The 216,341-nt window shown below is 36.2% G+C and overlaps 3 protein-coding genes and 1 pseudogene across 13 annotated transcripts; 1 reads left to right on the top strand and 3 right to left on the bottom strand.

Annotated features, from left to right (window-relative positions):
• Positions 1-2,197: 2,197 nt before the first annotated feature.
• On the bottom strand, positions 2,198-6,367 carry RWDD2A (RWD domain containing 2A). The gene is given in 4 exon segments (XM_077162346.1): positions 2,198-4,011; positions 4,014-4,061; positions 5,108-5,446; positions 6,191-6,367. Coding segments are annotated over 3 exon segments (879 nt in total). The 5' UTR covers positions 5,309-5,446; positions 6,191-6,367; the 3' UTR covers positions 2,198-3,381.
• On the top strand, positions 5,762-27,913 carry PGM3 (phosphoglucomutase 3). 6 transcript variants are annotated; one of them, XM_077162343.1, is made up of 14 exons: positions 5,762-5,889; positions 6,274-6,519; positions 8,079-8,284; positions 9,747-9,931; positions 11,280-11,347; positions 15,778-15,911; positions 16,861-17,056; positions 19,046-19,203; positions 19,975-20,058; positions 22,360-22,458; positions 23,970-24,083; positions 25,028-25,150; positions 26,339-26,512; positions 27,485-27,913. In XM_077162343.1, the coding sequence occupies exons 3-14, from the start codon at positions 8,081-8,083 to the stop codon at positions 27,560-27,562; spliced, it is 1,617 nt and encodes a 538-aa protein (XP_077018458.1). In that variant the 5' UTR covers positions 5,762-5,889; positions 6,274-6,519; positions 8,079-8,080; the 3' UTR covers positions 27,563-27,913. The 6 variants fall into 6 exon arrangements, with proteins under 6 accessions (XP_077018458.1, XP_077018459.1, XP_077018460.1 ...); XM_077162344.1 differs by adding an exon at positions 6,873-7,385 and having other exon boundaries at positions 5,765-6,519; XM_077162341.1 differs by having other exon boundaries at positions 5,770-5,889; positions 6,084-6,519.
• Positions 27,914-28,337: 424 nt separating this feature from the next.
• On the bottom strand, positions 28,338-214,916 carry DOP1A (DOP1 leucine zipper like protein A). Of its 6 annotated transcripts, XM_077162334.1 has the most exons (39): positions 214,785-214,916; positions 212,064-212,156; positions 169,858-170,046; positions 158,769-158,950; positions 136,116-136,286; positions 133,729-133,918; positions 127,626-127,724; positions 111,174-111,273; positions 110,314-110,423; positions 109,199-109,307; positions 107,872-107,992; positions 105,040-105,159; positions 102,241-102,355; positions 101,283-101,516; positions 98,447-98,476; positions 96,384-97,005; positions 94,291-94,565; positions 92,977-93,129; positions 89,665-89,765; positions 88,138-88,397; positions 84,336-86,325; positions 83,394-83,505; positions 83,104-83,286; positions 81,544-81,669; positions 54,412-54,546; positions 52,707-52,762; positions 51,439-51,543; positions 47,952-48,018; positions 47,560-47,704; positions 47,303-47,382; positions 46,325-46,434; positions 45,906-46,055; positions 45,722-45,783; positions 39,828-39,980; positions 38,656-38,792; positions 37,707-37,762; positions 36,365-36,529; positions 32,974-33,103; positions 28,338-28,932 (listed from the first exon to the last, which is right to left on the bottom strand). In XM_077162334.1, the coding sequence occupies exons 3-39, from the start codon at positions 169,993-169,995 to the stop codon at positions 28,627-28,629; spliced, it is 7,398 nt and encodes a 2,465-aa protein (XP_077018449.1). In that variant the 5' UTR covers positions 169,996-170,046; positions 212,064-212,156; positions 214,785-214,916; the 3' UTR covers positions 28,338-28,626. The 6 variants fall into 6 exon arrangements, with proteins under 6 accessions (XP_077018449.1, XP_077018451.1, XP_077018450.1 ...); XM_077162336.1 differs by lacking the exon at positions 98,447-98,476; XM_077162335.1 differs by lacking the exon at positions 212,064-212,156 and having other exon boundaries at positions 214,785-214,910.
• On the bottom strand, positions 128,875-131,371 carry LOC143684916 (protein LMBR1L pseudogene; annotated as a pseudogene).
• Positions 214,917-216,341: the final 1,425 nt, after the last annotated feature.

Raw genomic sequence — 216,341 nt, 5'->3', positions numbered from 1 at the left:
GTGTTTTCTATGACCACCATGAGCCATCATCCACTTGTCTATGAGTTGCAGTTGATTTTGCAAGTGAGCTAAGGACTTATATATTTAGGTTTTTGTGTCTGGAATCTAGACATGCTCCTTTTATGTTTGGTAGGAATATCCAGGACCATGCAGTTTTGTAGCACTACCTTACACATAGCTGTAGTTTCTTGATTTGGTGTGGAGAGGCTGTGTTTAGTATCATTGAGGCCATGATTACAAACTTCTGCAAGTTTCTATCTTGAGCATAATGTCAATATCACCTCATTAGGGACTCTGTGTTATGGTTTGCTGACTCATCTGTCCCACTTCTTAATCCACTATGTATGGAAGAGACCATGAAAGAACAAAAATTGAAGAATGTACTTGAGGAGGTGCGGAGTTAATTCAGTAAACTTTAAAAAATACAATGCAACTTTTATAAATAAAAACTCTTCCCAAATAACCATTTTAAAAATATAATGTATATTGTATAAGGGTTCTTGAATTACAAGCAATAGAAACTGACTCTGATGTTCAAAAGGAAAGACGATGAGTACTCAAAGGAGGCTCTGAACAACCAAAGGATTCAGTAGGCCAAAAATAATGGCAGCTGTAGGAATTTAAGCACAACTCACAAGCCATCTCTTCAGCAGTTGCAGATGGCAACTCTGTTTCAATCACCTTCTACTATCAAACCATTCAGAGAATGGGCAGTTTCCCAAAGCTAAGAGTATGTTTTGTGGGTGGGGTCGGGGGAGAATGGGTTGTTTTGCTACTATTAAAAGGGAAGTGAGGTCAGGCAAACAAAAGCAGGAGTCTACTACACATACAAAGCTGTTTTAAATTGTTACACATTTTTTCCTATAAAATCTACATTTCCCCATAATTAATTTCTATAGAATTTACATTTTCTCCATAGTTAATGTCTATTAGTGTTTGGTAGGAAAAAATATTGCTACCTGCTCATACTAGGCATGCAAAAAGTAGATTCTGAAAAATTATCATCAGAGATTGCTCCACAAGCAGCAAATAGCATTCTAATAGAATTAATTCTTTTTGTTTGAGTTACATAATACTTTGTTATATATTTTAGCTCTTTAATACAGCTATTTTTTCTACTTTATCCATAAAAACTACCACTATGAGAGGTGGATGGCATGTTATTATCTTATTTCAAAGTAAAAAAGTTAATGAAGCTACATCTGCTTAAGATGTGAATTCTAATTATACATACTTATAATTCTTGGGGAAATTATGTGGGAAAATGACTCCTCCAATGTTGTTTTCAATCATGGTGAAGGTTGAGAAATGAGTCTTTGGCAGTGTTAGTTGCATTCTTTCCCTCTGTCCATTGGTAAAGTGTGGTGCCCTAGCTTGAATCCACACCGCCTGAGTCCAGGCTAGGATTAAAACACAAATAGGCAAACTGGATAAACTAAATTTATTCTGAGCTAAGCAGCAGCAGGCAAGACAAACTTGGCCCAGATCCAAGGCCTCATGGCCAGAAGAGGGAAATGAGAGTCTGATTTGTGCATTGCCTAATGGTCACTCTGGTCTCTCCCTTGCCTAAGGATACAGGTCTGCTTCCTAGAGACAGAGGAAAAAAAAAAAAGAATGTACATGGACTGTTTTCATCAAAAATTCTGTAAGCTTCTGATGCACATGCAACAGTGTTCTAACATTTATCTAACAGAATGTAGTTCAGGATGGGGAGTGAGGTTTTTCTTTCCACGTTCCTAAATCCCAGCATCCAGATTTGACCTCCAAAAGGGTTCAGGACATTAGCAAGGTGCCTGGGACCTAGCAGAAGAATGAAATGCTCCCTGGGAAAGGGCAATGGTAGCTAAGGAAAGACTATGGAAACCAAGGAGAATTGCAGAGATGCTGCCAGAAATTCTTGGGAGTAGATGAATACTTTCTAATTAAAAGGTCTGGCAAGATATACTTAAATAGGGCTTATTATCATTAAAATAAACTCATTTGAGTTCTCTCATTTTGTAAGGCTGGTGAAGCCTGGAGAGCTTGGCATTTTCAGAAGAGATGGCAGAGTTATCACCAAAATATAGTTTGGTTTTTTTTTCCTTAATAAGGTGCTGGTCAGAGCTATCCACTGGTCCCCAACACTCTTTTTGCCCAAAGCAGTAATGCAGACAGGCACAGAGGCAAAAGTTGGATGAAACCAAGGTAACACTCTGTAGAAAAGAAACCAAATATTTTTATTGGGATAAGGACTGACCTAAAAATGCTGGTACCATTATCCTCAGTATCATTAATTAACTGATGTAACCAGTCCAAAGAATACATAGCATTATGTGTCATCTTCATTACTCCAGACTTCATTACTATGATTCCTCTGCCATTACAGTTAGAGTCGTTTTGTTAAAAGAAAAAAACTCAAAAATAGGAGTTTAATTTTGTAAAGAGAGGTCTGATCATTGTTCCTGGCTCCTGGGAGCAGATCTCTAGGCTCCTGGAATGTCCTGATAGGAATGTCTTGGGCTGCCGGAGGGCTTTGGTCACTGGACATCTGGAGATCTAATAATGTGATTTAAGATGGGGCTTAGAGCCATGAGGTATGAGTCCTGGAAAGGAATGGAGACTAAACTTCAGCCATGTGGGCAGTATGTGATTGAACCCCAATAAAAATTCTGGACGCCAGGACCTTTCATCTAGGAATACTCCATTCATGCAATTACCTATCAATGGTGAGAAAATAATACATCCATGACTCCATGGGGAGAGGACAACAGAAACTCATTGTTTAGTATCTTTCCTGGCCTCTGCTCTATAGGCTTCTTCCCTTGGCTGATTTTAATGTGTATCCTTTCCCTTTAATTAACTGTAACTGTAAGTATAACAGTTTTCAGTGAGTTCTGTGTGTTCATCTGAAGGGAAGGCGACATTGTGTGGGCTTTGTGCCCTCTAAGTTCTCGGTGTACTTAAACTGTCACAAATTTCAGGAAATATAGTATGTATGTACTTTCTTTTCTCACTTTAAACTTGATTTAGAATTCATCTTTGATGTTGAAAGAAAATTTGTCACCCTTGCTAACATCATGAAAGGGAAAAACGTTATTCTTATTTATGAATTTACAACTGCAATTTTATTTTTGACATTAACTGTGAGCTTTAATCAAATCTGCTTTAATCAAACCTGCTTCACTAGTTAAATGGTTTGTTTTTATTAATTTGCAATGAAATAGTTTTCAAATGATTTACCACAAAAACCTAGAGGTAACATCATAACTGCACTGTTAACCTGTTTCATTATCTAGAGAAAATTCTGGAGCTATATTTCTCATGGAGGCTGCTAAACTTCCACATGCCCTTTCATTTTGGTCTTTTTAACAGAAATACTTAGTCAGGTCTCTTAATAACTTCCTATGACTCTGAGGTTTTGCTCCCAATACCAAATAATATCTGAAAAACATGCTCACTTTTATGCTTTTTAAGAAATTCTAAGAATTGACCCAGATTCATATGATAGTCATTTCTTAATCCATAGTCACCATGGGCTTCAAGGAGTAATTCTTCAAAAGAATGGAAAAGGCGTAATTCCTCCCCATTTCCTTCAGTTTCATTACTTTCCGTATGCTTACAAGAAATGTGTCTCCAATTGGGATACCTAATTGTGTGCCAGAATTCCTCACAATGCTCTTTGAAGCCCTCCACGCAGATTATACCAGGCTTTCCTGTCATGCAAAATCCAGTCACATTTAACTTCTTCCCAACTTCCAAAATCTTTTTCCTTAAGTCCTGCTGATATATATGGTGACTGTAGATCCACATTCGAATGAATGTGTTCTTGACGGGCCTTGCTTGTGTAGATGATTCATCAACAAGCTTTCTGTTCAGGAAATAGGATGCACTATTGTCCTGTAGCCACTGGATTGCTGCACATACACAGAGCTCACCTGGATCAAAAGTCCCTATATAAGAAGTGAGACTTTTGTTGAGAAGTAGTTGCTGTTGTCTCTCAAGTTCTGATGACCTTCCAAACAGCTGCAATGTGTTGTATAGGGGTAGCTGTGAGGCATGGTTACTTGCAAATCAATTTTCACCTTAAAATGAAAATCAAACAGATTTAAGCATCACCATAAAATCACATATGCTAGTTTATCAACAGCAGCTGCATGCTTTGATAAATGTAATATTTTTATTGGTGCTAACAAGTGTCAGCTATGTGCCAGATACCGTAGAAAGTACTTTATATACACTATTTCTTCCATTTTATGCATTCATCCAGATATTTATTGACTATCTACATGTGCTAGTATCCTGTGCTGGGATAAAGAAATGAAAAAGTAAGACACATTTCTGTTTTTCCTGAAGTCTATAGCTTAATGGAGAACATAGACATTAAACAAATATTTACACACATCAAGTATTTAATTTCAATTGTGAGAAGCTTTACCACGGAAAAGGACAAGGTTCTACAGGAGTGATAACCAGAGGATATTAATCTAGTCTGGGGAAACAGGAAGGGTCCTCTGAGAGAATGACAACTGAAGGATGAGTAGGAAATAGATCTGTGGTTCTCAAATGCCCAGTCCACATGAACCTATGCTATGCTAATGTTGCTGGACATAAATGCATCAAAAATTGAAGACTGACTCACTTTTAGTATGCAGGTTTCATATCTGTTTGTTCTTTGTTATGGTGCCATCAAGGAAACGTTCATTAATTCACTCTCAAAAAAGTCAGTTTTGCTTTAAAAAATTTGGAATAGTGAAAATCACAACGTATATATGTACAATATAGTTTATACAGTTTCCAGTCCATCAGCTGTATGAGTGAAAAGACTATTGGTAGCCTATGATGGCAAGATGTTTTCAGTAAAAATACTAGGCAAATTTGATAAAACTGTGTGCATACTTATATATAATTTAGCATATTTATAGAAGGCAACTGACAGGGCACCTCATATTTTACATTATTGTCTTGAAGCATTTGTAATTAAAAAATATATATATATTTTGCTTCCATACAAATAAAATTAGTATCATATATCTGGAATATTATGTTTGTTTCCTGGACAGAAATCTCATGTTCCACGCCTTTAAAAACTGGACACCGGACAACACTTAAAACAATTCAGGGCACCCACCTTGGGTTCCTCAATCTGGAGTGTAATCACAAATTCGATTTTTGACGGCAGTGCCTCCCTTTTGCCTTCCAAATATCTCTTTATATTTGTCAGGGCATTTACATCTTCAAGTTTTACTTCTCCTTGGTTAGGAAACATAGAAAACAGCATTTCCATCTCCAGCACCTGAAGCTGAAGACATTCTTTCACCGAAGCAGACATGTTGCCTCGAAATCAACCAGCCCGGAAACGTGGCAGATCCTGGGACACTGGGTTTGCCAGTATCAGCGGTGTCCAGCGAAAACTTCCCGCAGATTCTTTTACGTGGAAGCGGTTCTGTGGGGATGTTTTGCACGATAACTAGGACAAAAACCGGGAAAATCCTGCTTTATCTCCGGACCCCAAAATATATATATATATAACCATTCCCTGAGGTTCTTTATTAAAAATACAGATTCCCAGCCTCCCGTGGTGGCTCCCTTCTCCCAGATTCAGACCCGGGAATCTCACTTTTCACCAAGGGTCCCAAATTATCCCATTGTAGGTGATGGGCAAACGCTTGCAGATCCGGCCTGAGAAACGCAGGAGCCTGGTTGCGAATCACGCCTGCCGAGGGAAGCCGGACGCTGCGGCCTCTCAGAAGCCCACAGTGCCAGCGGGGCGGGGCCGGGGGCCCAGCGCCGCCTTCCGGTCTCTACCTGCAGCACAACCTCCCCGGGCGGTGTCTCGGGAGCCCCGGACTATTTGGATCCAATTAGCCTCTTTCCCGAGAGGCCCAGGCGAAAGGGGTGCGCGTCTTGCAGGTAAAAAAAATGCGGGTTAGTGAGAAGTCGGGGACGGGGAAGGGGCGGCCCTGGAAAGTTTTCCGTAGTCACAGGTTTGGAAGATGAACCTCGAGAATCGAGAGCGGGGTGCGGAAGCTGGGTGGCACCCACTGCAGCCGAGGCCATCTTGTCAGAGACCCCTAAATCGGGGCTGATACCTTCTCCCACTCCAGGACCCCCGGGAACCCCGGCTTCCCAGTAAGCGGGGCCTGCCTTCTCCCCAATAACTAAGGTGGGAGGCAGGAGCTGCACATCCGCCCACCGCAGTACTGTCACAGACCGTGACTCTCGGCCCCAACTCCCAAGCCACCGCGCAGCCGTTTGCTGGAAGAGTCTGAGGCCTCACGCAGCTGGTCATTCCAGGGAACGCACCAGAACCCCCTCAGAACCCGGATCCACAGTTCCGCAGGCTCCGGCGGCGCGTGACGGGCGGGAGGCAGGGGCGGGTCCAGCGGGGCCTCCCTTGCTGTGATTGGCCGAAGGGCGTGGCGACAGGCCGGAAGCCACGCAGGGCCACGTCTACGAGTTTCGAGCTCTAGAGTCCAGTACACGGCGCTGCTGCGAAGGAGTGTCTCTGCGAGGTGGAGGCGAGGAGGAGTTTTGGCAGAGGTGAGCGGCTTTCGAGGCTTGGAGGCGAGAATGGGGCGGGGGGTGGAGGTTCCCTTCCATAGGGTTGTCAGAAACCCGACTGGCGGGGCCCTCGGCCCAAACGACGGGAGGGCGGCAGAGTTAGCTGACTGACCGACGGGCCGTGCGCTGGAGCCAGCCACCCGCCCACCACTGCGCTCTCGGGAGCGGGCTGGTGGGTCCGGCCGGAGGGTCTCGGTCAGGGGCGGGGGCCTCACAGTTAAGTGCCTGGGTATTGTGCGGTGATTTGGGGGCTAGCAATAGAAAGAGAGGAGGGGAGAGAGGAACAAAGGAGGTTTTGAAGTTGAATGAAGAAGGACTTTTAATTCTTTCAGAGTGGACAGCGTGTGTGAAAAAAACGCTTTTAGTCGACGCATTCGCTCTTCGTGGAACGTAGCTCTTAAGGTCTAAAATTCATTCAAGAATGAAAGCATTTTAAATCTTTCCGTTTTTCAGACTTTTTGGATTTAACGGAACTTTTTACCATCTTTAGGATTATTAACGGTACATTAAACTGATCAGTGAAAAAATGGATTCGTGCTTGTGAAAGATTTGATCTCTTGGGATCCGACTAAATTAGCTTGCTGAATGCCACCTTTTCGTAGCTGGAGGAGAGCAAACATTTTTTCGCTTTTTTTCTTTCCTTTGACTTCTGTTCGTTGGAGCAATAAAGAACAATAAAGAAAAGAGGACAGTGAGGGCTGTGGGATAACCTTCCTCATCTGGGTCACACAGGCATGGGATTTCCACAAAATTCGCATACTGGCCGCTACGGGTTCACTGTTGACTGGGATTAGAAATCCTAAATTCCACTTCATTAGAGTATCCAGAAAAGGAAGTGTTAGTGGGTAAGGGACGACGTTTTATTTTTCAAATTATAGGTAGAAATTGCATTACTTAGGGGGATGATGTTAGTTTCAGAGCTCAATTTAGATGGCAGTCCCGATCTTTATGTGAAAGTTGAAAAGTACCCTGCAAAGTGTATTACAAGATCAGGGTAGAGTCTTGGAGAAGACTCTTTGGGACTGTGTCTTTCTAGCCTGGGAGGAATAGCAACAGAACTACGCAGATACCCCACACATCCTGGGGGATGTAGTCCCAGTCCTTTTAAGAATCTAAAGGATCTGACCTTATCACCAGCTACATGTTGGGTTGTTAAACAGAGGAACAGGCTTAATTAAGTTTACTCAGTCGTGAGATAGGATGGTCTTTGTTCTCTTAGGAGTCTCTGAATCTAGGTTTGAAGTCCTCATTTTATTTTAGAGTGGACCATTTTAAGTCATTCTCGGTCCAGGAATAATCCTGGAGCCAAAATGGGAGGTGAATTGGGGACATTTCTGACTTCTTATTGTAAATGTACCCTGGAGTTGTGCAGAATCTTCTAGGTAATTAATTCTAACTTCCAGGATTTACTCATCCATTTTTCCCTCTCCTTTTCATAAGCTCAGAATGAGGTAGACTATTAGGATGGGCAGTTTTTGAAGTAAATGGTCCGTGCAAAATTTCTTAAAATGTCTGGAAAATATTTCTTACTTCTGTAGGCATGGATTTAGATGCTGTTGCAAAACGCTCAGCATTACATGCAAAGCCCAAAGGGCTCATTCTTCAATATGGGACTGCTGGATTTCGAACAAAGGCAGAACATCTTGATCATGTCATGTTTCGCATGGGGTTATTAGCTGTCTTGAGGTCAAAACAGACGAAATCTACAATAGGAGTCATGGTGACAGCATCACACAATCCTGAGGTAATGTGTTTAGTAAGTACTCTGATGAAGTAAACCTTTATAAAACCAAACAGTAGTGTTTAAGACTTTGACCCAAAGTTCAAATTCTCATTCTAAGAAAGTACTTTCTCATTTGTATGTGCCTTTGGATTTGAATAGTTTTCTTGGAAGAGTGCTCATTTGGCTCATGACTCTCTAGAGGGTGTGGAGAGAATGAAATGAGACATTTGAGATGGTATCAGTAATAAAGAATGTTACCGCTATGAATTTAGAAGTGATTAACAAAGTTGGGGAAAAGAGTGAAATGAGATATAAACATTTGAAGATGCCTAGCACATTTTGAAGGTTTTCAGGCATGTTTTGTATAGCTAAGTAATAAATAATTTCTGTTCTGAATCAACAACCAAACAGGTAACTCCAGGGATCCAAAAGTGAGCTTTAGGTAGAATACTGATGAAGCTTGATATTATACTCTTCGTGAAAATTAAGTTTTTTATCTAAACTATTCCTTTTGACACAATTTAACTTTATTTTATCATGTACTGCCTGTAGTTCACTATATATGGTTTCAGTAATGTGCTTCTTTTGGTTGCTAGGGCATGAGATTTTGCCTTCATGGCCAAATCAACAAGTTAAGGCTGTGTAGGTCAGTGAAGGATTGTACCCTCTCCCCATCCCTCAAACAAGAGGACACAGCTTGTCCAACTTCTAAATGTATGATCACCATACTTGTGCAAATGTCTAAATTGCCATAATTGATTTATGACTTCTAGGGAACACTAGGAGTTTATTGTTACTTCCAGAAGCACTCTCAAAAACAATTTGAGCCATTTCATTCAATTGATATTCACTCGGAACTGCACTTTATTTCTTTCCAGGAATTTGTGCAGAACAGAATTGGGAGTCAATTTTTAGCTTCTGTTGCTGGGCAGTATTTTTTTTTGAGAGTACGAAGTTGAGAGTGAGAAGGATCTCTGGGTGCCCTCAGTCTGCTCCAGTAGTGCCCTGTTCAGTTAATCAATAGTGAATGCTAGTGTAGCAAAGTGGTTGTTAGGTTTAAGAGGCAGACTCATTTTTTTTTTAACATGGGCAGGCACTGGAAATTGAACCTGGGTCTCCGGCATGGCAGACGAGACTTCTGCCACTGTGCCACCATTGCCCACCCGAGGCAGCCAGACTTTTAACACTTTTCACATCAGTACTGACCCTTATTAGCTGTATGAATTTAAGCAGATTGCTAGACCTCTCTGAATCATGTTGGTTTTCTCATAGTAATATTGGAATAATAGAATTATTAAATTGATACACATACCAGGAGGATTTAGTGAGGTCACCTGTATAAAACACCTGACCAGTGCGTGGCATTCAATCTTTGAAGCTGCTTAGCCATCACTGGTCCTTTGCTGGGGGGAAAACTGTGAATTCTGTTTCCTCAATTCATTCCTCATGAACATGCACCAATTTTTATTGTTTCTCTTTTAAGGAAGACAATGGTGTAAAATTGGTTGATCCTTTGGGTGAAATGTTAGCACCGTCCTGGGAGGAACATGCTACCTGTTTGGTAAATGCTGAAGAACAAGATATGCAGAGAGTGCTGATTAACATCAGTGAGAAAGAAGCTGTGAATCTGCAACAAGATGCCTTCATAGTTATTGCTAGAGATACCAGGTGAGCATCAAAGCTACCTGGTGGAAGCAGCTTTAGGAACATGATATAAATGATTTAATGATTGCATCAATTTTAGTGCCCAAGACAAGTTCAAACAATTAACTAGAGTTGAAACTGCCTTGAGGACTTTTCCATCTACCTGACTTTTTAGTAGGATATGGGAGGTCAGTTACTACTTCAGTTTGAGTTTTGCAGTCAGACTCTGACTCTAAAACTTGTATTATGATTTGAGCAGGTTACTTAACCTTTCAGAACATCCATTTCCTCATCTGTAAAATGTTGATCATAAGGCCTGTTTCACAGATTTTTGTGAGGATTAAATGAAATAATATTTGCTAAATACCTAGTGCATGAGTGAGGCATTTAATTTCTCCCACCTGCCTGCTCCACCCTCTACTTCTATAGCTTTATTTTTTCCCTCCAGAGCTAGTACACATGATTTAAATACTAGGGATTTACTTTATAATCTGTATTAGTATTGGTTCAGCTATTTGTATCATTTTTCCCATGCTGGAATTCATTGGAGAACATTAACAATCTATATAATTTTCTATATATTTGTCATATTTCTCAGTTTTTGCATTCCTTTAAAAAATCCTTTTGTAAAATGGTAGATTAAAACTGTACTTTGAAGCAGTAACATTCTCTTTTGTATAAGTTTTGGTTTTCTCCAGATATTCTTTCATAAAATAAATTTCTACTCTATTTCCTAATGACTTGTAATGTTTCTTTACCCTTTTTGTTACCAATATACCACTGATTATAGATTTATAGATAGCAGAAATAGCCAAGTGATCTAAGCTCTCAAGTAAATTCTTACTCCACTGTAAAGCCATTCCATGTGTATTTGGTTCTTATCTGTTAAATAATTTAACATCATTTTCTACAAGGCAGTTATGTAATGATCTGCTTTATTTGCAGGTAAATGATTTGTTCTGACTTTTAAAAATGAAAAATAGGTTCTGTATTCTTGATGGTTTATTACCCAATGCTGCACTTTGCATACCCATCATGTGCATTCAGTATTTATTACTTTTCTTAGGCAACATATCTATTGCTAGAGTCAAAATTGGAGCAAAAATGTGTTTTGGTATGGTGTGGTTAGTGTATCCTTTTATTTCTTTTTCTACATTTATTTAAAAGCCATAATCTTTCCAAGAAATAAATTGTGAAAGGCTACTAGAAGTGCTTATAATATATCTTTATCTTTTTAGTTTATGGGTTTCAGTTAAGATACAGTGAATTTATATTATTGTGTAATTTGCAGCATATGATTTCTGCAGTTGTTTTCGAATAATCAACTCTGTTTCAGGAGGGAATACATTATTTTCTCCCTTTTCTTTACTAGGCCCAGCAGTGAGAAACTTTCACAATCTGTAATAGATGGCGTGACTGCTTTGGGAGGTCAGTTCCATGGTATGTAGTTATCCTGAATTGTAAATTAAATTGGTCTTTAAAAAAATGTCAGAAAATTACAAAAGTAATACAGGTTTTTTAAACAATAGTTTGACAATTCAGTTAAAAAATGTCTAAAAAACAACATAAAGCTCCTAGACATAAAATCCCAGCTTTTATTTATTAAAAAATATTTAAATAAAACCCAGAAAACCTGTCAGACTTTTTTTTCTGGGCAACATATTTCACATTTTATCAATGGGAGTATTATAGGAGAGTATAGGTTGGGGACTCTGATCTTATTCATCTTCCTGTACTTTAGTAAGACTGGACTTCTTGATAGAAAATACCCTGGAAGTTTCCTGAAGATTTTCATATTGGGGTACTTTTGTTAACAGAAGGTATTTCCTCATATTGCTCAACTGTGGTGGAATCAGCTGTAACCTGTCAAATGGTAATGGACAATATCTTTGGCTTAGATGTAATCATGGTTTTAGTTTGACAGGTGGTTCTTCCTATTTTATCAAATGAGGAAGAATTAAGTGCAAGAAAATGGGAAGTGGGATTCTCTTCTCACCTCATTTGTGCCCTTTGTGAAGGTAGTGATTCCACTTTGCTTTACTGAATACTTTTCTGGTGTCAGGTTTCTCGTTAAAAATAAAAATCCTCTTGACCTTTTAAATCTTTTTAGCTCCTGTGATGTTCTCTTCCTTTAATCTGGCCTCTTAAAAGAGCTCACTCTGCTTATCTTCTCTGTTTTCTTATTTTTATTTGTTCCTTAGCCTACTGAAGCGGAGTCTCTTTCTTCCCTCCAGTGAAATGTGTCTCCCTGCATTCATCTGAATTCTAAATGCTAAATTTTGTATTATAAAATGGGATTCTTGGGCTGGCCACGGTGGCTCAACAGGCAGAGTTCTTGCCTGCCATTCCAGAGACCTGGGTTTGATTCCCGGTGTCTGCCCATGCTAAAAAAAAGATGGGATTCTTAACCTGGAGCTCACAGACACTTGTGGAGTGTTCAGTTGAGCTGCAGGGGACTCTGGGCCTCTTAAACTTGTGTGTATGGTGTTGCCTGCACAGGCACTTTTTTAGAGAGAGTATATATAGCATCAGTGAGATGCTCAAATGTGTCTATAGCCTAAAAATAGCTTTTTAAGAATTGATGTTCTAAAGTTTTTATTTCAGTTAACTCTTTGTAGTTTTTTGCATTATCTAAACTCCCTCTTTCTTTAACTTCTACTTCCTTACCTATTGTTCCTTATTGGTCTTCTTTGCTGGCTCCTCTTCTGTTACTTTTAATATAGACACTTCAGTTTTCTTCTCATTTTATAATTTCTTAAGGACCATCTCTACTGCCATAGCTAGTGCTACCTGTATTCTTTTATTCTTTCATTTATTAATTCACAGAACACGTTGACTACCTCCTATATGCTATGAACAACCCACTAGTAATCTGTATAGAACTCTAATTACTGTATATCACAACCTCTTATAAGAAGCTCATTTTATAGCATGACATGTATGGGTACTTGTGTGGATAATGGAAACAAAAATTTCAATAAATAATACCCATACTAAATGTCTTGCATTTATTATTTTATTAGAAAATGCTGGTTGTACTCCATTAAGTAGAGCCTGTGGCCTACTGGTGGGCTTTGGCCTGCAATTTGTAATGCAGTGGTCAAAGTGACGTCTCTACTGGCCCTATCATAGATTCGTCCTGTTCAAAACTGTATCCTTTCCACTCTCCACAGAGTGGTTGACCTTTTGGCACTCTCATTCTACGTTTAGAAACACCACTGTTCTTTTGGATTCACTGTATTCTCTCCTGATACGTGTCCATTAAGCTAGTCTAAGTTCTTACCTTTTTTTTAATTGAGTTCCCTCACCTCCTCCTATATAATCCTGATGCCAGAGCCTAAGTTGTCTTCATTAATACTGTTTCCATTATATCGCTACAGGGCTCAAGAACTTAAAGCGATGCTTTCTGGTTTCCAGTCTATAGTCTGGTGTTTGACTTTCAAGACCATTGATAATTTAGTCACTGAATATTTATTTGATAACTGCTCCATCTCTGTTATCTTTTTCTCCTTGTTCTTGCTCATGGTATCTTTCTTGTCTGTTTAGCTATTTTTGGCTGTAAATTGTTTTTTTTCACCTGGGATATTGTTTGTGGGATGTTTCTTGAGGCCGAGGATGTATTCCTCTGGTAAAGATGAGCACTTGCTTCTGCCGGATCCACTTTAATTCATGGCTTCAGTTCTTTTGGATCACCAAGGTTATGTGAATTTTGGCTGGAAATCCATGCAAGGACCTGTGCTTATGATGACACTTCTTCAGGGATAGATTTTTTGTTTTGTTTTGTTTTTCCAACTTTTTTTTTTTTTCTAACATGGGCAGGCACCGGGAATCGAACCTGGGTCCTCTGGCATGGCAGGCAAGCATTTTTGGCTGCTGAGCCACTGTGGCCCGCCCTGATTTTCCAACTTTTACAAAGGGGATTTATTAAGTTACAAGTTTACAGTTCTAAGGCCTTAAAAAGTCCAAACTACAGCATCCAGAAAGAGTTACCTTGACTCCAAAGAAAGGCCAATGTGTGGGACATGGAAAGGCACATGGTTGGCATCTGATGATTCTTGTTCCCAATTCCATTGCTTCCAGCTTCTGCTTCCAGTGGCTTCCTCTCTAAGCATCTGTGTATCCTCACTTAGCTGCTGTGGGGCAAAACTCTGGATTTCATCTCAGCGTCTCCTAGGAGAGGAGATTTCTATTCTTCAGGTTCTAGATACATCTGTGAGTCCTTGCTTAGCTATTTCTGTCTTGATCGTGGAATATCTATGTTCTGAGCTGTTTCTCCTTGAGCTCTCTTAAAAACTCCAGTATACTAATTAAGACCTATCGTGAATGGGCTGAGTCCCATATCCATCTAATCAAAGGGCTATACCCACATGTGGGTGTGTCATATCTCAATGGAAACAACCTAACCAAGAGGTTCCACCCTACAATATTGGATCAGTTTAAGAACATGGCTGCTCCCACAAGATTGGATTAGGGTTAAAAGAGTATAGCTTTTATGGGGTACACAACAATTTCAAACCAGCACACACACATCATTAGATGTCTTTTCAGGTAAATATGAGGGATGTAAGGATTACTATAGGGAATAATTAGTCCCAGAGGTATAATTCTTTAACTATTGATTATATGCTGACAATGGCCTCTGGTGAGGAGGTCTTGGTAAGCATTTGGATGTGTCCATCTTTAATTTTTTCATGTGTCCATCTTTATTTTCATAGGTTGGGCACTTTGTATTATCCCTGTATTACTACTGGATATAGCCCATAGAGAATCTATTAAAGCAGAAAGGTCAGGAGGGTCATGAATAATTTCCTTATCTTCAGCATTCCATGAAGTTTGCAAAATACTGCAAGGTCTGCCTTTATCTTTGGGAAATTCTGAAGAGAGTTCTTCTGGGGAGAAGTGAATTACACCTCTTATTTTTGACAGGAGGTCTCCTGCCAGAAGATTTATGGGGGCAGATTCAGAAAGAGTAGATGAATGTATTTCAATAAAAGAGCCAGAGGACATTTGGATTGGTTTGAATGGGTACTCCGCTGGGATTTATCACTAACCCCCACTATTGTAATTTGCTTTTGACTCCAAGGGACCTGTTGTTATAACAGTTTGGGGTTCAGAGTTGACAGTATGGCCCTAGTTAGGAATAGGTTTTATTTGCTGTGTTCTGCTCAGTGCCAAAACAACTTCCCTGGGAAGAGGGATTTGGAGATGATTCACTTCTGACTTTTGCATGAAGGTATAGTCCTTGAGGTTTCAGCTTCATGAGGCACTGGTCTTCTACTGTATTCCCCATCTTGGACCAGCTAGGCCTTTTGGCATTGAAAATTATAGCTCAATTTCCAATTTAGAACAAAATTGTCTCTGCTTATATCTTCAGATTCCTGCCTTCATCTACATGTTGGCTTAATAATTCATCTCTACCTTATCAGTTCTGCAATTCTTTTTTTTTAATATGAGCAGGCACTGGAAATCGAACCCGGGTCTCCGGCATGGCAGGCAAGACCTCTGCCACTGCGCCACTGTTGCCTGCCCTGCAATTCTTTTTTAAAAAGAAATTTTTTTCTTTTATTTAGCATTCTTGGTGTGGTTATTTCTTTAGCAGGAAGGTTCATCTGAATTACATAGTTTGCAATGTTAGTAGAAGTAGAACTCAATTATTACCTTCCAGTATTGCTTTGTATTTACACCCTGTTTATACTAAATGATTGTTTCTTGCTAGCTATAGTAGTTCACATTTCTTTTAGAATTGAGTATGTGAGATGCAGTTGTAATCATTTCAGTGGATATTTGTGCATGTGAAGAATATAAAAAATTAGTGTTGTTTTTTTTTAATTAAGAAATGTCGAGAATAGCTTTTTGTATTTTTTTGACAGATTATGGCTTGTTAACAACCCCGCAGCTGCACTACATGGTGTACTGTCGAAACACTGGTGGCCGATATGGAAAGGCAACCATAGAAGGTTACTACCAGAAACTCTCTAAGGCTTTTTTGGAACTTTCCAAACAGGTGAAAATCACTTGAACATCGTTAAAACTTAAATAAATGAATAAATTAACACCAGTCATTAAAACCATTTCTCTTAGTTAGTTTGTTACTCCTTTTTCCTTTTACAAAAGTACCACAAGGTCTTGTCTACATAGCCTGCTAATCATAGTTTGGCATTTACTTGGGGAAGCACATGTTACATTCTAAAATTACTGGGGGAGAAAACATGACAATGGTCTTGTTTATGGTTATATTCATTCTGATGAATTTGGTCTTAGAGTAAATGTTGGTGCCCCGGCTTCATATATGAGACATCTGCAATTTGTAAAGCACTGGTCTAAGTATATTGGCTTTTTAAATCTGGATGAGATTTGAGGGGTTATAATTCACTTGCTCAGAAGATATTGAACAAATGTTATATCAGGCACATTCAAGCAAAACAAAGCCCCTGCTCTCATAGAACTTATTTTCTCTGCTGAGAATTAGTAGGAGAGGAGACCATTAGGAATAAACCAAACATATAGGTGGTGTTATATTCTGTGAAAAAGAATAAAGCAGGGTAGGTGGTTAGAGAATGACAAGTTATTACCATGCCTTCACTTACATTCTTATTTGCACATGTGGTTGTCTTATAATAGAGACATGGTTTTTAAGAGACCCTGCTTAACTGAGGCTAAATTCTAATGAAGCTCTATTTCTATAAGTTCTTCAATCAATGAAACTGATCCAGTATCCAATGTGGTTTTTTTTCCCTATTTTTTAAAAATTTTTATTTCAGTATTGCCATCCCATGTAAAGACTCCTTTAACAACATCTAAACACGTGTACCTGTTTGTTTCCTGGGTAAAAGAGATACATTAACTGAAATAAAGGAAGATGCTTACATATATACATATATGTATACTTTATATTTCACTTTTACTTTTATAACTTGAAATTTTTTCTTCCATATATCTTTTTCCTTTTGAAGGCTTCCTGCAGTGGAAATGAATATAGATCACTTAAGGTTGACTGTGCAAATGGTATAGGGGCTCTGAAGCTAAGAGAAATGGAACACTACTTCTCACAGGAGCTGTCAATTCAGCTATTTAATGATGGGACCAAAGGGAAACTCAATCATTTATGTGGGGCTGACTTTGTGAAAAGTCATCAGACACCTCCTCAGGGTATGTAGTACTAGCACTGTAAAATTTTTGTTCTTAGAGCTTTTTGAAGCCCATCTCATTTACAAATAGAGGTGTCCAAGTGAGTTAGGAGGCATACAGTTATTCCTGGCTCTATGGCTTTTAAACATCTAGGAATCTTCCCACTTGTCAGTGCCAGTCAAAACCTGGTCTGCTCTCCCTGGCTGTAAGTCATACACTCTTCATGGTGTGTAGGAAATGTTGATGAGGAAAGAAAAATCAGAAAACAGTAATCCAGAGCAATGGTTCTCAAACTTCAGCATGCATTAAGTGATCACCTAGAGTGCTTGCTAACACATATATTGGTGAGTTCCATTCCAGAGTTTCAGAGTTTTTTTTTTAAATTTTTATTAATAAAAAAACTAATCAACATACAATATGAACATTTTTTTTTTTTTTTTTTCCATCACATAGCAGAGTTTCAGATTTTGTAGGTCTGGGGTGGGGCCTGCACTTCCAAAATTTGCATTTCCAGAAAGTTCCTAGGATTTGATGTTGGTACTGGTTATGAGGCCCACACTTATAGAACCATTAACCTAAAGGATAGCAATAGTAAGTGGCATCTTACTATCTGAATTAGAGACACTGTGGACAGGGAATGCAATTCTCTGTAGTTACTGTCTGCAGTATCAGTGTTTTCCACAGTGGACATATTAGGAGGAAGACTTCTTCAGGTTGTACTTGTCGTAAACAGTTCTCTAGATTTTTCTGCATTATAGATCTTGAACTGGCAGCCTGTGGGCCAAACCTGGCTTACAGATGTGTTTTGTATGGTCTACTATGTTGTGTGTGTATTTAATTGCATTAGTTGACACTATTTTAAAATTCCCTGATTTAGTTTAAATATTCAAATCTCTGGCTTTTCTTTAAAAATCAGAAAGTGTCCATTCTTACATGGCAGTAATCTGCTGCAGATGAGTAGCTGCCTTCCCCATTAAACAGACATGCATTCTTCAGAACTCTACAAACTTCATGCAGTTGCCACATTCATTTATGTTATTCTGCCTCACTTATAGTTGAGCATTTAAATTTTTACTTTTTGGTCAGGCTAGTTTTAATCAACTAATTTTAGCCTCTTTTCATTGAATTGCTTGTTTTATATTTACTGACAGTTCAGTTTGTATGTCAATTAACCATTCAGTAAATATTTGTACTTTTTCTGTACTACTTGTCTGGGCACTGGGGATACAGTGTAAACAAAGCCTGTAAGTCCGTTCCTGAAGCTTGCATTCGTGTCCTGTAGTCAATCTTATTTTCATATTCCAGAGAAAAGTGCCTCACTTCTTAGTGGTCTCATGCTGATTTGTCACTCCGGTGCTACCATAGTTAAGGGATAACCATATTTTCTAATAAATTTGATGTGATAATTGCTGGAGGCTTCAATAATTTATGAAAATTACACAAGCCAGTTATATCACTTGCAGGTTATAATTCTTTGCTCTTAATTACTTGGTAACAGCATAAATAATAAGAAACAGTAATAAAAAAATACTTCCGTCAGAATTAAAGGACATGTCTTGCCTATTGCTATTTTTTCTTCATGTCAGTGGACATCATCGTACTAGGTAAATTGCATTAAGAAATACCTTGTAGTTTTTAAAACTACAGGAAACCTATCTGCTAAACCACCTGGCTTATGACATGGGATTTTTTAATATTAGAGCAAGTTTTAGCATAAGTAGATTTTGAATGCTCCTTTTCAGTTTGCTGTAGAAGAATTTAACCTGTTAAAAACCACCAGTAAACTTTGTATATTTAAAATCAAGATATATATTTTTATGTGGGAGAATAATTTTAAACACCTTTTGAAAAAATTACAATGTGTATAATGTTTGTAACACATAAGGCCAGTTATGATATTTTAGTGAAAAGTTTTTCTCCAGTAACTAGTGTTGAGAGAAAAACTTTTTATATTGACTTTTATTCCATTTCTCAGACTGAATTGAGATTTTAAATTATCCTGTGTGCTAGGAATGGAAATGAAGTGCAATGAAAGATGCTGTTCCTTTGATGGAGATGCAGACAGAATTGTTTACTACTACTATGATGCTGATGGTCACTTTCATCTTATAGATGGAGACAAAATAGCAACATTAATAAGCAGTTTCCTTAAAGAACTTCTGTTGGAGGTATGGTGGGAGTGATTGGCTGCCCTTTTAAACAAGATTTCCTAGTGAAATAATTCCATTCCTGACAATCATTTGAATGTCTTTAAAACACAAATTATGGAAAATTTCCTATATTTGTGACCAGAAGATACAAACAGAGTAGTGATTCCAATCACTTCAACATTAAGGTACTGGTTTTGGAGCCTGAAGTTACTTTTTTCTTTCTAGTAATACTGGCAGAAGTTTTATGATTTTGAAGCTTTATGTAGTTTTTGTTTCTTTATAACTGACACTTAAATGAGAGTTTCACCATCATTCTCCCCAGCCTCCAATCTAAAGAAAAGACCTCACCATCTGATAGTTATTTATTGATTATGGTAAACTTATTATGAGAGATATTTTTCTTTTGCTCTTTAGAAAATCACTTTCAGGCTGGCTTTATTATAGGATGTAATTGGAAATAACTTTAACCTAGTAAAGGCAAATTTTACTAAGAATTCCATAGATAATTTTATTAAACTGAAAAGATAAAGATTGAGATGATTGTTCATATCACAGACTTCTTTATAAAGGGTTCCTTGTAGAATAGCTTTAAGTAGCACTCAGAATATTTTTAGTCTTTTTTTCTAGTTTAAATGTAAATTTATAGTAGTCATTTATTGCATAAACCAAGATACAGCTCAGCTGGCTAATTTTATGTCATCCTTTAGAGCACTCACTATACTTTTGCTTCTGTAGACTCTAACTCTACTTCTGATGGCAAGTTAGGTATCATTGTTTGTTTTTGTCCAGATTGGAGAAAATTTGAATATTGGTGTTGTACAAACTGCTTATGCAAATGGAAGTTCAACACGGTATCTTGAAGAAATTATTAAGGTATTGAACGATTTTTATTTTCTGGTAGTGACTTTATTATTCTTATGTAAGATATTTCTGTGATAAAAATAATGTCCTCATAAAAGTAAATTGGCTATAGTGCATTGAGCTGAGCCCTTGTCCATGTAAGGATAAATACAAATCAAAAGTAAGAAAAACATTAACTTTTCCTGTTGCAGAAAGGGAAAGAGACATCCCCCCTTCTCTTTCCTTTAGAAAACTTGTCAGTTCTTTTCTTGCCCCTTTGAAATGAATGGGAATCTTTTTTAAAGGCTAAATAAGACTCTTGCCAGTTTATAATCCAGCACTGCTTTCTTAAGGGCCTGAAGCCACTTCTTTGAAAAGTAAATATCAAGGAAAATAACACCTCTATCTCCTAGTCTCTGTGAGTTCTACTTGGATATCTGGCTCCAAGTTGTAACTGCCTACCTGTCATAGAAATATTAGAAGCTTTATTTGTTTGGATAAAGGCAAATTAGCTAACATAGATGGCCACCCCCATCCAGGTAAATTTAGAGTATGCTATGTGTGACATTTGCTATTACTAAATCCTCTTACTTCAGGCTTAGTTATCATTAATTTTGAGAATATGTGCAAAGGTTCTATCTGCCTGGCTATAAAAAAGGGTGACGTTTCTTTCTGGTTTTAACAGATCCTCTCTGAGTTGCATCACAGTCTGATTTATTGCTAATTTACTAATCCAACTTTCTTTTCTGCTCTTGTGGAGAGGTTTCTGGGTTAACAAGAGATTTTGTTTCTTATTATTTTCCCACATCCACAATCTGCTCAAAGGGTTAGGAAGAAGTTCATAGACAAGATTGGAAGTCTGTTTACCTTTACCCATTTTTAGTACTTGTTCTTCACAGAAATTAGATTAAAATACAAATATGTAGAAATAGAAAACATGTTATAGGATCTCTGAGAAGACTTAGCCCTGCTTAGAATATTACTTAACAAGGGTAGCACACAGACTAGCACAACTCAGCATCTGTATTCTTAGAGCATAACTCAGAGTTCTACATCCTTAGAGCATGAGCAGTTTTGTCCTTTCTCACTGGCTAGTGTAATATTTTCCTAACTTTTGTTCCTCCCTTTTAAAATTCCTGCATTTTATCTAGTTTTTGTTCTCTTTCCATGCTTTTTAAAGCAGGGGTTTGTAAAGTTAGATTTCTGTAGGATTTGAATTGGTAAGGTGAAGGAGTCAAGTGGGTGGATGAGGAATGTGAAGAGTGTCCCCAAGCTGGGCAGGCCAGCTTACATCAGTATTACCACATTTTTCAAGAGAAGCTGGAAATCTAAATTTTCATGTGAATCCCCAACTTTTAAAATCTTGGCAGCTGATTCAAAATTCGTGGGCGGGCAAAACAACATCTGAGGCACTAGTTTGTGACTTGATTTAAATACATGGTTATGGTAGACTCACTTAAGGGACTTCATCTGGGGGCCTATTTGCCTGCCTTCCACAGGGATTCTTAGTACCTTTGGGCTATAGTTTTAATATATTTATTTTCTGCCTTAAAAATATCTTATAGGTAGAATATCCTGATTAAGAAAGTTGAGTTCATAAGAAACTTATTTCTCAGCCCACTCTCTTCTGGATTCGGTTTTTTTAGCCCTCGTCATTCTCAAGGTCTCCTAAATCCAATCAAATGCTAATAATTTTCTCTCCCTTTTGCAGTTTTGCTCCTCATGAGTCTTTCCTTAACAATTCTTAAATATCTGTTGGATCCATTCATTGACTTTCCTTATCCATTGTTGTGAGCCACCATAATTTTTTACTCATCCAGTAACCTGGATTGATGCCACCTCTTAACCTTCCTGTTGGCAAATTCATCTGTTCCGTAAACTAAGTTTAATTGGGATGTAGCCATGCTCTTTAGTTTATGTCTTGTTTGTAGCTGCTTTTGTGCTACAGCAGCAGAGTGGAGTAGTTGTGATAGAGACCACATGACCTGAAAAAACCTAATATTTATATGGACCTTGCCAACCTCTGCTCTGAGCTATTCTCCATACTGTAGCTAAACTCAGCTATCTAAAACAACCAGCCACTTGTAATCTCCCCCACTTGTAATCTTTCATTGGCTTACAGGGTTCTTGCTCAGAGGAGACCTTCATCTTTCTTACCTTGGCTGTGTTTACACATCCCTCATTCCCCCTCTAGCAACACTTATCACGTTGTACCATTTAGTGCTTAATTGTCTTCCTCACTGGACTAAGCTACCTGTTTAACCTTGGGATAGTAGGCAAACAATAAATATTTGTTGAATAACTGCTCTTGTGTTTTTAAAATTCATTTTATAGGTACCTGTTTATTGTACTAAAACTGGTGTAAAACATTTGCACCACAAGGCTCAGGAGTTTGACATTGGAGTTTATTTTGAAGCAAATGGGCATGGCACAGTAAGTTCTCTTAAACAGTTATGGCTGTGGTCTTAGCTGGCACTTTTCTTTATGACAGGCATGCTGCATCAGGGTAATAAGTGGTAAGCATTTCACTTTGGAAATAATGGGGATGGTGGTAGAATAAGTATTTGATTGACTTAATCTATGTGCTGTGAAACTGTGGTTCTCTTTTAGATTGTAGTGATCCTTCTTTAAATATGTAGAGATGTACTAATTTGTTCTTTTAAAAATAGTTTTTAAAATATGCATTTCTGAATTTTCTTATAACTGTATTGTCTATACATTAAAGTATTTTTCTTTAACTGGCCATAGGAGGGAAAAAGAAAATTTCAATATCTGTGATAAATGAAGTATTGGAAAGTGTGAAAATTAAGTTATAAACAATTGAAATGTGTTTAATAAGGGTATATAATTTTTTATGGCTAAGCAGGTAGAGTGAGTTTTTAAAATATGATTTTGTTGAGGTATGATTCATATACCCTAAAATTCACCATTTCAAAGTGTATATTATTCAGTGGATTTTAGTTATTTTTGTAAGGTTCAGAATTTTTAAAAAATGTTTTTATATCTAATCTCTATTTCGAAAATGAATTTGAGGTGGACAACAGACTATTGGAATCTAGGTCAGATCATTTTCCTCATTGTTTCAAAATTAGCTTCTGGGCCATAAACATAAGGGGAAAGATATTAAGTTCCTAGAAAGTGCATTTAAAATGTAACTTCAGTGCTCTAATGCAGGGGTTGGTAAACATTTTCCGAAAGAACCAGATGGTAAATGTTTTAGGCTTTGCAGGCCCTAAGGACTCTGTTGCAACTATTCGACTTTACTGTTGTAAATAAATAGGTATGGCTATATTTGCTAAGACTTTACTTAAAATAACAAGTTGCCAGTCTGTGCTGAGTTTACCAACCCTTTATCAAACATATGTCATCAAGAGGGTCAGAATTAAGACTCTCGAAGGCATTAAATATATGTGTAAGGTATTTCATGATGTATATTGTAATAAATAGCTCTGACACCATTTGTATTTAACTGTGATGAATATGATGAACCCTTTTCCTACTTATTGCATGGTTTATAATCCTTAAGTTTTAAAGACAATGAAACTGTACTAGTTGCTGTGAATTACATACTTCAAGGAAAATGTAATACGCTTAGGTAAGCTGGTTCCATACAACTAACTGATATAGCTGGCTGGGGGTCAAACCTAATGGACTCATTTTGTGGTATTCATCTTTTGCCAAGGGGGAATTTCTTTGTAATAAGTTGTTCAAACTTTGATAAACAGTTTTATAATCCATAAAGAACCTCTCCTCCCACCCCCCTCCCCCTGCCTTTTTGAGGCGAGGCTAGTATATATTCTGGGTTCTGATTTAATCTTATATTTAATAATCTTATATGTTCTAAGGCTGCTATTATGATTCATCAGGAGTTTCAGAATTGGTTTAGCAAGAACGATTGGGGCTTGGAGAGTATTTGTCATTGATTTTGTATGCTTTCAATGCAGGTACTGTTTAGTAAAGCTGCTGAAATGAAGATAAAACAACTTGCAAATGAATTAGAAGATAAGAAAATGAAAACTGCTAAACTGCTTGAAAACATCATTGACTTGTTTAACCAGGTCAGAACTGATAGGGTGGTAGACTGGTAGACTCTTGGTTACCTTTAAATTATTCATAAGATGAACAACACTCTACAAAAGGTTAAAGTGGATAAGTCCTGGTGGCTTCTTTGCAACATTGGTACACACAGTTGAGATTTACACTGAAGTATGAAATAACAGAACATTTTTTTGTTCCTGTCCCATTTTTTTACAATGAAAATTTTCAAGTACGAGTATTCTCCACCTAACTTCAAAAATTATTGAGTATATATGTTGTTCTTTTTAATCAACCTAGAGAAATTCAGGAAAATATGATTATCCTTTGACAAAGGACATGAATGTAGGTCAGATTAGTTGGGAGTGGAATGCATGTGGGACTATGGAAAAGCATGGATAGGATAGAGAGAAAAAAAGGTTGAAACTGATATTTGAGTATTTTCTACATATTGGGCACTTGACTTATCATGTATTCCTTGCAGCAACACAGCAAAAGGGGTAACTGTAATCCCCATTTTATAAAAGAAGAAACAAAGACTTGAGAGCTAGTAAAGTATAGATTCAGCTTCAGGTGTATCTTACAACAAAGCTCCTATTTCTGCACTTCACTGTGATGCATTCCATTATTATGGTATAATATTTCAAAAGGGATCACATAAAGAATAATTTGAGTCATGCAATGCTGGTACTGTGATTTTAGAGTTCATTCTAATCTCATAGAAAGGAGAAGGCTGATTAAAGGCAAATTTCCTAACGGCCAATTTCAGTATACCTTGAATACCTTTCATCATTGTCTTCCATAATCTTGATATTAATATTTATACACACACACAGAAAAAACCCACTCCAGTTAATAATGCTGCATGGGGTGCGTGATACTATGATTGGTTTGCTAAGATGGCATTTATATCTAAAATTTGCCTGTGCTAGAGTAGTTTCTTCCATTTTGCTTCTCCATCTTGTAGGCAGCTGGTGATGCTATTTCTGACATGCTGGTGATTGAAGCGATTTTGACTCTGAAGGGCTGGACTGTGCAACAGTGGGATGCTGTCTATACGGATCTTCCAAACAAACAACTGAAAGTTAAAGTGTGTGATTTTAAAATAACTTCTGTTAACTAAATCTACTACCCTAAATCCCACTATATAAAAATATTTCCCAAGTGTGCCATTTCATTGTATACATATTACATAGAAAATTATGCTTTATGTCTAATTGTATTTTCTTATGTTTAAAATTACAGAATTGTAAGTTAATTTTTTTAACCATTCTGTTCTTTGACAAGTACTTGGTTTCCAATTTTATTATGTTATGAATGGCTATCCATCATTTAAAATATATATATTATGGAAAATTTAAGACAGAAAAGTAAAAAACAGAATAAGATCCCAGCTTCAACAGGTTTTAGCTGTTCCCCTCTGCATTCTTCAAGTATGCATTCTCCATATCCCCAGATTATTTTGAAGCAAATCCCAGACAGCCAGTCATTTCAAGTGAAAATATTTCCTGTGTGTTACTCTTGGTTTACAGATACTTCCTGTGGCTAATTTTTGAGAAGTGAAGTCAGTGGCTCAATTTTTTAAGACATTTGAAATAAATCGATTGTTACATAGGTTCATACCAGTTAAAACATTCGTGAGTAGAATTTGCGAAAGACAGTTAGAGATAGTAAAGTCAGAATTCTCAGAAATGGCTGCTGATGATTCAGATTAGTTTTGGGCACTCATGCCCAAATATGATTATCCTTTGACAAAGGACATGCACGTAGGTCAGATTAGTTGGGAGTGGAATGCAAGTGAGACTATGGAAAAGCATGGATAGGATATCCCTTTTATTATAATAGGTTGCTACTTATCCTGCTTTTTAAATGCCTACAGTTATTCGATCATCGATATCAGGATTTAAAGTATGACATGGAACTTGAAGTCATGCAGTACTGGCCATTATTTTAGCAATAAGGTGGGGAGAAATGATTTTACACTGTGAGATAGTCTGTGAAACTGTTCTCTTTTTTACTGAAGGTAACTGTTTATATACTGAAGAAACAAATTGTACAAATTTTGAAATTAGTAAAACTGACCTTGGCAGAAATAAAACTTAAAAATTTTTAATGGGATTTCATCCTATGTTTATTCTGGTACAATAAGCAGAAATGTAGTTCTGTTACTGTTAAAATAAAAGGTACATATTCTTTTGGTGGGGGGTTTTTTAGTTATGTTGAACAGGTTAAATTTCTGAAAGGGAATATAATATAGATATGAAATGCTTGTGCTTAGGTTTCAGACAGGCAAGTTATTAGTACCACTGATGCTGAAAGACAAGCAGTAACACCCCCAGGATTACAGGAGGCAATCAATGACCTGGTGAAGAAGTACAGACTTTCCCGAGCTTTTGTCCGGCCCTCTGGAACAGAAGATGTAGTCCGAGTATATGCAGAAGCAGACTCACAAGTAAGCAGAGACAGTTCTATTGAAAGAATGTGCAGAGAGAGTCTGACACTGTAGGGAGAATGGGAGGGAACAACACTATGATAATTAAAGGTTTAATGTCTTTGAGAGTCATTTATAAGGCCTTTGAAGTTTTAAGACCACCAATTATTTTCATTAATTGTAGTTAATTTTGTTCAACTGTATGAGACTTAGCCTATTTTCCCAGGTATTTTTCCTTTGAAAGCCATATTTCTAACTTTTTCTGCATAAATAACTAATGAATATTTAGTTTAACATATATTAAGCTTATGCAGTGTGAAGTATATTATCCTTTTTTTCTCCTTTAAAAATATAATCTGGCAACTTTTTTTAATGTACCATCCACGCTGCTCAAAATCTGTCTCTGGACTCTTGATTTGTTGTTCAGATATCCTTTAAATGACTGCCATATTTTGCGTGTCTTCCTCCCAGGGTCAAAATTGTGATCTGGATTTTCATAATTTACTGTCCTTACACACTCATCTTTTCTGTTACCGTAAACTTCTGACAAAGGGCATAGCTGGGGCAAAGTAGAATGGGTTGAATTAGGAACTTAGGGAGCACATTTCCATAAAATGTGAGGAAGTTTAGGCTATTCCAGAATATGTTGAATGAGTAGTCCCTCATGATGAGAGGACAACTGAGGCCAAAAGAGTTGTTATTTTTAGGCTAAACTGACCTTCTTGTCTTTAAGAGATTCGGTCTTACTGAATTCAGAGTTTTAGAATGATAGTTAGCTATATGATCAGAATTGATTAAAAGCTTACCTTATTTAGAGGAATTTGACCAGTTTTTCCATTTTTTAAGGCATTGGAATTTACTGAAAGATGAAGAAAAAAGTTTTCATTTGCATGTTAATGAAACAAAATTAGGAAACACCCTTTCCTTAGAGGTGTAAGGCACATATAGTAGATGCTGTCTTTCTCATCTTATCTACTTTAATGTAACTTTCAGGGAAATGCAGATAAGCTTGCACATGAAGTGAGCCTGGCAGTATATCAGCTGGCTGGAGGAGTTGGAGAAAGACCCTAAAGACGTTCTTGAAGACGATTTTATATTCCGGAGAAACTGGAGTTTTGAAAAAGTTTTTACAAAATAATAGTACTGCCATTATCATGACCAGAATGAACATATTTGTAATCAGAATGTTTACAGTATACCTTACTTGATTGTTTCTAGATCTGATTCTTTAACACTATCAGAAAATTTCTCAGAAATAGGTAAACCTTATACTTGTTAAATTGTTTTTTAAAAAAATAACTCTAATTTCAACCTCAGTGATATAAAATACTGAAGTTTAAATGTAATTCAGTCATTAATTTACATTGTGTTCAGAGAAGAATTCATAAGCATTGCTGGAAAATTAAAACTTGTTACAAACTCCTTGTGATGTCTTTTCTTTCGGTGTTAACCTAAGTAAAATGTTCTTTTGTAGTACTCACCGTTTTTAATTTAATGGGGAGGATGCAGGAGACTTTGTACAACCAATTTTTCCATAGCAGAGTCTCCAGAATGACTGTTAGAAGGCTTACCATTCCGTTAACATCATCAGGAACTCAAAGGTATAATGTGAGGCTGTACGTCTCTATCCCAAACCAAGAGGTCAGAGATGATCATAGTATACTTACAAGGATGCATGGGGCCAGATTTGTTATTTTTTTACTGTTCTTAGTGAAGTTATGTGGAAGAAAAACTAATTGAGAATATACAAAGCCTCTGACAGAGAAGTGATACAATTCTGGAAATAGAATATGATTGATAATGGAAAGAAAAATCAGTCTAAATTAAGCAGAGCATGAAACCAATAGAAAAAAATGTGCACTGTGTATTTTGCAGGTTTAAGACAACTCAGGACAACAAAACAACGGAATATGTATATGTAGGTCTCTTGGGCTTCATAATCGGTGTGAGCCAACTCTAAACTTGATTCAGGCCACATTCAGACATCTGCTCTTATTTACAAATATTTAAATTAAATACAACCTGAAATGTGTTTGTTACGTTACAAAAAAAAAAAAACCCAAAAACTGTACAACTCAGTGGTATTTGTTTTAAATAATTAGGTTTACATTTAAACTAAATGGAACTGTTTATGATCAAGTCTTTATCACCCCTTCCAGAAAATCCTTCTCCACCATCTCCTCTATTTTTTGCCTGGTTTTGCTTGAAAATGGTTTGTGGTTCTCTAGTTTCATGTCCTTATTAGGGAAGGCATTTGAGTAGAGGATGGGGCTCCCTGAGTGTCCTATACATCGGCTTGTGACTTTGCTGTTGAAAACTTGGCTGAGTACATTGAAAAATGGCAGGAGCTGTTCAATACTTCGCACAGTGCAAACAGTTAGCAGCAAGTGCCCCGGCTCCCAACCCATTGTTCTGCCCGAGTTGTCTTCCTCTGGGTTTTTCTGCAGAGACAAAAAGGGAGTTATTAATAGATAAGTATACTGAAAAAATTTAAAGGACATAAACATCAACAGATTTAAGACCTGAAAATGGATGATGGCATTAAGTCTCCATCCTAAACTTGATTTAAAAGCCTTGCCTCTAACTGATGTCTTTCAGTGTCAATTTTTTTAAACGATTCATTAATTGTAATCATCTATTAAGTCTTAATTTCTAGTTACGTCAAGACTAGTAATACCAAAATAAAAAAAAATGGAACTGATCAAAATCAAGCATGAATTAGCACATTACATTTTGTTTTGTCTTCCCCCTATTTATTTCACTTTTATAATTACGCTTGTGAGAAATTTTCTGCATTAAAATAAATCATGAGTAATCATAATATGTATATACCTAATTAGCTAATTAAATTATTACAGCAGTGAAATCATTGGGCCCACTTTACAGATAGTGAAATTAAAGCACAATTGCTGACATCATCTTCATGAGTTGTGACAGCTATAAATGGCAAAGCCAGGAACCAAACCAGTAGTTTGAAACCAGAGCTTCTGCTTTTTAACCACCTCCGTATGGTATTTCTCAGTCATGGTTAAGGCTAAAGAGTTAGGGCAATGCAAATTTAATGGGTTAATACAAATTTTTTGTAAGACAATTGATCTTAGAAAAGGCATTTCCAGGGTCACTTTTATCTTCCAGATAAGCCCAGGTAATACACAGTTTCCAACTATGTTATAAGGTCTTCATTAAAACAGATTCCAGTGTCAATTTTATACAGAGGGCTGACATGGTAGTAATATTTTCCAACTAGAACATGAAGATAAGCTTATTTAGCAAAAATGGTTTTGGATAACAACAACAGGGAGAACGAAATGTAAAAAGTCTGTGTTGTGCTTTGCAAATACTCAAAAAGCTCTACAATTTCTGGACTCCCACTAATGTAACCAAGGAATATGCCAAAAAAAGACTACAGAAGGAGGCCACAAAGAGACCGAGTCCCTTCACCATTAGTAAATCAATTAATTCCCTTTTTACCCAAAGGTTCTAAAATTGCTATATAAGATAGCAGAGCAGGGTCCAAAGTGAGCAAATACTATTGGCAATGCAGCACAGGGAAAGGAAATGATCACTCAGCAGAGACACTGCTATCTGCTTCTGTGTAGGGAGGTGTGAGCTGGACCCGGAGTCCAAGTACTGACATTTATTTACTCTGTGGTGTCCGTGGGCAAGGTGCAAAGGCTTTTTACATATAAAATGGGGAAATCTAATCTCTCTGTAGTGGAGAAGTCAAGTGAAGAGGTTGTATGTGAAAACTATTTGTCAGTGAAATACAAACACAAAATAATTTGTGCATTAAGATGCCAGCTAAGTTATACAAACACAGATGTAAATATCAATCTGTCTAGTGAAAGATTATGAAAGAACTGAAGATTTTTCAATTTAGGCGGAATCATAGGTACAACACTAAATTTAAAAAATGAACTGGATAGATAAAAGAAAATTGTTACATGAGAATTAGAATTATAATCTGTCCTATTTGTAAAATGGGGGATCTTGCCTACTGCAATCAGATATTCCTGAGAAACTTAGTATCACTAGTTTCCTAGTAGAGGAAGCAGAAGCAAAATCCAACTTATTTTCTATGTGTCCTTGGCTTATTTTAAAGAAGAATACTGAGAAAGCAAAGTACTTAAAAATGGAAGACTCCAGGGGCCAACGAGATCGCCTTGCTTTTTTCAACTGCAAAAACATCTACAACACTGGCTTTGAGAATTCTACGGCTGGGTTTTACGCTATTGACTACCATTACTTGAGTATGGATAACACCATTGGTCAACCACACCACTTCTAATCCCTTAAATCACATTGCAACTAAATGGTAATTGATGGGTATATGAAGATGAATTTCTCCTGAATGAAAATGACATTATGCTTGAACCATCTACATAGCTAGTTTCAAAATGTGAGTGAAATATGTTGTAACTTAAAAAAAAAAATTCCTGTCATTATGCACCTTTCAAAGAGGAACTTCTACTAAATTCTTGATCTAAGGGAATGGGCTGTTTCTGTGTTTTAGCTGTTCTTTATCAGAACTACACTTCATCTCAACAATAAATTTTAACTTCAAACATGCTGTCACACAAACTATTTTTCTTTTGACTTTTTCAATAATCTACACTTGAAGAAAGACTTCCTTCCTCTTTAATCTCTCCTACACTTCTTGAAATCCAGGCCTAGGTTATGCCTCAATATCTAGTCCAGATGTAGCAGCTTCTGCTGCCACATCACAAGCATCAAAAAGCCACCCTCACATGATGCTTGGCCATCTCCAATCCCTCCAAAATCACTGTCTTAAAGTATTTCTCCTTGTCCTATGGAAGTAAAGAGAACTCACAGCCTTTGTTCCAGTAAAAAATATCTTTGGCCATGAAGACCTTGTTTAAATTAATTTGGATGGGAAAATGCTTTACAACCCAATCAGTTTTCTTTTTCTTTGGGATACATTTTAGGCAAAAGACTGTTATACTTATCAGTCAGATGAGAGAGGTGTCATAAAAATTCATTACCAATGAGATGCAGGAGATAAAGTATATGTGCTTGGGATCATATACAATCACATTGCTTCTGAATTTGTTGTCATGATTATTTTTTTCCAAACACTGTGACTGATAAAATGAAAGTCCTATTCTAAACTCTGGACCAAAGTTAATATCCTCATCTCTGTCCTTTAATTCAGCATCTAAAGAAACAACTGGAATTTTCAATAAAGTTTCTTATGTCCTTCAAGTACACCCTCCATTTCCATAGTTGGTGGAATGTGGTTTAAAGCTGCTGCTTGAATATGGAACTCCAGAAGACTAGAAAATTTCTGAGCACTCAAAGCACATGCTGCAAACTAGGACTCACAAAATAAGCTAGATCATTCCCAAATTGTATAACTTATTTTTGAAAATTTTTGAATACATGAGAAATAACAAAAGATTTATAAAACGGGCCCACTGATGAGCATGCCGATTTTACTGCTGTTCCTTTCTCAGGGGAGAACTACAATCAGCTGGACACATACTGACAGACGTGATAAAAAGATATTTTACCTTCTACACTTTTATTTATGGTATATGTTTTAAGTAAATTCCCATTTTTTTTCGCTTAAGAAGTTTCTCCAGATGCTTTATACTTTTGAGTCACTATTCTAGCAGAGACAGTGTTTTTAAAACTCTAGGTGTAGGGAAGAGAGGGTCTTAAAATCAGTCATGATTAACAGTAAAAAATTAAAAAAAATTAAACAACAAAGTATATGCTATATAACATAATTAAGGGCAAGTGCAGTTTTGTGAAAAACTTTGGACTGAGTTATCTAACTACTGGATCAGGATATGAAATGCATTTCTTACTGTAGGTCATAATCAAAATGAAAATCACTGATTCACAAGCTGAATTTTTAGCATGTACATTTTGCCTCATGGACAAACAGAAGGCTTGCTATAATTATCTCCTTTATTATTCCGGTTAGGAAATTATGACAGGAGGCAAATGTGGACCCTAAAATTTCATGAAGCAAACTATTTAAAAAAATCAATGTATCAGCTGTCTGAAAAGTGTATTGTCTTCTGTCAAAAAATAATATTCTTTTTTTAAAGGGAAAAAAGTACATAATTTATAGGTCAGGTCAGAAGTGATCACTGACAAGACCATTAAACAATAGGATATAACAATTGGAATTGCTTAAATAAGTATACAATTAGCAAGGGATGCATGGGAATTGCTTCCTAGTAATAGTTGTTTGTTGTTTTTTTAAATCAGTATGATGATAACCTAGTATTCCTTTAAAATATACACAAATTCTTTTTGTTTTTAACATTTTACACAATGTTTTTTAATAGCTAGGAATATTAGGTTCATGGTCATTTATTCTCAAAACAAGAGATTTGTTTTCAAAATGGCTGAACTTGATAATGTCCTCAATTATCAGTGAAGTATTTAGTAAGGGCTTCACCAATGCAACATATAGTTACATAAAAATGAATAATAATAGAGTGCAGTACCTTTGCCCTTTTCCGAAGAAGTTTTGCTAGTCGTACCACATAAGGCTTAAATTCCCGCTGATGTATGCCTTGCCTTCTAACTTCCAAACCTGAATCATCTGAGACTTCTGGAATGAAGGCCCATCGGTACCTTTGTATAGAAGAATGACATCAACATGATAAGACAGATGTGCCATTTAGGACAAGACTGTATAGTTGTAGAAGGATCACGGCCCTCCCCCACTCACATGGATTCAAATGCTAGCTCTGCCACTTGTAGCCCTGTTAAAATCTTGGGCATATTTCTTAGCCGCTCTGAGTCTTTTCTTCTTCTTTAATAAGTAAGGATACTAACTACTTCATGGGGCTGTAATGAATAAATGAGTGTGGAAAGCGCTTATCACCACATGCTCCGTAATATGGGCACTAGCTTTTATTTCATGAGAACAAAATATTCAACAAAGCTTCCTTTTTTACTAGTTAATACACAAAAAGTTCATAAAAGGAAATTGCTTTTATTTAGTTCATTATTTCTTGATACTATAACAGAATTCAATGTATACTCAGTTAAATGTTAACTGACCACAAAGTTGGAGGAAAAAAGCTGAAAGAATTTAATAAAAGTGTAAACTGGGCTTCTTTCATACCTCATTTTTCTGCCTTTTGTTTTTATTTTTTCCCTAATAAGTAATATTAATATCTGAACATTGAAAAAATTCAAACACTATAAAAAAATGTACACCACAGAAAGATAGTCTCTTTCCCATTCCAGGATCCAGAGTCACCCGTTTCTTATGTCTCCATCCAGAGAATTTATGTATACAAAAACATATTCAAGTTTCTACACATTCCCCTCCCCTTAAAATAAAACTACAATATGACTGCTGTTTCTTTTGATTTAATTCAAATCTTGGAAGTCATTCCATCTCACATGAAGTTTCCCTATTCTAACAGCTGCATGGTAGTCCAGTATTAGAAAGTACTTTAACCAACCAGCCTCCTAGATTGCACAATCTCTACTACCACAATGGAGACCCTCATATTATGTTTATTTTTGTACACAGCTACAAGTATAAGCTGTAAAATCAGTCTCTGAATGTAGCAGAATTGTTGGCTTAAACTTTTGGTGGATATAACCTCTCTGAGGGATAATCTGGCAATATCAATGTACACTTACAACAAGAATAAGAATATCTGTGTTGTTAAGGGCATAAGGGAATCAACTTTTAAATTTTTACCCTACTGATGATTATAGTTTCAATGGGACTTTCGCTGATAATATAAGCTAAGCCTTTTCCCTTAAGTTTAGAAATCCTTCTTTTTCTATTGTTTATCAACTTTATCTCATTTACCCATTTTTCTACTGAGTTATTACTTTTTATATATTAATCATGTTACATTTTTGTCTGCTGGGTATACTACAAGTATGTTCCCAATTTGTTGCTGCCATTTTAATTTTTCAACTATGCAGACATTTTTAATTTTTAGGTAAATTCATAAAATATTTTGGACTTTCTAAATTCTCTTTGTTTTCTTCTATTTTATGTATTTTTCAAAAAGACTTTTTTTTTTTGCATGGGCAGGCACTGGAAATCGAACCCGGGTCCCTGGCATGGAGGGCAAAAATTCTGTCACTGGGCCACCGTCACACTGCCCTAAAAAGACATTTTTAGACTGAAAATTTCAAATACAAAAGTAGAAAGAAGAGCATAATAAACTCTTATGATATCCATCATCAAACCAGCAATTATCAACATAGATTAAACGTTTACTCCATTTTGTATCTGTCATAAATTTTGTTTACAATGTGAGGTAGATTCTTCCTCTCATAATTTTAAATGCTTTTGAACCAAAATACATGATTAGTGGTGAAAGAATGCGATCTGTAATCAAAATTCAAATTCTTTTTAGCTCAAGCAAAGTGAGTAAGAGCTCTTTGTGAAGTTAGGATAAAAAACTGAAATACAGCATATTTTCCTCCTTTGCATTAACAATATCTTGACATAAACTCATTTTGAATCTCATCATGAAGATTAAAACAATACCATGAGTGTGCCACATAATGTTCTTCCTACAGCACTGAAGAATATCATTCCTATCACCTTTGTAATATAAGCGTTCTGGTTGATTTTGGCCACATTCCTGCAATTCTGCTTAGCATTTTCTAAGCTTGTCTAGGAGAAGCATTATTTTAACAGCTATCAGACCAATGGAATTCAAGAGGTAGATGAATATGCTTTCAAATGGAAAAAAAAAATTAAAGGAACTGGAACTCCTCTAAAGTAATTTCTAGTTCTTACCACTAAATTTAATGAAAAGTAGGATTGTGCAACAATTTTTGGAGACATAAGCATGTTTAAATATAGAAAAAGTATGCTGATATCTTACTCATTATCCTATAAATATTCCATTCCAGAATAATAATATACTATCATGTACTGTATAAACACATTTTTGATCTTGTTGATAAATTCTTAAATTTATCACGGACTGGGAATCAAACCTGGATCTCCCACATGGCAGATCAGAATTCTACCACTGAACTACCCTTGCACCCCCTAGTTCACTTATTTAAAAAACTTAGAAACCAAAAATATTTTTAGTTTTTAGGAATAAGGCATTATAAGAATTTAATTTTCTCAATTTTCACCCTATTCCTCTCTATCATCATCACCCTAGTCCAATCTACTATAATCTGAAAATAAAACAGCTTCCTTCATTCTAGTCGTGCCCATTTCTACTCCTTTCTCCACCCAGCCAAAGTAAACTTTCTAAAGTGCAACTCTGATAATATCACTTCCTTCCTCAAAAGGCTCCAAAGGTTTCCAAAGGTTTCCCACTATGCTTAGGATAGTTCAAATTCTTTAATATAGTTTATAAGGTTTTACATGATTTAGTCCTTTTGCAGTCTCTTCTATTAACAGCCTGATTCGGCAAGACTGACCTTTCAATGCTTCTGACAATCCAGGTCCTCTCCTGCCTCTCAGTCTTCACACGTGTGATGCCCCCAGACCTCACTCTTCACGGACTCAGTTTAAGCCTTCCCTTGGGACCAATTTGATCCTCAAAGTTAGAAAAGAACCTCTGCCATCTGGCCTCACAGTAGCCTGTATATCAGCTATCATAATGTCCATCATGTGTTAACTGTCCTTCTGGACCTGAATTCTGTTCCCACTGCGTCACATACACAGGTACTCAATTTGTTGACTAAGTAGCTTACTAATTTTAATATATCCATATCAGCTATTTACATCCAATAACTGTGCAACTTACCCTCCATCAAAAGGATTATACTCTAATAATAAAAACTGAATATTCACTCTACACAAAGAACTTTTAAATGTCTTAGATGTCAGTGACCAAAGCAAATGATTTAAAAAAAAATTCATTTAATATCCTTGCATTTACTTACATTTGAAACTGAGGAAGATTTTCAGAGGGCAATGCCAAAGCCAAATCCAAAAATTTGCAAGCAGCAAGATAGAGATTTAACCACCGCTGGCTGTTATATGAAGTAGAAAAGCCATTACCTCCTGTATAGGTTGTCTCCAGACCAGCCACAGATGGGCCTGACGTCCTGTAAGCAGGAGACGTTATGAGCAGCTGTACCTTTTTACTCACAGTAATTCCTGGAAAAATCTCAAAGTGCAAGCTAATAGTATTCATAATAATTTTGATATAAGCAGAAAACCAGTAATCGCTAAGGAAGGTTATAAACGTTATTTTTCCTATTCTCAAATAAAAACTTTACTTTTTTCTAAATTATAAGAATGTAGAAATGTAGTAAGGAATAACATATCACATTAAAGAAGTATTAAAATACAGACTGCAGGGCAGGCCACAGTGGCTCAGTGGCAGAATTCTGGCCTGCCATGCGAGAGAGTCAGGATGGATTTTTGGTGCCTGCTCATGCAAAACAAAAAACAGACTGCAGATCAAAAAAAAACCCCACTCTGCAAAGAAGGGGGGAAAGCTTTTAATAATAATAAACACATGTATTAGTATAGGAGACTTTATTTGTAAACCTAGCACTGAGAGAGAATAAAATATATTCAAGATACTTGGTCTTAAAGGAATTTTTCAATTTGTAAATTTATTTGTATAAAATTTCCTGCTTGTGAATTTCTTAATTTATGGATTTCTGTATAAAATCCCTGCTTAAATGAAAATAAAGCATATTTAGTCATACATTCATAAACTGCCTCTACTAAAAAAGAATAAAATTAAAGTACATTAAATTGGGATCATTCTCAAAGATCTGAACAAACGAATACCTTGTTATAGGCCACCTGCCATAATAGATTTTGCTGTATGTTGCAATGTTTCAGGGACCAGATCTGACTTACCAAAACCAACACGGCTAATGGGACTGAAATAATACTATTGTACCACTTTTAAATTAAAATTGCCTAGAGGCCAAAGATCACAAATGTCAATAGTTTAGTCCAGTCTAAAATGCTTAAGGAATAAATGAAACTATATTGTATTAAAAATGATCGATTCAATTAGGGACTAAATGTACAAGGCATTCAGATGAAACAGCATCTAAATTTTCCCAGTTGAGTAATATTCTGGATGATTGTAGGATATTAAAAATGGACAAGGGCGGGCCATGGTGGCTCAGCAGGTAAGAGTGCTTGCCTGCCATGCCTGAGGACCCGGGTTCGATTCCCGGTGCCTGCCCATGTAAACAAAACAAAACAAACAAACAAAAAAAAACGGACAAGAATAAACTGAAATAAATTACATATTACCGTGAAATATCTTCATCAGCAGTGAGTTCCTGCTCCATCAGTAAAAATACCTGTACCTGAAGCCATAGAATACATTTTAAATGTTTATTAAAACAGGGTATTTAATCTTTCTTTCAAGTTGTCTTCACGCTGTACTTTCATTAATAAATAAATTTTAAGATATATCTTCATGACCATTTAAATTATATTTAGTTTCTGAAAGTAAAATTGCAAATTTAGCAGCAAAGAGCCTTGCTAATAATCATTTGGCAGAAGTCCAGTGAGATGAAGTCAGGCTTTTGTTTTTGATGATTATGGAACTGAGACACAGTTATAAAAAATAAAAAAATGTTAAAGCACATTTCTTTGTGGGAAAATTATAAATGCTGAGTTTGCAGAGATTTAGAGTCATTTCATTTTTCTTTACTCATCGATCTCCTTTCCCCTCACAAATCATTCAGATGAGGGTAAATGGGTATGGCTTGGGAAGGGGACAGAATGGTATAGGTGGGACTTAAGAAGGTTTTATTGTTTGGGAGTTTACAAAATCTTTGTAAAAATTTCCTTGAAGCAAGCTTAACTCAGGCAAGTGCTGCACCTCAAGAGTGAATTATGGTTTATGCCAATCCAACTAAATTGAGCCAAACCATCTCTATCACTCTAGAGGGGCTATAGGTGGGAACCAGTCTCGGCAGCCATGACAAAAGTTAAAAATATGGCATAGAAGACAATGAAGGAAACCACGTCAGGTGAAGTAATGATTCACAAGGAACTGGACATGTAGGCTGCCTAACTGGAAGGTTATGGAGATGGAATTTGACTTGGTTAACTAACGTTTATCAACTGTAAAAACAGTCAGTAATTTAATTAACTAGAGTTCAATTCTTCTCCAGGATAAGTTTGTTTCCAGTAAGCACACAAAAACTGAATACATTAGATTTACAACCTGACTGAATTAAAATTAACTCACAAGTTCTGTAATCATGGTAGGCCAGAGTGAGGTAAGATGTTGTGGAGATATTCTTAAAAGTAGCACTCTGAAAAACAGGAACACTTGAGAGTGAAGAGTTGGAACCTGGGGCAAACGAAGACTCTCAACCAATCTCTCTGAAAGAAATGGAGTAAAATTCAGTATTTTCAACACTAAATAATTTTAATCATTCTAGAAAACTTTTCTCTATCAACCAGTCCAATACTTCTCAAAGTACTGTGGTGAAAGAATAACAAATATATGTTTTTAAATTTCTAATCTGTTGCAGATTGATACTTTCAGAAAAAAATAAAAATAAATTACTAGAAAAAAGGAAATTAAAGAAACACATACAAAATACAAATGCTCTTTTCTTATCATTAGCGTTAACAGATTTTGTCAAATTGTTATAAAAGTTTAAAATGCTTACTCCCAATTTCTGTACTTATCATGGATGGGAATACAGACTAGTACTCATCCATGGACCACATTTTGAGTAGCACTGATCTAGTAAACTTAAAAAAAAGAAAACCACACATTGCACATGTTGTATAGCTCTGTTCCTGTAACAGCTACTGAAGCAGAGGCTGACTTGGGCAGTGAGGGGTGTACTGGCTGAGAGTAAGTCTGCTCTGGGTAGAGTTCCTTCCCATGGTGAAACTATTTGGTGGCATGGGGTCATGAGTACAGTGGTATCCTGGATACAGAGGGTTACCAAACCCATTCGATGATAACTTTACATAGCTCCTCTCCCATACCCTAAACTAGACTTCGAAATGTTGCTTCTACTCAAAATTTTCTGGCTCTTCCTATTTTGGCCCTCTCCATAAGAGTACATAACTCCTTTATCCTCAGTAAGAAACCACTAACATCTCCTTGCAACAAAACAGATTTACCCTTCATCCTCAAACATGCATTCCTAAGGAAATCTGAACCAAACAGTAAAACAGGCAAGGTTCTATAAACTCAGTGTTTGATGTAATTTGGACACTGATAATGATAATTCCTGTTGTTTCAGGGGAGCAAATTTCTAATTCTAGGACATTCCCCATTGAACTACCCGCATTTGGTATATTTCACTCCAACTTACAATTTAGGGAAAGTATTTTCTAAGGAACCAAAAAACCCAAACATAGTTTGGAAGACAGAAGGAATACATTTCCACTATTTACCTTGTATATCTGGAAGATACTTCTGGTATTGATCAATTTCACTACTGAAAATAGCAAATGCTAATCTTTTGAGAAGCATGGCTCTCTGTTCTAGTTCCACATCACGGTTAGCAAAGAGATTAAGTGAACTGCTTTGAGCCACAGCCACTCGAGCTGAAAAAAGAAGGCAAATAAGAGAGACTATAATACAGATATTCCTCTGGTAATGTGAAATGGAATTATTCTAATATTACTTATTAAAAATGGATAAAGAAAAAAAATGTGGATAAAGATGCCTTATGACATTCAAGAGTGAGAGGAGCTTGGAGCAGAGAACTTGGGTCTCCTCTCTGAGACAGAAGGGCTGGCAAACTGTTTCAGTATTTATAAGACAGAAGACAAAGAGGTTGGAATTGTGATAAAGACAGGAAAATTTATTACTGGATTTCAGAAGGTAAAATCAATATTAATATTATTTTACAAAGGCCTATCAACTTTTCCTTTCTAATGACTTGTCACGTACCCTCTGGCTTACTCTGCTGCTGCAAGACTGTCTTTTTCTTTTTTTTTTAATAATTTTTTATTAATTAAAAAAAATTACAAGAAACACAAACATTCCCAACACATACACTCAGCAATTCACAATATCATCACATAGTTGCATATTCATCATCATGATCATTTCCCAGAACATTCGCATCAATTCAGAAAAAGAAATAAAAAGACAACAAAAAATATAACAAACAGAAAAAGAAATTTTACAGGCCATACCCCTTACTAATTCCTTTCATTGATCACTAGCATTTCAAACTAAATCTATTTTAAAATTTGTTCCCCTATTATTTATTTTTATTCCATATGTTCCTCTCATCTGTTGACAAGGTAGATAAAAGGAGCATCAGACACAAGGTTTTCACAATCACACAGTCACACTGTGAAAGATATATCATTATACAATCATCATCAAGAAACATGGCTACTGGAACACAGCTCTACATTTTCAGGCAGTTCCCTCTAGCCTCTCCATTACATCTTGGATAACAAGGTGATATCTACTTAATGCATAAGAATAACCTCCAGGATAACCTCTCGACTCTGTTTGGAATCTCTCAGCCATTGACACTTAGTCTCATTTCACTCTTCCTCCTTTTGGTTGAGAAGGTTTTCTCAATCCCTTGATGCTGGGTCTCAGCTCATTCTAGAGTTTTTCTCAATCCCTTGATGCTGAATCTCAGCTCATTCTGGGATTTCTTTCCCACACTGCCAGGAAGATCCACACCCCTGGGAGTCATGTCCCACGTAGACAAGGGGAAGGTGGTGAGTTTGCTTGCTGTGTTGGCTGGAGAGACAGGCCGCATCTGAGCAACAAAAGAGGCTCTCTTGGGGGTGACTCTTAGGCCTAAATTTTAAGTAGACTTGACCTATTCCCTGTGAGGTTAAGTTTCATATGAACAAACCCCAAGACTGGGGGCTCAGCATAGTTTTGGTTGTCCACACTGCTTGTGAGAATATCAAGAATTACAACTTGGGGAAGTTGAGTTTTCCCCCGTTCTCAACATTCCCCGAAAGGGGACTTTGCAAATACTTTTCCACTCACTGATCAAATCACTCTGGGATTCACCGGGGCATCACACCTGGACAAACCAACAAAATCTCATGTCCTATACAAAGTTCCATGTACTTAAGGTGTTCAATCAACTATCTACATAAGTTATATTAGGAGATGCACTAGTCAAAGTATAGATTTGTACCAAACATTTCTTGCTTTAGTCTCACACATCAGTTGAAATTTTTAAATATTAATTACCATCTATTTTCAGCACACTGCAGTAATGACATTCTTTTGTTCTTCCTCATGCAAAAACATTTTTAAATTTGTACATTTAGTCACTATCATTATACACTCTAGGCATTCCTAGATTACACCATCTCAATCTTTATCGTCTATCTTTCTTTGTGATTTCATTTATGCCCCAGCCCTCCTCCCTCTATCATTCTCATATGCAGTTTCATTCAGTGTTTTAACATAATTGTACTACAGTTAGGTAATACTGTGTTGTCCATTTGAGTTTTTATATTCAGTCCTGTTGCACAATCTGTATCCCTTCAGCTCCAATTACCCAATATATCTCCTGATGGTCTCTGTTACCAAGGAGATATTCCAAGTTTATTCACTAATGTCAGTTCATATCAATGAGACCACACAGTATTTGTCCTTTTGTTTCTTGCTAATCACACTCAGCATAATGTCCTTAAGGTCCATTCATGTTGTTACATACTTCATAACTTTATTCTGTCTTAAAGCTGCATAATATTCCATCTTATGTAAATGTCACAGTTTGTTTAGTCGACTGTCTGTTGATGGATATTTTGGCTGTTTCCATCTCTTGGTAATTGTTAATAATGCTGCTATAAATATTGGTGTGTAAATGTCCATTTGTGTCCTTGGCCTCGTGTCCTTTGAGTAGAGACAGCATATAGATGGGTCCTGTTTTTTAATCCATTCTGCCAGACTATGTCTTTTGATTGGAGAGTTTAATCCACTGACATTCAGTGTTATTACTGCATGGGTAGTACTTTCTTCTACTATTTTGCCTTCTGAATTTTATATGTCATATCTAATTTTCCTTCTTTTTTACCTTTACTCATAGTCTTCCCTTCTATCCTCTTCTCCACACCTCTCTCTTCTGCCTTCATATCTGTCTCTAGTGTTCCCTATAGTATTTCTTGCAGAGCTGGTCTCTTGATCACAAATTCTCTCAGTGATTTTTTTGTCTGAAAATGTTTTAATTCCTCCCTCATTTTTGAAGGACAATTTTGCTGAATATAGAATTCTTGGTTGGCAGTTTTTTTCTTTTAATAATTTAAATATATTATACCACTGTATTCTCACCTCCATGGTTTCTGCTGAGAGATCTGCACATAGTCTTATTGGGCTTCCCTTGTATGTGATGGATTGCTTTTCTCTTGCTGCTTTCAAGATCCTCTCTTTCTCTTTGACCTCTGACATTCTGATTATTAAATGTCTTGGAGTATGTCTATTTGGATCTATTCTCTTTGGGGTATGCTGCACTTCTTGGATCTGTAATTCTAAGTCTTTCATAAGAGTTGGGAAATTTTCAGTGATAATTTCCTCCATTAGTTTTTCTCCTCCTTTTCCCTTCTCTTCTCCTTCTGGGACACCCACAACACGTATATTCATGCACTTCATATTGTCTTTCAATTCCCTGAGTCCCTGCTCATATTTTTCCATTTTTTCCCCAATAGTTTCTGTTTCTTGTCGGATTTCAGATGTTCCGTCCTCCAGTTTAGAAATCCTATGTTCTGTCTCTCGAAATCTACCATTGTAGGTTTCCATTGTTTTTTCATCTCTTCTACTGTGTCTTTCATCCCCATAAGTTTTGTGATTTGTTTTTTCAGACTTTCAGTTTCTTCTTTTTGTTCTTTCCTTGCCTTCTTTATATCCTCCCTCAATTCATTGATTTGGTTTTTGATGAGGTTTTCCATGTCTGTTCATACATTCTGAATTAATTGTTTCAGCTCCTGTATGTCATTTGAATTGTTGGTTTGTTCCTGTGACTGGGCCATATCTTCAATCTTCCTAGTGTGATTTATTATTTTTTGCTGGTGTCTAGGCATTTAATTACCTTAATTAGTTTATTCTGGAGATTGCTTTCACTTCTTTTATCTAGGGTTTTCTTGCTGGATGAATTTGTTGTCTATCTGTTCTTTGACATTCTGTTCAGCTTTATCTGGACCTTTAGCTTAAGTTTTGTTTACCAGAGGAGAATTTTTCAGTTCTTGTTTTCTTGTTTCTTGCCTTGCTTGTGTGGTGCCTTTCCCACACACACACACTTAGGAGGGTCTACTTAGATATTATATACCCCAGCCAGATTTTCCCAGACCAAACTGGCCTCCTATCAGGAGGAAAGAGTCGTCTGCGTTGGTTTTCCCTGAGGGTGAGACCCAGCAGGTTGAAAGACTTTCCTGTGAAGTCTCTGGACTCTGTTTTTCTTATCCTGCCCAGTATGTGGCGCTTGTCTGACTGCAGGTCCCACCAGCATAAGATGATGCAGTACCTTTAACTTTGGCAGACTCTCCCTGCTGGGGGCGTGGTGGAGACAGAGGAGAGGTTGTAGGCTGGTTTTAATGACTTCAAATTACCAAGCCCTGGGGTCTGAATTCCTTGAGGGAGGGATTCTACCTGAGTTGGGCTTCACCCCTCCTCTGGGGAAGGCACAGGCTCCAGACAAGTCCCCAAAAGAGCTCACTTCTGCCTATGTCTGGGGCAGTTGCAGCCCGAAAAGTCCTGCTGCTGTATTCAGAGGCAGTCAAGCCTTTGCAGATACACAGCCACAAAAACTTCTGTTTCCTTCTCTTTTTTTCCCCCTTTTTCTGTCAGTCCTGCCCCCTTGGTGCCGGGGCAAAAATGAGCAACCTCCACTTTGATCAGGTTCACCTAAGCTGGGGGCCTATTTTTAGTAGTCAGAATTTGTTAATTAGTTTCACAACTGGCATTTGATTGTGCCCAGTCCCTGCTGCTGGTAAAGTCCTTTCCTTTCCCCTCTGGGAAGCAGCCTGTGGGGGAGGGGTGCTGGCTGCCGCAGCTTTAGGAACTCACAGTTCTGGGGGGTGCTCGCAGCCGGTCCAGCTGGTCCAGACTGGGGTACGCCATGTGTCTGGTCACTGACGTGGCCCCAAGAGCTGTTCTGTACTGTTTCTGGTTATTTAGTAGTTGTTCTGGAGGACGAACTAAAACGCACACGTTGTTAAGCCGCCATCTTGACCCAGAAGTCTCAAGACTGTCTTACTTACTATTCCTTTAACCCATTCCAAGGCTTTTGTATTTTTGGTTCCCTAAGACTGCAATGCTCTTTTCCTGTAACTTTCCATGGATGGTTTCTTCAGTTTCAGCTGAAATATCTGCTCTTTAGAGGCCTTTCAAGACTCCCTTGTTTAAAGCGGAATCCTTTCAGTTAGAATCACCCTTTTTTATTTCCTTCATAATGTTTCATCCCTGAAATAATCTTGTCTATTTGTTTACAGTTAGCATAATGGCTGGCCCACTGAGGTCTTTTAATAGAGCTTTGTTGAATAGATTACTTTGCACCTCACAACAACCCTGTGAAGCAGACAGAAAAGACAAAAAGTTGCCCTTTGGGTGGGCCACGGTGGCTCAACAGGCAAGAATGCTTGCCTGCCACGCCAGAGGACCCGGGTTTGATTCCCAGTGCCTGCCCATGTAAAAAAAAAAAGTTGCCCTTTTTCCAGATGAGGAAACAGTAGCTTGGCTAAAGAATTTACAGAAAATCTTAGAGACTCAAACAATTTCATTGCTATTTAAGTTTATTTTGTTTTAGCAACTTTCAAACTTTTAAAAAATATCAAGATAACCTTTATTTCACAGCAAATACTACATGGAGCCCTAATGTATAAAATCACTCAAGACAGAGTAAAAGGAGGGTAGAGGGTGATTCCTACCTTCTTGGTCTCTCTTTCTTCCTTCACAGGAGATAAGCAGAGTGCAAGACAATTAAAGTGACTTGTCTGATAAGCTGGACCCAACTGCCTGTCATTCCCCACCTTTGCACCTGTTCATCTTTCATTTATTCAGTAATTATTTACTGAGTGCCTATTATGTGCCAGGTACTATACGCTGCATGTTGGAAAAACAATTTAGAGTCAAATTAGTCAAGGCCCCTTCCTTAAATTGGTTGCCCCAAAAGGACTAAAAGTTGTACTTACTATTTATCAGTAAATTGACCTCTGTAAATTTTAACATTATATCTCTATAAGGTACTAAATACAACTGACAAAGAGCTAATTCAGTAGTTCCAGATAAGAGCAATAGGAATAGTAAAAATGAGTCACGTATAAGAAAGACACTACTTAGGATGTCATCTCATAATACTTACTCATCAAATCTCTAAATGTTGTTTTGTCATGTGTCATGAGATTGTCCATAATTGCTCTCCAACTGAAAAAGACAAGATTATGATGTGTAATTAAGATGCTGTTGTTGCTATTGTTAAAGAAACAGTATTCTACTTTGTGGGATAGTAATTGATCATAATGAATAAAAGGAAGATGATGACTTACTGATTAACACAAGAAGCATCCATCTGAAAGAAACTGGGATCCATAAAGAGGTCAAAGGCCTCTTTTTTCCAAGCTCTCCGTGTGTACTGATATCCACTAAGACTGCTAAGCAGTTGGACACAGGCTCGATAACTCGGGGCATTATGTGCACTATTAGGGAAAAAAAAGGACCACAACCTAGGTGTTATAAATTTTATTATTATATTAAGTTATACACAAGTGTTTGCTTATAAGACAATGACATGAAGTCATGAAACAAAAAGTACCATGAGAAAAATAATATCTGAATACGTTTTTTTACCATTATATTCTAAGGTAAAAATCATGGTTTTTGGTTAACTCTAAAAGTGGTAATAAGGGAACATAATTAGTTTCTAGCAGGCTATAAAGTACTTAATAACTCTAAAAAATAATAGTACCTGTGATTTCGGAGGTAGGGCACAACGTAATGCATAATATTTACAAGTAATGGAATAACCCGTTCCTTTTCATCACTGTAGAAAACCATATCCAAAAGATGAGCTAAAACCTATGAAATGGAAGAAGTGAAGTACAGTATAATCTACAAACTGAAATTGACATCAACCAAAGGAATTGATTTTTGGTCTGTAAGAAAACCTATAATACCTTAAAATCAGAAAAATCTGAAAAGTCAGATTTCTCCAAGTCATTTTTACATTAACAATTTCGGCCACCATTTGCTTTTTTGTCCATTATAACTATAGTATATAAAAATGGGCAATTATTATTTCCAACTGAGAGATAGGGAAGTATATAAAGAGAGAGGTCAAGAACTTTTTAATATGACACAGTGAATGAATAGTAAATTTAGGGTTGGAAACTCATATTCTCTTTCCTGATTCTGATAAAAGGTGACTTGGTATAAACCAACCAAAGAATTGGGCTGCTTAAGCCCAAACTCTGTCAATTAACAGCTATTTGGCTTTAGTCATGTTACTGTTTGTGAAACTTAGTATTTACATATTTAAAGGGGAAACACAAATGACCCACAAGGCTGTATAACAGTATATAAAAAAGAACATGTCAGATGATGTAGATGGATGTCTGGTAAATTGTAAAACACTCAATTGTGGCAGGCATCATTATATTACCTCTACCCATCCCCACTATATTGCAATACAAAAGCACTTCTCTTTTTAATAAATAGTGTACAGGGAGAGGGAGGAAAATCAAAGGCTGTTATAATTAATATTTAACAAACAAAACAATCTGAATACTGATAAGGTCATAACCTTGTTTTGGTTAATTGTATACAGTTTTTCCTAAAAGTACAAAATAGCATTTCAAGTTAAAATCTCCTTTTTGAATACTTCTTAATATTTATCTGTGAAACTATTTACTTGAAGGTTCATGTGAAAAAACTTGACAATATTTACCTCAGACAGTAAAGTTAATGCATGAACACTATATACAGAGGGGGTTATGTTTGAAGTTTCCATTGCAGGTGATAACATATCTAATAAGAGAAAACACAGGTAAAATAAAGATATAGTTAAGTTCTTTCTTATTGAAAAAAAGCCACCTATTGAACATAAGAAAAGGATTGATTTTATGGTATTCATTGTGCTAGCTGATACAACTGCTGAATGAATATACATTTGCAAATATAAACCTAACTGTTTGAAAGTAATACCTTCAACATCAGATTCCAAATTGGTTCCATCCACCATTATTTTGGGAGAAGGCTTAACTTCAAGATTTCGTCGCAGCCATGTTGTCTGTTCCAAAGAAGAACCAGCAATTGCACCAATTGCATCCACTACTTTATGAGTCACATCCTAAAAAAACAAGGAAGAATCAGGAGTAAACATACTATCACCATACAGTAGTTTTGAATTTTTGTTGTTCAGATTTCTGTCAATAGATATTTTATGACAGATATTGGTGATTTTCATAGTACCATGCACTGGTAAGAATTGGAAGACACTCCACAAATATCTTATTTGACTCTTCCCTTTTGGAGATGGGGGCCCTGAGAAACACAGACGTTTGGCAACGTGACAGTCCTCAATTCTAATGCCTTACCTGAAGGTCTCTTTGATCTTTTTTATTTTCCAAACTAGGGTTTTTCATAATAAACTCATTCAGAACCCTAAAAAAAGGCCAAACAGAAAAACAGAAACAACATTATTCTGAAGAAAATGATGCAATCTAATTTCTCACAGTCAGTAAATGGCTTTGTGGCCTCAATTTCTATTTGTAACTGTAATGAATACACACATACACACACTGAAATACAAAAACATATGCCCGAAAAATAGCATTATTTTTAAGAGCAAAGAATTGGAGAGAACTCTGTCCAGCAACAGCAGAAGAGATAAGTTGTAGTGTGTTTATACAATGGAATACTAAACTGCAACAAAAATTAATAAATTTAAAGCTACATGAAATTACATGGATGAATCTCACAACATATGTTGAAAGAAGGCAGACATAAAATAAAATATTTATATGTACAAATGGTTGAAAAAGACGGCAAAATTTATCTATGGTGCTAGAAGTCAAAATAGTAGTTATTTGGGGGAGAATGGAAACAACAGCAATTTGGAGGGGTCCTGCAGGGACAGGTGATGTTTTTCCTTGACTTGGGTTGTGATTATGCAGTTGGTGTGCTCACTTTGTAATAACTGATAGAGTTGTGTACTTATTATCTGTATGTTTCAGATAAGATACTGTATTATCTTATTCTTCAGTATGTTTCATTTATCAATAAAAATGTAAAAATCCCCTCAATTTTAAATTATAACACAAAAGTGATTTATTATCATATGCATATATGTATTATAATAGATTAAAAATACTAAACAAATGAAAAAATTAATTTCCACTTTCCCATTATTTGCTAAAATTCTACTTAATATTTATTTTGACTGATTTTACTAAGATAAATTATATACCTAATTATTTCCAAACTAATATGTAAAACGATACTGAACAAAATCTTTATGTTGAGTTCTATTTTGTAACTAGGAAATTTTAGAGGATCAGTGGATGATCGGCAAAAAAAAAAAAAAAACTATTAGCAATTTTAAAAGAGAAATTAATTCAGGCTATAACATAACTGAAAATGTTCAACTTTTGCTTTAACTCAATGATCAGAGAACCTATGTGTTGAGGAAGAGGTAGGACCCTTCATTATCTGAGAAAGGAGAGGGGAAGCGATGCTAGAGGAGGAAACAGTACAAAAGGTAGAAGGTACAAGTCAAAATGGATGGTCTTATTGTTTTGTTTTGTTTTGTTTGGTCTTATTTTTTAATGAAATAAAAAAACCTGTAAATACATTCTCTCTATTGAGTTTTAAAACAACCCAGGGATAGATAGGTCAGATATTACTATCCTTGCTTGACAGATGGGAAAATAGCCTTGGAGAGATTTACTGACGCCCTCAAGGCCACATAAATCTAATTAAAGGTGAGATGATAATTAAGAATCAGAAATCATAACAAGAATGTTGTTTGATTTCCAGTGACTACACTTATCTTTCATAACTAAAAATTATGCACGAGTTATCTTAATCTTTGATCCAGGAAATACAGAGTCCACTGCTATATTCATTACATCTTTACTGCCTAAATCTCCTTCAGTTTTTAAATCTAGACAATTTTCAAAATAGTTAACATGAGGTTCCAAAGGTCATCATTATCTGAAATTTTTGAGAAGGATCACTAGTTGACCTTGACTCTCAATGTTACTCAGCTACTTATAGCCTGGTCAGCCCTTCTCAAGCTCTACCCACTGTTCCTTCTCTCTACTTCCAGGTGGAAGACTAAATTCCTTCTACTTTACTGAGGCAATCTCATCTTCCCTCCTTTCCACTTCAAAATTTCTAGATTAGGAGGTACCAAACTGGAATTGCTAGTTCTTTCAATAATAAGGGTAGAAAATAAGGCTACTTATATAGAACCACACCTATCCATACAGAATCATTGTCAGAACTGCAGAAGCTGACTAAAATGTCAAGGTTCTTTGTATTTGATTGGATTTATATCCATTCAATGTAATAACATTGATTTTCGCTGTCTATTAATGACATCTTTGGACTGTCCAAAGTAATGTAAAAAAATTGGGAAGAAGTTTACTTCTTTTGTCTTATGCAGTACTTTTCAAAAAAACTTCTAGTGTGCACACTAGAGATCTAGTTAAAATACACATTCTGATGAGGGAGGAATGGGGTGAAACGTGAAATTCTACATTTCAAACAAATTCCCAGATGATACCACTGTTGCTGACTGAAAGATTAAAGGCTGAGTAGCAAAATCTTAAAGAAAATGCATGCTTATTTCTCATTCTTATATTGGCCATTTCCCTGTTCCTCACACCCTCCCAGCAGTCTCTGGAATTTAGTGCTATCAGTGAGCCACTTTCTTTCCAGGATACGTAACACTTATTGGCCAGGCACTGTTATAAGAATTTAATTTAATTCATTTAATCTTAATAACAATCTTATGAGATAGGTATTATAAACACATCCATTTTACAGATGGAGGGGTTAAATAACTTACCCACACAGCTAATAAGTAGAATAGCTGAGATTAAACCCCTACAGACTATGACTTCAAAATCTGTGCTGCATACTACTCAAAATTCTCAGGCATTCCTTACTACTACTGGCAATTTCTAAACCATATGCATTTCCTCTTACAAAACTTTTCTTTTTATAATCAAATTTTTCAAAGAATAATCCACAACCACTTTCTCACTCTAATCCTTTGCTGTTAACATTTATGCCTACTATCTTGCAAAACTCCTACTCTTAAATCACCAGTGCCTCCCCAAATCATCAATAAAGACAGCCTCTTATTATTCCTCATCTTCCTTAACCTCTTTAATGTGGAAACCATATCCTTATAGCTTTCCTTTGCTGTGGTACAATGAACATATCTGTTTATCCTCTTTCTCCTTTGTCCAAAATGTTCTTCTTTATTTGTCTAAAATCCAAACATCAGCCCTTTACTCAGTTTATACACATGCTCCCCGTGTGACTTCTGGACCTCCCACCTCCATTCATCGAGCAATTTATTCATGACCAATGATGGACCAAGAATAAGGGTAAGCAAAAATCAGACATTGTCTATGCCATTATGGTTCATGCAGTTAAGTAAGAGAATTAGCACTAATTAATCATACAAATAGATCAGGAAACTTCAAGGCATAGAGAGAACATGACTTTTCCATGCCTACTAGGTTCAGGGCCCAGTTCACATGTCCATTTTTCACTTAAGTTCCACTTCAGCCATCCTACACACTTCCTTCCCTTTCAATCCCGCACTCCCCGAAAAGTAACTACAGTTAACAGTTTCATGTTAGTACATTTACATTTTGTGTATGTATAAACACATTTTCCTCCTCCCCTTCAAACAGACCTCGTATTATATACATATTTCTGCCCGATGAGCACACTATGAGACGGTAGAGAGATCACATCCTCACCCAAAACATCTGTTAGCCAGCAGTTAGGACAATGAACATAATCTTTTTATTTGAAATAGTATTTTTAAGTGAAACTGCTTACCCAAGTATAAGAAACTGCCCTGGGGCTGGAAGACTTAGCTGTATAGAGTCTTTTAGAAGTACCAACAGTGATGCCCAGCTATCCACTAAACTGGGCACAGGAATTCTGCAAGATAAATACAGTTTGTATATATAGAAAGCCACAGTTAACTTTAATTTTCTCTTTGTTTTCCCACAGTCTTTAACATATTTTCCTACTTCTTTTTCAGAAACATTTCCTAAATTTTTAGATTATGATAGAACAAAATTCCTTAGAGCTTTACATTTTCTATTAACAATATGTAAGAAAAAAATTAAATACATTTAAAATACCCAGTGCAATTTCTTAATCTAGAAATTTTGTATGGAAATCCCAATTTTTAATCACATGGACTTCCAAAAATAAAATTCAATTGTAATAAGTCTCAGTTTAATTACTGATATCACAGTTACCTACTACCTACACCCTGATCTTTCCACTTCCCTCTTATATTAGCTCTTTTTCCTTTACCTATGGATCTCTACCTCATTTTGAGGGCTATTAGTCTATCCTGAATCCCATTCTCTCACCTGTAAATAAACTAGAACTATTTTTGTTTCAGCCTTATTTAAAAGCTCTGCATCTAAGTTCAGATTTTAGGCAGTCCTTTCTCTAAGTCACAACCAGTTTAAACACACTAAATATTAACTAACTTTATAAATGTTAGATATAGATCACAAATGGATCCCAAGCAGGTAATTAAAATGGAATTATACTTTAAGAAGAATAAAGATTCAGATTCTCGAGTAAGAAGAAGTTATCAAGACTAAAACCAAGAAACTTGTTCAGGGGTCAGCTAAATGCAAAGCTGGAATGCTGTAACAACAAAAAGATATTTGCACATCATCATTCCTGACATTAATAAAAATCAAATTAGAATGCCACATAGTTTCCTACATCAAAATAACAATGGACTTAGGGGCAATTTGCATGTTTCAAGAGCAGGTTTCAGCTTTTTCACTTAAATTTAAATGATTCTGCTTATAATTCAGTGTTTATTAACCAGTATATCTTCAATAAACTAAGGCCTTCAGGTTTGTGGGATTTTCATGGCTGTGTTATTAAGATGCCATGGCACGTGCTAATAGCTATAAACAATGTTTCTCTGTTCCTAAAATTTGTTCTTTTTATTGTAGGTAGAAAAAAATTAAGCAAATGTTGGAAAAAAATTCAGTCACTCTTTCTCTTATATTTCCTAATTTTTATACATTGCTAATGCAGTAAGTAGAGATTCACATCAATTATCTTACCTTTGAATATAAGCATAGAAAAACTGAAGCATGCAGACTTCCAAAGAAAGATGTTTCTATAAACAAAAAAAATCAATTTTATAGTGAAGAAAAATTCTGCCTTTGCTTTTTTCCTTGTTGCAACTACTCTGTATCTTACCGCCAATTTTTTATTTTTAAAATTAAAAGAAAACAAAGTCAAATAATAGTTTACTGTAAAAAACATGGAGCTCTCTTTTATTTATTAGGGGAACTCAAAATACAAGAACTTACAAGAACTATTTAAAAAGTTGAAAATAGATGGAAGGAATTAAAAGATTCTCAATTTTTCCTTCCACATATTAGGAAGTTGATAGCCAACTGCCCACTTTTAAATGACCCATTCATTCTATAACCATTTAAACTATTTTAATTTTGAACACTTTATGCTTGGTGCTATTTGAATTAGTTTGAGATCTTTTTCATTAAACATGAATATAAGTCTGATTTACCACACATATCTACTAAGTTAGTGTCATTAGTTCAAATTTGGGACCAGTTCCTAATAGCCTAAAATGCAATAATTAAATTAAAACTAATGCTGAGTATAATATAACAAAAAGAAAAAATCTGTTACTGGAAATTAGTAAAAGACAAGAAAATGATACTATGGCCACTCACATTTACCAGTTTATTCCTTTTCAGTCCCAAAATCATATTGGTTTTCCCTCTTACCACACAAAGAAAAATCAAATGTCTAATGGATTCAGAATTTAGTAGCAAAGACCAGGGGGGCAGTGGTTGGAGGTAGTGAGAACTGGGTTTTACTTGTTTTTGTATCCCTCATGCTTATCCAATGTCTGGCACAAATAGATGTTCAAAACTTAATGCTGAAGTGATCTTTCACATACAAACTAAAAATCCTATGACAACAAATATCCCAGAGACGGTTTCAGAATTGTAATTAAATTATTAAAATATTAACATTGTCTATTCACACACACAAGTACACTTTTTCCTTGGTAATTCAGGGAAAAGATAAATATAAGAATAAATAATTTGACATTTTAAGATAATAATTCTTATAAGGATGTAATTAGGTCTATTTGACTTGGTTTATACTCCATTGTTTGTAGTTAGTAGATATTTTTCAAGAAAATATGGTCTCTTGGTCTTGCTGGAACAAAGAGCAAAAAAAAAAAAAACAATAGAGAAGTCCAAAATTTTTACTAATTTGTGGACTTTTAACGTAATATGAGTACTGGGATTATGTCTTATTCATTTTCTGTGCCCCTGCAGGGCAGAGTTTTGCACAAGATCCAGAAATACCACTGACAAGAACTGAGGTTTTGGCAAAACTTAGAGAATTAACAGAATTGAGAGAATCTTTGAGAAAAGAAAGCAATAAAGAAGCTGTGAAAAATAGCTAAAATGATGTAAGTTGATCTTGGGCTTTGGCTTCTCTGTTCTTCCTTTCAATGACTAAAAATACCTTCCCTAAAATTTTGGCGTGGCAGTTCCTGACTGCCTCGGATGTATATGTAAAGAGACTGGGACAGTTAACTGATTTTCACTGGCTATAGAATGATCGGAGTAGTAGGTCATTGAGATATTGATAACTGTTTTTATTACAGGAATAGGGTCAGACGCAATCATTTTCACCAATATTATACATGGAACGTCTTACCTATGGGCATCATTCTGAAACAGATTCGTAAACAAAAGCCCAAGCAAAGTTATTTCTTACCTTGTCCTTGGCTATGGCAGGGGGCTGCTTTAAAACTTCTTTCACAGTCTGGATAACAGTTTCTGCTCTCATGACACTGATTGAACGAACTAGTTCCACTAGTAAAAGTTGTTCTTCACTGGCTGTAGGAATGACCTGGACAACAAATTACTGTATGTATATATGTATGTGTGCATATAATTTTTTAAGACCAGTAACATAATTAAGAGAATATTTTATGTCCTCTTTTTAATATATAGCCCTTTTCTTTTCAAATTCATTGACTATTTTAAGTAAAATTATGTTTTATCAATATACATTTATTGTTTAAAAAAATCAAGTAGGATAATAAACCATATAAGAAAAAATAGCTATTCCTGTCCCATCTCTTCCCATGCCCCAATGCAACGACGCTCAATTCTTTTAGATCTTTTCTATTATTGTTAATATCATGCATGGCTATTATTTTTTTCCTGTTTCATGGTTTACTCAATTTTAGACACTATCTATTGACTATTCACTTCAGAAGACAAAAGATTTAACTTTCTCACACTTCTTTCCCTAACCTCTCGTCATAAATACACTATAAATATATTTAAATCAATATCCAATGGTCACATGGCTGTTTTATGGTTATGCTTTGTTTTATACTATATTTCTTGTCTTATACAATCTTTACCTTTTAATAGAATTAAAACACTGTTTTTATTGTTATTTTCTGTATTTATCACAAATTCATCCCTAAGCATTTAACAACTGCAAATCTCATCCAATTACATATTTAAATATATCAAGTAGTTAACTTTCAACCTCTTCCTATACCTCTTCTTATTCTTGTTTTTTTCTACACCTCTGCTTGATGTCTTTTTGCTCTAGTCTCGATTAGTACTCTCTCTCACTCTAAGTAACATATTTTGATGTCTCTCCCATCACCATCATCCCAGAGATTCCCTTTGTTTTTCTCATATTTTGAAATTCCTGTTTCTTGGGTCCCATATCTTTCACCTTCATGGTTTATTTTTCCTTTTGGTGGAGATGCATTTTCCCATAGCTGAGAAAGGGAGAATAGATAATTTTGTTGTTGTTGTGTTGAGACACACATGGCTGACAATGCCTTGAGTTTGTCTGGGTATAGAATTCTTTAACATCAGTAACATAATTAATTGTTAACGTTGATACTAATTTTCCCATTGAAGTTTTCAGTGTTGCTGATAAGTCTGATTCGTATTCTTTTGAAAGAGAACAGTATTTTCTCTTTAGAAGATTTAAGGATCTCTTATCTTTTTATGGGTTTCAAAGTCTGTGCTCTCAACAACTTTGTTATCATTGCCTCACACAAGCAAATTAAAAAGGGACAGGGAGTTCTCACATTTCTGGGCAAAACTAATGGATAGGAAGATCTCACTTTGGGGTATCAGTGGTCTGTTTTTCTGTTGTTGTTATTAGAGACTCAAAAATGTCAATAGCAATAATCTATTTTCTTAGGAAATTTCCAAGAGAGGAATTCTTAAAATCCCTCCCTGAAGGGTATATATCTTTTTTAAAAAAATTATTTATTAATTAAAAAAAATTTAACAAACGTAATAAAACATTAACAGATAATCAGTAATTCACAATATCATAACTTAGTTGCACATTCATCATTTCTTAGAACATTTGCATCCATTCAGAAAAAGAAATAAAAAGACAATAAAAAAAGAAATAAAACGAAAACAGAAAAAAAAAAGATTATACCTACCATACTCCTTACCCCTTGCTTTCACTGATCACTAGCATTTCAAAATAAGTTTATTTTAACATTTGTTCTCCCTATTATTTATTTTTATTCCATATGGTCTACTCGTTTGTTAACAAGGTAGATAAAGGAGTATCAGACACAAGGTTTTCACAATCACACAGTCATATTGTGAAAACTATATCATTATTCAATCATCCTCAAGAAACATGGCTACTGGAACACAGCTCTACATTTTTGGGCAGTTCCCGCCAGCCTCTCCATTACATCTTGAATAACAAGGTGATATCTCCTCAATGCGTAAGAATAACCTCCAGGATAACCTCTCGACTCTGTTTGGAATCTCTCAGCCATTGACACTTAGTCTCATTTCACTCTTCCCCCTTTTGGTTGAGAAGATTTTCTCAATTCCTTGATGCTGAGTTTCAGCGCATTCTAGAATTTTTCTCAATGCCTTGATGCTGAGTCTCAGCTCATTCTAGGATTTCTGTCCCATGTTGCCAGGAAGGTCCACAACCCTGGGAGTCATGTCCCACACAGACAGGGAGAGGGTGGTGAGATTGCTTGCTGTGTTGGCTGGAGAGGGAGGCCACATCTGAGCAACAAAAGAGGCTCTCTTGGGGGTGACTCTTAGGCCTAATTTTTAAGTAGGCTTGACCTATCTTTTGTGGGGTTAAGTTTCATATGAACAAACCCCAAGACTGGGGGCTCAGCCTATAGCTTTGGTTGTCCACACTGCTTGTGAGAATATCAAGAATTCAACTTGGGGAAGTTGCATTTCTCCCCGTTCTCACCATTCCCCGAAAGGGGCTTTGCAAATACTTTCCACTCACTGACAGAATCACTCTGGGATTCATTGGGGCATCACTCTGGACAAACCAACAAAATCCCATGTCCTACCTGAGATTCCAAGTACTTATAATGTTCAGTTAGCTGTCTACATAAGTTATGTTAGAAAATGCACTAGTCAAAATATAAATTTTGTACCAAATAAACATTTTTTGCTTTAGTCTCACACATAAGGTGACATTTTAAAATATTAATTACCATCTATTTTAGCACCCTGCAGTAATGACATTCCTTTGTTCTTTCTCATGTAAAAACATTTTTTAAATTTGTGCATTTAGTCACTATTATTATACACTCTAGGCATTCCTAGATTATACCATCTCAATCTTTAACATCTATCTTTCTTTCTGATTTCATTTATGCCCCAGCTCCCCTCCCTCTATCATTCTCACATGCAGCTTCATTCAGTGTTTTAACATAATTATATTACAGTTAGGTAGTACTGTGCTGTCCATTTCTGAGTTTTTGTATTCAGTCCTGTTGCACAGTCTGTATTCCTTCAGCTCCAATTACCCAATATCTTACTCTATTTCTATCTCCTGATGGTCTCTGCTACCAACGATTTATTCCAAGTTTATTCACTAATGTCAGTTCATATCAGTGAGACCACACAGTATTTGTCCTTTTGTTTTAGGCTACTCTTACTCAGCATAATGTTCTCAAGGTCCATCCATGTTGTTACATACTTCATAACTTTATTCTGTCTTAAAGCTGCATAATATTTCATCGTATCTGTATACCACAGTGTGTTTAGCCATTCGTCTGTTGATGGACATTTTGGTTGTTTCCATTTCTTTGCAACCGTAAATAATGCTGCTATAAACAGTGGTGTGCAAATGTCCATTTGTGTCTTTGCCCTTATGTTCTTTGAGTAGATACCTAGCAATGGTATTGCCAGGTCACATGGCAATTCTATATTCAGCTTTTTGAGGAACTGCCAATCTGCCTTCCACAGCAGTTGCACCATTTGACATTCCTACCAACAGTGAATAAGTGTGCCTCTTTCTCCACATCCTCTCCAGCACTTCTCATTTTCTGTTTTGTTGATAATGGCCATTCTGCTGGGTGTGAGATGATATCTCATTGTGGTTTTGATTTGCATTTCTGTAATGGCCAGGGAAGCTGAGCATCTCTTAATGTGCCCTTTGGCCATTTGTATTTCCTCTTCTGAGAAGTGTCTGTTAAGTCTTTTTCACATTTTGTAATTGGATTGGCTGTCTTTTTGTTATTGAGTTGAACAATCTCTTTATAAATTTTGGATACTAGATCTTTATCTGATATGTCATTTCCAAATATTGTCTCCCATTGTGTAGGCTGTCTTTTTACTTGATGAAATTCTGTGATGCACAAAAGTGTTTAATTTTGAGGAGTTCCCATTTCTATCTTTCTTTCTTCAGTGCTCTTGCTTTGGGTGTAAGGTCTATAAAACGGCCTCCAATTATAAGATTTTTAAGATATTTCCCTACATTTTACTCTGTTTTATGGTTTTAGACCTAATGTTTAGATCTTTGCTCCATTTTGAGTTAACTTTAGTATAGGGTGTGAGATATGGGTTCTCTTTCATTCTTTTGCATATGGATATCCAGTTCTCTAGGCACCATTTATTGAAGAGACTGTTCTGTCCCAGGTGAGTTGGCTTGACCGCCTTATCAAAGATCAAATGTCCATAGATGATAGGGTCTATATCAGAACACTCTATTCGATTCCATTGGTCAATATATCTATCTTTCTGTCAATAAATAAAGTGCTCTTTTGTATTCTTTGCTAGAATTTTGTTGAGGAAGTGCTCTTTTGACCACTGTAGCTTCATAATATGCCTTAAAGTCAGGCAGTGTGAGACCTCCAGCTTCATTTTTTTTCCTCAGGATACTTTTAGTAATTTGGGGCACCCTGCCCTTCCAGATAAATTTGCTTATTGGTTTTTCTATTTCTGAAAAGTTGTTGGGATTTTGATTGGTATTGCATTGAATCTGCAAATCAATTTAGGTAGAATGACATCTTAACTATATTTAGTCTTCCAATCCATGAACACGGTATGCCCTTCCATTTATTTAGGGCTTCTGTGATTTCTTTTAACAACTCCTTGTAGTTTTCTTTGTATAGGTCTTTTGTCTCTTTAGTTAAATTTATTCCTAAATATTTTATTCTTTTGGTTGCAATTGTAAATTGAATTCATTTCTTTTTCCCCTCAGCTTGTTCATTACTAGTGTATAGAAACACTACAGATTTTTGAGTGTTGATCTTGTAACCTGCCACTTTGCTGTACTCGTTTATTAGCTCTAGTAGTTTTGTTGTGGATTTTTCAGTGTTTCGACATATAGTTTCATATTATCTGAAAACAGTGAGAGTTTTCCTTCTTCCTTTCAAATTCTGATGCCTTGTATTTCTTTTTCTTGTCTAATTGCTCTGGCTAGAACTTCCAACACAATGTTGAATAACAGTGGTGATAGTGGACATCCCTGTTTTGTTCCTGATCTTAGGGGGAAAGTTTTCAGTTTTTCCCCATTGAGGATGATATTAGCTGTGGGTTTTTCATATATTCCCTTTATCATTTTGAGGAAGTTCCCTTCTATTCCTATCGTTTGAAGTGTTTTCAACAAGAAAGGATGTTGAATTTTGTCAAATGCCTTCTCTGCATCAATCGAGATGATCATGTGATTTTTCTGCTTTGATTTGTTGATATAGTGTATTATATTAATCGATTTTCTTATGTTGAACCATCCTTGCATACCTGGAAGAAATCCTACTTGGTCATGATGTATAATTCCTTTGATGTGTTGCTGGATTCTTTGCTAGAATTTTGTTGAGGATTTTTGCATCTATATTCATTAGAGAGATTGGTCTGTAGTTTTCTTTTCTTGTAATATCTTTGTCTGGTTTTAGTATGAGGGTATAGTTGGCTCCATAGAATTAATTAGGGAGCTTTCCCTTCTCTTCAATTTTTTTGAAGAGTTTGAGCAGGATTGGTACTAAATCTTTCTGGAATGTTTGGCAGAATTCACATGTGAAGCCATCTGGTCCTGGACTTTCCTTTTTGCAAAGCTTCTTAATGACTGATTCAATTTCTTTACTTGTGATTGGTTTGTTGAGGTCGCCTATTTCTTCTTGAGTCAAAGTTGGTTTTTCATGACTTTCTAGGAAGTGGTCCATTTCATCTACATTGTTGTACTTATTAGTATAAAGTTGTTCATAGTATCCTGTAGAAGCCAAGAGTTTAAAGCAAGACCTACAGAATTTGTTGTAAGCTGCTGGCCTCGGGATGGCAGCGGTAAACTGTGGCGATTTTTATGTAGAGCAGTCTGGGAGGAAGAGAATGTTTACCCCAAACAGTTATGTTAAGTATGAAGAAGAACACTGTGAGATAAAAATCTTGCTCCCTCAGGAAATGCCTGCATATCTATTGACATCCTGTGGTATATAATAAGGATCTGGTTGAGAATAAAGTTGTCTGAAGTCTGTCTGAAGTAAACTCAAGCTTTAGACCCCCTGAGCCCGTCTGTGTCTTTCTTTCTTTCTTCCTTTCTTTCTTTCTCATCATTCCTTAATATCCTTCAAGCTCTGTTTCTACAGAAAGCAACATTTGGCGCCCAAACGTGGGGCTCGAAGAAGAAGACTCCAAATCAATATTAAGGAACCAAGGAAAAGTCTCATTAGAGGCACGTGTGTCCAGCCGATAGAAGAGGACTCGAGTCATATTGGAAAAGTAAGCATTTTCCTTGGATCATCAGGGTAACGGGTAATCATAATAGGCGGCTGGAGGAGTATGTGTGTGTGTTAAAGCTACTGGGGTGCCTGTTAAAACATCTGAATTAGTAAGCTTATTTGATTTCATTCAAAAACATTGTTGTTGGTTTCAGCCTTAAGGCCATAATGTTTTAAATCTTAAGTAATGGAAATTCGTTATGAAGGCTTTGCAGTGAATATAAGACGGGGAAAATATTCCTATTTCTACTTGGTTATTGTGTTCAGTCAGGCAATGAACTACCTGGCTCATGCTTTGTCTTAAACTCTAAGTTGTGTTTCTTCTCAATCTTCCACTACCACTTCTTACCCTGTTTCGACAGTTGCTTGAGCCGGACTCGGCAATTGGTGCCCAAACAGGGATCTAATAAGGGAACTCTTAAAGCATAAAGTGAGGAGATGCTCCAGGGACATCCACTACAAATACTACAGGCGGGCCTTTTTGGGTTGAGCAGTGGCCCTTATCTGTAGAGAGGTTTGAGGCTCTGACTTGGTTGATTTGGGAACAGTTTGGAGCAGGACGTTTAGAGGAATCTCGTGGTTCTTGGAATTCTCCAATATTTATTGCAGGAGGGAGGTCAGGAAAATGGAGAATGTTGACTGATTTGATAAAAGTTGATACTGTGGTTCAGCCTATGGAGTCATTGCAGCCTGGCTTGCCCACACCAGTTGTAATTTCTAAGAACTGATTTATTATGATAGATTTTAAAAATTGCTTCTTTGCTGTGCCTTTGGCAGAGCAGGATAAAGAAAGATTGGTTTCTGGGCTTGTTCTTGATGGGCTGCCTTTATATAGGGATTCATGTACACCTGAGTCAGAAAGTATTCAGTGAGGAAGGTGCCATACCAAACAGGGGTCAGTGCTCATTGATGGTTCCTGTGGCAGGTTGGTCCCCAACGGGTGTGCAGTTCGGGATTGTAGTTCTGACTCAAGGTATTCTGTTAGGTTACCTTTGTTTAGTCTGAATGATTATTCTATGAGATTTATACCAATATTACAGGTAAAGTCCTATGACTCAGAATGGGAAGGGCAACCCCATCTCCTTTTGTTAACTTAAATCCTCAATAAACAGCAATTTGGAAACTGGCCATGAGTTTAGCTCCTATTCATGTTTGAAAAGAGAAATATATTTTAAGAACTTTAAAACTAAAAATTCTTGTTAAAAACTATATATTGATAGTTAATGCATATTTGAAACATTAAAGTATTTTAAATATTTAACATTATTCTAACAAATTTAATTTTGATGGTAATTACATATGTGGTAAAATATTTGTTCAAAGTAATGATTTAAGTATGAAAAATATGAAAGATGTATTTTTATTAATAGGAAAACAGAATAGTTTTATCCTAAAATGAATAACTGTTACTAAATGAGAAAAATATGGGACAAAGCCTAAACTAATATAATAAGTGTTGAGGGTTTGTAAAAATGGAAATTCTGGTTAAAATCAAGAAAGATTTAATGAGTCTAAAATGACAATGTTTTCTTGGACTTTTAGCCTGTTCTAATGAAAGGATATAAAAAAAAATTCTAAATAATTAGTTAAAAAGCAAAGAGTCTGTGTTTTATCAAAATAACTTATGTTAACTTTTATCATGTTGTTATCTGTATAAAAAATACTGATTTTCTCCTGGGTATCATCATACTGGCAAAAACTGCTTCTTGCCCTAAACCAGGTGGCTTAGTCTATTAATCTAAATACTATTACTATAAATTAATCTATTACTGACTAAATAATATTCAAATCATTTAAATACCTAAATTCCTTTAAGCCAAAATACTTTAATGCTTTGTCCAATGTTTATATAAACTATATATGTATAACCTAAATTTATCCCAAGATAACCATGGCTTATATTGGAAGCAGATCAGATTTGAGGTTTGAATGCAAGGAAAAAATATACTTGTGGAGTCTTTTTTGTTCACCTGATGTTGCCATTACATGCAACTGATATTGCTATCACATGACCTTGGTAAGAAATAGTTAAAATGTACACTCTAGCTGGGAGGACTGGCTATCCCCCCAGAAGGAGGTGTACTTTAATAAAGATATCTAGGTCCCAGGAAGCTCCTCTTGGTCCCTAGCCAGTTCCCAGAGGACCCAACTGGGCCCAGTCATGTAAGAAAATCAGAATTTGGCCACTATTGTGAGAAAATATCATAAAAACTGCATGAAATAAATTTAAAATTAGCAAAAATGCACAACCAATTATAAAGAATCCACATGCTTGCATTCCTTTTTAATCAATCCAATGAATTCAATTTTAAAAATCTGGTCATTTACTATGGGTACACATCACTATTGACACTCTGCTTTCATTTTTGCTACCTGCCACTTTAGGGATTCCTAATTATGTGTTACAAAACTTGTTTGATATTTTACAAGGAGATTCTGATTTATTAAGCAAAAGGCAGTTAACAGCTGCAGCTGAATGAGAGTTACAATTAATTGAACAATGCATTCAAAAAGGACAGCTTGTTCAAATAGATCTAAAAAAGCCTGTTGATTTTATTATTTTCTTTACCTTGCAATCTCCCACAGGCTTATTTTAGCAAGACGGTGTTTTAAAATGGATTTTTTTACCAATTGACAAAAATGTTTAAATACATATTTGCAAAAAATTATTTCTTTAATAGCCAAAAGTCACCAAAAATATTATCAATTAAGAAGTCATAATCTTAATCGCATAGTGTGTAATCTCACAAAGGAAGAAGTTCAAAGTCTATATATTTTCAATACCTTTTGGCAAATAGCATTAAGTGACTTTAAAGGACAAATGAATAATCATTTGCTATGTCAAAACTTTTACAATTTTTAAAAATGAACGCAATGGATTTTGCCTAAAATGGTTCCAGCTTCCCCGCTAGCTATTACTGTCTTTACCAATGATAATATTAATGGGAAGGCTGCATATGTCACCCCAGTGGAAAACAAGTTAGAAAATGCCTTATACCTCAGCCCAGCGTACTGAATTAGCAGCTGTAATTCAATTATTGCAAAGTTTTCCACAATCTCTTGATATTGTTTCTGATTTTGAATATGTGTACCAAACAGTTACTCACATTGAGACGGCTTCTTTGTTTAAAAGAAATGAATTGTCCTGAATGTTTTTACATTCACAAACATTAGTCAAAAGCTGAATTACTCCCCTTTTTATCATGCATATAAAGAGCTCAAACCAATCTTCCAGGTCCTTTATCATTACAAAATCAGCAAGCAGATACTCTTATGGAGGTAATGCAAAATCCCACAACATTTCACAAATTGACTCATATCAATAGCAAAGGGCTGTGAAAGAAATTTCCATCCTTTTTAAACAGCAAGCTCAGGACATTGTTAGGACTTGTCAAACCTGTCGGGCCTTTAAATGCACTCCCATTTGCATCAGGGATTAATCCTAGAGGTCAAAAAGCAAATGAATTACAGCAAATGGATGTTACTCGTATTTCACATTTTAGTAAAATGCAATATGTACATGCTATCATAGACACTTGTTCTCATTTCATCTGGGCTACCGCACAATCTGGAGATCGTTTTTGCCACGTTCAATCACATTTACTTAATGCTTTTGCTGTTGTGGGATGCCCTCAATCTATTAAAACGGACAATGGTCCTGTTTATACAGGAAAACAATTTTATAAATTTTGTACTACTTTTAATATTACTCATATTACAGGAATTCCACACAATCCCTCAGGGCAAGGAATTATTGAACGAGCAAACCGGACGCTAAAGTCTATGCTTTTAAAACAAAAAGGGGGAGATGATGATCAGGAGGATGATGTTATGAAAATAAGTACTCCTAAAGATCAATTAGCAAAGGCATTGTTTACTCTAAATTTTTAAAACATTTATGATAATTCATCACAGACTCCTGCAGAATAACATTTTAGTAATTTGGGAAAGAAAAATGATACAACCCAAACGGAACTGCAGCTGCAGCCAATCTATTGGAAAGATGTTAAAGATGATTTATGGAAACCAGGAATGGTAAAGGTGTGGGGTAGGGGATTTGCTCTTGTCATTGCAGATGATGGAACTTCAGTTTGGATTCCCTCGAAGAGAATAAAACCCAGACATATCGACCTCGACAAAAAATAACTAAATGGGTAATGTATACTATAGGACATACAATTTTGATTGCTGAAGGACAGGGACATATTTATACTTACTGGGATTATCTGTGGGCCCTAACATGGGCCAATTCAACTTTACCAAAATAATCTGAATACAAGTTTAGGATTCCCAGGTCCAGTAAGAAGAAAACTGGTGTCAAATTTAATTCCATTTTTAGAAAGACCTATATGCTTAACTCTGGATACAAAGGATACTTGCCTGTTAGGTGGGAAAGAAAGTTGGAATGGATGACAGTCATGTCACATGGATCGAGCAGTTATCATAATTAATGATTCCTATGGAATTGTAAGATTCCCCTGTGTTGAAGATAACTCAGACTATATGGATAGGCAAGCTAAACCAGAGTTATTACATAGAGGAAGATTTGTGCCATGATTTGGGATGATAAATAATTATTCAGAGAAATTTATGGGGAATTTTCCTAGGACTGGTACCAATTTTCATAGTGAATTCTAGTAACTATAACTTCTCTTTAGCAGCCATAAACACTATATACAAATATGTATTAGAGATCCATATATACTTGTTAAAGTTCATATGCATATAAGAAATCAAACTTCTAATTGTGAAAATTATTCTCTATTCACTTGTCCCCAAGCATTTATGTTGCAGGAAAATGAGACGATTATAGCAGCAAGGAGAAGAGGTATTTGGCTGCCGGTGCAGATGTCAAGATCTTTGCAATCCTCTCCAGAAACACATATACTGATCCATTTAGCAAAAGAATATCTAAAAAGGACTAATAGACTAATTGGATTCATTATCGCATCTGTCATTGGAATCATTAGAAGCATCACAGTGGCTGCAGTCGCTGAAACCGCACTGCAACAAACTATACGGATGCAGCATTGTTAGAAAAACACCAATGAACTGTGGCATAGACAATCTCATTGATGAGCAAACTAATAATGGACTAAATAATATAGAAATGACATTGGTTCATATTGGAGATCAAATGTATAATTTAAATTTTTTACAAAGTTTAAAGTGTAAAAGGAATAAGAGCAGTTTTTGTATTACCCTCTTTTAACATATGGTTTGTTTGAAATAGAATGGGAAAAGGGAATAGGCATCTTTTAAGGCTTTCAGATAGTTTAAGTCCTGATATCTTAGAATTACAAAAAAGGGGTATTAGAATGTAAATTAGAATAATCTACATATAGCCTATGGAAGTAATGTTACACAATCACTTACCCAAGAGCCAAAAAATCTTAGGTTTGGGGCTGTTTATACTTCGCTTCCTCCTCAGCTGTGTTTAACAACAAAGAAAAAGGTGATTCTTGCAAAAATTCGTTGGCTCCCTCCTAAATCAAAGTCAGAGAGCTTGACTGGCAGCCAATGACGGGTAAGACCCTTCAGTGCCTAAGGGCAACCTAAGACAGGCGCTGGCCACCTCTGCTTATAACAATGTGATTCTTGTGAATCAAAGTCAGAGAGCTTGACTGGTAGCCAATGACGGGTAAGACCCTTCAGAGCCTAAGGGCAACCTAAGACAGGCGTGGTCACCTCTGTTTATAGTCACCCTAAAAAGGTGATTCTTGTTTTCCTCGGTTTATAAAATAAAAAGGGGGAAATGTAGAAGCCAAGAGTTTAAAGCAAGACCTACAGAATTTGTTGCAAGCTGCTGGGCTCAGCGGTAAACTGTGGCGATTGTTATGTAGAGCAGTCTGGGAGAAAGAGAATGTTTACCCCAAACAGTTATGTTAAGTATGAAGAAGAACACTGTGAGATAAAAATCTTGCTCCCTCAGGAAATGCCTGCATATCTATTGACATCCTGTGGTATATAATAAGGATCTGGTTGAGAATAAAGTTGTCTGAAGTCTGTCTGAAGTAAACTCAAGCTTCAGACCCCCTGAGCCCGTCTGTGTCTTTCTTTCTTCCTTTCTTTCTTTCTCATCATTCCTTAATATCCTTCGAGCTCTGTTTCTACAGAAAGCAACAGTATCCTGTTATTACTTCCTTTATTTTTGTGGGGTCAGGGTTATATCTCCCCTTCTATTTCTGATCTTATTTATTTGCATCTTCTCTCTTCTTCTTTTTGTCAATCTTGCTAAGGGTCCATCAATCTTATTGATTTTCTCATAGAACCAGTTCTGGTTTTTTTGATTTTCTCGATTGTTTTCATGTTCTCAATTTCATTTATTTTTGCTCTAACCTTTGTTATTTCTTTCCTTTTGCTTGCTTTGGGGCTAGTTTGCTATTCTTTCTCTAGTTCTTCCAAGTAGACAGTTAATTCCTGAATTTTTGCCCTTTCTTCTTTTTTGATATAGGCATTTAGGGAAATAAATTTCCCTCTTAGCACTGCCTTTGCTGCATCCCATAAGTTTTGATATGTTGTGTTTTCATTTTCATTTGCCTCGAGATATTTACTGATTTCTCTTGTAATTTCTTCCTTGACCCACTGGTTGTTTAAGAGTGTGTTGTTGAGCCTCCACATATTTGTGAATTTTCTCATGCTCTGCCTATTATTGATTTCCAACTTCATTCCTTTATGATTTGAGAAAGTGTTTTGTATGATTTCAATCTTTTTAAATTTATTGAGACTTACTTTGTGACCCAGCATATGGTCTGTCTTTGAGAATGATCCATGAGCACTTGAGAAAAAGGTGTATACTGCTGTTGTGGGGTGTAATGTCCTATAAATGTCTGTTAAGTCTAGTTCATTTATTGTAATATTCAAATTCTCCATTTCTTTATTGATCCTCTGTCTAGATGTTCTGTCCATTGATGAGAGTGGGGAATTGAAGTCTCCAACTATTATGATAGATGTGTCTATTTCTCTTTTCAGTGTTTTCAGTGTTTGGCACATGTATTTTGGAGCATTCTGGCTTGGTGCATAAATATTTATGATTGTTATGTCTTCGTGCTGAATTGTTTCTTTTATTAGTATATAGTATCCTTCTTTGTCTCTTTTAAATGTTTTACATTTGAAGTCTAATTTGTTGAATATTAGTATAGCTACTCCTGCTCTTTTCTGGTTGTTATTTGCATGAAATATCTTTTCTCAACTGTTCACTTTCAACCTATGTTTATCTTTGGGTCTAAGATGTGTTTCCTATAGACAGCATATAGATGGGTCCTGTTTTTTAATCCATTCTGCCAGTCTATGTATTTTGACTGGGGAGTTGAATCCATTAAAACTAAGTGTTATTACTGTACGGGTAGTACTTTCTTCTACCATTTTGCCTTTTGGATTTTATATGTCATATCTAACTTTCCTTCTTTCTACACTCTTCTCCACACCTCTTTCTTTTGTGTTTTTGTATCTGTCTCTAGTGCTCCCTTTAGTATTTCTTGCAGAGCTGGTCTCTTGGTCACAAATTCTCTCAATGTTTTTTTGTCTGAAAATGTTTTAATTTCTCCCTCATCTTTGAAGGACAATTTTGCTGGGTATAGAATTCTAGGTTGGCAGTTTTTTTTCTTTTAGTAATTTAAATATATCATCCCACTGTCTTTTCGCCTCCATGGTTTCTGCTGAGAAATCTATGCATAGTCTTATTGGGCTTCCCTTGTATGTGATGGATTGCTTTTCTCTTGCTGCTTTCAAGATCCTCTCTCTCTTCGACCTCTGACATTCTGATTAATAAGTGTCGTGGAGTATGTCTATTTGGATCTATTCTCTTTGGGGTACACTGCACATCTTGGATCTGCAATTTTAAGTCTTTCATAAGAGTTGGGAAATTTTCAGTGATGATATCCTCCATTAGTTTTTCTCCTCCTTTTCCCTTCTCTTCTCCTTCTGGGACACCCACAACACGTATATTTGTGTACTTCATATTATCATTCAATTCCCTAAGTCTTGCTCATATTTTTCCACTGCTTTTCCCTATAGTTTCTGTTTATTTTCAGATTTCAGATGTTCCATCCTCCAGTTCACTAATCCTATCTTCTGCCTCTCAAAATCTACCATTGTAGGTTTCCATTGTTTTTTTCATCTCTTCTCCTGTGCCTTTCGTTTCCATAAGTTCTGTGATTTGTTTTTTCAGACTTTCCATTTCTTCTTTTTGTTCATTCCTTGCCTTCTTCATACCCTCCCTCAATTCACTGATTTGGTTTTTGATGAGGTTTTCCATGTCTGTTCGTATATTCTGAATTAATTGTTTCAGCTCTTGTATCACATTTGAATTGTTGGTTTGTTCCTTTGACTGGGCCATATTTTCAATTTTCCTGGTGTGATTTGTTATTTTTTGCTGGTGTCTAGACATTTAATTACCTTAATTAGTTTATTCTGGAGATTACTTTCACTTCTCTTACCTAGGGTTTTCTTGCTGGATAAATTTGTTGTCTATCTGTTCTTTGACATTCAGTCCAGCTTTTTCTGGACCTCTAGCTTAGGTTTTGTTTAACAGAGGAGAATTTTTCAGTTCTTGTTTTCTTGTTTCTTGCCCTGCTTGTATGGTGCCTTTCCCACACACACACACACTTAGGAGGGTCTACGTAGGTATTATAGACCCCAGTCGGGTTTTCCCAGAATAAACTAGCCTCCTATCAGGGGGGAGGATTCACCTGTGTCAGTTTTCCCTGAGGGTGAGACCCAGCAGGTTAAAAGACTTTCCTGTGAAGTATCTGGGCTCTATTTTTCTTATCCTGCCCAGTATGTGGTGCTTATCTGCCTGCGGGCCCCACCAGCATAAGATGATGTGGCACCTTTAACTTTGGAAGACTCTCCCTGCTGGGGATGTGGTGAAGACAGAGGAGAGGTTGTAGGCTGGTTTTAATGGCTTCAAATTACCAAGCCCTGGGGTCTGAATTCCTTGAAGGAGGGATTCCATCTGAGTTGGGCTTCATCCCTCCCCTGGGGAAGGCACAGGGTGGAGACAAGCCATGCCTGAAAGGAATTTGTTTCTGTCTATGCCTGGGGCAGTTGGAATTTGAGAAGTCCTGCCGCTTAATCCAGAGGTAGTCAAGCCTTTGTAGAAATACAGTCACAAAAACCTCTTTTTCTTTTTTTCTTTTTCTGTTAGCCCAATGAGCAAACTCCGCTTTGACCAGGTTCACCTGAGCTGGGGGCCTATTTTTAGTAGTCAAAATTTGTTAATTAGTGCCACAATTGGTGTTTAGTTGGACTCAGGCCCTGCTGCTGTTAATGTCTCTTTCCTTTCCCCACTGGGAAGCAGCCTGTGGGGGAGGGGCGCTGGCCACCATGGCTTGGGGAACTCACAGTTCTGGGGAGGCTCTCAGCTGGTCCAGCTGGTCCACACTGGGGTACGCTGTGTGTCCAGTCACTGATGTGTCCCCAGGAGCTGTTCTGTCCTGTTTCTGGTTATTTAGCAGTTGTTTTGGAGGATGAACTTAAACGCACACATTGCTAAGCCTCCATCTTAGCCACTCTGATAAGGGTATCTATCTTTACAGCCAAGTCATGGTGTGAGTTTGATTCCTATTATTCAGTATTTAAAATCTTCCTGAATGCCTAGGCTTTCATTCTAACTTCTACATGTGTGCAACTCATGTCCTTAGGTCCAGAATTTCTCTTGGCAAACTCTTCATAGAGTAAACTTTGATTCAAGTCTCCTGCTAAGGTAGGACAGGAGAAGTGAAAGGTTCCTTGGGTTGCAGAAAAGGGATCTCAAAGGGGTCTAAACACTCCTCATATAAACCTTCAACCAATCCTCCAGATTTCAGCTCCCTCAAAAACCTTTGCCATTAGAAGTACCTGCTACTTCTAACTGCTGATGCTGTATGTAGTTCTGCAGCAGGATCAATTCCCTCTTCCAGGAATTTAGATACCAGCTTTCTCTATTACATCAGTTACAACTCAGGCATCTATTTCTCAACTTGCAAAATTTTGTTGACAGTTCTTATTTCCTGTGGTCACTCCCTTCAATCTTTTTTTCACTGTGGATTTATACCTTTCAAAATTCTTATACTCTCATTTTTGACAGAGAGCAGAGAAAAATGCGTGTGTTCAATATGCCATGTTAAGTAAAAAAGTCTAGGAGTTCTATTCTGTCCTGGGTGAAATCTCTTACTGAATCCTCCAATTTAAAATAATGCAATAGGAGGTAGACTACTTATTTTAATTATTTTGGAAATGCCAGCATATATATAATATGAAGTCAGTACAAAAATAACAGATCAAAAATCTTTATTGGAATACAGGAGAAAATGGTGGTGTAGGGAGCAACAAGGCACATTTCTCCTATATAAAACAGCTAATGGAGACACAGATATTGTCTAAATCAATAGTTCTATAACTTTGGAGGCTGGGGAGCACTGTACAGTATCCAAGAAAGAGTGGGATAGAAACTGAGAAGTTGCAGCAGAAACCGAGTGAACTGCTCCTGATGTCCATTTTACTACCCTAGCAGTTTGCCTTGGATATGCTCCTTGGCTAGCTCTACAGACAGAGAGGGGAGTAAAGGCCTTCCTTCCTGGGAATAGGAGTGGGGCAAATTTGAGTCCTGAACATGGCTTATGATTGGCAACTTTGGACTGCTATGTTCTAGCCTTGAAGCATGGTTCCAGTCTTCCCAGAAAAAAAGATCTCTAGTAATTAATGTTTCAACATTGCCCAGAGGACATTGAAAAATACATATATTTTCCCTCTGCTATAGGGAAAGGCTGGCATAAGAGCACCATTGGATGGCCATATTTGGGAAGGCAAATGAGGAGATGCACCTTTGGGGAGGTGGAGGAGGAGGAAGAGAAAAAAAAAGCTTTTGTGCATCTTTCCTGTCCCTCTCCCCAAGGCCCTTTGGAACTGATCTGTGCCTTATTCATGGGTCCCTAACCCTGTTTTGACCAGCTAAACATGGGCAATTCTAAAGATCTAGAATAAGTTGAGCCAAAACTCAAATAAGTGCTGTAACACAAAGCCAATCAACAATAAAACCCTAAACAGAAAAGAGATACTAAACATCCAAGCAAACTCATCAAAATAATCAGATGCCAAGATAGCAGCCAAAAATTACAAGCCATATTAAGAAATAGGAAGATGTGGCTCAGTTAAAGGAATAAATTAAAACTACAGATGAGACAGGAGTTGAAAGAACTAATCAGTGATGTTCAAACAAATTTTCTAAATCATTCAAGGAGATGAAGGAAAATCTGGCTAAAGAGATAAAGGATATTAAGAAGACAATAAAGAAGAATCTAAAAGCATGCAAAGAAAAATAAGAGAACTTATGGTAATGAAAGACACAAAAGATGAGATTAAAAATACCTGAGAAGCACACAACAGCATAATTGAGCAGATAGAAGAAAGGATCAGCAAGTTAGAAGACAGAGCATTTGAAATGGAACAGATGAAAGAACGAGAAAGAAATGAGTGGTAAAAATTGAATAGGACTCTCAGGGAACTGAGTGATAACACAAAGTGCACAAACATATGCATCTCAGGTGTCCCAGAAGGAAAAAAGAAGGGAAAGAGAATAGAAAGAATATTTTAAGAAATAATGGCTGAAAATTTTCAACTCTCCTGAAAGACATAAATATGCATGTCCAAGAAGAATAACATACTCCAAACAGAATAAATCTTAATAGAACTACTCTAAAAGACATAATAATCAGTGATGATAGCATATTAATGTGAGAACAATTAGCAGTGCTGAATGGTGTGTTAATGCAGTGGAAAGGGGGTTTTTAGAAGCATGTATGTCACCAGAAGGAAAGGTAGAGGTTAAAACATGGGAATGTATAACACAGTGAATCTTATAATGAACAATATCCATGATTAAATGGACAAACACAAAAATATAAGAAAAGTTCTTTCACATACTAGAACGAATGTATGATAGTACAAGTAGTTAATTATAGAGGGGTATGCCGGTTTGAAAGGATTTCTGTACCCTAGAAAAGCCATGTTTTAATCCTGATCCAATCTTGTGGGAGCAACCATAAAGGATTTCTTTTAATCCCTATTCAGCACTATAGGTTGGAAACTTGATTAGATTATCTCCATGGAAATGTGACTCATCCAATTGTGGGATTGACCTTGGATTAGAGGAAAATGTGAGTCCATACATTCCAGGTGGGTCTTGATTAGTTTACTGGAATCCTTTAAAAGACAGAACATTTTGGAGAGAGCCACAATTCACCAGACCCCATACAGTCAGAGAACTTTGGAGATGAAGAAGGAAAAGGTATCCCAGGTAGTTTCATGAAACAAGAAGCCTGGAGAGAAAGCTAGCAGATGCCACAATGTCTGCTATGTGCCTTTCCAGCTGAAAGAGAAACCCTGAACTTCATTGGCTTTTCTTGAATGAAGATAACCTCTTGCTGGTGCCTTCATTTGGACATTTTATAGACTTGCTTTAGTTGGGACATTTCCATGGCCTTAGAACTGTAAATCTGCAACTTAATAAATTCCTCCCTTTTTAAAAGCCAGATAAACCTGCAATGGTCTGCCCTAAGGAACCAGCCACCCAACCTCAAATTAGCTTCTAGTCTTCCAATCTGCCCTGAGGAAACTGCCATCCAATCACCAGTAAAAGAGATTAACTCTCTGATAAACCTGTAATCACCTCTGAAGAGCAAACAGCTTTCACTCCTCTATCTGAAGAGACTGTTTCAACAGCTAAACTTAATGCAATGAATGCCAAGAGGTAAGTGGCTTGCAAGACACTACTAATTCTTCTAATGACCCATCCCCATTATTCCTCTTTTATGCCACACCTATAACTAGACTGAAGTCCCAACAGGCCCCAATGGTGAGGTACAAAGAGTGACCAAACAAGGACGTGTGCCATACTTCTCCTCATGCATTAAAAGAACTGCATGATTTTTCCAATTTATATAGACAAAAATCATGAGGAAGTGTGTGGGATAATGGTGGAAGGAATATAAAGCTGGATCAGGTTGAATTTACTGATATGGGCCCAGTAAGCAGAGGTTCTGGACTCAGTGTTGTGGCTCAAGGGGTTAGAAATTGCTCCAAGAGTTTGCTTGGGTGGTTGGCTGAAACAGGAACTAATCGTGGCCTACATTACCTGAGGCTGAAATGCCAGAACTTACCCTAGTAAGATGAGGGGGTACAAAGACATAGAAAGACTGGAATGCTAAGAGTGGACTTATCATTTAAGACTTGCTTACTCACCCCAGGAATGTCTAGAGGACATCCCGTCACCTCAGACGGCAGCACTTAATTGTAAAAGACAGTGTGGATTTGGCTGCCATAACAGATTAGCAGACTCAAAGCAGTAATCAAAATAGTCTGATTTGCAGAGACCTATGGTGTTGGCTAGTAGACCAGGGGGTACTCAGAGGTAAAATAGATGGGCAGTCTACTACATTCATACTTGACCTGTATAAGCAGAAGAGTTCTAGACATGCAAACAAAAGTCTACTGAATGACAAAAACAGAGTCATGGTCCCTTAATTCCCAAACTTGAGACAGTTTACAGATACAGAGCTGCCTGAATGACAGGAAGGCTGAGTTCCCTTAGGGAAGAACCCTGTTACATTGTCAAAATTTATAATGTGACTCTTCCTTCCAGCCTTTCCCAAAGAAACCTATGGCCTTTTATCATGGTAACTACACATTGAGGAAAATGAAATGATTTGAGACTTCAGGGATTATTAGACACTGACTCAGAGTGACATTATTTCCAGGAGACCCAAAACATCACTGTGGTCCATTAGTCAGAAGAGTGGCTTATGGATATCAGGTGATCAATGGAGTTTTGGCTCAGATCCATCTCAGACTGGGTCCAGAGTGTCACTGGGCCCATTTTGTGGTTATTTCCCCAGCTAGAGAATACATAATTTAAATAGACATATTCAGCAACTGGCTGAATCCCCCACTATTTCCCTGACTTATGGAGTGAGCACTATTATGGTAGGAAAGGCCAAGTGAAAGCCACCAGAACAGTCTCTACCTAACAAGATAATAAATCAAAATCAATTCCAGATTTCTGGAAGGATTGCAGAGATTAATATCACCATCAAGGACTTGAAGGATGCAGGGATGATAATTACAACCATATCCCTGCTCAACTCTCCTAACTGGCCTGTGTAGAAAACAGATGGACCTTGGATCATGTTGATGTTATCCAACAACAAATGGATAACAGAGGATTACTGTGAACTTAACCGGGTGATGATTCCAATTGCAGCTACTGTTCATGATGTGGTATTGTTGCTTGAGCAAATCAACACATCCCTTGGGAGCTGGTATGCAGCTACTGATCTGGCAAATACTTTTTTCTCAGTTGCTGTTAATAAGATTACCAGAAATAATCTGCTTTTAGTTGGCAAGGCCAGCAATATACCTTCACTGTCCTACCTCAGGGTTATATCAACTCTCCAGTTCCATGTCACAATCTAGTTCACAGGGACCCTGATCATCTCTCCCTTCTACAAGATATCACAGTGGTCTATTACACTGATATCATATTGATTGGACCTAGCGAGCCACAAGTAGCAACTACTACAGACTTACTGGCAAGGCATTTGCATGACAGAGGATGGGAGATAAATCCAACAAAAATACAGGGGACTTACACGTTAGTGAAATTTCTAGGTGTCCAGTGGTATGGGGCACGTTATCCTTCTAAGTTAAAGGCTTCTGGCCTGTTTCTGGGAGTTAGCTGAGACCAGATGCTTAACCATGGGCCACCAAGTTATCAGAACTGAAATGCCTATAATGAATTGGATGTTGTCTGACCCATAAAGCCATAAAGTTGGCCATGCACAGCAGCACTCCATCATAAAGTGGAAGTGGTATATACAAAAAAAGGCCTCAAGCAGGCCTAAAGGCAAAAGAAAGTTACAAGAGGAAGTGGTCAAAATGCCCATGGCCCACACTCATGTCAGATTACCTTCTCTTTCCCAGCCTATAGCTATGGTTTGTTGGGAAATTCCTATGATGCTTAGGTACCTGCTGTCAACTTGGCTAGGTGATGATACTCAATTGTCTGGCCAGGCAAGCACTGGCCTAACCTTTGCTGCAATGATATTTTGTGGCTGGCTGATAAACCGGAAGGCTGGTTTATTAAATCATCATTCAGCTGACTGTAGCTGTGGCTGATTACATCAACAATCAATTAAGAGCGCACCCCCCTTTACAAAAGATAATTCAATCAGTTGAATACTTTTAAGGAAGAACAGGGTCATTCACTCCTTCTTCAGCCAGTGAGCCTCTCTTGTGGAATTCGTCAAGACCCTTCATCAGGACTACCAGCTTCACAGCCTGCCCTATGGATTTTGGACTCTTCCATTCCCACAGTTGCATGAGACACTGTATTGGTCTGAAAGGATTTACGTACCCTAGAAAAGCCACGTTTTAATCCTAATCAATCTTGTGGGAGCAACTATTTCTTCTAATCCCTATTCAGCAAAATAGGCTGGAAACTTGATTAAGTTATCTCTACTGAGATATGACTCAATCAATTGTTGGTATTAAACTCGATTAGATGGAGACGTGCCTCCACCCATTCCAGGAGGGTCTTGATTACTTTACAGAATCCTTTAAAAGAGGAAGCAGTTTGGAAAAGGTTTGAGATTCTGAGAGAGCAGAGAATGATGACAGAACGAGACAGCCATGAGAACTACTAGAAACCATGCAGCCAGAGACCTTTGGAGATGAAGAAGGAATATGTCACTGGGGGAGCTTCATGAAACAAGAAACCTGGAGATAAAGCTAGTGGACACCCCAGTGTTTACCATCTGCTTTTCAAGTTGAGAGAGAAACCCTGAACATCATCAGCCTTCTGGAACCAAGGTATCTTTCCCTGGATGCCTCAGATTGGACATTTCTATAGCCTTGCTTTAATTTGAACATTAACACAGCCTTAGAACTATAAATGTGCAATTTATTAAATTCCCCTAGTTTGCAGCTAGTAAACTAGTTTGCAGCTAGCAAACTAGAGCAGATACCTTCATAAATTTCATATTTATAGATATCTCCTGTTGGTTCTGTTTCTCTAGAGAATCCTGACTAATACAGTTTCTTACAATCAAGTTGACTAAGGAAGAGAAAACTTGGACCTGATTTACAGATGATTCTGCAAGATATATAGGTACCAACCAAAAGTGTACAGCTGCTGCACTACAGGCACTTTCTGGGACACCTCTCAAGGACAGTAGTAAAGGTAAATCCTCCCAGTGTGTGGATCTCTGAGCACTGCACCTGGTTGTTGATTTTTCTTGAAGCAAGAAAAAATAGGAATTGCATTTGTATACCGATTCGTGTGCTGTCACCAACAGTTTGGCTGGATGGTCAAGGATTTAGAAGAAACATAATTTGAAAATAGCTGACAAAGAGGTTTGGGGAAGAGGTGTCAGCTAGACTTTCTGAGTAGGCAAAAAACCAAAGATGTTTGCATCCCACATGAATGCTCATAAGAGAGTGACTTCAGCAGAGGAAGATTTTAATAATCAAGTGGATAAGGTCACCCATTCTGTGGATACCAGTTGGCCTCTTTTCCCAGCCACTGTCACTGTCCAATGGGCTCATGATCAAAGTGGCCGTGGTAATAGGGGAAGAGGTTATATATGGGCTCAGCAATATGAATTTCTACTCAGTAAGGTCGACTTGGCTACAACCACTGTTGGGTGCCCAATCTGCCAGCAGCAGAGACCATCACTCAGTTTTCGACATAGCACCATTCTCCGAGGTGATCAGCTTGCTACCTGGTGGCAGGTTGATTACATTAGACCACTTCCATTATAGAAGGGGAAGCATTTTGTTCTAACTGGACTGGATACATATGTCTGAATATGGGTTTGCCTGCCCTGCATGCAAAGCTTCTGCCAAAACCATCATGAACTTAAAGAATGCCTCATCTGCCATCATGATGTTTCACACAGCATTGCCTCTGATCACAGTACCTCTTCACAGCAAATGAAGTGTGGGAACTGACACACACCCATGGAGTTCATTGGTCTTACCATGTTCTCTTTCATTCTGAAGTAGCTGGGTTGATAAGATGGTGGAATAGTCTTTTGATGACCAATCATGGTGCCCACTAGGTGGCAATACCTTGTAGGGCTTGTGCAGTGTTCTCCTGCAAGCTGTATATGATCGGCTCTATGTTGTTGCTTCTTCCATAGCCAGTATTCATAGACTATGGTTATTGTCCTTGCAACCATAAGGTCTTAGTTCCAAAAGGAAGAGTGCTTCCACCAGGAAACACGACTCCACTGAGCTGGAATTAAAGATTGCCATCTGTCCATTTTGGGCTCTTCATATCTCTGAATCAACAAGCTAAGAAGGAATTACTATACTGTCCAAAGTGAGTAATTCTGAATATCAAGGGTAGTAGGACAGCAACTACACAATGGAAGCAAAGAAGAGTTTTCCTGGAATACAGGAGATGCCTAGGGCATCTCTTAGTATTAGTATGTTCTGTGATTAAAGTCAGTGGAAACCTACAAACCCAATCCAGGAAGGACTATCAATGGCTGAGAAACTCCAGGAATAAAGGTTTGGAACACCCTACCAGACAAAGACCAGGACCAGCTGAGGAGCTTGCTGAGGATTAAAAAAAAACAGGAAACAGGTAGTGAAAGAAGGTAGCTATAAACATGAGCTATGACTATGTGAACAGTTACAGAAATGAGGACTATAACGGTCCTGAATATTTCGTCCTTGTTTTATGCTATTTGTGTGTGTATGTCTGTGTGTACATACACACACACAGACACACACAAAAGCAAATATCTTTGGCTTCTTCTGTATCTTATCCCCTTATGATATAACTTGTATTAGCTAAATGTCATAGTATTCAAGTTATAGGATATCAATTTTAAGAGTGATTACCCAGGGACTTGCACCCTATTCTGGGAAGAGTTGGTGTGTTTCCTGTGTAATGTAGGACAGCTGAGTATTGTTAGATGAAAATATAACTTACTGCTCTTATTTAGAGATTAAGTATGGTTCAAGGGGATGTGTATGGCTGCCAAATCAACAACAGGGTAGACTGTGATGGTTAAGTTCACCTGTCAAAGGTTTTGGTGTCCAGTTGCTTATTCAAGCAAGCATTCGTCTGATTGTTACTGTGAAGGCATTTTATGCACTTAAACTATCAATAAGTTAATGGCATCTATGGTTGATTACATCTACAATCAACTGAGGAGACTGCCTGCAACACTGTGAGAAGTCTCATCTAATCATTTGAAGCTTTAAAAGAGAAGTGATAATATCATCAGTAAGAAGAGAGAGTTTCTTTCTCTATTTCAGCCTGTCACTTCTGGGGAATTCATCAAGGACTTTCATCAGAGCTCCCAGCTTGTAGCTGCCCTATGGCATTTGGACCTGTATGTCCCCACAGCCGGGTAAGATAAAAATATCATAATATTTACACTTAACTCCTGGCAATTCTGTTTCCCTAGAGAACCCTGATAATAAACTGTTCCTCAAAAATGTGGGAGAAATTTAAAAAGTCCCAGATAAATAAAAGTTTAGGAAGTTCATTATGAGTAGGTCTGCCCTACAAGAAATGTTTAAGGGAGTCCTTCAGGTTAAAATGAAAAAACACTATAAAGATAACTTAAATATGGGCAAATATAAAAGTCATTATCATTGTATTTTTGGTTTGTAAATCCATTTTTAAATTCCTCCATGATTTAAAATCAAATGCATAAATATGATTATAAATCTATTTTATTTGGCACACAATGCATAAAGATATAATTTGTGACAATATAAAGGATAGAGGTAGAGTTGTATAGGATGTTAAATGTAATCCCCATGATAAGCACAAAGAAAATATCTAAAATATTATACACAAAAGGAAATGAGAAGGGAACCAAAATGGTTCACCATTAAAAAAAAAAAAACAACTACATACAAATGAGGACAGTAGCAGAAGAGATGGTGGTCAAAAAAAGGTATACACAGAAAATAAACAGAAAAACTGCAGTCCTTGCCTTTTCAGAAATTACTTTAAACATAAATGGATTAACTCTCTAAACAAAAGGCAGAAACTAGAAGAATGGATTTAAAAACATGATATCTAAAAAAGACCCACTTTTGATCCATAGGGTTGAAAGTGAAGGGATGGGAGAAAATTTCGATACAAATAATAACCAAAAGAAGGCTGGGGTGGCTATATGAGACAAAATTGGCTTTAAGTCAAAATTGTTACAAGTGACAAAAAAAGACACTATTAATGATAAAAGGGTCAATTCATTAAGAAGAAAAAATATTATAAACATATATGCTCCTAAAAACAGAGTCTCAAAATATATGAGGCAAATGCTGGCAAAATTGAAGGGAGAAATAAGCTGTTGTACAGTAATATTTGGAGACTTCAATAGAACAATATCAGTAATGGATAGAACATCTAGACAAAAGATCAGTAAGGAGACAAGGGATTTAAACAACACTATAAACCAATAACCTAACAGACATAGAACAGCAGAATACATTCTTTTCAAGTGTACATGGATCATTCTACAGGACAACCATATAGGAGGCCACAAAATACATCTCAACAAATTTAAAAATATTAAATTATATGAAGTTATCTTTTCTGATCACAATGGAATGAAACTAGAAATCAATAATGGAAGGAAAACTGAAAAATTCACAAAATGTACAAATCAAAAAAACACGCTCTAATCAAGGATCAAAGAAGAATCACTGTAGAAATCAGAAAATAATTAAAGGTGAATGTAAATAAAAATATAGCATATGAAAACTTTTGGGATGCAGTAAAGGCAGAACTCACAAGGAAACTTATCACCATTAAATGCCTACATTAAAAAAGTAGAAAGATTTCAAATGAATAAATAACCCAACTTTATTCCTTAAGGAACTAGAAAAAGTAGAGAAAAATAAACCTAAATCTAGTAGAAGGAAGGTAAAAATAGAGAGGAGATAAATGAAATAGAAAATCAAAAAACCGGAAGTTGGTTAGTTGAAAAGATCAACAAACATTTAGCTAGAAAATAAGAGAAGAAGCAAACAACTAAAATCAGAAATGAAAGAAGGACTTTACTACTAACCTTATAGAAATAAAAAGGATTGTAAGAGATTATGAACAATTGTACACCAACCAATTAGTAGCCTAGATGAAATGAACAAATTCCGAGGAACCCATAAATTACCTGAACTGACTCAAGAAACCTCCCACCAAAGAAAAATTCAAGAACAGATATTTTCACTGTTAAACGCTACTAAAACATTTAAAGTGGAATAAACACCAATCCTCAAACTCTTCCAGAAAAAGAAAAGGGGGGAAAACGCTTCTTAATTCATTCTTGAGGCCAGCAATACCCTGATACCAAAGCCAAATAAAGATGTCATGAAAAAAGAAAATTACAGAACAATATCACTTATGAAAATAGAAGCAAAAACCCTCAATCAAATACAGCACACTGTATCAAACAGCATATTGAAAGGATTATACCCTATGACTAAGTGAGATTTGTCCCGGGAATGTAAAGGTGGTCAATATAAGAAAATCAATCAATGTAATATACCACATTAACTTCTTTCCATATTCTTGTACCCTGAATGACTAGCCTTTTAAAAATATAATGTACTATATTGCCATTTCAGTTTAAAATACAGCTATAGTTTTCACTGCATACTTTCTTTTTTTCACGAAAAATAATGTCTTTTTTAAAAACTATAACATTTTAATCAATTTAGACAACAAGTCGTTATTTAAATCCGTAGACAAACTTTTTTTTTTTTTTTTGACCCACGCAGCCTCATTGCAACTAATGGAAATCAAACATTGGCATGTACTCACCAAATGAAAAAACAAAAGTACCAAGTGGTTAAACACATACCTTCATTCTAGTGGTTGTTTTGTTCTGTCTTCTTTCATTCCACACAAATGCAATGGCAGCCATAAAGTGAACACCATGATTCATTGAAATTGGCCCCAATAATTCAAGGATCTGCTGTCTCAAGTTCTAAAACAGTTTAAGTAAATGACAAATGAATTTTTAAAAAAAAGGTATGAAAACACTAATAACTAGATTGTACTTCTAGTTTTTATTGAAATATATAGTACTTGTTTTACTGTCCACTTAATAGTAAGTAGAGGAACTTTGAATACTAATAAGAGATATAACCACAGCCATTTTAATTTTAAAAGGGAAAAAAAACCCTATAAAAGACAACTACCAATAAGGGAAATGTACAAGTCTATATTCACTGTGGTGAGAATAGAAAAACCAACAGATGGTGTTCAGATCTAGGAAGTTAGGTCTAGAAGACTAGGTAATCGAGACATGCTAATTTGAGAACTTGACATAATACATTTTTAGACATTTCCATCATTTTCCTCAGAATATAAAGTAGAAAATTTGGAAGACACCAAAGAGCATAGGAAAGGAAAATGAAAAAAAAAAACCAACCATTAATGCCATCATTCTAAAATAATCACTATTAACACAGAAATATATTAGTATTTCTATTACACTATTAATATTTCTATTACAGTATTAACTTTTTTCTTTAATGAAAAAAAAATTTTTTTACATAACTGAGGAGTGATATTTGTTTAATTATATAACATTTCTGATTCACTAAACTTTCAAGCACTTTCCTATCCACCAAGAGTTCTTCAATACCATGATTATTGCTGGCTACATAATTATCACTGAAAGGATCATTTATTTAATGATTTTTTAATTTATTGTTTGCTCTCTTTGCTGTTAAATAATGCTATGGTGAACACTTCATATATATATCTTTGCATAATGTGGATTACCTAAGAATTCACTGTTAAAGTACATGACTATGTCAAAGACTATGAAACTGTTAAAGCTCCCTATACATATTGCTAAATTACTTTCCAGAATGGATTTTCATGTTAAAATGTCAGCTTAAAGTATCCTAAAAAAAAGAACAAAGTATGGACTCATGTTACATATATCAAATGAACCTCAAAAACATTATGTCTCATGAAAGAAGCTACACACAAAAGACTATATATTGAATGATTCCATTTATATGAAATGTCCAGAAAGAGCAAATCTGTATATAGAGAAAAATAGATTACTGGTTGATTAAGGCTAGGGATGAGATAGGGAATGACTGTAAATGGGTGATGGACATGTTCTAAAACTGGATTGTGGTGACAGATTCACAACTCTGTAAGTGTACTGAAAACACTGAACTATATACTTAAAATTCACTAAAATTGGTAAATTCTGTGGTGTGTCAACCATATTTCAATAAAACTACTGAAATTAATTGATTAATCAATTAATTAATTGATATTTAATATACACAGAATGCCATAAATACTACTCAAATTATTCACAAATTCTGAATATAATCTTTGGGAAAGCTCTTGAATAGACTTTTGAGCTTTACAGATTAAATGTAAGTTTTTTAACCTTTGTGGCTCCAAGATTAATAGTGGTAACAGATGCAGCTGCAGCAACAGTCATCTTTTCCGAAGAATCAGCCTGATGGAGGATGCTCCAAAGCAGCGTCACAGAGGACATGATCATATGAAGGATTGAGAGGATTCCACTACGTGCTTCAAACAAATGTTTCTGGTCTACGTTGACCAAAAGCTATTAACGTGAAGAGGAAACAAGGATCACTTACTGAGGTGTGCAAATGGGGACTTATTAAGATCTCATAGTCTTTATAAAGGAGTCAAATATCTGCACAGTCTTACTTGGTGATACTGTGTAGTTGGATCCAATAAACAGTAATGGATAATGGCTGTGATGCCTTCCAAAAGGGTAAGAATCATATCTGGTGGAATAATTGATGCCATCCATAGAGGCCTGAAATACAATGTATTCATTTGAACAAAAGTTCCATGATAACAAAGTTCTTTTTTTTTCACTGATAAACATCCAGGATGTGCCTGGCACATAGTAGGTGCTCAACAAATATTAGAAAAATAAAGAACTAAAAGAATAAACCAGGAGTGTTTATTTCCTTATGTATAAAATAAGGGAACTGGACAGAAAATACTAAGATTCTTTTTAGTTAAAGAATTCCACACAATCTGGACAAAAAGAGCCAGTAAATTTTTAGCAAATGAGAAATGGTAGGTACATAGATATTAAATGATGCAGGAAGTTTTCTCATTTTTTATATATGTAGTAGCTGAGGTTATGCTGGAGAAAAACCAGACACCAGTCTCCTAAACATTTAGCTATTTTTTCAAAGACTAATTCTGAACATGGTCTGGGAATACAGATAGAATTCACCATCAAATAATGAAAATCCAAAATTAGAAATAAAATGAGAAAATAATTTGTAAATTCGAATTTCAGCCTGAAGTTAATTTGTTCTTAGACAATACACCAGAGATAAAGCCATGGAAATCTTTGTTGAGCTTTCTATTGCTTCTGCCAACTCAGTCAAGAGGAGCATCAATTAATTTCAACCCTTTGGAGAAAAAGGCCTGTTTAAATATTCCTACCCTTTTTACTTTTTGATTTTTATATTGGTACTCTACCTCAAGCAGAATTTTCTTTTTTGTGAAAATGACATATTGGCCACCAATTTGAAACCATTAATAGTTTAATCAAAATGTGACCAGAAGTTTAAGCAGTCATACATATGAAAAATGTCAGTTACAGTAAAGATTAAAATCATCCCTTACCTACTATCAGATAATCCTGTTTCGTATTTGTATTGCTGAATGAGATTATCCATATTTCTGCAAAGCTGTAATGTCACAGAAACAACCACTCTCTGTAGAACTTTCCCCATGTAAGGCAGAGTAGATGTAATTAAACCAATCCATTGTGGATGCATTTTACAAGCACAGTGTTGATGTAAAGCTCGTATCACTGCACAGAGGAACATGCCTTGACACGTAATTGGTTGAGCATGCAAATACTGAAGAGAAGTCATGGGCTGATGAGGACTGATGTGTTCCAGGTCAGATACAACAAAATCAAAACCTGCTTCATTGTCTTCAGGGATAGTCATTACCCGATGTTCTAGAACAATCAGCCTCTGAAGCACTTTAAGAAGTTGTGACTGGAGAGTGCTGCCACTGTCAAATTCATCCTCTGAGAAATTGATAAGGCTGTCCTCTGAGAAACCTTCTTCCACAGCGACCATGTTCTTACCTGCTATTTTTTCACTATGCCATTTCTGTGCACTAAAGATAGATGACAGCAAACAGTGAAGAATCACTTTCTGAACTTTGCACTTAGATAACATATCAGAGATAAAACTAGGGAAACCCTTTGCTGAGCTTTCTATTACTTTTGCCAACTCAGTAAAGAGAAGTGTCAAAATTTCTATGCTCATCATCTGCATGTTTCGATTGCCTATTAAATCTTGTGCAGTGACCTTGACATGAGTTGGGTAGTGACTACGCACGTAATATAAGCAGAGGGAAATAAGAATTTCTATGTACATAGAACTCCGGAAATTATGATTAGAGTCCACTGGAATGTGACTGTAAAAGTCTTTGCCCATAACAGAAATTCGGTGTCTGGCCAATAGATTCTGAAGGAGAGACAACTGAGGGGTATATGCATTATTTACACTAGTGGTTGAAATAGCATTTACAAAAGCAATAGGATTAGTTTTCAAGATGGCTTTGATGGCAGAGAAAGCATACAGAGTCCTTGATGAATCATACAATTGAAGATACAAAAGCATATGCTGATTGAGAGGATGGATGTTGAAAGTGGGAGATTTCCGTGATCCAGGAGAACCCATGTCACTCTCAATTTCAGAAATTTCTCCCTCTCCACAGCTATACCAATTCTCCAAATCCAGACCATCGCTAAAGAAAACATTGGTTTGTTTGAGTTTTTCATTTGATGTTTTTTTCTTGTCATCATCCTTCTTTCTGGCAAGTTTTACTTTGGGTTTTGCTCCTGGCTGTTTACTTGACTCCTTAACAATTGTTTCTTTCTCTGAGATTTTTTCGGATAATTTTTCCTTGAAGCTGAATTGAATACTACTGTGACTCCTCTGTCTAGATTTGGTTTCTGCAGGAGTAACAGAAGGGTCATGGAGAGTCTGTGTGGCTCCGGAAATACAAGGTGAAGAGCTATTTCTGGAGATTCCATTTGGCCTGCACTCACTACCTTCCTCTGCAGACAAAGACAAAAACAGAGAATTTTCATCACTCAGCAAACCACTCTGACTCTGCTGAGTGCCCTGATCTTCATCTTTAATCACCTCTCCACTCAGATCTAAATCACTGCATGTTGAGGTCATAGGTTCAATTTCTATTTGAGATGTAATTGATGCAGATTCTGCTTTGAGGCCACTCACGACTTTACATATGAGGTCAAACACCACCTGCTGAACAACATCATCCGGGGAGCTTGCCTTTGGCATTTGAGAATCCTCTTGGACATTCATGTTTTCAGAATCAACTTCATAACTCAAATTGTCCCCAGCAGAGGACTGCGAACATCCAGAGTCAGAACTCTGAAGTATTTCCATTTGTTGGTCTGGAAGATCAAAATCAGTTACAACCATTGGAATTGTCTCACTGCTGGTACTTAGAAGGGAAATTCTGTCACTTAATGGATTAACAGTAAGACTGAAGTTTTCTACTTCATCCACGGTAAGCAGTTTTTCACCATCCCCTTTTGATGTAATGAGTTGCACTTGGTTTACTGGCATATGTGGAAAATCATAGAGGGAAAAATAAAAAATAATTATTTAAATAATTGAAATATAGAAATGTAGAAACAAGATTATTAAACATTAGTCTTATTTACTTCGATTTTCCTAGTAAAATTACTTATTAATTTATTATTAGACATTTGACATCAGAGAATTAGATAGATGGCTATTAACTGGAATAGTTCAATAGTCTATTTTTATAAAATTAGAAATTAAAAACAATTCAACAGGAAAAGATCTATTACTCAATTTAACTGAACAGAACATCAGAGTCAACATTAAAGAAGTATAAAAGCTTGCCTCTTTTCCCCCAAAATAAGATATTCTTTTTACTGCAGTTCGAAATTTTAGTGTTCTTTTATCCCTCCCTTTGACTTATGCATTTCTAAGACTTTAAATAAAGGTTAGCACATAGTCAATGCATAAATACATAAACCCCTTGATTTTTTTTTTGTATGGTCAGGCACTGGGAATCGGAACTGGGTCTCCAGCATCACAGGTGAGAATTCTGCCACTGAGCCACCATCGCACCACACAAACTTCTTGATTTTTAATAAAATTCAACAAATATTTGTGGCATACCTAGTATATGCAAGGTCCTAAACCAGAAGATAATGAAAGATGAGGGAAGGAAAAGCCATCACTAAACTTCTTTAAGAATTTTAAAATTAGCCAGGGACCCCAAGTACATCTGTCCATTTCTATGCTTTTTGGGAGCAACTACTATGCTTATACATTCTTTCAGAAAAGAAATAAGGCTTTAGTGCCTTGCCATATGAGTAGTATAAGTAAATGCTATGGAATTCAGAGAAAGCACTGTGACACTACAGGTATGATCTGAGATTGATCTCAGATAGAGGTAAGAATTCAGCTGACAGATAAAAACTGCAGCAAGAGAAGCTAACACAAACAAGCTCTGGCAATTAAACAGGACAGAGCATATCCTTAGAAGATTCAGTGGAAGCAGTGAAAAGGAAGCTAGATAGAACAACCAAAGCTCTGTAGAAAAACATTAAAGATGGAGTAGGAGCATAAAAATTTAGTTCCAGCTTCACTACTTACCAAGCCGTGGGACTTAAGCCACAGCATTCTGAATATCAGCTCCCTCTTCGATAAAATGACCTTTTAATTACTGACCTCAGAAGGTTATTTGCCAAGATATATAACGTGACATGTGCGAGTCTTGTCCTTAAACTAATAAATGAATCCAATACAAAGGACTATTATTGCTATATTATACAAGGCATCACTTGATAGTTTGTAAAGTACAAACAATAGTAATAATAGTGAATATTTATCAAACATGACATGAAAGTCACTATACTAAGAGTATTATAAACATGACTGCACGCTGAACATCTAATGTTTATCATAAAACCCTAAGAGGTATTTCTTTTTTACAGATGAGGAAAAAGACCACGAAATATAAACTGAGCATCAGAGGCTTATTATAAATTCCCAGTAAAGTATCTACAGAGCCTTGCAGGATCAGGATTGCTAAAGAAGCTCTAAAGGTATTTTCATCAAAATTGAAGAATGCCTTTGACCAGAGCTGATAGATAACAGACATTCTTCTTCTGATAAAATAAACTGATAAGAAAGTTCCAAGTTCTCTAAGATGGTCTTTGATGAAGTATTCTGACATGGACCATATAGGCCTGGCTAGTTCAATGAAGAGGGGAAAAAATAAGCCCATGAGGAAAACCTCACATTCAGTTTCTCCTGTCAACCACTGTTGTGGTCACCTTTCACTCATTTTCATAACCTAATTCCAAAGAAAACTATTTCCATGTGACATTCACCATTGCCGCAGGCATAATTTTGCACAAGATGCTTGCCACTCTCTTCTCCTGGAAAACAGGGAGTCTTATTCCAATAACGCTCTGCTTGTACACGTTGCACTGAAACCCTCTGAGTTTTTGGATGAAGCAGGAGCAATAGCAATGGTTCCAAAACTCTTGCGATATCATGTCTTTGGAGGACTTGGTTTAGCCAAGCTTGTCCCACAGAGCTGGTAGAACCATCTAGACTGCTAAGGCTGTCTAACATGATGAACAGTGACCTACAATAAAGAACAATTATTAAGACAAGAACAAAACAACTACTTTATTTTTAAGAATCTAATTTTCTAAAATCAACACAAATTGTGTTCATTGTTTTGAATTAGCTATTTTAAAGTAATTATAGTTCAGAATAATTTTCACAAGCATTTTTGTAATCTCAATCCCTACAGTCTGAGTAAATACAAAAGAAAGGAGAAAACAGTTTTTTTACTTTTCCTACATACTTGTGTTTTTGAAATTTCACAAGTATGCATTACTTTTATAATATAAACATTAAAAAACAGGGAAAAAACACAGTTAATAAATTTTGTTTTAGCAACATATTCCTATTCATATCACCAAATACCGAACCCCCTGCAAGTTAACACTACATACCAGTCCATGAACCTCTGCTTCCATTCTTTCCATGGGATAAAGCTATATGCTTAAATTCAGGGAAATGTATGGGAGAGTGATTTTGAGTTGAAAATTCACGATTCAAATCTGGACTATTCCATTTTACTTCTTATGTGGCCTTAAGTAAATTACTTAACTTCTCTGGGCCTCCACTGCCTCACTAGCAAAATGAGGAAAGGTGATTGATTGCAGGGTGGCTGTCAAATTAGACTTCGAAATGGCAGTTGAAAAACACCAGCTGAAATAATGTCCAGCAGAGCAGACAGCTTGATCCTGCCATTTAAGGATAGTTAGGTTTGTGTCCACCTCTGTGAAAAGTGGTGTGAATCTACCTAAAGAGGGTAGTCTTAGAAGTTACTGCAAATCTGGTATTTGGGATATGAATAAACTAAGTAAAATCACTCTAAGCAACTACAGGTCCTTTGAATCCATGGAAGGGTTTGTTAGTGATATGCTCAGACATGGATATTAAACTCAGTTCAGGAAGAAGATTGAGAATAATTGCTTGGGAAAATTTTATACAATCCACTATCTATTTGCAATTGTAACTGAATTTGAATATAAATTCAGGAAGGCTGCATCCTTGGCACTTAGAATAAGTGCCTGGCACATAGTTGGGACTCAAAAAATAGTTAGCTGTCCAATGAAGGGTAAGGGGCCCTGGATGCTCCAGGACTGGAAGGAATGGATAAAAGATGATGCCATATATTTTAATATAGCTTAGATTTATAAAAATAATTACTAAATTATAAAATTTGTAAATTACTGTTTCCTAATCCCACCAAACTATCAGGACTCAAGAAAAGAAACAACATTAATTATCTAACTATAAAGTCTGAGTATCAAATGTAAAGTAAATCAATAACTAACCTGTCGAAGGAACGTGAAAAAGACGAAGACTTATTTATATGGAGGTCCCTTGTTAGATGCCAAAGAACTGCAAACTTTGCATGTGCTTCCATCCTTATTTTCTGAGGAGGAATATGGGAGATTAAATTATTCTTCTCTGAAAATATTAAGTGATTTTAGCAAAATCAAAGTATCAATTTAAGGAAGGGCATTACATTCACAGTACTCAAATACATACTGCAATCAACTTGATATTTTTATGAAAACAGAAATGTAAAAAATACTTAAATATACACAGAAATATTAAACCTGAAGGATCATCTCACCCTACCAGATAAATAATTATAATATAGTTTAGACTTCCGGTATATACTGGATTATTGTATAACAGGAGATCAAAGGAAGAAATGCATAGATCGTGATCTCTTAAGTCTAGGAAGTCTTTTCCTCCTCATTTTAATATAAGTATTTAGTTGTCAAAATTGATTTCATTGTACTATATAATTTATTTTTGCTCCTAGAATAATACATTAATTCCAAAGGAATTTATCATCTATAAAGCTGCATTGTTCCTCTAGATTTTAAATACTTAAAAAATTATTTAACAAGAAAAATATTAAACTAAAAATTAAATATTTGGGGGATTATCTGGAAAAACCTGAAGCATTAATAATGAGTAACACAATCTAAAAAAATTATTTAGAAAAGCAAACACCTGGCATTAGATAAGGAACCCAGAGTAATATAAATCTAATAAAAATTTTGACATCAGAATTTTTATAGGCCTCCTTTAGCATTTGTGGAATCCTTTAAGTAAAGGCCCCAAGAAATCAGGAATTCCACCTGTCTAAATTGCTAATGATAGGTCAGAAGAGTGCTTACATTTTCCATGGGTTTAAAAAATGCTTTTCTTATATGAAGTATGTTTGTACATCAACTGATGCAAACACATAGAAGGAAAAGTAAAGAAATAAAATGTACTTTAATTCTTTCCATGGGTTCATTACATCTTTGTTCAAAACTCAAGAAATATTTCTTTAACAATGGAATGTTACTTAAGTAAAAATATTTATGTAACATCTTAGATTTATACTTAATGCAAAACACATACATTGTTAAATTAAAATACAGGGCTTTATTTAAAATTTTATTTCTGAACAATTTTGAAAAAATGTATTGAAGAAGGAATAGATTTTAACATTTTTTCTTAGAATATAAACTTTTCACACCTCCTGTCATTTACCTCAACCCATCCTCAAATGCTTCATTTACTTAACAGCATGCTTTTTAAATTTATTATTAAATTAAATTAGTTTATTATTTTTAATTAATTAAAAAAATTAACAACAAACAAAACAGTAAGATATTCCATTCTACATAATCAGTAATTCTTAACATCATCACATAGTTGCACATTCATCATTTCTTAGAACATTTGCATCGATTTAGAAAAAGAAAATACAACAGAAAAATAAAACAATAACAGAATAAAAAAGATTATACATACCATACCCCTTACCCCTCGCTTTCATTTGCCACTAGCATTTCAAACTAAATTTATTTTTACATTTGTTCCCCCTATTATTTATTTTTATTCCATATGTTCTACTCTTCTGTTGATATGGTAGATAAAAGAAGTATCAGACACAAGGTTTTCACATTCACAGAGTCACAATTGTGAAAACTATATCATTGTTCAATCATCATCAAGAAACATGGCTACTGGAACACAGCTCTACATTTTCAGGCAGTTCCTTCCAGCCTCTCCACTACATCTTGAACAACAAGGTGATATCTACTTAATGCGTAAGAATAACCTCCAGGATAACCTCTCGACTCTGTTTGGAATCTCTCAGCCATTGACACTTAGTCTCATTTCACTCTTCCTCCTTTTGGTCGAGAAGGTTCTCTCAATCCCTTGATATTAATTCTCAGCTCATTCTAGGGTTTTTCTCAATCCCTTGATGCTGAGTCTCAGCTCATTCCAGGATCTCTGTCCCATGTTTCCAGGAAGGTCCACACCCCTGGGAGTCATGTCCCACGCAGAGAGGGGGGCTTTTTTTAATTTTTAAAAATATTTTTATTGACACCTTTGCACCCATAGTCCACACATGGTATACAATTAATAGCGCATAATATCATCACATAGTTGTGTATTCATCACTATGATCATTTTTTAGAACATTTGTATCACTCCAGAAAAATAAATAAAAAGGAAAAGGAAAAACTCATATATACTTTACCCCTTACGCCTTCCTCTCATTGACCACTAGTATTTCCATCTATCCAAATTATTTTACCCCTTATCTCCCCATTATTTGTTTATTTCTTATCCATATTTTTTTACTCATCTGTCCATACCCTGGATAAAAGGAGCATCAGACAGAAACTTTTCACAATAACACAATGCCCTTTTGAAGACAACTCATTCAAACTCACTAGTATTTGGATTTTAAAAATAAATCCACTTTCAAAAGCTGTTCAGTAAATACTAGTGGTCAATGAGAGGGAGGGATAAGGGGTATGGGATGCATGAGTTTTTTCTTTTTTCTTGTTATTCTTTTTTCTAGAGGGATGCAATCATTCTAAAAATGGTCATGGTGATGAATACACAACTTGATATTGTGAGCCACTGACTATATACTATGTTTGGACTACAGGTGTGTGAAGATTTCTCAATAAAATACTTTTTTAAAAAAGCTTTTCAGTAAAATCTTCAATTTATATTTTAGAGAGGGACAACAAGATCATAGACTTCATTAAATTATCCTGAAGAGAGCAATCAGGATGATTACCCAGATGCTCTCTCAGATCCACTTATAGCTCAGCTATTTATGTATTACTATATACATTCAAAATCCTCGCTTTGGATATCTGTTATCCAAACAGATATAATCTGAATATAATATAATCTGTCATATTGGTACTCTACAGTTTATAAAAGTAATTTTATATGCATTATTTCATTTCACATTTATTAACTAATGGATCTACTAGAGTCATAGCTAAGGCACTGATTCCACTTTAAATGATCCAGGAATTTGGACCAGTAATAGCTTTAATCACCACTGCCCATAACTGGTGGCCTAAACTGAAATAAACCCAGCATTTGATCTTGGGACACTTAATTTTTCATATTACTGATGCATTTGTAAAAAACTTTTCTATGGAAAGAATAGAACAGATTTATTTTAAAGAGATAGGATCAACTTACTCTGAACTGTATTTCTATATTTCCTCTCATTTATACAAATGCTGTAATAATTTTCCTACTAAGGTTCCTTAATTTACTTTTGGTACAATGAGACACAGATTATGAACGGAAGACTTTACCTTATCTTTTTGGGTTAACTGCTGACTTATAACATCCTCACAGATGCTAGAAGAAGGAACCAAATTATGTAATTGATAAAATAGTTCCACGCTCTTCTGGTGGTGCTGAGGTGTCCCATCTCCCAGCTGGTCCCACAATGTTAAAGCTACATGCTACAGAAAGAGATGTATAGGTGACAGTGTTACAGTAAACACAAACAAAAATTTATTTAATAAATCTTTCATACTAGTTACAAACTTGCAAACGTGGAAGGTGTCTAATACTTAACATGCCACTGTGATGAGATTTAAAAGTGTGGTCTTCCATCTGCCTACATTCTGCTTGTCCAGGCTCTTTAGAAGCGTTTATGAAAGTCATTTAACGGTATTTATTTTAAATATCAGACTTGTAAGTGCTTTCTTAGGGCCCAGATAAGACCCCATTTCATTATATTAGGGAGGTTTAATAAAATGGTATCTGGATACATTATTCTTAAGAGGATACAAATCTTACATTGAACCCAATTTAATACTTCCAGTTACACATTTCAGAATGAAATAAGTCCATAGACCAAATACTAAAAATACTTAAGACTTTCATAAAACTGGTCATATGCACTGAAGAACTATATCTGTTAATATAGCACATGATGAGTTATGATAGCATTGACAAAAAAATGCAGCAATCTTCAAGGTTCGCCATGATGTTATAGAAACCAATTGTAATGCATCAGGAAGAAATATTTGGAAGGGCACTGCAACATGGACTTAGATTTTTAAAAAATCTTTTTAACGTGTAAAGAATCTATTTGCTTAAGATGTAATAAAATCTGAATATATTTATGATTTCTCTATGTAGATACCATCAGTACCATTGTGATACAAATCAAAGACTGTATATATTTTTTTGAATGGCATCATCACCACAGATGATAACCAGACAATCTGGGATAATCAGAAAAACTTTTCCTGGGGGGTTTGGATAGCTGGGGTTTTATCTATAAAAAAGCAAGTGTTACAACCACTTCACTGGAAGTGAGTTCCATTGCACAAATGAGTTTTCCTCTTCTTTAGCTAAAATTATTTCCTCCATGGCTTCGTTACTCTTATACTTACCTTTCTTACTTATATTACCCTCATCTTTTATCCCTCACAAAATTGGGGACAAGATGGGCAAAGCATTATATAACAAACGTGGCATCTTTTTCAGTTTGGTGTAATGTTAAGAGGTGTTTAAGTCTGATTATCATCTTTAAAATCAATGTTACACTAACAAGGTCAAGCATCATACTGGCAGTGACTATCTTAGTCATATATGTATTTCTAGGTATTTACCTTGAAAAATTCTGTCTTCTCAGCTATATATCTCAGATTCCCTTGAGTGAGGGGAGGTCTAATAACTACAGCTACTCTTCCCTGGTTTGGACTCAAGGGTTGTGCAGGCTCTACACTGTTGATATTTTCTCCAGTGACCATGGCCACAGACTGCGTCAATCCCACCAGGTCCATGACTAGTGAAATAGCAACACTCTGAACACTGAAATCACTGGCTTGTCTACAGGCATTCATCAGAGTCTGGAGCCATAGAGGAGGTTGCACCTGTTCACAGTCTGAAACAAAAGATGGAAGCAAACAAGGTAAATTGTACTAAACATTTCACAATACTCTAACTTCTAAGCTGATTAAAAAAAAAAAAAGCAATTATTTTTAATGCCTTTAGGCTATAATTTATTAACAAAGCCAGTTTCTTATCAAATCTAAAGCTTTAAGAAAATAAAGCAGCAACAAGAATTTCTTTTTTTTGGACTAAACACTTTTCTTATGTAATCTATTTTCACATCCTGCAAAACAATATATTAATCAACAAACATTTTTGGATGTCTATCCAATTCTGTACTAGCGTATCTCTGTAAGAGGTAGGCATTTTGCTCTCAAGACAGAAAAATGCTGAAGATAGAGAAGACAGGGAAAGAAAAGGGCTCCTTTCAGCCCAGGCAGGCAGGAAATGCAGTGAGAATGGTTTATCAGCTAGATTTTCTCTGTTTTTTCTTAATCTCATGCAAACTACTGCTAATGGCTTAGTTTACATTTTTTTCTAGTTTTTCAAATCTTTGTATGTTAATTTAACAAATATTATACATATTGTATTTCCCACTCAACATAACAAAGATTCTCCCTAATTCTACTGTATACCTCATTTTTAATATTTCTTTGGACATACTAAATATTTCTTGTGTTTAAATTCGTTGAGCCTTTTAGTTCTTTAATGGGCAATGTGTTCAAAGAGCATACCTCAAGAGCATGCTTATAACAATAATGCCTCTTTTCAGTGAGCTCTTTCCTCTCTGGTTTTGGGCTGTGTTTAAAACTTCACATGGCAGCTGTTTGAGGTCCTATTTATTGCCTTGGTCTGTGTGACCCATTAAATTAAACTTTTTTTTTTTTTTTAGCCAATTTTCAACATCAATTTTTATTTCTTATCTCTATTAACCCTTGGTAGGTTATAACCTTTAAGTCAATCAAATAAAATAATGTCAGTAAACTTAAAGGACAAAATTTACATATTTTTATTAGTCATATATAATAATGCCTTAATATTTCTAGTGGTCATGTGACAAAACTTTAGCATTATAGGTAAAAGTTTGACTTTAGATAGCTTTAATAATATAATTATTTTATCATACAAATATGGGCCAAAATCTCTTTTTTTACTTTTTATTTGGATGCTTAATTTTTCTAATGCAGTTTCATTAGATATATTCACACACTATACAGGCCATCTGAAGTATATAATCACTGGCTCATTGTCTCACCACATAGATGCACATACACTCCCATGTTCAATTTTAGAATATACTCATTACTCCAGAGAAGAAACAAAAATAAAAAAGGAAATCCAAATCTTCCCATACCTTTTATTCCCCCTCTAGTATAGACCCATAGTATTGGAATAGTACATTTGTTACTGTTGATGAAAGAGTATTAACATATTACTTTAACTACAGTCCATAGTTCGCAATAGTTCAACCTTATTTTTTGATAAGAAAGTATGTGTATGTATATAAAAATGTTAAATAAACATGACACTAGCCATAATAAAGGAAGCCAGTGGATATAAATATTATTCAACTTTTCTCAACGGAAAGAGGTTAGTTTCCTTGATTCAACTCACTTGCAGGCAAGCTGTTAAAGACATCAAAATCATAAAATCTTCCAACATATCAATTTACCCATAAGTACATTACTTTAAAAATGAAGTAATATATTACTTTAAAAATATATTACTTTAAAAATTTCTCCATATTAAAATAACATACTTTAAAATTTTAACTTGCTTAAAAAATCCCAGTTTCAAAATCCAAATTCTTAAAAACAGTAGCATGTCATAGAAAATATTTAAATATATATAAAAGAGTAAAAAACCTTACCAATCTCTGATTTTTCTGAACTTAACTCTGATGTATGGTTCCCCTCAGCGATGTAAACTGGAAAACTTGAGCACTCCAGGAAGAGTTGACAAGCAGCAAGGAAGGCTGAAAGGTACTCTCTGGAAGTTTTGTGCTTACTTATGTTTCGGTCTTTCACATCTCCATGTGAATCCCTGTCCCATTTTGAATTCTCTCCTAGCTCTCTACTGAGATCCCATTGAAGCTCTGTAGCCAAAGGCTGAGACAAAGTCTTACTCTGAATGATATAGAGGTTGATAAGTCTGGTTATAAATTGTTGGACATACTCCAAGCAACACTGCATTGCAGTCTTCTGGGCTGTCTTCCCACTTCGGTTTGCTGTCCCCTGAGTGACTATGGTAGGGGGCTGGATGATGGTTTCTTCAGATTCCACAGTGGATGCTGTTTCTGTCTCTGAAGATGTGCTACCAATTGGGATGGCTGCTACCCCCTGCCCTTCACTCAGTTCTCGGTCAATGTCATCAGTTCGGTCTGCTTGATATCGTATAAACTCAGTGAATCCACTTTCTGATGATCGACTACTTGGTGGATTTTCTCCATCTTCAAACACTTCAGTAGTATTCTCAAGAGAAACTGATGATACCTGGTAGAGGTTTAAAAAAAAACAAAAGGCTGAATACCTAAAGGCATATACCTAGGAATTAGAAATTAGAAATTGTCCCCTTTAAAAAGACGTCAAAAAAAAAAGTCAGACTTAGATTAGACTCTTCACAATTTAATCTACATATTCTACTGAATTTCTAAAACAGCTTCTATACTGATTCAGACATTTATGATTTTAAATAGAAATACCGATAGGATTCTAATGAATATATTTCTATCAATTTATTCCCAAGTATTTATTACTCACTACACGCACAGCATGAGGTTAAGTTCTTAAGGGCAAAAAAATTTATATATACAAATCCTTAGGATTCATTCTCTTGTTTCAAACAATTATTCAAACTGCTTGGTGAACTCATTTTCTTAATGTCTAAATAATGCAAGGAATGAAACTCGTAAGGTTAAAATGAAAATTTAAAAGGTAGAAATAAAATCCAATATGTCATATGTTCAGGAGCATATTATTGTGAAATTTTCGTTTGAAAAGTGTAAAATTATTCTATTTCATTGAAAAGTTACTTAACTAATATTGCGTGCCAGACACTGCAATAGGTAATAAGAATAAAATGAACTGTTCATAATCTAGAAAGGAAGATCTGAGATAATTAATTGCAACATAATCAAACAAATGAACCAGCTACTGGAGTAGAGCTGGAATGGATTAACAGTTTTCTCTCTATAATGATAAAATGAGCATAATCATCAGGCATTTTTTTTTTGGTTTAATTTAAATAAATAAAGTTGTAAATATCATAAATTCCTTGGGTGATTGTGCCAGAGCATAACTTGAATGTTTAATTGAAAAGTATGTACTAAATGATTTGCAGCCCCAAAGCTGGGTCTCACCCAATATACCTTCCTTCAGTGAATGACAACCAACATTCCTCAAGCCAGGAAGACAAATCTAGGAGTCATTCTTGGTAACTTCTCCACTTTTCTTCCTCTTCTTCCCTTTCCCTACATCCACTGCAGTATAGTTGAGGACCCTGAGTCAACTAAGATTCTGCAACTTATTAGCTACGTGATGCTTGGGAAGTTATTTAACCTCTCCATTTAAGTTTCCTAATCTATACCATTAATAGGACTATAATACCTACATCTTACAGTTGCTAATGAGGATTAAGTATACAGCAAATAAAAAGTGCCTAGCACTTAAAACTAGCAAACAATAAATGTTAGTGATCATTTATTATTCCCTTACCAATCCATTACTAAGTCCTAATGATATTTCCTTCTAACTGTATCACTAATCCATCCATTTCTCTCTTCTTGCATTCCCCCATCTTGTTAGTATAAGTAACCACCACCTCTCACCTGCATTACTGCAGGTCTCCCCATATCCATTTTTGTTTCTCACATCGATACTCCACACTGCATCCAGAGTAATTTTTCTAATACATAAATCTGATTATGTCACTTGCCTTTTTCCCTTCAGTGTCTTCCCATTGCTCCTAAGATAAAGAATAAAAGCCTTAGTACAGTGAACAAGGCTCTATAAGCCCTAGTCCCTGCCTATCTCATCAACCACATCTCCTAACTACTAGTTACACCAGCTTCTTTCTGCCTCAGAGCCTTTGCAAATGCTCCTCCTCTTGTCAAGTGCTCTTTTCTTCCTAACCCCGCCCCCCCCAATTCCTCTAGGGCTCTACTCAAACACTTCATTCCTTGAGAAAGCTTTCCCTGATCCCTAATCTTTGTCAGGGCACCCATTTTCCACACTTCTACCACTCCATGTTTTTCCTTCATACATTCATCCTAATTATAATTAGATGTGTAATTAGTTGTTCAGTATGTATCTCCCAAACTACAAGGAAAGGTTTGAGAAGGGCAGAGACTATACCTAACTCACCAGTGGAAACCCAGTGACCTGCAGAGTGGGTGATAAATGAACAGAAGTTGTTTTCTCTATTTTAAAGGTAACTGAGGCTCAGGGAAGTTATTGTAGTAAGGACTCATATTATGTGATTCTAAACTTCAAGTGCTTTTTACAACTGTATACTACTATATCTGTGATAGTATGAGAACTTTTCATATTATAATGCCAAAGTTTAGGGGTGGCTATGACCAGTATTGAACCTATTCATCCCTTTTTTCCTTTGAAAAGTTAACGAATATCTAAGATCTTGTGCAATTAAATACATTTAAAAAAGAAGTTTTAGTCAAATGGTAAAACTGTCATTAGCTTATTACTATTGCTATTTCTGTTTTCTTTTGAATATAAGAATCAATCATGAAACAATGGATGATATTACATAAATAAATTCAAGCTGTGAGTGAATTCAGCTGAACTCGTATACATCTATAAAATTTAGTAGTATGGTCTGTTACATAACTATGCTGCAGATTATTTTATAATAAAATATCTTTCTGAAAACAGAAACTACATTTCTGGATATTTGGGTATAAGATCCCATCCACTTATTTACAAAAACACATTAACATTAGTGAAAAAATTAGATTTATAATCTTTTAAAACATAACTCATTGATTTACACTTTCAAAAATGGGAATATTGAAAATACGCTTAGATTTTTAATATGATAAATTTTTAGACATCTCAGTCTGAAGAGAATACCATTATTATTATATAGTAAAGAATAGAAAAGAGTCCATGCCCTGGGAACACAGAAGAGAACCAGAGAGAAAAGAACATATTCTAAGGTGAATGAATTATTATATTAAAAAAAATCATTATATAATTGTATTTCATTTAACATGAACTGGAACCTCCCATTTACCTTACCTGTAACCATCACAAAGGGTCTCCAGATGTTTTCTGCATAATAAATATTCACATATTTGAATACACTACTGAAAGACTCCTAAGGTCCTTCCCCTACTCTCACTAATCTCACTCAAATAAAAACCATAGCTTCAGTAGGAGTTAGTATGCATTTTAGTTTTATTCCTAAGAAGATCCTAGAAGCATAAATTAAGAGAAAGCATTGTAACAAAAAGAATTTTCCAACAATGGTAGAGACAATAGGTACTGCTTATAAATAAGAAGAATGGAAGGAAAATAATAGAGACTATTTCAATGTATGCAAGATAATCCTGGAGTATATTTAGATTGATTGAGGATCAGTAATATTCATTTCAAGAATGAAGGGCAATACATTTAAGAGGATCAAGAGAAGAGTTTTGGAATTAATGTTTCATGGAAAAGGATATATAATTATCACCCTGATTAAAAAAAACAGAAAAGTAATTATAGACACCCAAGATTCAGGTAACTGAGTTTAATATTTCAGAAATGCTTAAATTTTGTTTTAAAATAGTACAATTGCACCTAAATTTAATGTAATTATTATATAATTCCATTGTATATTTTCACTAATATTAACTAAAATAATTTAAAATATAAACCTGGAAGCTTTTGAATTCTTGACTTTTCCACAGGTGTTTCATAGGTGTTTTAATTGTGCTCCCAGTACCAGGTGTTAAAATTATAATAGCTCAATCCTATCCAACATTACAAAGAAAGAATTTAGTATCTGGAAGGTTAAAGAGGGTAAAAAGATTTTAGATTTCAGAAAGGGCATGCCAAAATGTAGTGATTGTGAAAAAGGCCAGTAAAGTTTAGATACAGACCTGCTATCCAATCCAGTAGCCATTAGCTAAATATATATATGGCTGTTGAGTAGTTAAAATATGGCTAGTTTGAATTTTAATTTTTATTTAATTTTAATTTAAAAAATTGATACTCCAATTTAGTTATGAGAAAGCTATCAAGCATGTTTAGAACAACTTCGGTATATAAATCTACTTTTACAACTGTAAATTTTATGAACTTTAAATACATATGGGGTATTCTGATCAAATTTAGCATTTGAATGGAAATGTGCTAAAAGTATTAAATACACATGGGATTTTGAAGACTGTATAAAAAATCTATAACTTCTCCAATTACTTTTTATTTTGATTATATGCTAAAATAATATATTGGCTATAATGGGTAAAATAAAACATAATATAAAATTAATTTCATCTGTTTCTTTTTAGTTATTTTAATGTGCCTACCAGAAAATTTTAAATTACATATGCTACTTGCATTATATTTCGCTTGGAAAGTATTGATATAGATTATTATACTCCACTACAGCCAAAAGCCTACAACATGGTCTACTGACACAAAACTTGTATCTAACAAGATTCACTAATATTTAAATGCTTATATATAAGTAACTTCACTCAGAAACAGATTTGATCTGAAAAATTACAACTGGCCTGATACCAAAAATAAATAGCTAATATTACCTTTTTGGCTTCCCATTCTTTAACTGAGCTGTTCTGCCCATTAGCAAACTGCAATGTACCCACAGTGCCAGCAGATAAAAGCGGAGGTTGAACTTTGCTAAGGATCTTTGAACAGAGCCTGAGTGAATCTGTGAGTTCAGACAAGTGCAAGGTCTGCAGATGGCTTGTCAGAGCAGAGATCATCCTAAGAAGCAACTGAGGCAAGTGTTCTGTCTGGATTTCAATGTAAGTTTCCTGAAAATAAAAGTGAAATGAGTAACATTCAAATTATATATAACTAAATCCAAAAGTTACATTATTCCATTAATTTTTTAATCTATATAAATAAGATAATTTTAGTCATCTACAATCGTTTTATATGTATCATGCTCTTAGTTAACTTTGTAGTGATTTCATTATTGATGATTTATACAATTTCTATTCCCTAATTTTCAACTTAAGTATTTCAAAGCTTATACTATGAAATAACATTTTTATGTTTTATCTGCAACATTTACTGAAATTTTAACAAAAGTGAATAAAATCAGTTAAAAACAAAACAGGCTGAATGTCATACCTGACACAGCACCCTCATACTTCTAGTAGGCTTAAAAATGAGAAAGCAAAGAATTGAAGAGAGAAAACATAAGGGGAAAATATTTCCAACATTCTTCATTTAAAAAAGCAAATATTAATGAATATAAATGCAGCATTATACCACTGTACACTAAACATTTAAGATTACAAATATGTAATTATAAAGTATATTGCATGTATAACATTTGTATATGTATTACACATAATATATATCAGAGGACAAAATACTTGTAAAACTTTATGGGAAATAAATTATACCAAAAGGGAAATATATCAATTTATTTTTTAAATGAAATTTAATTTGAAGATAACGCTGTCTCTAACATGAAATAATTGAACTGCGTCATTAGGCACTTCAATACGTTTACCAAGGTGATCTTACCAAAGAAACTATATCCAACAAAAAATCCACCAGTAAGCAGAAATTGGTCAGTTGTAATTCAGATGACTCACTACTATCTCCAGGCCCAATCTGAAGTCTGGCATGTAGTGTCCTCCTATAATGACAAATTTCACTTTATTAAGTTTACAATTAAGTAATACGAATACATAAGACAACATCATTGTCTTTCTAATGAAGGTCAAGTCAACAATGAGAAAACGCACACAACAATGGTCTTATGATGAAACATTTCCTTTCCATAGGACACTACTGTTCCTCTTTATGGAAAATTCCCAAGGCCAAATTCCTAGGCTTAAACCTCTCCCTCAAACTCTCATTCTATATTTCCATAGATCGTCTCTGTGGACACCTTAGCAAGCCATCTTCAAACAGATTCTGGATGCACCTAACTTTCTGGGGCATATTTCCCACGGCTCTTACTAGAAATGTAATCTCTAGTTAAAATGCATTATTTGCTACTTGATTTCCAATCTCAGGGCCTTTGCTCATACCAATTTCTCCTCCTAGACTGCCATCCTCCCACAAACTCATTCTCTTATGTTCAGTGTGCATCCATCCTTCAAGGTCTGGGATCAAATGTTACCTTCTCCAGGAAGCCTCTTTTGATCCAAGCAGTACAGATCATTCCTCCAACAAATATTCACATTCTATCATGTTAATCCTATATGACAATACATTGCCCTACACTATGAAGATACAAAGCTGAAAAAGAATATGATATAGTGTCTGGCCAGCAAAGAAATATAAGCCTGTAGACAAACAAATGACAGTGTGGGAGAAGTGGATTCTGATGGGAGATTTGAAGGAGTCATGGAAGGCTATTGAAAGATAGGTGACCTCTGTACAGGTCCTTACTAGAAGGGCAAAGGGAGGAATACTGTAGAAAGAACAGCATGAGTGATAGTTCAGCAGCATGAAAGTTAATCTATTTTCAGGAAACAATCTAAGTTAACCTAAAGAAGGGTATGGGTGAGTTTGTGAATACAGAAACAAAGGTGGAAACAGGTAAGGGCCAGATAGTGAAAGGGGACTCATAATGCCTTTGTGAACCTAAAACATTTTAATCAAAGCATTTGTAATTTTTAATTTAATTCTAGGAACATAAATGTATATATCTTACTGTTCCCACTATAAGGGCTATGAAAACAGACACTGTCTATATGCTAGCATAGAACTTTATAATTGGGTGCTCAACATTTGCTGAATGAGTAAGCAAACAGTTTTCTAAATCATTAAAGGGACTAATGTACATCTTTTTTTGTTTGCTTTTCCAAAATAATTGTTTTCTTTTTAATATTTTTATTGAATTATCTTCATACACATCCAAAGTAGATAATCAACAGCTCGCGATATCATCACAAAGTTGTGTATTCATCACCACGATTGTTTTTAGAACATCTGCATACTCCAAAAATAGAAATAAAAGAAAAAAGAAAAGTTCATACATCCCATGCTCCTCACCCTCCTCTAACTGACTACTAGTATTTCAATCTAACCATCTTTTTTTCTATCCCTTATCCCCTAACTCTATTATTTATTTATTTATTCTTATTTTTTCAATCATCTGTCCATATCCTGGATAAAAAAAGCATCAGACATAAGGCTTTCACAATCACAAGATCACACTGTAAAAGCTATATAGTTATACAATCATCTTCAAGGACAAGGCTACTGGAAAATAAAATAAAATTAAAAAATCAAAAATAAAGAACAAGGCTACTGGAATACAGATCAACATTTATTTTTAAAAGACTCCCAATTCTGAGACAGTACATGATCTATGTAGTGAGGTAATGGTTTACTTCCAAACTACATGATTCCAGAGCTTGAGAGGTTAATATGGTTGTGTCAGAGTTTGGTTTAGAATTCAGGCAGAGAGTTTACTCTGATTCACTAATATCCTAGAGTATCAGACCAATTTTTACTTTTTAGATGATACGGGATGGAATGCTTTTATTGAATGTCATGGTCAGGTTCACGTGTTAACTTGGCCAAGTGGTGGTACCTGTTTGTCTGGTTGGGCAAGTGCTGGCCTATCTGTTGCGATGAAGACATTTCATAGAATTAAATCATGATCATGTCAGCTGCATCCACAGCTGATTCCATTTGTAATCAGTCAAAGGGGAGTGTCTTCTGCAATGAGTAATGCTTAATCACTGGAAGCCTTTTAAGGAGGATTCAGAAGAGACAGGCCCTTCCTGCTTTGGCTGGCAAGCCTCTCCTATGGAGTTCGTCCAGACCCTCCATTAGAATTGTCGGCTTCACAGCCTGCCCTGTGGATTTTGGACTCGGCATTCCCGTGGTCATGTGAGACACTTTTATAAATTTTATATTTGCGAGTGTTCACTGCTGATTCTGTTTCTCTAGAGAATCCTAACTAATACACTGAATAACCAGTGACATAGGATGGTTCTATGGCTTTAAAAGTATAAGAGTTTTTTGTTGTTCAAAGTAGGAATCCTTTAAAAGTATGCTGAGGCACCAGCCACAAATTTGCTCTCTTCTTCACAACAAAGATAAACTGGAGAGGGACAATATTTCATCTGTGCTGGTGACTAACCAACTCATCTCTAAACTTCTCTCCATTTCTAAGATTACATGATCAATGATGCTATATTCTAGAGTGACAAGATCCAATTAATAGTTGTCAGTAGTATTGTACTACTGTACGAGATTGTATAAAAGAACTTCTTTGCATTAAACTTAAAACTTAAAAAACAAAAGAAAAGTTATCTGTGGATGTTATTACATTAAAATGAATGTAACAGTTTAACATACCTACAACATTCTTCAAACCAACGAGCAACGTAATCCCACATATAATAAGGCTCAAAGGAATTGAAGAGAAGGTTGGCAGTTTTAATCAGCTCTGCTGTTTTTTTGTTTTCCCTTAATTTACTAAAAAAATAAAGGAAGAACAAACGAAAACAAATATTAACATTTATTTTTTTCAAATTTAAATTTGAGTGTAATATTATTAGGACTGCACACATTCCTCAGTGGTTGCTAGAAAATTAAGGAATAAGATTGTAACAAGCAATTATCTACTGCCACCGTTGCCATTACTTGTGTATCCTCATTTTTCCAAATTTGAGTTTTCAAAACTTAAATGCATGATCAACATAAGGAAAAAACAATTGTGCTCCTGGCAAAAGAACAGGCAGCATTCTTAATTGAGCACCTGGCTGTTGATTTAGCATCCAATTCTTTTGTTTTCCTGGGCAAATATAAACCGAGTACTAATTTAGTTTTGATAGCCTTGATTCTGAAAAAATTTAGTCTGTTTTCAGTGCTGTTCAAAAATTAGAATGCATGCTAATTTTAGCCAGTTCCAATAAAATTTTAGCCAAGTTCAATCAAATTATAATTAACTTGAAAAACAATAATAGCAAGGGACTGCTATTCTAAATAGAAATTATTACTGAAATTTATCAGGGAAAAATAATTTTGTTATTTCAAATTGGAACCTCCTTAGCCTACTACCACTACCACCTATCCACCTACCTTCCAATCCCATCCTTCTTAACCATTACAATTGATTTTTTATAGTGAGATTTGTCAATGCAATTATATGTTATATCAGAAAAGACTAATGAAATGCTCTGTGGGACAATATAATCTCTCAAGCAGAGTACAGAATGAATTAAGGGTACTAGGTTAACCAAAATTAACATCTCAAAGCTTATTTATATAGCAAAGAAGCTAATCTTTCCTATAATTATACCTAAGAGTTACTACCAAAGGACCTCTTTTGTTGTTCAGATGTGTCCTCTCTCTCTATTAAGCCCAACTCTCCAAGTAAAATGATTATCCTCCCACCTATATGGGACATGACATCCAGGGGTGAAAGTTTCTGTGGCAATGTGGGATATGACTCCCAGGGATGAGCCTGGACCTGGCACCATAGGATCAACAATGCCTTCCCGACTAAAAAGGGGATAAGAATTGTAACAAATAAGGTATCAATGGCTGAAGGAATTCAGAGTTGAGAGGCTACTCTGGAGGCTACTCTTATGCAAGCTTCAGCTAAACATTGCTATTTATCGTGGTTTGCCAAAACCCAACTAAAACCATCCCTAAAGAACACCTAGGACTTTATCTGAGATTCTACAAAGGCTCCATGTGCTATGATTGCTTTCCAGAATCTTATAACTTCCAGATGGTTTTCTAGGCCAAATAAGTCCTGAAACCCAGAGGGGCCAGCATATCCAGAACATCAACTAGCTCCATCTCCTGGTACCATATTACTGATAGCCCTTTTCAACTCGAAAAAGTTTGAATGGTTTAGTCCAAATACTCCTACAGACTAGGAGAAAGATCAAAGGAGAAGGTAGAGTTATAACCAAAAACAAAGGATTTAACAAATGAGTATGATCGTTGAATCATTACACTGATATTTCTTTTAGTCTCCAGTTTATTGGAGCAGCTAGAAGGAAAAACCTAAAATTGTGGAACTGCAACCCATACCAAACTCTGAAATCTGTTCTATAACTAATTGTCGCAGGGTGCTTTGAAATGTATTGTTTTTTTTGCATATATGTTATTTTTCACAATAAAAACATTTTAAAAATTAACTTATCAAATAAAAAATCCAAGGGATTATATTCATCAGAAGTAAAAAACTGCAAGTGAGAATTCTGCCACTGAGCCACCATTGCACCATCCAAATACTTTTTTTTTCCTATGGTGCATGGTCCAGGAATTGAACCCCGGGCTTACACATGGCAGGTGAGAATTCTACTACCGAACTTCCCTTGCACCAAATGTTTTAACATATATATAAAAGAATGTTTTAGAATGTGGAGGGTATCTCCAAAGTCTCACCAAGAAACCACCAAAGAAACGCAAATTATACAATAGTCATGGAAATTTTGTCAAATATGAAGCTTTGCCAGAAGGTATCTATCAGTGACCAGATAACAGAATATGCTAACGTTAGACGCATGTCCCAGGCATTCAAAATAGAAGTATCCCAGAAAGAAGAAATAACCGTAACTTGATTTAAAAAAAATTCTTTAAAGAAAATCTGGTGCCTTTTGGTTTACTTAACTTTATGTTCAAGTTATTTTCTGATCTATGATTTTGTCTCCTGACTGTGCCAAGTCACCAAAGAGGGAAAAGCCCATGCAAACAACCAGGCCTGGTTACCATGCAAGGTACAACTCACATTATTAATTGACAGTAAGTCTCTTATGAGTTTGGTTAAGTGTGAATAAATTTCCTGAAGCCTGTATCTTCACTTCAACATTGAAAATATAGTTGTGGAGCCTATCTTCACATGAATGTCAAAAATACAGTTGTCTAAACAGGTGAAACTGAGAACAGACCTTGGGATGTGGTGGTTTTATTAAACAGCAGTCACACTGAAAGTGGCTGCTTGAAAGTCCAGTGCAGTTACTGCTTTTAATTACAACAGATACTTCATATTACCAAACTACAGTGAAGTTTTAAATAAAATCTGCTCATTCAGGAAACAAAGTTCATAGAGTAAGATTCCCGGTCATTACCATCATTTCAAATTATATTCAATGAATACATAAAGTAGTTTCTCTTTTATCAATGTTTATAAATGAGGACATCTTATGTCATGCTTAATTTTTGGTAATATACCTGCTTAATTGAGCATGATCCTTGCTGAAGGGAGGTTCCATCTGAAGATCCAATTCTGCTTTGCATTGAGAATATAATGTTCTAAACACTTCAATCAAAACATCTTCCAGAATGACAGGTCCTAAAATTAATATAAAAATGAAAGGTAATTATAAATCAGTGTTAGCAAACATGACTAAAATTGGCTCATTTAAGTATATTTAAAAAAATTCTTTTTTCAGAATCTAAACTGAATTTCACATTTTGAGAAGCTAACTTGGTTCACTTAACCAAAGTAAAATAATAAATTACTGAATAAATATTTGCTTAAAATATAGGCTGGCATAATAGAAATTAGGGAATCAGGGATATTGGTTTTGCTGGTTAATAGCTATGTTATTCGGACAAGTCATTAACTTCTTTGAGCTTTAGTTTCATCATTTGTATGAGTTTAATATCAAAGTTGTAGGGCAGTTGTAGGGCTTAGGAAAAACTTTTATAAGACATCTCAGACAGTTACTGGAATATAAGGAGTATTCAATAAATGCTACTTGTACTACAACTGTTGTTATTTGAATAATATGAAAATACACAAAGTCAGTCTTTATTGCTATAATAAATACAATTTCCTTAAAACAATTTCTTGACCTTCATGCATTACCACTTAATAGCTAAAATAAACTCAGCTTGTTACTTTTGTATTTTTAAAATGTTCATTTTTATTTAAAGAGTTGATAAGAGGACTTATGCATATTTGCTTAAACATCTGTGTATGATTTGATAAAATTACATACTTTATGATTTCATTTTACTGTTGCTAATATTTACGATTTTTCTTATTTTCTATCTCAGATACTCTAAAATCTTCCCAATAGATTGACCATATGAGAAAAACACAATGAAGAAAGGGAAAATAAAGGGGAGTGGGGAAAGAAGTAAGGGATATAACCCAAATATTTTTCTTCTTTTTTTGCTCAGGTTCTTGAACTTACTGAACTATAATGTAGCCATAACAGCTCATAAATGTTTCCATTGCTGTAAATTAATCAGGACTAAGAAGAACTAGATAGTAACTTCAGTAATTCTTCCACTACATTCTTAGTACAGGATAGTACTTAGTACATTCTTAGTACAGGATAGACAGACAATAATATACTGTTTTGATGTACACCTTTATCTTCTTAACTATTTCATATGAATTTTAGGTAAGAAATTGTTGCAAATCTGTATTTAAAAGGTACTTCAAAATATAGTACTTTTCCTAAGTAATGATTTATCATCTCATTTTTATTATGAAACAGTACAAAACAACCAAATGTGACTTTATGTCTATATCAGTATATATTACCTAGCTCAGGTTTGTCCAATAAACTGATTAAGATACGAAAAGGTTTTAGGTCCTGCATTAGAGTGCTCTCTTCTCCAAATCCATTCACTTGTAAGATCCCTACCATCGCCTTTGAAAAAACAAAAAGTAGACTAATCATTTAAGTGAACAGATCCAAAGACTTTTAAAATATTTTTTAAATGCAATCATATATAATAGAGATTTATATCCCCTATTGCTTTCCTGAAGCCCTTTGTCCAAAATTGGCTTTCTCTTTCCACTAGAAAAAAAGAGTTACATTCCTGTCTTGAGACACAGAAAAAAAAATGCTTAAATTTTCTCCAGAGGAAAAGTTGAAGAGTCAAAGAAAATCTAGAAAAATATAAACATGAATTTCTTCTTTGCCCACAAGATGAAAATACATCTATTTAAGAAGATCAGCACATCTCAAACTATGCCACATTATCATGGCAGTATCTGCTGCTATGCAATCATTTTCCCATTAATGACTCAAAACTATACTCTTAAAACCTCATTCATTAAAAAATGCTTCAGATACTAGGTATTTTCTCAGTTTATTTTGGGATGTACTGAATAAATATAACTGAAGTAAAACTAAGAAGAAATAAACCTATGGATCATCTTAACTTTTCCATTATAATAGTAATTCTACTACATTCATACTCCTGCTAAAGCCTAAATTTCTCTGGGGCTTCAGAGTAACTAACATAGTCTTGTCCCACTTTTGGAAATGCTCCCACTTTCTCAGGACAGACGGGTAAGAAGCTGCAACTATGTTTGTATAAAATTACAAATGCAAAAAATATACATTTTCTGAGCTTATGGGGAAGTGAATCTGGATTATGAGTTCTTATTTTATATACACTAGGTTATTTTGGTAGACTTTATTTTGTAATAATTTCAAGCTCATTGTTAGAGAAATAATACAAAAGCCATACAGAACTCTAACATACCCTGCAGTCATTAGGTAATAATCATTCTTAGAAAGTTTGTAAGTCTTGTCCCCACCCCCTCCACATTGTGAATTCAGTTAAAGGAAGACTTTGTCTTATACTTCTCCAATAACCCTTAGTGGTTAGTGAGTTAGCAAAGACTAAAATGAAATAATTTATTACCTGGACTAACAATTCTTTTGAAAAGGTAGTAAAGTAGTAAGTGGCATGTTCTTCAGGATTACTGTGTCTTGTACTTCTGGGTCCTATTACAGCACCGTTGTTATCAAAACCTCCATGGAAACAAATCACAAAGTAAGTTAAAATGGAAATCTCAGAACTGTTGTTCACTAAATACCAAAACAACAAATATCTCAAGAACAGCACTAAACACTTACCAATTTGTAGCCCATTCAATGTCAGCAAGAGAGATCATTTTAGATAGTTTAATAAAGGGAAACCAATTCAATACATAAGCGAGTATCATAGTTTTCTTCTAGAATTACTTTGTCTTTTCTATCTTACAGAACAGTGAAATAATTAAAAACTCAGAAAATCCAAGATAAGTTATTGTCTGTCCTCTCTCACTCTAAGTGGTAAGGAGTTTGTGGAAGTCAGGCCAACTGTTCACAAAAAGTATGGAAGATCAAAGTGCTCATAATGCTTTACTGCCTAAGTGGGAGACTGGTACTATGTATGAGATAGTGGTACCAGTCTTGGTCCCAATTCCTGTGATGGCTTCAAAGTTTTTGAAATTATACCATTTTTCCATTATTAATTTGTCCTTTTTCCACCTTCTTATGGTATAACAGCCTCAACTTATAAGGGAAAAAATCTGTTCAAAGGAAATACCACCTTATGGATTCAAGCAGCCTGTTGAAAGACGCTTTTGAATACATACAATTAGTATTGTTTATGTTTTTATTGCCCATTAAAGCAAATTTTCAGTTTCTTCATTTAGGACATACACACAAATTGATAAAATTACATGTGGTAAATTTCCCTCCTTTTCCCAACTCTGACCATATGCCTTGCATACCTACCAAGAAGCCATGCATAAAGTCTTCGGTTCAAGGACATATCCCTCCTTAAAACTACATGAAGAGCTGCTGATAGAATCCTAATCATATCTGGTCGAGTGGCCTGAAAAAGTTAGGAATATAGCTATACTTAATCACATACAAAACCATGTAAAACATACTCATTTGTTTTCTCTTTACAAAATGTCTTGCTATTTATTCAGTACATTAGGGTTTATAAAGTACTATCATATAATGTTAACTCATTTGATCTTTCAAACATAGGAATTATTACCTCCATTTTGAAAATTAGGGCACAGGAAGAAAAGTTAGGTAATAAGGCTATTTAGTGTTATACCTGGAACTAAAATAGAATTATTTTAACATCTAGTTTAGAATTACTTATCCTATAAAACCTGATATAAAACAAAGAAAATGGAGCAAGATGGGACTGATATAAGAACATTTTAAGCCTTTCACATTCATAGTGTTGTCAAATGTAAACCTTTTAGAAATTCACTACCTTCAATTCTAAGTTCTTTCTTTATTTTTCTTCATTAAAAAAAAAACTTGGGCGGTGCAACAATAGCTCAGCGGCAGAATTCTAGCCTGCCATGTCAGAGACCTGGGTTAGAGTTTGGGAGCCTGCCCATGCCAAAAAAAAAGAAAACTTATTTTTTTAGTATTTGAAGCATATAGAAAAATGCAAAAAAAAAGTAAAAAAAATCCTCGTATACCCATCATCCAACTCTAACAAATCTTAATACTTTTCCATTCTGCTCTAGATATTTTTAAGAGAAAGAATTCATTTTTTTCTTTGCCTCTTTCCCAATAGCCTTAATTAGATTTAAAAAATGATTTACTAAAAGAGATCTGGCTTCAGCTAAGGGATAAAATTTTAAAATCTGAAGTATGATGGTTGTCTCAAGAAGAAGCAGTTGTGCTTTCTTTTAAAAATTTTTATTGACAAATTTTCACACACATACAGTCCAAACATGGTGTACAATTGATGGCTCACGATATCATCACATAGTTGTATATTCATCATCATGATCATTTTTAGAACATCTGCATCACTCCACAAAAAAGAAATAAAAAGAAAAAAACTCATACATCCCATCCATACCCCTACTCTTCCTTCTCATTGACCACTAGTATTTCAACCTACCCAATTAATTTTATCCCTTATTCCCCCTATTATTTATTATCCATGTTTTTTTACTCATCTGTCCATACCCTGGATAAAGAAGCACTGGACACAAGGTTTTCACATTCACACAGTAACACTGTAAAAGTTTTATTGTTATACAATCATCTTCAAGAATCAAGGCTACTGGAATACAGCTCAACAGTTTCAAGTACTTCCCTCAAGCCACTCCAATATACCATAAACTAAAAAGGGATATCTATATATTACACAAGAATAACCGCCAGGATAACCTCTCAACTCTGAAATCTCACAACCACTGAAATTTTATTTTGTCTCATTTCTCTCTTCTCCCTTTTGGTCAAGAAGGTTTTCTCAATTCCATGATGCCAGGTTCTGGCAAATCCCAGGACTTCTGTCCCATGTTGCCAGGGAGATTTGCACCCCTGGGACTCATGTCCCACATAGTGGGAGAGGGCAGTGAATTCACCTGCCGAGTTGGCTTAGAGAGGCACATCTGACCAACACAAGAGGTTCTCTGGGGGGTGACTCTTAGGTATAAGTATCAATTGATTTAGCCTATCCTTTAAAGGAATAAGTTTCAGAGGGGTGAACCCCAAGATAGGGGCTCAATCTATTGATTTGTTTGTTCCCCATTGCTTGTGAGACTGTTCTAGTTTGCTAGCTGCTGGAATACAAAACACCAGAAACAGAAAGGCTTTTAAAAAGGGGAATTTAATAAGCTGCTTGATTTCAGTTCTAAGGCCGAGAAAATGTCCCAATTAAAACAAGTCTATAGAAATGTACAATCAAAGGCATCCATCCAGGGAAAGATACCTTGGTTCAAGAAGGCCAATGATGTTCAGGGTTTCTCTCTCATTCTGGAAAGGCACATGACGGACACAGTTACAGTTTCTCTCTTGGCTGGAAGGGTACCTGGCAAGCAAGGCATCATCTGCTAGCTTTCTTACCTGGCTTCCTGTTTCATGAAGCTCCCTGGGAGGCATTTTCCTTCTTCATCTCCAAAGGCTATGTCGTTCTGCTCTGCTCTCTTTGAATCTCTCATTTTCCAAAATGTTTCCTCTTTTATAGGACCCCAGAAACTTATCAAGACCCACCAAAATGGGTGGAGATATGTCGTCACCTAATCCAACTTAACAACCACTCTTGATTAAATCAAATCTCCAGGGAGATGATCTGATTATAGTTTCAAACATACAGTATTAAATAGGGATTATTCTGCCTTTATGAGAGGGATTTAGATTAAAACATGGCTTTTCTAGGGGACATACATCCTTTCAAACCAGAACAGAGACTATCAGAAATTCTCCAAATGGGGAGGCTGAATATTTCCTCCTTTCTCCCCAGTCTCCCAAGAGGACTTTGCAAATACTTCTTTATTCACTGCCCAAAATACTGTGGGAGAGATGGGGGACTTCCTGGAAGATGGCGGCTTAGTAAGACGCGCGGATCTTAGTTTCTTCTCCAGGACAGCTACTAGGGGAGTAGAAACGATACAGAAAGCGCCCAAAGCCACAACAGAGATAGAAAAGACAGTGTACCCCATCCTGGAACGGCTGGCTGGCTGAGAGAAGCAGCTCGGGAAAGATCGCCGAGGCGCGCGGGCCTCACCAGGCGGGGTGGCAAGCGGCCGGAGTTACTCCCTTCCCCCCTCCCGGGCCGGCTGGGAGAATTGGAGAGGCAGTCCCCTGAAACCAAGGCGGCTGGCACCCACACCACGTGCAGCCCCCCGGACCAACTGAGAGAATTGGATCGGAAATCCCCAGGCCGCGGAGAACGGTGACGGGTGGGGGAGGCCCCTTCCAAACCCATGACTCCCGGGGAACGTGCACTCTCTCGGGGGGGCTGCTGCCGCTGGCACCCTCCCGCCACGCTTGTCGCCCAGGGCCGACTAGGAAATTCGGACGGGCTCTTTCCCGGGCTGCTGCGACCAGCAACCCTCCCTGCGTTCGGACCCCGGGCCGGCTCAAGCCGCTTCGGCTAGCGAACCCCCCGGACGGCGAGAGTTTTCCAAAGTTTAAGGTCCCACAGCACCTTTTACTGGTGGGACCCGCAGACAAACGTATGCCATGAGCGCCACCTACTGGGCAGGATAAGAAAAACAGAACCCAGAGATTTCACAGGAAAATCTTCCAAACTTTTGGATCCAATACCCAGGGAAATCTGTCTAAATGCGCAGACGCCAACAGAAGATAACGGATCATGCTCAAATAATTGAAAATATGGCCCAGTCAAAGGAACAAACCAATAGTTCAAATGAGATACAGGAGCTGAGACAACTAATGCTAAATATACGAACAGAAATGGAAAACCTCTTCAAAAACGAAATCGATAAATTGAGGGAGGACATGAAGAAGACATGGGCTGAACATAAAGAAGAAATAGAAAAACTGAAAAAACAAATCACAGAACTTATGGAAGTGAAGGACAAAGTAGAAAAGATAGAAAAAACAATGGATACCTACAATGATAGATTCAAAGAGACAGAAGATAGAATTAGTGATTTGGAGGATGGAACATCTGAATTCCAAAAAGAAACAGAAACTATCGGGAAAAGAATGGAAAAATTTGAACAGGGTATCAGGGAACTCAAGGACAATATGAACCGCACAAATATACGTGTTGTGGGTGTCCCAGAAGGAGAAGAGAAGGGAAAAGGAGGAGAAAAACTAATGGAAGAAATTTTCACTGAAAATTTCCCAACTCTTAGGAAAGACCTAAAATTACAGATCCAAGAAGTGCAGCGCACCCCAAAGAGATTAGACCCAAATAGGCGTTCTCCAAGACACTTACTAGTTAGAATGTCAGAGGTCAAAGAGAAAGAGAGGATCTTGAAAGCAGCAAGAGAAAAACAATCCATCACATACAAGGGAAACCCAATAAGACTATGTGTAGATTTCTCAGCAGAAACCATGGAGGGTAGAAGACAGTGGGATGATATATTTAAATTACTAAAAGAGAAAAACTGCCAACCAAGACTCCTATATCCAGCAAAATTGTCCTTCATAAATGAGGGAGAAATTAAAACATTCTTAGACAAAAAGTCACTGAGAGAATTTGTGACCAAGAGACCAGCTCTGCAAGAAATACTAAAGGGAGCACTAGAGTCAGAACCGAAAAGACAGAAGAGAGAGGTATGGAGAAGAGTGTAGAAAGAAGGAAAGTCAGATATGATATATATAATACAAAAGGCAAAATGGCAGAGGAAAATATTATCCAAACAGTAATAACACTAAATGTTAATGGACTGAATTCCCCAATCAAAAGACATAGATTGGCAGAATGGATTAAAAAACAGGATCCTTCTATATGCTGTCTACAGGAAACACATCTTAGACCCAAAGATAAACATAGGTTGAAAGTGAAAGGTTGGGAAAAGATATTTCATGCAAATAACAACCAGAAAAGAGCAGGAGTGGCTATACTAATATCCAACAAGTTAGACTTCAAATGTAAAACAGTTAAAAGAGACAAAGAAGGACACTATCTACTAATAAAAGGAACAATTAAACAAGAAGACATAACAATCATAAATATTTATGCACCGAACCAGAATGCCCCAAAATACGTGAGGAATACACTGCAAACACTGAAAAGGGAAATAGACACAAATACCATAATAGTTGGAGACTTCAATTCCCCACTCTCATCAATGGACAGAACATCTAGACAGAGGATCAATAAAGAAATAGAGAATCTGAATATTACTATAAAGGAGCTAGACTTAACAGACATTTATAGGACATTACATCCCACAACAGCAGGATACACCTTTTTCTCAAGTGCTCATGGATCATTCTCAAAGATAGACCATATGCTGGGTCACAAAGCAAGTCTTAACAAATTTAAAAAGATTGAAATCATACACAACACTTTCTCGGATCATAAAGGAATGAAGTTGGAAATCAATAATAGGCGGAATGCCAGAAAATTCACAAATACCTGGAGGCTCAACAACACACTCTTAAACAACGAGTGGGTCAAAGAAGAAATTGCAAGAGAAATTAGTAAATATCTCGAGGCAAATGAAAATGAAAACACAACATATCAAAACCTATGGGACGCAGCAAAGGCAGTGCTAAGAGGGAAATTTATTGCCCTAAATGCCTATATCAGAAAAGAAGAAAAGGCAAAAATGCAGGAATTAACTGTTCAATTGGAAGAACTGGAGAAAGAACAGCAAACTAATCCCAAAGCAAGCAAAAGGAAAGAAATAACAAAGATCAGAGCAGAAATAAATGAAATTGAAAATATGAAAACAGTAGAGAAAATCAATAACCAGAAGTTGGTTCTATGAGAAAATCAATAAGATTGATGGGCCCCTATCAAGATTGACAAAAAGAAGAAGAGAGAGGATGCAAATAAATAAGATCAGAAATGGAAGAGGAGACATAACTACTGACCTCACAGAAATAAAGGAGGTAATAACAGGATACTATGAACAACTTTACGCTAATAAATACAACAATTTAGATGAAATGGACGGGTTCCTGGAAAGACATGAACAACCAACTTTGACTCAAGAAGACATAGATGACCTCAACAAACCAATCACAAGTAAAGAAATTGAATTAGTCATTCAAAAGCTTCCTAAAAAGAAAAGTCCAGGACCAGATGGCTTCACAAGTGAATTCTACCAAACGTTCCAGAAAGAATTAGTACCAACTCTCCTCAAACTCTTCAAAAAAATCGAAGTGGAGGGAAAACTGCCTAATTCATTCTATGAAGCCAACATCACCCTCATACCAAAACCAGGCAAAGATATTACAAAAAAAGAAAACTACAGACCAATCTCTCTAATGAATACAGATGCAAAAATCCTCAATAAAATTCTAGCAAATTGTATCCAACAACACATTAAAAGAATTATACAGCATGACCAAGTAGGATTCATCCCAGGTATGCAAGGATGGTTCAACATAAGAAAATCAATTAATGTAATACACCATATCAACAAATCAAAGCAGAAAAATCACATGATCATCTCAATTGATGCAGAGAAGGCATTCGACAAGATTCAACATCCTTTCCTGTTGAAAACACTTCAAAAGATAGGAATACAAGGGAACTTCCTTAAAATGATAGAGGGAATATATGAAAAACCCACAGCTAATATCATCCTCAATGGGGAAAAATTGAAAACTTTCCCCCTAAGATCAGGAACAAGAGAAGGATGTCCACTATCACCACTATTATTCAACATTGTGTTGGAGGTTCTAGCCAGAGCAATTAGACAAGAAAAAGAAATACAAGGCATCAAAATTGGAAAGGAAGAAGTAAAACTATCACTGTTTGCAGACGATATGATACTATACGTCGAAAACCCGGAAAAATCCACAACAAAACTACTAGAGCTAATAAATGAGTACAGCAAAGTAGCAGGTTACAAGATCAACATTCAAAAATCTGTAGCATTTCTATACACTAGTAATGAACAAGCTGAGGGGGAAATCAAGAAACGAATCCCATTTACAATTGCAACTAAAAGAATAAAATACCTAGGAATAAATTTAACTAAAGAGACAAAAAACCTATATAAAGAAAACTACAAAAAACTGCTAAAAGAAATCACAGAAGACCTAAATAGATGGAAGGGCATACCGTGTTCATGGATTGGAAGACTAAATATAGTTAAGATGTCAATCCTACCTAAATTGATTTACAGATTCAATGCAATACCAATCAAAATCCCAACAACTTATTTTTCAGAAATAGAAAAACCAATAAGCAAATTTATCTGGAAGGGCAGGGTGCCCTGAATTGCTAAAAACATCTTGAGGAAAAAAAACGAAGCTGGAGGTCTCACGCTGCCTGACTTTAAGGCATATTATGAAGCCACAGTGGTCAAAACAGCATGGTATTGGCATAAAGATAGATATATTGACCAATGGAATCGAATAGAGTGCTCGGATATAGACCCTCTCATCTATGGACATTTGATCTTTGATAGGGCAGTCAAGCCAACTCACCTGGGACAGAGCAGTCTCTTCAATAAATGGTGCCTAGAGAACTGGATATCCATATGCAAAAGAATGAAAGAAGACCCCTCTCTCACACCCTATACAAAAGTTAACTCAAAATGGATCAAAGATCTAAACATTAGGTCTAAGACCATAAAACAGAGGAAAATGTTGGGAGATATCTTATGGATCTTACAACTGGAGGCGGTTTTATGGACCTTAAACCTAAAGCAAGAGCACTGAAGAAGGAAATAAATAAATGGGAACTCCTCAAAATTAAACACTTTTGTGCATCAAAGAACTTCATCAAGAAAGTAGAAAGACAGCCTTCACAATGGGAGACAATACTTGGAAATGATATATCAGATAAAGGTCTAGTATCCAGAATTTATAAAGAGATTGTTCATCTCAACAACAAAAAGACAGCCAACCCAATTACAAAATGGGAAAAAGACTTGAACAGACACCTATCAGAAGAGGAAATACAAATGGCCAAAAGGCACATGAAGAGATGCTCAATGTCCCTGGCCATTAGAGAAATGCAAATCAAAACCACAATGAGATATCATCTCACACCCACCAGAATGGCCATTATCAACAAAACAGAAAATGACAAGTGCTGGAGCGGATGCGGAGAAAGAGGCACACTTATCCACTGTTGGTGGGAATGTCAAATGGTGCAACCACTGTGGAAGGCAGTTTGGCGGTTCCTCAAAAAGCTGAATATAGAATTGCCATACGACCCAGCAATACCATTGCTGGGAATATACTCAAAGGACTTAAGGGCAAAGACACAAATGGACATTTGCACACCAATGTTTATAGCAGCGTTATTTACAATTGCAAAGAGATGGAAACAGCCGAAATCTCCATCAACAGAAGAGTGGCTAAACAAACTGTGGTATATACATACGATGGAATACTATGCAGCTTTAAGACAGGATAAACTTATGAAGCATGTAATAACATGGATGGACCTAGAGAACATTATGCTGAGTGAGTCTAGCCAAAAACTAAAGGACAAATACTGTATGGTCCCACTGATGTGAACAGACATTCGAGAATAAATTTGGAATATGTCCTTGATAACAGAGTCCAGCAGGAAGTAGAAACAGGGTAAGATAATGGCCAATTGGAGTTGAAGGGATACAGACGGTGTAACAGGACTAGATACAAAAACTCAAAAATGGACAGCACAATAATACCTAATTGTAAAGTAATCATGTTAAAACACTGAATGAAGCTGCATCTGAGCTATAAGTTTTTGTTTTGTTTTGTTTTGTTTTGTTCTTACTATTATTACTTTTATTTTTTTCTCTATATTAACATTCTATATCTTTTTCGGTTAAGTTGCTAGTTCTTCTAAACCAATGCATATGTACTAAGAAATGATGATCATGCATCTATGTGATGATGTTAAGAATTAATGATTGCATATGTAGAATGGTATGATCTCTAAATGTTGGGTTAATTTCTTTTTTTCCGTTAATTAAAAAAAAAAAAAAGAGAAGGGACAATTGGAGCTGAAGGGATACAGACTGTACAACGGGACTGGATACAAAATACTCTGGGATATATTGGGGCATCATACTAACCTGGACAAACCAACAAGCTCTCATGTCCTAGTCAAGATTCCATGTACTTATGGCGTTCACTTAAACTGACCATATAAGTTAAATAAATAATGTGCTACCCAAAATATAAATTTTGCACCCGTAGTCGTGCTTTTGAGTTGTGAGTTGAATACCAGTTTTTTTCACAGAATACAATTTTTACATGAAAGAATGATTGACAGACAAACTATGAGTATTCAGACCTGTTGAACTTGGCAGACATTTTCTGAAAAAAAAGCAAAATGAGCCTGTCAATTGCAGACAAAAAATTAACATTAATTGTTGCAAATGATAAAATTTGATATTTCAAGAGAAAATCAGAATTTTGGAAAACTTGTATTTGGCTTGAAATTCGTTGCATTGAATTATATTGGCTTGAAACCTTCACAGTACTTAAACTAAGGGATCAGTGGTAATAATAATAAAAGTGTTCGATATTTTATAATAAAATGTGTCAATATATGGAAGATCTGCATAGCTTGGTAAGCCATTAACTTACAAATAACCGATTATGAAGCTGTAAAATCATATATGGGTAAAAGAGCCACTCAAAGTGTAGGATATATCAGTGGTTTAATGAAACATTCAGAAAGTTCATTGATAGGGTTTCAGATTCCATATTGCAATTATTAAAGTTTCAGATTTCATATTGCAATTATTAAAGTTTCAGATTCCATATTGCAATTATTAAAAAGAGTTTTTAAGAAACTATAGCCTGTCAAGTTTTGGTGTGCTATAAAAAAATGGACTTTTAATTGAAAAGAAAATTGAAATACCCGTCTTTCAACTACCTATGAGTTTGATGTCAGATTTTCTTCATATACTTCCACCCACACAACAAATCACAGCAGACTGACTGCAAATACAGATATGAGAATTCTGCTGTCATCTATTAAAGAGAATTACAAACATATAAAACAATGCTACTCTTCTCATTAAGTTTTTTGTTGGAAAAATAAGTTATTCTCATAAAATATTATTTTTGCTAACATAATAAGTTTGTTATTGCTATTTAAAAACGAATTAGAACATATTAAAAAAAACTCCCAGTTTTCATTTCTAATATGGTAAGTATAGATAGGTCTGAGTACAAAAACAAAAAATGCTAAGGGTTAAAAAGGATCATGAAGGGCCATGGTGGCTCAGCAGGCAGGGTTCTCGCCTGCCATGCCAGAGACCCGAGTTCGGTTCCCAGTGCCTGCCCATGTGAAAAAAAAAGGTTCATGAAACCACAGTGTCTGAGAAATGCTGACTTAACTACTCAATATCAGATATGTAGATTATATTGTCCATGAATGCACAAATGTCTCCCAATCTTATTTTGGGAGAAGAACTATTTGATTTCTATCCACACTGCAACCTATTTCTAATACAAGAAAAATATTATTATAATCTCAATTAAAGGTCTAAATATTAGAGATCAGCTTGTCATAAATAAGTGAAGGGAATTTAACAGCCTGTTGTCTTAAAGTTCCTAACAGAATTTATACTTCTGAGATAAAGTAAAGAAGGCTCTGTTAAATTACAACTACAATCAATACTTGCTAAGAGTCTCATATGCAGGACACAAAAAAGGAAAACTGGGGAACAAAAGACGACTACATCATGATACTTATTCTAGGAAACCTAGTAATTTGGTAGTTATGATAGGAATAGTATTAGAATAGGATGTGGGCAGAGAACGTACTTAAAAAAACCGCATTCAATACAGCTGTTGGTTTCATAACACAAATTATGGAGGGAAAGGCATAAGAAAATCTTGGCTGAGAGGAATACAGAGATGGGGCAGTAAAAGTATTTAAGGAAGCACAGGTTAAAAGATGGTTAAGAAACCGTGGTCCTTCTTCTGTTGCTCAGATGTGGCCTCTCTCTCACTCCAAATCTGCAAATGAAATCACTGTCCTCACCCTTACATGGAAAACGACATCGAGGGGAGAAAGTCTCCCTGGCAGCATGAGAGATGACTTCCAGGGATGAGTCTGGCCCTGGCACTATGGGATCAACAATGTCATCTGACCAAAAGGGGGATAAGAAGTATAATAAATAAGGTAGCAGTGTCTGAGAGAGTCAAATAGAGTCGAGAGGCTAATCTAGAGGTCACGCTCATGCAAGCTTCAGTCAGACATTGCTATCTACCATAACTTGCCAAACTCCAACCTAAACCATTCCTGCCAACTGTAAATAACACCTAGGATGTTATATAAGATTCTACAAGGGTTCCATGCACTAGGGTAACTTTCCAGAAACCGACAGCCTCCAGATGGATCCCTGGACCAGGTAAGTCCTGAATGTAGAGGGGCACCTCCAGAACAACAACTAGTCCCAACACGAAAAATGAGAAAGGGCATAGGCCACATACCCCTAAAGAGTGGGAAAAAGATCAAAAGTGATGTTGAAATTACATAGAGAAGATAGGGTTTAACAAATGAATATGAGTGCTGAATCACTGCACTGACATTTCTTCAGTCTCCAATATCTGAGAGCACCTAGAAGTAAAAATCTAAATTGTGGAATTGTAACCCATACCAAACTCTGAAATCTGTTTTACAAATAATTGTTGCAATGTGCTTTGAAATTTATTGCTTTTTTGTATATATGTTATTTTTCACAAAAAGAAAAAAAATATTTCTTCCAGCCTCTAGGAGCAGCTAGAAGGAAAATTATGAAATACTGCCATGGTAACCCATGACAAACTCTGAAATCTGTTCTGTAACTAACTACTTGTTGAAGTGTACTTTGAAAATCATTACTTTCTCTTCTTTCTCTTTTTACATATGCTACATTTAACAATAAACATTAACAAAAACAAACAAAAAAAGAAACACTGGTTTTGTGACATTACAAATAAAGTTCTCCTCAATTTATCTACTTAATTCCTCAGATCTTGTTGAAGCACCTATGGTTTAATGAACAGCGACACTGAGGGACTAATAATGAATGCTGAATGTTTGGAAGGGAAGCAAGCAATGGGAAAGTTCAAGAGCAGATGCCAGCAAACTTTTTTGATAAAGGGCCAAATATTTTAGGAACTGTGGGCTACATATGTTTCTTACGCATATTCTTTGTTTTCTTTTACAACCTAACTTTAAAGCCATAAAAACCATTCTTAGCTTGTGGGCTGCTTACCCACTGTGCTGGTCTGAGTAGATTAATTTTACCCTAGAAAAGCCATGCTTTAATTCAATCTTGTGGAGCTAATGTTTCTTTTAATCCCTATTCAATAATGTAGTCTGGAAACTTGATTAAATTATCTCTGTGGAGATGCGACTCTCCCAGCTGTGGATATTAACCTTGATTAGATGAAGATGTAACTCCACCCATTCCAGGTTGGTCTTGATTACTTTACTGGAATGCTTTAAAAGAGGAAGCATTTTAGAGAATGTTTCAGAAATGACAGAATGTACAGAAACAGGAGGGCCACGACAGAGCCATGAGAAGCAGAGAGCCCATGCAGCCTTTAGAGATGAAGAAGGAATATGCCCCTGGGGGAGCTTCATGAAACAAGAAGCCTGGAGAGAAAGCTAGCAGTCTTCACCATGTTCGCCATGTGCCTTTCCAGTTGAAAGAGAAACCCTGAACATCATCAGTCTTCTTGAACCAAGGTATCTTTCCCTGGATGCCTTAGGTTGGACATTTCTATGGACTTACCTTAATTTGGACACTTTCAGCCTTAGAACTGTAAACTTGCAAGTTAATAAATTTCCGTTTCAAAAGCCATTCCATTTTCAATATATTGCATTCCAGGAGCTTGCAAACTAAAATACTTACCCTCCTACTAGAGCATTAATAAGTTTAGACTACATTAAGATGTTCCATCAGGGTTTGCTGTGAGAAGCCAGAGGGCAGAATAAAGACCCCTGGTTTAATGGTGGAAAAGCTCAAAATGGAACTGGAGGTGGTTTACATCCCAACTAGGGACAGAATAGGTAAAGAGATGTAAAATTCTTCAATTATTAACAATTCAATTTCGAATAGAAGAAGGTAATCAGAAAAATATGAGTATAGTCTATCATAATGAAAATCTACCACAGTTATCTACTCACCACAGTTTTGACAAAAATCCCTAATAGTAGACTTTTCTGTTAAAGCCTTAATAAGCTTACTCCTCCAAGGTAGAAATGCTCCATATCTTATTAACACAGAGACACAGTTCCACTGTTCGGAATGCTAATGTACTGATGCTCTAAAGCACTCTTCGCCAAGTTTTCAGAACTCAAAAAGGATCACTTGAGAAATGAGGAAACTGATTAAATTAAGTTCCAGCAATGAAATGATTTATTTGTCATTTGTTAAGTTAGTTGTTCTCATCTCTGATAAGAGTACTAGAAATTGTCACAGTGACTAATATTTGGCTGTCAAATAACATCCAACTCTGCTAAGGGTCTGACATATATCCTATAATCACCAAAGTGTGATAAGATGCCTTAAGGACAGATGATGTCTGGGTAGGAAGGCCTAGGTCTCACAGTCTTGGCTCACTAGAGCTAATACTGATGATCTCTTGCTTTTTATACACAAGTTTTAAAGGCAGCAAACAATCTACTTCAATTACCATGTTCTTATCTCCTTATTCTGAACTTTATTCTTCAAATTATTTTTTACAAATTCCACTTCCTAAAAAGGAACTTGTTTTCTACATACTCATTTATAAAACAAGAGACTCCAACCTACATGCCTATTTTCCAAAGAATCTACAGGCCTACTTTGGAGATTAATGGGGTCAGTTCCAAACACACAATAAAGTGGATACTGCAATAGAGTTTCACACATTTTTTGGTTTCCCAGTACATACAAAAGTTATGTTTACACTATACTGCAGTCTATTAAATGTGCAATAGCATGGTGTCTCAAAAAAAGCCAGTATAATACCTTAATTAAAAACTATTTTATTGTTAAAAAATGCTAACCATCATCTGACCCTTCAGCAAGCTGTAATCTTTTTTGCTGATGAAGGATCTTGCCTGGATGTTGATGGCTGCTGGCTGCTGGCTGATCAGGGTGGTAGTTACATAACTGCTGTGGAAAGTTCTTAGTATAAGACAACAATGAAGTTTGCTACATTGATGAACTCTTTCATGAAAGATGCCTCTGTAATATGCAATGTCATTTGATAAAATTTTATTCCAGTGGAACTTCTTTCAAAATTGGAGTCAACCCTCACAAAGCTTGCTATGCTTTATCAATTAAGCTGATATGATACTCTAAATTCTTTGTTGCTATTTCAAAAATGTTTACAACATCTTCTTCAGGAGTAGATTCCATCTCAAGAAACTACTTTCTTTGCTCATCCAAAGTGCCTACACCATTTCTATGAAGATTTTTAAAAATTTTTTAAAATTCCTCATCTGTGAAAGATTTATTATGAGATTGCAGCAATTCAGTCACATCTTCAGGCTCTACTTTTAATTCCAGTTCTCTTGCTATGTCCAACACATTACCAGTTACTTCCTCTACTGCAGTCCCGAATCCTCAAAGTCATCCATAAAGGTGGGAATCAACTTCTTCCAAACGCCTATTAATGTTGATATTTTTACCTCCTCCCATGAACCATGAATATTCTTAATGGTGAATCCTTTCCAGAATGTTTCCAATGGACTTTTTGCAGAGCCATTAGTGGGACCACTATCTAGGGCAGCTAAAGCCTTACATAATATATTTCTCATATAACAAGATTTAAAAGTCAAAATTACATCTTGAACTATGGGCTGCAGAATGGATGTTATGTTAGCAGGCATGAAAACACTTATTTTGTTGTATATCTCCACCATAGTTCTTGGGTACCATATGCATTATCAATGAGCACTAATATTTTGAAAGGAATCTTTTATTCTGAGCAGTTCTTAACAATGAATTTACAATATTCAGTAAACTCTGTTGTAAACAGACGTGCTACCATTCAGATTTTCTTGTTCCATTTACAGAGCACAGGCAGAGTAGATTTAGCATAATTCTTAAGGGCCCAAAAGGTTTTCAGAATGGTAAATGAACATTAGTGTTCTAGTTTGCTAGCAGCCAGAATGCAATACCTCAGACGGATTGGCTTTCAATAAAAGGGGACTTATTTAGTTAACATACAGTTCTTCAGAGGAAAAGCAGCTAACTTTTAACTGAGGTTCTTTCTTACGTGGGAAGGCACACAGTGATCTCTGCTGGCCTTCTCTCCAGGCCTCTGGATTCCAACAACTTTTCCCGGGGTGATTCCTTTCTGCATCTCCAAAGGCCTGGGCTGAGCTGCGAGTACTGAGATGAGGTATGCTGAGCTGCTTAGACTGTGCTACGTTGAACTCTCTCATTTAAGCACCAGCCAATTAAATCAAACATCATTCATTGCAGTAGGCACGCCTCTTAGCCGACTGCAGATGTAATCAGGAACAGCTGAGGTTCACATGCCATTGGTTTGTGTCCACAGCAATAGAACTAGGCACCTTCACCTAGCCAAGTTGACACCTGAACCTAACTACCACAATTGGCTTCAACTGAAGTTCATAAGCTGCATTAACCCTGAACAAGAGACTCAGCCTGTCTTTTTGAAGGTAGGCCTCGATTTCATTTCTCTAGCTATGGAAGACCTAAATGGAATCTTCTAAATAGAAGACTGTTTCATTTACATTGAAAGATCTTTTGTTTGGTGTGACAAAACAAAAGGTTCTACATTAGCACTTGCTGCTTCACCTTGCACTTTTATGCTATCGAGATGGCTTCTTCTCTTAAACCTCATGAACCAACTTTTGCTAGCTTAAAACTTTCCTTCTTCAGCCTTCTCATTTCTCTCAGCCTTCACAGAATTGAAAAGAGTTAGGCTCTGGATTAAGGGAATGCTGTGGCTGGTTTGATCTTCCACTCAAATGACTAAAACTTTCTCCATATCAGCAAAAGGGCTGCTTTGCTTTCTTATCACTTTTTTTTGTATGCTGTACGGCGGGGTCACATTTCATTCTTTCTCCATGTGAGTATCCAGTTATTGCAGCTCCATTTGTTGAATTTTTGCATGTTTACTTGTTTTGCTTGGAAGTGCATGGGCCAGGAATCAAACCCGGGTCTCCCGCATGGCAGGCGAAAATTCTACCACTGAACTACACCTGCACTCCCTGGACTAGCACTTTTAATTTCCTTCAGAATTTTTCCTTTGGCGTCACAACTTGGCTAACTATATTGTACAAGAGGCCTAGCTTTTAGTCTAACTTGATTTTTGAGATGCCTTCCTCACGAAGATTAATCATTCCTAGCTTTGGATTTAAGATGAAAGTTGTCTGACTCTACTTTTCACTTGAACGCTTAGAAGCCACTGTAGGGTTATTAATTGGTCTAATTTCAATATTGTAGTGTCTCAAGGAATAGAGAGGCCCCAAGGTAGGGAAAGATGTCTCAAAACACTCAACATTTAACGATTAAATTCATTATCTTTTATGGATGCAGTGCATGGTGCCCCTAAGGAATTCCAATAATAGTATCAAAGAAAACTGATCACAGATCACTAAAAAAGATATAATAATATTGAAAAAGTCTGAAATATTGTGAGAATTAACAAAATGTGACACAGAGACAAGAAGTTGTTGTTCCAACATGCTACTGGAAAAACGGCACCAATAGTCTTGCTTGAGGCAGGGTTACCACAAACTTTGGATTTGTAAAAATGCAATATCCATAAAGCATAATAAATTGAAGTGCAATAAAACAAGGTTCATCTACATTGTACAAAGAATGCCTCATGTCAATATAAGCAGTAATGTTTTACCTGACTCATGTGGAATGGAAAACAGAAGAGTATGAGGTCCAATGTGCTTCTCTGTACAAGTACGCTTGAGTCTTGCACCGAAGTACTTACTGCTTCTACCTGAAATAAGAGACCCTTTAACAAAAAATTGTCTAATACATTGGGAAATTTTTGCCATGAAAAAATAAAATCATTTTTCTTAATATATGAAAGCATGTGCCTTAGCATCTTATCAATAATTAAATGCATTAACATTATTTTGAATAGGTAAATACACTGTGATGGGTTATATATTATGAAGTACCAAAGGGTGCATAGTAAAAAGATGCTAAGAGCCTTTTCCCAACCTCTTTCCTTCTGCAGTCAGCTAGTATTACCAGTGAATATTTTTTTGCAAATAAAAGTAAATAAAAATAGACATTAATACGACAAGCCTTGCTTTACTCATAAAATATAGTTTATTAAACACAAGCTATTTTCTCTTTGAGTACTTGTACTGTTTGTGTTATATCCAAGAAACACTGCCTAATCCAAGATCATTAAGATCTACTCCCAGGTTTGCTTCTAATATATGTTTATTGCTTTAAAAAACTGTCAAAACTATCTTCCAAAGTGCCTACACCATTTCTATGAAGATTTTTAAAAATACTGTTGCATTTCCTTTCATTGCACCTTCTTTTTTTCATTTAACAACATATTTTGGAGATCTATCCATATCATTACATACAGATCTTTTTGTGTGTGTGGCTAAAGTAGTATTTAATTTTGTAGATGAACCTTAATTTATTTAAATAGGCTCCTAATAACACATATTTTCTATCATTTTTATTTTAAATAATGCTATAATTAACAAATATGCTACAAATATACTTACATAACATACATTTGTACAATAAATCCCTAGAAATAGAATTGCCAGTTTATGGAGTATATGCAGTTACAATTTAGTGTTACATTCTCACCAACAATGTGCAATAATTTTTATTTCCCCACATGCTTATCAATACATTTTTTATTTTTGCCAATCTGATGAATGACCATTGTTATCTTGGTATAGTTCAAATTTTTATTTCTCTTATCAATAATGTTGAGCATATTTTCATGTTTGAATTATTTTTATTTCCTTTACAATAGTTATGTATAAATCCATTTTCACCTTGATAGCTAATATTTATCTATTGATTATAATAGATCTTTTGATATTAGGGGAAATTAATCCTTTGTGGTGTGTTACAAATATTTTTCCCAGTATGTCATTTTTTTTAAAAATAAAAACATAAAGTTAACCTTGGAATGAATTTTATTGCTGATGGATTTTGTTTCTGTGTCTCTATGTTACTGGCTTTTCCAGTGGTCCAATGTCCCTTCCAGGATAGCAGTGTTTAGGCTCTGCTGGGCCAGAGGAAAGTACACAGCCTGCATCCAAGTCTGAAATCTCTGCCCTGTTCCTCTTCTGTCTTCACCCTACCTTACTGTATATGTACATGTACACCTTATTGTATACATAGCATATAAACATGGCTATAGGCAAAGCCCAGAACAGCAGTGAAACAGGTTGATGTGTAAATGATCCTGGGACTAGGGCCTAGTTACCCAGCCCTACCTGATGCTGAGGCTTACAGCTAAGTCTGGAAAAGCAGAGGACCTGGTCCCAAACTAGGTTCAGCTTATGCAACAGTGCAGATAGCAGAACTCCCTACTGCCATCCACCCTCATAGATTCCACATTTTGAGGTCCATCCACTCTAGGGCAGCCCTCCAGGCCTGGGCAGCACATGGCAGTGTCCAGTTTTCTCTTTCCCAGCCTCACTTGGAGGTCAGTGGTATCGAGACTTCCTAGAGGCCTGAGGGAAACCAGAAATAAGCTGTGCCAGTCTACCCAGCCTCAAAGCTTGTATGAGCTCTTACCACACAGCTATGGTAAGGCCCATGGTGGCTGCATTATAGAGGAACATGGTGCAGAAATTGCTCAGTCATATGAAGCCTCAAAAGTCACCAAGTAGGTTAAAGCAGGTAAGCCCCAAGGTTTGAGTGAAGACAGGATATGCTAAACTTAGAACCAGAAGACAGACACAGTTATCAATTATCTGCCATGGCTGTGTCATGCCACCTGGGTTCGAGGCCACAGAAGAGTGGAGAGGTATAGAAATCCATGATTAAAGATACCATCAGGTGACAATGAATATAACCTGAATGACAGCACCAAAGGAGCCCAGGGAGGTACCTTGTATGCCCTGAGGCATGGCAGCTTCACTGATACACATTTCAGTATGTGGATAGCCACAATGAGCACAGACAGACTTGTGAGCACATGCAAACATAGTACGACCAGGGTTAGTCCAGGTTCTGCTGACAGACTGAGGACTTGTACTGCTTTTTCAGCAGGACTTTCTTTCTGTAGGACTAAGACCTGCCTTTGTGGTAGCCCCATGTCTAAAGGCAGACAGCAGGAGATGGGGTTATAGATCTTGTGGGTCAGAGCTGACTCCTGAAAGGCTGAGCAGTATAGCTCCCCCTCCAGGTCTTCCAGAAGCCAGGACTTAACCAGTAGCTTCCCAGTGACAGAACATGTGGGTATGTTCTAGCAGAGTATACACCAGGAGCAGTAGGACCCATAGAAGGGAAGACAGAAACAGAAGTAGAGGAGGTAGTACTACAGGAAGGCAGAGTGACTTCCTGCTGGCCATGTTGTTGTATGCAATGGCTGATACCACTCACACCTTGCACAGCCCTAGCAGAGTGAAGAGCACATCACTGCTATCTCATATACCCACCTTAGGACCCTTTCTGGAGTCAGTAAAACCAAGAAATATACAAAGGGAAAGAGGAAGATGAGAGACGGGTTGAAGAAGACAAAAACAAGGTACCAGAGGCCATTGACAAGGGAGCTTTTGAGCTACTGGATGTAGTAGTTCTGAAACAATGAGAACAGCACCTTGCTGCTGAAGATGGAGAAAGGCAGGCATAGGACAGCACCCAGGGTAAAAGTTTACAGTTTGAATGCTATCTTGTTGACTATGGCACCCTCAACATCCACTACGGAATTCAGCACGTTTCTTTAAGTGAGTCAGGACAATATGGCAAAGGAGACAGAGTATTGCAAACAGAAGGGTTAGGAAAATACACTTGAAAATCTGCTCATGAAATAAGTGCTCTATCAAGGATAGCACCTCATAGTTACATGCTTCTAATATTGCTTATCAAGACCAGGGCAAGGGAGTCTCTGGACCTGAGAAGGATGAACAGAGACAAATCTACCACCACCAAGCCAAGGAACCTCTTTCCATAGTCTGCAATGGTCATTTTTTTTTCGTATGCTGTTTGGCGGGGTCACATTTCATTGTTTTTCTATGTGAGTATCCCATTATTGAAGACCATTTGTTGGATTTTTGTTTGTTATGTTTTTGGGGAAGTGCATGGACCAGAAATCAAACCCAAGTCTCCCTCATGGCAGGCGAAAATTCTACCACTGAACTTCCCTTGGACCCCTGGTCAATTGTTTTTTAATGAAATAAACAGTGATGTAAAACTTCCATTAAGCCATTAAAAGTAATTGTAACAGAACATGCAAGCAAATAAAGGAAAAACCTAACAAAACAAACAAAAATTCAACAAGTGGTGCTGCAATAAGGGGATACTCACATGGAAAAAGAATGAAATGTGACTTCCACCATACAGCATACAAAGAAAAAAAATGTAACTGTAACAGTACTTTAAAATCTGCATAAATATGTTATAGCTACTTTGTAAAATTGTTTGGCTGTTTCTTACAAGTTAAACACACATTAGAAGAAAACACAGGAAAAAAATCTTCATGACTTTGGATCAGACAATGATTTCTTAGATATAACACCAAAGCATAGATGACCAAAGAACAAACAAGCAGATTAACTAGATTTCATCAAAGTTAAAACTTGTGTGCTTCAAAGGACACTATCAAGAAAGTAGGAAGAACACCCATTGACTGGGGGTAATATCTACAAACCATATATCTGATAAGGGATTTGTATTTGGAATATATAAAGAATTATTTACAACTCTGAATAATACAAAGACAATTAATTCAGTTTAAAAAAATGGGCAAAGCAAAAGAAAAAAAAAAAAAAAAAGGCAAAGCATTTGAAGAGACAGTTCTCCAAAGAAGACATACAAATAGCAAATGAAAAGATGCCCAATATCATTGGTCATTAGGAAAATGTAAATCAAAACCATGAGATACCACTTCATACTCATTTGAACGACTACCACCATAATAAAAAAGACATAATAACAAGTACTGACAAGGATCTGGAGAAACTGGAACACTCAAACATTGTTGGTAGAAATATAAAATGGTACAGTCACTTTGGAAAACAGTCGAGGATTTCCTTAAAAGGTTAAACATAGAGTCACCAAACAACCCAGTAATTCCACTCCTAGGTATGTACCCAAGAGAACCAGAACCATTTACATACATACAAAACTTACTTACATATATTCACAGTAAGTATCCAAATAGCCCCAAAGTAGAAAAAAACCCATATACAGTATATCAACCGATGAATGAATGAAGTGTGGCAAATCCATACAATGGAATATTACTGGCAACAAAAAGGAATGAGATGCTACAAGATAGATGAACAATGGAAAGATTATGTTAAATGAAAGAAGTCATTCCCAAGCAATTAAATATATGATTTCACTTATATGAAATATACAGAATGGGCAAATCCATTGAAATAGAGAGTAGATTAGTAGTTGTTAGAGGCAGAGGAAAAGAGGGAATGGGGAGTGATTAAACAGTATGGAGTTTCTTTAGGTAGTGATGAAAATTTTCTGGAACTAGACAGTGGAGAAATTTGCACTACTCTGTGAATATACTAAACACTACTGAATTGTACAATTTAAGAGTGAATTGTTTAGCATGTGAATTATAGCTCAATAAAATCATTACTTAAAAAGTTAAACGTATATTTACCAGATGACTCAGTAATGCCATCCTTATATATTTCACCAAGAGAAATAAAAATACATGCCTACGTAATTCATAATTGCCTCGAACTAGAAACATCTCAGATGTCCATTGCTGGTGAATGAATAAACAGATTGTGGTACAATCACACAATACAATACAATACAGCAACATAAAGGAACAAACTACTGATCCAATGCAAAAACATCAATGAATCTCAAATGTCTTCTGTAAAGTGAAAGAAACCAGATTTAAAAACTATATATAATTCCATTTATATATGTTTATATACATTCTGGAAAAACAAAATTATAGGAATAGAAAGCAGACCACTATTTGCAAGTGGCAGGGAGTGTAAAGCAAGGGGAGCCACTCCAAAGGGGAAAGGGGGAACACTTTGGGTGATGGTAATATTCAATATCTCAATTGCAGTGGTGGTTATGTGACTATATGACATTTGTCCTAATTCTACAACTGAGCTTTACTGTATATAAACTATACTTTAATAAACCTAATCTTAAAAATCTGCATAAAATACCCCAGTAATGAAAATAATGACATGGGGAAAAGTTAAAGAATAAGTAATCAAAGTGCTTTAAAATTTTTTCAAAATGACACTGAGGGTTTGCTTTTGTACTGCTTGTACATCTAAGAGTGCAGCCTTCAATATATAGAGAAAAGATATCCTCCTGTTCTTACTCTGGGAATTAAAAATAAAAGTACAAATAAGCAATCAGCATAGGTTTTTTTGGATTATCTTTTGCTGTCTGCTTTAGCACTATAACCTCTCACATCCTACACAGAATCTGGCTATCACTCAGTCTAAAATCTGTTTGTTCTATAAATAAGGCTATGACTGAAGAGAAGGTCCACTTTGGATAAAATAATAAAAATGACTATGTTAACAGTAGTCTGACTTTCAGCAAGATGGTAATAATAAAGAACATTTATCTGCTTAATAGATAACGCAGAAAAGAGATATAAATGACCTCTTTTTTCATGAAAAACATTTTAAAACCTTTTAATGTTTATTTTTACTTCTAATTTTCCTTGGCAAAAAATGTAAATAGGAAAATAAGAACTTTATTCATGTCCCTGTCTTCAATATCTATCTGCAAGAGTACCTGACTCTAATGAAGTAGTTATTAAATGACAACCATATTTGTGGACTTACCATTAGCTCAATATCACTGCCAATTATATAAAGTTGATCTTCCATGGAAAGCTTCCTGTTCAAATGGGAGAGCACATACGTGATTCCAGGTAAACGCACAGCAGGACTGGTGAGAAGACTACCCCAAAGGGCACTGTAGAATGCTGACTGGTCCACTGCAGCAGCAACCTTTTCCAACAGTGTATTTGTTCTGAGGTACAAAGTGGTTTGAGAAGTGAGACATTTAGTTTCATTCTAAAAATAAATTGTAGTTGTCTTCCAGAATGGATGAAAGCATCCACATATGGACATATGTTCTGCTCTGGAAATAAGTGTGATAGTCTGGAAGAAGCATATAGAGTCAGAGGACTAGATTTAAGTCCTAGCATCACAATTTACTAGCCATGTAACTTTGGGGAAGTCATTTAATCATTCTCCAGTTCAGTTTTCCCATCTGTGAAGTGAAGATAAAAACATCACCACCAGTCTCTTATCTACCTCAATGGGTTGTTAAACAACTCTGAGCAATAAAATACCATACACATTTTAGTTATGACTAATAACATAATAGAACACTTCTTCTGTTGATTATCTAAAAAAACTTAATGACATTCCCAAATGTTTCCTTCTCTTTGAAATCATACACTATAAAATTCACAACTTTAATGAATTACACCTACAACAAAATCCAGGAAGCATATTGCTTTATTAAGGACTAAATTTAAAGATTACTTATGATTTGTTTCAACACAAGATAAATAGTATAATACATAAAACTCTATTACATTGTAGTAGAGTCAGAATCATAATTTGATGATGACTTCTGCTTAATGTGCTATGTGATTTAATACTAACAACTGTAATCCCTTTTAGCCTCAACTTACTTACACATTAAAAGAAACACACATTTACAAACCCTTTCAAAGAACTTGTGTAGAATAATTAGAAAAATAAGATAAATCATGTGGCTACCACAGTCATAAAGATCAATTTCTATGTTAAAATTTTAATTGTAATTGCAATTAGAATTATTAAGTGGTATTAACTCCATGCTTCCCTTCTGAAAAATTAATATAACAATTTGAAACAAAACTGATTGATAAACTAAATGAAATAATCTCATTAATGGTCTAAAATTATAAGCAAATAAGTTAAAAGATTAAGTTGATAAAAGCAAATTATAAACTTTGAGGATAAATTATTTTTTCAAGTAATTTATAATGGTAAACTAATGTTTTCAGGAATTAGGTTCTTACTGCATATAGGTGCTATTGAAATATAATTAAACAGAGTAGCTGGTCAATGTACCAGCATGGATTATTTACATTTAAATCAAATCTATCATAAAGTAAGTTTGCATTTTTAATTTTTTCCACTTCAACTCATAATTTCTTTTTCTTTTCAATAATAACAGTAAAGATACTAAATGTTATGCACTGTCTACAACTATTTACTCCCAAAGAAATAACAATGGGATCCAAAAAGAGCAAATAATTTTCTCCAAAAAGTTAAAATATCTAGAGAATTATGTCCAAAGTTGGTGAAACAGCACTATACTTGATGACAGGCCATTTTCCACAACTAACAATTTAAAAACTTTTGACATAGTGCCAAATTTCCCATTCTTTTTATTAGTGCAAATGTCCTACTGGTTGAATTATTTTAAATTATGAGCCATAATTTTTTTGAGTGACTACTCTGTACTAGGTACAGTAATTAAGTGACTTAATTACTACAATAACACAATCAAACAGGCTTTACTCTTGTTTTATAGATGAGAAAACTGACCAAATTTCAGAAATAAGAAAAAACTTTGCCTAAGCTCACAAAGTGGTAGATCCAGGATCTGAATCTGCTCTATCTAATTCCCAAGTTTGTGCTTTTACCACCTAGCTAAATTGTCAGTATGTGTGGTGCCTTGGAGCTATTTATGCAGAAAAAAATATGTTCTTAAACTTAACCAATTCCCATGGGTATTAACCCATTGTAAATAGGACCATTTGATGAGGATATTTCAATTAAGGTATAGCCCAATTGATCTAGGTGGGTCTTAATCCTATTACTGGAGACCCTTAAAAGCAGAATGAAATTCAGATGGGGGGAGGGGGAGAGGGAGAGGGAGAAGGAGAGAGAGAGAGAGGCAGACAGACAGACAAAGACAGACAGAGGGAGAGAGACAGAGAGCGCCAATAAATTTCTGTTGTTTAAGTCGACCCACTGCATGGTATTTGTTCAGCAGCTAGGAAGCTAAGACAGTAGGATACGCAGACTAGGGACACTATAACACATTTTTATTGCTACAGAAATCTTCGGGAGATACACTGAAGCAACATAGAAGAATTCCTTTTTGTGATGCTAATACATAACTGATGTAAAGATGTTTTCACTAGTAAGTAGCACCATTTTACCTCTCATAATACTCTGATCCTTCTTCTAAGCCAGGAAGAATACCCGTTAGCAGTCCTTGTAGACCAGGCTTCAGCGTTTTACCCAAAGGCAGATAATACATCTCATACAAACTGAGCAATGTTGGTTTCACAGACATGGCTGCGTTTGCAAGAAGAGGAAATAATCCAGAACTGTTCAAAAAATTAAAAATAAAAGGAAGGGAAGACAGAAGCAAAATAGCAACAAAAATTAATTCATATGAAAATTTATGTGTATATAAATTTCTTACTATTTTTTTATGAGCTAGTAAGCTATACTGACTTAAAATATCCTGTATATTGAGAAACTATTAAACTAACCTAAGTTCCTCACGTGAGCTTCACAATCATAAAATCAGTAGCTACAAAGCTATTATACAAAGTCCCCAAATTTCACAATTTCAAAACAATTTCCCCTCTCTTTACCTGCCACACCTATTCAGCCCTGTAATCACCACTTCAAAAGCTGGCATCACCATGCCATTCGTCTGGCTAACCAAAAGTGAAGAGTCTAGGCGTGACACGTGACCCTTTAAAATCTTCTACTATAACCTGCAATCAACCACCAAGTTTTCTCTTCAATTCACTCTCCTAAGTATTTTAAAAATATATTAAATTCTCTCCTTCTCCCCCAGAAATTTCCTTAGAAGAAACAACCATCATATCTTCATCATATCTTAACAGGTATTGCTTCAATATTGCTGAAGCAACTAACCCCATTAACACCTTTCGCTGTTTTCCCATTGCCCTTAGTATAAGATTTAACCCCCTTAATGTGGCTTTTAAGATCTTTCATATTGCCTATCAATGTACAGACCATGTACACTCAACCAATTTTACTTCTGTACTCTCTGCTTTCGTCATGCTGAACAATTCCTTTCAGTTCCTAGAACCTTTCCTGCTCTCTTTAGCCTTCATACAGGCTACTCTGATAGAATAATTCTTGTTCCCTTCCTTTCGCTTTCTTTGGGTGATTCCTAAATATTGAGGTCACAATCTAAGCCATTTCCTTGAGGAGATCTTCCCCTCGTTAGATTAGGTGATGCTCTCTATTTGATGTTCCTGTAGTACCCAACACTAAACTATTAGAACATTCCTCATTCTTCATCTGAATTGTTCAGTCTGTCTCTTCAACAGACTGCAAATATTGGAAAGCAAGAGATCATGACTATCTTTTCATTTCTGTATTCTGAGTACCTAACACCATGTCTGCATAAGAATTTATCTTGCTCCTAGTAAATAGAGCTTCCAATTTTAGGAAGTTTGACCAAAAGTTTCCTGCTTACTCTCTCAGCTTCCTTGAAGCCTTCTTCTCTGACGAGTTCCAGAGTCTATGACATGCCTTTTCCAGGAACTTGCTTCATCCATTATTCTTTTTCTTTCCTGTAATGTCCACTTCTCTTACCCCACTGATATCTTTGCCTTTCAACAAAAATGTGCTGAAAAATTTCCCCATAGTGGGGGAAGATAGCAGAGTAGGGAGCGCCAGGACTCATTTCTTGAAAATAGTTAGTGGACAGGCTAGAACTGTCTGAAACCCCTGTTCTGGGGCTCTGATGGCCAGGGGGAGCACTACACAGCATCTAAGGAAGAGCGGGATGAAGAGGATGAGAAACTGAGGTAAACAACTGTTAAGCAAACTGCTTGGCAGCGACTGTCAGCACCTACCCATCATTCTCGAGGTGGTTGGCTGCTGCAAAGGGAGAGGGATGTAGAAGTCCTCATCACCAAGAATGTGGGTGGGGTGGGGTTACTGACGGCTGAGCATGGACACAGCTTTTGATTGGTGAATTCAGATTGCTGAGTTCCTGCTCTGAATTGTTGCTTCAGCCTGCCTTGGACAAGGACAGCAGTGGAGGCTTAACAATTACACCCCCAACAGGGAGGAAGCAGTGGAGGCTTAACAACATAGTACCTACTTAGGGAAATGGAACAGCAGTGTGGAGTGGGGGTTGGGGTGGTAGTGCCATTGAGTTTACTGAAGAATACCATCAGCTGGGCAGGCCAAGAAATCTTGGGGGAGTCATCAAAAAGTTTAGGAGCCAAGGGTTAATAGAAAACCTGCAGAATTTATTGGGAGTGACTGGCTTCAAAGTGGCGTCAATAGTAAACTGTGGAGACTGTTATCTGCGTAACTGAAGGACAGCCTGGGAGGGATAGAATGTTTGTTTTTTCTTAAACCCCAAGTTCTTGTTAGCTATCTCTTGTATGTAGGGAGTAATATACTGAAAAGTAGTCACTCTGTTTTATCACGAAATGTATGCATGCTTTTAGTCACGTAAACGCTGCAGTATATAAGCAGGAACTAGTTAAGAATAAAGTTGTCTGTTGTCTTTACTGCTAGAGCTTCAGACCCCCTGATCCCAGTCTCTCTCTCATTTTACTTTAACATTCCTTAGGGTCATAACAGTGGCCAACAAAAAAATGTTTCTGGTGTCTTTCCTGATCTTCTCCCCAGGTCTCTTTAGAGCTGCTCTACAGCCCCGTAGTGGGTCCTTGGCCATTTTTTCATTTGGGAAATACTGACTTGGTAAAGTCCTCTCCAGGGTGACCTTCCTCCCACAATTTGCTCTCCATGCTAAAGCAGCTAAAAGCAACAAAAGGAATGTAAAAACAAACTACAGAGGCAAAACAAACAGATCAAGATTGCCAGACAGGGGACAGGAAAGGAAGCTTTCTCCTGGGGTGAAACAACTGCACAAATAGAGGAATCTTAAAAACCATACCACATATCCAAGGCAATAATCAGATAAAGAAGAGCCAGAAACTCAGTCAACAAGAGTGCTGCCCTACAAGAAATACTAAAGGGAGTTGTGCAGGATGAAAGGAAAAGACAGGAGAGAGAGGCTTGGAGGACATTACAGAAATGAAGATTATCAGGAAGGGTAACTGAAAGGGTAAAGACAGACACAAAAATAAGATATGACATATAAAAACCAAAGGGCAAATGGCTGAGGTAAGTATTGCCTTTACAGCAATCATATTGAATGTTAATGGATTAAACTCTCCAAACAAAAGACACAGACTGGCAGAATGAATAATGTATAATCCAATTATATGCTGTCTACAAGAGATTGACCTTAGACCCAAAGACACAAATAAGTTGAAAGTGAAAGGTTGGAAAAAGGTGTTTCACACAAATAGTAACCAAAAAGAGCCAGGGTAGCTGTATTAACATCAGACAGAATAGACTTTAAATGCAAAAATGTTATGAGACAAAGCAGGACATGACATATTAATGAACAGGGCAATCCACCATGAAGAAATAACAATCATAAATATTTATTCACCTAATCAAGGTGCTCCAAAGTACATGAAGCAAACACTGGCAAAATTGAAGGAAGTATTAGACATTGCTAAAACAATAGTAAGAGACTTAAAAACACCACCTTCTTTAATAGATAGAATATCTAAACAGAGAATTAATAAGTAAATAGAGAACCTAAATAACATGATAAATGAAAGTAAACCTAATAGACATATATAGATCATTGTACCCCAAAACACCAGGATAAACACACTTCTCAAGTGCTCAGAGATCATTCTCCAAGATAGACCACATGCTAGGCCACAAAGCAGGTCTTAATAAATTTAAAAATATTGAAATTATACAAAGCACTTTCTCTGATCATAATCGAATGAAGCTGGAAATCATAACCACTGGAAAACTGGAAATTTCACAAATATATGGAGGTTAAACCACACACTCTTAAAACACTCAGTGGGTCAAAAAGAAACTGCAAGAGAAATCAGTAAGTATCTCAAGACAAATGAAAATGAGAATATAATCTATCAAAACCTATGGGATATGGGTCATGCAACAGTGGCACAGTGGCAGAATTCTCACTGGCTATGCTAGAGACCTAAGTTTGACTCCCAGAGCCTGCCCATGTAAAAAAAAAAACACAAAAAACCAAAAACCAAAACAAAACAAAAACCTATGGGATGCAATGAAGGCAGTGCTAAGAGGGAAATTTATAGTCCAAAAATGCCTACAATAAAAAGGAATAAAGAGCTAAAACCAAAGACCTAAGTGAATAACTGAAGAAACTAGAAAAAGAACAGCAAATTAATCCCAAAGCAAGCAGGAGGAAAGAAATAACAAAGATTTAAAGCAGAAATAAATGAAATGGAGAACAAGAAGAACAAAACAAATGTGAGCACGAATAAAGCCAAAAGTTGATTCTTTGAGATGATCAATAAAACTGATAAACAAACCCTTAGCTAGACTGACAAAGAAAAAAAGAGGGAAGATGCAAACAAAATCAGAAATGAGGGAAGAGCCATTACTACTGACACCACAGAAATAAAAAGGATCATAAGAGGATACTATGAACAACTGTATGCCAACAAATTAGACAACTTAGATAAAATGGACAAATTTCTAGAAACATACAATTTACACTGACTTTAGAAGAAACAGAAGACCTCAATAGACCAATCACAAAAAAAGAGAGTGAATCAGTCATCAAAAACGTACCAACAAAGAGAACCTAGGGTCATGGCTTCACAGGTGAATTCTACCAACATTCCAAGAAGAATTAATACCAATCCTGCTCAAACTATTCCAAAAAATGAAGAGAAGGGAACACTACCTAACTCATTCTATGAAGCCAATATCACCCTAAACCACAGACAGATAAGGATACTACCAGGAAACAAAATTAAAGACCATTTCTCTAATAAATACAGCTACAATACCCTACTCTAATAAATACAGCTACAATACTTGCAAATCAAATCCAACAACACATTAAAAGAATTATGATCTTTTGATCATAATTATGATCAAGTGGGTTTTATTCCAGGTAAGCAAGGGTGGTTCAACACAAGAAAATCAATTAACTTACAACATAAACAAATTAAAGAGAAAAACCAAATGTTCATCTCTATTGACATACAAAAGGCATGTGAAAAAATACAACATGCTTTCTTGATAAGAGCACTTGGAAAAATAGGAATAGAACAAAACTTCTTCAACATCATAAAGAACAGTATGAAAAACCAACAGCTAATATTATACTCCATGGTGAAAAACTAAAAGCTTTCCCTCTAAAATCGGGAACAAGACAAGTGTTACTCAACATATGCTAGAAGTTCTACCTAGAGCAGCTAGGCAAGAAAAAGAAATATAAGTATCTAAACTGGAAAGGAAGAAGTAATACGTTCACTATTTACAGACAACATGATCCTATATGTAGAAAAAGTACCAAAAACACAACAAAGCTACTAGAGCTAAAAAAACAAAAATGAGTTCAGCAAAGGGGTAGGATATAAGATTAACACACAAAAACCAGTAGTATTTCTATATACTAGTAATGAGTAATCTGAGGAGAAAAAGAAAAAAATTCCATTTACAATAGCAACTAAAAGAACCTAACATCTAAGGATAAACTGAACTAAGGTTATAAAGGACTTGAACAAAACACTACTAAAAGAAATCAAAGAAGATCTAAATAAATGGAGGGCAGTCTGTGTTCATGAACTGGAAGAATAAATAGTGTTAAAGAGTTAATTCTACACAAACTGATTTACCAATTCAATGCAATCCCAATCAAAATTCCAAAAGCCTACTTTGCAGAAAAGGAAAAGCCAATTATCAAATTTATCTGGAAGGATAAAGGGTTCTGAATAGCCAAACACATCTTGAAAAACAATAATGAAGTTGGGGGGCACAAAATTCCTGACTTTAAAGCATATCAGAATGGTGGGGCAAGATGCGGCTTAGTGAGATGTGAAATTTACTTTGTCTTCCAGAGCACCTAGTAAATAACAGAAATGGTACAGAAAAACTGCCTGGGGAACATCAGTGACCAGACACACACACACAGCATACACTAGTCTGGACCAGGTGGAACAACTGAGATTCCACAAAGAACTGTTAAGTACCCCAAGTCGTGGAGGTCAGTACCCTTTCCCCAGGGGCATGGCAGGCTGGATCCCCCAGGGGAAAGGAAACAGACTTTATTAGAAACAAGGGCTAAGATCAACCAAGCTCCAATTGTGGAAGTAATCAACATATTCTGACTACTGAAACTAGCAGAGACAAATCTGGAATACACAATAAAGGTACGAGGAGTCTTTGCTCCAGCAGAGAAGGTGTGGGGGTGAAAAAAAAACCAGAGGCTTTTTGGGTAGGATAGCACAAAATACTGGAAAAGGGCTGGACTCTAAGAAAAGGGGGCACATAGAGCCTGTAAATACATAGAGCCATGAACCAACTTAAGCTCTTGATTGATCTTAAGCTCTTGACTGACAAACCCCAGGAGAAGGGCACCGACTCTAAAAAGCCTTTTTCTCTGCTCCTTAACAGCTCATTACATAGAACTGGAAGCACTCTCAGGCTCCAGCACTGCCAGGCCAAGGGCAGAATTAAGCTTGTCTGAGAGAGAAAGTAACTAGTCAGGTGTAAGGAGTTAATTCCCTACAGAGTATATCTTTCCCAAGTGGGCCTGGCTCAAGGGGAATCAATCCCTCTTTGAACGAATTCAGGTCCCAGGGACTGGAAAACTGAATCAATTAAAGCCATCCTACAACCTCATCTCTGTCTCAACCACACCCTGGCAGGGAGAGTCTGTTAAAGGTAAAGGCACCACACCACTTTATGCTGGTGGGAAACTGCAGGCAGACAAGTGCCACATGCTGGGCAGGATAGGAAAAGCAGAGTCTAGAGTCTTCACAGGAAAGTCTATCAACCTGTTGGGTCACAACCTCAGGAAAAACTGATGCTAGCTACACTTCCCTCCTGAGATGTGGGCCTGTCTGGTTGAGAAAAAATCTGACTGGAGTCTATAATATCTGAGGAGACCTTCCTCAAAAGAAAAAAAAAGCTCCATATAGGCAAGGCAAGAAACAGAAAAACAAGAACTGAAAAATTCTGATCAGTTAAACAGAACCTATGCTAGAAGTCCAGAATAAGTTGAACTGAATGTCGAAAAAAAAAAAACAGAGAACAAAGCCATCCAGCAAGAAAATCCTAGGAAAAAGGGTGAAAACAATCTCCAGAATAAACTAAGGAAATCAAATGCCTAGATGCCAGCAAAAAATAACGAGTTATACTAGGAAAATAGAAGATGTGGCCAAGTCAAACAAACAATTCAAATGAGATACAGGAGTTGAACAACTAATTCAGGATGTTTGAACAGACATGGAAAACTTCATCAAAAATCAAAGCAACTAATTGAGAGAGGATATAAAGAAGACAATGGTGAAACACAAAGAAGAACTTGAAAGTTTGAAAAAACAAATCACAGAACTTATGGGAATGAAAAATAGAATAAAAGAGATGAAAAAACAATGGAAACTGCAATAGATTAGAAGAGGCAGAAGAAACTGCCTCTTCAACATCACATTTGAAGAGGACTGGTGAACTAGAGGACCAGACAGATGAAATCTCATACACAAAAGAAAACATTGGGAAAAGAATGTAAAAATGTGAGCAGGATCTCAGGGAATTGAATGACAATGTGAAGTACATGAATATATGTATTGTGGGTGTCCCAGGAGGAGAAGAGAAGGGAAAAGGAGGAGAAAGACTAATCACTGAAAATTTTCCATCTCCTATGAAAGACATAAAATTACAGAGCCAAGAAGTGCAGTGTACCCTAAACAAAATAGATCAAAACAGACATACTCCAAGACATTTACTAATCAGATTGTCAAATGTCAAAGAGATAGAAAGAATTTTGAAAGCAGCAAGAGAAAAGCAATCCATCACATACAAGAGAAGCCCAATAAGAATAATGTAGATTTCTCAGCAGAAACCATGAAGGCAAGGAAGCAGTGGTATGATACATTTAAAATTCTAAAAGAGAAACCTGTCAACCAAGAATTTTATATCCAGCAAAACTGTTCTTCAAAAATGAGAGAGAGATTAAAATATTTTCAGACAAACAATCACTGAGAGGATCTGTGACTAAAAGATTGGCTCCGCAAGAAATACTGATGAGAGCAATACAGGCAGATAGGAAAAGGCACGGGAGAGAGGTCTGGAGAAGGGTGTAGAAATGAAGACTATTAGTAAAGGTAAAAAGAGGAAAAAAAATTAGATATGATATGTAAAATCCAAAAAACAAAATGGTAGAAGTACTGCCTTTACAGCAACAACATTAAATATTAATGGATTAAAGTCACCAATCAAAAGACATACACTGGCAGAAAGGATTAAAAAACAGGACCCATCTATATGCTGTCTACAGAAGACTCATTTTAGACCCAAGGACAAAAAAGGTTGAAAGTAAAAGGTTGGAAAAAGATATTTCATGCTAACAGCAATCAGAAAGAACAGGAGTAGCTATACTAACACCCAATCAATTAGACTTCAAATGTAAAATAATTAAAAGAGACAAAGAAGGACACTATGTATTAATAAAAGGAACAATACAACAAGAAGACATAACAGTCATAAATATTTATGCACTGAGCCAGAGTACTCCAATGTATATGAGGCAAACACTGAGAACAATGAAGGGAGAAACAGACACCTCTACCATAATAGAGACTTCAATTTCCTGCTCTCATCAATGAATACAACATCTAATAGACAGAGGATCAATAAAGAAACAGAGAATTTGAATAACACTATAAATGAACAGAATTAACAGACATTTACAGAACATTATACCCTATAAAAGCAGGATATACATTGTTCTCAAGTGACCATGGATCATTTTCAAGGATAGACCACATGCTGGGCCACAAAGCAAGTCTTAATAAATTTAAAAAGACTGAAATCATACAAACTCTTTCTCACATCACAATGGAATAAAGTTGGAAATCAATAACAGACAGAGGGTCAGAAAATTCACAAATATATGGAGGTTAAACCACCACTCTTAAACAACCAGTGGGTCAAGGAAGAAATCACAAGAGAAATCAGTAAATACCTTGAGGAAAATGAAAATGAGAACACAACATATCAAAATTAAAGGGATATAGCAAAGGCAGTGCTAAGAGTAAAATTTACTGCCCTAAATGCCTATATTAAACAAAGAAGAAAGGAATTAATGGTTCACTTAGAAGAACTGTTCTCTAAAGAACAGTAAACTAACCCCAAAGCAAACAAAAGGAAAGAAATAACAAAAATTAGAGCAGAAATAAATGAAATTGAGAACATAAACACAATCAAGAAAATCAACAAAATCAGAAGTTGAATCTTTGAGAAAAACAATAAAATTAATGTACCCTTGAATTAGGTTGACAAAAAAAAGATGGAAATAAAATCAGAAATAGAAGAGGAGACATAACCACTGACTCTGCAGAAATAAAGGAGATACTGAGAGAATACTATGAGCAACTATATGCTAATAAACTAGACAATGTAGATGAAATGGACAACTTTCTAGAAAGGCATGAACAACCAACTCAAGAAGAAACAGATGACCTCAACAAACTAATCACAAGTAAACAGACTGACTCAGTCATCAAGAAACTCCCCAAAAAGAAAAGTCTGGGACCAGATGGCTTCACATGTGAATTCTATCAAGCATTCAAGAAAGAATTATTACCAATCCTGTTCCAACTCCTCAAAAAAATTGAAGAGGAGGAAAAGCTACCTAACTCTTTCTATGAAGCCAACATTACCCTAATAACAAAGCCAGATAAAGACATTACAAGAAAAGAAAATTACAGACCAATCTCTCTAATGAAGATAAATGCAAAAAGACTCACCAAAACACCTGCAAATCAAACCCAGCAGCACATTAAAAGAATTATACACCATGAACAAGTGGGATTTATTCCAGGTATGCAAGGAAGGTTCAACATAACAAAATCAATTAATGTAATACACCATATCCACAAATCAAAGCAAGAGAAAACCACCTGATCATCTCAATTGATGCAGAAAAGACATTTGACAAATTTCAACATCCAATCTTGATGAAAACACTTCAAAGGATAGGAATAAAAGGGAATGTCCTCAACATGATAAAGGGAATATCTGAAAAACCCACAGCTAACATAATCCTCAACTGGAAAAGTCTGAAAGCTTTTCCTCTAAGATTAGGAACAAGACAAGGATGCTCGCTGTCACCATTGTTACTCAACATGTGCTGAAAGTTCTAGCCAGAGCAATTAGACAAGAAAAAGAAATAAAAAGCAACCAAACTGGAAAGGAACAAGTAAAACTCTCTGTTTGGAGATGACATGATACTATATGTCAAAAATCCTGAAAAATCTGCAGCAAAGCTACTACAGCTATGAAATGAGTATAAGCCAAGTGGCAGGGTACAAGATCAACAACCAAAAATTAGTAGTGTTTCTCAACACTAGTAATGAGCAATCTGAGGAGGAAATCAAGAAAAATTCAATTTACAATAGAAGCTGAAAGAATAAAACATTTAGGAATAAATTAAACTAAGGATACAAAGACTTTTATACAGAAAACTAAAAAAAAAATTGCTAGAAGAAATCATGGAAGATCTTAATAAAAGGAAGGGCATACTGTGTTCATGGACTGGAAGACTAAATACAGTTAAGATGTCAATTCTACCTAAATTGATTTATAGATTGTCTGGTTTGAAAGGATTTATGTACCCTAGTAAAGTCATGGAAACTTGATTAGATTATCTCTGCAGAGATTCGACCCAATCAATTGTGCGTATTAAAATCGATTAGATGGAGACATGTCTCTACCCCATCTACATGGGTCTTGATTAGTTTACTGGAAGCCTATAAAAGAGGAGACATTTTGGAGAGAGTTCCTTTTGAGAACAACAAGAGAGTCATGAAGCAGAGTCCACTAGCCTGTGACCTTTGAAGATGAAGGAAAACAACTCCTGGGAGTTTCATGAAACAAGAAGCCTGGAGTGAAAGCTAGCAGATGTTGCCATGTTTACCATGTGCCTTCCCAATAAGACAGAGAAAAACCCTGAACGTCATCAGCCTTCTGGAACCAATGTATCTTTCCCTGGATGCCTTAGATTGGACTTTTCTATATCTTTGTTCAAATTGGGATATTTTTGCAGCCTTAGAACCATAAACTTATAACTTATTAAATTCTCCTTTTTAAAAGCCATTCCATTTCTGGTATATTGCATTCTGGCAACAAGCAAACTAGAACACAGATTAAATATAATACCAATTAAAATCCCAAAAAGTTACTTTGCATAAATAAAAAATCCAATAACCAACTTTATTTGAAAGGGAAGTGTGCCCAGAATAGCTAACAATATCTCTTATTTAAAAAAAAATTTTATTAATAAAATCAATCAACATATAAACACAAATATTCTTAACATATGAACATTCCATACTTGATGTGCAATCAATGGATCACAACTAACAATATCTTGAGAAAGAAAAATGAAGTAGGAGGTTTCAAACTACCTGACTTTAAAGCATATTACTAAGCTATAGTGGTCAAAACAGCAAGGTAATGGCATAAAGAAAGATATACCGACCAATGAAATTGAATAAAGTATTCAGAAATAGACCCTCTCATCTATGGACACTTGATCTTTGATAAGGCAGTCAAACCAACCCACTTGGGACAGAGCAGCCTCTTCAATAAATGGTGCTTAGAGAATGGGCTATCCATACACAAAAGAATGAAAGAAGGATCCATATCTCACACTTTATACAAAAATTAACTCAAAATAGATCAGAGATCTAAACATTAGAGCTAATACCATAAAACTTTTAGAATAAAATGTAGGGAAATGTATTATAAAACTTGTTATAAGAGGTGCTTTCCTAGAACTTATATGCAAACCATGAGCATTGAAAAAAGAAATAGATAAATGGCATCTCCTCAAAATTAAAAACTTTTGTGCATCAAAGAACTTTGTAAAGAAAGTAAAAAGACAGCCTACATACTAGGAGACAGTATTTAGAAACCACATATTAGATAAAGGTTTAGTCTCCAGAATATACAGATTCTTCAATTCAACCACAAAAAAGACAAACAACCCAATTAAAAAATGGGCAAAAGACATGAACAGACACTTCTCAGAAGAGGAAATACAAATGGCTAAAAGGCTCATGGAAAGATACTCCACTTCACTGGCTATTAGGGAAATACAAATCAAAACCACAATGAGATAGTATTTCACACACACTAGAATGGCCATTATAAAGAAACAGAAAATGACACATGCTGGAGAGGATATATAGAAAGAGACACACTTATCCACTGTTGGTGGGAATATAAAATGGTACAACCACTCTGGAAGGCAGTTTGTTGGTTCCTCAGGAAGCTAAGTATAGAACTGTCACATGCCAGCAATCCAATTACTAGATACATATTCAGAGGGCACAAATGGACATTTGTAGACCAATGTTTACAGGATTATTTATGATTGTCAAGAGATGGAAATAGCCCAAATGTCCATCAATGGATGAATGGCTAAACAAGCTGTGGAACACACACACAATGGAATATTATGCAGCTGTAAGATAGAAGAAAGTCATGGAACATGTAATAATGTTGATGAACCTTATGGACATTATGCTGAGTGAAATTAGCCAGAAACAAAAGGACAAATACTATATGGTCTCACTAATATGAAGTAACATTAATGAGTGAACTTTGAGAATTGAAGTTAAGAACACAGGTTATCAGGAGATAGAAATACGGTAGAGATTGGGCAACTGGTGCTAAGATGGTGCAACAGGACTGATTGTAGAAATTCAGAAATGGGTAGTACAATACTACTTGATTGTACCACAATAATATAAGTACATTGAATGAAGCTGAACATGAGTATAATTGAGGGAGAAGGGCTGGGGGTACATATGAAACCAAAAGAAAAGACAGAGGATAAAGACAGAGACGGTATAATTTAGGAATGCCTAGAGTACACAGTGATGGTAATTAAATGTACAAATAAAAAAGCATTTTTGCAAGAGGGAGAACAAATGAACATCAACATTGCAGACAGCTGAAAATAGATGGTATAGGGAAAAAAGCAGTCAATGCAAACAAGGGTCTGTGGTCAACAGTAACTCTGTAATATGCTTCCACTGAATGTAACAAAGGCATTATGCCAAACTAAACAGGCGAGGGGTCATGAGGCAGGGTTATAGATTCTTTGAGGAAGAAAAGGAAATGTTTTTGTATAGATTATGGTGGCAAAGGGATGTATATAAACTTATGATGTGTAAATAAAGCTGTTTAAAAATGAACAAAGAGGAACAAGTGCCAGAGAAATCCTCAGAAAGAGATGTACCTATTCACTATTGGTAGAGAAAATGAGAGGTACAGCCCCTTGGAAGGCAGTGTGTTAGTTCCACAGGAGACTAGGGGTGGGGTTGCTATTATATTCTGAAATCCGGTTGCTCAGTATATACCTGGTGGAACTAAGTATGGGGGCAGGAATGGACATTTGCATACAGGTGTTTATGGCAGCATTGTTTGTGATCCACAATGGATGGAGGTAGCCTAAGGGTACAATGACTGAGGAATGGAAGAGGGAACTATGTGATATACATCAATGGACTACTGAGCTATGGCAAGAAAGGAATGAAGTTGTCAGGCATACAACTAGGTGTATGAACCTTAAGGAATACATGTTGAATGAAATGTCAGGAACAAAAAGACAAACATTATAATGCCTCAACCATATGGACTAACTATAATATAAAACTAGGTGCACTGAAGTCGAGAACATGGGCATCAGGTTGGGGCCTATTGTATAGAGTCCTAGATTGTAAGCTCTTATAGCAGATACGTATATTCAGGAGTTATAACTGTTATTTCTAAATTCTGGGATAATGAGCTGTTTGTATGTAACCTGGTTGTTTCCAGAAACTTCAGGTGTTTATGTGACACCTAAGATCCAGAGTTAGAGCTATGAAGTTCTGAAAGTCAGCAGTACCCCATATAGCAACTGCTTAGAAAGCTGAAAGTTGACTTTGACTAGAGATATGAAGGAAGGCGATCTGGATAGGACTAAAATAGATTAGAATACAGGGTAAAGGATAATATCATTCATACTTTAGAGCTTCAACTTCCATGTGAGACCAAAGGGAGAGATGTTTATTTGATGCAGAATTTATATTTTGGGTAGTGGATTTCCTAATTTAACTTGTATGGTCAGTTTAGTTGAACACTATGAGTACATGGGATCTTGAATAGGGTGTGAGAGTTTTTTGGTTTGTCCAGGTTAGTGTGATGCTCTGATATAACTCAAAGTAATTTGGGCAGTGAATAAAGAAGCATCTGCATGGTCCCCTTAGGGAACTGGGGAAAAAAGAGGAAATATTCAACTTCCCCATTTGGAGAATTCTGATACTCTTGCAACCAACCAAATCAAAAGGCTGAGCCCTTGATCTTGGGGTTCACCCCTATGAAACTTATTCCTGAAAGAATAGGCTAAGCTTATTTAAAACTAGGCATAAGAGTCACTCCCAGAGAACCTCTGTTGTTGCTCAGATGTGGCCTTTCTCTCTCTAAGCCAATTCGGCAGGTGAACTCACTGCCCTCCCTCCCATGTGAGAAATGACTCCCAGGACTGTAAATAACAGGATAAGCCATGACCCGGCATCAAGGGGCTGAGAAAGCCTTCTTGATCAAAAGGGGGAAGACAGAAATCAGACAAAATAAAGTTTCAGTGGCTGAGAGAATTCAGAGTTGAGAGGTTATCATGGCAGTTATATTTTTATGCATCATACAGATATCCATTCTTAGTTTATGGCATATTGGGATGGCTGGAGGGAAGTATCTTGATTCTTGAAGACAACTGTATAAAGTGTTCCAGTAGCCTTGATACTTGAAGACAATTGTATAAAGATAAAACTTTTACAATGTGACAGTGGGATTGTGAAAATCTTGAGTCTTTTGCTTTTATCCAGGCTATAGATAGATGAGTAAAAAAAAAAAAAAATGAATGAAAAATAAATAAATAATAGGGGAGACAAAGGGTAGGATAAATTAGGTTGATAGAAATACTAGTGGTCGATGAGAGAGAGGGTTAATGGGTATGGGATGCACATGAGTTTATTCTTTTTGTTATTTTTATTTCTTTTTCTGAAGTGATGTTAATGTTCTAAAAAATGATCATGGTCATGAATGTAAAACTATGCGATGATACTGTGTCTCACTGATTGTATATCATGTGTGGAATGTGTGAGTGTAAAGATTTATCAATAAAAATGTTTTTTTATTTCTGGCTATTACTAGAAAGCTTAACATTTAGTAAGGGAAGAACTTTGTCCTACAGTTGCTAGGAATAGAAACATTGGCTACTGTGGGAACCGGTCACTGGGCTATAGCTTTCAAAGCTGTTGATGCTGCAAGTTAGTATTTGGCCAGAATTTTCACAATGCTTTAGAGTTATTTACTTAAAAATTTTTAGACAAATTTTAAGAGTTTTATGGGACTGATGCTTAGTTACCTTATGTCTTTAAATTGTAAAAGTGAGTTGATGCAATACATGTGACTTTCTGCTATAATGCAAATATTTATTTTTAAAATGCAATGAAAACTGTTTTATAATAAAAATTTATTAGTTTTTAAAAAAGCCTATCAGAAAATTACAGTGGTCAAAAAAGTATCATACTGGCATAAGGACAGATACCCTAACGATGGAAACAAATTCAGAGTTCAGACACAGACCTTCACATCCATGGCCAATTGACAAATGATAAGGCTGCCAACTCCACTCAATTGAAACAGAAGACTCTCTTTAGGAAATGGTTCTGGGGAACTGGATATTCATATGTAAAAGAATAAGAGGACCCCCATCTCATACTTTATATAAAAGTTAATTCAAAAGGGATCAAAAATCTAAATATAAGAACCAGAATCATAAAACTCCTAGAAGAAAATGTAGGGTGAAACATGTTCAAGATTTTGTAGTAGGAAATGGTCTACTAGACTTTATGCCCAAAGCACAAGCACAAAAGAGTAAAATAAATAGACCTCCTCAAAATTAAAAACTTCTGTGCTTTGGGTGGGCCGCGGTGGCTCAGCGGGCAAAGTGCTTGCCTGCTATGCCGGAGGACCTCGGTTCGATTCCCGGCCCCAGCCCATGTAACAAAAACGGAGAAACAGAATACAATAAAAACAAGAAAATGTTTAAAAATGTTTCCCTTTCTTCCTTCCTTCCTTCCTTCTATCCTTCCTTCCTTCTCTCTGTCTTTCCTTTATAAAAAAAAAAAAAAAAAAAAAAAAAAAAAAAAAAAAAAAACTTCTGTGCTTCAAAGGACTGATCAAGAAAGTGAAAAGACAATCTACTCAGTGGGAGAAAATATTTGTAAACCATGTATCTGATAAGGGTTTAATATCCACAATATACAAAGAAATCCTATGATTCAGTAATAAGAAGACAATCCAATTAAAAAAGGGCAAAATACTTGAAGACATTTTTCTAAAGAGGAAATACAAATAGCTAAAAGGTACATGAAAAGTTCCTCAATATCACTAGCTATTAGGGAAATGCAAATCAAAAGCACAATGAGATACCATTTCACACCTACTAGAAAGGCTACTATTTAAAAATCTGAAAGCTACAAGTGTTGGAGGGGAAGTGGAGAAGTAGAAACACTCATTCATGGGCTGTGCGAATGTAAAATGGTGCAGCGGCTGTGGGAGGCAGTTTGGCAGTTCTTCAGGAAGCTAGGTATAGAACTGCTATATGATCTGGCAATCCCGGGACTAGGTATGTACCAAGAAGAACTGAAAGCAGGAATGCAAACAGAAATTTGTACACCGGTGTTCATGACAGAATTATTCACAACTGCCAAAAGATGGAAGTAACCCAAGCTCCCATCAATCAATGAATGGATAAGTAAAATGTGGTATTTACATACAATGGAATGTTATTCAGGTTTAAGGAGGAATGAAGTACTGATGCATACAGCAACATGGATGAACCATGAGGGCATTATATTGAGTGAAATAAGCCAGAAACAAAAGGACCAGTCTCACTAATATGAACTCAATATAATGAGCAAACTCATGGCGTTATTATCCAGAATACAGGTTAACAGAAGATATATTGAGGATAGAGAATGGGGAACTAAGGCTTAATTTGTATAGAATTCTTTAAAAGGTTGATTATAAATGTTTGGAAATGGATAGAGGTGATGGTAGCATATTATCATGGTGTAAATAACAGTGCTGAATCATGAGTGTGATCGTGATTAAAAGGGGAAGTTTAGGGCCATGCATTTCACTTAAAGGAAAGCTACAGAATGAAACAAGGGACTGTATAACATAGTAAACCCTGTTGTGAATGATGAAGGTAGTTAATAATACAAATACAAGAATGTTCTTCCATGAATAAGAACAAATATATGTCACAACTACAAGGTGCTAATCACAGGTGGTATATGGGGAAAAATGCACCTAATGCAAACTGTGGACTATATTTAATAGTAATATTTCAATACACTTTTCTCAATTGTAACAAAGGCACCACATTAATGCAAACTGTCAACAACAGGGGGATATATGGTACCATTTATATAAATTTCTTGTAAACCTACAACTTCTCTAATTAAAAAAAAAAGTTAAAAAATTACATTACGCTAAGTGAAAGAAACCAGACACAAAGAATCATGGATTGTATGGTTCCATTTATATAAAATATAAATATAAGTAAACCCATAGAGACAGAATTAGATTAGTGGTTATGTTGGGCTGGGGAAGGAAAGAGAAACTGAGAGGTGACTTCTAAGAAGTATGGAGTTTTTCTTTTTGGAGTAATGAAAATGTTCTAAAAGTGATCGTGGTGAGGACTGCAAAACTCTTGTGATTATACTAAAAACCATTAATTATACACTTTGGATGGATTTTAGGTGAGTATATCTCAATACAATTGCTATATAAAAGAAAGAAAAAGCAAAATTTTCCCAATCCTAAAAAAGAGAATAAGAACAAAACCCCAAAAACTTTTATCTTAATTTCCTCCTGGCTTCAAGCCAGGTTTACTTATTCTGTAGCTTTCCTTTAAGTGTTCCTTTTCGCTGACTACTTTCTCCCACTTTCATTTTAAATAATGTAACTTCTAAACACTCACAAAGTGGCTTCATTCTTATTCCCTCCCTGTTATTCACAACCTACCTAGGGGATCTCAACTATTCTCTGGCTTCAACTGCTACCTAAATGCTAACTGCTCTAAAGATCTCTCTCTACTCTGAGGTTCAGATTTATATTTCCAAAAGCTTACATATATCTAATTAAATATTATAAGATGTTAAGGCTGAACTTCTTGCCTTCTTAATTAAACCTTTGTGTACTGTGTAACATCAAAATAAATGAATCTTGAAGAGGCAAGCAATATGGTATTTCATCATGTAATAGACAAAACTTTAAAAGTATTTGTATTTAGCTATGTTAAACAATAAATCTTAAGAGTAAAGAAATCGTTACTAAAAACTAGAGTTCAACATTAATATACACTTTAGCTTTAAATTAGCTATACTTCTAAATATATAGAACAATAAAATTTTATTCCATGACATAAATATACATAGGAATGTCTGTTATATTTCACAAGTGGTATGCTAGAATTAATTTATTATTCTACATAATATGCTACAGATAAAAACAGGTTGCTTTTTTTTTTTACTGTTTTGTAAAATAACTGTTTCCAAGGTAAAACTTCTATTACATATAAGTTAGAGTAGGAGGCATGAGTTACCTAAGAAAGATCAAAGAAAGGAACATTTATCAGCTATGAGAGAATTACACAGAACACTGAGTAACCAATTCTCAGCTTTTTTTTGGTGCTGTTTTTAGACTGTACTATTTTTTACTGCTAATAACCTTTTCTGACTTTAGATATTACTTTTATTAAAATATCCATGTTAATTTTTCTTTAATAATCTTTTGTAGTACCAAAGAACTGAATTGTAACAAATAAAATTTCTTTAGATTATCAATTCAATAAATATTTATTAAGGGCCCAATATTTGTCAGGTATTTTCAGGGTGCCTAAACTAAAACAATTAATAAATCACAAATCATAAAAAAAAATCACTGCCCTCATGAAGCTTATTTTCTGGAGAGTGGAGAAAACATACAATAACAAATACCTAAAAATTTAAAATTATATACACATAGTGCATATATCAGATGGTCATAGAGGAGTGAAAAAAAAAGCACAGGAGAACAGGAAGACTGGTGCAGGGGCAGGTAATGCAATTTTAAATAGTGAGGTCAGCGGAGGTCTATCTGAGCAAAAAATAAGGAGAAAACACATATACAGTAAAGTGATCAGTTTTTGCAAAATTGACCAAAGGTGGGAGAGGGGGAAGGATGGCTTAAATCACCATCTCAAGACTGACAAACGATAACAGTAAAGATCCTACATACTACAAAGATAGTACGAGTATATTATGAACAATATTAGGTCAACACATTTGAAATTTAAATGAAATGGACAAATTCCTAATGAAACTGACATAAGAAATAGAACATTTGACTAGTCTTAGAACTACTAAAGAAATTAAATCTGCAATTAAAATGTTCCCACAAAAATAAAAGCCATATGGCTTCAATGAAATCTTGCAAATATATAAGGAGGTAATTAGACCAATGCTAAAAAAAACCCTTTCAGAGAACAGAAAAAATTTCCAAATTGTTTTAAGATGTCATCATAAACTTGGCAGCAAAATTTGATAAAAAATGAAAACCAGTCACTCTCTAGTAATCACTGATGCAAAATAACTAAAACTAAAAAAAGCAAAACAATAAAAATCAAATTAAAAACACACACAAAATAAATCCAGAGATATATAAAGGACTATAAATCATGAGCAATTGGATATATTCCATGGATGAACAGCTAATTAAACCCTCAAAAATATAAAACACTTTCTATGTGAGGTGGAGAATAAGACAAAGATATTTATTGACTAAAGTTCATATTGTATTGCAGGTAGCCAGTGAAATAAGGCAAGAAAAAAACCATAAAATATCTTAAAATTGGAAAAGAAAACATACCCAGAAAAGAAATGGTTAAGTTGGGCTTCATCAAATTTAAGAATGTACTTCCACAGAGAACATGAGGAACTTTTAGTTCTTCAAAGAAACCATCAAAAGACTAAAAAGGCAAGTCACAGACTTGGGGTGAGGATAATATAGTTGGGAAGTAGGGGGTTTTGACCAGAAAGGAATAGGAGGGAACTTTCTAAGATAGAAGTTTAAACTGAACACTTACAATCTGATAATTTTATTGCTTCTAAATTGCATCAACACTAAAACATTAAGTTATTTTTGAAAACAGACAGAATTAATGACCTGGAAGACAGTTAAGAGGAAATTACCCAGAATGCAACACGGAGAAAAAAAAGTTGGCGAATATGGAAAAAAGATTAAGAGGAGACCAGAATGAGAAGATCTAACACATGTTTAATCATAGTTCCAAAAGGAGAGAGTAGATGGTGTAGAGGCAATGTGAAGAGATGATCAACAATTTTTGAGAACTAATTAAAGACACTGATTTACAGATTTAAAAAAGCTAACACGTCCCAACCAGCATAAATACAAAAAGAAATCTACCTCTAAATACATAAAAGTAAAACTACAAAAATACTAATGGCAAAGATGTAGAGAAAGGGTGATTTTGGATAGAATCATTACAGAAATCTTTTCTGAGGAGCTGACAGTTTGATCAGACACCTGGATCTGAGCATTTCAGGGCAGGGGAACAGCAGAACAAGAGAAAGCATGAGCACATGAAAAAATACTCAACATAATTAATCATTAGGGAAATGCAAATCATCACCCCGATGAGATACCCAGTCACAAACACTAGAATGAATATTATTAAAAACTAGAAAATAAAAAATGTTGAAAAAGATGTGGAGAAGCTGGAATTCTCATTTGTTGGTGGTGGGACTGTAAAGTAGTGCAGCTCCTGTGGAAAATGGTCGGCAACACATCAAAAAGTTAAACACAAAATTGCCACTATGATAGAATAATTCCACTCCTAGGTATATACCCCAAAGAAATGAAAGCAGAGACTCAAATAGATATTTATATACCAATCTTCATGGTGGCATTACTCACAATAGCAAAAAGATGGAAACAACTCAAATGTCCAATAACAGATGAGCAAACAGGAAATCTGTAGACATGAAGGCAAAGTGCTTATTCTTTTTTTCATACAAACGCCTCAATGTATTTGATAAATTTGCTCATTTTTCTTGTTATCTTAAACAATATAAGGACTTTTTTGTCCTTATTAAAATAAAATAACAGTACAAAAGAGTTAAAAATTAAAAAAAAAGAGGAACTCCTAGATTTCAGGCTTGTGTAAATGGATGAACAGTGGTTTAATTTACTGGGCTTTATTATACTACAGGAAGGCCAGACTTAGAAGACAAGATGAGCTTAGTTTTGAATAGGTTTCAGCAGACTTTAAAGATCCAAATAGATATGTCAAGTAGTTTTAAAGAGGAAGTTAACACTGGAGATACCAAATTCAGAGTCAGAACATAAAAGGTAAACATAAAAAAGGATAAGACTGCCCAAGAAGAGAATTATAAAATGAGAACATAGATGGGTACAGGACTGAGTGGGCCCTAAGAAACTCCATATGTAGAATTCAGGTAAATGAGAAAAGACTAGTTAAGCAAAAGAAAGAGTAACTAAAGAGAAGCTAAAGGAAAAGACTATTTCAAGTAGAGAATGGTCAACAATGTTGAAAGCTGCTGGGAGATCAAGTTATCTTTTTTTACAGGATGATTCTAAGTATAAAAAGGTAGATATACTGTAGTCTAACAATTTTGAATAAAACTTCATATAAATGGCATCAAAGAATTAAAAAAAACTCATACTGAAGAATATTCTAAACTTTTCTGAATTACTTAATGTTCTAGTTTGCTAGCTGCTGTAATGCAACATACCAGAAATGGAATGGCTTTTAAAAAGGGGGAATTTAATAAGTTGCAAGGTTTACAGTTCTAAGGCTGAGAAAATGTCCCAATTAAAACAACTCTACAGAAATGTCCAATCTCAGGCATCCAGGGAAAGATATCTTGGTTCAAGAAGGCTGATGACGTTAACGCGTTTCTCTCTCAACTGGGAAGGCACATATGAGCATGGCAACAGTCTGCTAGCTTTCTCTCCTGGCTTTTTGCTTCATGAAGCTCCCCAGGAGGCATTTTCTTTCTTCAGCTCCAAAGGTCACTTGCTGGTGGACTCTCTGCTTCTCACTGTATTGTCATTCTGTTGTACTTCTCTACTCACTCAGAATCTCCAAAGGTCACTGGCTGGTGGATTCTGTGGTTCTCTCAGCCTCATGGCTCTGCTCAGTTCTTGCTGTGGCTTTCTTGTTGTTCTCAAAAGGCATTCGCTCCAAAAAAATGTCTCCTCTTTTATAGGATCCCAGTAAACTAATCAAGACCCACCTGGAATGGGTAGCAACACCTCTCCACCTAATGAAGTTTAATACCCACACTTGATTGATCACCTCTCCATGGAGATATTCTAATTAAAATTTCCAACATACAGTACTGAATAGGGATTAGAAGAAATGGCTGTCTTTATAAAATGGGATTAGGACTAAAACATGGCTTTTCTAGGGTACATAAATTCTTTAAAACCAGTATAGTTAACTACTAAAATATTTAAGATAACTGAAAGCTTCTACTTAAAGGAATTTTTCATTTTTACCAAAAAAAGCATAAAATAGTTAAAAATTATTCATATAATACGTAAATAGACAGTAAAATTATTCTTACCTATATAAAAAAAGATCTTTGGCAAGTCGCTTAGATCCAATGATCTTAAAAATAATTTCATATGTTTCAAGTGCCTTCCGATGAACTCCACCTGGTAGTGCTGGATGCAAACATTGAGCTAAGCGTTTGCCTATGGTCAGCTTTTTGGGCACTACCTGGTACTTGGCGTTATTTTGTAAAACCTTAAAAAAAACAAAAAAAAGCATTTTAATGCCATAGAGAAAAAGATAATATATTTCATTTTATTTCCACTTTTTAACAGTGTTACCAAAACTTAGCATGGTAGGACTCTTTTACACTCTTAAAAATTCCAGAGGAACTAAAAAACAAAAAAATTTTTGTTTATGTGGGTTATATCTATCAAGAGATATCATTTAAGAAACTGAGGATTTAAAAATATTTGTTTGGCAGTGTGATGGTGGCTCAGTGGTAGAATTCTTTCCTGCCATGCCAGAGACCCAGGTTCGACTCCTGGTGCCTGCCCATGCAAAAAAACAAAAATGCTAATTTGCTTAAAAAATAATAAACTATTTCACATTGACAGAAATAACATTTTAATAAAAATACTTGCCAAGCAAAATCTATTCAGGAGACACTGCTTTAGATTTTTGCAAATCTCTAACGTTAATAGAAGACAACTGTGTGGTCAGATACAGATCATCATTCAATCTATTTTTGATTTATTGTTCATGTGAAAAATCTGAAGAAAATATGACCTCATCACAGACAGGTAATTGAAAGTGGAAGAACCACTGTTCTAATAAGTAATTTTAATGCTTCTAAGAACCACAAGATTATAATAACCCCAATGTACATTACTGCTAAATCAAACTGTTTTCCATATATTTATCAATAAAATGTTCACACAAATTATAAAATTTACTAAATGTTCTCTATATATTTTTTGCCTTTTAAAAATAATTTAATTTACCAATTGGAAAAACCATATTTTCTTTTCTTTTGTATGCTGTATGGTGGGGGTCACATTTCATTCTTTTTCCATGTGAGTATCCTGTTACTGCAGCACCACTTTTGACTTTTTGTTGTTTATTTTTTCCTTTGCTTTGCTTGTTTGTCTGTTTTTGGGAAGTGCATGGGCCGGGAATCAAAGTCAGGTCTATTGTATGGCAGGAGAGAATTCTACCACTGAACTACCCTTGCATCCATTTAGAGATAATATCAAGGTAGAATTTATATAAGAAGAACTTTTGCAAATCACACAAAGATTAGTTACTTAAGTAATAAAAAAACTTACAAACATAGCTCTTCAATGAACCCAGAACATAATATAGTGAAGTGCTGAGAGAATAATAAAAACTGGAGACTCAAAATGAATACAGAATAAAATACTAGTGGAATTTAGAAGAAATACATTGGAAGTCTTTTATTTCACAAAAGAAAGAAATGAGGCTGAGACACATACAATGAACTGCCAAAGGCAGTACAGAAGAACAAGCACTAGAACTACCAGCTCATTAAATAACAAAGGTTCTAATAGGTATCACCTAGACATGATGTTGTCCAAGTTCTTCCCACTATATGTCTTTAACTCATTTCAAATTAGATGCAATTAATGTAAACAGAATTAGATCTGCAGGTAATGAAAAGTAGAATAAGGAAAAAAAACAGTAAGCATATAGCTGAGACAAACATTTTAGTTTTTCAAAACAGTTGCCTTACATTTCTAGATTATTAATTTGAATTTCAGAAAAAGGAGCAAAGAGTTAATATTTACATAAACCTTTTCAAAAATGTTTTTATTGTTCAATATAACATATATATGAAGAAAAGAAAAAAAAGCATTGATTTTCAAAATACACTTCAATAAGTAGATACAGAACAGATTTCAGAGTTTGTTATGGGCTACCATACCACTATTTCAGATTTTTCCTTCTAGCTACTCCAAAATCTTGGAGGCTAGAAGAAATATTTTTTTCTTTCTGTGAAAAATAACATATATCCTAAAAAGCAATAAATTTCAATGCACATCGCAACAATTAGTTATAGAACAGATTTCAGAGTTTGGTATGGGTTACAATTCCACAATTTTAGGTTTTTACTTCTGGTTGCTCTAAGATACTGGAGACTAGAAGAAATATCAATATAATGATTCAGCAGTCATACTCTTGGTAAACCCTACCTTCTCTGTATAACTCCACCATCACCTTTGATTTTTCTCCCACTCTTTAGGGGTATGTGGGCTATACACATTTTAACTTTTCCATGTTGGAAGGCGCTTTCAATATAATAAAATGAAATAGGGGGATGGAACTAGTTGATATTCTGGAGAGGCAGGCTCCTCTTGCACTTCAGAGCTTATTTGTCCAGGGACACATCTGGAGGTAGTAGGTTTCTGAAAAGTTACTCTAGTGCATGGAACCTTTGTAGAATCTTATATAAAGCCCTAGGTATTCTTTAGGATTGGCTGAAATGGTTTTGGTTGCGGTTTGGCAAGTTACGGTAGGTAGCAATGTCTAACTGAAGCTTGCTTAAGAGTGACCTCCAGAGTAGCCTCTCGACATTATTTGAACTCTCTCATCCCCTGATACCCTATTTATTACAATTCTTTTCCCGGTTTTCATCAGGATGCACTGTTAATCCTATGGGGCCAGGCCCATCGCTGGGAGTCATATCCCACATTGCCAGCAAGACTTTCACCCATAGGTATCATGTCTCATGTAGGAGGAAGGGTAATGATTTCACTTACAGAGTTGGGCTTAAAGCAAGAGAGGTCACATCTGAGCAACAAAAATGGTCCTCCAGAAGTAATTCTTAGGCATAGCTATAGGTAGGCTAAGCTTCTCTGCTATATACCAAACCTTCACAAAAGGAGACCTCAAGATCAAGGGTTTGGCCTATTGATTTAGGTATCCCTAATGTTTGAGAAAGTATCAGGGGTTTCCCCAGTGGTAAAGCTAAATAGTTCCATTTTTTTATTCCATCCCTCAAGAGACTTTGTCAATATTTTTTTATTATCTGCTTAATATACTCTGGGATGTATCCAGGCATTACATTAAGCTATACAGGATTAGAGACCCTCATTCTTTTTCTGGGCTCCCTGTGTATGGACTGAATATTTACATATACTTTTAAGAAAAGTATAATTATTACCAGAAGTACCTATATATAAGAAAGTTTTATGACAAATGTTTCATTTAAAAAATCCAATTAATACAAATGAAAATGGAAACAAAAAAGGAAAATACAGCACCATATGCTAAGAGCATTTCTGAATTGGAAAACTGAGGAGAAAATTTAGTATATTAATATATAATACATTTTATACTAATACATATATTTAAACTACCATCACCAAATACATATTTACATATCCTTGTCCTGTTTCACAATGATTTTAGGCAAGTTTTTGTTAAGGACTTGTATATCCTTTTTTGTGCTATCTGGATTCAGTGAAATCTGTTTTCATGAATATTGACATTAAAGATAATTATGATTATAATTAGGCAAATTAATATTCATAATTTAAGGAACTGCTGTTTAAAATAGTAACTCTTCAAGAAGAGAAAGAACTCAACTAGCTTTAAACAAACCACCTTTGGATGTAATGTATTTTTTATTTTTTATTTTTATTTTTTGCATGGACAGGCACTGGGAATTGAACCTGGGTCTCTGGCATGGTAGACGAGAACTTTGTCACTGAGCCACCCTGACCTGCCCTGGATATAATGTATTTTTAATGATTTATTTTATTTATTATTATTTATTGTGAAAAATAGCATATATACAAAAAAAAAGCAAAAAAATTTCAAACCACACCACAATAATAAGTTATAGAACAAATTTCAGAGTTTGATATGGGTTACAGTTCCACAATTTCAGGTTTTTCCTTCCAGCTGCTCCAAGACATGGGAGACTAAAAGAAATATCAATATAATGATTCAGCAATCATACTCATTTGTTAAATCCTATCTTTTCTGTTAAAACTCCACCTTCTCCTTAGATCTTTCTCCCAATCTTCAAGAGTATTTAGGCTATACCCATTCTAACTTTTTCATGTGGGAAAGGACAGTTGGTAATGTGGTATAAGGGGATGGAAATAGTTGATGTTCTGGAGAGGCTGGCCCTCTGGGATTCAGGACTTCTTTGATTTAAGAACTCATCTGGAAGTTGTAGGATTCTGGAAAGTAATCATATTGCATGGAACCTTTGTAGAAGAATCTCAGATAAAGTCCTAGGTGTTCTTTAGGGTTGGCAGGAATGGTTTTATTTGGAGTTTGGGAAACCATGATAAATAGCAATAATTACCAGAAACTTGTTGAGAGTAGCCTCTAGAATATCTTCTTGACTACATTTAAACTCTCTCAGCCACTGAGACCTTATTTTGTTACAATTCTTTCCCCCCTTTTGGTCAGGAAGGCATTGTTGATCCCACAGTGCCAGGACCAGACTCATCCCTGGGAGTCATCCCACATTGCCAGCGAGACTTTCACCCTGGATATCATGTTCCATGTAGAAGGGAGGGTAATTGCCGCGGTCCAGCCGCAGCAGAGGGAACGGGCTTGAAGGTGTGGAGGGTCGTCGGCACGAGAAGAACACCAAGAGACAGCTTAGAGAATTCTTTTCTGAGAAGACTTGCTTAGATTTATTTTTGCTTAACTGATATTATACCCTTATTCTTGGCAAGGAAACAGGTATCACAGGATCATGGTTGTGTCATGGCTTACGTTTTAGGTAAAGTTACAGGTTCAGGGAAGCAAAGCAAAAGTATACGTTCTGATTTTCTTAGGAACATTTACACAAGATTTCAATAGCAGCAAGATATTGGCTTAAACCGCAGACATTGTGCTTGCAGTTTTCTGAGTTTAGACTTTCTTTTCCTATTATTCTACAGGTGAGGCAATATGTCAAGACCTATTTTAATCTGGTTAAAGGTTAGCTTGTTTTGATTAAAAGGTTACATTGTTTACTTAGATTTTTTATTGTTTTATAGCAATGGACCGGTGCCGTGGTGGGGAGTAAATTTCTAGGATGGCTCAATGCAGGGTTTTTTAATTGTAAGTGTTTACTCTCTATGGGGTACTTTTCTGTGACTTGTTCTAAAAGCACTTCTGCCTGCTGCATCTGCAGCATGACTTGCTTAATGGGGGCGTCCCAACCTAATTTTTTCCAAACAGTCATTAACAAGGTTTTGCAATTTGTACAATTTGTATCATTTTTTCCAATTCTTTTGCTTTCTGATTCGTTTTGATATAATGCTTGGAGCACAACCAGCAACAAGAAACACACAATTAGTGTCGTTAATCCCAGTATTTTTCTATTACACCATTTTATGCCTCGTCCTCTTTTGGGGCATTGAAGGCCTTCCACCGCCCTTCCTTCCAGGGAACCGTGTCAAACCGGGGAGGAAAAAGAGGACGCGGCAGGTAATGATTTCACTTGCAGAGTTGGGCTTAAAGAGAGAGATACCACATCTGAGCAACAAAAGAGGTCCTTTGGAAGTAACTCTCAGGCATAATTATAGGTAGGCTTAGCTTCTCTACTACATAAATAAGCTTCACAAGCACAAGTTTCAAGTTCTTGGCCTACTGACTTGTGAGTTGCTAATGTCTGAGACAGTTTCAGGAGTTTCCCTGCTGGTAAAGTTTAATAGTTACATATTTTTTTCTCCTGTCTCTCAAGGGACTGTGCCAAACTTTTTAATTAACTGCTCAACATACTCTGGGATGTATCCGGGTATTACATTAAGCTATAAAGAATTACAAGCCTTCATTCCCATTCTGGGCTCCCTTTGTTTGGGTTGTTTAAATGATCTATCCAGATTGCTTGAGTTAGATTATGTGCTACAGAAAATTTAGGTTCTGAACCAAATAAACCTCTCTTCCTTTGGCCGCATAAAGTAGGTGAAGTTCTTAAGTACAGACAATGTCTTCCTTACTCTTATATTCCTATTTATAATAGCCCTGACTCAATCAGCTTCATTCTTATCTCTAATTGAAGCCTGATCACTTTTTCAATTTAACAGTTGCTGTATGTGGCAATGCTGACTTTCAGACCTGCAGAACTCTTACTCTGAATCTTGGGTGTTACACAGGTATACAAAGTTCCAAGGAAATACAAGTAGGAAGGCTTTCAGTCCCTCACCATTGAGTATGAAGCTGGTTATGGGCTTTTCATATACGCCTTTTATCATATTGAGAAAGTTTCCTTTGATTCCAACCTTTTGAATAGTTTTTATCAGAAAAGGATGTTGAATTTTGTCAAATGCTTTTTCAGCATCAATTGAGATGATCATGTGACTTTTCCCTTCCAATCTGTTAATGTGCTATATTACATTGATTGATTTTCTTGAGCTGAATCACCTTTGCATTACTGGTATAAACCCCACTTGGTTGTGAGGTATAACTCTTTTAATAAGTCACTGGATATGATTTGTTAGTACTTTGTTGAGAATTTTTCCATCTTTATTCATTATGAAGATTGTCTTTAGTTTTTCTTTCTTATAGCATCTTTACTTGATTTTGGTATTAAAGCAAAATGATAACTTCATAAAATGAATCAGGTAATGTTCCTTTTTCCTCAATTTTTGGGGGGAAGAGTTTGAGCAGGACTGGTATTAGCTCTTTTTGGGATGCTTGATAGAATTCACCTGTGAAGCCATCTGGTCCTGGGCTTTTTTTTATAGGAAGATTTTTGATGACTGACCAAATCTCTATGATTGGTCTGTTGAGATGTCTATTTCTTCTCAAGTCTGTGTAGCTTGTTCATGTGTTTCTAGGAATTTGTCCATTTCATCTAAGTTGCCTAGTTTGTTGCCATATAGTTGCTCATAGTATCCTCTTATGATTCTTTTTATTTCTGTAGGCTCCACTCATTTCTGATTTTGTTTATTTGCATCCTCTCTTTTTTTCTTTGTCAGCCTAACTAGGGGTCCATCAATTTTATTGATCTTCACAAAGAACCAACTTTTGGTTTTATTCATTCTATTATTCCTTTGTTTTCTAATTCATTTAGTTCTGCTTTAATCGTTATTTCTCTCTTTTTGCTTTAGGGTTAGTCTGCCATTCTTTCTCTAGTTTCTCCAGGTGAGCAGTTAAGTTCTTGATTTTTGCTTTTTCTTTTCTTAATATAGGCATTTAGGGCAATAAATTTCCCTCTAAGTACAGCCTTTGCTGCATCCCATAAGTTCTGATATGTAGTATTCTCATCTTCATTCACCTCCAGATATTTACCATTTTCTCTAGCAATTTCTTCTTTAACTCACTCATTGTTTAAGTGTGTTATTTAATCTCCATATATTTGTGAAAGTTCTGGTTCTTTGCTGGTTATTGATTTCCAGCTCCATTATACTGTGATGAGAGAAGGTGCTTTCAATAATTTCAATTTTTTTAAACTTAGAAAGATCTGTTTTGTGTCCCAGCATATGATCTATCCTAGAAAATGTTCCATGAACACTACGGAAGAATGTATATCCTAGTGTTTTGGGTTGTAATGGTCTATACATGTCTATTAGGTCTAATTCATTTATGAAATTGTTTAAGTTCTCCATTTCCTCATTGATTCTCTGTTTGTTCTATCAATAGAGGAGAGTGATATACTGAAGTATCACACTAAAATTGTTGAAATGTCTACTGACCCCTTCAGTTTTGTCAATGTTTGCCTCATGTACTTAAACATTTATGACTTATTTCCTTTAGGTGAATTGCCACTTTCATTAATATGTAGTGTCCTCCTTTGACTCTTATGATGTTTTTAAATTTAAAGTCTATTTTGTCTGATATCAGTATAGTTACTCCTGCTTTCTTTTAGCTACAGCTTGTATGGAACATCTTTTTCATCTTTTCTCTTTCAATCTATTTGTATTCTTCTGTCTCAGATGAGTCTCTTATAAGCAGCATGTAGATGGATCATATTTTGTAATCCATTCTGCCAATCTGTATCTTTAAATTGGTGAGTTTAGTCCATTAACATTCAATGTTTTTACTGTAAAGGCAGTTCTTGAATCTCCCATCCTACCCTTTGGATTTAATTTGTCAGATCTATATATTATTTTCCCTCTTTCTCCTATTATCCTTTAAGTTATCCTTACTGGTACTCTTTAATTCAGTGCCATCCTCCAGACCTTCCTCTCCTGTTCCTTGTAAGAATTCCTTTTTAAGCCAAGAGAACTGCCTTTAGTATTTCCTGTAGGGCTGGTCTCTTGTTGACAAATTCTCTCAGCCTTTGTCTGTCTGTGAAAATTTTGATCTCTTTCTCATTACTGAAGGACAATTTGGCTGGATATAGAATTCTTAACTGGATGTCTTTGTATTTCAGGATCTTAACTATATCATATCACTGCCTTCTTACTTCCATGGTGCCCGCTGAGCAATCTGAACTTAGTCTTAGGTGGTTTCCCTTGTATGTAGTAAATCACTTTTCTTGTCATTTTCACAATTTTCTGCTTCTCTTCAACATTTAACAAACTAATTTGTATGTGTCTTGGAGCAGGCCTATTTGGATTTATTATATTTGGGGTTCATTGAGCTTCGTTCATTTGCATATCTGTCTTTTATAAGGGTCAGGAAGTTTTCCCCCATTATTGCTCAACTAATCTCCCTAGCTCTTTACCCTTCTCTTCTCCTTCTGGAATACCGATGAGCCTTATATTTGTGTACTTTGTGTTGTCCATTATTTCCCCGAGATCCAACTCAAATTTTTCCATCTTTCTCGCCATTTGTTCTTCTGTGATTTGAAATAAACTGTCCTGGCCTTTAGTTTGCTTCTTCTGCCTCTTTAAAATGTCCCATTTTGTGTCTCTAGTATATTTTTTATTTGGCCTATAATAGCTTTCAACTCTGTGATATCTTCTATTTACTCTTTCAAATTCTTCTTTATGGTTTCCCAGTGTCTTCCTGAGTCCTTTATGTCATTAGCCAATCCACTGAGTTTATTTAGTAGAGCTATATGAACATCTTCAATTAGTTGTTCCAAAGTCAGTTTCCTCCACTGTTTTAATTTGATCATTACGCTGGGCTATATCTGTCTGTATTTTATTATGCTTTGTGATTTTTCTATTGAGTTCAATGCATTTAATTATCTTGATAAGGTTCTTCTGAAGCTGATTTCCTTCACTTGACTAAGGTTTTGTATTTGCAGAATGGGCAAGGGGCAGGGCACAGTGGTGTGGTAGCGGGGCACAGAATAGGGCTAGGTACAGGGCAGGGAAGCATTGGGTTGTGGATGGGGTGGGATGGGGGGCTGTGGGTGAGCACTGCCGGGGCCATGGGGGTGGGGTGCAGTTCAGGTATGCCTTGGAACACAGGGGCATGGCATGGTGTAGGGGACACTGAAGCAGGGAATGGTGGGAGACAGATCATAGGGGCTGCGTGGGTGCAGTGCATGTGGAGTGGAAGGGTGGAACTCAGGTGCATGCAGGTGGATGTGTTGGCAGGGCACAGGTATGCACTGTGCATGGGTGTCATAGGGATAGGGACCCAGGATTTGGCTGGGGTTTGGGGGATGCAATTTCTAATTAACTACTTGGGCATGCTGTAAAAAACAAGTATTTTTTAAACCTTAAACAATAAATGTTAGAAGTTAACATTTGAAACAAACTTATGTATCTAATTTAAAAATGAATACTTGGCACATTAAAAATGGAAACTCCTTTTAATTAGCCACAGTGAGTGTCAGGTTGAAATCTACCATCTTTGGTGTGTATTTTAAGACTAATTTCTCAGCTAACAATTGTATAATAAGCTGTTTGAGACTAAAATAGTTATTAAAATAGCTCTCTTTACATTTCTGACCCCTAGCTGCTTTAACATTTAAAAGCATTCCTATTCAATAGCAGCTATGGTAAAACAAAAACAAAAACAAAACTATGGGTGTTGAGGAATCTCCAGGCTAAAACACAACCCATACTCTTTCAGGCATTACCATAAGTAATTACAAAGACTTTTACCTGGCAAAGCACAGAGGGAAAATCTGCCTTCCCAATACCAGACTTGATGAACAATCAGGGTGTACTGCAGTCTCTCAAGGGAGTTACATTCAAGGACTAAGCATTCCACTTACTGCCAATGGCCAGCCACGCTCTTATGTATATAAGCATTCTTAATTCAAATGCCTCCACTCTGTGGCCTGATCTGGGTGGCTCTGGCTGAGGCTTTTCTCTCAGGAGAACTTAAAGACACTCTTCTCTACTGACCCAGTACTCGGTACCTTCCACTCCTAACCTTTACCCCCTGCCTCCTTCAAGTCACCAGATACATAAAATGGCAGGTGCTTTTCTTTGGGGCTCCCTTAGCAGTGAGATGATCCCTGCATTTGTGCTGCTCTACCAGACCCTCGTCAGGAGCCATTCCATGGAGGTGGGGTGGGAATGGAACACTGAAGGAAGAAGGCACTTTCTCTTCTTTAGCCTCTTATACTATTGCAGTAAGTGATGAAAGTCTTGATTGTTTCATTTTGGTTGGCTGTGTTAATCAACACCTGGCAGCTCAGCTCTCTCTCCAGCTCAGCTCTTGATAGGTGTGAGGTAAGACAAATTCAATGTAAGTTAAAAAAAAAAACAGAACTAAAATGAAAAGCTAAGATTGGCCAGTGATGCCACTATAATAATAGCGGTCATGTCAAGAAACATCATTCAAGGCCAAACTCCAAGACCTAAGTGAGTGCTTGTATTTACAGTTGCTTTTGTGAAACCTACTGCATATAACTAAGACTTGCATTAATATAAGATGTTTCCTTGCTGCTATATACCATTTCGAAAGGAAGCAGCAGCCATTGTATTTGTCATGCTTCATTTTGCTGCTAGGAACTCCAGAGCCATATGATATTCAATTACAGAAACTTACTAACCCTCATAATTATCACATTTGCTTTCTAGTCTTGTGTTTTTATAGGTAATAATAATGGTAATAATTACAATTTTCAGGCTCTGTTTCTCTTTGAAATAGAACTTCTAAAGCCTTAATATTACGCCTGATTATGCTGGCATGGAATTCAAAAAATTAAAATATAACTCACAAAGTAATTCTGAGGTTCGCTGGTTTTTAATTCTGTACTTCAAGATTTAGATCCTGTAAGTATAGACACAGATTTCTAATTTTTAGTCCTTTCTATGAAATGGATAAGACATACGCACCTTGTTAAGTTTTCCAAGTGCTGATATCAAATCTGCCCATTCACTGGAATATTCAAAATTCTTTAGCGCTTTGTCGATTGCAGCTACATAGTTTCTGTATTTGGAGTCACTCAATAACTCCAACTCTTCTGTGTTCATCCTCCCAGAGTCCCACTACAGACCAGTTCTAGAATCATGTAAAATCATCACCTATAAAAGAGTTTGCAGGAACAATGAAGGTTACAAAGTATAAAGTATTAAAATGAGTTCAGGTGATATTACTACAAATTTAGTTGCTAAATTAAAATGTTTCTTAAGTTAGAGGTAGTCAAAACTCTGGTCAGCATGTAGGGTCATGGAATTATTCAAAAGCAGCTTCAAAGATAGCTACTTGTGTGTTCCATCTTAAGAACTGAAAAAATGGGGCAGTGCAACAGTGGCTCAGCAGGCAGAATTCTTGCCTGCCATGCTGGACACCCCAGTTCAATTCCTGGTGTCTGTTCATGAAAAAAAGTAAGAAAAAAAAAAAAAAAGAACCAAAAAATGGCTAGAAGAAATTAGGTATAAAAAAGAGTAGGAAATGTTCGGTACTTATTTCAACCTAGAAATCCCATTCCTTCTATATCATAACATTTCTGATATTCATACCCCTTTATTTCGTTTTGATTCTAAAATATGGTTTAGACTGATGGGACTGAAAATACCAAAGACATGCCAAAGAGAGAGTGAATGTGAGAGAGAGAGAGAGACAGAGAAGGAGGGAAGGAGGAAGGGAACAAGGTAGAAAGAAAAAGAAAAGAATGACTTAAAGATCATCTTATTAAGTAAAACTGGGCAACTAGCGCTGTGCCTAACAGTTTGACAATTTCTCAGAAATTGTCTAAGAAAATATGTGACTGAAAATATGTCCATGAATTCTTGGATTTTCCTTTCAAAAAGTGGGGCCATATCTTCCAGACCCTTGAAATGAACTTTCGGACCTAAATCTAATGAAAAGAATAGTACAAAGTGACAATGTGTGAAGGGAAGACAAGGTCTTAAAAAGTATTAAAGCTTCCATCTTACTCTTTCTCTTAGATCATTAGCTCTGAGGGAAGATAGCTGCCATGTCATGAAAATACTTCAAGAAGCCCTGCAGAGTGGACAAGCCTGCCCTCAAAAAAAAAAAGATGTCCTGCAGAGAGGTCCCTGTGGGAAGGAACTGAAGCCTTCTGCCAACAGTCATGTGAGCAAGCTGTACTAGAAGGGGATCCTCCATCCACAGTCAAGCCTTCATTTGACTGCAGCCCCAAATGACATCTTGACTACAACTTCATGAGAGACCCTGAGTCAAAATTGCACAGCTAAGCATCTCAAATTTATGACCTACAAAAGTTTGCTATTTCAGGTCACTGAGTTTGCATGGATTCCGTTTCATAACAACAGATAATAAATATAGAGCGGTTACAAGGTTTCAGTCAAGTCTCAAACTTAAAACCAGTGTGGTCTCTTTGTCCCCTTTTAGGTACCCTGAGCTAACTCTACATTCTTCCCAAGAGTTGGGTTCATGGTTGTTCAAAAGGGTCTAACAATGGGCCTCTGGGGCGCCAAGGTAAATAATTCAATGGGGGTAAGAATAGTATTTTCCATAAACAGTGTTGGGACAACTGGATATCCATGTGCAAAAGAATGAAGTTGGCTCCTTCCTCATACAACACATAAAAATTAACTCAAAGTAGATTGCAGATCAAAATGTAATAACTAAAGGTATAAAATTCTTAGAAGAAATACAGGAGTAAATCTTTGTGATGCTGGGGTTAAACAAAGCCTTCTTATAAATGACACCAACAACATAAATTAAAGAACAAAATAGATAAACTGGACCTCCTCAAAATTAAAACTTTTATCCTTCAAAGGATACCATCTGACAACTCATAGAATGGGAGGAATATATTTCCCAAATATTTGATGAAGGGACTTGTAAGAGCAAGGGACTCTTACAAGCCAATAATAAAAACATAAATACAAATAACAACAATACATCAATAACAAAAAGATGGTGAAATAATTCAAATAGACTTTTTTTCATAGAAGATAAACAAATGACCAGTAGTCACATCAAAAGATACTATCAGTGCTCAGCAGAGAAATTAAATTGAAACAACAAGAATACTACTTGTTATTATAACATTAGAATGGTTATAATAAAAAACACAGATAATATCAAGTGTTGACAAGGTTGTGGAGAAATTGGAACTCTCATACATTGTTGGTGGGAACATAAAATGGTGCAGATGTTTTGGAAAACAGTTTGGGAATTCCTCAAAAGGTTAAACATATGATAAACATACATTACAGGAATTCCACTCCTATGCATACATCATGAAAACTGGAAACAGATGTCCATACAAAAGCTTGTATGTTCATACTAGCATTATTTATTATAGCCCCAAAGTAGAAACAACTCAAATGTCCATCAACTAATGAATGGATAATAAAATATGGTATATACATAAAATGGAATATTTCAAGATCATTCCATAACCTTGAAAAAAATGTTAAGTGAAATAAGCCATTTATAAAAGACCATATATCATATGGGTCTACTGATATGAAATGTCCAAAATAGGCAAATCTATAAAGGTACAAAGTAGACTGATAGTTGCTTAGGATTGGGAGTGGGGAGTAGGAAGAAGATGTGGGGGAAATAAAAAGTGGCAGCTAATGGATATAGGTTTCTTTGGGGAGTGATAAAAATGTTAAAAAATGATTATGGTAACAGTTGCACAACTCTTTAAATTTAATAAAAACTATCAAATTTTACAATTTAAAAGGGTGAAGTACACGGTATGTGAATTATATCTTAATAAAACTGCTACATATATACTAGGCCTCAGGGATCTATGAATCACCTCAAATTATAGGCAAAATACTTTACATTTTACTAGGGAGACAGACCATTGCTTTTTTTATTTAACTGAAAATTTTACTGAGATATATTCACATCCATCGTTTTTTTTAATTTTAAAACTTTTTCATTGCATAATGTAACATATATACAAAGCAAAGAGAAAAAAAAAACTAACAATTGTTAAAGCACACTTCAACAAGTAGATACAGAACAGGTTCCACAGTTTGCCATGGACTATCATTTCATCATCTAAGATTTATCCTTCTAGCTGCTCCAAAACACTGGAGGCCAGAATAAATACTAATATAGTAATTCAGCAGCCATACTTGTTTGTTAAATTCTATTTTCTCTGTTATATAACTCTTCCTCCTCCTTTAATCCTTCTCTTAATCTATAGGGATCTTTGGGAAACCTGTTCTGACTTTTTCATGTTGAGTAGGGGTGTCCACACTAAAGGACAGGGGGATATAATTAACTGATAATCCTGGAGAGGTTGGTCCCTTGGGGTTTCAGAATTTATCTGACCTAAGAACCCTCTAGGAATTACATGTTCCAGGAAGACAAACCTAGTGCATGAAACCTTTACAGAGTTTCAGTTCCAGCCCTAAGTTTCTTAAGAGTCAACAGGAGTGATGTTAATTGAAATTTAGCAAACCATGGCAATTAACACTATCTAACTGAATCCTGCATAAGAGTAGCCTCCAGAACAGCCTCTTGACTCTATCTGATCTCTCTTGGCCAACTGATGCCTTATTCTTATCCTCCTTTTTGTCAGGAAGGCATTGTCAATTCCACGGTGCCAAGGCCAGACTCATCCCTGGGAGTCATGCCTCACATTGCCAGGAAGAGTTTTCACCCCTGAATGGCTTGTACCACACAGAAGGGAGGGCAACAGTTTTATTACAGAGTTGGACTTACAGAGAGACAGTGGTCATATCTGAGCAACAAAGAGGTTGACTGGAAGCCATATCTGAGCAACAAAGAGGTTGACTGGAAGCAACTCTTAGACCTCATTATGGGTAGTCTTAGCTTCTCCCTACACAAGTAAGTTTCATAAGAGCAAGCCTCAAAATTCAGAGCTTAGGAAAAAAAAAATTCTGGGCTTGGGGTGGTGCAACAGTGGCTCAATGGCAGAATTCTCACATGCATGCCAGAGACCCAGGTTTGATTCTTGGAGCCTGCCCATGCAGGAAAAAAAAAATCCAGGGCTTGGCCTTTTTTCTTGGGAGTCCTCAATGGTTGAGAGTCCCCAGTGGCTGGGAGGGTACATGGGATTTCCCAGATAGGGGAGTTTAATATATGGAGATATATACATATTTCCTTTCAGATCCTCAAGAGACTTTACCATTATTTTTTAATTATCAGCCCACCATAGTCGGAGATATATCCCAGCACTACATCAAGCCAGAGAATTACTCGTCCTCATTCCCATCTGGGCTCCAGAGTCTGGGTTGTCTAACTGAGCTATCCAGAGAGGTTGATTCCGACTATGTTACAGAAAATTTAGGTTCTAGACATAATAAACCTCTCTGTTTTTGATCTCATACAGCAGCTGAAGGTCTAGAGTACATATACTATCATTTTTTACTCCTCATTCTAATTTACTTTAGACCCAGCCAGATTGGCTTCATTTTAAGCCTGATATCTTTCTCAGTTAGTTCAACTGTTATTATATATAGCTATGCTAACTTTCAGGTTTGCAGCACTACATTTTTTGGGACCCAGGTGTTACAGAGCTACTCAAAGTTCCAGAGAAACACCAGCTGATACAGATATAGCTCAGTGTTTTAGAACCCAGAAATACATCCACAACTTCATATCAAACGTGGCTGCTATAAGAGCTCACAATCCAGGCACTCATTTTTTTAATAAGTATTTTCTGAGAGACCTTAGCATAATTTTTCATTTGTTTCTGGCCCATTCTGCAGAGCCCACTGTCCCCAAGGTTTAGTTAGTTCATAACGTGCCCCTCAACATCCCTCCTTTTTGTAGTCACACCAAATTCGATCATATGAACCTATCACCGTTTGCCTTTGTACTTCTAAGTCACTGTATCCTTTGGCTCCCTCCATCTATTGGGCATCATGGATAACATCCAAAATAAACAAACCATGTCACACGGTATTTTTGGTTGTACAATCAGCAGCACTCTCAATTTGAGTAGTCCTATTGTACTGCTGATGTTTTGTTAACTATTGGCCATAGCATACATTTTTAGTTCCCCCCACCATATGCCTCTATTACTGACTCGTCCACTATTGAACCATTGAAATGGTTCACGTGAGAACTTATTTATAATCATACACTTAATCATTGGGATACATGGGAGTACATCCCTGTTCAATCATATTCACTTTCAATATGGTAATGTTACTTTTAAACACGCTAATTAGTTATCATCACTTCTCTCAGTTCCCCTGCATTTAGATTCAACCTCTTTGGGTAGACTTTCCTCCATTCCTAGCTTTTGCATTCTTCTATGTCTGTATTTTCTACAGTGTAGCGTCTGAGATTATCTTTCCCAGAGTCATAAAAATGAAATCATACCGTATCTGTTCTTTTGTGACTTATTTCACTCAGCATTATGTCCTCAAGGATCATGCACACTGTCATATTTTCAGAACATCATTTTGTTTTACTGCTGCATAATATTCCATGATATGTTTATACATTTGGTTTATCCACTCATCTGCTGATGAGCACATGGATTGTTTCCATCTTCTGACAACTGTGTAGTGCGCTATAAAAATCTGTGTGCAAAATATCTGTTTGTGTCACTTCCCTTAGCTCTTCTGGGTATATATCTTATAGTAGTATTGCCAGGTCAAGGGCAACTCAATATTTAGTTTTCTAAGGAACTGCCAAACTCTTCTACTGTGCTGCATCATATATTCTGACCAACAGTGACTAAGTCTTCCTATTTCTCCACATCCTCTCCAGTATTCATAGTTTCCTCCTTAATAGCAGCCATTCTTATAGGTGTGAGGTGGTATCTTACTGTTGTCTTAATTTCCATTTCCCTTATAGCTAATGAAAATAAGCATCTCTCCATGTTCTTTTTAGCCATCTGTAAAGTGTCTATTCATATCCTCTGCCCATTTTATAACTGGATTGTTTGTTCTTTTGTTGTTGAGCTGTATAATTTCTTTATGTACATAGGATACCAAGCCTTTATATGACACGTGTTTTCCAAATATTTTCTCCCATTGAGTTGGCTGCCTCTTCACCTTTTTAACAGAGTCCTTTGAGGCACAGAAGCTCTTGATCCTAAGGAGTCACCATTTGTCTATTTTTACTTTCACTGCTTGTGCTTTAGGATAAAGTTTAAGAAGGTACCTCCTATTACTTAGATCTTGAAGATGTTTCTTTGCATTTTCTTCTAGAAGATTTATGGTACTCGCTTTTACATTTAGGTCTTTAATCCATTTTGAATTAATTTTTGTATAGGGTTTAAGTACGGGTCCTCTTTCATTCTTTTGCTATTGATATCCAATTCTCCCACACTCATTTACTGAAAAGACTATTCCGTCCCAGTTCGGTGGATTTGGGCGCCTTATTGAAGACCAAATGTCCATAACTTTGGTGGTCTATGTCGGCACTCTTGATTCTATTCCATTGGTCGATACTTCTACCTTTGTGCCAATATCATGCTGTTTTGAGCACTGTGGCTATACAGTAGCTTTATGGTTAAGAAATGACAGTCTTCCCACTTCACTGTTCCTTTTTAGGATATCTTCGGCTATTCAGGGTCTTATTCCCTTCCATATAAATTTGATAACCAGCTTTTCCAAGTCTTCAAAGTTGTTGGGATTTTGATTGATATTGCACTGAATCTGTATCAGTTTGGGTAGAACCGACATCTTAATGACATTTAACCTACCATTTCATGAGCATGGAATGTTTTTCCACGTATTTAAATCATTTTAAATTTCTTTTAGCACTTTTTTGTAATTTCCATGTATAAGCCCTTGACATTCCTGGTTAGGATTATTTCTAGATACCTGATTCTTCTGGTTGCTATTTAGAATGGAATTTTTTCCTTAATTGTCACCTCAAATAGGTTATTGCTTGTGTATAGAAGAGACATTAGGGATTTCTGTACATTCATCAGTACCTAACCACTGTGGTGAATTCATTAGCTCAAGTAGCTTTGCCATAGATTTCTCAGGTTTTCTAAGTATAAGATCATGTCACCTGCAAATAGTGAAAGTTTTACTTCTTTCTTTCCTGATTATTTAGATGCCTTTTATTTCTTTCTCCTGTCTAATTGCTCTAGCAAGGACTTCTAACACAATGTTGAATAATAGTGGGGACAATGGATATCCTTGTCTCATTCCTGATCTTCTGGAGAATGCTTTCAGCTTCTCATCATTAAATATAATGCTGGCTATGGATTTTTCATATATAGCCTTTATGATACTGAGAAAGTCTCCTTCAACTCCTAACTTTTGAAGTGCTTTTATCAGGAAAAGATGCTGGATTTTGTCAAATTCTTTTTCAGTATCAATTGAGATTATCATGTGATTTTTCCTTTTTGATTTGTTAATGTGCTATATTGGCACTGAATGATTTTATGTTGAACCACCCTTGCATTCCTGGTATAAATCCAACTTGGTCATGATGTATAATTTTTTTTAATGTGTTGGATTCAAATTGCTAGTATTCTGTTGAGAATTTTTGCATCTGTATATTAAGGTGATTGGTCTATAGTTTTCCTTTCTTGTAGTGTCTTGATCTGATTTCGGTATTAGCTTCATGAGTTAGGTAATGTTCTTTTTTCCTCAATTTTTTGGAAGAGTTTGAACAGGATTGGTGTCAGTTCTTTTTCGAACCTGTGAAGTCTGGTCCTGGGCTATTCTTTTGTGGGAAGATTTTTGATGGCTGACTGAATCTCTACCTGTACCTGGTTGTTGAGAGCATAGTCAGTATAAGAAATCTGTGTATTTCTAGGAATTTGTCCGTTTCATATAAGTTGTGCAGTTTTGTTGGCATACAGGTGCTCACGATGTTCTTACGATTTTTTAATTTCTTCATGATCTGTAGTAATGACTCCCTTTTCATTTCTGACTGTTTATTTGCATTCTCTTTTGTCTTTATTAGTCTAGCAAGGGGTCCATCAATGTCATTGATTTTCTCAAAGAACCAACTTTTGGTCTTAGTGATACTTTCTATCATTTCATTGTTCTCCAGTTTGCTTATTATTTTAATCTTTATTTCTCTTCTTTTGTTTGCTTTGGGGTTTGCTCTTATTTCTCTGAATTCTCCAGGTAAGCAGTTAAGTCCTTGATTTTTGCTCTTTCTTTCATGTACTCTGGAGCTCCTTATTTGGGAGCATACACAATTATGACTGCTTTTTTCTCTTAATGAAATGTCTCTTTATTAATATGTAGTGTCCTTCTTTGTCTCTTGTGATGTCTTTACATTTAAAGTCTATTTTGTCTGATATTAGCATAGCTCCTCCTGCTTTCTTTGGTTACAGCTTGCAAATATCTTTTTCCATTCCTTCACTTTCATTCTAACTGTGTCCTTGAGTCTAACATGTGTCTCTTGTAACTAGCATATAGTTGGATTATGTCCTTTAATTCATTCTACAAGTCTGTATCTTTTAATTGGCAAGTCTAGTCTGTTAACATTGAAAATAATTACTATAAAAGCAGTTCTTGACTCTACCATCTTATCCTTTAGGTTTTATTTCTCAGATTTATATATTCTTTTCCTCCTCTCTTTTTTATCATTTAAATTACCATTACTCATATTCTTCAATTCTGTGCTCTCCTGTCTTCACTCTCCTGTCTTTTTTTTTTTTTTCCTCAGCTGACAGAACTCCCTTTAGTATTTCTTATAGGGCAGGTCTCTGGTTGACTAGTTCTCTCAATCTTTTTTTTGTCTTTGAAGATTTTAATCTCTCCCTCAATTTTGAAGGATAACTTGGCTGGGTAAAGAATTTTTGGCTGAAAGCCTTTCTCCCTCAGGCTCTTAAATATGTCATACCACTGCCTTCTTGCTTCCATGGTAGCTGTTCAGTAGCCTGAAGTCAGTCTTTTGTGTTTTCTCTTGTATGTAATAGATTGCTTTTCTCATGCTGCTTTCAAGATTTTCTGTTTCTTTTCAACATTTGACAGTTTAATTAGTATGTGTCTTAGAGTAAGCCTATTCAGATTTATTCTGGTTGGAGTTCATTGGGCCTCTCTGATTTGCATATTTATCTTTTATAAGGGTTGGCAAGTTTTCTTGATTCTATCTTCATCTAGCTTTCCCAGCTCTTTACACTTCTCCTTCTGGAATACCAATGATCCTTATATCTGTGTACCTCTTGTTGTCTATCATTTCCCTAAGATCCAGTTGTATTTTTTCCATCTTTCTTGCCATTTGATCTTTTGTATGCTCTAGTTCAATTGTTCTGCCTTCTAGCTCACTTATTCTTTCCTCTACTTCTTCAAACCTGCTATCGTGTCTCTAGTATATGTCTAATTTGATCTACTGTATCTTTCATTTCTGTGCAATCTGCTAATTTTCTATTTAATCTTCTGAATTCTTCATGTTCTTCAGTGTCTTCCTGATAACCTTTTATTTCTTTATACATATGCTTGAGTAGTTGTCCATGTTCTGTCTCCTCTCTGGAGTTTTGATTTGGTAGTTTGGTTGCTTGGATCTTCAAGTGTTTTGTGATTTTTCATTGTATTTAGGGCATTTGATTATCTCAATAAGGTTATTTTGCAAGCTGGTTTTCCTTACTCTTCTAAAGTTTTATATTTACTTGGTTTTGCATTGAGGGTTTCCTTTTGCACTTAGTTTGTCAGTAATTCCCCACCAAACTAAGGTCCAGATCTCGGGTAGGGATATAATTTTTGTTGAGGGTCTATTAAAAGCTAGGCTGAATGGCACAGGTATTTCAGTGGCAGAGCACCCACCCACCATGCGGAAGACCCAGGCTTGATTTTTGACCCATGCATCAGCCTCCCCAAAATTTAAATAAATAATAAAATGAAAATATGAAAAAAATACCACCAACAAAAAAACACACACCTCACCAGTATTAGGTCCCAAAGTCAGAAGGAGACACCCCAAGCTATACTAGGGATGAACTCAGACAAGGGCCACAGAAGGGGAAAGAAATTTAAAAAGTAAATAAATACAATAAAACAAAATAGGATAAAAAATAAGAATTAAAAACAAAAATAGTCAATAAAAATGCAAATATATACTATTACTAAAGAATATATATATAGAAAAGATATGTTGAGAAGAAAGAAAAAGGTGAAAAGAGAAAGAAAAACCTAGGGAGAGAGGGATTTTGTCTACCTGCACTTACTGTGACCTTCCAGCAGATGGCACTGCCAAAGCACCACCTCCCTCAGGCTCCTCCCTGCAGGGACCAGCTGAAGAAATATGGAGGTGGCCTGCTTGGCAGGGCACGCTGGCTGTGGCATCTGCTGGTTCCAACACATGGGACAGAGCCACTGATCAGTGCTCAGGGTGGTAGAGGAAGTAGCTGATTCCTGTACCATGCCTGACGGGATGGATAGTTGTGGCACCCAGACAGGTAACAGCCCCCAGCACCTGGGGTCACAGCTCTTCACAGCAGACAGGTGGCCTGCCTCTGGGTTCCCTGTGGGCACTGTAGCCTGTGAATCTGCAAAGGGAAGCTTCCCTAGCCAGCAGGTGGGGCAGGCTGGAGCAGACAGAGGACAACTCCTTCCATCCACACATGGGTACTGGCCAATGTAACCCAACCCACTCTAGTTGGCCCGATCACCCCATCTCTCTCCTCCCCAAAACTCCATGTGCTGGTTTGAAAGGATGTATGTCCCCTAGAAAAGCCATGTTTTAATCAAAATCCCATTTGATAAAGGCAGAATAATCCCTATTCAATACTGTATGTTTGAAACTGTAATCAGATCATCTCCCTAGTTTAATCAAGAGTGGTTGTTAAGCTGGATTAGCTGGAGGCATGCTTCCACCCATTTGGGTGGGTTTTGTTTAGTTTCTGAAGTCCTATAAAAGAAGAAACATTTTGGAGAATGAGAGATTCTGAGAAAGCAGAACAGCAAGCCACGAGAAGCAGAGTCTACCAGACAAAGACCTTTGGAGATGAAGAAGTAAACTGCCTCCCAGGGAGCTTCATGAAACAGGAAGCCAGGAGAAGCAGCTAGCAGATGATGCTGTGTTTGCCATGTACCCCTCCAGATGAAAGAGGAACCTTGATCATGTTCACCATATGCCTTTCCAGATGAGAGAGAAACTCTGACTGTGTTTGCCACATGTCTTCTCACTTGAGAAAGAAACCAGAACTTCATCGGCCTTCTTGAACCAAGGTATCTTTCTCTGGGTGCCTTAGATTGGACATTTCAAAGACTTTCTTTAATGGGAACATTTTCTTGGCCTTAGAACTGTAAACTAGCAACTTATTAAACTTCCCTATTTAAAGTCATTTTATCTCTGATATATTGCATTCCAGCAGCTAGCAAACTAGAACACCCCATGAAAACCCTTCCCAATCACTCACCCAACAGGAATACAGTTCTGGTCATTCTCTCCCCATCTTCTATATCATCTCATGAAGCAGGGGTGATTTCCATCCGCCCTGCTCTGCCATCTTCCCAGAAGTCCCCACCACATTTTATAATACCTCAAACCACAGTTCCATATATTTCCTCAAAAAGGTTAAATCACTACTCTAGCAAATATGGTCTATGATAGTAAAACTTGTTTGTATTTAAAATATATAAAAATCTATTGATTCATTAAATTAATAGCTCCTTGTTATGCCAGAGAAAGGCAATACAACTTCCCAGTTCCCTACCTCAATTCTCTTTTGCAAAAAAAAAAAATGAAAACGCAGAAACCCCAAATCACATCTTTGGTGACAAACGAAACCTAAATGTAGAGTCACTTTATGTCATGGTTAGGTTCATGTGTCAACTTGACCAGGTGGTGGTGCCTGGTCATCTGGTCAGGCAAGCGCTGGCCTGTCTGTTATTTTGAGGACATTTCAGGGACTTAAATCATGATTAGTTGGTATCCAAAGCTGACTGTGTTTGTAATCAGTTAAGGGGAGTATCTTCTGCAATGAGTGATGCTTAATCTAATCATGAAGGCTTTTAAGGAGGATTCAGAAGAGACAGTCACTCTGCTTCAGTGGGTGAGCCTCTCCGATGGAGTTCATCCAGACCCTTCATTCACTGGACTCTTCCATTTCCATGGGTGTCCAGCTAGCCTCTCCTGAGAGCTCGCTGGGAACATCATCAGAGTTACAGCTTGAGGCCTGCCCTACAGACCTTGGTTGGGCCTTTCCATTTCCAAGTACAGCCAGCATCTCCTGAGAGTTCATTGAGGAACTTCATCAGAATTACCAGTTTGTGGCCTGCCCTGCAGACCTTGGGCCCTTACAGTCCAAGGTTGCCCAGTCAGCCTCTCCTGAGAGTTTGTTAAGGACCTTTGTTGGTTATCAGCTTGAGGTCTGCCCTACAGACCTTGGGCTATACATTCCCACAGTTACATGAGACACTGTTATAAACTTCATATTTATGGGATATCTCCTGATGATTTTGTTTCTCTAGAGTACCGTAGCTATTACACTTGATATTTGAAATTATTTACTTTAGCATACCATGTGCTAAACACTATACTGATTCTGACTAGAGATAGAGAAACATTTCCTAACATCATGAAACTTTTATTCTCAATTGGAATGGGAGGTAGGGGGGAACAAAATAAGGCAAATTCTCTAAGACAGTAAATTGATTTTTCTCTTTAAAATTGTGATATTTGACACAAGGCTTAATGTGAAAAAAAAATGACTTTACGAAATATGCTCTGGACTCTCAGAATAGCAAACCAAACAGATCTGAGTTACTTTGAGGAACTCAAAATAAATATAAACTTAAATAATAATTGAATCAAAGAAAATCTTAACCATCCGTTTCAAAATAAATTTCAATCCATGAAAGACTCAGCAATGCAATATCCTTTATAGGGTGAAAGTTCTTTTAGAACAGGAGCAGTGCTTTTACATATCCTCGTATATCATACAGTACATGCAACTTGTAATAGTGAGGTTCAAGTTGAATTCAAACAATGTGGTTTAAGTATAATGGTTAAAAAAGGAGTAAGTTAAAAATCATGCAAGGTGTTCTATCATTAATCCAGGGTTTTTACAAAAAAAAAAAATTAAACTAAATTTAACCATAAACATATACATCAATATGTGCTTCAGAGAAAAGACTAACTGGTATACCAAAAGCAAAGTCATACACTTTGATAACAAAACTGTTAAGTACCAACAGATAATGATATATATATGGAATGAATGTAGAATTAATGCAAACTAACACATTTCTAGTTTTGCTTCTGGAATCAGAGCAGCAAGAAAAACAGCAAAATCAAATTTAACTCAGTTAAAAAAAATTCAACTTGATTGGATTTCTGAATGTGTGCAAAAACAGTATAAAATAAGTAAATTCTAATCAGTAAATTCAAGAATTTATTTAGCATTACATAGAGTAAAGCTCATGTGGATAGAATTTACTTACAGGAACAATTTTTTTTCTTGCTATAGCACGAATTTCAAATAAAATACAAAATATATCTGTATGGAAGAGACACAACATTTGGTACATGGGAAAGATTAGCCTGAAAATTAATTTAGCAATATATCTATTAATAAAAATAAGGGCCATTTATCTATAAATCAGGGTAATAATGGAGGGTGATAAAATTTTGAAACAATAGTAAGTCAAATGGCATATCCTTCAGAGAAACTTTTCTTTTTTTTTTTTTTTACATGGGCAGGCACCGGGAATCGAACCCGGGTCCTCTGGCATGGCAGGCAAGTGTTCTTGCCGCTGAGCCACTGTGGCCCGCCCGAAACTTTTCTTATTTGATATAAAAAAGCTAACCCATCAGCTAAGTCTGTAGCATTTATAACTCTTATATGTGGCTTTAGCTAAAAAAGCTGAATCAGTTAAAAAACTGAAAATTTTTAGGTTATTTATTATTTAGCTTGGAAATCCTAAATGTTTAAATGTTTAAAAAACAAACCTATTAGGTAGGACACACATAAAAAGTGGAACATTAAAAGCAAAATCTTACTGAAACAGCAGAAGAGAGGACTTTTAGTAGATTTCATCTGCAGAGTGATTATTGTTTTTATTCATAAGCAAAGAACGTCAGATCTAGGACTAATAATTTGGATATGCTTCCTCAATTAAAATGCAAATAAAGTTACTCATCATACAATCAGAAGAGAAGTTCTACGGATGTATCACTTTTGAATTTTTCATCCAATGTACAATAAATTTAAATTCCAGTTCTCGGATTTTATTTTCATACTTTATTTTAAAACGGCTTAGATCAGGGCTTCTCAAATTATCTGTGGTGAAGAACCAGGTTTTTGTTTTGTTTTTTCTCTGCAATCCATTGCTGACTGATATTTTTGTAAAATAGAAAATTATGCCCTCAGTTGTTGCACCAATGTCAAGTTGTTACAGAATTTTGAGACGTTCATTTTCATCTTTGTACTTAATTTGTCACGTTGCACAACAAAGAATTTGTGAACTGGCCGTGAACCACACTTCTGAATACTACTGGCAGAAATTACAATGCAAATATAACATACCCAAACTGTTTTAAGAGAACTTAATACCCTATCTCTTCCCTAGAAATATGGTGCCCACCATAAAAAATTCACATACGTAATAACAAAACAATGATGGAAAACTCAGGCCATGAAAGGCTGTAGAGGGCAGGGCCTCCAAGTGCAGGAGCTGAGTCAAATAGCCTAGAATCCTAGTTCTAACACGTATTTAGCAGCTGTAAGACCTTGAGCAAGATGTTCCATTTTCTCAGGCCTCAGTTTCCTCATCTGTAAAAGGAGATGATAATGCCTACCTCAATGGGTTATCAAAATTGAATAATTAACATACTGAAGTTATTAGAATGATTGGCACATTGAAAATCCTCAAAAAAATCAGTTATTGTCACTGTTATAGGTAATGGTAAAAACATAGTAAATACTAGGAAGCTAGTATGCTCACTTTGAGATCTAACAAGATTCTGTAGTTGGCCATCAAATATGGCTGTAAACGTCTTGGAAACAAAATGGAAAACTGGGTACTGTCACCAACCTATTTCTGTCTAATGGATGCAAATTACAATGTTGTATGATAGCCAAAAGGGCTTTTATTTTTTTTAACAAACTTATTGAGATATAATTTATGTACACAAAACTTTACATATTTAACACATAGATATTTGATGAATTCTGACTGATATATGCATCTATAAAATGATCACACAATCAAAATCTCTCACCACAATTAAGATGCAGGACGTTTATTTCCGTCACCATATAATCCATCACCTTCATAACCTGAATTTTTTTCTTTTGATATAAAAACTATTCAGGAGACACAAAAACCAACTACCAAATATAAACTACCTAAAAAACTTGAAAATATAAAATAAGTATAAATAAAAATTCTCATTTGTTTTTCCTTAAAGTGATGTAAGAAAAATAAACAGCCCTCCTCTCCCTCTTTCTCCGCCAGTGGCGCTCCCGCCGCCATCCAGCCCTCCTCTCCCTCTTTCTCCACCGGCGGTGCTCCCGCCACCATCCTGCCCTCCCCTTCCCCCTTCTGCTCCAGCGGCGCTCCCGCCACCATCCTGCCCTCCCCATCCCCCTTCTGCTCTGGCGGCGCTCCCGCTGCCATCCTGCCCTCCCCTTCCTCCTTCTGCTTCGGCAGTGCTCCCGCCGCCATCTTATCCTTCCCTTTCTCCTCCTGCTCCGTCGGCTCTCCAACCACCAACGTGCCCTCTTCCACCTTCACCGGCTCCTCCGCCACCGTCCTCGAAAGCCTTGCCACCCTCACCTTTCCTTCTCCAGAACAGCTACTAGGGGAGTAGAAACAATACAGAACAGCTCCCAGAGCCACGACAGAGATCAAAAAGACAGCGTACCCCATCCTGGAATGGCTGACTGTCTGGGAGAACCCGCTCCAGTGAGATCGCCGAGGGGCACGGGCTTTCCTGGGTGGGGCGGCAAGCAGTCCCCTCAAGCCGCGGCAGCTGGCGCCCCCACCACGCGAGGCCCCCCGGACCAACTGAGAGAATGGGATTGGAAATCCCCAGACCGTGGAGAACGGTGACCGAGGGGGGTCCCTTCCAAACACGTGACTCCCCGGTCCGGCTGGGAACGGTGCACTCTCCTGGGCTGCGGCGGTTGGCGCCCTCCCGCCATGCTTGGGGCCCTGGGTTGACTAGGAAATTCAGTCAGGCGCTCTCCAGGGCTGCGGCGGTCGGCGACACTCCCCGCGTTCGGACCCCCGGGCCGGCTGGCACTCTTCCAAGCCGCTTCGGCTGGCGAACCTCCCCCAAGGCGAGAGTTTTCCAAAGTTAAAGGACCCACAGCACATTTTACTGGTGGGACCCGCAGATAAACGTGTGCAACGAGTGCCACCTACTGGGGAGGATAAGAAAAACAGAACCCAGAGATTTCACAGAAAAATCTTTCAACCTGTTGGGTCCAACACCCAGGGAAATCTGACTAAATGCCCAGAAGCCAGCAGAAGATAACGGATCACGCTCAGAAAATTGAAAATATGGCCCAGTCAAAGGAACAAACCAATAGTTCAAATGAGATACAGGAGCTGAGACAACTAATGCTGGATATACGAACAGAAATGGAAAACCTCTTCAAAAACGAAATCGATAAATTGAGGGAGGACATAAAGAAGACATAGGCTGAGCAAAAAGAAGAAATAGAGAAACTGAAAAAACAAATCACAGAGCTTATGGAAGTGAAGGATAAAGTAGAAAAGATGGAAAAAACAATGGATACCTACAATGATAGATTTAAAGAGACAGAAGATAGAATTAGTGATTTGGAGGATGGAACATCTGAATTCCAAAAAGAAACAGAAACTGTCAGGAAAAGAATGGAAAAATTTGAACAGGGTATCAGGGAACTCAAGGACAGTATGAACCGCACAAATATACGTGTTGTGGGTGTCCCAGAAGGAGAAGAGAAGGGAAAAGGAGGAGAAAAACTAATGGAAGAAATTATCACTGAAAATTTCCCAACTCTTAGGAAAGACCTAAAATTACAGATCCAAGAAGTGCAGCGCTCCCCAAAGAGATTAGACGCAAATAGGCATTCTCCAAGACACTTACTAGTTAGAATGTCAGAGGTCAAAGAGTAAGAGAGGATCTTGAAAGCAGCAAGAGAAAAACAATCCATCACGTACAAGGGAAACCCAATAAGACTATGTGTAGATTTCTCAGCAGAAACCATGGAAGCTAGAAGACAGTGGGATGATATATTTAAATTACTAAAAGAGAAAAACCGCCAACCAAGACTCCTATATCCAGCAAAATTGTCCATCAAAAATGAGGGAGAAATTAAAACATTCTCAGACAAAAAGTCACTGAGAGAATTTGTGACCAAGAGACCAGCTCTGCAAGAAATACTAAAGGGAACACTAGAGTCAGATACAAAAAGACAGAAGAGAGAGGTATGGGGAAGAGTGTAGAAAGAAGGAAAGCCAGATATGATATATATAATACAAAAGGCAAAATGGTAGAGGAAAATATTATCCAAACAGTAATAACACTAAATGTTAATGGATTGAATTCCCCAATCAAAAGACATAGACTGGCAGAATGGATTAAAACACAGGATCCTTCTATATGTTGTCTACAGGAAACACATCTTAGACTCAAAGATAAACATAGGTGGAAAGTAAAAGGTTGGGAAAAGATATTTCATGCAAATAACGACCAGAAAAGAGCAGGAGTGGCTATACTAATATCCAACAAATTAGATTTCAAATGCAAAACAGTTAAAAGAGACAAAGAAGGACACTATCTACTAATAAAAGGAACAATTAAACAAGAAGACATAACAATCATAAATATTTACACACCGAACCAGAATGCCCCAAAATACTTGAGGAATACACTGCAAACACTGAAAAGGGAAATAGACACATATACCATAATAGTTGGAGACTTTAATTCACCACTCTCATCAATGGACAGAACATCTAGACAGAGGATCAATAAAGAAATAGAGAATCTGAATATTACTATAAATGTGCTAGACTTAACAGACATTTATAGGACATTACATCCCACAACAGCAGGATACACCTTTTTCTCAAGTGCTCATGGATCATTCTCAAAGATAGACCATATGCTGGGTCACAAAGCAAGTCTTAACAAATTTAAAAAGATTGAAATCATACACAACACTTTATCGGATCATAAAGGAACGAAGTTGGAAATCAATAATAGGTGGAGTGCCAGAAAATTCACAAATACGTGGAGGCTCAACAACACACTCTTAAACAACAAGTGGGTCAAAGAAGAAATTGCAAGAGAAATTAGTAAATACCTCGAGGTGAATGAAAATGAAAACACAACATATCAAAACTTATGGGACGCAGCAAAGGCAGTGCTAAGAGGGAAACTGATTGCCCTAAATGCCTATATCAGAAAAGAAGAAAAGGCAAAAATGCAGGAATTAACTGTCCACTTGGAAGAACTGGAGAAAGAACAGCAAACTAATCCCAAAGCAAGCAAAAGGAAAGAAATAACAAAGATTAGAGCAGAAATAAATGAAATTGAAAACATGAAAACAATAGAGAATATCAATAAGACCAGAAGTTGGTTCTATGAGAAAATCAATAAGATTGATGGGCCCTTAGCAAGATTGACAAAAAGAAGAAGAGAGAGGATGCAAATAAATAAGATCAGAAATGGAAGAGGAGACATAACTACTGACCTCACAGAAATAAAGGAGGTAATAACAGGATACTATGAACAACTTTACGCTAATAAATACAACAATTTAGATGAAATGGACGGGTTCCTGGAAAGACATGAACAACCGACTTTGACTCAAGAAGAAATAGATGACCTCAGCAAACCAATCACAAGTAAAGAAATTGAATCAGTCATTCAAAAGCTTCCTAAAAAGAAAAGTCCAGGACCAGACGGCTTCACATGTGAATTTTATCAAACATTCCAGAAAGAATTAGTACCAACTCTCCTCAAACTCTTCAAAAAAATCGAAGTGGAGAGGAAACTACCTAATTCATTCTATGAAGCTAACATCACCCTCATACCAAAACCAGGCAAAGATATTACAAAAAAAGAAAACTACAGACCAATCTCTCTAATGAATATAGATGCAAAAATCCTCAATAAAATTCTAGCAAATCGTATCCAACAACACATTAAAAGAATTATACAGCATGACCAAGTAGGATTCATCCCCGGTATGCAAGGATGGTTCAACATAAGAAAATCAATTAATGTAATACACCATATCAACAAATCAAAGCAGAAAAATCACATGATCATCTCAATTGATGCAGAGAAGGCATCTGACAAGATTCAACATCCTTTCCTGTTGAAAACACTTCAAAAGATAGGAATACAAGGGAACTTCCTTAAAATGATGGAGGGAATATATGAAAAAACCCACAGCTAATATCATCCTCAATGGGGAAAAACTGAAAACTTTTCCCCTAAGATCAGTACCAAGACAAGGATGTCCATTATCACCACTATTATTCAACATTATGTTGGAGGTTCTAGCCAGAGCAATTAGACAAGAAAAAGAAATACAAGGAATCAAAATTGGAAAGGAAGAAGTAAAACTATCACTGTTTGCAGACGATATAATACTATACGTCGAAAACCCGGAAAAATCCACAACAAAACTACTAGAGCTAATAAATGAGTACAGCAAAGTAGCAGGTTACAAGATCAACATTCAAAAATCTGTAGCATTTCTATACACTAGTAATGAACAAGCTGAAGGGGAAATCAAGAAACGAATCCCATTTACAATTGCAACTAAAAGAATAAAAACCTAGGAACAAACGTAACTAGAGAGACAAAAAACCTATATAAAGAAAACTACAAAAAACTGCTAAAAGAAATCACAGAAGACCTAAATAGATGGAAGGGCATACTATGTTCATGGATTGGAAGACTAAATATAGTTAAGATGTCAATCCTACCTAAATTGATTTACAGATTCAATGCAATACCAATCAAAATCCCAACAACTTATTTTTCAGAAATAGATAAACCAATAAGCAAATTTATCTGGAAGGGCAAGGTGCCCCGAATTGCTAAAAACATCTTGAGGAAAAAAAACAAAGCTGGAGGTCTCGCGTTGTCGGACTTTAAGGCATATTATGAAGCCACAGTGGTCAAAACAGCATGGTATTGGCATAAAGATAGATATATCGACCAATGGAACTGAATAGACTGCTCAGATATAGACCCTCTCATCTATGGACATTTGATTTTTGATAAGGCAGTCAAGCCAACTCACCTGGGACAGAACAGTCTCTTCAATAAATGGTGCCTAGAGAACTGGATATCCATATGCAAAAGAATGAAAGAAGACCCATATCTCACACCTTATTCAAAAGTTAACTCAAAATGGATCAAAGATCTAAAATTAGGTCTAAGACCATAAAACAGTTAGAGGAAAACGTAGGGAGATATCTTATGAAACTTACAATTGGAGGCAGTTTTATGGACCTTAAACCTAAAGCAAGAGCACTGAAGAAGGAAATAAATAAATGGGAGCTCCTCAAAATTAAACACTTTTGTGCATCAAAGAACTTCATCAAGAAAGTAGAAAGACAGCCTACACAATGGGATATAATATTTGGAAATGACATATCAGATAAAGGTCTAGTATCCAGAATTTATAAAGAGATTGTTCAACTCAACAACAAAAAGACAGTCAACCCAATTACAAAATGGGAAAAAGACTTGAACAGACACCTACCAGAAGAGGAAATACAAATGGCCAAAAGGCACATGAAGAGATGCTCAATGTCCCTGGCCATTAGAGAAATGCAAATCAAAACCACAATGAGATATCATCTCACACCCACCAGAATGGCCATTATCAACAAAACAGAAAATGACAAGTGCTGGAGCGGATGCGGAGAAAGAGGCACACTTATCCACTGTTGGTGGGAATGTCAAATGGTGCAACCACTGTGGAAGGCAGTTTGGCGGTTCCTCAAAAAGCTGAATATAGAATTGCCATACGACCCAGCAATACCATTGCTGGGTATCTTCTCAAAGGACTTAAGGGCAAAGACACAAACAGACATTTGCACACCAATGTTTATAGCAGCGTTATTTACAATTGCAAAGAGATGGAAACAGCCAAAATGTCCATCAACAGAAGAATGGCTAAACAAACTGTGGTATATACATACGATGGAATATTATGCAGCTTTAAGACAGGATAAACTTATGAAGCATGTAATAACATGGATGGACCTAGAAAACATTATGCTGAGTGAGTCCAGCCAAAAACTAAAGGACAAATACTGTATGGTCCCACTGATGTGAACGGACATTCGAGAATAAACTTGGAATATGTCATTGGTAACAGAGTCCAGCAGGAGTTAGAAACAGGGTAAGATAATGGGTAATTGGAGTTGAAGGGATAGACTGTGCAACAGGACTAGATACAACAACTCAAAAATGGACAGCACAATAATACCTAATTGTAAAGTAATCATGTTAAAACACTGAATGAAGCTGCATCTGAGCTATAGTTTTTTTTTTTTACTATTATTATTACTTTTATATCTTTTCTCTATATTAACATTCTATATCTTTTTCTGTTGTGTTGCTAGTTCTTCTAAACCGATGCAAAAGTACTAAGAAACGATGATCATGCATCTATGTGATGATGTTAAGAATTACTGATTGCATACGTAGAATGGTATGATTTCTAAATGTTGGGTTAATTTCTTTTTTTCCGTTAATTAATAAAAAATAAATAAATAAAAAATAAAAAATAAATTAAAAAACATAATAAAATAAAAACGGCATTTAGAATCTTCCTTTAAGGATCTGATAATAAGTAGTTTATCTGACTTAATTTATAGTTCACTTGATAGTTTAGTGTTTCTTTCAAATCCACAACTTCTATAAACTGGACTTGAACCATCATAAAACATGAAACAGTGTAATGTTTTACATCACTCAATACAAAAATGACACAAAACAGCTGTGCATGAAAAAAAACGCAGTTTTCTCAGTAACTTAGGCCTTATGAAAATTATCAGGCAAATGAGTATAGATTTATAATTTTACACCTTATAGAGTAAAAAGGCTAAGATTAAAAGAAATGAAATTGCATCAGACCCTCCCAATTTAAAAAGTCCTGCTTAAATGATTATAAAATATGAGTAGTGCTGACTGAGTTCTGGGAAGATGGCCAAATAGGGTAGCCTGAGTTCAGCCCTGCTCCACAGAAAAGATGGAGGAAGGATAGGAGGGCAGCTGAGATGGCAATTCAAGAGTGCCACTGACCTGGGAGAGTCTTCTGAACCATATAGCGCCATCCTGGTTGCAGGGGCCGAGTATCTGAGCAGAAAGCTGGAGGCTAGCACAGTGGCAGGGAGCCCACAGGAGTACATGGACTGGGAGATGGGGACTAGGAAGTAAGCCAGGCCACATTCTTTGAACGCGCTATCTTCACCAGTGCAGTTCCATGACCCGTAACTCACCCCACACCCCATGTACTCAAACCCGGTCTCCAGCCCCTACTCCCTGTAAATGAAGTGCTCCCCTCACCCCCACCCCCAGTCTGCATACATGCCCAACCCCCCACCCCAAGTGTAGCTCAACCCACCTCTCCTGCATGCATCCTGAGCACTACCTTCCCCTCCCTGTTCCCTGCACGCTGTTGCTAGCACATAAAAGGTGCTGGCACACCTTCAAACCCAAGCTACACCCCATCCCTGCTCATAGTGTCGCACAGACTCATTCTACCCCCCCACCCCGAGCTCCGCGCATTAGTTTATGGTACTACTATACCCACACATGCGCATGGGGCTCCCAATCACATCCTTCAGCTCTTTATGAATTAGGTTATGGCACTCCTAGACCTGCATGGCCCTCAGTCATGCTTTCCAGCTCTGAGAAAGCACTGACCTATGCAGCTGCGTCATACATGCTCCCAACCCATGAAGGCATAACGCCGACCCGCTGCCAAAGCTTTACACATGTGCACAAAGGGCCCTGCACCCTAGACCAGTGTACACCAGGGTTATGCACCCGCACAGCTACATCCTCCCTGGCCACTAGGTGCCCACACTCACAAGCACCAGCATAACACTCCCAATCTGCGCCTATACCAGCCATGCAATGAACCACTGCACTGTTGAGCCCCACCTCATACTCTGCACCCTGTTGCACAACCATTACGCAAACACAAGGCTTTATACTACTGAAAGAAATCAACTCCCAAAGTAAATCAATAAGATATTTATATGTGACAAAAACAATAGACGATCACTAAGCTGATCACAATGCAGACAGTGCCCTCCCTATATGACCAAATTAAAACACCTGAGGAGACATAGATGTTGGAACAACTAATCAAAGACGTTCATATAACTCTAATTAAGAAAATAAGTGGGAGGGCAAATGACATAAAGGAGATCAAGAAGACAGTAGAAGAGCATAAGGAGGAATCTGAAAGAATAAATAGAAAAATAGCAGCTATTACAGAGATTAAAGACCCTGCTGACCAAATAAAAAACACACTAAAGGTGCACAACAGCAGATTTGAAGAGACAGAAGAAAGAATAAGCGATACAGAGGACAGGGTGACTGACTTTGAAGACTCAAAACAGCAAAGGGCAAGAAAGATCAAAAAACTTCAATGGTATCTCAGGGAAATGATAGATAAAAAGCAAGTAAATACAAGAATCTCTGGTGTTCCAGGAGAAGAGAAGAGTAAAGGGCTAGGAAGAGTAGCTGAAGATATAATGGGGGAAAACTTCCCCACCCTTGTAAACGACATAAATATACAAGTCAAAGAAATCCAACTAACTCCAAACAGAATAAATCCAAATAGGCATCCCTCCAGACACATACTATTCAGTCTGTCAAATGTTGAAGAGAAGCAGAAAATGCTGAAAGCGGCAACAGAAAAGCACTTTGCTACATATAAAGGAAACCACAAAAGACTGAGTTTAGACTACTCAACTAGTACCACGGAGGCGAGAAGGCAGTGGTGGTAAGATGTATTTAAGATACTGAAGAGAAAGACTTCCAGACAAGAATTCTGCACCCAGCCAAACTGTCATTCAAAACTGAGAGAGAGATTAAAGTTTTCACAGACGAACAGGTCCTGAAAGAATTTATCAACAAGAAACTGGCCCTACAAGAAATACTAAAGGGAGTTCTGCCAGGTGGAAAAAAAAAGACTTAGAGGAAGTTCTACAGGAGGGAACAGAATTGAAGAGTATCAGTAAGGGTAACTTCAAGGATATAAAGAGAAAGGGGGAAAAGAATATACAGATCTGACAAACAAAATGAAAAAGATATGATGGTGGATTCAAGAAATGCCTTTTCGGTAATAACTTGCAATGTTAACGGACTAAACTTGCCAATTAAAAGATATAGATTGGCAAAATGGATTAAGAGACATAATTCAGCTATATGCTGTTTACAAGAGACTCATTTTAGACACAAGGATACAAATAGACTAAAAGTGAAAGGATGGAAAAAGATTTCCCACATAAGTCGTAATCAAGAGAAAGCAGGAGTAGCTATATTAATATCAGACAAAACAGAATTTAAATGTAAAGATATCATAAAAGACAAAGAAGGACACTATTAATAAAAGGGTCAATTCACCAAGAAGATATAACAATCATAAATGTTTATACTCCCAATCAAGGAGCTCCAAAGTACATGAGACAGACATTGGCAAAACTGAAGGGACCAATAGTTTCAACAAAAGTAGCAGGAGACTTCAATACACCATACTCCTCTATAGATAGAACAACCAAACAGAAGATCAACAAGGAAACAGAGAAGTTAAATAACCTGATAAATGAATCAGACCTAACAGACATATATAGGTCCCTGCACCTCAACAGACAAGGATACACATTCTTCTCTAGCGCTCATGATACATTCTCCAGGAGATATCATATGCTGGGGCACAAAACAGGTCATTATAAACTTAAAAACACTGAAATTATTCAAAGCACTTTCTCTGATCACAGTGGAATCCAGCTAGGTCTTAATAACCATCAAATAACGAGAACATTCACAAATACATAGAGATTAAATAGCACCACTCTTAAACAACCAGTGGGTGAAAGAAGAAATTTCTAGAGAAATCAGTAGCTATCCGGAGATGAATGAAAATGAGAATACAACTTATCAGAACTTGTGGGAGGTGGTAAAGGCTGTGCTGACAGGGAAATTTATTGCCCTGAGTGCCTATATTAAAAAACGAGGGTGGTGCATCAGCAGCTCAGTGGCAAGAGTTCTTCCCTGTCAAGCTGGAAACCGAGGTTTGATTCCTGGGGCCTGCCCATACCAAAAAAATAATAATTAAAAAAAGATAAAAAACAAGAAAGAGCAAAAACGGAGGACTTAACTGCTCGCCTAGAGGAATGTGAGAAAGAACAGCAAACTAACCCCAAAGCAAACAGAAGAGATATGTGCTGGTTTGAAAGGATGTATGGACCCTAGAAAAGCCATGTTTTAATCAAAATCCCATTTCTTAAAGGCAGAATAATCCCTATTCAATACTGTATGTTTGTAACTGTAATCAGATCATGTCTCTGGAGATGTGATTTAACCAAGAGTGGTTGTTAAACTGGATTAGGTGATGACATGTCTCCACTCATTTGGGTGGGTCTTGATAAGTTTCTGGAGTCCTATAAAAGAGGAAACATTTTAGAGAATGAAAGAGATTCAGAGAGAGCAGAGCAGAATGACATAGCGACAAAAAGCAGAGTCCACCAGCCAGCAACCTTTGGAGATGAAGAAGGAAAATGCCTCCTGGGGAGCTTCATGAAACAGGAAGCCAGAAGAAGCTAGCAGATGATGTCATGCTCGCCATGTGCCCTTCCAGATGATAGAGGAACCCTGATCATGTTCACCATGTGCCTTTCCAGATGACAGAGAAACTCTGACTGTGTTCACCATGTGCCCTTTCACTTGAGAAAGAAACTGTGAACTTCATCAGCCTTCCTGAACCAAGGTATCTTTCCTTGGATACTTTTGATTGGACATTTCTATAGACTTGCTTTAACAGGGACATTTTCTCGGCCTTAGAACTGTAAACTAGCAACTTATTAAATTCCCCTTTTTAAAAGCCATTCCATTTCTGGTATATTGCATTCCAGCAGCTAGCAAACTAGAACAAGATATAACAAAGATTAAAGCAGAGATAAATGAATGGGAAAACAAAAGAACAATAGAAAGAATCAATAAAACCAAAAGTTGGTTCTTTGAGAAAATTAATAAAATTGATGGGACACTAGCAAGACTGACAAAGAAAAAAAGAGAGAGGATGCAAATAAACAAAATCAGAAATGAGACGGGGTGCGTAACCAGAGACCGTGAAGAAATAAATCATAAGTGGATGCTATGAACAACTATATGCCAACAAATTAGACAACTCAGATGAAATGGACAGATTCTTGGAAACACACAAACAAGCTACACTGAATCACTAAGAAATAGATGATCTCAACATCAACCACAAGCAAAGAGACTGAATCAGTCATGAAAAATCTTCCTACAAAGAAGGAAGGGCCAGATGGCTTCACAGGGGAATTTTATTAATCATTCCAAAAAGAACTAACACCAATCCTGCTCAAACTTTTCCAAAAAAATTGAGGAAAAAGGAACTCTACCTGACTCATTTTATGATGCTAATATCATTTTAATACCAAAATCGGGTAAAGATGCTATAAGAAAGGAAAGCTACAGATCAATCTCCATAATGAACATAGATGCAAAAATTCTCAATAAAATAGTAGCAAATCGAATCCAACAACACATTAAAAGAATTATACACCATGACCATGTGGGGTTTATACCAGGAATGCAAGGATAGTTCAACACAAGAAAATCAATAAATGTAATACAGCACATTAACTGGATATCAACAGCCAAAAGAATGAAAGAGGACCCCATCTTACACCCTACACAAAAATTAACTCAAAATAGATCAAACACCTAAATAAAAGAACTAGCACCATAAAGCTTCTAGAATAAAATGTAGGAAAATATCTTCAAGACCTCATAATAGCTTTCTAAACGTTAGACCCAAAGCACAAGCAACAAAAGAAAAAATAGATAAATGGGAACTCCTCAAAATCAAATGTTTCTGCACCTCGAAAGACTTTGTTAAAAAGATGAAGAGGCAGCCAACTCAACTGGAGAAAATATTTGGAAATCACACATTGGACAAAGGTTTGATATCCTGTATACACAAAGAAATCATACAACTCAACAACAAAAGAACAAACAACCCAATTATAAAATGGGCTAAAGATATGAATAGGCATCTGAAGAGCAAATACAGGTGGCTCAAAAGCACATGAAGAGATGCTCATTTTCATTGGCTACAAAGGAAATGCAGATCAAGACTACAATGAAATACCATTTCACATCTACAAAAATGGCTGCTGCTAAACAAACAGGAAACTATAAGTGTTGGAGAGGATGTGGAGAAACTGGGACACTTATGCACTACTGGTGGGAATGTATAATGGTGTAGTCACTATGGAAGACTGTTTGGCAGTTCCTTAGGAAACTAAATATTGAGTTGCCCTATGACCCAGCAATAGCACTACTTGGTATATACCCAGAAGAGCTGAAAGTAATGACACAGACATTTACACAGACATCAATGAATGTAATATAGCACATCAACTGGATATCAATAGCCAAAAGAATGAAAGAGGACTCCTATCTTACATCCTATACAAAAATTAACTCAAAAATGATCAAACACCTAAATAAAAGAACTAGCATCATAAAGCTTCTAGAATAAAATGTAGGAAAATATCTTCAAGACCTCATAATAGGAGGCAGCTTTCTAAATTTTAGGCCCAAAGGATAAGCAACAAAAGAAAAAAATAGGTAAATGGGAACTCCTCAAAATATATACACAAAGAAATCATAGCAGCATTATTCATAATTGCCAAATGATAGAAACAAACAAATGCTCACCAATAACCCAGTGGATCAACAAAATGTGGTATATACATATGATGGAATATTATGCAGCAGTAAGATGAAATGACATCTTGAAGTACGTGACAAGATGGATAAGCCTTGAAGACATAATGCTGAGAGAAATAAGCCAGACACAAAAGGATAGATACTGTATGAGTTCAATATTATGACCATCATAAAAGTATAATCAGAGGCTTTTAATACAGAATATAGGGGACTTAGAGATACACAGAATCTAGAGACAGGTAAACAGTTATCTAATGAGGTTGAACTCCAATGTAAGGGAATAGATAGAAGTGAAGGTGGTTCTCTAGTGGGTCTCTAAGTAATATTACCATATCATAGATGAACAAGATTGAAAGGGGCTGTATAGACCTACATGTCCCACTGATTAACACTAGAAATATAAATTAGTTCTTGCAGAATTACTTCAAAAGTATGATTCATGTATAGAGTGTTTAAGTCCAGGGTACAGGTGGGGAAACTGCTATTGCATGCTATGGGCTATGTTCAAAAGGAAAACATCAGCACTACCAGAGCAACAACAGAGGTAAACAATGGGGGGAGGGACAAAAATTAAGAGGAGGTTTAGATTTCCTACTTGGCAAGGGTGTGCTAATTGGTTTTCTTTCTCTTGGGAACAATGAAATGATCTAAAATTGAGAAAGTTGATGAACTGTGGACTTTGCACACTATACATGATGCCTGATGAATATAGGTGAGTGAAGGATGTACTAAAATAGAAGGAGACGGGCAAACAATGGTGTGTACTAATGAATGAAGGCTGTGCTGCTACAAAAATGAACAAAGTCTTGAGGCATGCAATGATGTGACTGAACATGTGGGACATTTGGTGAGGCAAAATAAGCCAGAAACAAAAGAACAACAATGTTGTGTTTCCTTTAGAAAACGCTTATAAGAAAACAGGGGCCTAGACTATAAGCTTTTATAGCAGACACGTTAAGTCTGGAGTGGTAATTATTATTTCTGGATTTCGAGAGACTGTATTTTTTATATAGATATATAAATAACCTGAACATTTAGACATATGAATAAAGCCGATCAGGTCCCAACCTGGGGTTAAAGTAATTCAGAATACTGGCATGAGGAAGACCCTGTCTATATTTTAGAACCATACATACTCTTTGAGATCATAGGAAGAAAGGTTTATTTGATCTGGAACTGAAATTTTGTGTAGCGCATAATCTAACTTAACCTATTTGTACATCTCATTTGAACAACTGAACACAGGGAGCCCAGAATAAGACAGAGGTCCTTTAGTTCTGTATAGATTAATGTAATGCCTGGATATACTCTAGAGTATATTAAACAGATAATCAAAAAGTATTGGCAGGGCAGGCCACAGTGGCTCAATGGCAGAGTTCTCGCCTGCCATGCCGGAGATGTGGGTTTGATTCCCAGTGTCTGCCCATGCCAAAAAAAGTATCGGCAAAGTCCCTTGAGGGATGGGAGAAAAAAAGGGGAACTATTAAACCTCACCATCAGGGAATCCCCTGATACTGTTCAAACTTTAAGGACACCCAAATCAATAGACCATGCCCTTGATCCTGGGGATTACTCTTATGAAGCTTATGTAGGTAGCAGAGAAGCTTTACTACCTTTAAGTATGCCTAAGATTTACTTCTGGAGGACTTCTTTTGTTGCTCAGATGTGGCATCATTCTCTGTAAGCCCAACTCTGCAAGTGAAATCATTGCTTATCCTCCTACGTGGGACATGACATCCAGGGGTGAAAGTCTCCCTGGTGACGTGGGAGATGACTACCAGGGATGAATTCGGCCCGGTACCATGTGATCAACAATTCCATCCTGATCAAAAGGGAGGAAAAAAGTGTAACTAATAAAGTATCTATGCAGAGAGCGTTCAAATAGAGTCAAGAGGCTACTCTGGAGGTTACTCTTACACAAGCTTCAATGAAACATTACAACCTATCCTAACCTGCCAAACCCCAATCAGGACCATTCCAGCCAATCCTAAAGAACATGCAGGGCAATATATAAGATTTCACAAGGGTTCCACGCACTAGAGAAACTTTCCAGAAACCTACAACTCCCGGTCTCTCCAGGACATCAGATAGTTTCATCTTCCTACCTCGTATTAGTGACAGACCCTTCCAACACGGATAAAAAGTTAGAATGACCATAGCCCAAACACCTCTAAAGAGAGGGATGGAGAGATCAAAGGTGACAGTGGAGTTATACAGAGAAGATAGGATTAACACATGATTATGAATGCTGAATAATTAAATTGATCTCTTTTAGTCTTCAGTATCTTAGAGTAACTAGAAGTAAAAAATGATAAATTGTGGAATCATAACTTATGTGAAACTCTGAAATATGTTCTACAACTATTTGTGGTGCTGTGATTTGAAATTTATTGCTTTTTTGTATACATGTTATTTTTCACAAAAAAATGAAAGAAAAAAGTTTATTGTGATGATAAAAAAAGTTCAAGCTTTCTAGCCTCCTATATTCTGGAGCAACTAGAAGCAAAATGTGGGAGGATCGTATGGTGGCCCAGGACAAATTCTGGGATCTGTACTGTAACTACTTGTTGAAGAGTGCTTTGAAAACTATTGCTTTTTTATTTCTTTGCTTTGTATATATGCTATACTATACAATAAAAAAAGTTAAAAAAAAAAAAAAAGAGTAGTGCTAACTTCAGAATAACTACATAAAAACACAGTTTGGCTTACTGGTGTGCATACCACTTGCTGCTTTCTCCCACATCCTTTCCTCCTTTTCCATGAAAGGTACAAGGAGGGCTGAAGACAGAGAAAAATAAATTTTTAGTTACCCAATTCTAAAGATATTAAAATTTAAATTTACCCAATTCTAAAGATATATTTGAGGACTGCTCAGGTTTTATATACCAAGGTTATAAATGAATCAGTAATTGCAAGCACCATGTAATAGGAGTGAGGGAGGTAGGATGGGGAAGGACTACTTCTTGATTATGAAAGAGAATGTACCTAAACAGACTTTGTGATAATTACTTGGATTTTTTTTTTTAAATATGCCTATGGATAAGCTAACAGACAACCATTCTAGGTGATTCAGATTTCCATACTACTTGTAAAAATATTTGTATCTTCAAATTTTCCTGAAATCAGAAAAACATTTAATGATATAGGTCATTACTATAGCAATGCAGATATGTGTAAGAACTTTCTACTTGATATTTTGAGAATATTCAGTTTTGACAACTGATCAAATGGTATCTAAGTTAGTGTTTAATATTTAAAATTTAAGAACTTTGCTATCTGAATTTGTGGATTTTTTTCCTTGCTGCCTTAATTTTAAATTAGTTTATGAAACTTACTGTGCAAACACAGGTTTTACAATGATTATATGGATACTTTATTTAAATATGCCTATGGTTAAACTAATTGCTTTCTCTTTGCATGGGCAGGCACCGAGAATTGAACCCAGGTCTCTGGCATGGCAGGCGAGAACGCTGCCTGCTGAGCCACCGTGGCCCGCCCAGGTTAAACTAATTAAGATATCCATTTTGGGTGGCTCTAAATAAAAAAGAGAAAAATAGAAAGAAACAAACAAAAATAATGATATCAGAAAATTTGGGTGTTATCTATGTTCCTGAAAAAGGAACAGTTCACACAGGCTGAAGAATAGGATCTAAGAGCCGTCCAGCTATGGAAACAAGATGCCAGACCTATTTGTGATATTTTAAAGAGGAAATGAAATTAATCCGTTGAAAATAAAAAAAAAAAGAGAGAATGTACCTAGAAAAAAATGCTACATATACTCATTCCAAACTTTTTTGACTAAGTAAAAAATTACCATTTAGTAACTGATGTTACCTAAGAAATGAACAGACAATTATTAACAAATTGACTTCATTTTGGTAAAAAATTTTAGGGTTTCAACATTAGCACTGTCACTAAATAATCCTTAACAAATCATTTATTTAACCAACTTATAAAGCTAATTACTCTAGAAAACCAGGAACTTTCCCAGAAGGCTAAAAATATATGTAGAAGATAACATCTACCAGGTATTTCACAAATACGTTAAGATTACCAACTATAACCCTGATTTTTGAACTGTTCTGTTTTTCCCGTTCTGACCTAACCCCCTTTACTGCTTTCCATTCTATGAAAATAAAGATACGTGATTAACACGTCTTCAACATTTTTTTCTGCATGTCCTGTCACCTCCCAGTTTGATGCAGCAACAGCAGTAGCAGTATCTTAACTATTCTTATTTCATCCTTTCTAAATAAAGCACTGTGTAAGCACCATTTTTTCTTTTTATTTATTTATTTTTTTTTGGGGGGGTGCATGGTCTGGGAATCGAACTCAGGTCTCCCACATGGAAGGCGGACATTCTAACCACTAAACTACCCATGCACCCCTCTTCTTAACTTTTTATTTTGAAATAATTTCAGACTTACAGAAAAGGTGCTAAAGAGATTTCCATATGCCTTTTACATACTGATAAACTTTTTAAAAATTCATTTTAAAATGAATGCTTTACAGAGATCAAAAAATAAATAAATGCTTTAAACTGAAAATTAAAAAAGGCTTAAAAAAAACAAAAAAGGAACGCTTTACATTTTTAAATTCATTTAATCTTTTGATGACTATGAAATACGTGCTATCTCATTATAATCCACATTTACAAATCAGAAAATTGAGTGATAGAGCTAAGCCAGGGACTCAAACTTGAGTACTCTGGCGTTCCAATTTTAATTTTTAACCACTACTCTTCACTCACAGAGGAATTTTTCCTTTTTATACCTATCCGAAACTCAAGGACAGATAGTGAATTTAAGTATCTTCCTTATTCCCTCTGTCATATTTACCTGGTAAAGCCCTAATCTAGGATGAGCTCGATTATCTACTTTCTCCATACTTGATATTCAAGCAACTGAACACTGGTGGAGAAAAATCATACAACCAGGCTGACTGGTTGCACTTTAAATTCAGAATCATAACCTCAAGTAGGCACACAGCACCTTCTTATACACTGTTTCCTTCACAGACTCACATTCCTGACACCAGTATTTGATACCTTTTCTTACCTCCTCAAAATTCTAAAACCACCTTCCCTCTACTGCTTCTAAAGATCCAGTGTCATATTTCATTTAAAAGACAGAAACCAAAGGGATGTTATTACTTTCTTTACAATGAAGCTACAGATTTATCTTCACCTATACACATGTTCTCTACTTTCCCTCTTGTCATAAGAAACAAAGGATCCTGCTTCCATCAAAGGCCAGCATCTTTGCTGTGTTCTAGAGACCATCTCCTCTTGCCTTCTCAAGATTTTGCCTGGGTAGTTTATTGACTCACTCTCCTTCAGCACCCACTTTTTCTCTCTACTGAATCATCGGTCTACAGAGAAGCACTGCAATCTCTCATGGTGAAAAACTAAAATATAAAGCCTCCCCCATCCCCATACCCCAACATGCTCTCTGACTTCCAACCCATTTCTCTCCTCTCACAGCAAAACTTCCTGACAAAATTCTCTAAACTCACTAATTTCTTATCTCCTATTCACTCTTCCATCCACTCAAAATGCTTTACAACATTATCCTTCCACAGAAATCACTCATATAAAAGTTACCAGTAACATTTCTTAGCCAAGGTCAATCAATCACCACTTCTCTACCTCCACATCTTGCATAATTTCTCAGCAGTGTTCCTTTCTTCTTAGCTTTCACAACTCTGCACTCTCAAGGTGTGTTCATATCTCTATCTTCTTAGTCTCTTCTGCAGACTCTTCTTCTGTATTCAATTTTAAATGCTGAAGTGCTTCAAGGCTCTCTTTTCTTCTTTCCCCCTAGATTATCTCCTCTAGTCCTATAGCTTTAAGTAGCATCTGTTAACTGATGTGTCCTAAATTTATAGCTGTACCACATCTGGTTAAGCCACCACTTTCTGCTTCTATTTTTCTAACCAGTTAGCGCCAACTACAGCACAACATTAAATTCAGATTCTACTCTTGAACCACTGTAATCCAGTCTCCATAGAAAAGCCAGGGATCTTTTAAAATCGACTGTCACTCTTCTGCTTAAAATCTGTCAATGGCTTTCCTGTGCTGAGGGTAATACCCAAACTCAAATACACTGAATTATTCTACATTGCAGGGCGTTTTGAATTTGTAATCCTTTATATGTGAAAGCTCTTAGGCCAACTCTGTGTGGCTAGCTGCTTCTGTCCCACAGGTAATGTCAAACTCTCAGGGAAGTCTTTTCTGAGCAGACTATCTCAAGGGGCCTGCCTACAGGTTCACACTCTTATCATCTACTCTATAACATTTCATTATTATCTTCCTAGCACTTACTACAGTCTAAAATTGTCTTATTTACTGTCTATCTTCCTCACTGTAATGAAAATGCCATGAGCTTAAGACCCTTATCTGGCTTACTCATTCTTTTATCAACAGTGTGCCTGATACATAGAAAACTCTAAAATATGCTTACAATAAATGAATTAATGTATCAATGTGAACTGACAGTTAACCCACGATCTTGCTTTGTTTTCTTTCAGAAAGGCATAGGAAAAAAGCAGTAGGACGTCAGTTCTATTTCTTACAGTGTAGCCACATTTGGCCTTACCCCCTTGAATAAAGGGCAAAGAAAGGTTACGGAGTGCTTTAAAAAAAACAACAACAAAGATTTCCCTTGAGAACATCTATAAAAAATGTGCTATATTCAGTTACATTTTAAAAAATATATGACTGTTTACTCATCTTTATTCAGCATAGTTACTTAAATTAGAGGCTGTCATTTAGCCCTTGTGAAAATAAATAAGGAAAGTATGATATGCCCAAAAGTCAAATCTTTTAAAATTAATTAGTTAGATGAAAATCTCTATTTCGAGAAAATTTTGACAAAGAGTTTCACTGTATTTTATGTATATATTTACTTATATTTTCACTTTTCGTCTCAGTAACGGCAATAAAAATAACTTATGACAAAATGAGAAAAATTACAAGCCTATAGTTCTGTCAAGGTGACAATTTACTACCTCTCTCTCTTTTTTTAAAGTAAATAGATGGTTAAGCCTCATTATTCATGGATTCTGTAGTTAAGAGTTTGCCTACTAAATTTATTTATAAGCCCCAAATCATTACACTTTCATAGATTTAAGACCTGCACAGAGTGGTGAAAATTTTGAGTCACTCAATGTGCATAGTCTCAGCTGAGGTTGAACAAGGTGACACTGTCTTCTTGCTTAAGCTTTCATACTATAGGCAAGATTCCTTTTTGTGATATATTTAGTGTCATGTTTTTTTGTGTTTTATTGGCGATTTCACTGTTCAAAATAGCTCCTACTGTAATGCTTTGAAGTGCTCTCCAGTGTTCCAAAATACAAGAAGTCTGTAATGTGCCTCATGAAGAAAATACTTCCATAGACTTCATCTCCAATGATTTTGATGTCAATGAATTAACAATATATATTAAATGAGATGTCTTAAAGCAGAAACACACATAAAACAAGGTTATATATTCATCAGTAAATGAAAATGTTGTGACAGAAGTTTGTAGGAACCTAAACCTGTATTCCTCCTAGGAGCAATATTCAGTATCACTAATTCCAGTATTTGTAGTGACTTTAGTACAAATAATGAGATTTACTGCAAATAATGAAATTCAAGTGTATATTTAAGATTGTATATTTGACTAGAAGTAGTCTTCGAACTCTATAAAAATGAAGATTTCAAATCCCTTCTAGCTTTTTCTTATGATTTTTGGTACATATAAGTATTATGAAAAAAGTGCTTAGAAAATTGTGAGCACATATTACAACCTAAAACGACCCATTAATCATTTAGGTAGAAATCTACTGCAAGCATCAAATAATAAATAGCTATAATAATGAATACTAAACATATACCCTCAAATTAGAAATAATCATCCTGCCCCTAGGGCACACCAGCCAAACAGACATTGTCCATATATTATTCAAGATGATGATGATGATGATAACAGCTGACACTGACTGATTTAGTACCTACTTTGCAAAAGTCCTTTCATGTGAATTACCACAAGTAACCTTCACAACAGTTCCAAGTGGCAGGTATACTGGCAGAGCCCCTGTATATATGAAGAAACTGGTCTTCTAGATTTCAGAGAGCTAAGAAGAAGAACCAGAAAGAATTCTGGCAGGCTGACTCCTGGGTTTGGTTCTTAATTACTATCTTCCTGAATTGCTTCTTACCACAGCTTTTAATCTTTGTACCTGGCATACCATACTTTCCTTCTGTTATTCATTTTTAAAAAGCCTGTTCAGGGTGGTACAAGGGTAGCTCAGTGGTAGAATTCTTGCCTGCCATGTGGGACACCCAGGTTCAATTCTCGGACCCTGCACTTACCCCAAAAAACAAAAAAACCTCCTTTGTTCTCATTCTCTCCGAGTCCAACTCTGTAAGTGAAATCATTGTCCTCCCCCTCGACATGGGACATGACATCCAGCGGTGAAAGTCTCCCTGGTGACGTGGGAGATGACTCTCAGAGATGAATCTGGCCCTGGCACCATGGGATCAACAATTCCATCCAGACCAAAAGGGGGATATGAAGTATAAACTAATAAAGTATCAGAGGCTGAGAGAGTCCAAATAAAGTCGAAAGGCTTCTCTGGAAGTCATTCTTATGCAAGCTTCAGTTAGACATTGCTACCTATCATAATTTATCAAACTCTAACTGAAACCATTCTAGCCAATCCTAAAGAACACCTACGGCAATATACAGATTCGACAAAGGTTCCTGCACTAGGGAAACTTTCCAGAAATCTACAACTTTTAGATGGGTCCCTGGACAAGATCAGTCCTGAAACCTACAGGGGTCAGCCTCTCCAGAGCATCAGTTACTTCCATCACCCTACCCCATATTACTGACAGCCCCTTCCAACATGAAAAAGTTAGAATGGCTATAGCCCAAATACCCCTAAAGAGTGGGATAGAATGATCAAAGGTGATGGTGGAGTTATGCATAGAAGGCAGGGTTTAACAAACGAATATTAATCATTAAACTGATATTTCTTTTGGTCTTTCACCTTAGAGGTGGTAGAAGAAAAAACCTAAAATTGTGGAATTGTACCCATACCAAATTCTGAAACCTGGTCTACAATTAATTGTTGTGCTGTGCTTTGAAATTTATTGCTTTTTTGTATTTTTGTATATATGTTGTTTTTCACAAAAAAAGGAAATAAAGATCCATTGTGATGATAAAAAAGTATTTATTCCTTCTAGCCTTCTATATTATGGAGCAGCTAGAAGGAGAAATCTGTGATGATGGTATGGTAGCCCATGGCAAACTCTGGGATCTGTCCTGTAATTACCTGTTGAGGAGTGCTTTGAGAACTATTTCATTTTTCCTTTCTTTGATTTGTATATCTGTTATAGCATACAATTTAAAAAGTTTAAAAAGCAAAAAAAAGCCTGTTCAGCCTATATAGCCTTTCTCGACTCCTAGCTAGCCTTTTCTAGAAATTGTAATTGTATTTCCTATCACACATTAAAAAAAAAAAAAGTACAATTTATGTAAGTACATCACCTTTCTGTCATTCTTTCTATATCTTTACTTAAGAGCAGGGGATGAAAGCTCAACACTAAAATACCCCAAACCTAGCTTCTTACTTAATATTTAAAGTGTTTAGGTGTAGAAGTTTTAAAATTTGGGTTTTTTTTTTTTTTTGTACATTATCTGTAAAATGGTGATTTAAATCCAATAAACGGTCATGGTGGAAAAGTTCTAGTTTTACAAGTGCTGTAAGTACCCAAGGAATGCTTGACAAGATCTAATAAAGATATTAGATAAGTATTGCTTTGGTTTTCCCTTGGCAAAAGTAAGAAGTAATTCATGAAGGCTGTTAGATATATAGGGACAAAACAGTTTAGCAAAAAAATATTGCAAAGACATTTCCCACATTTTAATGAAAGCTTTGAACATCACAGATAGTTCACTTGCAAATTCTGGATTAGTCATAGCATTTATATTAACATATCTATTGAAAGAAGTTGTTGTGTGTATCATACTTTATTCAAACATAACTTTATAGCATTTAGTATTTAATAATATTAAAATCTGTTTTTATCTCCTTAGGTATACACTGATTGGGTAGGGAGAAATAAACCAAAAACTTCTGATGTTAACCTGAAAGCAAATATTACTATCATACACTTAAAATGAAAATGATCTAAAACTAAGTACATTCTGTTTTATTTTTAATTAGAAAGAAGTAAAAATACTGCTTGTTTTAAATACATAGTAGAAGGTAAAACATGAGAATGATAATGACAAAAATGAATGCATGGTTCAGAGAGGTAACTGTTATTTCTAGATTTTGAGAGACCGTGCTGTATATATATATATATATATATATATAAAACCTGGTATTTCCCTGGAACTTTGAATCCCTGTGTGACACCTTAGACTCAGAATAGGAGTTCTGCAGTTCTGAAGGTCAGCATTGTCACATATAACAACTGTTAAAGAAACTGAAAACAAGATCAGGCTTCAATTAGAGATAAGAACAAAGCAGATCAGGTCAGGATGAAAGTAAATCAGCATACAGGGGTAAAGAAGACATATTTTAAGACCAGAAAAAGAGAGACTTATTTTGTTCAGAATCTAAATTTTCTGTCGCACATAATCTAACTCAACCAGTCTGAATAGATCATTTAAATAATCCAAACACAGGGAGCACTGAAAGGGAATGAAGGCTGGTAACGCTATATAGTTTAATGTAATGCCCAGATACATCCCAGAGTATGTTCAGCAGATAATTACAAATTGGCAAAGTCCCTTGAAGGACAGGAGAAAAAAATACAGAAGAATTAAACTTTACCACCAGGCAAACTCCTGAAACTGTCTCAAACATTATGACTCCCAAGTCAACAGGCCAAGTCCTTAATCTTGAGACTTGCTCTTGTGAAATTTATGTAGTGAAGAAACTTACTTAGCCTACCTATAATTATGCCTAAGAGTTACTTCCAGAGGACCTCTTTTGTTGCTCAGATATGGCCTCTCTGTCTTTAAGTCCAACTCTGCAAGTGAAATCATTTCCCTCCCTCCTACATGGGACATGACACCCAGGGGTGAAAGTCTCGCTGGCAACATGGGACATGATTCCCAGGGATGGACCTGGCCCTGGCACAATATTACTGACAATGCCATCCTGACTAAAAGTGGGAAAAGAATTATTATAAATAGGGCATCAGTGGGTGAGAGAGTTCAAATGAGTCAAGAGGCGACTCTTGACTCTGGACTCTTCCACAAGCTTCTGGTAGTTACAGCTACTTATCATTGTTTGCCAAATCCCAAATGAAAACCATTTCTGCCAACCCTAAAGAACCTTTAGGGCTTATCAGATTCTACAAAGGTTCCAAGTGCTATGATTACTTTCCAGAAACCTACAACTTCCAGATGGGTTCCTATTCCAGATAAGCCCTGAAACCCAGAGCCTGTCCAAGAACATCAACTAGTTTCATCCCACTATCCCCTATTATCGACAGCCTTTTCCAATATGAAAAAGTTAGAATGGGTATAACCCAAATAACCCTAAAGACTGGGAGAAAGATCAAGGAGAAGGTGGAGTTAAACAGAGAAGATAGGATTTAACAAATGAGTATGATGGCTGAATCATTATATCAATATTTGTTTTAGTCTCCATTGTCTTGGAAGCATCTATAAGTAAAAACCTAAAAGTGTGGAACTGTAACCCATACCAAACTCTGAAATCTGTTCTATAACTAATTGTTGCAATATGCTTGGAAATTTATTGCTTTTTTGTATATATTTTATTTTTCACAATAAAAATGTGTGCATGGCTATTTAGCATGATTAAAAAGGAAGAGAGATGTGAAATACAAGTGAGGGATGACTCAAACTTTTAGTTACCTTACTAGGTATTTTTCCAGTTTATTTAAAACATCATTTTTCAGAAAACATTTTTCTCAAAATAAATATGGTCATTTGTAGCTAACCATTGTTCTTTGTTTAACAATGACAAATCATAATCTTAACATTTGTTCAAAAGAAATAAGCTATCTCACCTAAAACATATTACTAGAAATAAAGTAAAAGAATCAAAAACAATCTTTGGAGTGCAACCAAACAACATCATTATGCTAATCAAATTATTATTTTCAATAAAATAAAATTCAACCAAATTTTTTTTTAATTAGAAATTTAGCAATAATCAATTTTATCAATATTTAAATTAATAAAGAGTAACCATGAACCAATTATAATATTCAATTTAAAAATAAAGATTGGTTTACACAAGAAATAAAACCTGTTGAACACTGCTATTATTGTTCTCTGAATTTCTTTTACTTCATTATTGTCAACAGCACCATCATCTTTCTGATCATACAGGCTTATGCTTTGGCTTTATATCTTATTCTCATATTCAATCTATCAATAAGTTCTTTTTTCCACTCCTACCAGAATGGTCCTTTATCCATGGCTTCTGAATATTTTATATCTGAAAGAGCCTCCTATTTTTCACTACCTTCAGCTTTGCAAGAGCCACTTAATTTCACATGGTAAAAAAATAATTTGAGCATGTAACTCCCTGCTGGAAGCTCAGAAAAGTAAATTTGATAATCCATGAAAAAGATTTTAACCCATGGTTTACTTAACACATAAGAAGCATTCTTATCATTGCTATAATTTTAATATTCAGTTCCTTATAAATGAAATTCAAACTCTTAACCATATGATTAGTCTTAAAGTGGATCCATTCATTCTATCTTATTCACATTTCTGTTCCAGCTAACCAAAACTTAGTCACAGTCAACTGTTCAAGATTTGCTCCCTCCCATCTCAGTGCCTTTATAAATACTATTCCTTCTCTGGCGAAGCCCCTTCTCCTTTCTATTATCTGAAATTCTTCTATCAAAATTAAACTCAAAATGAGTTTTAATTCCATGAAATATTCTCTGATTCAACCCCTCTGACTAGGCTCATTCTTTAATCAGTATAACCCACCTGACTTGACTCATTCTTTAATCAGTACATTTATCAATATTCAGAAACATGGCTTATATTACAGTATAGTTCATATTTCTAAACATATGAAGTAATTTCTTAGACCCAACCATTTACTTCCTTTGCCTAAAACACAAAATCCCAATTTGACTTAGCTAGTACCAATTCATTCTTCAGGTCTCAGATTTTTAACCCCTTTGGGAAGACTCACTTGTCTCCTCTATCATCCCCCAAACTCATATTCACACCTCCTTCCTGGGGACTTTCTACTATGCACTGCACAATTAAATGCAACTTAAAAGCATAAGACTATTTATCTGTATTACTCAAAGGACTAAAACTGCTGTGCTTTTAAAGTTTTTCTTACTACAGTCAGTTGTCACTTCTATATAATGACAATTTATCTGATGTGCTTCTATACTACTGCTTTATTTTATAGTGAAGATACAATCTGATGTCTGATGTGTCAATTTCTTTATACCAAGAAGAAAGCCTCAGTTTGATGCCAGAATGTTATCAAAACGTGGATAATTCTTTGTAATACCTTTTAAAAAAAAAAGAGTAACAAGTTCTAGGCTTAGAGTCTTTAGCAGGCAATAATGAAGACCATTTGTTTTCATTATTTTATTTTTATGCCAACCTTTTATTTATGAAAAGTGATAACTGCTTTTTATTTATAGTGGTTATTTCACGTTTCTCTTAAAAATACTTTAAAGAAAACAGTCACATTGATTTAAGGAAATATTTAGAAAATAAGTATGCAGACATGGTCAAATTTTGAAGAGGATATAAGAATGACAGAAATTTGAGAAATATTGCACTAATTCATGTGGTCAACAAATAAATACGAATGCCTACTATGCGCATGCCAGTGGTTTAGGCATTGTGTAAGACAGAGAAGGATGTTCAAAAAATGTTACTGGGATAATCAAAAGAAAAGGAAATTACTTCAGAATGAGGTCATCTAGAAGGGATTCACAGACAGTGGCATTTGAGACAGCATTTGAAAGACAGGTATAATTCAGACAGAGACAGGGAGAGCATTCTAAAAAAGCAAAAGCATAACAATATATGCCTGAGTAATGAACATGTTCCATATCTTTTTTTTTTTTTTACATGGGCAGGCACCGGGAATCGAACCCAGGTCCTCTGGCATGGCAGGCAAGCATTCCTGCCTGCTAAGCCACCGTGGCCCGCCCTACATACCTTAACTGAGGTGGTGGCTACATGAATGTGTATATATGTGTTAAAATTCACTGAAAAGTAACTTAAAGTAGGTGCACATTATTGCATATAACTTTTACCTTAATAAGTTGATACAATATCTGACTTAAGCAAGAATAGATCAAAGATCATTGAGGTTTCAGGCCTGGATAGCTTGGTGGGGGTGGTGGTAGCTGCAGAATGAGTACAATAAAGAGAAAAAGGGAAACATAAGTATTTATTTTCATGTAATGAATTTTCATTACAAACTGTTAACTATAACAGAAAAAATACTAGTTCTATACTTGTACTAAACAGTTTTATTTCAGGGAGAGAACCTACCTGAATTAAGGCTTATTTATTTAAATGAAATGTTCTGTTTCTCCCTATCTCCCCACAACTGCATTAATAGCATTCATATCTAACAAAGTAACAAGAGCTCATTAATAACACTCACCATTAAGAAAGCAATAAAGAATAGACAGAAGCATCAACACTGGTTGTATGAAAGTGACACATCACCAAATTTAGCAAAACAAATGCATGACTACTAGATCATATTCAATACTTGGATTTGTTTGTAATCAATGAAGAAATAACTATTTCAGAATTTATATTTTACCTTGACCATTTCCATTATCTAAGCTGTTAAAAAATTTGGTTCTTAAGTACATATCAGGTGGTTTCTGTCACATTTCATACTTGTAAGAATTCATGACTAGAAGGGCAAACCATTCATAGTAAAATAATACCATTATCAACAACTTTCTACTTATTGGAACCTTAAAATGCCATCCTGAATAAAATCAGTAACTTGACCGTAAAATCAGTAACTTGACTGTAAAATCAAGTTCAAACATGAATAAAAAGAAAACATGTTAAAGAAAAGCACTGGGACACCAAAAAAGAAGATACTCTTCTGTCATAAAGCATAAAGACCTATGAACATCCTTAGTATTAATATTTAGTAAGAAAAATATAAACCCTTGGCTTATTCCAGTGAGGATTATCACTCTATCACCATGCTCCAGAAAGCTTAAACTGAAAACTAAAATCAATAACTTTTTGTATTTAATACACAATGCATGGAAAAACAAAACAATAATAAACAGAATTCATGGGATTTTAGAGCTGAAAGGGGACTCAAGTATAGCAATTTTCAACTTGATGAAATTTTCAAATTTCAAGTTAATTTCTACATAATTACCTTCTAGGGGACAGTAACAGGCTGCCCATGAGAAATAGGCTCTCTTTGGCCAGGAAATGCTGTGATAACCTTCTCCTGGAAATTTACATTGCATATAAGCATAGTAAAGGCTCTGAGGAGTAGGACAGTTAAAAGAAAATCAAAAGTTAAGCTTGGTTTAACCCAGTGTGCTTCCACATTATTTGCCATGGAACACTGTTTGGGGGCAGTAAATCTATTAATAGCTTGAGAACAACATTCAGGGGAATATAGGTTAGAAAACTTTGATCTTGTCAAACTTCCTTAAAGAGACAAACTGAGGCCTAGAGAGACCACACCTGATTAACTGCAGAACAACGAACCTGACCCTAAGTCTCATTCCCAGCCCAAAGTTCTTTCCACTATTATAACTACAAAATAGGACTCCTTTGATTGTTCAATGACAACATTTAATTTCCATTTAACATATTGGTTATGGTGTCAGATGTTTTGTGTGATCTATCTACCAGACTTAGGTCTCTCAAAATCACGTCCATCTGGAGATTTGCTTATTGTTTAGTAATTCTGGGGAATGATTTAGAGTGGTTGCTGAAAGTAATAAATTAAAGCATTTGTACTGCATGTGGTTTAATTAACTCATGTTATAACTTTCGTGAGTGCAACTAAATCACTGTTCAATGACTTTACTTGGCACAAAATGTTGACATGTTATCCACAGACTGACCTCAAAAGTAAGCCACATTAATATCTATATATAAAATTAAAATACAAGAGCTTATATTTGCATAGAAGATAGGCAACAGTATTAAAATTGAGAGATCTGTCTATAGTTCAAGGCTTGTAAGGCAAACATTTAATTTTCTTTATTTTTGTGATGAAAAAAATTGTTTTAACTGCAGTTTCTAAGTCAGATTTTCTCAACCTTTTTATTTCCCAAACTCCATGGAATTCTAAGAGTTAAGAATAATCAAAACACGACTTAGTTTTTAAAAAGTACAGTTGATGGCAACTTTTCTCTTCAGGGTAGGAGAAAAGAATGCGGGAAACCGAACAAATAACTATTGTTATGTTGCAACTTTTAAAAGGTTGGGAATCAAAAGTGATTAACTTCCGTCTGAATAAAATAACTTCCTCTTAATAAACTTCGGCACTCCTTTCTAACCTGCACACGTGAACATCAACCATGGCTGGCATTCCTGTCTCCTCAATACTAAGAAAACCCACCAGATGAATGAGATGACACGATACCCTGATTTCGCCAACAAAGACGCTACTCTGCACGCCTTTACTGTACAGGTGCGACCCACACCCCAACCCCGCATCCTGCCCAGCCCCAGCGCCTGAGGTTTCGGTCAAGCCACGGGACACCTCGGCCACGCCTCCCGCAAACCTTGCCCAGACTGCCCGCGCGCCTCCGCCAGGTGCCACAACGACGGTCCCCCAGCAATTCTCGCCTCCCCGAAACCCAGAGTGCGGCCGGCTTCGCCGCTACAGGCGAAGCTGGGGCCGCGATACCCGCGCCGCCACAAAAGCACAGGCGGCGCATCCCCGCAGCTCCGGAGCGAGCAGGGCTGAGGAGGCCGCCCAGGGCCGCCAACCAGCCTCGCGACCGCTTTGGGGGCGGGGACGCTGTTACCTGCTGTGGGGTCTGCCGTTCCCCGCCGGGGCCGCTCTCCTGGCAACCGCGCCAGCGACACCAGGGCCGAAAGCCGAAGGGCCTGGTGACAGCTCCCAAAGTGCACCGCGCTCACGCCGGCGTCGACGTCGAAGGCTCTACATCCCCACCCCCTGGTCGCTCCTCGCCTCCCAGCTGTGATTGTCTCCACAGTGCCCTCTAGCGGACTCTTGGTGACCAACAGCGGAAGTGATAGGGTTGAGGGGTTTATAGTAGGTGTTCTCAGCCTGCCATCACCAGAGCCGTCTTGATGGAGAGTTTGAAGGGCTACTAGGAAATGAATACGTTTCTTACGAGGAACTTGAGGCCCAGAGGGATTAGGGAACTTATGAAATCAGGAGACAAATAATTATCAGATTTGGAACTATTTTGAGTCTAGAACTCTCTCAATCATATCACGTTACGTCAAGGATATTCCACAGTTTTGCCTAAACTTTAGGGTAAAAAAAATGATGAAAAGGTTTTACGGATACGTGACTATGCATAAAATAGAAAATTATTTAACAATATTCAAAGATCGATTATGAGGAACATGCTGTGCTACAATTGTTATATATTTCAATATAAAATGCCAATTTTTAAGAGCCTAATATCCTTGGAACTTAAATGTGGATGATGTTAGGGGTTGAAATGATCAGTAAATTCAATTGTTTTGAGGTTTATCTCGATCCATGATTTTAAAATACTGTAAAGGATACACAAATCTGTGCAGCAGCAGAATAACTTTAAAACTCCCAAATACTGATTTTAGAAAAACGTTCTCAGGCGAGTATCTTTAGAGAAGTGGATTTATTTACTTATTTGAAAATGGTTCAAATTAATATTTTTGGTATGTGGTAATTACCCTTGGAATAGGAAAGAACAGGAGCAAGCATAGGATTTTTTTGTGTGCTGGCCACGGTTGCTTTTATTTTTTTAAACTAATAGCCTCTAGTTTTAAAAGAAGTCCTATTCTAATTCTACTGTGAACTTATACTTTCATATTTCCCTGTTATACTAGACACTTCGTTGTGTCAAAATTTCCAAAATTATCTTCTAATATAATAATGTAGTATTTATGACTTGAGTCAGTTTTAACTTCTGAAAAAATGGATAGTGGAGAAGCACATATGAGATCACCCCCACCTTTCTCTTTTTCAAGGTTTAAATGATTCAACATACTGGACTTGAACCACAGTCTCTTTTGCATAGATAACAGATAAGCTATTTACCCTGCAAAAAGATTAAAAAAAAAAAAAAAAACCAGAAACGGCTTCAGTTTTGCAGAGATCATTTCTAAGTTGAGAAGAAATGTTAGTCCTTGATATTTGTTGCCTCAGACAGAGGGAAGCTACCGAACGACCCTAGATCATAAACAAGAAATCACGATAAAGCGGGTTTGGCGTGGGGAATTCTGCTGTCGGGCCTCCCGGATTCGGCGTCCTCCTGTATCGCCCACTTCTATCATCCCCTTTTAGTGCCCCATCCCTTATCCTAGCTAGCCAAAGGAGTGTACCCCCAGTCTAATTTTTGTCGTAA

This window comes from Tamandua tetradactyla, chromosome 5, assembly GCF_023851605.1.
Source record: "Tamandua tetradactyla isolate mTamTet1 chromosome 5, mTamTet1.pri, whole genome shotgun sequence".
Classification (NCBI taxonomy): Eukaryota; Metazoa; Chordata; class Mammalia; order Pilosa; family Myrmecophagidae; genus Tamandua; species Tamandua tetradactyla.
This window is presented reverse-complemented; position numbering and strand designations above follow the sequence as displayed.

Excerpts from the sequence above, each read along its gene's own strand:
- PGM3 (XM_077162343.1), top strand. The coding sequence starts at position 8,081 with ATGGATTTAGATGCTGTTGCAAAACGCTCAGCATTACATGCAAAGCCC. Across the intron at positions 11,348-15,777 it reads TTTGGGAGGTCAGTTCCATG|ATTATGGCTTGTTAACAACC; the intron begins GTATGTAGTTAT and ends TTTTTTTGACAG. Across the intron at positions 20,059-22,359 it reads ATCTTGAAGAAATTATTAAG|GTACCTGTTTATTGTACTAA; the intron begins GTATTGAACGAT and ends TTCATTTTATAG.
- DOP1A (XM_077162334.1), bottom strand. The coding sequence starts at position 169,995 with ATGAACACAGAAGAGTTGGAGTTATTGAGTGACTCCAAATACAGAAAC. Across the intron at positions 48,019-51,438 it reads GGGCAGTTTCTTATACTTGG|GGTTCTGAATGAGTTTATTA; the intron begins GTAAGCAGTTTC and ends GCCTTTTTTTAG. Across the intron at positions 38,793-39,827 it reads GTATCTTCCAGATATACAAG|AGAGATTGGTTGAGAGTCTT; the intron begins GTAAATAGTGGA and ends CATTTCTTTCAG.